The sequence below is a fragment of the Dermacentor variabilis genome, chromosome 7, assembly GCF_050947875.1.
Source record: "Dermacentor variabilis isolate Ectoservices chromosome 7, ASM5094787v1, whole genome shotgun sequence".
In the NCBI taxonomy this organism is placed as follows: domain Eukaryota; kingdom Metazoa; phylum Arthropoda; class Arachnida; order Ixodida; family Ixodidae; genus Dermacentor; species Dermacentor variabilis.
The window spans coordinates 95,977,200-96,248,974 of NC_134574.1; the positions used below are offsets into that span (position 1 = coordinate 95,977,200).

General features: G+C 44.2%; 2 protein-coding genes across 4 annotated transcripts; both read right to left on the reverse strand.

Annotated features, from left to right (window-relative positions):
• Nucleotides 1-35,844: 35,844 nt before the first annotated feature.
• Nucleotides 35,845-52,993, reverse strand: LOC142586949 (uncharacterized). Its single transcript, XM_075697820.1, has 6 exons — nt 52,891-52,993; nt 46,877-47,062; nt 40,765-40,854; nt 39,749-39,794; nt 37,083-37,135; nt 35,845-36,124 (listed from the first exon to the last, which is right to left on the reverse strand). Exons 2-6 carry the CDS (start codon nt 47,009-47,011, stop codon nt 35,930-35,932), a joined length of 519 nt encoding a protein of 172 aa, XP_075553935.1. The 5' UTR covers nt 47,012-47,062; nt 52,891-52,993; the 3' UTR covers nt 35,845-35,929.
• Nucleotides 52,994-69,747: 16,754 nt separating this feature from the next.
• LOC142586950 (uncharacterized) lies at nt 69,748-183,262 on the reverse strand. Of its 3 annotated transcripts, XM_075697821.1 has the most exons (6): nt 134,555-134,661; nt 126,758-126,940; nt 87,648-87,764; nt 79,186-79,380; nt 73,890-73,971; nt 69,748-69,889 (listed from the first exon to the last, which is right to left on the reverse strand). In XM_075697821.1, exons 1-6 carry the CDS (start codon nt 134,582-134,584, stop codon nt 69,801-69,803), a joined length of 696 nt encoding a protein of 231 aa, XP_075553936.1. In that variant the 5' UTR covers nt 134,585-134,661; the 3' UTR covers nt 69,748-69,800. The 3 variants fall into 3 exon arrangements, 1 of the variants encoding a protein (XP_075553936.1); XR_012829315.1 differs by lacking the exons at nt 126,758-126,940; nt 134,555-134,661 and adding an exon at nt 97,266-97,383; XR_012829314.1 differs by lacking the exons at nt 69,748-69,889; nt 73,890-73,971; nt 79,186-79,380; ... (1 more) ...; nt 126,758-126,940; nt 134,555-134,661 and adding exons at nt 154,271-154,441; nt 162,625-162,706; nt 167,980-168,168; nt 173,584-173,700; nt 183,167-183,262.
• Nucleotides 183,263-271,775: the final 88,513 nt, after the last annotated feature.

The following is a 271,775-nucleotide window of genomic DNA, read 5'->3' on the forward strand; positions in this document are numbered from 1 at the left end:
CAAGACGTGCATTGCATTGCGAGTGATAGTGGCGTCAACGCCCCCTGTAGCGATGGGCGCTGAAATGAAATGCATTTATTAATAAGAATAAAATTAAACTTGTATTTTCTTAACTCGTCACGAATACATAAGAATGACTAGGAATTTTATTTTCGTTGATTGAATCTAACTCTGCCTCATTTTAATTAAAAAACGTGTTTTTCTTTCCCAATGTTTGTTCCCTCCAAACATAGTCGCGCTTCAATCGGTGCTCCCATAACCCCCCATGCTGATGTCGGTGACAATCTGTACTGAACCCTTTTTCGCCCGAAGCTTCGCGACCTATTTGAATCGACCTTGCCCATACGTTCAAGACATGGCGGTCCATCGACGGCTCATGGGGCGTAGCGCTATCTGTATGAGGTGGGAACACTTCCGGAGGAAGAAAAAATAATATGACGCCATGTCCGTTAAAAGCAGAAGTGACGTCATTTTGTTTTCGAAGGCGCGAAATTCGTTTTGTTAGCCTGATTTTGGAGCTGTGTATTCAAATATCCCGGCATTCGACTTGATGGGCGCTGCGAGCTTTCAGCGCGGAAAACGATGCAGGAAAAGGCCAGCCGCATGGTTATCGAAATCGCACCCCTGCATAGAACACACTTTCTTCGGAGGCCGACGAAAGCTTTAGGTGCAGAGTGCTGGTCCTATTGTCGGACGCGAAGTTCGTCGGCCAGCTCCGTCACACGAAAACAACTGCACAATTATCTGGCTGTTGTAACTCCGTAACTCACTATACATTTCACTGAACCGATTAAGAAGCGATGATGCTACAAGCGTCACCAAATTTAGACACACTTCGACAAGCAATAAAGCACAACGTGTGAAGGGGGCGTATTTCAACAGGTTAACTTTACGAGCGCGCCTTTCTGCTCATTTCAAGACGTGCATTGCATACTGGCATCAACGCCCTCTACAGCGATGCGCGCTGTAAAGAAATGCATTTATTAATAATAATAAAAACAATAAACTTGTATTTTCTTAACTCCTCACGAATATAAAAAAATGACCTGGAATTTTATTTTCGTTGAATGAATCTAACTGTGTCTCGCTTGAAATAAGAAAACGCTTTTTTCTTTCCCTATGTTTGTTGCCTCCAAACATAGTCGCGCTTCTGTCGCTGCTCCCATAACCGGCTTTGCTGATGTCGGTGACAATTTGTACTGAACCGCTTTTCGCCCGAAGCTTCGCGACCTATTTGGATCGACCTTGGTCCGGCCCTTTGGTTTTTTCCCCTTTGTCTCTTTGCTAGTTTCCCCTGACGTATTCACGAAGACCAGCTGCTCGTGCAGACCACAGATCAAGACTGCGAGGCATCTGACCAGTACGGATACGAGTTCCTGGCGTTTTAATCAGCCATCGATCCAGTGGCCCTATCGCTTCGTAAGAGATGCAGACGGCTGGTGCAAGACGCTACCCGAATAGAGACCGTCGACCACCCTATAGATATCAAGCATGTGTTTAGCTTGATACATTGTCCAATATAAATGAGGAGGGGCGTTGTGTCCGGCCTAGCACAGCAGCTTGTCTACAGGTCGATAATGCGCAAGCACGTGAAACGAATAAAATGCGGGTGCCTCAACCTCGACCAGCCACGCACCAAGTAACATGTGGCAATAAACGTCGCTCGCCCCCCCCCCCCCCCCCCTGGAAACTTCTCTGCTCCATCGCATGAACCCGCAACTCAACACGGTCTACGTGAGCGCTATCAAAATTCTGCGATAGGGCTACGTAAGGACATGAAAGGTCAATGTCCCAATGTGACATCTGACGCTACACAGTGCATCATATGTCACATTTCTCGCAAAACTATTTGTTTTTTAGAAAGCACCGGCAGCCCCTTTATGGCGGCTCTCATTAACATTCGTGCAGGCTCAAGTCCGCTTCGAAGAATTTCGTTTTCTGTGCGTATGAAAGAATGATGACATTCATTTAATGGCACGAGTAGACCTTTTAGAGCGAAGCTGCTGACCTTAGTCAGTCGGTACTTTTCATGCCGTTGTCGGTAGAAAAAAAGGTGGATTGATCGCCAAGGTAGCCGCAAAACGGGACAACCCATGGCCGAGGTGAAACATGCTTCAGGCGCTGAGCAAGTTAAAATTAAATGTGCATGCATTATTTGGAATCACGCACACAACATGCAGAAAAGCATTCTCTTCAATAAAAACACGTACAAGACAAGCATAGGAACCACACAATGGAGGAAAGGGCGTTCGTGTTAACAATGCGATGCTCGTAGCGCTCCCCGCATGCGTATCGTGGTAAAGATTGCTGTCGCGGAAGCCGCCATGGCGACCGCAGCTTGCGACTTAGTGAGTGAAGTCACTAACCTTTTCTACATAAAAGAACCGTCGTCGTCACTGATTTGCCTCTTGTGGCAGCGCCGCTATGCATAGCTAACGCATTAATAGGACTCCCGTAAAGCAGCGCGAATACGAGGAGCTGCAAAGGGAAAAAGAAGCGGCGACACAACCAGCGGCGGCGTGCTTTCAAAATTTCATTTCATGCCATTTTATTACTCGAAAGGCCCCTATAAATGGGGTGTTACATAAGGGTTGACAAGAAAAAAATTACATTTTCATACTTACAGGAAGTTTTTTTTTTACATTTCCTACGGATTTCGATAGGCACGCAATTACAGAAACGTCGTTAGGAAGGCCGTTCCGGTGTGCAGCTGTGCGAGGAAAGTATAATTTGAAAACGTGGCAGTGGTGTGAGCATGGACGGTCAACCTGTAGCTGATCACTGGTGCGGTGAGATATGCGTGTAGGGGGAAGGATACAAGGTGCGAGGCGCATAGGGCTATGAAAGCCGAAGCGCCAGCATGTCATGAAACTATAAGAGTGACGTTACTCCTAATATGAACATAATTAGGCCGTTATTGATGGCAAGTACTCCAGTAGGTTCCTTAGTAATAGTAGCGAATAGGATGGAAATACATGACAGTGCGACAGACATATTGAAAGCAACTTCACTTTTATTCGTCTAGAATAATGCGACCAACAAAACTGACCAAACAAGACATATCTCTCAATAGATGAAAAGTACTATGGCTGCAGCACACCATCGTAATGTACAGCAACATACGCGAAAGCTTTTCGCAGAATCATTCGCAATTCTGTGTAACACCAAGTATTAGTATGGAAAAGTTATCATTCAGAAAACACTCGACTTACTAATTTTGCTTCCAGTCCGACAGTCAGACACTTAGTTACGAAGTGTGAACGAACGTAGCGCGACATTTCTTCGCAGAGCATTCCGCACTTATAATCACGACGAGACAGGGCGCGTCGGATGCCGCAGCGTGAAGTGGCAGGTTAGCAAAAAACCTGCACTCATACCTTTCGCCAATGAATGCCATGGGCTCTGTCAAGCAAAATTTGTAGCGAAGTATACGCTACACTTTGAACAAGCACGCAATAAATAAAGGCGGATGAAACCGCCGCGTTTAAATGAGCACCGCCAGCACCGAACAAAAATAGTTGCTAAAATCATAAGCTCTATCCTGATCTGGCGCATCTGGTGAAGCTGGATTAGTCAGGTTTGCATTCATATACTGCCAGAGTTTGTGAGGCGCGTTCTTAATAAACTTGTGTAATGTAGAGCCACAGAATTTAGGTTTAGGGTTACGCACTTGTTCCTCAAGTAATTTAGTAAGGGAATTTACTTGAGAACGGTAGCCGGAAACATTCCGTTGCTTGCCAGTTTTTCGTAACCTCCTAATTTTATGTTTAGTATGAATTATTTCACGTGTGATCCATGGATTACGTTTGTGAGTTGATTTGTACACAGTTGGGACGAAATTACGCATACAATGCTTGACATGAAGCTTGAATGTTAGCCAAACCGCATCGACACTATAACGTTCATCAGTACAAAAATCATGAACTCCACGGTACTCCTGTGCAAGGTACGTCATTATAGCGTCATCATTGACTTTGTTAAAGGCGGGTATTTGCTTTAATTGGCCACATAATGTAGGTGGGCTAGTGAATGGCAATGAGCATAAGACCATTTTGTGATCTGATCGCCCATCAAGTATGCCTACTGGCTACTCATTTATAGGAAGACTGTTACTGACAAAGACAACGTCCAAGATTGAGGATGAGGTTCCCTGTACATGAGTTGCGGCGGAAACAAGTTGACCAAGATTAAGGCCAAGCATATTGTCCAGTAGGATGTTTGAGCTTTTGTTTCAGGGACAAGGGAACGCCACACAATCTCGGGAAGTTTAAAATGACCTGCAAGTACAACCGAGCCCCCGTGCACGTGCGATTGCATATAGTCAAGCCAAGATTCAAGGCACACACTTTCAGCATTCGGGGGCCTGTAGAACACCCACTTTAGCGGTCATATCTTGAAGATGCACGTTGCACCACAGAGCTTCAGTATTTTTGACATCGGGCATAGCAGAAAAGTGCATCCTTTCGTTAAAAAGAAGCGCGAGGCCCCCACCACGTGATTCCTGGCTTTGCGCACTATCGCATATCCTGGGGGTGCAACTTCCTTATCAGAAATACCGGAATGCAGCCATGTTTCTGTGATACTGACGAAATCAGCTGCATGTGCCAGGAGTATTGCTTCTAGCTGATCTACTTTATTAACGAGACTGCGAGCATTTACGTAGATTATTGTTGCTGACTTCGGCTTCTTGTGATACGTTGTTCGCTTGGTACATATTTTTTCATTTCCTTTTGCTTGGCGTTTTTCGCTACTGCTATCATTTTATTGCTGCTTTTGTCCCAACAAAAGAGCCTTCCCTCTACTTTAACCTTATCATACACAAGGCGCACTTTTTCCTGTCGATCACGATTTTCTTTCGTGTGAGCCTACAGCTTCCTTCTAATTTCTTGGATAAGCTGGGAAAAATCCCCACCGACCGAAATTGTGGGGCCTTTCAATTTTGAGCAGTTTTTCATAATGTTGGTTGTGCTTGGTAGTCAACAAGCTTTATTATGATAGGCCTGGATTTTCGCTCATCGCCCTCCTTTGTCCTACCAAGACGGTGAATGCGTTCGACTCCCGATATCGTTACGCCAAGTACATCCTCAAAATATACATCCTCAAAGTACTCAAAGTTGTTTCGAGTACTTGAGTCGACTCGTTTTCTTTTTCGTCGAAGCCATATACGATTATATTAGAACGACGGCTTTTATTTTCAAGGGCATCTAGATTTTTGGCCCTAATTTCCATACTACATTCAAGTTCAGCTACTCTGTTGACACAGTCAGTCACTTTAGTCTCAAGGCTAGCAATTTTCTCTGGCATTTTATCAAGCTCATTGAGTTTTTCATTCGTCTCTGCTCAGCCATCTTTTATTTCACCCGCGATAAGCTTCAATTGAGCGGCCAGCTTTTCAAGTGTGGGTCTCGGGTTGGACTCGACATCGCCACCCATATGGAGCAAGTACCACATAGAAGCGCAGGAAATGCGACCCAAGTCGCACAGGAGCCGTGGGCACGGCAGCAAGATAATGAATACATCATTACTGCGGAATCAAGTTCCAAAATTTTTTCTCACCTGGATACAAAACAGAAGCGGATTGTTAGGCGGCATTCTGACGCTACTGCCGTGCCCACTGCCGAGCGACCCGTTGCAGGCCAGCTTTATACCAGGCACAAGAGCTGACGCTGGTGGCGCGGTGAAAATTTCCTGGGGGAGGGCTGAGGAAGTTCCAGTGCCGCCAGAGATGATTTCCAAGGCCAATAAGTTGATGGTTTATTTATTTATTTATTTCAGCTACCCTCATGGCCCACAGGGCATTATTGAGGGGAGTGGTACAAACATTTTAATAAATTTGTACAAAAGGAGACAACGCATATATATAAAACATATATATATATATATATATATATATATATATATATATATATATATATATATATACCAGGAACAAATACATAATTCACAACCCATAACATGAAATGAGTTCAAAATTATACAATTACCAAGAAACGCTAAGTCACGCACAGAAAAGTTGAAAATTGCAAAACGCCACCATTAGCATAAACATGAACTCAGCAAATCTGGGGGGAAAATACAGAAGGATGCGCATGATAACGAGAAAAATGGAAATGGAACCAAAGCTATGGCGAGCAATAATATGTTGATAATTTCTTCTTAAATTCATCAAAATCTTTGGAAAGTGGAATATACCATAGTAGCTGGTTCCAGTCCAACGATGTTTTTGGAATGAGAGAATTACTGCAGGATGTTGTACGGCACTGTGAAACACCAACTTTGCATGGATGATCTAAGCGGGATGAAACATAAGTTGGCGGCGTTAGTAATGTATCTTTAAGGGTGGAATTCATGTGGTAAATATTAAAAAACAGACACAGGTGGGATATTTTTCTGCGCGTTGAGAAAGGGGTTAGTGACAATGTGTTTTTCATTTCTGTGACGCTGGACAAACGATCATAGTTACGAAAGATGAAACGGGCTGCTCTGTTCTGTACGGCTTCGAGGGCGTCGATAAGAGAGTTAGTGAAAGGGTCTCATATTGAGTTAGCATATTCTAATTTGGAGCGGACAAGCGATTTGTACAGAAGAAGTTTAACAAGTGTCGGGGCTAAGGAAAAATTCCGTTTCATATATCCAAGCATGCGGTTAGCGGACACGATGATAGAAATGATATGTGCCTTCCAAGCTAGGTTTGACGCTATAATGACACCGAGGTATTTGTAAGATGTTACCGGTGTTAGCAGGGAAGAACAAATAGTGTAGGGAGCGGGGCACGGATTGACGCGAAGCGAAAAACGCATTACTTTGCATTTAGTATCGTTAAGTGTCATCTTCCATTGTGAACACCAGTTAGATATAGTAGCTAAGTCTTCCTGGAGTAGTACAGTGTCATTAGTATTTTTTCTTTCCCGGTAAACCACGCAGTCATCCGCAAACAGTCGCACTGTGGATGTTAGGTTGTTAGGCAAGTCATTAATATATACCAGAAAGAGCAAGGGGCCGATAACAGAAGCTTTTGGGACGCCTGAGGTCACAGATACCGGTGATGAGTTAATGCCGTTAGCGTGCACGTACTGGAACCTGTTAGACAAAAAGCATTCAATCCATCGTAGTACATTTTGGTCGATGTTTAGTTTACTTAGTTTGTGAAGAAGCAAGCTGTGAGAGACTTTGTCGAATGCTTTGGAAAAATCCAAATAGATGCAGTCAACCTCACTGCCATGATCAAGTATGAAGTTAATATCATGTGTAAAATTTATTAGCTGTGTTTCACAAGAAAAGTGTTTTCTAAACCCATGCTGCGCATGAGTAAAAAAGGATGATGACTCAAGAAAGTTTGCTAGGGATGACAAGATGACATGTTCCATTACCTTGCAAGGAATGCTGGTTAGTGATACCAGCCGATAGTTGAGTGATAGGTGCTTGTCGCCTGATTTATGGAGTGGAACCACCTTAGGCAATTTCGAGTCGTCTGAGAGGTCACAAGTTAGAAGGGATTGCTCAAATATTTTCGATAGTATGATGGAAGAATATACTTTAGTGTTTTTTAGGATTTTAGTGCTGAAATTATCGGGACCACATGAAGAGGATAACCTTAAACGATCTATGATACTTATAATGCCTTCAAAGTCAAAACGAATGGGATCCATAGGAAATATGATATCGGGAGTATAGTCTGGTGGTGATGCGCTAAAAGGGACAGAAAATGCATTACCAAAAGTCTCGTTAAGTACATTAGCACTATCCCTGTTAGGGATGGGATTTGATTGAGAATCCAGGAGAGAGATTGATGGCTGATCTGACCCATTAACAACGTTGCAGAATTTTTTAGTATCGGTTAAAAGGAATGATGGCAGTGTGACATTAAAGAAATGTTGTTTAGCATCTTTTAACAATTTTTTATAAGTGCCAACTGCGGCTCTTAGACCTGACCAATGCTCCGATCCTCCGGACGACCGCGCCCTGACATATAACCGCCTTTTTCTGTTCCCGAGGCGTTTTAAGGAACGAGTGAACCATGGGGACCTACGATTAGTCGTGATGATTTTACGAGGGACGTGCAATTCTATTAATTCATGCAGTTTTTCTTTAAACATGCACCAGTTGTCGTTAACAGATCGTTCGGCAAATGCCAGGACGAAATTATCGAGAAAGAAACGGAGGCCATCATTAATTGAAGAAAAATTTGCTTTAGCATAATTGTAAATGGTTTTCGTTTTATTTGGCGGTTTATTCGATGGTAAATTCAACGTGATGTGCAGTAAACAATGATCACTTAAGCCTGGCAAGTATTTTACCTCGTGAACAAAATCTGGGGCGCTCGTTGGCAAAAGGTCTAATACGTTAGAACTGGTAGCTGTCGTCCTTGTCGGCTGGGTAACTATTTGTGTTAGCGAGAAGAAGGAGCAGAGGGCTGAAAAACTTGCCGACTCGGAAGATCCGTCACTGTCCACTGCAGGGCTAGACCAGTTAATGTTCGGGAAGCTGAAATCACCAAAAATAAAAATAGGACGACCAGGAAACTTTGTTTGAATTATGTTCAGAATATCATGAAGGTTGTTAGAAAAGCCGACGGGCGTAGATGGTGCGCGGTAGCATGCACAAAATAATAGAGCTTTATGGTTAATTGTTACCTGTACACATTTGAAATCCAGTGTAGTATCAACACTAACTTCAAAGCATTCTAGATTGTTGGACACAGCGAATAATACACCACCGCCGCGACCAAAAGAACGGTTACAGCGAAATACACGGTAGCACTTTCCCGTTGAAAATATTTCATTATTATGCACAGTTTCATTGAGCCAAGTTTCTATTAGTACAATGGTGTCAGCTGCTGTAGTATCGGCCGTGCAAGATAAACTATCACGATTGCCAATGACACTGCGTATATTAGTAAAAAGAACTGAGACGTTATGTGGTGCCTGCGCAGGTCGGTGCTCATGTTCGTTGAGCTATCTAGGAGACAAAGGACCAGAGTTAGTTGATTCACGAGTTGCACCGTCGATATCCAGAAGCCATATCTGCTGCGCATCTGGGGTCAATGGGGCTCCCATTGGTGCCGTTGGTTGAAGCAGCAGAATCAGGAGCGTCTGAATACAAAATATAAAAATATACAAATTATAAAACGGGCATCGTTATTTCTGAAATGCAAAAATTATAAATCAGACATGTCCACTAGTTATAAAAGAGATCGGAGTTTTACGGACACATTATTTGCAGAATATGAGCTGGCCCCAAAATAAACTTTCAATAAACCACAAAAAGAACGAATACCTATAGCTAAGTTTCGCACTGGCTACAGGACTGTGGCTTGGGAATGCCCGTTATAAAGTCAGCCAAATTAACAAGAAAATGCAACTAATACAATTCCCTATCACACAGCAAACAACTGAGATCAATAATATTACCGTAAATTAAACGGAATATTCCATACATATCCCCAATGTAATGCAAGGCAACGTATTGTAATTTAAAAAAAAACGTAATGCGGTTCCTGAGAGGCAGCTTTTTATTGCTTATTGTCGTAGTCTGTATTTCATAAATATACGTAGCAGTGTCCTTTGTAACGCTTAAAAGTGATGGGCCGAAAGTTGCCAAGGTTCGCTGTTTAACATTGCCGTCATTACAGATAGTTTCTTTTTTATGGTGAGTATGTCGTTTAATTGGGAACGTGAAAACTCGTAGAAAAATGGCTGGAAAGAAGAACACAGCAAATATTGTAGAACTGTCTACGTGGGCGCTATCACACAATCAGTAATAGCGCGCCATGAGAACAAGACATGTCAGTGACCCAATGGGACATGCACTGCTACAAAGGGCACATTCTCCATTTACCGCCAAATAAATTGTTTCTTAGAAAACACAGAAGCGCCTATATAGCGGCTCGCATTGACGTCCGTGCTGGCTAATGTCTGCTTCGAAGAATTTTGCTTTCCGTACGTATGAAAATATGCAGATATATTTTAATGGCCGCGGTAGACCTTTTAGGGCGAAGCTCCTAACCTTAGTTGGTCAGCATTTTTTGTGTCGTCGTCCGTGGAAAAAGTATGGACGGATCACGAAGGTACTGGCTTCCGCCATGCTTGCTCAGTGCCTCTTGCTCAGGGCTTGCTCAGGGCTATTGAGCACGATAGCGGTATCGAATCCCGATCATGGCTGCCGCCTTTCAATGGGGGTGAAATGCGAAAAGACACGTACACTTAGATTTAGCTGCACGATAAAGAACCCAAGGTGTTTTCAAGGGCAGTACGGTAGCGCGATTAAAAGACGGGACAAAAGAAGACACATGGGGACACACACAGCGCTAACTTCCAACAATCTTATTATCGAAAACCAGGTCGTACTTATACACTCAACCTCCCTTCATTGCAGTCCTTTCATACACTCCTTTCATACACTCCCTTCATGCACTCCCTTCATTGTAAGCAACATAAGTTCTCCCCTCTTTTCGAATCAACAACCATTACCGGTAGAAATAAGTGCGAACTGACTAGCCTTATAATAGAAGCCGAGTATATTGATGCCCTGGGGGATTCATGTATCAGAAAACCATCATTGGCTCTCCCTGAAAGAGAACAGAAATTTTCGCGCATGGCTTAATATAAAACAAAATCTATCGCTGTGATTGTTAACCTGTTCACCTGGCTGTGACTCATGTCGGCTGAGTGTTTAAGTATGACCTGGTTATCGATAATAACATTGTTGGAAGTTAGCGCTTTGTGTGTCCCTCTGTGTCTTCTTTTCTCCTGTCTTTTAATCACGCTACCGTACTCCCCTTGAAAATGAATTACCAACAAGGCCACATTGCAAACCCTCGTTCCCGGAGCCATTCGCTACGGCGTGCCTCATAATCAGGAAGTGGTTTTGGCACTTAAAACCACATAATTTCTTAAGGTAGTGGCAAAACGGGCCGACCCTAGCAGAGGTGAAACACGCTTCAAGCGCTCAGCAAGTTTAAACGAAATGTCTATCCATTCTTTGGAATCGCGCATACAAAATATAAAAAATAAGTTCTTTCAATGTAGACCAACTACAAAACAAGCATCGGATCCACATATGTGATGCAAAGGCACTCCTGATAACAATGCAAAGCACGCAGCCCTCCCCACATACGTTTTCCGGTAAGGATTACTGTTGCGGAAGCTCCCGCGGCGATGGCAGCTTCCAAAGTGGGAAGTGATGTCACAAGCCTTTTCTGCATAAAAGAACCATCGTCGCCACGGATTTGGCTCTTGTTGTGGCACCGTTACGCGTAGTTAACGCATAGATAGGACTCCCCGGGAGCAGCGTCAATACATCATCATCATCAGCCTGGTTACGCCCACTGCCGGGCAAAGGCCTCTCCCATACTTCAACAACCCCGGTCATGTACTAAATGTGGCCATGTCCCTGCAAACTTCTTAATCTCATACGCCCACCTAACTTTCTGCCGCCCCCTGCTACGCTTCCCTTCCCTTGGAATCCAGTCCGTAACCCTTAATGACCATCGGTTATCTTCCCCCCTCATTACATGTCCTGCCCATGCCCCATTTCTTTTTATTGATTTCAACTAAGATGTCATTAACTCGCGTTCGTTCCCTCACCCAATCTGCTCTTTTCTTATCCCTTAACGTTACACCTATCATTCTTCTTTCCATAGCTCGTTGCGCCGTCCTGAATTTGAGTAGAACCCTTTTCGTAAGCCTCCAGGTTTCTGCCCCGTAGGTGAGTACTGGTAAGACACAGCTATTATACCCTTTTCTCTTGAGGGATAACGGCAACCTACTGTTCATGATGTGAGAATGCCTGCCAAACGCAGCCCAGCCTGAATACGAGGAGTGGCAAAGGGAAAAAAGAAATGGCGGCGCGACCAGCTGCGGCGTGTTGTCAAAATTAACAGTGCTCTAAATTACCATTACTGTCATTACGCTAAAACAATAACGCATTTGAATACGCCCCTCAGCAGTTGTAGTGGTTGTGTCAAGAGCTTCGCTGGACATCAAGTTTTGCATGCCCCTTATGGCGACAACAGTTTTGTTAGGATATTTGTATTTCACAGAAGTTTCCTGAACCAGGTATGCTAACATACCTCTAATCTTATTCTAAAATAGTTAAACTGTTGGTTGCTATTCGGAATATTCGGTTGGATTCGGAATATTCGCCTGGGAATTGGAGACACTTTATAACGCAATTTGTCTGCTGAGCCCAAGGCTTGTTTTCTAACAAACGCCTAAAATTTGAGTAGTACACGCATTGTCAGTTGAGATACAGGAGAAGACAACCCTCAGACTTATGACTACTATGTGCAATGACCACGTGGTGGTCCTCACACTTCTACAACACAACTACGTGTAAGGCAATTACCAAAAAACAACCTTGATATAACGCGGGCCTGCTGGCAGAAAAGCCATCAAATTGCACTAATGCACTCACAACGATCGGGTGTCGCCAAAGTCGCGTCAGCATTGGGAGCATGCATGATACTAGTAGATGCACCCAGATCAAGAGATGTTGAACGCATTCGTCTGGTTGCATAATATGCACGCCGTTTAGCTAAACGTTGTTCCCGCTCTTCACCCGTTTCTCCCGCATGCCGCCGCTTCTTAGCTGCAGCATATTGTTGCAGCTTCACCTTATGCACATCATCCGACATACCGTGGAGGATTCGCTGGGACGATCGCGATGAGCCGAGTTGGGGCCCCGCTTTTCCACAGCTGGTATGACGTCACACATAGGTCACGCTAAAGGTCAATGGTGGATTCTCCGGGACGACGGCCCAGAGCGGAAACCTCGAGCAGTATTGCTTTCGCAATAAAAGTAATTGCGAATGCCTGAGAACGCAGCCTGAACACGTGGCCTTAAAGTATTGCGACGCTATCTACCAGCGGTGCGCGAAGGTTGAGCCCATTTTGTAGTTGCGCGTTATTTTTAAATGATGCGCGTATGCGCAAAAAGCTGCAAGTAGACAGCGTAACAGTACTCTCACAGCGCATGCTCTGATGTCCGCATTTGGGATTAGGTATCTCATACACAAGAATGAAAACAGCCTTGCTTGCTGACAGTGCACGTGCTGGTTGCACACGCGAATCTACGCTAAGTACTGCGATGTCCTCTACCGTCACACCATCTCAATGGTGAGATAAATGTTTCATCATCATCAGCATCATCATCATCATCAGCCTGGTCACGTCCACTGCAGGGCAAAGGCCTCTCCCATACTTCTCCAACTACCCCATTCATGTACTAATTGTGGCCATGTTGTGCCTGCAAACTGCTTAATCTCATCCGCCCAACTAACTTTCTGCCGCCCCCTGCTACGCTTCCCTTCCCTTGGAATCCTGCCCGTAACCCTTAATGAACATCGGTTATCCTTCCCCCTCACTACATGTGCTGCCCATGCCTATTTCTTTCTCTTGATTTCAACTAAGATGTCATTAAATCGCGTTTGTTCCCTCACGCAATCTGCTCTTTTCTTATCCCTTAACGTTATACCCATCATTCTTATTTGCATGGCTCGTTGCGTCGTCCTCAATTTAAGTAGAACCCTTTTCGTAAGCATCCACGTTTCTGCCCCGTAGGTGAGTACTGGTAAGACACAGCTATAATACACTTTTCTCTTGAGGGATAATGGGAACCTGCTGTTCATGGTCTGAGAATGCCTGCCACATGCACCTCAGCCCAATCTTATTCTTCTGATTGTTTCAGTCTCATGACCCGGATCCGCAGCCACCAGCTGTCCTAAGTAGATGTATTCCCTAACCACTTGCAGTGCCTCACTACCTATCGTAAACTGCTGTTCTCTTCCGAGACTGTGAAACTTTACTTCAGTTTTCTGCAGATTAATTTTTAGACCCACCCTTCGGCTTTGCCTCTCCAGGTCAGTGAGTATGCATTGCAGTTGGTCTCCTGAGTTACAAAGCAGGGCAATATCATCAGCGAATCGCAACTTACTAAGGTATTCTCCATTAACTTCTATACCGAATTCCTCCCAATCCAGGTCTCTGAATACCTCCTGTAAACACGCTGTGACTAGCATTGGAGAGATGGTATCTCCCTGCCTGACGCCCTTCTTTATTGGCGTTTTGTTGCTTTGTTTATGGAGGACTACGGTGCCTGTGGAGCCACTATAGATACTGTTCAGTTCAGTCTACACACTCATTCCGCAATGCCTCCATGACTGCTGAGGTTTCGACTGAATCAAACGCTGTCTCGTAATCAATGAAAGCTACATATAGGGGTTGGTTATATTCCGCACATTTCTCTATCACCTGATTGATAGGGTGAATATGGTCTATTTTTGAGTAGCCTTTACGGAATCCTGCCTGGTCGTTTGGTTGAAGGAAGTCTAAGGTGTTCCTGATCCTATTTGTGATTACCTTAGTAAATACTTTGTAGGCAACGGACAGTAAACTGATCGGTCTATAGTTTTGAAGTATTTGGCGTCCCCTTTCTAATGGATTAGGATTAGGTTAGCGTTTTTCCAAGTTCCGGTACGCTCGAAGTCATGAGGCATTGCGTATACAGGGTGGCCTGCTTTTTTTAGAACAATCTGCCCACCATCCTTCAACAAATCTGCTGTTACCTGATCCTCCCCAGCTGCCTTCACCCTTTGCATAGCTCCCCAGGCTTTCTTTAGTTCTTCCGGCATTACTTGTGGGATTTCAAATTCCTCTAGACTATTCTCTCTTCCATTATCGTCGTGAGTTCCGATAATGGAAGAGAGATAAAGGAAGAGAGAGGTGGTTGATTATACCTAAAGAAATAAGCTGTGTCTATTTATCACATTCCGATAAGCAGATTGTGTTCTGACTTCTCAAAGTGCTGAAAAAAGAACTTACTGCCGCGTAGAGACAGAGAGACAAAAAAGGAGGAAAGATAGGGAGGTTAGCCACTGTAAGTGCCAGGTGGCTACCCTGTGCTGGGGAAAGGGGTAAAGAGAATAAAAGGAGACAGACGAAGAAGGCTTATATTTTGCAAATCCCCTACAATGACATCAAAATTCGAAAGCGCTTTTGGCGACACATTATTGACCACGAATGATGAATCCCACTTGATCACGAATCACTAAGGGCCAATTGAAAATCAGTCACTAATCATTAGTTACTGCTTCACTTATTTATACTGAATCTTATCACACAATTTTCGGTATTCACAATCACTATAGTTGTAATTTAATGAAGCAGCTAAACTCACAAAGAACCCCTATAATTACCTTACTACTTACAACCCACACTGACTAACGATATCAGACAGTCTAACTGCAAGCTTCTCATCCATATATCGCACATGCTCACGCATCCGGTCCTTTAGGTTCAATGAGGTACTACAGGAATTTACCACGCTGAAATAAAGTCATTTTTTGTCTGGTCCCCGACTCGAGCAGTCCGGCTCTTCTTTGTGAGTTGCTGAGTATGGTGGTGAGGCAAGAAAACGCGGTAACCTGAGAGGATTCCCATAAAAACGGCACACTTTTCTTAAGAGATCTGTGAGAGGCCTTGCTATGGCGTCAAAATTTATAACAATACGGCTGAAGTAAGAGGAAAGGCCCACGAAACTTCGGACATCTCTTGCTGACCATGCAACAGGGAACTCTTTCACGGCGCAAATTTTCGCTCGATCCGGTCGGATGCCAGTTGAATTGACGACATGCCCAAGAGCAGTTCTCTCACGATGGCCGAAGTTACATTTCTTGGAGTTGAGCTGTAGGCCAACCTTGGGAAGAATGGCAAGCACAGCTGAAAGGTGCTCAAAGTGTGTGCTGAATGAGGTCTAGAACACAATTACATCATCTAGCTAGCAGAGACAAGTCGACCCAGGAAAAATGCATTATAGAGTTGGAGCATCGTACTCCCAGACGCACCCAATGACTTTCCCGCTAGAAACCGGAGCACGCCTGTGATTATCATTAGTTACCTTTTATGGTAGAAGACGTGAGGACTCCAGTAGAGGTGTCGACCTATTATCACTCCTAGAAAACGATGCGTCTTCGCGTAGGCAATATGCTGCCCATTAATTCTAACAATGTATGGTCTCATTGCTTTGGCGTGAAAGCGACCATAGAGCCTTTCTCGGAGGACAACTCCAGACCTCGTGCTCGAAGATAGCTTGATGTTAGTGTCGCCGCTTTTTGGCGCCTGGCGCGCACCTGTGGATGCGTCACTTATGATGACCAAATGCATATATCGTCGGCATATATGGACACAAGGAAATATTGCGGAAGGGAATGAACCAAGTTGATGAGCACGAGGTTAAATAGAGTGGGGATCAAGACTCTGCCGTATGGTACACCACGGTGGGTGTTGTATTGTGATGATGCAACATCCAATGTTTGCGCAAAACATGACCTGTCCTTCAAGTAGCTGAATATTCATCGAAACACAAGGCCGTCAAGGCCGACATCGCCCAAGACGTCCATGATGGCTCGATGGGTTACGTTGTCGTAAGCGCCTTTAACGTCTAGAAACATTGCCGCTGACAGTCTCCTTACGTTGTCAGGGCGCTGTGTGGCGCCCTGACGTAGCCGATTTGAAACCGAAACTTGAATCCGACACAGGATATTGCACAAACCTCCCCTTAAGAGAAAAATGCGTCAATCGCTCTCCTCACAACAAAAGCAAGTCATCACTTACAGAAGAATACAGAAGTGTAAGCGTTACACAATGAAGATTTCCCAATGCAAATTTGGCAGATGTTATCATTGATCATTATACAATAAATAGGATTTGCTAATAGTATCACTAAGGGACATGTATCATCCACACATTTTAGTTGGCGTTGGCCAAATAGAAAAATAGTCGTAGTGGAAATGCTGCTCACTACATGCCATGAGTAGTATGCGAATGGCGACGGAATGCGCTACGCAACTGGATGTTGCACACGTGAAACGCTAGTAGCGTGCTGGCAGGAACCGGCGTCTGAAGCAGTAAAATGACATGGGAGCGTTAATTCTCGTCGCCAGTTTTTAGTAGCTCCTACGGGGCCAGAAAGACCGGCACCTTCGCAAAGAAGAGCCGGACTGCTCAAATCGGGGACCAGACAAAGAAAGACATTATTCCAGCGGTGTTAATTCCTGTAGTACCTCATTGTACCTAAACGACTGAATGCATGTGTATGTGTGATATATCCATGAGACTCTTGTAGTTCGACTGTCTCATATCATTAGTCACTGGTTGTTGTAATTAGTATGTTCAGTAAATGTGTTATGTTTGAGTTTAGCTGCTTCATTGAAATAGAATTATAGTGATTGTGAATACCGAAAATCGTGTGATAAGATTCAGTATAAATAGATGAAGCAGTAGTTAGAAATTAGTGACTGATTTTCAATTGGCCTTTAGTGATTCGTGATCAAGAGCGATTGATCATTCGTGATCGATTATGTGTCGCTAAAACGCTTTCCAAGTTTTAATGTCATCGTAGGGGAACATTAAAATATAAGCCGAAACCCTGGAATGGACTGTCGGATTGACAGGCAATACGTTGACTTTACTTTGTGATGTGATTCGTGTGATCTGTTCGTTACTTGAATATCTAGTTTTTTCTGAGGACGTTAACGTATTCAGTAGTCAGAGCTGATGAAAACTACAAAGTCGCGGAGAGGCCGAAGAATAGGCCAAGTGCTGGCATTACCCCTAGCGCACCTGAAGATGTGGAAATTTTCGCTTCTCGCGGAGGTCACGAGAGGCGCTGTTATCATTTACGCCATCGTTTACGTCATCCTTGCTTTGCGGAATTTTGAGGATTTAGATCCTGTGCGAATCGGTTTTTGCTAAAAGGCACGTGCTCTACATTGATATAGTATTATAGTATTCGTATCAGTAGTAGCTTTATTACACTACTATAGTATTTGCAAAAAGCCGTGCAATACATGGCGAAAAATCCGGTAAAGCAGGCAGTACGCGGGCAAACGAGGAGACGGATGAGAAGGGACAGTGCGTCCAATCAACCGGCACACAATGGGATGTCAATACTCGGCTGCAGAAAATGGAGGCTTTCCAGGTAGAGCTCCTCAAACAGGTGCAATAGCTCAAAAATGAGCTAAACAGGGAGCGTGATGCACGGAAGGTAGTTGAAAAGAGACTTGAAGCAGCCGAGGAGAAGCTGAACTAGGCCGGCATTGTGACCGAGAATGTGTGTGACAATGGAACGCAGACCTCTGACGCGACAGGCGAGAAAAGGTCAGCGAAATACGTGGAACACATGCAGGATGATCAAGCGTTAGCTGGAAAGAGCGGCGCCTACCTTGAGGCCGCCACACAAAAAATAAGGAGCCCAGGGGACAATGCCCCTTGCCGAGTCCGAATCACGCGGTAAAGGACAGGGAAGTAGGGAGAGGTAGAAGAGAGTGAAGAGGTGATTATCGCTGGTGACTCAAACCTGGCTGGGTGCTCAAAAGCAATTGTGGAAATGGTGAAAGGCCACGAAAAAGTGGCGGTAGGGACATTTCCAGAGCGGACGCTGGGTTCTGTCATGGAGTGAGCAAAAGAAAAGCTCGCGGAAAATGCCCACGTGTGCAACCTTGTCATAGTAGCAGGTGGGCTAAATGACGTCCTAAACAGGAAAAGGCCAGGACTAGCCCAGCGCTTGGCGAAGGGCGTGGACGACTTGCGTGAGCTATCCCCACAGGTGCAGATCGTGGTGTGCACGGTGCCGGAGGTGCCTGTGCGAGACAGTCACGTACAAAGAGCTGTAGTGGCTGCTGATGAGGCAATATGAAAAATGAATCGAAATAAAGGCGTCGAGGTTGTCGAAGTAAACAGGGAAGTGAGAAGTTGTGGTGGTTTTAAACGAGACGGGATCGACTTCAATTACAGGCTAGCACGAGAAGTGGGCTGGTGACTTGGTGGTCTTGATGTCGCTTTTTTAGGGGGCCAGCGGGCGCTCAGGAGGTCAGAGTAGGTAGTAATGAAGAAGGTGCCCTCGGGGAACATCAGAAGAGCATCGCCATCGATAATAGAAAAAGGAGGAAACCAAGAAAAAGAGCTCGCCATGAATAGGCTACATAAACATGCAGGGTGGCCGAAGAAAGGAAAAGTGGGCAGGGATTGAGGAGCAGTTACATAGAGAACAAATAGGGGTGTATGCGGTTACAGAAACGCACCTTAGAGACTCAGAAGAGCCGCCAGTTACGGAGAATAAAGCTTGGGAAGCGTGCAACAGAACTAAGTCAGAAAGAAAGGGAGGGTGAGTGGGAACGCTCCTCCATCAGGGAGCCAAATGGAAAAGAGTAAATTCACAATGTCAAGAGCATCTTTCGTTATCAGGTACAATGAGTGGGAAAGAAACTTGGCTGGGCCATACGTATTTGTGGACCGAAAAAAAATGCACAGACAAGAAGAAAGAGTTAGTGGAATGAATAAGCGCTGATATTAAGCGCTTTGGGAACGGTGCAGAAAATGTCCTATTAGGTGACATGAATGCCCACATAAAGGATTTATATGGCTATACCGACAATAACGGGAAGTCAATGCTAGACCTTTGTAAGCAACATAACCTCGTGATCGTGAATACAGGGCCTAAGTGTGAAGGACAAAACACGTGGGAAGTGGGAAAGCGGCAATCCACGATTCATTACTTTCTGGTGACAGAAGGGATTCATGATAAGTTGAGAGAAACGGTCATCGATGAGGAAGGCTTTAGCAGCATAGGGAGTGACCATAAACGCATCATTTTGAAAATGGGGCATGTAGTTGGGAAAGAGAGCAAGGGGAGAAAATAGCCAGTCCTAATTTGAAAGCTGAAGAAATAGCAAATATAGTCGGAAGGGTTGAGGAAAAACTTGGAAAATGGCCAAATAAAGAGTGGGAATCAGGTGAGCTTCTAAGTGTAATAACGACAGAAATATGGGAACACAAACAATATGTTCGTTGCAAAGGATAAAAGAAACCGAAAAGCTGGTGGAACAAGGACATATGAGAAGCGATCGCCGAACGACAGAAAGAATCTCGAGAGCACAGGCAGGCGAAGAAGGTGCAGTTGCCACAGGATGAAGTAACGCATAAATGAGAAATATACCGCGAGAAAAATTCTATGGATCAAATACTGGTGCAAGCAAAATTAAAAGATGAAGGTTAACATTGGTTGTAAGGAATACGTGAGAAAAAGAAGGCCGCACCTCGAATATCTTGGAATCACATAAAATTGTTAAGCAGAAAGTCAACTACAATACAACAACATATCCTAGACGAAGATGAAAAAAGACTGGAAGGAGATGCGGCAATGAATTCCATCCAAAAAGTAACAGCCCAATCTTTCCAAGGCAATGACGAGGTTGTATTTGAAGAAAAATAAAAAGCATGAAAGAGACCCAAGTGGAAAAGGAGCTGGTACTAACAAATTTAAACTGGAAGAAAGCGGAAGAGAAAATTCCGAAGCGCACAGCCACAGGGCTAGACGAGGATCCCATTAGGCTGATAAATGAACTAAGACCAAAAAGTAAGGAAGCTCTGCTGAAAGCAGTGGAAAAAAACATTGAAAGATAGACAAATACCAGACAGTTGGCGACAAAGTAGAATGAATTTAATTTATAACGGTAAAGGGGAGAAAGACACAATTCACTCGTCTAGACCATTGACCATTACATCGGTAATATACAGGCTAGCAATGCAGGCAATCAAATTAAAGCTTCAAGCATGGGCAGAGAATAATGGCATTTTGGCAGAGCTTCAGAATGGCTTCATAATAGGTAGACGTTTGGAAGATAACTTCATGTTCTTACTCAGTGTATGGAAATATCAAAAGCAGAAAGTAGACCCTTGCATGTGGCCTTTTTAGACTGTACAGGAGCCTACAACATTTTGTAGGATATTCTTGAAGGGGAGGGCTTAGTTATTGGTTGTCTGCAGCTTTTGATAGAAAATGTGAAGAGATGGGGAGCCAGGACGAAGTTCATATCAACAAGGCACTGAGGCAGGGGTGCCCTTTGTCCCCGCGGCTGTTTATGATGTACATGGTGAGGATGGAGATGGCGCTAGAAGGAAGTAATATCCGGTTTAATCTCTCACACAAACAGGTGGGTACAGCAATAGAGGAGCAACTCCCAGGTTTATTTTGTGTGGACGACATTGTGTTGCTAGCTAACAAGCAAAGTGATTTGCAACGTCTGGCAGATATCTGTGGACAGGAAGGCGACAATTTAGGTTTGAAATTTAGTTTTAGAAAATCATGTGTTGTGGTAGTCAATGAAAACAGTGAACAGTCTGTGGAGATACAGGGCCAAGAAATACTTCGGGTAACAGATTATAAAAACCTTGGTATATGGATAAACGAAGGCAATGGTTATATGGAAACACGTGAAAAAACCATAACCGTAAAGGGGAGGAGAAATGCAGCCATAATGAAGCACAGAGCGCTATGGGGATACAATAAGTACGAGGTCCTCCGAGGTATGTGGAAAGATGTAATGGTTCCAGGGCTTACTTTTGGAAATGCGGTTGTTTGCTTTAAATCAGGGGTACAATCCGGACTCGACGGGAACCGAAGGGCAGTGGGTCGCCTCGCATTGGGCGCTCACGGGAAGATTACAAATGAAGCTGTGCAGGGTGATATGGGCTGGACTAGCTTTGAAGTGAGGGAAGCTCGCAGTAAAATTGAGTATGAAGAACGGCTGAGGAATATGGAAAAAGTAAATGGGCTGGGAGAGTGTTCAGGTAACTTTAGAGGAAAAACATTGATTCACAGTGGAGGAAAGGAACTAGGAAGCTTACCAGCAAGTATGCGGCCCGTGGGGTGGGCAACACAGCAACAAATAAAGTCAAGCGGAAAGTCAGAGAGGCTGAAATAATCTCATGGGTGGCGGCAATGGAAAAAAAAAACTTGCCAGGAGTAACTACTTAAAAGGAAAAAGAGGAAATCAAGAAAGAAACCGTTCATGATAACTCAAAGGGGAGCTCATTACTTTTCGAATCTAGATCTGGATGCCTTAGAACACGTACCTATAAAGCGAGATGTAAGAGGGAAGAAGAGGCATGTACTTGCTGTGGTAAAGCTAGGGAAACGACGGATCATGATTTATTAGAATGTGAAGACATCTACCCAGCGGTCGATTTAGGCACCACTGGCCTCTTTGAAGCCCTTGGGTTCAGCGGGAGCAGTGGTAAAGCAAACATGTCCGCAATAGACATTAGTAAGAGGCGATTGGAGGATTGGTGGAAGAAAAGTAGGGAAATTACAAAAGACGGAGACGTATAAAAGCCCAGTTCGCAATAGGGTATGAGAAAATTTGGGCGTGGTAGTTCATAGTGATTTTTTTTCATTGTTTAACCTAGGTAGGGTATTAGGCAGTATAGTAGCAAGAGCTTGGTGGCGCAACTCACCGCCCCTTTCCAAAGGGGACGCTCATACGATCCATCCATTCATCATCGCTCTTTCATAAGCGAAGTGGAGCCCGCCGCACGGCCTTCGCTCTCGACGGCCGTGCAGGTGTACCAAGGCTACGTCAACCTGTATGCGTCCTCAAAGGAAGCGTGCGTTGATTCGCTGATTGCGGATGTCAGTAGTGGGCAGTGCGGGGTTGAGACGTTAGCGCTAGGTACAGCTGGAGTACACGGTCCCTCTTGAGGCACCTGTGATGGATGTGTCAGAAATGTCTGCCCAAATTATGTGTGTGAGTGTGCAAGCTATAAATCTGCTTGAAGACCCAAAGTGCACGTACATAAGCGAGAAATAAGCTTTTGTAGTGTGTAATGACATTGCGTCGTTCGTAAGATGAGGTAGAAAGTGGAACGGAACAATGTAGACAACAAAGAATTGTGTAAAGTAGCGTAGAATGTCCAAGCATTGACGCATCGGAGAAAAACATTGTAAAAGTGAAAATCTGCAATTAAGGCATATAACATAAATAGCAGTAAGATGAAGTCCAAATAATGATTTAATGTTAACAGTGCCATTGTAGTGAAAAGCAAGTGATTGCTTGAAATGAAGAAATTTATCTGCGACAAGGCGTAGGTCATGGTGAGCAAAGAGCATGTGAAGTCATAAGGGACCCTTTAATGCTATTGCGTTCTATTCACAACGGCGAAGCATAACCGTCACCAACATTTTTTCTTCACGTACGTTCTTGCTCTTAGCGCTCCCAGTTCAAATTTTTGCGGTGCTATAGTATGACCGAGCTGGCAGAATAATATTTAGATGACTCAAGAAACAACTACATGCTCACCGATTCTTCTTCTCATCTGATGAATAGTCGCACACCTGTGGCGATGCTTAACTCACTGTGTGCTCGTCTAGTCAGGCGCTGTCGTCGCAGTTCACAGGTGTTACCGAGGCTATGTGTTCGTGTTGGTTTTGAGCAGTGTAGGTCGAGCTTGTGCGCATCATCTCGTGTTGTGCCGATTAACTACATGCTGCAAGCAATGAAACTGCGAGCCATGATATGTACTGTACAAGAAACAGGATGCCACGGCTGCAGTAAAGCAACACGCAGTAAATGGACGAAGCAGGCGTAGGGCGGGCCAAATTTTCTGTGTGTGTACCTATTTATTTTATATTGGATTTGCCAGAGATCTTCCACCGCTGAATAAAAGCAGCATCATTTTGTTACGTTACATGCTGAAGCGATTGTGTTTTGAGTTTTTAAACGTTGCCTATGTCCTGGGTTGCGCTATTAATTTTCGGGCACTGTCTGCTTTAGTCGACACCAACAACATGTTCAAAAAGCAGTGATTATAGTGGAACGTACCCGTATGCGCTGTTGTTATAAATAAAAAGAAGCATGGAAAGCGCGGGACTACTCGAGTTTGCAGTGGGTGGTGTATGATAATCTCAATTATGCGCTGTTCAGTAAAACTAAGAATTCGAATAATGCTAGGTTACAATTTGCTTTATTTGAAATAGGAAGATTTATCACTTGCTATCTAACGTACCGATAATCTTTTTTTTTCTCGTGAGAGTTTGTAGAAGGTGCTAGGCCAGACATATTCATTTCACAAAGACAGGATTAAACTGCTGCTGGTTTCCACGTTAGAGTGGTGCAAGCAGAGCTATCCAGCATGCCTGCAATTTTCGTTACTTAGCGAAGCACTGGTAAGTATATTGCAAAGCTACTTTCCTTGCACTTGATTCTAATCAAAGTGCGACTTGGCTATGGTTTTTACTTACAGCCGAGATTTGAAACAGAGCTTCGTTTCCGAGACAAATTGCCGTATCGATGAGTCAAGCGCATATTTTGTCAGATGTGCAATGCCAAAATAGATTTCCTGGCAGTTTACGATTATTTCAGAGGAAACCAGGCAAATTTTTTTCGGGGGGGCCATGGCAAGTTATTTGGCATCGAGATATTATTTGGGAGATTTATTGCTAGATCTTGAAGAAATTTCTCAATTCAAACCTCTGTAATGCTTTCTTTTTACACAAAGGTTGAGCTCTGTAAACAAAAGAACGACAATTTAGCAGACAGACATATTCGTGTCATGGGCCTAATAATAGGTCATACAAGAATAATTTCCAAAGTATCAGCTTGTTTTCACTTTCTTTCGTGAGGATGACACACCAGTAGCGGGGCCATTGCCTGGGTCATAGATTGTGTGGGCCAATATAAAAACGGCGATCTACTGCAGAATAGCGGACGGCAAATTTACGCTTCCTCCTGGTACTACTCTTGAGAAAGCCCTCGTTTTATGCCTATCCACATCCGACGTAAAAGATCTCACGTACCCACGTGGGTACGCCCAAACGCTTGAAGTTTAGCTAAGTGCAATACAATATCTCGAATGGTTTTTGATGTGTTCCGCAGGAAACAAGTTGCTAAATGTCATTGAAAAAATTATGGACATTTGTTAAATAGATGAAAATGACGTTGACCGAAAACGAGCACACGACGAAAATTTTTTTTTTTTTTGCTGCCGTCAGTACAAGATATTGCTCTAGGTGTTGCTTGCATAATTTTACCATAAATATTTACTCGTACAGGTGTGTATTGTTTGCCGCAAGCTTATTCACACATGACACAGCAGGATATGTTGAAGGATGCAGCTGATATAGTTCGTCAAGTCATTCTCAACCAACATAATTGTCCTATGACAGTACAATATACTTAAAAGCTGGGCCACCAAGGAACCCCTGTTATTTTTTAAAAAAATAAGAGTGCCAGTTTTTAGCGGCATGCCTAGCCGCATATTGCATACTGAGAGCTCTCGCGTTCTTTTCAGTGGCGGATCTATGTAAGCGCTCGAGAGAGGCCCTGTATGGAAAAACGATTGTTTGCGATGTAGTGCGTTCACTTTACCAAAAACCAAGCGGTTAAAATTGAGCCTAAGTACACCGCTACGCGATGGCACATAGTCACACACCACCCTCCCCCCCCCCTCCTTACGCCCTTGGCGCCCGTCACAAAAAAGCAACTTACTAAAATGAAGTAAGGCTCGCCTCCATAAAGTTAATGATTTATTCCGAGTGATATATAGATTTTAATTGTGTTGTGTGAGTAGCTTACAACAGTTGGCATACGGCTGAGGGCTCAAAGCAAACGTGGACAGGAAAGCTTCCAAAAGGCGTCTGATTTTTCGAAAAGCCGTTCAAGCTTCTCTTCTCAATCCACATGTAAAGTACCAGTGTGGACACAGAACCTGTTCAGGGCTCTATCTTTCTATTTCAAATTAGATATATCAGTTTCATTATGATTCGCGCAAAACAATAAACCCTGCTAGATTTATTTTCGCCCCTAGTCCTTACCCATGGGAGGGGGGGGGATTTCCCAGCGTCCAGTGCACACCCCTCTATGAGCGTGCCTCGTAATGACACGTCTCGGCAGGCTCATATATTTCAAGAATATTTAAGTACCCTCATATTCAAGTAGTTGCAATCGTTCATTATTTTCTTGGGATCGTGTGGTATGATTTAGCGGTTTCGATAGCTCGTGAAGATGGCCGCACTAAGGCTGAACAGTTCTGTAGTTGCACAGTTCAAGATCCCAGCTCGTACAAACGCTTGCAGAGCCTCGCTTTACCATACGGTGTCCCTTAGCACCGGCGTAGATCTCTAGAATATGAGGCCATATTGATCGATGCTGTGAAATTTACTTCTAGTTAACGCATCGCTATACGGCGTTCTAACTAACTGCGGCATGCAGTGCCTCTATATGAGCCTAAAATAAACAATACACGTGATACGCAAAGAAAGACAATAGCTACTAATTAATATCTAACTACTATACAGACTCATTAACGATGCCAGGCACTCGAACCAGAACCTTCTCATTCATACAGCACCAGTTGTTTAAGTGCAATGAACCACCACACTCATATACATCAGTTAATTACGTCATCGCTAAGTAGCATACTCACATTTACCACGTACGCGTCAGGACGTTTCTTTAAGGCACTTTATCAAATCCGAAAATAACCTGCCTATTGGTGCATCAGAGATTGACACAGTTTCATTTGTTTAAGTGATACCGACCACCCCAACACTCACATTCACTTCAGTCTAATTAAGCCATTCTTATCCACCGTATTCGTAATGACCATACGTGCCATAGAAAATTTATCTAAGACAGTTCACTAAGTGAAAGACTACAACGCATTCACGAAGACCACACTAACATGCTTGAACCCGCGAGCCCTCGTGACCTATTTCAGGTTTCCAAGATCCTGGGTTCTATTTGCACCTAGACCCAGATTTCTTTCAGTTTAATGACTTTCTTAGGGTAAAAGCACTTCCCTGAGAAATTGGGTGTCAATGCAAACTTTCTTTGACCTCTTAAGGAATTCTGTTCATTATTTACTTTCATTGTGGGTTTTCGCTCACGTTCAACAAACGGCCAACACATGGTCTACGCAAGAACAATGCCGAAGACTGAATTTTCCGTGTAATGGGCCCTTAAATATATCATTTTAAGACACTGTGGTTTGGGAATGTCGGCTGTTAATTTTGAAGTGCCGTCGGCTACGCATTGGAAATAATCTGAGAGAATATAGTGACAATATCAACACCTGGCCCAATCACCATCGGTGGTGAAGCTACCAGTGAACCTCTATAGACGGCGTCCCTTCTCCGTCTGTAATTGGTCTCGTCGCTTTGCCGATGCCACAAAAATGGGTTCCAAAGCCGTGCTATGCGGCAAGTGGGCTTTGCAGTTCGTGATCCTAACCAGCGTCGCACGGCGGCCCAAGAATGGCCAACAGCCCACGGCTAAAGTGCCGTAATGTTAGCAGTAATTATCATTATCGGCTCCGATCAAGTTAAATAACATGCATTCAGAAAAATATATCGCTCTTTATGTATATATACTGCATATCCGGCAAAATGTAGCTTGAGATGAGTAAATATCAGACTAGCAAAACTTCCGAAATGTCAGCGTAAAGATATTTATCATGTCACTGAGTTGGCAGCGGGCAGTGTACAAAATCACAGTTGTGTTCTTGGCCATGCGCGTTAATCTGCTTGAAGCACACTCCCAGCAATAATTATTGTTGTTGTGGCTGTGACGGCTGTGAAAAAGTGACGACTGTGTTGTGGCTGTGAAAAAGAGACGCGTAAAGGTGTAGGATGATTACACCGCAGGACGGCTACGGATGGCTCCACGAATTGGGTGGGCCACCTTAAGAAACCATTCATAAGCGAGTGAACGAAGGAACTTCATTAGGAATGCCTGCAGAACAATTAGCCTTCCCCTGTGAGGCAGGCGTCACCATGACTCGGCCATGACGCCTTCCCGGCGAATGGCGCCTCTACTCCGGCTGTGGCCGCACAACTCCCCTTGGTCGACCGCGCCTGCCACTCCTTTGGGATGGCAGCCTCCCTCCGGTTTCGCTCGGTCGTTGCCTCTCCAGGGCCGCCAAGATTTGCTGGACGGCATGGGCTTGGACCTCGTGATCGTCGCACCTCGTTGCGGCCACAAGCCACGGCGGAATTGTTGTAATCGTTGCAGCTTTGTGCGGATTCTTGGCACAGTCCCAAAGGATGTGAGCTGCGGTGGCTCTTTCCTTTCGGCAAACACAACACAGGTCACTAACATAAACACTCGGACACACGTGCCTCATCCGCACTGTGGTGAATAACGACCACGCCTGAAGTTTTCGATATAACACCCCTTCCTTACGGGTCAAGCCCGGGTGAGGGGGCGGCATAGTCCATCTCCTTGGTCTGTACCACTTCACAATTTCGTTGTAGGAGGTCATCCTTTCCTTGGTTTCCCACCACCACGACTGGTCGACCACAGTAGCAGTGGCACGATTGGTCAGTCCTCGCGCCATGGCGTTCGCCAGCTCGTTGTGGTATGGGTTGCCGCTATCCGACACATCACTGTCCATGTGCTCCGGAAACCACTTAATCACGACACATTAATTTTTACTCGCGAGATCGACCGCAAACAGCACACGCGTGGCTTCACCACACGCCCTTGCTCAGGCGTAATTTGTCACTGCCGTCCTGGAATCACAGAGCACAGCCCTGCACTCTGAGTCGGCGATAGCCATTGCAACGGCAACCTCCTCGGCTCGATGCGCCTCTCGAGTCTGGATACTCGCCGCAGTTCTCGTTGCAGTGGCCGATGCTTCGACGACAGCAGCGGCGAGTGCGTTTCTCTCATCTGCATACTGTGCCGCGTCCACAAACACCGTACACCTGTCTTTGGCATGGAGATCGATGGGCGCCTTAACCCTCGCCGCCCTCCGCTCTTTGTGCAACTCAGGGTTCATTTTCCTTTTCACCGCACATAACCGTAACCATCTAATAATTGCGTCCTGTACAGGCACTTCTGTATTTTCGGGTCACCTTTCCTTTGGTCCCAGGCCTAGGTCATGCAGCACTTGTCTGCCCGTTCTTGATTTCGATAGCCGCACAAACTGGGTGGTCCTCTGCGCCTCGGTGTTCTTTCAGGGTGTTATGCACTCACAGGGCCAGGAACTTGTCGGTGCTTGTGCAGTCGACAAGTTCGAGTGCTGCCTTGTACGCTTTGGGTATGAGCGCATTGATCTTATTTAGCTCACACTGCTTTTAGTTGTGGAAAGCAGCAATGTATGCAATGTGGCTCATAGCGACAAATTCCACTAGCTGGATGAGGCTTTCTTCCTTCATGTCTGCGGTTCTGTGTGACGCCCTCTTGATGACGAGAATGGCCGTGGTGACTTTGGCCACGTGACAGTTCACGGTCTCGCCGTTTGCTTGTTTGCGCTCAATCAGCATCCCCAGCCCTCGGATCTTCTCGACTTCTGGGATCGTGTGGCCACCACTCGTCTTAATCTTTATTGCCTCTTGCTCTCTCGCAGGTTCGTTGCCTTTCGTCTTCCTAGCTGCTCCTTTCGGAGGAATTACCAACAGCTCAGACTTGCTTGGGGTGCAGACGAGCCGAGACCCGTCGAGCTGCTCCTCGATAACGTCAACCACAACATGCATTGTGCTCTCGATGTTGCGTCGCTTCGTTCTGTGTCCCAGAGTGTTATGTCGCTGGCATAGATGATGTATCGGACATCCGCGATTCGCGAGGGCCACTTGTTACCCCTATCATTGCAAGACTGAAAAGTAAATGCGAGATGACCGATCCATGGGGGGCCCAGACACTGCCAAGCTTCTTTTGGAACCACAGGTCACTGGCGATGACCTCGGTGGTCAACTCCGTCAAAAATCCTTTACTTACGCAGGATGACAGAGTGTCTCACTTTTTCAGGAGAGTTCTGCAGGTCCAAACCCCAGATGGCTCGCTTGTCGTTCGTGTTGGCAGTGTCATCGAAGATTTCATTTTTCAGTTGTATCATGCCGTCCTGAGTTCCGAACTTGTTTCGGAACCCGATGACAATGTTTGGGTAAAGCCCCGCATCTTCCGGGTACATCTGCCACCTGATCGTGAGTACATGCTCCAACGCCTTGCCCACACCGGAGCTAAACCAGATCGGCCGGTGGTTCTGAATGTTGGGTGGCTTGGCCGGCTTGAGAATCAAAATGGTCATGGCTGCTTTCCACTGCCTGGGTAGTGAACCGGCTCGCCAGCAATTGTTGGAGCATGCCTTGAGGTTCTCGATGGCCGCTTCATTCAGAGGTTTCAGCACTATTTTCGTAACGCGGTTGGGACTAGCGGCAGACTTGCTGTTGAGGTTGTGCATGGCAACCCTTACTTCCCATACTTCAATGTCTCGATCTAGCCACTCATTTGCTTCACCTTGGTAGTGCGGTTGATTTTTGATGCGGCTTCCTTGCTGTACAGTAGCACGTATTGGAGGACATGGCAAAGAGTGTATTTTATCGTGTCGAATGGTAAACCTTTTGTTATTGCCATTTACTCATGCTAACAATATTGTACCCTACTATCACAACACGCAACAAATAGAAGGCGTTTTGCTCTTTCCCAAACTATCATGCTCTTGTACGAATGGAGAGTTTCAGCCTATTCAAACATAAACAATTATTCCCTTGGTGTTGAAACGTTCAACATCCCTCTGAAAAAGAACAGAAAACCAAGTATTCATGGAACATACTGCGAAAATAATTGAGTTTTAAATCTTCCAAAGGACATCAACAAGATTCGCAAAGTGAATGAGACCGTGCGGAGAGATAAATTCCACGGCATATTTTCCAGCTTGACCACACGCCATAGGATCTCTTACAATATTTGTTGTATCTGTTTGATCGCTCATACTCTGGCACACCATCGTTATCCCCTTCAAATATAATCTAGACGGCCTAGTCGTGGCCTGACACTAACTCACTCATCAAGGCCCTCACAAAATCATCGACTTGCCATTGCGATGGACCCGATCTACCTAACCAGTGTATACAACAGCACGGCACAAAACGCCCGTCACGGTCTTGCGCTTTCATCTGGTCTTCGGAAGTGAAGTGGAAAACGACTAACGACATGCTAGGAACTGACCACGCTATTATTGACGCGTGGCACGCTTGGGAAATTTTCCGCGGCGGAAGATACATTCCAGCAATTTCACAGACTAGGAAAAGTTCTGGAGCGAAATGTAAAGGCGAGAAGCCCAACCGTTAAGTGGTCAAGGGGTATGTGGTAAAGAACTCGAGGAAAAGGTGGGCAAAAACTACATGCAGGTCGCACTCACTATGAACAATCCGGAATTGGCCCTGTACCTATTACGCAAATGGGATGCTCGCTATAGTCAACTTATGAGAAGGCGAAAGCCATGGCAAAAAGCATAGCGAAAAATTCGCAACCCTAAACTACTGAATGACGAAGAGAGCAAGGCGGACCAACTTGCACGACAGAAGTTGGACCAGTTCTGTAGATCCATCTAATAAATGCTGGGTGCCGCAAAGATGTGGGCCTTACTCGGACACCTACTACCTTCAACCAAGAGCAAAAAAGAAAACAAGTACACAATGAGCCGAATACTACTGAGTATTGGAGGAACCGGTGATAAACTACCGTGTACTCCACAAATCACCTAGATTGATGAGCCGATACTCTGAGCACAGCCCATAGCTGAGTTCGCCGGACAAAAGCAGTGAGCTCAGCCGGGACATAATGCCTTCATAGCTGGCGCAAGCGATTGCAAGATTCACTCGAAACAGCACCTCAGTCAACGACGGATTCACCAACAATTGGCTACGTCAGGTGGGCGACGCAACAATGCAGGCAATACTGGAAATCTTCAACGTGCACTTGGCTAAAGGAACCTCACGACCAAACTTCAATCACGCAGATATTAATCTCATCCAAAGGCCGCGAGAACGTCCTCCCAGGAGAATTTAACAGCCCTTTTTCTCACGTCTTGTCTCTGTAAATTGTTTTAACGTGTGGTGCTAGACAGACTACGCAAACATCTCGAAGAAATTCAATTTGTGCCAAGCACCATTTTTCCTGCTAATGAATGAGGTGCTTCCGCACTTCATAGAGGAACTACTGAATGCAGCATCGCTGCGCTGTGGGGCCGCAAATCTTCCACTGGATCTGACGGAGGTATCTGTAACATTGAGCTCAAGCTATACTAGCCAATCTCCGTTACACGAACTGCTGCCAGCGAACTTTGAACTAGTCGATGGCTTCCCTGACGGATCGTTGAGCCACGATAACGCTGAAAAACTTCGGGTTGTCTTGAGTAGATACACCAAACATAAGAACACCACAAGGTGCAGTGAGGTCGCCGACACTTTTCAACGCGGCGATGCAGATACTGCCAGATCAACATCGAGAAATATCGGAGATCAGGCATGCCCAGTAAGCAGACAACATCGCGCAATGGACGGTCTGAGCTTCAATAGCAAAACAACAAGAGATACTACCAGCCGCCGTAGACATTCTGCAAGATGCACAGAGACAAGCAGATGATGCACACTGAAGTCGGAGCATCGTATATTTCGTAAGCGCTAACGGAGACGATCAAGACCCTGGCACCAACCATGAACATGCGTACAGGTCCTAGGAAATTTCTAAAGATGGACAAACTCCTGTTAAGGTTGCCCATCAGTAAGTGGCTTTGTGCAAGCACTCCTTTTTCCAGCTTCTTTTTCTTTATCTTTAGCTCGTAGATGCCACCAAAGAAATTGGTGAACTAGGTTGACTCACCAAACCTGGATACGTCACATGATGCATTCATGCCGCAAAAATGCTAGTGTCGAATCAAACTAAAGTTTGAAGTTGACCACCCACTTTCCGTTTAAAGTGTCATTGAAATACGTTCTGTTGTCGATTTGCCAATATTTGGTCAAATGTACGTAGTGTATATAAACTAATCGAACATTACCATGACCTCAGCTTTGAAAACGTTTCAGTTTAGGTTCAAGGTTTCTGGTGGCTACAGTGTTTTTGAAACTTTGTGGACAAAGATATACATATTTATATCAAGTTTAATGCCTATGCGCTAAATGAGTACTTTATGAAATCAAGTTTAATGCCTATGCGCTAAATGAGTACTTTATGAAAGAGTCCATGGCTGACATGGTGGAATGATTATATTGCAATTCCTGTATTTCTGGTACATTGTAAGGGCAGCGTTCTGCCTATGTTATGATGATTGGCTATCCGTGCTCACTGGTGATGACAATGCAATATCGAATAAAGAAAAAGGAATTTCTCCATTACGCCAGCCCTGCTGATATTGTGCAGCATATTTTTTGAGGAACAAGCATATACAATATGTATTTTGAGGCAACAGGGTTAAGTGGTTCATTGCAGTGGCCGATACTCATAAGAAGCGGTGTCTAGTCCAGCGAGACAAATAATCATCTTCAGGAATGGTTTATGCCCCCGTAAGCAAGAAAAAGTGAAATGGCGGAATATGAATGAAGAAGCGAAAGAAAAATGTAATCGGATCATTGTAGATTGCTATAAATGAACAAAAGTACAAGGAAAGAGGCAACGAAAGAACCTTTAGGTTGTGAATTATGGCCCCGCATGTGTCATTGAGGAGGTTGACGTACAATGTCATACGTTTACTTCGCACTGCGTCTCCTTGTGCATTGCAAGAAGTTTGACCCCTCCGATCGTATAACCTAATGAATTACCATGAGTGCGGCAGGCTTTTGCCTTAACGAGTTACAAGAATCTAACACGCGGCCGAGCGTTATATGAGTTTGTTTACTTCTATAATAAACATGCTTAAAACTATTACACAATGTGGGGGCGTACGCTTATATGCAGGGCAAAGCTTGCAGTGAATTTCCACCGCCACCTAGTTCACCCTAATCAACTGTACGCTATGATTGTGTCGAAAAGCCAGTTACGAAAGAATCAAACATAAGTGTTAGTTACATGAATGGGCCCAGTCTAGTATTCGAACTTTGAAAACACACAATATGAATAAGAACTTCTCCTTGAGTAATCTACACTACCGATTGGCTCTCCAGTTCCCTCAAGTTGAATAGCGCCGCCCCGTAACAAGCGGTCCTCATTGGCGTCAGTTGAGCTTCAAGTGCCAGTTCTCCTGAAGAATTTGATGACAGTATCATCAGAAATTATGCTCAATGCCTCTAGGACCAATGCACACAACTTTTGCCTTAGCAGTCTTTTAAACTTGCCTCCAGGATTTAGACAATGATCACAAAGAGTGAAAATTCAAGAATTGTTGTATCTGAAAGGCCGCTGCTTATAATTATTCTTCGAAAGGAAAGCCTATGCTGCCACATGAAGCGTCTCATACAGTTGTTGCTCACTTTAAAGTTTGTACCTGGGATGCCCTGTTTCTTTACAAGTAAGCAAGGCTTGTTCTGTATCATTTCAATTCCCGAAGTACCGTTGTTTATTCAGAGGTTTCTGAGCCGCAAAGCACTGCTACGTCAAGATGTGGGTAGAAGTCCGTCTTCGGTATGCAGAAATGCACGCTTGTCTTGCTGGTAACATTAAGCTTTTTGTGCTACCGTCTCTTATAGCAGATGTATATTTCACTGATAGTGAAATGCCTTTCCAATGAATGACTGCCATTCTACAAAGTATGATGAAGAGCAGTGAGTTTAAAGCCGGTGCTGTAGCTTGTTTGCCACCTCACGTGGCGTGCTCGCAGTATGATTACTCCATGCATGTGCGGCACGACCAACGGCCCAAATTGGCAAGAACACGGAAAAATACTAGCTTTCGGCCGACAGCGATAGATAGTGGCAGTGCTACTAGTGACAGAGAACTGCTAGCATCCGAATCCGCCGTTTGACATCATTATTATCAGTCGAAGTGGAACCCAGGCCACCGGTTGCAGGGCTTACTTGCGATTGCGGGTCATTGCGCGCGGGGGGGGGGGGGGGGCAAATAAGTGAATTTGTATTGTGTGCCTACTCACGGTGTGTATTAGTAACCAAGCGGACCCGCAGTAAGTCCTAGCTAGTTTGGGATAATTGCAGCTATTCAATAGGAATCTGTGTATTGAAGACAGCTTGGCGTGCCTAGCCTACAATTTCTTGAAACTATGCATTTGTTTTCAATGGATCCTTTGCCAGCTACAGAGCCTGCTTCAAAACAGTCATTGCTATCACTGGTACTGCTTTGACAACTTGTTGCTTTTTTACTGAGGTGTACATTGGTGGGAATAGCCAAGCGTTTGGCGCCCTACAGCAAAAACAAATAATGAAGAAAGACATAAGGCTCGCCTTCATTAAGGTAATGATTTTTTCCGAACGAAACAGAGCTTAGGTATATTGTATGAGTATATTGTATAGGGCTGGTTGCTGAAACCAAATTTGGACAGGAAAACTGCCACAAGGTTTTCGTAAAGCCGTTCGAGCTTCTGTTCCAAATCCACAACTCGCAAAATCCAAGTACAGACCCAGAACTTGCTCGTGGCTCTGTGTTTTGATTTCAGCGGTAACGGTATCGCTGAAGGTTCGAGTGCGATGTAAACATTTCTTCTGCACTATTTTGGGGGAACTTGGTGCGGCTCAACGGTGCATAAATCACCACTTTCTTTTTCTTTCTCGGGGGTGTCGTGGCGTGGTGTTGTGTTTAGCGTATGTGGCTGTTCATCAAATTTACGCTAGTTCGAATCGTGTGTGGTTGTGGTCAATTTTCTCTGATTTATTTCTCCATCTTGTACGTATATATCAACTTTGCAGGTGATAACACGTGTGTGTGTGTGACATCTGAATGCTCACTAGTACCGGCAGAAACAGTACTAAAATAATATGTTTTTTGCCGCTTTAGATAAAAAATACCTACAGAATGTGCAAAGGAAGACTGCTCATTGTTGAAGCCGCCTTATTGCCAAGACAATTTGGACCCCGCGTGATACAGAATAAATAGATCACTATAATCGACCTTGTAACTGACCGGGACGCCAAACAAAAAAAAACATCCGGGCTACATCAAGTCCCTCCAATAAGATGGGCCGCTGAAAAAGCGTGTCGCCTGCGGTGTAGGACTCTTACAGGGCAGCTCGGCTGCAGATAGCAGCGCATATTGGTTCTGCCACCTAAAGAAACCGTTGATAAGCATCACGCATTTGATCCAGCCTCCTGGCTATACGCTAGCAATATACGCAGGTCATCATTAAGAATGTACGTTATCATGTAGGATGGTAAAACATTTTATTTTCCGCACTCACTTATGTTAATAATGCAAGACCGGTGTGATCTATCACGAGACCGGTATGACAACACCAAGAAGGTGTTTTCTTTTTAACCATACTTCATATGCACCTGTAGGAATCAGCACTGCTAATAGGGCTAGTTGGAACGTTGCATTCTTGTTGGATTCACTTGTAGGAAAGTTGTTTAAGCGTACCCATACGTTAATAATTATTCCCTTGGCGTCGAAATGTTCAATGTTACCCTGCAAATAGAAAAAGCGAGAATTCATATTAAATGGTTTATATGTATTTTAGATTGGAAACTTCAAAAAGATAATAAGATTCGCAAGGCAACTATCAACGCGGGAGGCCATAGGCTGTCATAAAGTCTTTTTTAGAATTTATTTTTCAAATCGCTCACAGCGATGTACATCAGAATTCGCCACCTCGGATGAAATCTGACCTGCCTTCTCGCGACCTTGCACTGGCTCATTGGTAAAGACCCTCATGAAAAACTTGAATTATTAAGGAGGAAGCCTTAGATGGATCATGGGGCGAAACCCATCCGGCGTTAACCATCCGGCGTTAGCGCACCAAAATTCAATGGCGCTAGAATTGAGGGTTGAACCCTCGTCTTATGGTGGAAGTCGAAAGCTCCACGTTTGGTGGTAATTAAGGCGACCGTAATTAAGGGAGAGTTAATTCAGATAGAGGGTATTAGGGCACTCGATTGCATAACCTTCAGCAAGAGTTCCACCCCCGAAGTAAAGGTAATTGAGGTACATTTGATGAAGATATACCTAATTCAGACACTCGTACCTTTATGAGAGACACTCGACCTTTATGGGAGTCAGACCCACTTGGAGATAAGGGCAAACCGGCCACATATTCACGTTTGATTCCAATTGACTTTTTGAAGGGGGAAAGTCAAACTCGATACCTTTGGTGGTAAATATAGCGAAGCGAATCCAGACACAGAAAATTCAGGTTGAATATTCAAGGCCTGTGAACTCGCGACCTTTGGTGGGAATCAAACCCTCGTCCTGTGGTGGGAGTCGTGCTCATCCGGAGATATGGGCGAACCGGCGAAATCTCCAAGTGGGATTCAAGTTGACATCATGAAGTTTGTGAGTCGTGAACGCTTTGCTGTTAATTGACGGGGGTTGACTATGTCACTAGAACCCACGACCGAACAAGGAGATATGGGTGAACCGGCCTTACCTGCAAGTTGGATTCCAATTGAGATCGTGAAGGTAGAGAATCGAACCCGCAACCTTTGGTTTAAATTACGAGGAAATTGATTAAGCCACGAGCAATTAGGGTAGAGTAAATTGAGGCACTCGAAACCACATTTTGTTGGAGAAAACAAGTAATAGGAAGCAACACTGCACTAGAATGAAAATGCGAAGTAATGTAATGAATGTGTCGTGAGAGTGCATGCTCTCACTTTTATCCTCTCTAGCGTGTGTGAAAGTCACTGTTAAGTTTTTTACCCAGTGATCATGCTGATTCTAACAGCATACTCCTGAATCTATTTGACCCAGGTGGTAAATTTCGTATGTCCGGAAGGTTACTCGAAGCCAGAAGCCAGGCGTTGCTTTCGCTCGCCGCGACAGACTCCTGATGAGCCAGCCCCACACATAGCGAACAAGTAGAGGCATCAAAACAATACCCCGAGAGACTGCTGCCCGCGGCCTGCTCCTCGCACAGGCTGTGAAAAGAACCGTTGCAAGAAAATAACGTAACGCAACAACCGCTCAAAGGTCGCAGACAGTGATCCTGACCTCCAACCCGCTCCAGGTCCAGACTTAGGGCGGCATCGTGGTGTCAAGGTGGCAGCACATCCAGCTACAAGTGGTCTAGCAGCAGGTCTCAAACCTTGAGTCACGTGAGCTCCACCGAGCGACACGTACAGTCAGCGCGCGATGATTACAACAATACGAATTACTCGTTATTTGCGTTTGCGGCCCTAGCGCCCGCACAGCAAGAAGTAATCGCTGACTTCCGCGCTCACCTTTCTTTCTTCCTACTGCTGCAAATTAAAATGGCGCATGCTAATATGTAAACAGCAATTCAACTGGATATTCACTGTAGTCAACTGGATATTCACTGTAGCAGGGGCCCTATAACGTAAAACTATTGCAATATGTTTTATTCCAATCTCCTAACGTCAAATTTCTATAACCGTCGACGCAAGCATCGGCCGGAGACCCGCAGCATTGCCTGAACAGGCCAATAAAACGCTTTCCTTGTTTATTGGAGGTGACTTTGCTTTCAAAATGAATAATATTGCCTATATTGAGCGGTTTTTGTTCGTAATTGGCTGCCACGAGGCAAGGAACATGCGTAAGTAGAGGGGGTTTCGATGGGGCCGAGCCAGCGCGCAAATAATAGATAGCTGGATGAAGACGGTGGTGTCGGCGTCTGCGATTCGCCCGCTGTCCTTTACTTAGCTTGCGGTAGCTGATCGAAAATCGCGGCGGCCTGCAACGGAAGGTTAAAAATGCCGCTAAAGCAGATCCTCAGCAACGAAGAGTTGGCAGGGCGAGGCCGTAAACGCGCCGAAAGCGCTCAACAACGTTAAACGGCCACAAGAAAATATTTATTATAGGTGAAGAAACCGAGGCTCTACGGCAGGTGCGAGTAGCCAGTGAATGAGCGATCGGCGGCAGCCATCTCTTATTCCTTTCGGAACGGGCAGCCTGCGGCTATACCAAAAAATATACCATTTTATCCGGCATAATAATGCATGTTTAACGCACACATGTTACTTTGACGTGGTGAGTTTTCGCGGTTTTGTGACGTCACGTGGCATGCAGCTGAGCTAGGTGCAGCCGGAAAACGCTTCCCCAATAGCAGACGGCTAATGGCGAAAAGGCGTCTAATCATGCATAATCATGCAGTCCAATCATTCATAACCTGTGTATACACGTCATATCAGAGAAGGAGCTATCGGGGTTTTCGAGACGTCGCGTGACAGACAGGCGAAGTGGGGGTGGCCCAAAAATATTTTTTATGATTCGCGCGGGGCTGGTTGCCGAACTGGAATGGAAATGTTTGGAATAGATTTAGATTATGGCGCTCCAGTGCACGTTGTGAAACTGCGCAGTGGTACTTTCAGCATTGAACGAAACATCTAAGCCATGGATGTTTGAATACAAAGTGAATAAATATTCACTTGATTTACTTAAGCTGCAACAAAGTTCACCTAAAACTTTAAGGTGATCAGTAACTGGGGTCAACCAGAGTAGCATAATGGTTTATTGCGCGCGTTGGCATAAGGGTGACTTGCGGTTAACCTGCAAAAGCAGATTACTCTTCAATAAAGACACATTTGTCATCGCCCTAGTATCCACATTTTCAAAAGGACAGGCCTTCATGAAAGGTCGATGCGTCATTTCAACGTTTATCTGAATAATTTCAAGAATCATACGAAATTGTGCTGAGAAGAAAAACAGCAGCTGATGTTTCTTATGTGGCACACCACAACACCTCAGAAATAGATGATCCATAACGTTTCACGATTTTCTTTTTTGCACTTGCTGGAGCGTTTTGAAGATGTGGAGGGTGTGCCAAAGTGGGGCCATATTTACATTGCCAGTATACCTCCTTTATCAACACTAGGCTCTCTCGTACAGCTGCGACATACCGGACGTGACGTTTTTTGTTAAAAACTGATCAGAATTCCATTTTAAACCTGCTCTCTTGATTTGAATGTTCTCTAGAAGCAGAACAATGTTCCAATAGCAATGACGTATCATTTTGACGAGCCCAGCGTTTCCTGGTGATATCAGTACTGAAACCCTGCGAATTCGGCAGAAGATACCACGGTGTGGTTAGAAAAAATGGCAGTGCCAACAGGCAATGTCCATTGGCCCTTTGTATACCTTCTTTATTTGCCGTCCCCTCATTCCGCGCTGTCATAGTCTGGATCTGGAATGAAGAGAGCTCAACATAAGCACAGTCACACACAATTAGCATGCCGACATGCGCCGGGTGATAATAACTTTTGGAATGTCTCTTACGGCTCAGTTATAGTGACAAATAAATAATGTGATGACAGTATACTCTTAGCGCTTGGTTATCGCCCTATCAAAACTGATCAAATTGCTGCGCTAGATTTCAACCAAGAAAGTTTGCACAACACTAAAAAAAACTCCTTTTCCATGACCAATAAGTCCTGAATGGTATCATGACATCATTAAGGCTTACCCGCAGAGCCACTCAACAAAAGAACGTATAAATTCTATGTAATAGAAACAAAATTGGAGGGCGCATAATCTTTACACTAAGAATGGATACGCGATGGCATTCAATAATCACTGACTGCTCACGTTTCCAGGCAACTATCGCTTATGTAACCGTAATGTTTAACGGGAAACGTTGGCAGGGAGCGCTATGCGCGAAGGCAAGCTATCTGGTAGAAACGCGGCCTTTTGCCAGGACCGCGGCTGTGCGGACACGAGCGCCATCTAGATGGACTTGCGAGGAACCGGGCGTGCCGGTATATGAATGGTAGAAACGATGGAAAATGGATTTGTGTTTGAGTTTCCGTGTATCAGAATTATGTTTTCTTGTACATTCGAATTGCCGTACGACGCTATCATCTGTGTAGGTTACGTGTGAACTGTAGTTTACAATTTTTCTGACGCTTTTAACGATGATAAATCAAATAAGTTCAGTAATATCCTTGCGCTACACGGAGGACCTGCATGGTTGGACATTCGCGGTTCAGAATGATTTATCTCTCGGAATACCGTCGAAGCTGGACGCAGGGCACGGGAAGCAAAGGCCCCATTTTTTACGACGCGGATCCCTTAACGCTGTCGCGTTAATATAGTTTCCTCAGAACCAGAGACTTTCCCACTACTGTCTTCATAGAATATATAAAAGTGAAACGTACAACGTCGTCGGTGAAACCGTGGCTTCTTGTGGTGCTTTCCGCTCCTGGAAAATGGACTCGGTCCAGGCCTCTCCTTCGCACAGACGCTAGCTGCGTTAGTTAAAAACATAGCCAATTTTAGCCCTTAGAATGGGTAGAGCAAATATTAAACAGTCAATCAAGTTTTTACTTTCTTCATCATGATTCTCATCATCAGCCTATTTTATGTCCACTGCAAGCAGAAGGACTCTTCCTACAATTTTCAATTACCCCTGTCCTGCGATAACCGATTCCAGCCAGCACCTGCGAATTTCTTAATTTCATCACTCCAGTCATAGTACAAAATAGAAAATGTATTCCCTCTCAAACAAATTTGATAAAATATTGAAGGCAAATGTAACAATAGGATAAAAAAGAATGAGACTGGCCTGACGTAATATCCCGCAACTACAAATATTTGGGTTTATGCATTAACTTTTAGATTGACCTGTTCTTTAGCACAACAATGCTGGTCAAAGTAACACATTGCACGTCTTCGGACATCTCAATAGCTCATCTGAAATGCTGCGACAGGTTACTCTATGCAAGCATGGAGTAGGAAGAAGGTTTTATGAAGAGAAAGGAGGCCAGTCTGGGGAATTCATCTCCTTACTGACGCAAGGCAAAGAGCGAAGTATAAGAAAAGAGATTCGTAAGTGGCACGTGACTATGGTTAAGTACAGTGATCTACTATATACGCGTTCTCTGGTTGGAAAAGCCTATACGGCGTGTTTCATAGTACAGTATTTTATGTCAGTTATATCGCAACAACCAGGCAGATATCTAGCAGTGCATAGATGACTTTCGGATGAGCTGTCTGGTACGTGGATGTGCCCTTGAGATGCACTACACGCTGATGTAATCAAGTACCCGCTGAATAATAACATGCAAACACATTTTGCGCGGTCTGCACATCACAGGAGCCCTAGAAACGAGCGCCTATACTAGAATCATAAAAAAAAATTAGGTAGCAATTTTATGGCGCGTGGGGTATTGTCAACTCGTCCCCTCGCATTCATATTTTTTTTTTATTTCGAGAAGAGGTGGAAGTCCAAACTGTCAGCCCTTGTGGTCGGCCGTCAATAAATGGCACAAGCAAAGTATTTGTGCGTAGTCTTTTGCGTCGGGGCTGTAAAAGACAGCAGAGTCATGGCTCCGTTCCTGCCCACTTTTATAAAGATATCGGTGAGTATGCGGCACATGAAGCCGTGACACATGGCGCAGTGCTTCCTGGCCTCTGCAGAGCAGAAGTGGAAGCCAGAATCGCATATTACCGTCAAATGCATGAACGCACTCTTGCCGATGGTCGAAGTCTTCCTGTTGTCGTGCCCTAGAGGTTTTGATGGAGTTGTAGAGCAAGGTGTTGCTGTCATAACAAGAAAATGTTTATTTTTTCATAATATCCGGCTAGTGCATGTCATTTCGGCCTCTAGGTGAGCCTGATCATTTCTGGTCATTCTAAAATGGCTAGGAAATCATTGTAGTACAATGGTACGCACAAATAGGGACACCTCCGGAAGCGGAGTACTGATGTCTCCATTTGGACTACTATACGCTCTTCCCTGATTAATATACCTATTTATGAGTTGCCGTGCCACTTTTCAGTCAGGAAGTGCTGAACATTGTGCGAGACTTGTTAGTAGTATGCATTGAACTGTTTCTCAAATACTGGTCAGCTTAGCTGCTGTAGACGACATCCTATGTGGAATGCTGAAGTGTTGCGTGATGTCGACGGTCCCCATCGCTCGTCAGCGCACGAAGATATGAAGGCACTTTTGTCTTCTTTGAGCGTGACTGACCTATGTGAACGCATTTACCTCGGTCAAGCCCTCCGCGTGCGTGCGTGAGCTTACCGCGGCTTTCCTCTACCTCCCTCCCTCTCACTATCTTACCTTTCTATTTTTTTCCATACCCCGAAGAATGGCAGCCAAGCAGACGCATTTCTGGTTAACATCACCGCCTTCTTGTTTCTATTTCCTCCCACGTGATTTTGATTTCAGGTACAGTGTAAGCTGGTGCATGTTAAAAATTCATGTTAACTGCATCCGCATATGTAGGAGAAAGTGTAGGAGAAAGTGAACTGTTTGAGCCCTGCGGGCAGTACTTTTTACTTATTTGTTATTCCAGCGATTGAATGCCTCAGTGTCGCCTCTGCCACCATCCAAGGCAGAACTTCCGGTATGTGATGTGGTGCAAAGTCCGATGGCAGTAAATTTTGCCGCGACATTACGGCTTCTCAGTGCCTGGTGCCAGCTCGTGTATTTTGTGGCGAAACAGCGCAGATGACGGGACATGTCAATAATGTACAATACAATGCACTGACTACCAACGCTGTGCCTGCTTGTCTCCTTTGTTTTTATTACTATCTCGCTTCCAATTAGGGACCATTTGATAGCCAGGACATCACCCTGTCCATTTTTCTTGCATCTCATTAGCTGCGCAGTTTCGCCATAATGCACGTAATCCAAGAAGCCCAGATAAGAGCCCTTGTATCGTATACGTGTCGCGCTGGCCATTGGGTGTCGGCTTTACAGACCGACCCCAAAAATACTGTATGTGTCTGTGATTTCTGTGTGACGGCAGCAACCTCCCATGCACTCACACTGTTTCATGTTTAAGATTAACTCGAGCGGGCTGGCGGACGCCTCTGCAATTGCGTCCTATTTAGATGAGCATCGTAGTTGTCCTAGTCAAATTCTTAGTGCGCCCAGCCTGTGCCCTTTGAAGTAAACTTAAGAGTAGTAATAGGAAGGGGAGGTGATATTCGCTGTTAACCAAAAGCGTATCCTGAGTTAATAAGAAGCCGGGCAATATCTCAAGGGATAGTGCACAGCATATTATGACATCGCGAGCAGCATGTTTCTTGATCCAAATCATCCTGTGAGACTTAGTTAAATTACTTGTACGAAAATCTGTGTAGGGACGACCTTTCATCGATAGAAAAATTTCATGCAGCAAAGGGTGGGACGAAGCCATAAGATTTCGAAAATTCCAATATTTCTCAAAAGCGTATATGGACGTCGACACGTTTCAAGGTAAATGACCTTGGTTCCGAGGAAAGCTGCTTTTCAGCACTGGATGGCCGTTCAAGGACGACCAGGCGAGGAGGCAACGCCGGATGGATGCGGCAATCGGAGGGTAGAGCCGAACATAAACGCCACCTGCACGGGCCCTACGATTCTATCAAAATGACGACACCTGTGCGGGCTCGCCGATTAGATAAAAACGATGTACCTGCACAGGCTCGACGACTGGCTGTAGGGGACGTGACCCCAGCGAACTGAAGGCGTTGTAAGCTAGAAAACCATAGGAAAAGGAGAGACGTTCTTCTTGCCACGGGTTGTAACGTACGATTTGCTGCCGGCCATCAATGACTCTTTACTGTTATTTTACTTCTTTCTAAGCTCAGTACATAATGTAACTGAACCCTCATTTTTCCAAGTCCACCTCAACGTCGGGAAAGTCCCGCGCCCTACGGAAGATCAAGTAGCACAGCCTATGTTCACAGCTTCTCTTCTCCACAAATTATTCCTGTATACTAACACGCTCTTCTGCGATGTTCGCACTTGCTTGATTGAGAGAGTATGATTGATTGAGAGAGTTTAAATGCAACAAACCTCGTCAAAATTGGTGCAGTGGTTGCCGAGAAAAACGAATTCTCTTTTTACATGTATTTAGATAGGAGCACCCGAGCTAAAGCTTCCTCTTAAGCCGCTGGTCAGTTGGCCTGGTTGTGGACCGCAGTACTCAATTGCCGTCTGGGAATAAGGTTTTTGGCACACTATGCAGGCCATTTTCTCGTATTCGACCGCCTCAGCGACGCAAGCTCTAACATAGCGCGCCTCACCGCCATCGGCTGACGTTCCGCCCGGACTCAAATAACGGATGTCGGCAGCATAAATCCCTGCGTCCTGCGCGCGGCTACTTCACTCGCACGGTGGGCTTCGCCTACGTGAGGGGCAATGTAACGGTACTTGTGTTAAACCTAAGAAGAGAAGAAGGAGTAGTGGGCTTTTGTTCTCTTCTGGAACACTACCCGCATTCAGTGCTTTAGCGCCGAGCCTTCTAAATATACGCCTCCCTTCTTGTAGCAGTGCCTAGGATCCCAGGATATCTGCTCACCGACAAGCGTTGCCAAAGAAATTGCATCGAGCTATTCAGACCCTAATTTCATTTTAGCACAAGTGTCATAAAAGTTACAAACAGGGGTAAGTTGCCTCAAAAAGCCTTGTCAACGTTTCAAAAGGAGGATCTATCTTCGTCGAAGGCGGCTTTGTCATACTCAGAAGGTTTTTTTAAAGGTAAGGAGAGTGACGTCAAGTGTGTTCGTTTCAGCGGTGGCTGGTGGTAACGGGAGAGACTCTAAAGAAATGAGCGCTGTTGTTTGTCGTCTCTAGGCGCGTCTTCGAAGACGAGCCGACAAGAGCGGCTGAGCGGGAAGGCAGCAGAAGATAAAAAGTACATACGAGGATGTCGGGAGAGCAAGAGGCTAGGAAGCCTTCAGCGACAAAGGTCGTACATGCCGTAGGGGGCGTGCATTTGAGGATTTGAAGAGCCGTTCAGTAGGCCAGTGGGCGGGCAACAAAGTGACACAAGTTGAAAAAATGATTCGAGTAGTGCGGCAGCAACGCGTCGGGTATTTTGAAGGTGTTATGACGGCGACATGGAATTTGGGCCAAATGAATGGGGATGATTGGAAAGGAGCGCCTTAGTCTTTCAAGCGATGGTAGCCCCACTAATTCGGCACTGAGGTGTTCGCGGTGGTACACAGAAGTGGCGCGACCCTGTTGGGTGAAGGCGCAAAAAAAACTATCCTGACGCCTGGGACCTCAAAATGTTTGGGTGGTGGTGAAAAAAACATTTAAAAAACTTAGAAAAAGCTAAGGAAAGAGAAAAAAGGAAGAAATAGGATGGCAACCGCCAAAAACAGCGGAGGTGACAGTTGAACATTTGAAAAGGGCTCGTCTGGGCAGGAAAGAGCGGCAAACGGAGTAACATGTGGGCTTAGTAACCGAGGTTAGCTGCTGGCATAATCTATTTCTCTAACTTTGTTGATGACATGATAATGTTACGTTTAGGTTACAGCTTTCTGCGATACTAGGTTGTCAGGTTCCATAGTCATTTTTTTCAGGTTTAGGCATATTAGGTTTGTGTACTGCGGTTGATTCCGCATATTTCATCTTGAGAGACGAACGGAAGTTTGTTTGTAGTGTACAGAGCCTTGCTTTGTCGTAATAATGACTGCGTTACTTTGAGTAGCTGGCTGCTGCTTTAGATCAACTTCGTTCTGTATCTGCACAATGGCCGCTGAGCTTTGTGTGAATTTGTTGTCCAGTTTTACCTATGTATTGTTTAGACAGTGCAGATAGTACACTGTGTTACTTGATGTGCAGGCGAAACTCCAACTTAGCTTCTGAAGCTAATCCAACATTGTACTTTTGTCTGTGTTAGTATACTGTAAATGTTTGCTTGTAGTGCACCTGGGGCGACCCCAGGGACGGGATCTTGACTTCGTCTTGGTCCTTAGTTTAGCATGCACAATAATTCTCTTTAAATTAGGGCTGCGTCTATAGCTTTTCTGGCGCGTCGGGAAAGAAGTTATTGGTTTTGTGGTTGCTGGTGAGAATTAGGTAGCATATATTAGCAATGTTTTTTGCCGATTCTATAGCGCTTTTGAGAATTCCCTTGCAACAAGATCCGTTGTTGTTCTGGTGATCTTATGGGGGTGTTTGAGGGCCTTGGCTCCTCTTAATTTGATTGCTTCGGCGTAGCCTTTTTGAAGGGCACAGTTCGAGTGGTTCAAGCATGATAGACTTTCTTTGATGCCTCCGAGCGTTACCACTGGTGCCTTCTTTGAACTGCAAAGGCGGCCCACTAAAAGTTCTATTGGCACCACGAACTTATAAGTCATTGGTACGTCAGAACCTCTGCGTATCAGCGAGAAATTCATATCATAAATGCTAAACACACTAGGCTATCACACACCATTAAAAACACGTTGATCACTAGTAAATTTCTTCGCTCCCATTGCCTCTCCTCATCCAAGTGCTTCACTAGAAGGCCAAACTGCATCTATAAATCATCAGCTACTCACTTTCACAAGCGCTGTTACAGAGCTGGCACGATGCAAATCTGTTCGCGTTTCCACCACAACCTCCATATAGAAAAGGTCGACAGGCTGCCATGCCTGGGTCGAAGTACCACTGCCAAGACAGCTGCCATCCAACATGGCAGTTTCCAATATCTTTAGGTAACGAGCATTCCGGCCTGCGCATCCTGCCTGAAAAGAAGAAAAGCGTGCTCTAATGCGAAATACCAATTCTGGACAGTTGCGTTTTTCTCGGTTCTCACTGCTTCCACTTTTATGGGCCTCAAAATGATTGATGCAACGGGATTTTCAAAGCTACAACTTTAAGGATATAGTATTACCTAAGGAATCGGAAATGCATTCCCCGAACGTGGCATCTGCTAATATCTGATAGTAAAAAATTGCAAATTCACTACTAATGGACAAGAAATAATCTCTGCATTAGGGAAAGCAAATTGGGCATTAGGTAAATGTTGTCTTCCGATTTCTTGTTTCCACTTTCAGTTGTATATTTGCACCAAATTGCTCCTCGCAACAATATCGCCCCCGCCTTCATGTTTAGCATTTTTTATAGTTTACCAGTAACGAAGATCAATCCTATATATAACAATATTTTGACGACAGAAGAGCGCGGGCAAACAGGTTTTTTCTTAAGTAGGGGAGCTTAAATAAAAAGTTTTATTTGCTAAGAGAAAACACTGAGCATCGCGTTTTGGTTTTGATATGCAGTGTAGCACAATATATGCATAGTTTTATTCAAATACCACTCAATATATGCTTAAATCTTCTCTTGATATGAAGATTTTTCAAAAGCAAGTATCATTCATTGTTGCTGGTTATACATACAGGAGTAACCGTTGATACATTATACTTCTGAAGAAGAAAGGGGTCTGATAAATGTGCACATTGGCCGAAATTGGCACACGAAGCAGATTACTCGGCGAACTATATTTACTCTATGTTTAGCTAATCGTTATAAAAGAGCCGTCCTTCAAATCATTCTTTTTCCCACTCATAACGCAGCAGTCAATTACGAGAATTATTCTCGAAGCCTACGATTACTCGTTTGAACCACGAAAATCTATAAAGTTCGAGGTGCTACTTGTTATCGATACCATACAGGAGCATTAGTTTACTCTCCTTTGATAGTCTCAGCAAGCGAAGAGCTCCATGGAGACCATATGCCGACTCAGCGGAGGCTTGATAAGACAAAAAAGTCCAAGTAATGTAGACCAGTATTTACGGAAAAAAAATGTTATATCTGTTGCAGTTCTTTTATTCCCGTTGCGTCTTTTGGTGTCAGCCATAAAGGACACCATCAAGCATTCAATATATAAGAATAGGCCCGATACAATGCAAACACTCTTAGGTATGGAGTGACGCATTCAGTCAGGTTATATAGTAATAAATGCTTCTCTGTCACAATGGTGAACATATGACCATCCCGGCAAGCAGCACACCAAACGTGCGCGACTTCATCGTCCTTTTTGGTAACGACGCACCGATAAGAATTGCATGCTACAGGGCCCCGGTTCTAGTCAGAAAGCCGCGGGACAGCTGAGCGGTGCCAATGGAAGAAACAAAGCTCTTATCTGTAGCAAAACGCGCTATATCACGGTGATATGAAGGTTCGAAGGCGTTTGCGGTGGCGTGTGACTACTTATTTATTGTTGTCGGCCGCGTAAATACGGAAATGGTGGCGACACGACTGGGAAGTGGTGGGAAACCGCGGTGGTTGACACGATGCAAACCAGAGAACTCAGAGACGCCTAATTTGCTCTTCGTCGCGTTAGCAACGAGACTGTACAGCCGCAGTCTAATAAAAACGTGGCGCAGTTGAGTCTTGTGTTTGATCGTACTGTGGCTGAAATCGAGCATATCGTCTCAAAAGACCAAATAACAGGAGAGGCTACGAAGTACTTTGTCAAGAAAATGCTGAAACAAAGGTACTCGAACATGCCAAAAACAGTGATGATAACAGTCTTCTACATTTTAGATGGCTGGACAGGTGTCTGGCGATACGCTTTTACAAAATTAATTTTGGAGAAAATTGTAAGGCCTTAAAGAGCGGCAGTAGAATCTTGTATTGCGCGTGCGATCGCACGCGTAATGGGAAAACGTGGGATCGTTCCCCACCAGCGTCAAATTATTTTTCATCCACTTTCAATTTCATTAATTTGTAATTTCTTTATTTCACTTAGTAAGTACAAGTAATTTCCCGCGTGTCGTCCTTGGTTAATTTGTTTGTGGGCTTCTCATGATATGATAAAAGGCCCAACGGCCTTATGTAGTGGGTTAGTAGTTCACACACATGAACTAAATAAATAAAGCACCACTCCATAGTGTACGCTAGTAAATACAGCGGGAACGTGTAAATGTAAGAAAAATGACAACATTGAATCAGTTAGCTAGGCAGAACAATAATGTGCAATAACGGATACATGGTAAACACTAAGTGTAATACAAGCTACACGCATAATAGCAATGCAACTATATACACAAATATGAGACACGTACAGATGAGCGTTTGAACCTGAAGGTGACTCTATAGGTTGTGAGTCAGGTCGTCATTGGTCGCTGATACAGACGATGTCTCCTGGCAGCTTATTCCCAGGATAAAAGTGGCCTCGAACCACTTTGTATCGAAGTACAGAAAGGCATTTGAAGTGAAAATAGGCTATTTCAAAAATATTTTGCCTAAAAATGTACTTCAAGGCGTTCAGCAGAAGCGGAGTAATTGGCGATCAAATGCGGCCTCCACTGTGCTCCCGTTCCTTCATCAACACCTTCCACGGCGAAAGCTACGGCTCAGTGGGGCGTGCCCAGAACGCTCCGACTTCTAAATGTCACCGTGCCGCACCATTCAAAACAGGTTAGTATAGGAAGAAAATGTTTCATATTGAATTGCTGGTGCTGACGTGAATGACTCGATGGGCACATTAGATAGGAGTTGGTAATTGGGAATGGGTGGGATATACATTGTGACACCCAGGGAGAAGCGATCGCAGTCAGCGTGACTGTAAAGACGATTTTAGGGACGTGTTTATTTCACTGATCTTGGATTTCGCGCCTAATCTTTTGGTATCAAACAGGAACTTTTCGTATGAGGTGTAATTCCGTTTTATAATAATAATAATAATAATAATAATAATAATAATAATAATAATAATAATAATAATAATAATAATAATAATAATAATAATAAAATAATAATAATAATAATAATAATAATAATAATAATAATAATAATAATAATAATAATAATAATAATAATAATAATAATAATAATATTCTTCATTTCACTTCTGAAGAGAGGGAGTGCCAGGAAAAGCTGGTAAGTCAGCTTGACTAGTTCCCAACTGCCCGCAGTACAAAATACAGGAAACGGAACACTTTCGGCATGGCAACATAAAGACCAAAACAAATAGTAGTAGTAATTCAGCAATAGCTTGTACACAACAGTAAGAATAAGTAACTCTAGAAATAAAAAGTTAGCTGCGTGATCGATCAATGTTAAAAGAAATGCACAAACATGTAAAAACTGCAAGTAAAAAGCGCTACATAATGACGGAAAAGACGAAAAAAGGGGAATAATGCAACTTAAATTTTTTTTAACTGGCGTAATATAAGTTGCGCTTAATCATTCCGAGCATCTCACGTACGCTGTTACAGTGCTAGGCTCCATGACAAAGCCGACGATAAATGAACAGCTAAATACACAATGTTGCATACAAATTCAACTGGACTGCTATTCAATGTCTAGTATTTTGTAAATGGGCTTAGCTTTACAGTGAGCGAAACGGTTTTTCTTTTGTTTACGTTTACTTCTACTTGCCAGTAACGGCACCATTTACATACCTTTCCCAAATCTCACTACAAGTTATTAGCAATCTGGGTGTAACTTACCTTCCTGCTTATGACGCAACCATCCACGACTAATTTTACAAAGAAATCTACTACCTTTAGAGGTAATGCGACTTAGAAGCAAAATCGGCCCGAGCACACATTCTTGTGGCATTCCTGATTTGGTGTGCGTATCTCTTGCAATAGATATTACTCTATCAGGCATATCAAAGTTGTGCAATGAATAGAGAAATTAACAAATCTTCGATCCTAAAAGGTAGCGCACGCCGGTAGACTCTTAGCAAATAAATAATAATCTAATAATAAGAATAATAAGACATTGCCCTATTTACTTCGGTACCTTGCCAATTCATAATTACATCAGACAACCCGATACACTGCGAGCAGCAAATTGCCTTTCTTTTTCTTTTTTTAAACGGTACTGCGGGACTTTTCCATGGCGTTAATCATTGACATCTGTGTTTAAAACATATCGGAACTTATTTACCTTTGGTAGTATGCAAGCTGCAGCACCTACGTTGTTTCACTTACGCCACAGGTGAACTTATGCCTTGTGTCACTACGGTAACCAGCGTTGTACATTTGGTACTTAGAATATCTCCCATTACTTTGTGCCTTGTGTTTGTATAATTTAAAATGTTATTTTTATCCATTACCTGTCTATATTATCGAAAACTAATTTGCATTGTCATGGATTGACTTCAGTTTGCATACACCTTCTATTATTTTGCAGAAACGAAAAGTCTACAACTACCTTGCCCATTCTTCTTGTTTAGCTGGCTTAGGTAGGTGCCATAGTTGATTAACACACTAACAAAGAGGTTTAGCGCAAACCATAGGTAAGCTGGATAATACAATTCGAGCACTAGATCTGGCGCACGGCTTCAGTATACAAAACCAGAACAACAAAATTTATCGAAGAGGTTATGTCATGGACAACACTTAAAGCCTGTATTGTCTCATGTTATCATTTTCATTCGTGGTTTTCTATTGTGCGGGTATCAAAGTACCTGGACGCATAATTTTAAACCTTTATCAAGCGAAACCTTTTTTTACCCTCTATTATAATCATCTATTATTAGTCTATAGTAATCATTGTCTACCAAAGGCTATTGTTGCCCTGTGCTAGCACTGATCGGTTCCGAAGCGGTGGTAAAATAGTAGAGTGTCCGCCTCGTATGCTTGAGGTACTAAACTTGACTACCGGAATTTTTTTTATCCGTAGAACGACCGAGCGCTCAGTTTGTAGAATGTAGAACGACCGAGCGCGCTATTTTATATGGTTTCTCATCTGGGAAGGGGGGGGGGTGCATAGAGGTTGGCGATGGTCCTAGGGCGCCCCTTTTCCCCACGAGAGCAGTTATCAATTGCCGAGCATCTACCGCTGCTCTGAGAGGCAGACGGGTACTGCCGCCGTGTACCTAGCTGTACAAAATACGTACCAGGGCGTAATGGGCCTAGTGCTGTACAACTATGGCAGTTTCGGACCCTTGGAAGGACGCGCACTGATTGGGATTGGTGGCACGGAACCACCGCTCCTTTCTTCGCGGAGAGGGGCTAACGAGAGGGGCTGATCAGGGGCTAACGAGAGTTTTGTCGGGAATTTAGGGTGCTGACTTTTTCGAAAGCGTATAACCTCGAAACAAAGCCGAACTCCAGGCCGAGGTACACGAGTGAAATAGCAATTAATAAACATGTTAAATTCATCTTCATCTGCTGTTTACTGGCTGACATACGTATAGTTACCTTTCCTACCGTGTGTTTAATTGCTCGGTAAGCGAATCCGCATTGTCACGTTAATAAAACACTAAACTTTAACAAAAAATACCTTGGTGCTCTCTCCTATTATCACATAGGTGCCGCTGCGTCAAGAAAATTCCTCTTTTTGCTTATTCCAGGGCTGCCATTTAACTGCTAACAAATTCATATAAACAACGGGCAAAGAAGTTATCGACACCTAACCACAATTTTCGAAATTTTGAGCAACTGAATTGGTATCACATTTAAGTTGAGCGTTTTAACCGAAGCGTGAATTTGCTTATTGGCAGCAGCGTTTGAAGCAAAAATGTATTCTGCGCATATATTCTTAAACAAAATTTGAAAATTACAATCACATATCTAAGTAGCCGAAATTGTGCAGTATTGGGACGGCTTACATGGGACGATGACCAGGAAGAGGAGAAAAACACAGAGTTCCCACTTCATTTTGCTGCTGGGATGTAGCGGGCGTCCAGGTTACGATCTCGGAACCTGCGTGAACGCCAGCTGTCACTTAAGTAGGCAGTCGTCCGTGCCATAAATTATATGTGGCCTTTGCATGTGTGCTCTTGCGTTCTCGTTCGTGCCAGGCCACACAAACGCCGCCTATTACGGTTCGATGGCACGATGTTTCTTTTCAATGTTTACACGGGGGCCATTGATGCAGCTCGAGTGCGCGCGGTCGAGTACGCGTCGTATCAACAAGTTATTCAGTGTTCTGTCATTGCCGGCATGTGTACCCGGAGACCAAGCTTTTTCCATTTGCAATAACTCTGTCGCGCTGAAGTTTGCTTCCGACTTGGAAAGTCTTGTAGTTTCGCCCTAAATCAACCTTTGTTTCAACGCGTTCGTACAAAAACAACGCAGTGAATGCTGTGTGACATTTTCAGTGATGACCGTTTGTTACTTTGACAACTCTAAGGTTCGAATTGCCTGCACACGTGGCTTCCGTTCTTATTTTCTTCGCGCACCGCCACTGCCAGGTTTTCTTAATTCAGACGTGCAATCAGGGTGTAGGGAGGGTCGCTTTAGAAACACTGTTCCTGCTAAGTTTTCTTTTATTTAAGTTTTTAGACTCTCACTATCCTTATGCTATTGACTCTACACTTCGGAAGAACGTTCACAGTTTCCTCGAAATGTTCTTCTTGGCGCTGGTGCCATGACTAAAGTTTCAACTAGGTCAAAAAAAAAACTAAAGAATGGATTGAATGCGTTTGATGTGTATAATATAACCAATTCACATGCAGACAATTAGTAAATTATTCCAAGAATAATTACGGGACTTGCGTTCTAATATGTATTGCCCTAGCCCTGTTCCAGCGCCTCAAGGATAGAGTTACTCGGTAAAACAGTCATAGGAACAATATTTTTTCTATTATTTTGACACAGCGAACTTGCTTAGCTTTCACCGGTAGCCGCTTTTCCCTGTCTAAAGTGTGTTAGAAAGTTATCGCTTGTAGCAAGACAGGGTTTATTGTATTGTAACTCTCTCAAATACTGTGTCCGATTCTAGAGCAAGGGAACCGTGCTTTTTTATACTGCATGAGTGACGTGAATGATGTCGTGTGTCGTTGAATTCACATTAGCCGAAGTGGTTGCTTAGGAATATAAAACGAGTCATGAATAGGTAGCTAACGGCATTGACCTGCACATCATATTTTAACGATCAATGTCTGTGCTCACCGCTACCGTTCTCTTTTGAGCGTAACTTGTTTTGCTGGGCACAAATTCACCTTTCAAAAGCTCAGTTCTCTCGTCATGTGCCTTGCAGTGTCTTTTTGAGTATGAGGTCCTGTGTGGCGACTTCGGAAATATTTGAAGGTCGTAGCATAGTGGTATTGACCACTTCTGTCTCGTCTAGTCAGTAAACTTGAGGCCTATTAGTACCAGTAGGACAACAAAAAAGGCAATAAGAAGAAGGTTCAAGCATAAGAGGCACGCAAACCTAGCATAGGGCTATGTGTGAAACAGTAATATAGTGCAATTAGCGCAAAAATAACAAAATCGAGGACCGTTGCACTAGTGGAAACTGCATGATCATGAAATTGCACCAATGTAGATTCACTGAGCAAAAAATTTAGACTTATTCTGGAGACAGAACAGTAAAGAAAATGTCAGCCAATCCCGAAGGTAGTGCTGTCCAAAAAGAAAGAAAGCAATTAAAATAAATGCTGAATAAGTGACTGTGTGTTAGAGCGAAACGCTAGTAAAGCCTAGCAAGGGGGCGCCAATGACGTTAAGACGACTCAACAGTGGTTGACAATGAATAAAGGCAAGGCCTCCTGCGGGAACTTGTTTTGCTTCCCCAATAACAAACACAGCAAAACGACGAACATAACAGAAACATAGCAAACATGCACATGACATGCTACATTATTGCACCTTGAAACACCTTGTCTTTTTTTGAAGTCAACCACATTGTGGCTGCCTTTACTTTCCCTAAGTAAACTTACCCACTTGTAGTGCCATTTAACTCGGATAATAACTGTATATTGACCTTTTACGTTACACTTTATTCAACATCCCGACCCCGTGATAATTTATTATATGGCATTCGTGTCGGTATCGGCTCCACAATTGTTTTTTCTTTGACCACTGTACTTATATCACCAAGCAAGTAATTTAAATGATTGACCTGCCGTGGGTCTCAACGACTATGGCATCGCATTGCTGAACACGACATCTTGGTAAGAAACCACCGCCCTCGCAGCCATATTCCAATGGCAGCGAAGTGCAAAATAATTCATCCACTGTGGATTGGATGCACATCAAAGACCCCCAGGGGATTATAGCATTTCCGTAATCCCCAGCTGCGGCGTGTCTCATAATCATAATATGGTGCTAACACGTAATTGCCCACTGTATATATGAATAATGATTGCAGTGGAATAAAGAAAAACTTGCTAAATCAATATCTTTTTCTGGGTTAGTTTGGGTGTAGACACGATATAAGAAACGCTGGAAGTAAGAAAAAGCTGCGTGAGAAGTCAGCGCCACTTTTCCATCAAAGTGAGCATATTTTTTCTAAATATTTCTCTTATGATCAAAGGGAGCTCTGTCCTTAGGCGCCTTCATGCGTACCTACATAATTAGAGCTTTTCTTTGCTATTCTAGCATGGTTTCGTGATTGCACGTGCTGAGGCCTGGCTGTTCTCTTGACGAAAAGGCCAACCAATGAAACGGGAGCACGCGCTCGGCGTGCTCCACGTGCGACAGGCAGATCAGTTTGACTCTCGCCATGCTGTCGTCGTAACACAACCGTCATGCATTCGTTGTCATGCCGTCGTTGTGACGTTGCCATACTGATTCCGTCGTCGTCACTCAAGCTACGTCATCCGATTCTTGTAATGCTGTTGCGGTTACGGCATCGTCGTCTTGTCATTGTCACCATAAGGTCGTCGTCACACAGCAGTCGTGACGTCATCGTCGTCGTCATACCCACGTCGTCATCCTATACTCTTCATACTGGTGTCATGCACTAGTCAACATGAATTCTTTAGCATATGTAGCTCTGACGTTGCCATGGTCATTAGATCATTATCAGTCCAACTTCGCCCCGTTGATGTAATTATGCCGCCGCCATCGCACAGTTGTCGTCATGCCATTGCCGTGTTGCTATCGTTGTCCCTCTATCGTATTACCGACAGCATTGCATCGAAATCTTCATCCAAGCCTTATCGCTCCATCTTCGTAAGACTGCCTTACGAAGATGTATATAAGATATATATATATATATATATATATATATTTGAATATACTGCAGGTCCTTCACGGCCCGTGCAGGAGTGGTACAGACATGCCATGATAAAAAATCATGGTGAAAAGTCAATACACCTAATGCGGTTATTAAAAGAGTCGATGACATTGCAACACACAATATCGTTAGTTAACTTTTTCCGCTGGGAAATGGCCGATAGAAAAAGGGAGTGTTTGTGAGCATTAGCACGCCTTGGAGAAAGATAGATGGTTTTAGAATGATTTAGTGTGGTTGAGCGTTTTGGAGGATCTTCAAGGTAATGAGAACGTGTTATCTGGAAATGGTCATGGTTTAATTGATAGATGAATTTTAGTCGCTAAATTGCTCTTCTCGGCGAGAGGGCTTTTAGTTTTCCTTTGCTAGCAGACCTGAGACACTGGACAGCCTTTGGTAATCCGAATATACAAACCTAATTGCTAATTTTTGTATGTGTTCTATTTATTTATAAGGCATTTTTGCTGAAGGCTCCAGATTAAATCAGCGTATTCTGGGCACGGTCTTATTAGTCTTTTGTACGCATTTAGTTTGAAGTGCGGTGGTGCTGCACGCAGTTTCCTTCTTGAAAAGGATCGTTTGTCTACGGCTCTTGACACATGGTCGAGATATGAGGCTCCAACTTACGGTTAGGCGCGAGTTTAATGCCTAGGTATTTTACCTGGTCGTTTTTGTTGATTAGTGACCTTCCGATCGAATATGTAAAGTTACGCGGAAGTTTCTTATTTCTGAAGGACATGTAATGTGTTTTGGATGTGTTCAGTTTCATGCCCCAAGTGTTGCACCAAGAGTAAATTGTTTGCAGTGAATTGTGAAGTTCTACCTGGTCGTCTGAGTTGTGTACAACTGTGTACACGACACAGTCATCCGCAAACAGGCGCATCTGAATTAAGTTTTTAATGGAAAACTGGATGTCGTTCATGTATATCACGAACAAGGGGGGTGCTAGAACCGACCCTTGATGTACTCTGTGGTACACATCGAGTGCTTGTGAAAGATGATTAGCGATTGCAACGCTCTGTTTACGCTTGGTTAGAAAACTGTCGATCGAGGATATTATTTATTAGTAATACCAAAAGCCGATAATTTTGAGAGGAAATCCTGGTGCGGACCTGCATGAAACGCTTTAGAAAAACGTAAAAAAACTCCATCCAATTGATCATCATTATTAAGTACGTTAGCTATGTCATCAGTTAACTCAGCTAGTTGGGTTAGAGTTGACAGGCTTGATCTGAAATCGTATTGTTGTTTATATAGAAATTTGTTTCTATGTGAGGTATTATGGCCTTACCTAATACCAGTTCCATTATTTTGCAGTATGAGCTTGTTAATGACACTAGGCGGTAGTTATTTAAATCTATTTCGAGCTCGATTTATGTATTGGAATTATTCCATCCTTGCGACAATCGAATGGCAACACCGATGTTAGAAGAGAAAGAGTGAATATTTTAAGTAGATACTTTGGTGTCCAGCTTGCGTATCGAGTTAAGAATGAGTTAAAAATCTGATCGGGGCCGGTAGATCATTTAAGATCAAGCTTATGCAATAGAGACAGTATACCTTCTTCACTTACAGTTATTTCTTTCATTGGTATTTTGACATCGTAAGGTGTTAAAGCTGCATTTGTAGCATGTTTCGTAAAAACTGCCTGAAAGAAGTTATTAATCTCATTAGCAATGTGTTCAGGATCCTGAATAACATGATCCGAGATTTGGATTTGCGGTATTTTTTTCTCGTTCATCTGACAAATATCGCCAGAAGTTGTGAGGGTCATGCGCCATAAACGAAGGTAATGCAGTGTCAAAGAAACGGGTTTTTGCTTCCCATATTTTTTGTTTTAATGTACCGATAAGATCGTCTAACGTGCACTTGGTCCCCGTTTTCCGCCGTCATATTATTTTTATTTTTGGTTGGATTATTTCACGTGTTATCCAAGGATATTCTCGATTAATGTGTTTCTTTTTTATTTGGAATGAAGGTGTCTTCGCAATACTTAACAATATTTCTAAAACGCGTCCTGAGTTGTACATTTGTTAGTTCACTGAATGTACGAAACTGGCAATCTAGGAAACCTAGTACAGCAGGATCATTTGCGCGTATATAATACTTAAAGCATCTAAGTTGCTGTTTCTTGTGTTTTCGCGTCGTTGAAATCGGACAGGTTAGAATAAGCGCTTTGTGGTCTGAAATGCCATTCTCGATGGACACAGAAGATCCTTCTAATGTACTACTTATAAGAACTAAGTCAAGTAAAGATGATGATGTTGAAGTGATACGGGACTTATCAGTTGCCATTTGGTGCAGTGAAAACGTAAACGCGACGTCTAGCAGTGAGTCTGAACTTGCGACATCACGGCCGTCATGTGAAGCGGTTGTTCCAGTCCATTCCGGGAAGCTTAAAATTCCCGTCAATAATAAGTTTTGGTCGATAATTAGTATGTTTTTAAAGATAATTATGACTCTGATCGCTGAAATCGGGTGCTGCATTTGGGGGGCGAAAAACGCCCCCTACAGTTAAGCTTTTGCTACAATACGCTATTTTGCACCGTAAAATTTAATGGTCGGGAATGCCATCAAGTTCTAAGGATTTTATATTATTTTTAATTGATATCGCGACACCGCCGCCTCTTTAACCTCTGTCCTTACTGAACAGTTTGTATGAAGGAGGAATACCTTCAGGATCACGAACACCAGGATTAAGCCACGTTTCTGTTATTACTAAAATGTGAGGTTGATATGACCGGATTAGGTTCTAGAATTGATCAAATTTATTTACCACAGTTCGGGCATTTAGGGAAAGGATTCTTAGAGTTTTTCTACTGGGCTGTCATTTTGAAACTTTCTTGTATTTAGAAGATTTCAGCGAAGCCGAAGTGGAGAGGGACTGTTTTGAAAGACTTGCTTTCTGCGTTAATTCACTCCTAATATTGTTCACTGGGTTCCAAGTATACAATTCTTCATCGATTCTCAGTTTGTCGAATGTTAGCCTAACTTTTGCTCCGTTTGCCCTTCCATTTACCGCTGAATGCCACAAGTGCGTGCATATTTCCTTTACTCTCTTAGAAAAAATCTCCGGAAACCGTTAATGGTGTGGCTTTCAGTTTGTAGCAGAAGGATTAGATTTCGGTTTCTTCGGCGTAATCAAACAATCTAAGTGTGATCGGGCTATCGGGATATCGTTATCATGTTGTCGTCATTCAATAGTTGTTATGCCGCACCATCGATGTCAGACAGATGTCGTCGAGAAGTTTTTGTAATCTCGACGTAGCCATGCCATTGCGGTCATTCCCTCCAGACGGTTCCTTCGACTTCGTAATGCGATTGTAGTCACACCGTGGTCCTCAAGTCTTTGTAGCAATATATTCTTCGTCGTGCACTTCTCGTGGTCGTAACATCGTCATCATCGCAGAATGAACTTCTGATTCTCTTCATGCCATCGCCCTCATAATGCCTTCATTGTTCCATGGATGTTGTTTTTCTCGTCAACGTGCAATTGTCGTCACTGCGTTTTCGTTATGCATCGTGGTCATGGCGTAATGACCATTGCTGGTCTTGGCAAATGAATGTTGTAGCGAAGTGGTCTGATGCTGGAGGCAGTGTATGTCGCTTGCAGACGAAGGAAGGAACTGTCGCAATGACCACTGGACATTCTAGATAGGCATGTATTCGTCAATATGGTGTGCCCACATTTGCTTGAATGCTAAATGCCCTAACGTCGAGAGATATCGTCGGATTTGTTCTGCGAGAATTTGTTCTTCCTTCTCTGTTATTCAAATGTTTGCGACTAGGTATGACTGATTTGTACTGTCTGTCGCGCCAATTAGCTTATACTAGCTTGTTGACTTGTTGTGGCCTTGAATTTAGTGCATTGTCCTATTATCTATTTTGCTCCTTCGCCCCACTTGATGTGATACCGGTAGAGGAGTCATTGTAAATACTGAGGCAGCAACTGATATATCTCTATTAACATATATAAACATGCATACATACTTATATATATATATATATATATATATATATATATATATATATATATATATATATATATATATGTACATATATATATATATATATATATATATATATATATATATAAACGAGAAGAAAGGGAACCGAAAGACCCGAATTTTAGTAACCATATCGTAAGAAGCCAACAAACATAAACTTCAAGGCAACATTTCGACTTTCTCTTTGAATAAACAAATGATAGCCTAATTGAAATGAAAGTGGATGAAGAAAGAACTAGCCGCATGTGTGGTTTAAGCCGACGTCTTCGCATTACGCGTGCGATGCTCTAATCAACTGAGCTACCATGGCAGCGTTTTCCCATTCACTTTCTGGGGTATTTATGTTTTACTTCTGGGCTAAAGGCGTATATATACATCGACCATTGTAAGAGTTCCATTAACTCGATCATTCACTCTAGAAGACCGCACGCCGAACAAGGCGACTCGTGCGACGATGAGGAGTATTTACATGCGAATAAGAATAAGGTGCGAGTGAGGTGAAGGGTAATAATAATACTTACAAAAAGTATGAATTGTTCGGGTCGCCGAGATGCTTCCGCTTACTACTCGGAATGAAGCATGAGCAGACGCCTTCATCTGTCGTTGCTGCGTTGAATGTGGGGCCGGACTGGTCATCACGTGGTGTTCTGAGCTTGTCGGAGCAAGCGTCGCGGCGGCTTTCGAGGTCAACACAGAGAAGGATCCAGGGCGAGATCACTAGAGGCGACCGTGTTCAGAACGTGTGCGAGAGGGACGAGCTGAACTGGGTCTAAAGTTAATCATCCGGCGGAAGAACGGACAGTGACCATTGGAGGAAGATGAATACGTTATTATAGAAGTATTGGATCTTTTGTTTGTGTGGGCACAATCGTTTCACGTTTTCAAGGCTCAGTGATTAAGGCGAAAGCCTTAGGCGGCTCGTGGGACGAAAAATCTGATGTGCACGGTTAGGCCGTCTGGTGTTATGGCATGAACATTCAAGGCACCGAAATTCATAGGGAGTCGAACCCTCAACAGTTCATAGAAGTCAAACCCTCGGTCTTTGTTGGGAGTCGAACCCACGATCTTTGGGGTTAGTGTGAATTAGGCCACCAATTTACAGGAAAGCGCGAAGCCGAGGTGAAGAAGCGTCACCACGGCATGTGATGTTAACTGAGGCAAAGTTAAATAAGGCACAAGTTATTAAGACAGAACTAATAAGGGCACTCGAACTCCGGACCTTTGGTTGGAGTCGAACTCACACCCTGTGGGGTGAATTATGGCAAAGTTAATTAAGACACCGTATTAGGTGACTCTTAGGCACGACATCTGGGAGGAGCCTCGACTAGTTGAAAATATGGGCTAACCAGCCATATATCCGCCCTGAATTGTAATTGAGATTGTGAAGGTCTAGAGTTGAACGCACTACTTTTGGTTTTCACAATGGCCAGGATAGATAAAAATGGTTAATTAAGATAGAGCAATTGAAGGCACTCGAACCCACGTCTTTTGGTAGGAGAAAACAAGCAGCATTAAGTAACAACGCATTAGAATTAAAATGTCATGCAATGTGATGAATGTCTAGTGAACACGCTGGCGTTCGACTTGATCATATTTAGTATATAATAAAGTGACTGTCAAATTTTCAATAGCTTTCCAATCACGTGAACTGCTGCTGCTTCTTCCTAATGAGCCACTCAGCGACATCGCGGGCCCACTGGACGGCCCTTAGATGGTCTTGAAACAATGGGCTTTGAATCCTTTTTCCCCACTGTGTGCATTCTAACTAGATTAGGGGGAGACTCGCGGCACTCCACGCCAGCATATGTCGGATTCCATTGATGACATTACAGTCGTTGCAGTCCACCTTAATCTCCCTCTCTGGATATTTTTCATTATTGTGGTACGGTGTGGGATAGGTACTGTCGGCCAAAAAGTAAACGGACCACGGCTTTGTCGGCCGGAGCGGCTGCGTGGCCACACCTGGGCTTACACCGGCTCTCGCCGTCTCGCTCAGCGCGCTAACGGCGAGAGTGCCCGGAGTGAGGCCAGATTCTTCCTCAGTCTCGCACGGGGCCTTGTCACACTTGATCAATTTTTATTGCACCGTTCGGTTCCTCTGGTGCCGAGGGTTGCGACGAAGGAGACCATGCGTTGGCGGTAGTACAGCACATGGCGCAGTCGCACAGTAGCGGACGGCAGCGGGGCAACAAACCATGGCACTGAGAGGAAAGGAAGACCCTTTCTGATTGTTGTTTTGTTTATATTCACCCTAACTTTCAGATTAGTGCATGTCGCCGGCGTCCACCGCTGCTCGATTTTAGGTAACATCGCGCAAGTAGCCGCAACGGCGGCTACTAGGACGCGTGTGTTTTTCCGCCGGCGCGATAAGCAAAAAGAGATAATTGGGAAGACCAAGCGGAATAAATAGTTGATCATGGAAGTTCATTCACGGAAGCATTCCATTGTTTGATGGGGTCGTCAGTGCGATGAAAAGTTGCCGTCGACCGCAATGACTTGGCTTACTTGCCTTGACATCGACTCATAGAGCACCGCCGCTATAGCTTCGGATGTCCGCGCAGCGCTTCCCACTCACTAACTTTACGCGCCGACGTGAAAAAACGCGCGTCACCCTAGCCGCCGTTCAGGCTACTTGCGCGACGTTGCCTAAAATCGAGCAGCGGTGGACGCTGGCGACCTGCACTAATATGAAATATCAGGTGAATATAAGCAGAACAATCAAAACGGGTCTTCGTTCCATTTCAGTGCCACGGTTTTATGCCCTGCGACTGCCCCCTACTAGTGTTCGTCTATATGCTCCCACAGGGAGCATATACAGAGACACTACCTGCTGCTGCACCACAGGGCCATGTGCTGGACTACTGGTGATGTGCTGTGCCCTTCGTCGCTATTGTCACTAGCAGAGCAACCTAACGGTGAACTGGAAATTTATCAAGCGTGATCACTCCCTGCGTGAGAGGAAGGAATGAAGGAAGGAAGGAGGGAGGGAAATCAACTTTATTCAATTTCCTGCAGGCCACGAGAGCTTTGGGCTCTCATGGAGTGGGCGTCTCCCACGACGGAACCGGGGAGGTTGAGTTTCCTGATGGCGTCGTGGACCTGCTTGACGGCCCAGAGTTGGGGAGCGAGTTCGTCACTCCGGATTGCTTCTTCAAACTTGTGCTTGTCCGGTTCGGAGTTTATGTGAGCTTGCGAGCAGGGCCAGAGTAAGTGGTAGACGTTAAGGGACTTCCCACGGGACATTCGCGCCAAGATCATGGTCCTACCTATACCCAGGAACGTACACCCCGAAAACAACAGGGCCAGACGACAAGCAAGAGGACGATTCCTCCTTAACCATTCCTTGGTGAAGAGCGAACGCTGAGTATTTGTGGCCGCGGCAGCATACGCGAGAATCAAAGCTTTCGCAGTGGCGGCTGTGGATGGCCGCGGATCCACAAGGCATGCAGTCACGGTAATTGCAAGGAAACCTGGACAAGCCGAACAGGTTGCGATTGTTGTTGCGCTCACTGACGAAAATCTCTCACATCTACAGCGACTTCATAGCCGCTATCGGAGCTTTCCAAAAGGGCACGGTTTCTGAGAGCAAAGGCTCTCAGAATTGTCACAAGGAAAGAAATTAAGAGCCACGTAATATGCTGGTTCCCGACACACTTAGGACCAAATATCGGCGACGTCCCCAACCTTAACGAGGCGGCACACGAGGCTGCGCGCCCGCTTACAAACCGCGCGGCTTCACCCGACCACTCGGAGAACAAGGACGGCGCACTACATAAAATGAAATCACTGAACACTACTACCTAGATTGGAGGGAGCATAGCACGCCACAGCGCATGCTCACTCGTGCTCAAGCGGCTGCGCTCAGAATGCTACAGACACAGACCCAACGCAAAAGAAACTACACCACTACATGCCTGAGTTCTACGTCAAGTCTTATCTCACCAATTGCAATACACCCCTTAAATAATAGCTGAAGTCTAGCGTCATTCTGGGCTCTCTCGTCGTCTGCGCGTGGAGCGATATAGCAGCGCCCCTGTGTGGTCCCGCAGCTGATCCGACCACCTAAGCTGTGGTCCGTTTACTTTTTTGGCCGACAGTACTTGTTCGCAATAAGCGCAGTGAGGCTGTCGGAGCCCTGTTCAGCTTGGAATGTTGAAATGCTGCCAGGTAACGTAATTGTTGTCCTTGTGGTGCATTTTTCGAAGGGGCTGACATTGCTAGCATAAATAATCGAATCACGTATTGAGCTAAATTAAATATATTCAGTATTTAGCTTCCTAATAATTTACCTTATGGCACATATTCCCATTTACTAATTGCAGCCGGCAAGCTTGAAAGACGTATCCGCTTGAATAAATTTCCAGGATGTTATCAGTTTGAGATAATATTTTGCAAAGTGTAAAACGAAGTCCATGGATGTTCCAGTTACTCTTGCGCTTCAATGCATAAAATAGCGTTTTCCTAAAAAAGTAAGTGGAGTAACAGTTTCTTTTTACAGTGAGTTTGATGACTTCAATTCCTGAACTGTCTTCTATCTGTAAATTATTTACAAGTGGATACGCCTTGCCAACTTATTGCTTTCAATTCTTAAATTGCCATGTGCAGCATAAAAAAGTAAATCATTCAAAAATTAATTTGTTAAATATTGTTAATTAGCCGAATATGTGTCGAGTTCACGCGTTAATACAGTTGGGCTATTCCAGAAATTCAGTTGAAGGACAAGTGTTCGGCTATCAGCCACCAGTGTTTTCAAAGATTCCCTAAAGCTTCGACATGATCACCCTGTATATTATGTGTCGGCTTTGATGTCATAAATATTTGGTGTAACTACAAAACTCTTGCCTAACGCCCCATTCGTAACGAACAAATAGTGCATTTTGGTTGACGCTTATAGAGTAAAGGTAAAAGTGCGCCTAAATGGTATATTATTCCTGTTCCGATGGCCTGTACTCTAAACCATCGCATGCTCATGCATCTTTCCGCGGGGAAATTTTTCATACAACTGTAGTCTTTATTTACACATGCACTCACGTATCCATCTTCTGCTCGACGGGCATGGTAGATTCATAAGCGTGATGAAGGTTTCTTTCCTCACGCAACGTATAGTCGGATTAGCAACGCTGTTTATGTTTGGCGGTGATCGTATCAGTGCTTTCTCAGTTCGCTTTATTTTTTGTTAGCTGGCTTCGATTTTATGCATAACGTATGCGCGTTGTGTCAGCATGACAGGCAAATCGCTCAAAAATAAGACATGCAAAACAAGTAGACTAATGTACCTATCGCAAAGACATTCCAAGAAGTATCTATGAACTGTCCGTTTCTTACGCTGTCATTAGATGAACGACGCTGACGAGAACGTTACCGAGAACGTGCACGCATTCATAAAGTCACAAGTGTCAAGAAGAAAGCTCTTCGAAGCTAAGAATGACAGCTCTCTCTACATCCGTTGTGTGAAATGGAAATCGCTTTGAGCTTCTTCAGAAAACCTGGTGTGGCCGTGTTCTACGGCTGGTAAATCTGACGCCTGAATTGATTGAGCAGAAATTTCTTTCACTACTTAGGCTCCTTACCTAGAGTGGGGAGCGATAAAGCTTGCACTGAGTTTTTCTAGTCATGGCTTGTTAGTAAAATCTGTTCGACAAACTAATGAAAATCGCTTTCGCATTCGAATATTTACAAAATCTAGCATTTATTTCTCTTGCGGTGTTCTGCGAAATTACCAAAACTTACTAGGGTTCTTGCTTTCAGTCTTCTAGCCTGCCATGCTGCAAGAGTGCATCAGATTTTGCTAACGAATAGTGTTTTTTGCCAAATTAACCCGCATTGAGCTTGCCTCCCTCTCGGCCAGCCTGGCTATCTATCTATCCTTTCATATATATATATATATATATATATATATATATATATATATATATATATATATATATATAGATATATATATATATATATATATATATCTGTTCTTGTGATTCGCTACCGCATGACCCAATTTGTCCACAAGATTGGGCCTCGGTGCTCGTGATCGTGATGGCTTCGTTCTAGTAGCATCATTGCCATTCGGGCTTTGTTACCCGACTTTTAGCATGCCATCGTCATCACGCCATTCTCATGCATGCATGCGTTCCATCGCCATCACTAAAGCTTCATCATCCGATTGTCATGAATTCGTCGTCGTCATGCCATCAGCGTCATACATATCGCGTGATAATGTCGTCGTAAGGCATGCATTGTGTTGCTGTCATCTTGATGCCGTCTGGGCGGTTCCGTCTTCGTCATTCTAAGTGGGTTATGCTGTAGCTATCTCGCCATCACCTTCAAACAGGCGTGACATTATCGTTGTCTTATCATGGTCGTCATTCCAGCTTCATTGTCGTTCTGACCCCAATATTTTTGTCATTCTATTTTAATTATGCTGAATTCATTGACAAGGGAACGTTCCGCCTTGGTCGTGCCGTTGCCGTCATTGCCTCATCATTTAATAGTGGCTATCTTGCATATATTGTCATGGTAACGTCGCCATGCCTTCATTGTAATACAGAATTTGTGATTCCAAAGCAATACAGCTTTGCCTTCATGCACTCGTCGGCATCCAATAATCCGAATGTCATTGCCGTGTCATCTTAGGCATACACTCGTTATAGTTATTTCATTTCCATTTTTTAGCCTTGTATTCACTATCACTTCATCGTAGTCACTTTCGCTTCGACGTACGACTCTCACTAAAGTATCGTCGCCACCCAATTGTCATCACGCCTTTGTTTTACCATCATTATACCATTAGTAGCGTCATCCAATTGGCCTCATGTTGTCGTCGTCGTACCACATTTGTCTTTTCATCAACGTAATTATATTGTCATCAGTGCGTCGTTCTCATAAAGTCGTCGTCAGGACGTCATATGCATCGTCAACCTTCACAAGCCAGTGAGGTCATTGACAAATTTATCGACATTGTTCTTCTTCGTCCTTCAATTGTAGTGACACTTCCGGAATTCAATCGGGGTGATGCTGCAATTTTCATGCCGTTGTCGTACTGCGTCTTCATCAATCAGCGACTACGACATATATATTGCCACACCGTCACCGCAATGCCGTCGTAGTCATGTCATCCATATGATTAATTTAGTAATCTGGCTACCTTCATGTCACCATCGCCATACACTCGGTCCTCATACCATTTCGCTCATGTACTCGACGTCACGCTGTAGAGTTATACCGCCGTTATCAATTAAAAATATTTATGTCATTGTTGTCATGTGGTTATCATCATACCAGTTTTGTCGTTCTAATGACATAATTCATCCCTCGTCATTTATTCGTGGTCAATGGGTTGGCATCATACTGTCATCTTCGTCGTGTCGGCATTGTCATGTGCAACATTCGCAAGCGAGCATAACAAAGTTGGATGATACCGCAGCAGTATTTCCCATATAGTCGAAGCAATGGAAGACTCAGACTGACCCTTACAGATGTTATTAAATTCCATGTCAAAAACGGCTCGGCATTGCTTTCACCCGTCGCTACGTACACCTCATCGGCCAATCGAACAGCCCTGATCGTGAACACTGACAGATGCCCGAAACACTGCAACACGCACTGTGCGACTGCCCAGCATATATGCTGGAGCGAAGGACTTTAGACAGTTACCTAGCCAGCGTTGGCAGACAACTACTGTCGGAGGAAGCTATCCTCGGCCCATAGCCTGACACTGCAATTTCAATGCGTGCAACAAGATTATTGTTGAAGTTTCTGCAGGACACCAAGCTCGAGGAGTGGCGCTAGCGAGACAACTGCCTCATGTACATAAGCACTCTTCACTTCTCTTATCATCATCATCCATGGCAATACTTTCACTCCCCTTCCCTCTTCCCCAGTGCAGAGTAGCAGACTAGAGCGCACTGGCTCAGGTCGACCTCTCTGTCTTTCCTGTCAATAAATTCTATTCATTTATTCATTCATTCCATGTCAGAAAAGCAGTGGCACCACATTGCTGTAATGCTAATCGCATTGCCATCGACAGACATGGAGAGGTGAGTTCTGCTTTAATCTTTGTCTTTCAGAGCGCTAAACCTGAGGAGCACTGTAGTACACTACTGTATTGAAAAGGGCCCAGGGAACGGTGAAAATAGGTTTATGTGTTCGCCACGAGAGTGACATTTAGGGCGCCCGCTGCATAAGATGTCCTCCTTGGCACCGCCCTATGACTCTCCTAAGTACGCTATATAATTATTTGTTACGTTCTTTTATTGAAGGTGATAAACGCGCCTGCAGTTTAACGCTCTTTTCCCTGTACCGCGCTTGGTTGATAAAATTATCCAAGCTGTGCAACACTTAGGAAGAGCCATCCTGCAAGAGTGCCTAAGTCAATGCGAAACATTTTGCACCTGGACGAGGTGCACAGATCAAGCGAACTCACATCTTCCCGGTGAAACGCTCTCGCCATGACTACAACATTAGCGGGCCACGACACCTTGGCGAATTACGAGCGGAACCAGAGGTGCTCGTAGACGCTACATGCGGTAACGAATTAGTCATCGATGGAGTGCTTCTGGAAGTATCGGTCTGCAGCGCGTAAGCGCCTCTGCTCCCATAGGTAACGCTTCTTTACGGCGACCTGTTCGGCGGCTCCCCGCTTGTTGTGAAATTATTCTTCGGCCGTGTTCTTCGGCTCCGGTTCGCGTTGCCTGGCCAAGCGTTGATCCCGGTCTCGCATGTCTCATCCGCCTTTCGCGTCTAGTCCTGCTTCGCCGCTTCGGCACACATCGCAAAGCTCTGTCGTCTCGTCGGCGCATTCACACTGCTACGCTTTACTACCACTTCATACTTGGGAGCGTCCCTTAATGTACTTGTGAGTAGAAGCCTAGGCACTGCATAGCACCCCTGGCGCAACTGAGCTCCGTCTATTTTTGAAGCGCAGACCCGTACTGATGAGTGCAGCAAGAAGGTAACAAACCAGTTGTGACGTGGGATCTGGCGCATGGAGGTGCGGACGCCTATGTGACAAACACTGCGACGCCGGACGGCCTCGCATTGGACCTTAACTCTAACTAGGCAAGAAACGATTCGCCTTTAAATGATATTACTACGCTGTGCGCGCTCGCTACTACATGGGACGCACTGCTGGCTCGAGTCCCAGTGGTTCGATCAGCGCATCAAAAGAAATGAATATAATCCAGCCGCATCCAAAAATGGGACGTACCGTGCCTGACATCTGACGCCTCGAGCGAGCAAGACAGGAGCACCAAAAACGTCGCCCTTAAAGTCATGACAGCTAGCGAATGTGAAAACATTGGTTGCTTCAATACTCTCGTGCAACAAGAAGTTGGTGAGAACATTTCAATATGTCCTGGCGTGCCACGCGCTATTACATCACGTGTGCCTTCTGTAGGTTTTTGTATCAATTTACAAAGGTGTGAATTATCAAATAGAAACAGGTGCCTCAAAGTGGTGTTGTCATAACCGCAACCACACATGAACACCACATGAAAAGTCTCGACCTGGCCTTTATATTGTCGTACACAACTGTCAAAATTTATTAGGAGCTTTTTCAGACTCACATATGGGCTACGTAATAGATTGCATGGTGAATTTTGTGGCCGCAAAACGGAAATTGGTCGAAAATTGTTCCTGCGAAGTCAATAGCTGAAAGTGAAAGAAAAAAATTGTCTCAGTTGTTTTATTGGCGCAAATGTTGCTTAAAGTACAGGAACAAAAGCACTCTTACAGTAGTAGCTAGGCGCAATATTTATCATTGTTTTGGAGGAACATGGATAGTAAGAAAAAAATTTCATTTGTGATGATAGAACTAAATTTTACAATTTCTTGAAAACTCTTCGTCGACATGCAACAACATGCATTTCATCAGCTCAATGTATGCAGACGACCTGGCCATGTGGACGTGCACGGGATCGGCAGGCTAACAACAAGACGTCCTGCAGGAAGCCATAGACAGGACCGAGCATTGTCTACACCACTGCGGTCTTTCATGCGCGCCCGAAAAGTCGGAGCTCCTGATCCTCAAAAAGAGGACAAGACGGCGGCCTCCACAGGTGACAATGACCCAACGTTGGCACTAAATGGAGTAAATATACCCAAGGTGGACAGACTCTGTATTCTGGGCCTCACTTTCCAGAAGAACGGTGCCGGTCTCACCGCCAATAAAAAACTGAAAGCGACAGTTACCAAAGTCGCGCACTTGGTGCGAAGAGTGACAAACAAAAAGCACGGCCTGAAAGAACAGGACAAAATCAGATTAATACAAGCCCTGATAATCAGCAGAGTCACTTAAGGCACCCCGTACCTGGGTCTCAAGAACAGCTAGAGAGACAAATTGAACACCCTAATACGAAAGACGTAATATGGTGAGCTTCTAAGTGGAATAATGACAGAAATACGTAAAGAGAAACAAGATGTTCGTTGGAAAATAAAAAATAAACCGAAAAGTTTGTGGAAGAGGGAGATACGAGAAGCGATCGCCGAACGAGAGAAAGCATCTCGAGGGCACAGGCAGCCAAAGAAGGCGCAGTTGCCGCAGGATGAAGTAACCAGTAAATGGGAGATATACCGGGAGAAAAAGTCCATGGTTCAAATACTGGTGCAAGCGAAATTAAAACGTGAAAGTGAAGGTTGTTTGTCAGAAATACGTGAAAAAAAGAAGGCCGCACCTACAATATTTTGGAACCACATAAAAGTATTAGGTAGAAAGTCAACATCAGTACAGGAACGTTTCCTAGACGAAGATGAAAACAGACTGAAAACAGAAGCACACAGCCACAGGGCTAGACGGGGTTCCCGTTAGGCTGATTAATGAACTAGGACCAAAAAGTAAAGATGCTCTGGTGAAAGCAGCGGAAAAAAGTTTAAAAGATAGAGGAATGCCACACAGCTGGCGACAAAGTAGAATGAATTTATTTTATAAAGGTAAGGGGGAGAAACATAAAATTCACTCGTATAGACCGTTAACCATTACATCGGTAATATACAGGCTGGCAATGCATGCCATCAAATTAAAGCTTCAAGCATGGGCAGAGAATAATGACATTTTGGGAGAGCTTCAGAATGGCTTTAGAAGACGTAGGCATTTGGGTGATAACTTTTTTTGTTCTTACTCAGTGTATTGATATATCAAAAGTAAAAAACCGACCGTTGTATGTGGCATTTTTAGACATTACAGGAGGCTATTACAACGTAGACCGCAACATTTTGCGGGATATTCTGGAAGGGGAAGGCTTAGGTGACGATTGTCTAATGCCTTTGAGAGAGATTTACCTCTAAAATACCGTTAAATAAAATAGGAAGGGATTAAGAGCGAGGAGGAAGTTTATATCAACAAGGGACTGAGGCAGGGGTGCCCTTTATCCCAGCTGCTGTTTCTGATGTACATGTTGATGATGGGGAGGGCGCTAGAAGGAAATAATATCAGGTTTATTCTCTCGTAGAAACAGGCGGGTACAGTAGTAGAGCAGCAGCTCCCAGATTTATATTATGCGGACGACATTGTGTTGCTGGCTAGAAAGCAAAGTGATTTGCAACGTCTGGCTAATATCTGTGGGCAGGAAGGCAACAACTTAGGTTTTAAATTTAGTGTTACAAAATCAAGTGCTATGGTATTCAATGAAAACTGTTTACAGAGAGTAGGGGTACAGGGCCATGAATTACGTCGGGTAAAAGAATATAAATATCTAGGTATATGGATAAACGAAAGCAATACAAACATGGAAACACAGAAAAAAAACGATAATAGTGAAGGGGATGAGAAATTCAGTCATAATGAAGCACAGAGCGCAATCGGGATACAACAGATACAAGGTCCTTCGAGGTATGCGGAAAGGTGTAATGGCTCCAGGACTTCCTTTTGCAAAATGCGGTTTTTGTTTAAATCAGGGATACAATGAGGACTCGACGGGAACCGAAGGTCAGTGGGTCGCCTCGCATTGGGTGCTCAGGGGAAGACTACAAATGAAGCTGTGCAGGGTGATATGAGCTGGGCTAGTTTTGAAGTGAGGGAAGCTCGCAGTAAAATTGAGTATGAAGAACGACAGAGGAATATGGAAGAAATTAAATGGGCTGGGAGAGTGTTCACGTATCTGTACACGAAAAACATTGATTCGTGGTGGAGGAAAAGAACTAGGAAGCTTACCAGCAAGTATGTGGCTTCTAGGGTGGCAATCACAGCAACAAAGAAGGTCAAGCGGAAAGTCATAGAGGCTGAAATAATTTCATGGGTGGCGGCAAAGGAAAACAAACCTGCCATGAGTAACTACTTAAGCGGAAAAAACGAAATCAGGAAAGAAACCGTTTATGATGACTCAACGGGAAGCTCATTACTTTTCGAAGCGAGATCGGGATGCCTTAGAACAAGCACCTATAAAGCGAGATATAAGAAGGAAGAAGAAGCGTATGCTTGCTGCGGTGAAGCTAGGGAAACGATGGAGCATGTTTTATTGGAATGTGAAGACGTCTACCCAGCGGTCCATTTAGGCACCACTGGCCTCCTTGAAACCCTTGGGTTCAGCGGGAGCAGTGGTAAAGTAAACATGTGCTCAATAGGCATTAGTAAGGGTCAATTGGAGCATTGGTGGAAGAAAAGTAGGGAAACAACAAAAGGCGGAGACGTACAAAAGTACAGTTCGCAATAGGGGATCAGAAAACTTGGGTGTGGTAGTTCATAGCGTTCTTTTTCTCCTTTTTAATTGTTTCAACTATGTAGGTCATTAGGCAGTATAATATTAAGAGCTTGTTGGCGCGACCCACAGCCCCGTTCCAAAGGGGACGCTCATAAAATTCATTCATCCATCCATCCATGTTTGAATTTTTCTTTCGTTAGGCTTCTACTCATTTGAAACGAGAAGCGATCTTGAGAACACCACAAGGATATTCGTAATAATCTGTTGTCGAAACGGCCTGAGACTAAGCGAAAGCCGTTTACACTGTCATTTGCTATGAACAAAGTTCATTTCACAAAAGCAACGCCAAATTCATTTCGAAGTGCGCAGCCGGGACCACCGACATGTTTTACGCAAACTCCGCAAACGACGCAATGACGCTAACGCTAAGACAAATAGCATGCGTGCGCTATACGGTTTTAGTCGTTAAGCGTTCTGTGCATGCGCAGTGACGACCCGCTATTTTATAGCGTACGCTAAAGTAAAACTGTCTAAAGGGTGAAGGGCCTTGACATTCCCGAGGATGACAGCCGAGCGACAGTGCTTTATGACCCACGGCCATGCCGTCCAAGCAGGGAGAAAGGGACACGGATCCCACGGAAATGCAATGCAATGACTCAGCACAACCATCCCAGGCGCCTGAAACTCAGCAGCATGAATTATTTAAAAGAAAAAGAGTACGACGACGTTGGGCAAACAAGACACAGTGCTTGCGGAGCCTTCTCCATTCTTCATATTGTCTCTGTCTAATTTCTAAATTAAATTCTAAATTCTAAATTAAACGGAGATGGTCTGATAAAGTTTTCCCAAGTAAATTGTCATTCCTCTGTTGAAGTCATTTTGCCTTATCGTATCGGTTTAAACAAACTATTCTATCGTTCCCTTGAAGCAACAGCTCTGGGAAGTGCAGTCAGCCCCCCTCCCCCTACTGCTTAATAAGGCTGTGATAAGAAAACCAATCTGAAATTTTTACTTACAGCAATGTATTACTCTCTTGGCATCTCTAATATATGATGGCACCTCGTCACTTTTTGTATACTCTTTCAGCACACGCTTCAGCTGGGAAAATGCATTGAAAATTAGTCAGCTTTATTTGCATTTGCAAATTGGTGTTCTAAGCTAGACCTAAATATTTACACGAAATGAGCAGCCATCCAAACCCACTTTGTTTTAGGCTATATTTTAGGCTTTAGGAAAACATAAAACTTGTTATTAACAAATTAAGCAATCACTAAAACTCTCAGCGTCGCATACTAAGTTCACGTAATAAGTTATATAAGCGAATCACCTACCGTCCTTATTTACTATGGCCTTGCACGAAGCGCTAGACACCAGTAGTGCATGAAGCAGAATCTTATGAAATTCACACGTCACTGGGCGTCGATGTGTGCTCCATTAAAGGACACCCATCATGCGCCACATCATATAGCTACAGAGTAAAATTTAAACTTTTTTCTGTTAATGGGAACTAGAATATTGAAAACCCCTGTTTGCGCTCTAGTTCACACCACAGACTCGATGTCTGTTAATGTTAAGCCTAACAATTTTTCCCCATCGCTTGTTGAGCTGTTTGTGGTTTTATCTGAACTATATTTACAGCGACGCTGTATATGGCTCAAATCCGTGGTTTCGTGGCGCCTAGTATCAGAAATTCGCATCATCGGCAATGGCTCGAGCGTCGTCGCCTTCTTCGTTGGCGACCATCGGCACAACCGCTCGAGCGCGCTCGTACCACTGCTGGCGCGTTCGTCGTCGTCTTCTTTCACAGCTGGCTCCGTTGTGCAAAAAACTGTCATCAGCAATGAGTAGGCCGCGTGTTGTCAGGACTGCAGAAGAACATCAAGTGTATGAAGAGCGACGGAGGGAGCAGCGACGCGAGTGTGATCGTCGGCGGCCTGCACATGCTAATGCGGTGGTCGACCAGGGCGCCACGGAAATGGCACGTAAGCGACCAGCGAGAACCAAAGAAGCATACCGTTAGTCAGAGAATGGCGCGAATTGCCTTCCGCCTCAAGGCTTCAATGTGGATGAGTTACAGGGCACGGACGCCAGGTTTCAAAGGGACTTTCTTGGTTATCATTTCGGCTCTACCTGCAACGTCTGTTATAGAGTTCCTCATGCGTTCGATAGGGACATCACTACGATCGCCGACGTGACGGTCGACGAGAAGCGGCAGCGCTGCGTTGAAAGTGGTAACGCGGTGCTTCCCCTGCGCGTTTCTGTCGGACTTTCGTGTTTGTGGTGCGTGTAGAGAGGTTCTGTTAAAGGGTGGGGTTGCACGTTCTTTGACGACGAACGGTTATGTGCCGGCGCATGTGCTGGCGCAGCTTCCAAAGATTGGTGCCGATCCAATCAGCTTCGCAGGTGAACCAGCTTCACTGAGCGGAATGGCTCATGCGTTTTATTTGTTAAGTTCAAAGTTACTGCTCCTTAACTTAGTACCGGTAGAATGCAGCCATTCTGTTTTCCTATCGTAAGTGTTCCAACTAATTTTGATTCTTCTTTAAGTTTGCTTCTCATGATCAGGGTCCCCAAGGAGAAACTAGCACGCATAAGGTTACTTTCACCCAGATTGTAAAGCCGCACGGCGAATAAAAAATTACGTTTATCTTGCAGCACAATTAGGCATTACGATTCTTTTCTGCAGGGCATTCTTGAATGTTAATCTTACTGTTTGCTGTCCAAGGCCCTCAAACATTGGTTGCAAACCATGGGCACGTTGTTGAACACGAGAACGTATTCTGGAATCCGTTGGTTGCTCAGATATTCGCCATATATTCTCGCTCCTCATGCTTCCCAGTCTAACAGCTCGAATATTTTATCTAAGCGTGCGCTGAAAACATTAAATGGAATGTGTCACTGAGCATGTCGCCTTTGATGATCAGCATTATAATGCTTTTCCATTGGAGGATCAAGGTCGGTGTGAAATCATTAGAGATGTTTTCAGATATATACACACCCTCCACAATTGATTGTATCAGTACTCATTCGCATGACTCTTCGTGTTCTATGGAAGCCATATAAAAGGTTGGTTGTACTCCACAGAGTTCTGTAGCACCCGTTTGATTCTAATCATGGGATCTATATTCGAGTGCCCGTTGCTAAATAAACCTGTTCTGTGGGTTGGCTTAAACCAAGGGTTGCCCTTATTTTATTCATCATTACCATTGTTAATAGTTGACTTGTTAATGAAAGCAAGTTATTTTGGTTCTAATGCATTTTCTGTAAATGTCTCTCCTTATCTCTTAGCATAAAGTTGGAAATTTCCTACTCTCTGGTATACTTGGAATCTTAGAATCTTGGAATCTTGGAATTCCCTACAAAGGCGCCCGCCCTTTCAAGTATAATATGCACCCATCCTTCAATAAGTCATCTGCTATTCTACCTACGCATGCCGCTTTTGGTCGCCACTTCTGTCGCAAACCCCTACACATATATACACATGAAGCTTCTGAATCGTGTTCATCACTGCTTCCCGTAAAGGTCGCGAGGTTGCCCTGGTTAGAGTATTCTTTACTACAGAATTCCTCAGCTGCTTTTACCAAATCATCAACATTGCTTATGACATTGCCGCGATTATCTCTTCCTGCATACAAATTACCATTTACTAAGCCAAATTTATTTCTAGTTATTTTATTGCCGCCCTCCGGTTCCTTTCTAATGCTTTCATATTATTCTCAGTTTTATGATATTGGATATCGCTTACATGCTCCTTGTTTATCCTTGTTGAGTCAATTCTATCCGATCTCTGGAGTCTGACACTCATGCTTTGTCGATGGTTTATTAGATCGATTGTTACTTCGAAGAGCCTACCTTGTTGTTGACTTGGGACGTTATTTGTCACACCAATCTCGACTTCTGATGTCAGTCTAGTTACGGTCTTATTCGTTATATCTACGTTTTATTCCTGCTAAGCAGCTTTTTTGTTTGCACGCACTAGGCCGATTTGAATACTTTTCGCCCGATTGCGTCCAGGTTGGCCTTCTTCTCCTTGACTAATTGCCGTTGCTGGCGCTCTAAGCACCCTCCGCAGAGCACAGACCACGTGCTCGATGTTCCAATTTATGAAGGACCACCTTGTACACACGTGTCCCTCTTCAAAGAACGTCATTCACACCGACATGGATGAATGTAGACACGAGACTGAGTAGCTACTGCTCGTGGAAGAATCTCTTTCACGGTTACTCGGAGTACTACATGTGTGCCACTGTGTCTGTGCTAGTCTCTAATGAACATCATTGTACCAACTTGCATTATTGGGTGTGTCCCATTATAGTTTTGCGCTGCTATTGAGTGAGCGACTTTGGCGGTAACTTCGGCAAATATGTATGTCACACTAGGAATGCGCCTTTCATCAATGACCAAAAGAAGCCTTACACTTTATGATTCTCAGATGAATGAAGACCGTCTCCCAAGGGATCCTCAAGGACAGCAACTCGACGCTTTAGCCGGCTGCGCCATAATTCTACTGGTAGGTGGAGTTGTTTAATGATCGGCTTTCACGCCACCGCTGTTGCGAGCCGCGTTCTGAATGAAGTTAGGAGAATTCTTCGGCAAAGCGCGTAGATTATGCTCTGCACTTTTATCTCTAAGGTCTAAGGCCATAAGCCTTTTCTAAATTATCTTTTGGTTAGGAAACGAGAACTCAGCCGTGCTGCCATTGATTGCTATTGAATTGAGGCATTTTATATTGATTCTGCTTCGTGTTTAGGCAGAATCTCACTAAACAGCTATGATGATGGCGGTGTGTACGTACATGCGGCTCTTGAATAAACTTTCTGCCAGCTTGAGTTGCTTAATATGTACCACTGAGTTTGTGGCAGAGCGAGAGAACAACTCTCAGCGTTCGAAGGCACTCGACGCCTCTCGTCTTGGAAGCCACGCGCAGACCTCGCGGTAGTGCGACTAGATGGCGCTGCATGTCGCAAAAGAAGCACAAAAGAGGAGCCTTGTGCATTGCTCGGCTTTCTCACGCAACGGCACGCCATGAATTTCGGAGGCCACCAGCAGACTTCGTGGTGGCGGCGCTAGGCGGCAGCGAGCTTTTTTACGGAGGCACAAAAGAACAATCCTGCTCCAGTGCACTCCTATAACCTACTTTGTTTCGAAGGCGGCAATTAGCTCTGTCCCTGTATTGATTCAATTCTAAAGCATTACGTTGCCAGTCATTATGCGATGGGCTCTACCGCAATGTGCTTGTTAATTTCGGAGTTTCGGGGAATTCTCCTACACAGCGCTTAGAGTATGCTATAAACCATTAGCTCTAAGGTCTAAGTCCACAAGCCTAGAAAATTTCCTATATTCTCTTTGTTTAGAAAACAGGAACTCAGCCGTGCTGGTACTGATTGCTATTGAACTGAGCAATTCCATATCGATTGCGCTTCGCGTTTAGGCAGAATCTCACTTAACACCTATGACGACGGCTGTGCGTGCGGGTTTCATGGACACTTCACGTATTCTAATCACAGAAGTCTGAACGCAATTTGAAGTTTTGTGGGATGCCACTTTGCGGGAGAAATTGTTCTTATGGATCAACCATATCTATAAAGACTTCGTTATTCTTTGTCCGAATTATCTTTCTTACGCCGACTGCTACGTTTATGTAGACCTGTAGAGTGCATCAATGCTGTGTGCAATGTCCTTATGAAATAGAATTCTTGCACCATATTCTCTCTTATCTTGAAGACCTCAGCAACAGGAGACATAGACATCATTCACCTCTGTATATGTCTTACCACTTCTCCTAACATCACTTTCGTCAATGATATTGTAGGCAATACCTGATAATTCTTCAGTGAGTCGTGTGAAGCTAGTGAAACTAGAAAGGGTTTGCGTTTTCAACGTTCAAATTATAGTGGTGGCCAGCGCAGATCTACAAATCTTAAACGCCATCGGCCGGCGCCGCAGGTCTGACGATCGCCTTGGTCAGATGCTCTTGATGAGTAAGTGTTTTTTTCTTATGGTTCGTGGACCCTGCTAAATTGGCTCCAACTGGTCTAGGTTAGCCTCATTGAATCTCGGCTGTTTTCTTTTTGCTGCCCAGTTTGAGGCGCAAAGGCACGCTCGTAATTGCAGGCGCTGGGACGAGGATTCGAACATATTACCTTCAGCATAAAAACACTCTGCACCACGCCAAATTAGCTGGACGCAGTGATGCTTGCGCATTACAGATGGTCATGCATCAACGTAGGAAATTTCTAGCTACTATTTGAGTGAGCAACAGTGCAACTGTATGCAGTATTCTGCATGAGTTTCACGCAACCGTATACTCACCTTTGCATACTCTTTTACATTCTGCGCAAGAATCAAAGTTGTTTGCGTTTCCACGGCACAAGTTGTAACCAAATGGAGAGCACGCTCCCAAGTCCCTGTCGTAGTACCACCGCGTAAACGGTTTCCATCCCGATGGCGCTGTCCCGCAGTGTCCGGGATGATATGGCAGAAAGCAGAAATCTGGACGCCTGTCATCTGAAACGCATAATATATATATATATATATATATGTATATGTATATATGTATACGTGCACATACATGAATATATATACATATATATTTATATGTAATGCGTTCTGCGGTACGAAAATGTTCCGCTGTGAATATAAAAATTTCAACTAACATTTTCAATATTTTACAGGCCTGAAGAAAGAGCCATCACAACATTACATGCCTAATGTTTAACTGACTCTGGTCAAGCAAATAAACTGATGACTTTGACGTGCTAGTGCTGCGCATCTTGTTATGAAGCATGCGGTAGGAGGAGACTTCGTCTGAATCATAACCGCCTGCGTTTGTTTACAGTTCACGTAACTTCATGTACATGAACGTTTTTACCCTTATCCACATTTAGAATACTGGCGCCTCAACAGCGATTGAATCTGTGACCTCACGTTCAACACCACAATGTCATAGCCACTTAGCTATCTTGCAATATGATGGCTTTGTATTCTTAGCGGGTTGGCTAGGGCATAAAGTTTGGCCTCAAGCAAATTTCAATGATTTCTTCAAAGGAAGAAAGCACATCAGTAGAAACGGCTACTTAATATATTTTCCCTCATTTACTCTCCGGACAGGCCGCCATTGGAATATGAACGTGGCAACGTTTAACGCTAGAACGTTATCTAGTGAGGCGAGTCTAGCAGTGCTATTGGAGGAATTAGAGGGCAGTAAATGGGATATAATAGGGCTCAGTGAAGTTAAGAGGCCAAAAGAAGCATATACAGTGCTAAATAGAGGGCACGTCCTGTGCTACCGGGGCTTAACGGAGAGAAGAGAACTAGGAGTCGGATTCCTGGTTAATAAGAATATACCTGGTAACATACAGGAATTCTATAGCATTAACGAGAGGGTGGCAGGTCTTGTTGTGAAACTTAATAAGAGGTACAAAATGAAGATTGTACAGGTCTACGCCCCTACATCCAGTCATGATGACCAGGAAGTCGAAAGCTTCTATGAAGACGTGATCGGCGATGGGCAGAGTGAAATCTAAATACACTATACTAATGGGCGACTTTAATGCCAAGGTAGGCAAGAAGCAGGCTGGAGACAAGGCAGTGGATGAATATAGCATAGGCACTAGGAATAGCAGGGGAGAGTTATTAGTAGAGTTTGCGGAACAGAATAATATGAGGATAATGAATACCTTCTTCCGCAAGCGGGATAGCCGAAAGTGGACGTGGAGGAGCCCGAACGGCGAGACTAGAAATGAAATAGACTTCATACTCTGCGCTAACCCTGGCATCATACAAAATGTGGACGTGCTCGGCAAGGTGCGCTGCAGTGACCACAGGATGGTAAGGACTCGAATTAGCCTAGACCTGAGGAGGGAACGGAAGAAACTGGTACATAAGAAGCCGATCAATACGTTAGCGGTAAGAGGGAAAATAGAGGAAGTCCAGATCAAGCTACAGAACAGGTATTCAGCTTTAACTCAGGAAGAGGACCTTAGTGTTGAAGCAATAAACGACAATCTTGTGGGCATCATTAAGGAGTGTGCAATGGAAGTCGGTGGTAACTCCGTTAGGCAGGATACCAGCAAACTATCGCAGGAGACGAAAGATCTGATCAAGAAACGCCAATGTATGAAAGCATCTAACCCTACCGCTAGAATAGAACTTGCAGAAATTTCGAAGTTAATCAACAAGCTTAAGACAGCTGACATAAGGCAGTATAATATGGATAGAATTGAAGATGCTCTCAGGAACGGAGGAAGCCTAAAAACAGTGAAGAAGAAACTAGGAATTGGCAAGAATCAGATGTATGCGTTAAGAGACAAAGCCGGCAATATCATTACTAATATGGATGAGATAGTTCAAGTGGCTGAGGAGTTCTGTAGAGATTTATGCAGTACCAGTGGCATCCACGACGATAATGGAAGAGAAAATAGTCTAGACGAATTCGAAATTTCGAAGGTAACGCCGGAAGAAGTGAAGAAAGCCTTAGGAGATATGCAAAGGGGGAAGGCAGCTGGGGAGGATCAGGTAACAGCAGATTTGTTGAAGGATGGTGGACAGATTGTTCTAGAGAAACTGGCCACCCTGTATACGCAATGCCTCATGACCTCGAGCGTACCGGAATCTTGGAAGAACGCCAACATTATCCTAATCCATAAGAAAGGGGACGCCAAAGACTTGAAAAATTGTAGAATGATCAGCTTACTGTCCGTTGCCTACAAAGTATTTAATAAGGTAATTGCAAATAGAATCAGGAACACCTTAGACTTCTGTAAACCAAAGGACCAGGCAGGATTCCGTAAAGGCTACTCAACAATAGACCATATTCACACTATCAATCAAGTGATAGAGAAATGTGCAGAACATAACCAACCCTTATATATAGCTTTCATTGATTACGAGAAAGCGTTTGATTCAGTCGAAACCTCAGCAGTCATGGAGGCATTACGGAATCAGGGTGTAGATGAGCCATATGTAAAAATACTGGAAGACATCTATAGCGGCTCCACAGCCACCGTAGTCCTCCATAAAGCAAGCAACAAAATCCCAATAAAGAGAGGCGTCAGGCAGGGAGATACGATATCTCCAATGCTATTCACAGCGTGTTTACAGGAGGTATTCAGAGACCTGGATTGGGAAGAATGGGGGATAAAAGTTAATGGAGAATACCTTAGTAACTTGCGATTCGCTGATGATATTGCCTTGCTTAGTAACTCAGGGGACCAATTGCAATGCATGCTCACTGACCTGGAGAGGCAAAGCAGAAGAGTGGGTCTAAAAATTAATCTGCAGAAAACTAAAGTAATGCTTAACAGTCTCGGGAGAGAACAGCAATTTACATTAGGCAGCGAGGCACTGGATGTCGTAAGGGAATACATCTACTTAGGGCAGGTAGTGATGGCGGATCCGGATCATGAGACGGAAATAATCCGAAGAATAAGAATGGGCTGGGGTGCGTTTGGCAGGCATTCCCAAATCATGAACAGCAGGTTGCCATTATCCCTGAAGAGAAAAGTATATAATAGCTGTGTCTTACCAGTACTCACCTACGGGGCAGAAACCTGGAGGCTTACTAAAAGGGTTCTACTCAAATTGAGGACGACACAACGAGCTATGGAAAGAAGAATGATAGGTGTAACGTTAAGGGATAAGAAAAGAGCAGATTGGGTGAGGGAACAAACGCGAGTTAATGACATCTTAGTTGAAATCAAGAAAAAGAAATGGGCATGGGCAGGACATGTAATAAGGAGGGAAGATAACCGATGCGCATTAAGGGTTACGGACTGGATCCCAAGGGAAGGGAAGCGTAGCAGGGGGCGGCAGAAAGTTAGGTGGGCGGATGAGATCAAGAAGTTTGCAGCGACGGCATGGCCACAATTAGTACATGACCGGGGTTGTTGGAGAAGTATGGGAGAGGCCTTTGCCCTGCAGTGGGCGTAACCAGGCTGATGATGATGATGATGATGACTCTGACAAGATAGGCAAACGTCCCTTACAAACTGGTCGTCTTGGTCATGCAGTGTAAGAATTTATTGGGGATAACTGGGTCTTCTATTTTGTACAGGTGTACCGTATCAGTGATTGGCGCAATTGGTGAACACATCAGTGATTGCTGTGCTACCTGGCTTATATCCCTAAACGTTTCGTAGTGGAAAATAGTTTCTTTTTCTCGAGAAACACTTAACAGTCATTTTCCTTATCCGTTGATTCTAACATAGTTGACAGCACCACATAATATAAGTACTTAGGAGTGCTCCTTACGCAGAAACTTTCATGTACTATTCGCGTCACTTCCATTTCAGCTAACGCCTGCAGATCATTAGAATTTCTGCAGAGCAACTTCAGAACTGGCCTTCACCACGAAGAAAACTAGCTTACACAACAATTGCACGGCCACAAATTGAGTACCCCCCTTACATATGGTCTCCTCATCGAAAATACGTCATCGAACTCCTGGAGAGCATCCAGAATAGAGCGAGCCCTTTCATTTAAAAGAACTACAGAAATCAGTGAAATGCAACCCAAATAAAATTCGATATTTATTGCAACCAATAACTACCAGCCGTTATATTTCCCTTCTGTAATTATTTCATAGATTCATTCACGCATTTGGCCTATCTTTATCAAACCTGAAAAACATTTATTGCGGCTGAGAACAATTATTTCAGCTACAACAGAATTTATGAAAATACACACACTTTTAAATTTTCAGCTTTGCCCCGTGCGGTCCGGTTATGGAACGTTCTACCAGATAACATCGCTCGTCATTCGAAACAAAGCGCATTTCGCGATGTTCTAATCGATCAATATGCCGTTTCAAAGGCCTAACACAACTTGCATTCTAATTTCTATCATTTATTTTCCTGCAAGCTAATAAAACAAGTGCGGTCATCTTAATATTTTACTATACATATGGCTGCATACACGCAAAGGCTTTTATAACTTTATTATGGTATCAAATTATTCTGTTTACTTTTACTGTTATTGCTTTTCATATTGCATTTGCTAAGGTCGTATGAATTTTCCATGTCGCATGAATATTGCTTCCATTGTACTGATGTAGTTTTTTTCCCAAATCCATTCGAATATGTTACCGTATACCACCCCTTACACAATGCCTTTCGAAGGTCTGTAGGGTACTTATTAACTAAATAAGTAAATAAATAAACAAAAATATTTCAGCCTATAACGTAGTGAACGTGGTAATCCAATTGGCCTACGCCGTATGTCGGCACATATTCCACAAGCACCTTCCAATCCACAGTCCGGTTTGGTTTGGCGACATGAGTATTAGCCCACTGTGTCATAAAACTCCCCACTCTGTCGCCCAGTACTTACCTGAAGGGTCTATTGATTGCTTTTCTGTGGTGTGTACAAACCGACTTTCGGCCTAATATTAATTTTGCTTGTTTCACTGACACCGAACAAAGACTCCCCTGAGCGTCAATTTATGGGCGAATGGGTTGGGAGTAACTGCTACAAGCTTTGAGAGCCTGGCGATCCAGAGCCTTTCGGGTGTCAATCTACATGACCACGAGAGAGTGATAGAAGTCGTAAAAGCCAGCAAGATCCATGGGAGTATCAGAAGTTTATGGACAGATAAATAAAGCTAATTTTCCATCTATTGAGAGGTAAATGCAACAGAAAAAAGCAAGGGAGATGGCACACAAGTGTTTACAGTGAAAACAAGCATATCAATTGATCATAAATGTAATGCTTCGAAAGTAGCTAGTGAAGCTTCCGTAAAGTGGACACTATCGAAAATAGACAGAAAAGCTTTGCATAATTTTAAACAAAATCTGTTGATTTTAATTTGAAAACCAACGTCTACCACCCCGCAAACGTGAAACTTAAAGCGGGCGAGATGCCTGTTGCTCTCTAAATGGTCGTAACGAATTGCGTCATAACTGAAAGGGCATCGAAGTCAAAGAAAAATGACAGCCATTCCACTCTGTAATGGTGGACTGGCAGCGAAAGCGAACGACAGTGAAAGCTCTCAAAAGAAAAGGAAAGTGCTTTCGCTGCCATTCCATCTTCACAGTGTGGAATGGTTGCCCGGGCCCGCGATTGTCGTTTTCGTTCAGCATCACGGGACCATTGTTCGTCGGCGGTCGTTTCGCGCCGGCGCTGTTTACATTTTCATTGCTGTTCCCTACGGCGCTCCTCGTACATATGTTCTTCTTTGGGTGTACAAGTTATATGTGTCCGTCCCGTTGATAACGCAGCTGTTGTTAGCGCCGAAACCTCTCATGCTTATTTACTGCGATAACCTTGACTTCCTGCTATTGCTCACGGTGAGTGTTCTGATCTGTTCGGCATTTTGACATCTATGCCAGCGCACTGAATTCGTACGTGATGACACACAAAGCAAACAATGAAACACATTAAAGACATTGTGCGTGGGTTTGTTAGAAATCAAGTCTGTTTCTGTAGCAGGACGCCGAAAGAACTATGGCAGGTTAGTCATAAACAGCTTCCGCTGTAAATATTGAATAATTCCAAGACACTGAGTGATAAATTAGGATTTGTTTGATATATGAAAGATATTTTTTCAAGAACTATCATTTATAAACACGACAATATATTTACTCAAATATGAAAATAAATATCGTTTACATTAACAGAAGCAATAGCACGTATTATCATTGGTAAACTCCATAAAATGTGCTATGAAGGCGTACTAGTTATTTTTGCGAGAGGGATATTGAATTTATGGTAATATAGTCAACACCTCTGTGTGTGTGTTGTGCTGCTTCAACTTATAGGTTTTTGCGCGAGCGCTGCTTAATCGGTATAAAATGCCAGAAAGCAATGACGAGCGCTTCCAAGAACGGCAATCTGTGCACACTTCAACATCATTGTACATGTTAAGCAAAACAACAAGCCTGCTTACAATATTATGGACGCATCCGCCCATGCAAATAAGAGATTCGTAATTATATGTGGCATTGCAATAATATAAATGTAGCCTAAGTGCAAATTGTTGCATGCGAAAATACCCTAAATGCCACGAATGATATTGCAGCATGCTATTCGTTCATGTAGCGGGTTACACTGCACTTGTGAATGTAATTCCACACATGGCTGATACCCTGCAAAAAGGGCAGTTTTGAGCCTTTGCATGCAGGAAGCAACAACACATAAAAATCAACGAGCACTAATAATGTTTGCAAGGCTACTAGCGCAAGCTCAGGGAGATATTCTTCGCACAATGTCTAAATAATTCCAGTGTGCATATGAAATCCCTTGTTGAAATATGTGTGAAGGACGCTAGAATATTTTAGCTACTCATTAGCAAAACGAAATGCTAGCTCTTCCATGATCAACAATAGATGTAAGCATGAAAGGGCCGCAGGACAAGCAGATTGGTTGAAGAGGATACTAGCCACAATCTTAAAATGCGTGGAGTGCATGTTACCAACGGCCCACCCCACTACATCACAGCGCACCCCACAGCGCCATACTGTGCACTGGTGCACATGGACGCTGCCCAGCTAGATGAAGAAAGCCAGCTCAAAGCGCAACGACAGACAGCCAAAGACGCCAGAGAGACAGAGCACACTACACAGCTAGAAGAAGAAAATCCCCTGAAGGAGGCGCCACACAGCGTGGCGCCTTCTTCATCTCTCAAGGCAACGACAAACCCACGCCGCGGAACTGATGGACCGCTGGCGTTCAAAAGAGAACAGGCAACTCTGTTTCAGGGCCAAATGATCAGAATGAGGTGTATGGTTACCTGTATCTGCATTTTGAACGTCGCTGTGGATTTGGCAAATATTACTTCAGCGTACCGAAAGTTCCAGCTTGAGTGATATTCGCAACAGTAGCAATATTTTTTCTAGCTTGCTCGGGCAGTAAAAGGCGTATGCAATACGGTGTTGTACAAATAGTTCAGAACCAGAAACCGCATTTTCTTAGATTTTGACTGGCTGCCCGGATGATCTCGTTTTATTTTCGCAACTCGCCCGGATGTTCTCGTTTGGCTTTGACTTTGGCTCAAGCTTACTTGAAGGTCACCGACAACGGCAGCAAAGTGTTTTTCATGCTTAAAACACATTCTTGGCGGATTTTCCCACTCATTTCCCGGTTATAGGCGAGGGAAGGTTTGGAGGTTTAATTCCATTTTCCACTTTCTTCGTCGAACATACTTTGGCTCTCATGAAAGTCCGCATGACCTGTTTGCATCGACGAGCCTCTCGATCGAGGGTGTCTATGCTACGCTGGGTGTAGGACGCCAAAGGTGTTGCTAAAAAACTAGTGTAAACTTATTCAGCAATTGAACTTGGCTCAATCCAGATGTGAAACCTACCCCTCTGAGGAAACATCAATCATTCGATCACCAGATGTATTAATTCGTTCCCCGCTGTATTGGTGCCGTGCAGCAATATAGATATTCTAGCAACAACATATCTAGTCGGTGTGGGCCGATATGCAGTACAAGCAACACCATTCCTAACCACGTAGAATAGGTTTCTCCGCAGTTAAAGCTAACTTCACCGTTAGTGCTTTGTACAGCCAACAACCACCATGCATACATTGACTTCATATAAAACTTTCTAAAGCAATATATAATATAACCATCACATATCTTGTTCCATGCACAAATGTACTTGATAGATTCAGAAAACATATTGAACATTTTTGATATGGTCTGTTCCTTCTTCTCAGAAATTTTCGTTAATGTGCAATTCGAGAGAGCCAGCCTTGTCATTAAATTGTTTAACACATTGAATTTTAAGGCTCTTTGCCAAAATGAAGGTATTATGCCGAAATTTTTAACGAACGGTCGTATTCTTCAGGGGCTGGAACTTCATAGGGTGGATATGGAGGCACGTAGCTCCGTTCCTCGACATGTTTTTGAGAAAGATTATTTTGCTTCTCCAGGCATAATACTCCGTTACCTGAAATAAAAATAAAGAACATACATATTCTCAACAAAAATTTACTTTTACATGCGGTTACAAAGAGCACCGCTGGCGACAATTTGACAACTGAGGATCTATAAACGCCATTTATTTCCTGTTTCAGCAAACAACCCAACTACAAGGATAACTCTGTCAAGTTACGAACATTTGCCAAAATTTTTCTTATGAGTAACATCAATTCCCAACGTATATACTGCCTTACTTATCAACGAAGCACTCGGAATCACATCACATATTTTATACCGCTGACTAAAAAATTGGCGCATATGTTGGTCATCTCGAAGAGTAATCAAAGTTCCCAAGTGCAGATGTTTTGAACATGAAATATAGCGCTTCATCAAAAAGCGACCAAGCTCGTTCATTAAGTTTCAGACTAATTAAAAACTTTTCACTTATATGACTCCAAGTCGGCTACTTTTACGAGCGGGCATCATTCTTGCGTCCGTGCATGTTCTCGCTATATTACTCTTCATTATTTCTAAACTTGTTTTGTTCTCTTTTCTGAAATACGAAATCATTTCGAGGCAATGTTGATAACGCAGACCTGCGTATGCGTAACTCGAGGTCGATTCGTTGGTTCTTGCAGTAAATGCAGTCATCAGCACGATTGTCATCATGTCTTGGATAAAAAACCTGTCATTGAGTTTTGTGCGCATCGCTAGAAGATCCTTGCTTCCTCGAAATCATTAGGCGATATAAAGAGAACGGAGTACTCCCTGATTACTTAGATTATGACGTTGAGCCCATTCCTATTACATTAACTAGCTTTTTCTAAATGGTATAGAGATTACTTCCCAATATATATATTTGTGTGTGTGTTTGTGTTTCTTGTATATGTCGGTAGTATCATAAGAAGCCAACAAGCAGGGACACCAAGGACAACATAGGGGAAATTGCTTGTGCTGAATTGGACCTGCTTGGAACTTGGACCTTGGAACTTGGAACGTGCTTGGACCTGCTTGGAATTGCTTGGACTGAATTGGAATTGAATGCTGAAGTGGACCAAAAACAACTTGCCGCAGGTGGGCACCGAACTCACAACCTACGCATTTCGCGTGCGATGCTCTACCAATAGAGCTACGGCGGCGCCATTTCCCCGTTCACTTTCTTGGATATTTATGTGTCCTAGTAGAACCCTGGGAGTGTTAGCCAGCGCCACCACTCAAGTACCTTGGTGGCGGACGTGGAACGTCCTTTTCTATCGCAGGCGTCACGAGCACGTGTTCTTTTTGGGTGAAGGGAACTGGTCAACTGGAGTTCTCAAATCCGGCAACATTGATGCCTTCAGGTAGCAAGCGTAGGTTCATTGAGTGGGGTGGTGTCAATCAGCATGCGCTGGCTAGCACTCCCAGAGTTCTCCTAGGACATATAGACACCCAAGAAAGTGGATGGGGAAAAGGCACCACCATAGCTCAATTGGTAGAGCATCGCACGCGAGATGCAGAGGGTGTGGGTTCGGTTCCCACCAGCGGCAGGTTGTTTTTTCATCCACTTTTATTTCCATTATTTATCATTTCTTTATTTTCATTCATACAGCACAAGTAATTTCCCCTATGTTGTCCGTGGTGTCAGTGTTTGTTGGCTTTTTATGATATCATTATTAAAGATCAGGCCCCTCGGTTAACGCCCTATCTTCTCGTTTGTGTGTAGGTAGGTTACTTATCATTTAAAATAAACACACGGGATTTCCTTTCAATGCGCACCTCATCAACATCAAAAGCTATGAGCTGTGGCTATCGGTTAATCGTTTTGGTTAACTTATAATTACACGCGCGTGAGTGTGTCATCTGTGGTTTAACTAGCCGTAGCCGTTGCCGACGGTGTTTCCTCTCCGGGAGGCATTTCGGTCAGCTTGATACCTCGACGGCTGCGGAGCACTGTAGCATTAGCAGGGACCATACACCTCCGCCAAATTGCTGCCTGTTACGAAACTTTCAAAAGAGTCTATTAGTGACGTATATAGAGGTACAGAGTCACCAGAGATCCTGATGCGCCCCAATTCGCTCCAAAAGCCTTCAGACAACGATTCGTCTACGTGTTCACAGGTGGTCGTATAAGTGTCACCTACGTAACTACACTATTGATAGTTATGGAGGCAGTCGCTTTCTCATCGCATGTTCCCTACGTTTATTAAATTATAAAACATTTTCTTAAAAGCTATATAAATCTGTAAATTTACTAGAAAGGGGAACCTAAACCCTAGCCAGTGAATTGTGCTTCACGACCGCTTTTTTGGTACTTACTTTGAACACAGTGACTTCAGCTGCGACATTTCAGTACCCTGCGCGCCAGTCAGTTGGTATTTTTAACCATATAAGGCTGTGCAGTGAAACCCTACATACAATAAAAAAATTACAGCTGATCCCAGCTTCGAAAAGTGTCTTGTTTAAGACAAAGGTAACGTTTTTAAGGATTTCTGTAGAAATGTTCTGCGTCTTACTATATAATGTCCACTTTCTGCCGGATTTTTGAAACAATTGCTACAATACTCTATAGACGCCTAAATAATGTATTTAGAGTCTGTTTGCGGAGTGGTTAATTGTCATCTAGGTAGAAATAAATTATAACGTTAAGAACTCCTGTGACGGCCTGCACATAAAAGTTGAGACAAGACAAGGGAGAGACAAGGGTGTTTCTAGGCTTCGCGGGCCATTGCAGAGCATTCGGTCAAGACTATGATCTCAAAAGTCACTGTCTGACAAGACTGACTCAGAAGCATGTTCAATTTTGTTGGACGGAAGAATGTGATGGCGCCTACCGAGAATAGGCCTGAATAATTTCTTGTGATCCTGTGTTGTGCTTACCACGCTTTGCGTTGTCCTTCGAATAGAATACCGACCCATCTCACTATAGCCACGATGAGTCTCTCTTGTATCAGAGAGACTCATCATGACCATCAAACCTTCATATAGTTGGATACCACAGCTACACATTCAAAAATACTGAATTGAACGATACCACGACAGAAAAAGAAGTTCTCGCAGTTTTAAAAGCCCTGTGCTATTTGCGTTCATATTTGGAAGGCGCAAAGTTCAAGCTATACACAGACCATGAAGTACTAACGTATATATTGAGGATTACCAAACTGAATGGAAAGATAGGTCGTTGGGTGGGGGAACTTCAACAATTTTATTTTGAAGTAGCTCATCGCCCGGGAACTTCTATGAAGGTTGCGGTTGCAACGTCGTGATTAGTCATTAAGCTTCCAGACAATCAGGAAGAGGCAAATGTTGCAAGGATATCGGAGGAAACCAAGGTTTTTCAACGTACTGAAAATGGACTAGTTGCCGTTCCTACTTCATTGGTTCTAAAAATATTGCAACTGTATCATGGCAGCCCCGAATGAGGAGCCATGATGGCATTTGGAGAACCTACAGGAAATCGACAAAAAGGTTATCATGGCCCCGTATGAAGGAAGAAACGTAAGACTATGTATGATCATGTCATAAATTCCATATAGACAGTAATATTTAACCTACCTATGCAAGAAATAGTTATGCCGCGATATTTTAACACCCCCCCCCCCATTTGAGGTTATTCATCTAAACTTCGCGTAACTATAAAAAATTCTGAAGGAGTTAAGAAGACACAAGCCTTCCTGTTGTGCATTGATGAGTAAACCAGGACGATTGCAGCAAGACTTGGTAAAGAAGATGCTAACAGCCTAAGTTACTTATTTAACAGGAAAATCTTTGACCTTGTAAAGATTTATTGCCTCCGACAATGGAACTGCTTTTTGAGTCATCGGGTACAGGAATGTGCTGAAAAGCGTTACATCAAGTTAGGGTCAATGCGCCCTATCATCCCACAGCAGCTTGGCCAGGTCAAAGGGCTATCAGGGACGTCAAACAATAGATTATTATGTATCGAGCGTTTCTATGTGGTTAGAAATATTGTCCGGAAGCGGCGATAGCTCACTACAACCGCTCGTATATAACTGGCTTAGGATGCACTTCTCTATTCGCTGCAACTGAGAGACCATGTTATGTGCCTGCTGTAATAAGCATAGGTATTGACTACAACATGAAGCTTATAGAAGCAGCAGAAACTGAAGATAGTACATCAAGGTATCGTGAAAGAATAAAGAAGAATTTCTACAAGAGGCAAAACACAACGTTACCAACATTCAGCGTCCTTGACTTCGTACTGGTAAATAGAGGGCCAAGCCTGAACGCGGCCTATAACGGACCATTTCGTGTGATCAAGACGGCAGCTCAAAAAGGACACTTAAAGGCCGTATGAACATAGAATAGACACCATATTCAAGTATCATCCAAGGAGGGTTGAAAACAATGCTGGGGGGGAATGAAGCACTCTTATTACAACCTGCAAATGAGATTTGGAACAATACAAGGAGCAGGGGGAGAAAAGAGAATAAAGAAGAAGTGCGATAGAAAAAACTGGAGTCTCTGTTGGGAAGATGTTTAGGGGCAGCTTTATTCCATAACGCATCAATATTCTTTTTGGTAACTTGTCTGAAATATTTAGCGGTTTTCGTTTTCACCACTTAAATACATAGCGCTCTTCAATATCACTATAACTTTGTCATTTTAGAAACTCTTTACAGATATAAATAAATTTTATGAGTGCTTAAATATTTTATATCAAGAAAGTCATTTCTAGAAACTATATTGGTGCAGATCGTGTTATAATGAGAGAAATGGGCGCTTCTTGGCCGTCTTATTTCTGTCATCTGCTTTGACGCTGTTTGACAAAATTGAAAAACCCTAAAGTGTACGAAACAAAAATTTGCCTATGAATAAATACATCCTAGAATTCCCCTAAAGTTCAGTACGTGCCTTATATGTATATTCCTTATAAATTGAAATCAGGTATGGTCGACTGCACGGCTAGGACGGTTGCCATAGACTGGCCCATACATCTTTGACGAAGTGCTAAAAGGTGTAGCATTAAGTTTTAATCGCAACATCGTCCTCTAGCCGACACCAGAACTTGCATCGCGTTTCACACCTGCGGCTGACGTTACGGGAGGATCGAACCAGGCCACTGGCTCTTGTGCCTTCCAAAGTCTCTTCAGTAATTTCCACTAAAGAATGTACACAAAACAATGGGCATCTAAACATTGTGTTCTAGTTCGCTATCCTAGTGGAACCGACAGTGCAAAAGAGGCGCTATCGTGAAGTTGAACATGTCATCAATGCGTCCAAACATGGTAAGTTACGGGATCGCCAACATAAACGGGTTACAGTTATGGCACACATCGCATCGGCGCTATGACTACTGAGCTGAAATACCCAAGTATATAAAGAAAGTACAGCCGAGTATAAGAAAACGGATAGTCTCTTACAGAGATGCTATGGTCTGTGTTGGTGTTTCATTTCCAAAAATAATATTTCCCAGCTGCATGTCTAAGCAAATCCAACAAAGAAGCCCTAAGGCTTAGCTCTTAAAATAATCAGCTGCTGGTGTCTGTTGAAGTTTATCTACAGCAAGGCACTGTAGCCGGGATTTGGCGAGGAGGCTGCTAAGAAGTGGATCGTGCGGGACATATTTTCTACGCTAGCTGATTTAGCATATGCATGAAGAAATTCTCGAACTTATAAAAGACATGCACGTTATTCTGCGAACATATCTCTTGCTCTATAGCCTTCTTAATTTGTTGATAGTTGCTTCTAAATGTTGGCAGAGGTAGAATTTAGTATTTCATATTGCTATCCTAACTATTAATATCATATTACATTACCCCTGCTACATTTGCTTCCTCATTGTTTTGTCGGTAACTTCACATTATTATTGGGCAATTGAAGCACTTGCAAGTCAAATGAAGGTATATCTTCGAAGACTGCTGAAGCATGCCAAAACTTCATTATTTTACAAAAGCAATACTTTTCTTTATATCTAATTATTCGATCATTTATGCTGCTAGCTGTTGCAGTTAGTAACTGAATTAAGATTGAGATGAATATATATCTTCCAACTTGTGGGGTCATTAAGATCTTCAGTAAAAGGGCACACTATCCGACTTCTCATCATTTGCTCAAAGGTGGCATAGTGCCCAATCCTATACTTCTGGAAATGTGTAATTTCTTGTCAGTAATTAAACAAAGAAGAGGACTACTGCATATATTTGTGAGTGGCACAAATTCAACATTGATGCTTCTGCAACGCAGCCCCTAGTTTGCGCACTCAGTGGTTCGGAAAAATTTTTCTTCCTTTACTGAATGCATTACGTAAACATCTGTGTTCTTACGCAGCTCTTATTAACCTGCATTGGTGGCGTAGTGACTGTGGCATTGTGCTGTTAAGGCCAAGGCTAAGGGCTACGGTATTTTTTTTCGCTGCACAGAACTTATTCTGAGGAGTACCCACCCGGGTCAATACCCCACCGGGTCAAATTATTGGCTCAGGTGTTAATTAGCTCGTGGGTAGTTTCCGATTCCACACCCACGATATAATAACGGGCCTTTTAGGTAAGTTGTTGCACTTGCGTTGACAGAACTGCAGACACCATAGCAAAATTTTTAAATATGGGTTACTGTCTAAGTTATTCCGACACTTGTCATCTATGTAACGGAGAATCACACCGTTCTTCAGCTGGTGACAAACCCTTGCATTAGGCGGGCGTGAAGTTCCGCATAAACGTGGTATAATTAGGTGGCAGTATGGGTCAGCACGTTGATAGGAGGCGAACTCAGTGTAGCTGTTGGAGGTGAGCCTGTTGATAGGCGCTAGTGGTGACAACATCAGTGAAGACGTAGTCTCATGGCAACATGAAGTGTAACGCAGAGATTTGCTACCAGATGATAGTGGCAGAGGCCAGCAAGAGAGAGCGTCGGCATCTTGATGTTTCTGTGCGAACTTAAAGATCACGTCAAAATCCTATTCATGCAACCGGAGAACCAAGGACCCAAGGCGATCAGGCAAATTTTTCACCCAGGAGAACCAGCATAGCGGGTGATGGTCAGTAACTACGGTAAAGCGGCACCCATAAATATGTAGCCTGCAATTTATGCACAAACCCAAACTAAAGCAAGCAATTCTTGCTGTGTTATCGAGTAATTCTGTTGTGCTGCGGTTAGAGCGCGAATGGCATACGCAACAAATCTCTCTCGTGTAGCGTTGTCACGCCGCAGGTGGCCGGCACCGGTTCCGTGACAACTAGCGTTGGTTTCCAAAAAGGTATGCGCTTTCATCGAAATGGCAGAAAACGGGGCTGGTTGTTGCACGCTTGAGAAATTTTAGAGCAGTCTCAAATTCTTCAGTCGAAGTGAAAAGTGCCTCAGGCTAACCGCTTGTCCAGTGGCGACGCTATGCTTGTGAATTGTCGTGTAAATTGCCGGAAATAGCACGCGAGGTCAGAGAAACTCCGTAAATGTTTTTGATATCCTACGCGAGGAACCATAAGCACAGCAGTCATCCTGTCAGGGTGTGGTAGGATGACGTATTTGATTGACTTGCTGGCAAATCAGCCATTTTTCGGTGTTCTGCTTAAGACCAGCGTTACAAACGATGGTGAAAACATTTCCAAACGCTGAATGTCCTGGCTAAAACTGGAATGAAGAACAACGACAGGTTTTCTTCTTCAGGCCACGTAGAAATGTGCCCATCATACGTACAAAGGTTGCAGGATCGTTACGCAACGCTAAGGGCATTACGTTTAATACGTGCAGTCTGTCTGGCGTTGCAAATGTGGTTTGTCCTTGTCTGATTCGTGCATAGATTTTCCAATAACGCGAACTGAAATCAAGACGTGAGAAATATTCACCACCCTGAAGGGAGTCAAGGGCATCGTCGATTATTGGCTTTGAGTGCACATCTGTGCGCGTGTTCTTATTCATTGCTGTATTATCGATGCAAAGTTCTAGAGAATTATCCTTCTGCTCTAGCACAACAGGCGACTACCAATAGCTAGAAGATGGCCGGACAGTGTAGCCTAGGAGCATGCCGGTGACGTTTTCCTCTGTGATTTGCCGCTCTATGCGCGACATGCGTTATGTGCCGTGGCTTTTAAGTAATCTGTTTTCGCTTTCAATGCGACGCCCTACGAGCGAAGTGCGGCCGAGAAGCTTCGAGTGGACGTCAAAGATCTGCGCTTTTTAAATGCCACCTATGTCACTTATGCCACTTAAATGCCATTTATGCGTAATGGTAAGATCGTCCTTTATTGTGGCTGTTACAGGAGCAGTACCAATGTCTCCAAAAGGGGAAGGCAAACGCCATACTTCCATGTGAAGGGGAACAAGCGTAGCAGGTTCGGTGTCTTATTGCGATCGGCGAGAAATTTGGAAAAAAGTTCGTGACAAGCGCATACCTGTCGTGAATCCTCACCAGGGAACGAGCGACGGTAAGCCCGCTAGCCATGTGTTAACCGAATAGTAGAAGAACTACCTGACTATTAACGATGGTATCCTAAGTCAGTATTAGAAAATCCTTATGACCAGGTAGAATTAGACAATCGGGAGCTGCGACGAAATGCAAGGTGTGTCCTTCGAGTCCAGATGAACATTCAGTGTCTCTCATATGAATTACACGTTGACGGCAAGAAACCAAGGCTGATGCGGATGAGAGAAAGTCTCATCCGAAAATGTCCTCGAGGGTAAGCTCGATAGAGAAGAGGACTGGGGGACTATATATATTGTGAGCGATACACAAGCCTGACTCAATTTTATCTTCTCCGCATATAACCATCAATTGTAGGTCTTCTTCATTTGTATATATCATCATCAGCTGCACAGCTTGATCCTAGTTGTAGCAGCACCAGCTCGGCTGGAATAAAACGGTTTCTTACAATATATGTATATAATTTGAAGAGAAAGGATGAAGCGGTCTTGAAGACTAAGTTTGGGGCCCTCTACCCAGGTCTTCACTGGCTGTGATTCCTCGCCGAAATGAACCCACGAGTACCGTCTTCACTCCCGTCTTCAAGCTGTTCAGCTGTGTCTCCCAAGACTTAAACTGTGCTTATCTTATGATTAAAGTAACTAAATACGAATTAGGATTGACGGGTTTCTGCGCGCACCGCTATGATATGTGGTAAAGCTAGGGCCTTTCTCAAAAACCACGTGCATCTAGACTGAAGGTGTGAAAGGTGATTGGTACGTATATTTTAAGAAATGCGGATACGTGTCCGCTTGTGTTTTTTCTTAAGTTTTTTCCTTCCTCCCCGCTTAGGGTATTGTGGGAAAGAGCACATTTTTACGCTTAAAACGGAAGTGAGCGAGTTTTTCCTTGTGAAATATTGATGCGGGCAATAATTGAAGTTTATTGTATCAAGTGCCGTAAACTGATAGTTTGCGGCTCTAACTACTCTTCCTGTGCACGTTAAAACTGTATGTAAAATAGTAACATTTGTTAGAGGATCACGAGCGTGGCAGGGGGAATAATTTGAATATTCTGGGCTGCACAATAAATCTAGATTCCTGCATTTGCGTCTCAAGATTCATACACTTGCCCGATATAAATTTAAATGAAAATAAGTCGGTAAGGATTTAACAACAGGTAAATTCTGTAACTCACATGTCAACAAGATCGCACACATGACTGCATTTGAAAGCATATCTTCTACGGTTGTTCTAGCTTTCGCACAAGTTTGTACTTTAGCCTACATCAACAAATGCACTCTTTTCCCCAACAAGTTTAGGAGGAACACCGACAGGCATCATGACTACAATAGGATGTTTTATTACTAAACCGCCTCATCGTATACAGCTCTTTTCTGAGAAAAGCAAGTGCGAAATGGTCAGATCCTGTTATTTCAAAGACCCCTACGTGAACACGAAGACAGCGTTTCAGTCTTAAAAATATATAGAGAATATGAAAACAAGGAAATATGAATTTGCGTGAAATTACACAGTGCCTCTGCAATAATGTTCTTTTATACCACTGAACTGAATTACTTTTTGTGCCTTCATAAGCAAGCATTCATATTGTTCTAAAAATATTGATTTTCGCGATCTACTGCGCCCAATATAATTGAGTCCTCCTTCGAAGAAATTGGTCATGCTACGAAAGTCAAACGTGTATTTTCAGAACCCATCTCCGCTGCGTCGCACATTTCTGAAATACAATTCCATGCATAGACAGTTCTTTATTGATTACAGCCTCACTCCAAGAGCGAAGCAATGACAGCGATAGCAAGCACCTTAGGCCTGTGGCGCTGCCCAGTGTAAACAGCGCATCAGAGGCTATCAGGCGTGGTAGATTTATCTGACGAGACAGTCAGTTCGTATCTGGCGAGGAGTGCTTCGTTATAACTCAGACAGCAACTTGCACTTGCCCACATACATGTCAAGAATTGAGATGCCGAGGTGCCACAAAACGGGTTGCGGTACCACTTTCCGGCAACTTAGAACGTTTAACAGCAAGACGCCTCCACGCCCTGGCAGCTTCCTTACCCTTCTTAATATCCATGATGCCAGAAGTATTGTGGACAAAATTACTCAATGATAAAATAAATGATACCTTAACATCCTTATTGGAACTAACGCACATCATGAAGACAACAATTACCTAAATGAAGGAAACCTTTTTAATTCTTCTGCGCCCTTTTTTAGCCATTACGTAGCCAGGAAACGGCAAAAAATAGCTGCAAATACCTTTTTGAAGACTATCTCTTTGAGCAGCCGCCTTGGTGTTAAGGCTGCCGGGCAAATATCATCGACGAAATGCTCAGTTGAAATAAATATAGCCAAATATTTCTATTGAAACGAATTCACATATAGTAGAGCATAGTTTCTTTATAAACCAAAGCTTTCTTTTTACTTTTTTGTTCTTATTATCCTCATCATTTGGTAAACCAAATATCGCCATCTAGCTTATTTGCATTATTATGATTGCTTGACGTATGTACAATAGCGGATAGTTCATTGGTACGGTTCGACACAAAAAACTTTCGTGACAAAAAAAATTATGGAAGCGTTTTATCGTAACTCTGGATGATGAAGCTGCTCGCGCGAATCACCTGCGAGCAGTCAGTGGCTGACGCCATCGTTACGTATTTACCCAAATGCACAGAAGCGCACGATGCCAAAACCGCGGTGTTTGAGCGTTGGCAAAATGCCGTCATTTATACAATAGGAAACAAAGGCAGCAATGGATGAACTTGTCCAGCACTGAAATAATGGCTGGCGTCTAAGATGTAGAACACGAATATAGCCTCAACGCGACCTTTGTGATACTAAACGGATGACGATATTTACGCAGTAAAGCGCAGAAAAAGTAAATAAGCGCACATTTCATCTCCGGCACTGCAGCTGCCTATGTACTCGAAGAAAAACAAACAGGACGGGCTGTGTTCTTTGAAATAGACTTGAAAATGAGATTATTGCCGTTGACTAGCTGGACCTCGTCCAAATCAAAAGTCTCTAAAGACTGCTGCGAGACAGATTCATATACGAACCTCACGCGGTAAGTAGTCAGGGACCATGAAAAAGCTACCAAAGTATACAACGAAGGTTCGTTTAACAGATTCCGCTTTTTGAAGCTGCTTGCGCGCCACTTCCTAACCACACGGTCAATAACTTTGAGCGAAGACAATTGAGGTCCACCTGCGCCACCACTTTTCCGGCTGGCGCTTCGTCCACGACAAAAAGGAGAGGCCCCGCGGTTAGGCAATGGTGCCTGTATTCCTTCTTAACATGGAATTGGGGGGGGGGAGAGGGAGGTAGGACACTCGTGCATATGCTGCTTGGGGAAGGTCCCCCACTTTGCACACAAGTATTTGATTACGCTTGGCGGTCTCCTCCCCAGGGCGGAAGCGCGGTAGCTACTTGTGAAATCGCACCCGACATTTGCAAAACCACTTGCAATGAAAATTATCGTAGCGATTTCGGCGCCAGCGAAAAAATACAACCGATCATCTGCTGCATGTCGGAATACTTTATCACTTTCTATAGTTCACTCTTAAATCCGCAGTTTTCTTCCCAAGCGTGAACTTAAATCTAGCATTTCATTATCCTCTGCAAGTCTACTGCTTACACTTAACGAGGCGTGGCTCACCGGAGACGTCAGCGATAATGAATTTCTATTGGACGGACTGAATTTCCGTGCGTGCTGCGAAGGCCGCGCTTGATTCACGATTATTGCGGTACATTGCGGTCATTGTGCTCAATGCGTTCATGAATACACTGTCCACGTAGTGGGCTGTACATTGATTTCAAGCGCCGAGCGATTAGCTGGCTGAATCATCAATATTAACCCGCAGCTGCAAATATTATGGGTTATTATCCAAGCACGCCCACACAACCATACCATCGAATGGCGTTTATTTCGGAACAAGCCACAATACTTGCGATTTTTGCAGCCAAATTACACAATTCCACAAATATAATGACACAATGCCAATTTGCTTTCATCGCCAGACCTAACCGACGGCAGCAAATATATCGGCATCTACCTAAGCTTAAAAATACCCTGCTTGTCACTGAAGCAACAAGGGCTTTTCAGAATGCACCCAATGCCTTGACTCTAATACTCTACAACAAATCAAAAAGTTTATCATACATTTATTATCTCCACGAATTTAGCGAACATAAAGTAATTCTTGCCGGTTAGTGTTTTCCATCACCAATGCGCGAATTGTGTGAAAAAAGGATATACCTGCAGTACAATGGTGAATATGAAGCGATAAGTGGTGGCCTTAGTACATTTATATCACCTTTCAGCTTTTTCACCATCACATGTCGATGTGAACTGGAAACACTGTAAGGAAAAGTTGAACGATATAACATCAAAATTCGTACATAAAGTTAATGGTTTCCGAGCAAGTCATGACAAATAATGATATATGAAAACATTAAACACCTTAAAGAAAGCATGCGCCCATCCCTCATGTAATGTCCCATTTGGGTATTCTTAAGGTTCAAATCAAAATAAATAAATTGACATAATAAAATACAAAAAAAGAAACGTCTATTTCGGACTACAAACTTAGAGGCCTACTTCACGCGTGGCGGAGCTTTGACGACGCTGAACAAAACTATACTTTTGCGCTACGCCTAGCTAACAACCTTATCGCTTAGTTTACCAAACTGTCGAAAACCATTGCCAGACTGTTTTCGAAGGAAGTAAAAGCTGACGAATAAGGAGAAATCATACTAACCACGTAAATAATTTGGACGAGTACAGCTCGTCAATGTCATCGCACTTAATTTAGTTAGCATTGGTCGCGCTAGCTCGTGCAGAGAAATAATCATATTTCAGAGTAGCTCGGGCGAACTCAGCCAGTGCACTTTGTTTGTGGTCCACCATATAGACGCCAGTACTGCCTCCGCTTGAAACGCACGACTAATTCACATTTTTTTTTTCGTTTAGCTAAACAGATGCCAGTACCTTTACAGAGAATTGTAAACTGCTTTGATTGGGTCTAGCCGTTCTACAACGCAGATACTCGCCATAGAACAATACTGGTTCTGGCATTGTGTTACTGACTCCGAAGGTCCGGGATCAAATCCTGGCAACGGCGGCTGCATTTCCACGTTGGTGAAACACAAAAACGCCCGTGTACCGCCCGTTGGGTGTATGCTAAAGCACCTCAGGTGGTCACAAATAAAACGGAGTGCCTCACTACGGAGTTTCTCATAATCAAATAGTGGTTTCGCACCTAAGCCCCTAAAATTTGATTTTGACAACACAGGTGGGAGCCGTTTGGTCAGTGCTGAAGAGGAGTAGTACGGCAATCTTTGTTGTCTAATAGATAGTCGCCACTATTCTATCAGCGCTCAATCACCCTGCTTTTGTAATTACGTGCCTTTTCTTTATCTTTTTCAGAATTGAAATAATCTGTTGCGACCGCAGTAGCAACGTTATCTGCACCTTGTCGTGTTTCATGAAGTTCTACACAATCCGCAACTTGCCTCAGAAGTGTATAAATTGACCAAAACCTTTGATTGATGAACGCCTTTGCTTAGAACAATTTTTGATCATACAAAAGAGCAAAACAAAGTAGTTTCCCTTCTTTCTAAGTGTTACGTTTGTGGCAGTGCCATATGTATAAATATTCTTGTCAGGCGGAGACAAGCACGACTGTTGTCTATGCAATGCGAAAGCTGAAGCCACCAGCTGACGCTAGAAGATGGCGCCCGAAGCGCCCAAGCAACAACAACACTGCTTCGTCACCGTCTCTTGCTTACACGTCCTTTTCTGCATCGCGACAATACACCGCCGGGGTTGGAGCACCGACCCGGCGCAATTGGCGATTATGGCCGGGCAAAGGCAGGCGCGTAGGGTTTCAAACAGGAGACATGAACAACATCGGTTCTTGACTGTACGGACGACGGGCCTGGCTCTTCGGGAGCATTCTCGTACGTGATATCCGAAAGCTGTCGTAGGATTTGGTAGGGACCTGAATATCGCTACAAAGTTTTGCCGATAGGCCCACACGACGATATGGTGACTACACGAGCACGAGGGAGCCAGGTAAATACTGCACGTCCCTATGTTGCGTATTGTAATGGGACTTCTGGGAAGCCTGGGGATTAGTAAAGTGAGCTCGAGCTGTCTGACAGGCCAGTGCTGCTATAGACATCGCATCGCGGCCGTAAGCGGTGTGCGACTCTGTGACTTGTGGAATTACAGAATCATGGAGCGATGGGGGATCACGGGCAAAGAGTCAATAAAATGGCGAGTAATCTGCAGTGTCATGGTGGGGCGAATTGTACGTGAACGTGACATATGGCAGAGCGACGTCCCAGTCCTGGTGATCTGGACAAATGTGCATAGCTAGCGTATCAGTAACTGTAGTGCTCATCGCTCTGTGAAACCGTTTGTCTGTGGAAGATAAGCAGTGCTTATGTTATACTCAGTAGAGCATAGGCGGAGGATATTATCAATGAAATTTGGCAAGAAGTAACGTCCCCGATACGTGAGGACTTGACGTGGAGCACCGTGCTGCAGGATGACATTGCGTAGGAGGAAATCCGCGACGTCAGTAGCACATCTTGTAGGCAGAGCTCCCGTAATAGTGAAGCGCGTGCCTAAAGCTGTTGCAACGGCACTCCATTTGTTGCCCTTAGTTGAGAAATGGAAAGGGCCAAGTAGGTCGAGCCCCACGAGAAAGAAAAGCTCTGTGGGAATATCGATGGGTTGTAAAAGCTCAGCTGGAGCCATGTATGTGGGCTTCCGTGTTGCCACAGGTCGCAAGCACTCACATATCGGCGCACAGAGTGGTAGAGGTGAGGCCTGAAGAAATGGCGCCGGTTTCGGTGAAAAGTGCAAATAACGCCGAGCCACCCAGCGGTAGGTGCGTTGTGAAGTTGTTGAAGCATGGTGCGTTGAAGGTGCCCCGGTACGGCCAGCAGTAGGTCAGCATCACCAGGGCGCAAGTTGAGTTGAGCAAATTGAGGGCGCGGGAGGTAACGAGCTTAACTGATCTATGATGGTTCGCAGAAAGAGATGACCACGCTGTTCATTGCCAACCTTAAGCAATCCTGTGATGGACATAACACTGGTGTCAGATTCGACGTCTGTGGCTTCCGGTGGGTCATCAGGGTTGCTGGACAAGCAGTCGGCGTCGTGGTGTAAATGACCGCTTTTGTACACTACAGAGAAATTGTACTTATACAAGCGCCATTCCCAACGCCCAAGATGCCCTGTAGTGTCCTTCCAGAAGGAGAGTCAGCATAGCGTTTGCCGGTCGGTAATTACGCGAAAATGGCGACCAAATAGGTATGGGCGAAACTTCGCTAACACCCAAACTTACTCTCGCTCGCGAGTTACTCTCGCTCAATGATAAAATAGTTGCGTTCAGCAGTAGACAGAAGACGGTTTGCGTAAGCGATAACGCACTCTTCACCACGCTTAATCTGGGCAAGAACAGCGTCAATGCTTTGAGCACTAGCATCTGTACGGATTTCAGTGAGTGCTCTTGGGTCAAAATTGGCTAAAATTTACGAGCCCGTCAAGAGTCTGATGAGGGTTGTGAAAGTTTCAGCCTGCCGCGGTCTCTACGCGAAAGCTCGGCGGAAGGCTGCGCAATGTCAACAAAACTTTGGACCCGAGAACGGTTACTCCACGAAGACCGAAGTGATACTTCGACGAGTTGAGCTGAAGTTTTGCAGCGTGAAACACAGCAAGGACAGTCGCGAGATGCTCAATGTGGGATACAAAAGCGGGAGTAAAAACGATTAACACAGACAGAGAGACAATATAACACAGACAGATGGTCCTCTTCAAGCCTCTGATAAGGGTGTACATCATCCTCTCGAACGTCAATGGGGCATTGCAAAGACCGAAAGGCATAACTCTGAACTGAAAAACTCCATCAGGCGTAATAAAGGCTGTCTTGCAATCCTTCTCATTTACAGCAATCTGCCGGTAGCCCGAGCGGAGGTCAACCGATGAAAAATATTTCGCGCCATGTAGAAAGTGAAGTGGCTCACCGATACGAGGCAATGGATACCCGTCCTTCTTGGTGCTCATATTCAGATAACGATAATCAACACAAAATCTCCAGGCGTTGTCTTTTTTCTTGACCAGCACTACTGGCATGTCCTACGGGCTAGCGGAAGGCTGGGTGATGTTCTTCTTCAGCATCGTCGCGACTTCACTCTGAATGATGCTGCGCTTTGCTGTAAACCCGTGGTAGGGGCGGCGATGGACGGGATTTGCGCCACCGGTGTAAATTCGATGAGTGACTACGGCTGTGTGGCTGAGCGGGTGGTCATCTAAATAAAAAAATATGGCGGTAACTGCACAGAATGCGCCTAAGATCTTCAGATTGAGCTGGGGATAGGTTGGTAGTGATCATTTTATCAATGTTGTGGTAGGGTGACGAAGCCGAACGGAAAAACGCAAAGATACGGCTGACAGAGGTAGAAATAGGAGCCGCGAGCGGAGAGATCCTGGAGAGATCCGTCTGACACCTGGTGCGCAGGTGTCAGACGGGCCACTCTCTTGTTTCCAAGAATAACATGTGCAACAGACCCGAAGTTGAGAACAGAAAGCCGTTTAGAATTATCGACAATGGTTCCAACGGTACTTGGGAGCGTCTAGCTATGGTGTAGAATAAGGTCGACAAGCGGAGAGACGATGTACTCGGCATCAGGAACATGAGATCGCGCGTTAAAGGTATAATGGTAGTGGCTTGAGGTCGCAACCGGGCGTATATATATATATATATATATATATATATATATATATATATATATATATATATATATTCATTTATACCGGGGTCTGTCCAATGTAACAGCAATCTCTTGTGCCTTGTTGGTCGAAAAGGGAGTGCCTTGCCTCCCACCTTTACCTGTCGGCGTTACGCGCGGAAGTCATAACGCTTCTGTTGGTACTTTTCTTCCTCACGGAGTTTTCCACAAGCAAACGTTACTGTCGCCTTCAGCTTTTCTCTTAACTGATGAATATATTCTTATGTGGCCTTCACTTTGCTTGGATGATTATCATCATCCTGGTGAAAGAGTCAGGTACGTGACGTCGGTAAGGTAAACCGAAGGCGAAGGAGTCGAGGCAGGTGTGTGGCCACTCACATTAAGCAGAAATCAGCGGAGCGAATTATTTCTCTTAGGTTTCAGGCTTTTCCTGGCACATCTTAACATCTGCTTGAGGGCACCATTGATTGATTGATTGATTCTTTATTGGTTTATCACATATACATGTGATGGGAGGCGAAGGGAAAAGCCATTCAAGGAAGGCTTGAGGGAGTCCTTCGCCCCCACGCTGGCAGACACAACAGCAGAGGCACACACGTCCTGTTCACATGGTCGTACACTTTTGCAAAACCATCATATTAAGCACAACATTGCCATAAACCTTGACAAAACCATAAAATTAAACACATTAGTTACTGTCCTACGTAGGGCAACATGCGTTAACATACTTTACTTCACCTCAGCATCGAATGACAGCACATTTCATAACAATGTACGGTTAGTAATAGTGACATTTGAAACGTTCGATAGGCCCATTAGTCATTGGGCGGGTTGTCCGCGTTTGTCTTATTTACTTTAAGCCCTCTCGTTAAATGGGACATGAAATACGTACCTCTACCACAGAGTATTTCACGTGGAAAGTTGACCCGTCAGAAAATCTGTATTAACCCCTCCACTATGGACGCTAAATCAATTTCACCTAGTTAACACGTCTGGATACCGCGTAGCAAAGTTTACCACTATCAGGATATCACTTACCTGTAGGGGATGGAGGTGGTAAGGGCCGATTATGTTGACAGCAGCCATTTTAAAGGGTGCATCAAAAATAGGCACCTTGCCCTAGCGGACTTTTTCTACCTTGCTCTTTCGTACGGTTCTCTGGCACACCACGGAAGAACTGACAAATCTGTTCACATCTGCTTCGACTTCAGGCCAATGAAATGCTTCTAGAATACTATCAGTAGTTCGTTTTGTGGCTTGGTGTCCAGCTAGAGCACTTTCATGTACAGTCTTTAAGGTCAGTTTAAGTAACGCCGAGCCAACAACTACTTGTTCGAATTCCCTCCCAGTCGAGTTTATATCGCCTATATAAAACTTCCTTCGAAAGGTAAAATTTCTATTTTCTCCCTTCGTGCCTCAATTGTTGGCTGATCTCCAAAAAAGAGGTTTGCTGACTATCTTTTGCTCTTTGTGCCTTTTTACGGTCTTCCTTGGTCACACCGATCTTTTCACGGCTTGTCTTCGGCATATTGATTTTCCATAATTATATTTCATTCCATATTACATTCCATACAATTCGTTAGCGGATCTTCCGTAAAATAAGGCATGACAATGTGACCACTACCTTGGGGAGAACGTGGGTAGTTCCCTCAACCGGTTTCACGACTACTTGGTTGCTAATGAACGTTTCGCGGGGAATCAGGCTACCGCGTACCGCGATGGTATGGCGGCTTCTGTCCCACAAAACTGAAACTATGTATCCGTTGAACAGTCCCTTTGCCGCAGGCATATTAGTGAGATGGTTATTTCCCTTGAATCTGTCGTGTGCTGAGCAGCTTAGTAGGTCCTTGGGAGGAGTCCTTTCACAACTTTTGTCTCCTGTGCCCCCTCCGGCCAGCACATGTTCTTAATTGTCAGGTTGATGCATAGCTTCAGCTACGAATTATTACTCTGCCTTGTGTACCAGATGAAACATTTGATCGTGTCTGGATCCTTTCTCTGCGCAATATTTCGCCTCATGATTGTGTCGAGAACATTTTGGCAAATTGTTTTTGTTTTGGCCCGACAGTTTACAGCCGTGTGTTTTGCCTTACCGCAACAGAAGCACTTCGAAGTTGTATTCGCATCATCTCGGGCATTTTTTACTCGGAGTGCTATTAATGTCTAAACCTTCCTTGACGTGATATAAGTTCCCTCGTTTCTCGGCATCCATAATTTGATCAGCTGCTCTTGTTGCAGCCCACAAGGTACGGCAATCCCACTCGCGTAATTATTATGGCAGTTTGCTAGGAATGGTTCTATCGTGACCACCTCGGCAAGGCTCTAGAACATTCGAGGCGTCTCTGAGAGTTCTACCCACCTATCGAAGTAGCCTCTAATTCTCTCTAAATGCTGCGCAATCGTCTCTTTATTCTCAGATTTGAGGCTCAAATACGCTCGCGATAAACTTCTGCTGTGAAGCGAAAACGTTGCTGCAAGGCTATTTTAACATTTTCGTGATCTAAACAGTTTATTGGAGACAGTCATCCACATATCTTCGAGGCTTCCCCCGTGAGGCTCCTGCTCAGAGCCCACTGCAATTTGTCCCAGCCTTGGCTATTGCCGACGCACTCGATTATTTTGATGTGCACGTCCATATAGTATGCGACGTCCTCAAACGGCGGCATAAACGCGCGCGGCATTTATTGTTTATGATCGAACCGCGTGTGCAGTTTCAGGGCGTTTCCCCGCAGCGAGCTCAAGCGAGCCTAATTCGTAGTTCAAGGCTGTGCTGCTTCGTGTTTGCTCTAGTTTCATCAGGCGAAGGGTTGGAATCCTGGCCGGTTGATACATAGTTGAAGGAAAAACCAGCCACAAAAGACAAAATACTAGTAGAGAGGTTCGCACCACAACGACTGTACTATCAGCTGAGCTTTATTAGAAACAGCGTAGTCCCAGGAAGGCCAGCAGACCATGTGCAACAACAGTATTACTAATCACAGAGCATTAAAAAACAAGTTATCACATCCATCGTGACCGACCTAAAGAACCAGTCTTTTGTGACAGTTTTGTTTTCTTCTTTAGGCGACGCATGCTCGGCAGCAAGCTGTTCACGCTCCTTATTTGCATTACGGTATACTACACTAACATCGCGATGACGGCTTTCAACGTCCATTGCCCATTCTCTCCGCACTGCTCCCGACAAGTGTAAGCGCACCTCAAGTCCCATTGACGTACGAGTATCCATAGTCTTGAATATGTGCTTGACCGACAGCGAATAGCTTCCTCCTCACACGGATGCCGATGTGTCACGGCATAGATCTTTTCACCATACTAGGTTTTTGAACTCGTTCAACGAAAACACAATTAGAAAAAAAAACCTAGAAAATACGACGCTTATACTCTCTGTCGCATGCGCAGGAAAGTGCTTTCTAACATTTCAATGACATATAACTTCAACAAGTATGAATTAGGAACAGGCCTGGGTGAATAACTAGTCTAGGAACTAGTCTAGTTTGCAGATTAGTATAATAACTTGTCTACAAACTACATAACTATCTCATCGAAGTTCACAATTATCTTCTATGTGATCAAATTTCGCACCCAACTCAGGTAATGCTCCAGAAGTCAGCGGCCCATAAGGAAAGTAAAGTGAAATTGAAGGTGAACCAGACGTGTAGGCTTTTATTCTTATTTAATATATCGATTACAGCACCACAAAAATATAAAGGACTTTAACAAAACCTAATGTAGAGCACTTGAGGAGCAATAATTGGCAAAGGGGGGGGGGGGGGGGTACACCGTTGGAATTCATGCCACTAAAATGGAGGTCCGGCAAAGAATAAGAATACGAAGTCAGTAGCTGGAAGTGAAAGAAATCCTTGTATAAGGTTATGAATAACATATTAGTCGTAAAAACTGCGTAAACTTGTAACAGAAATACTTTTACACTAGCTCCTTAGCACGATATGTATTATTATGCGCAGAAGTTGTACCTAGGGAAACAAAATAAATATTTCTGAGTGCACATGCTTACGCATTTCAATCTACGAAACTCAGCAAACCCTGCACGCTTCTTGAAGATGACTCAAGGCTGAAGAGAGTTGATTTAACACCTGTAAAACGTTTCAGCAAGCTTTGGTAGTGGTGTTAGCGCTCTTTAGAATGCTTCAATGGTATTTTGACACATTGTCGCCGAGTTCGGACTTAATGTACGAACTCCAGCACCAGACTATTACCAGCACATCTGCAAGGACTGGTATATCTTATGTTTTACTTGCGCCAAACTAGTGCGCAGTTTTATGATTGAAAGCTAGAAGCAATTGATCCTGGGTGCCAACAGGAAGCTGAGGGATGCTTCAACAACTAACAAAGTATGTTAGTAAAATGTTTTCGTTAGAATCTTTATAATGTACCCGTTTACAGTGACTACAAAACAAGAAGTGAGGCTAACCCGTACATTATTCCTGGAATTTTAATAAAATCTTTATCATAAGGTCAGTGCAGTTATTAAATTCTCATTGACCCCATGTTCAAGAATTACAATATTTTCTAAAGATATTCAATATTTTTCTGGCAGACGAAGATACGGTAGGGTTGCTTACACAATCGGTGCTGCACATTTTATTTCAAAAATGTCGTATATATCGGTGGCATTCGGATGCTTTTGGCGCAAATATCTGTGCAGTCATGAAAGAATTATGCTTGCGATAATGAAGGGCAAGATTAGCGGATTTAGTTCTTTGGCCAATATACTTTCAACAATACAATATATTGTATTGTATTGTAAATACAATATATTTTCAAAAATTGCTTATTAGAGATTGCATAGTTCCACTCTTTGAGCTGCATTATTCAATGAGGCTGACAATACCTACACCAGAAGTCGAAGGACATATTTACCCACTGAAAAAAAATTCACAAATTTTTCCGGCATATATTGTACTTTACGAATTGGTGTCAGTGAGCTTGCAAGGCGTATACACTTGGAATGGTCATCCAGAATGACACAAGTTTGGATATATGCGCAGTTAAAGTCCCCGTAATTAGATAGTGTTGTTCCACATGCTTTTCTAACAGAGGGCTGTTTCATACATTCAAGTACAAAAGTAACAGAAGCGCCCATGTATTTTGTCCTACATTGGGACATATCTACAAACTAGTGTCACTCTTGGACAAAAATTTGAAGTCCATACATGTTTTAATCTCACTAACCGGCTACAAATCCTTAATTTCGATGTGTTCCATACAGTAAATAAATAGGAAGGTAATTCGCAAATAACGAATAAATATTTGTATATGTGTTCCGATTCCTCCTGCTAAAAATGTCTGCCTCTACTAACAATCCAGCTGAAGGGCAAAAAAATGTTACTGCCTCAGTTGATTCTTAAATATCCTCGACAATTTAAAATTGATCACTCGGTATAGTAGCTCCGGACTCTTTTTTCTAACATTAACAAATCTCCACATCTGCCCACCAAGTGTTTCTTTCTACATCACAAAGGCAGCGAAAAGGAACAGCCAGTTTTGTGCGTTCCGAGAACTGGTTCTGGTGACTGATTGTGAATACACGTTGTTTCGGCATCTGTTATTGCGTCGCGGTGAAGTATCTTATGCAACTCTTCCTTGAGCATGCCGTGTACATACCATTTGCTCTACTAGTATAGACGGCTCTTGCTAAAAGTGCATCCAACGTGTCTCTTTCACCATTGTTTTACAGGCGGGCTGGACACGATGCGGCCCATTTCGATATGAAAGCACGTCCCTGAATATGACGGGGGTCACCGGGCGCATACACGTGTCACATTGCTTAGTTCTTTCCTTTTCTTGCGCCAAACACGCTGGAATGAATAAGGCAAGGTTATTGCATTTCTTTTCTACCTAACGAAATATTCAATTCAAATACGCTCCTACACCTTAGGTGTATCTGAATAACGTTTCTTTTTTTTATCTGCAGGCCACTTGCCTGGCGGCCCAAAAGCAGTTCCGCCCCACACACCTGGCAAGGGAAAGACGACGTCAAGCAGTGTGTACTTCCTAGTGTCCCCGACTGCAACTTCTATTGAACCTCCGGGGGTAACGTAAGTATTTTACACTCTTTTAAGATGCGCTAGAGAGCCAATCTAAAAAAATCAGAATAAGCGAATTGTAAGATCCGTAGAATAAGCTTACCTCAACGTATTACCCGACGGTACAAAAAGTGTATTTGTCGTGCCGTAGCACAGACGCACTTCTAGCTGTCATCCTGTCGCCATCAGAAGTGACGAAGATGGATTTAACGACATCCGAGAAACTGCCGAAGAGCAACAGTATAAATAAAACAGACATGACGTGCTATCAAGCTCTCGTGCTTGGCGCAGAAACCGCTTATTTTACCACAACGGCCACAGTTGGGTACTTCAAGTAACTTGTGATCGTACTATATGAAACAATGCAAGCTTTGAGGGTTTCTACCGCCTAATTTTTGTCGTACATTTCTGAAAGTGAATTCTTGTGTAGTTTTCTTACAGGCGCGGCAACTGCTGGCGAGGGCACGCGAGCTCGTGGTAGAACTCCACAGAAGGCCACCACAAGCGCCTCACGGTGCAGTCGAATCTCAAAGCTATTCATCAACAGCTTTGTCTGCGTCTGTGCTGCAAGAATTCATGGGGCCCTGGTGGAGATGCACCCTGCCTAGCGGCACCACAGTCTCCCCTGTTCCCGCTAGCAGTGATCGCGCCTGTAGATTATACTATAATAATTTGTGTAGTGCAACATACATGCGTTTTTTCAGTTCGAAAAAGCGAGCTCCTCGCCACGCTTCCAATAACTGCCATCGAATCGAGGTAGTGCACGTAGATTATTCCTAATGTCTGCACAAGTACGCCTAATACATTGGATCACGGCAAGGTATGCATGTGCGATGCACAGATCTTCACGTATCCTAGCCACTCTAAATGTAATGTGAAACCCAGCGAGGTGCGGCTTTGTGGAGGTGTTTTCTTCTTATTAGTCCAACTTATGTTTAAAAAAAATTGGACACCTCGGAACTGTCTTCATTATACATTCTTTCGTGTGTCTGTCGTATATTAGACTGTTCCTTTATCGAAAAGAATATATAATTCATAGTATAGCGAATAATGTAAATGAGCCGACCAAATGGTAGTGTTGTATTTCGACGAAATAACAAATAAGTCAGATACAATGAAGGCGCACATAGTGCTTGTAGTGCCTTATCAGTGCTTCAGGAGCTGTTCGTAGGATTCCGACATTCTTCTGCGATGCTTGTAATAAACGAACAATCCGAACATTCGAGATGGTGCTTTAGAAAGTTCACCTCTGTAGCCAATATTTCTGCCAAGATATTCAGACAAAGTTTCCGACAGCTGATCGTATGTATGTTGTATGATCGTATGATCGTATGATGTATGATTGTATGTATGTAGTATGTTGACGATTTTTAAATTTTACTAAGGGAAAGATCTCGCTTGACTTACTCGCATATTGTGCAGGGCATTTTAACAGATTTTAAACAGCAACGAAAAGGCTTAGATTTCACTTTCGAACTAGCCAAAGATAACAGCTTGCAGTTTTTAGATCTTGACATAACCCTTACTGACGAAGGCTCCTGCTGGATGTACCGACCCCGTGCCCGCGAAGAATTGTTGCCGTATGAGTCTACACACCCCAAGAATGTTAAACGAGCAATTGCCACTATGTGCCTCGAATCCGCGCTGACATAATCGTGCTGTCATAAGGCACAAGCAAGCTTTGAGGACCAGATCTTGAAGTGGAGGAAGGCTGGCTTTTCTTGCTTGGTTTTAAGCGCACTTTCGGAGGCGTTATTGAAAAAACTGAAAAAAGAAAGAAAAAGAAGCGAAGAAGGTCAAACAGTCGAAAAGAAAGCTAAAGCGGTGGTGATACCATATTCTCGTAAAGTGGCGAATAATCTGAAACACGTGACCGTGAAATACAAAATTCCTGTGGCTTTTTCCGCGCCGTGAAAACTTGCTACTTTGTGCCGCCTGATTGGTCCGGATGACTCTAAAAAAGTTGGGTGTTCTATTAAGCATAAGTGTGAAGTGTGAAGTGTGAAGAAGGGGTAGTATACCACATACCACTGAAGTGTGGAAAAGAGTATATCGGCCAAACTGGCCGATGTATAAATGAACGCCTGCGGGAGCATAAGCTTTCATTGAAAAATAGATATCGTTCAAACTTGCCGCCTCATTGCAAGGCCTGCGGGAATGAGGATGAACAAGTATGTAAAGCAAGGCTTCATGATACGACAATCATATATAAAAGTAAAGATTCTGTTGCGCGTGAATTGTTGGAGGCCAACGAGATTAAGAAAAGAGGGACAACTGTGTCAGTACCCCGTCATTGAATATATACACGAATGAAATCATGTTTTTAGTTAAGTTTTAGATTTAGATTACGCGTAATTCCTTATATATTCAGTGTTCTCACACGTGCGCATTTACATATTCAGTGTCCCTCATTTTCCTTCCCCTCTCCTCATGGCTATATAATCAGCCACCCGTGATTTCAATAAACAGTTGCAAGTAGCGCCTTGTCCTGTCTGTATTTCGTCTTGTGTGTCGTCACTATTGGCGCTTCACCTATTGAAAGCCTGGCGAAGCGTTGCTCCCGGTCACGCTTATCTCATCCGTCTTTCGCGTCTCCTCCTGCTTCACAGCTTCAGCACGCATCGCATAGCTCTGTCGTCTCGTAGGCGCATTCGCACTGTTAGGCTTTACTGCCACTTCAGACATGAGAGCGTCCCGTATTGTACTTGCAATTAGAAGCCTAGGCACTGCATAGTGCCCCAGGAGCAACCGAGCTCCGTCCATTTTCGGAGCGCACACCCGAACTGGTGAGTGTAGCAAGAAGGTGACAAACCAGTAGTGGCGGGGGATCTGGCGCATGGAGGTGCGCGCGCCTATGTGACAAACACTGCGACGCCAGACGGCCTCGCATTGGACCTTAACTCTGACTAGGCAAGAAACGATTCGCCTTTAAATCATATTACTACGCTGTGCGCGCTCGCTACCACATGGGACACGCTGCTGCCTCGAGTCCCACTGCTTCGATCAGCGCATCCAAAGAAATGAATATAATCCAGCCGCATCCAAAAATGGGACATAACGTGCCTGAAATATGACGCTTCTGGCGAGCAAGACGGAACAACCAAAAACATCGCCCTTAAAGTCATGACAGCTCGCGAATGTGAAAACATTGGTTGCTTCAATACTCTCGTGCAACTAGAAGTTGGTGAGAACATTTCAACATGTCCTGGCGTGCCACCCGATATTTCATCACGTGTGCCCTCTGTTGGTTTTTACTTCTTCAATTTACAAAGCTGTGAATTATCAAATAGAAACAGGTGCCTGAAAGTGGTGTTGTCATAACCGCAATCATACATGAACACCATATGTGAAAGCTTTCATTTCCGAGAACATTGAAAGTCTCGGCCTGGCCTTTATTTTGTCATACACAACTGTCAAAATTTATTAGGAGCTTCTTGAGACTCACATATGGGCTACGTAATAGATTGCATGGTGAATTTTGTGGCCGCAAAACGGAAATCGGTAGGAAATTGTTCCTGCAAAGTCAATAGCTGAAAATGAAAGAAATTATTGTCTCAGTTGTTTTATGGGCGCCAATGTTTCTTAAAGTACAGGAACAAAAGCAGTCTTACATTAGTAGCTTGGCGCAATATTTATCATTGTTTTGTAGGAACATGGATACTAATAAAAAATTTCATTTGTGATGATAGAACGAAATTTTGCAATTGCTTGAAAAGTCTTCATCGACATGCAACAACATGCATTTCATCAGCTCAGAGCGAAGCCTTAAATGCCATAAGAATTCGAATATGCAATATTTCGCGCACGCTATATTCATTTTTAGGATTGCTATAACCTGCAGAATCCTCAGTCAACCTCGGTTAAGTGATTGCACGCTCTAAACTGATTCATGCGACACATTATTTTTAACATTTGGACTTAATATAAGCACGCACTCTTACTAGCTTGCGCATAAGTACATGCTTATATTATGTCTCAATTGCGCTCAACACTCTCTCCTTATGTATATTTCAATGCTAGAACCTCCCAGTATAATTGCTAAAGTAAGTTAAGGGGCCTTCGCACTACTGATCAAGTGCGGAAAAGAAATCGTTTAGAACCTTTTGCGATGTAATACTATTCGAAGACGGGCCTATATACGGTAATATAAGGCTTCCTTATTACCAAATATATTACATCGTACCAATTTTCCATTTCGGTTCCTTTGACACTACCTAAATACTGTGTAAATATGATCATATTCTTTTAGTGAGGGCCATACTCGCGGCCTACGGAGATAATCAGTGTCGCAATATATCATCTGAAAACCTTCTAGGATATATCTTTTTAATTGTTCGATTGGTTGTGCACCATAGTTTGTATATTCATGAAAGAATCGGGTACCTTCACACTCATTAAAGGGAAGATGAAGGGTCTGTCGAATTCAATAAGGCGCTTATATATGGATGCGGGAACCTTATAAACCTTGTACGTAAAATTTCCGCGGGATTTTTCACTTAGCAACGATGTAATCGCCGGTTAAAATTGCGCTGTTGCTCTGCCGCCCGTCGAGCGCCGCGCGCTGCTGCTTACGCTGACGTGCGAACGCAGACCGGAAACTACGCCGTAGTGACGTCGCCATGGGTATTCCGCTCCTTCGCAGTCTCCGCGACCGTGCCTGAACGCGCTTGTTTCTGCGTGTGTGCCGTCACAATCTCCCTCGCTCGAGACTGCATTCCTTTGTTAGTGTGTATGAAGAGTGGTAGTTGACGTGGTGGGCCGATCATGCCGGCGTTCTGTGCAGCGTATGGTTACACGGACGCCAGCAGCCGCGACGATACTCCATTAATCCCCGCAAGACAAGAAGCCGCAGGTTACTATTAGCGTGTGGATGGCGCTCTGATGAATGCCACTACACGTGCTACAAGAGCCGGAAAACTTTTCTCGCGTGTAAACAGTCTGAATAAGTTGCCGGCAGCTTTGAGGTAGCGCACAAATGCCGACGATCGCATCCCTCCTTACGTTCCATAAGGATGCATGCAGGAACATAACAGAAGCTCTCCTTAAAGAACAAATCATATTTATCAAGCTGGGGGTCAACACACACCCAAGTTTTGGCAACACGTCCGAATCCAAATCTAATGGCGAAACAGTACATGGCCAAAGATCGCCGGTGGCCGCTAGCAGCGCACCTCGACAGAACCTAGAAAGTACCTAGAAAATAGAGGCAGCCCATCTTTCCGCCAAGGCCTGCCATCGCGCAACCCCACAGCAGAGGAAATGGAAACAGGAAGAAACAAAAGAAGAGATGGGGACACGATCGGACGGCTCTGCCTCAGGAGATCGAGACGACCGGACAGTGCGCACACCCGCCGAAGCAGGGACCCACATGAGCCGAAGTAACCACCGGTCGGCGGCGGACAAAGGGACCGACGCTGGCAGAGAGGAACACGTGCACATCTTCCGACGCCCCGACGTGTCTGCTCGGGCCCCTTCTTGCGCACGCTTACCCGGAGCGCACGCAAGCAGGGAGCGAATCGTTCGCGACAAGTCGGCCAATAGACAGTTTTAGTGTAGTGTACGCAACTATAGCATACGCTATAGGCATAGAATGCGTACACTAAGCAACGCATGTATTTTACAGTTTTAGCTGGCTTGCAAAATCTTCGGATCTTAGAGCCCCGTCTGTAGGGACAGAAGGCGGTGAAACATCGAAAAGCATGTAGGTTGGTTTGGATTCTGTGGCGAAAGGACGTGCTTTTCGGGGCTGCAATGCGGCGACGAAATCATAAGCTTTTGCGCACGCTTTGAGATAGCTTCTGTTTTTGATTTGCTGATTTTTTTGTCTTTAAATAGTAATTAGGTGGCTTTCTTTCTTTTTTTTTCTTTGTCTCTTGTATTTCGGGTCACCGGGTGTGTTTCGTGTACATTTGGTTTTGCAGGGTGGTTAAAGCGTCTTTTCGCGCCACGTGCTTGTACACGTGCAGTAGGGTGGGGCGTAGTGTTTGTAGTCTTTAAATAGTAGCTTGGAAGTGGCAAAACTAATAGCTATTAGTGGTTTTACTGTGTCTGTTTCGGTAGAAAAGTGAGAGGGTGGCGGCGTGGATCAGCGCATGCGAGAGTGTGTTGTACCTTCGGTCTCCGCGGCATTGATTGCTTTTGAAACAAACAGTGGTGAGAGTTGCTTTGCAGCATTTTGAGGATTTGGATCCTGTGCGTATCGGTTTTTGCTAAAAGGAACGTGCTCTGCATTGATATAGTGTTACAGTATTTGCATCAGTAGTAGCCTTATATAGTATTGCAATATTTGCAAAAAACCGTGGCCGGGAAAGCAGGCAGTGCGCGTGGGTCCCTCAAGGCTGCTGAGGAGACGGATGAGAATGGAGAGGGCGTCGAAACACCCGCAAACAATGTGATGTGGATACTAGGCTGCAGAAGATGTAGACGTTCCAGGAAGCGCTTGTCAAACAGGTGCAAGAACTCAAAAAATGAGCTGAACTGGGAGCGTGATGCACGAAAGGAGGGAAAGCAGAACAGGGCCGCCATGGTGAAGGAGAATGGGCGTGACAATGGAAAGCAGACCCCCGACTCGACAGGAGAGGGAGTATCAGCAAAGTACGTGGAATGCGTGCAGCGTGATAAGTTAGCTGGAAATTGCGGCACCTACCTTGAGGCCGCCAAGCGCAAAACGCAGGAGTCCAGGGGACAATGCCCCTGTCGAGTCCGAATCACGCGGAAAAGGACGAAGGGAAGCAGGGATGGGTAGGAGAGAGGGAAAGGGTGACTATCGCTGGTGACTCAAACCTTTCTGGGTGTTCAAAAGCAATTGCGGAGAGGGTGAAATGCTATAAAGGAGTGGCGGTAGCACATTTCCAGGGCGGAGACTGGGTTCTGTCATGGAGCGCGGAAAAGAAAAGCTCGCGGAAAATGCCCGCGTGCGCAACCTTGTCATAGTAGCAGTTGAGCTAAATGACGTCCTTAAGGAAAAGGACATAAATAGGCGAGCGCTTGGCGAAGGGGGTGGATGACTTGCGCGAGCTATCCCTTTAGGAGCAGATCGTGGTGTGCACGGTACCGCAGTGCCTGTGCGTGACAGTCACGTACAAAGGACTGTAGTGGCTGCCAATGAGGCGATATGGAAAATGAACCGAAATAACGGCTTCGGGGTTTTTGAAGTAAACAGGGAAGTGAGAAGGTGTGGTGGTTATAAACGAGACGGGATCCACTTCAAATACAGGCTAGCACGAGAACCGGGGTGGCGACTTGGTGGTCACGTTGTTGCTTTTTTAGTGGGCCCGCGGGTGCTCAGGAGGCCAGAGTAGGTAGTAAAGAAGAAGGCACCCTAGGGGAACCTCAGAAGAGCATCGCCGTCGATAACAGAAAAAGATGGAAAGCAAGAAAGAGAGCTCGACATGCAATGGGGTACATAAACATGCAGGGCAGCAGACGAAAGGAAAAGTGGGCAGTGTTTTAGAAGTAGTTAAATAGCGAACAAATGGGGATGTATGCGGTTACAGAAACGCTCCTTAGAGACTCAGAAGAGGCGCCACTTATTGAGAATTAGGTTTGGGAACCGTGCAACTGAATTAGGTCGGAAAGAAAGGGAGGTGGAATCGGAATGCTCATCCATCAATGAGCAAAATTGAAAGGAGTAAATGCACGATATCAAGAGCATCTTTGATTCTCAGGTACAATGGGTGGGAAAAAACTTGGTTGGGCGTTACGTATTTCAGGACCGGAAATAATTGCCAGAGAAGAATAAAAAGATAGTGCACTGCATAAGCGCTGATATTAGGGGTTTCGAGAATGGTGCTGAAATTGTCCTATTGGGTGTCATGAATGCCCACATACAGGACTTAGATGGCTATACCGACAACAACGGGAAGTCGATGCTAGACCTTTCTGAGAAACATAACATCGTTATCGTAAATACAGGGCCTTAGTGTGAAGGGCAGATCACGTGGGAATTGGAAAACAGGCAATCGACCATTGATTACTGTCTAATGACAGAAGGAATTCATGATAAGTTGAGAGAAAGAGTCATTGATGAGGAAGGGTTTAGCAGCATAGGCAATGACCATAAACGCATCATTTTGAAAATGGGATATGTTGTTGGGAAAGAGAGCAAAGAGCGCAAGATAGCCAACGAAGGCGTTTGGATGATAACTTTTTTGTTCTTCCTCAGTGTATTGATATATCAAAAGTAGAAAACCGACCGTTGTATCTGGCATTTTTAGAGATTACAGGAGCCTATTACAGCGTAGACCGCAACATTTTGTGGGATATTCTGGAAAGGGAATGCTTAGGTGCCGATTGTCTACTGCTTTTGAGAGAGATTTACCTATAAAATACCGTTTGCATTAAATATAGTTATAGTCACTAGAGTCGAGGAACAACTAGGCAAATGGCCAAGTAATGAGAGGGAATATGGTGAGCTTCTAAGTGTAATACTGACAGAAATATGTAAAGACAAACAAAATGTTCGTTGGAAAAGAAAAAAATAAACCGGAAAGCTGGTGGAACAGGGAGATACGAGAAGCGATCGCCGAACGACAGAAAGCATCTAGGGAGCACAGGCAGCCAAAGAAGGCGCAGTTGTCGCAGGATGAAGTAACCAGTAAAAGGGAAATATACCGGGAGAAAAAGTCTAAGGTTCAAATACTGGTGCAAGCAAAATTAGGAGTTGAAAGTCAAGTTTGGTTGTCAGAAATACGTGGGCAAAGAAGGCCGCACCTAGAATATTTTCGAACTACCTAAAATTATTAGGCAGGAAGTCAACAACAATACAACAACGTATCCTAGACGAAGATGAAAACAGACTGGAAGGAGAAGTGGCAAGAAATTACATCCAAAAATTACCAGCGCAATATTTCCAAGGCAATGACGATGCTGTATGTTAAGGAAAAAGGCCATGAAAGAGACCCAAGTGGAAATGGAGCTAGTGTTGACAAATTTCAAGTGGAAGAATGCGGAAGAGAAAATTCCTAAGCCCACAGCCACAAGTCTAGACGGGGTTCCCGTTAGGCTGATATATGAACTAGGACCAAAAAGTAAAGATGCGCTGGTGAAAGCAGTGGAAAAAAAGTTTAAAAGATCGACGAATATCAGACAGTTGGCGACAAAGTGGAATGAACTTATTTTCTAAAGGTAAGGGGGAGAAACATAAAATTAACTCGTATAGACCGTTGACAATTACATCGGTAATATACAGGCTAGCAATGTAGGCAATCAAATTAAAGCTTCAAGCATGGACAGAGAATAATGACATTTTGGGAGAGCTTCAGAATGGCTTTAGAAGAGGTAGGCGTTTGGATGATAACTTTTTTGTTCTTCCTCAGTGTATTGATATATCAAAAGTAGAAAACCGACCGTTGTATCTGGCATTTTTAGAGATTACAGGAGCCTATTACAGCGTAGACCGCAACATTTTGTCGGATATTCTGGAAAGGGAAGGCTTAGGTGCCGATTGTCTACTGCTTTTGAGAGAGATTTACCTATAAAATACCGTTTTCATTAAATGGGAAGGGATGAGGAGCGAGGGGAAGGTTCATATAAACAAGGGAATGAGGCAGGGGTGCCTTTTATCCCCACTGCTGTTTATGATGAACATGGTGAGGATGGAGAGGGCGCTAGTAGGAATATCGGGTTTATTCTCTCATTCAAACAGGCGGGTACAGTAGTAGAGCAGCAGCTCCCAGATTTATTTTATGTGGCCGACATTGTGTTGCTAGCTAACAAGCAAAGCGATTTGCAACGTCTGGCTAATATCTGTGTGCAGGAAGGCAAAAACTTAGCTTTCAAATTTAGTGTTAGAAGATCAGGTGCTATGGTTCTCAATGAAAACAGTGAACAGAGAGTAGAGATGCAGGGCCAGGAAATAGGTCGGGTAAAAGAATATAAATACCTTGATATATGAATAAACGAAGGCAATAGATACATGGAAACACAGGTAAAAACAACATTGAAGGGGAAGACAAATTCAGTCATAATGAAGCCAGAGGGCAATGGGGATACAATAGCTACAAGGTCTTCCGAGGTATGTGGAAAGGTACAATGGTTCCAGGACTTACTTTTGAAAATGAGGTTTTTTGTTTAAATAAGCGATACAATGAGGACTCGACGGGAACGAAAGGTCAGTGGGTTTCCTCGAATAGGGTGCTCACGGGAGGACTACAAAGGGAGCTGTGCAGGGTGATATGAGCTGGGCTAGTGTTGAAGTGAGGGAAGCTCTCAGTAAAATTGAGTATGAAGAGCGACTGGGGAATATGGAAGAAAGTAAATGGGCTGGGAGAGGTTAAAGTATCTGTACAGGAAAAACATTGATTCACAGCGGAGGAAAGGAACTAGGAAGCTTACCAGCAAGTATGTGACTTGTAGGGTGGGAAAGAAAGCAGCGAAGAAGGTCAAGCGGGAAATCATAGAAGCGGAAATAATTTCATGGGTGGCGGCAATGGAAAAGAAACCTGCAACGAGTAACTACTTAAGAGGAAAAAATGAAATCAGGGAAGAAACCGTTTATGATAACTCAAAGGGAAGCTCATTACTTATCGAAGTGAGATCGGGATGCCTTAGAACACGCACCTATAAAGCGAAATATAAGAAGGAAGAAGAAGCTTGTGCTTGCTGCGGTAAAGCTAGGGAAACGATGGAGCATGTTTTATTGGAATGTGAAGACGTCTACAAAGCGGTCGATATAGGCACCACTGGCCTCCTTGAAGCCGTTGGGTTCAGCGGGAGCAGTGGTAAAGTAAACATGTGCTCAATAGGCATTAGTAAGAGGTGATCGGAGGATTGGTGGTAGAAAAGTAGGGAAACAACAAAATGCGGAGCCGTACAAAAGCACACTTCGTAATAGGGGATCAGAAAACTTGGGTGTGGTAGTTCATAGTGTTCTTTTTTTATTGTTTAAACTATGTAGCACGTTAGGCAATATAATAGCAACAGCTTGTTTGTGCGACTGACCGCCGCGTTCCAAACGGGACGCTGATAACATCCATTCATCCATCCATCCATTTTGAATTTTTCTTTCGTTTGGCTTCTACGCGTTTGAAACAAGAAGCGATCTTGTTATTCATAATACAATGTTATTCATAATAATCTGTTGTCGAAGCGGCTTGAGACTAAGCGAAAGCCGTTTACACTGTCATTTTCTATGAACGAAGTATATTTAACAAAAGCAACGCCAAATTCAATTCGAAGGGGGCAGCCGGTACCGCCGCCATGTTTCACGCAAACTCCGCAAACAACGCAATGACGCTAACGCAAAGACAAATAGCGTGCGTACGCTATACGACTTTGGTCGTTAAGCGTTCTGTGCATGCGCTGTGACGACGTCCTATTTTATAGCATACGCTAAACTAAAACTGTTTAAAGGGTGAAAGGCATTGACGTTCCCATGGGGAAGATGACAGCCGAGTGACAGTGCTTTATGACCAACAGCAATGCCGTCCAGGCTGGGATACCCCAGAAATGCAATGCAATCACTCAGCCCAACCACCCCAGGCGCCTGAAACCCCGCAGCATGAATTATTTTAAAAAAGGAGAGTACGACGACGTTAGGCAAACAAGACACAGTGCTTCCGGAGCCTTCTCCATTCTTCACATTGTGTCTGTCTAATTTATCAATTGTTCATTGTCGCCATGAAAAACCGTAAATCTCAACTCGAAATACAGCTTTAGAAACATCTGTTTTTGCAGCCGCTATTGTAACGGAGATGGTCTGATAAAGTTTTTCCCAAGTAAGTTGTCATGCTTCTGTCGAAGTCATTTTGCCTTATCGTATAGATTTAAACAAATTAGTTTATCGTTCACTTGAAGCGACAGCTCTAAGAAGTGCAATCAGCTCCCCCCCCCCTGCTGCTTAATAATGATGCGATAACAAAACCAATCAAATATTTGTACTTACACCAATGTATTACTCTCTTGGCATGTCGAATATATGATGACAGCTCGTCACTTTTGGTGTATTCTTCGAGCACACGCTTCAGCTGGGAAAATGCGTTGGAGATTACTCAGCTTCGTTTGCATTTGCAAATTGGTGTACAAAGCTAGTCCGAAATATTTACATGAAATGAGCAGCCAATCAAACCCACTTTGTTTAAGGCTATATTTTAGGCAATAGGAAAACATAAAACTCGTTATTAAGCAATTAAGCAATCACTTAATCTCTCAGCGACACATACTAAGTTCACGTAAGGCGTTATATAAGCGAATCACCTACCGTCTATATTTAATATGGCCTTGCACGAGTCGCTAGACACCAGTAGTGCATGAAACTAAAGCTTATGAAATGAACACGTCACGGGGCGTCAATGTGTACTCCATTAAAGGACACCCAACATGCGCCACATCATATAGCTACAGAGTAGAATTTAAACTTTTCTCTGTTAATTGGAACTAGAATATTGAAAACCCCTGTTCGCTCTCTAGTTCACACCACAAACTCGTTGCTTGTTAAGGTAAGGCCTAACAATTTTTCCCCATCGCTTGTTGAGCTGTCTATGGTTTTGTCTCAACTATTTTAACAGCCACGCTGTATATGGCTCAAATCCGTGGTTTCGTGGCGTCTACGAACTGAAATTCGCATCATCGGCTATGGCTCGAGCGTCGTCGCCTTCTTCGTTGGCGACCATCGGCACAACCGCTCGAGAGCTCTCGTGCCACCGCTGGCTCGTTCGTCATCCTCTTCTTTCACAGCTAGCTCCGTTGTGCATAAAACTATCATCAGCAATGAGTAGGCTGCGTGTTGTCAGGACTGCAGATGAACAGCGAGTGTATGAAAAGCGATGGAGGGAGCAGCGACGTGAGTGTGATCGTCGACGGCCTGCACATGCTAATGCGGTGGTCGACGAGCGTGCCCAGGAAATGGCACGTAAGCGACCAGCGAGAACCAAAGAAGCATACCGTCTGTCAGAGAATGGTGAGAATTGCCTTCCGCCTCAAGGCTTCATTGTGGATGAGTTACAGGGCACGGAGGCCAGGTTTCAAAGGGAGTTTCTTGGTTATCATTTCGGCTCTACCTGCAACGTCTGCAATAAAGTATAGTTCGATAGGAACATCACTACGATCGCTGACGTGAGGGTCGACGAGAAGCGGCAGCGTGCATTGAAAGTGTTAACGCGGTGCATCTCCGGCGAGTTCGTGTCGGACTTTCGTGTGTGTGATGCGTGCAGAGAGGCTCTGTTAATATTTTTTGTAAGCGTGCGCTGAAAACATTAAATGGAATGTTTCACTGAGCCAGTCGCCTTTGATAATCAGCATTACAATGCTTTTCATTTGGAGTATCAAGGTCCCTGTGAAATCATTAGAGATGTTTTTCAGATATTTACATACCCTCCACAATTGATTGTATCAGTACTCATTCGCATGACTCTTCATATTCTATGAAAGCCATATAAAAGGTTGGTTGTACTCCACAGAGCTCTGAAGCGCCCGTTTGATTCTAATCATATGATTTATATTCGAGTGCCCGTTGCCAAATAAACCTTTTCGGTGGTTTGGATTAAACCAAGGGTTGCCCTTCTTTTATTCATCATTACCATTGTTAATAGTTGGCTTGTTAACGAAAGCAAGGTATTTTGGTTCCAATGCAGTTTTTCTTTAAAATGTCTCTCCTTACCTCTTAACATACAGTTGGAAATTTGCTACCCTCTGGTACACTCGGAATCTTGAGGCATTGCATACAAAGGCGCCCGCCCTTTCAAGCTTAATATGCACCCATCCTCCAATAAATCACCTATTATTCCACCTTCGCATGCCGCTTTTGCTCGCCACTTCTGTCGCAGACCCCTACACATAGATACACATCAAGCTTCTGAATCGTGTTCGTCACTGCTTCCCATAAAGGTTGCGAGGTTGCTCTGGTTAGAGTATTCTTTAGTACAGAATTCCTCGGCTGCTTTTACTACATCATCGACATTGCTTATGACATTGCCGCGATTATCTCTTCCTGCATACAAACTAACATTTACTAAGCCAAATTTATTTCTAGTTAATTTCATGCCGCCCTCCGGTTCCTTTCTCATGCTTTCATAATATTCTCAGTGTTATGATATTGGATATCACGTTTTCTTCGTGCTAAGCAGCTTTTTTGTTTGCACGCTCTCGGCCGAGTTCATTTCTTTTCGCCCGATTGGGTCCAGGCTGGCCTTCTTCTCCTTGACTAATTGCTGTTGTTGGCACTTTAAGCACCCTCCGCAGAGGGTGCTTACACCTGTGTACAGGGTGGTCCTTCATAGGATGGAACACTCGAGCACAGGCCACGTGCTCGAGTGTTCCATTTTATGAAGGACCGCCCTGTACACAGGTGTCTCTCTTCAGCGAACGTCATTCACACCGACATGGATGAATGTAGACACGAGACTGGGCAGGTACTCTTTCACGGTGACTCGGAGTACTACATGTGAGCCACTATGTCTGTGCTAGTCTCCAAAGAACATCATTGTACCAACTTGGATTACTGGGTGTGTCCCACTATAGTTGTGCGCTGCTATTGAGTGAACGGCTTTGGCGGTAGCTTGGGCAAATATGTATGTCACACTAGGAATGCGCCTTTCAACAATGACTAAAAGATGCCTTTTACTTTATGATTCTAAGCTGAATGCAGCCCGCCTCCCAAGGGAGCCTCAAGGACAGCAACTCGACGCATTAGACGGATGCGCCATAATTCTCCTGTGTATGTGCAGTCGTTTAATGGTCGACTTTCACGCCACCGCTGTTGCGAGCCGCGTTCTGAATGAATTTTCGGCGAATTCTTCTGCATAGCGCGTAGATTATGCTTTGCACTTTTATCCCTAAGGTCTCAGCTCATAAGCCTTTTCTATATTATCTTTCTTTAGGAAACGAGAACTCAGCCGTGCTGGTACTGATTGCTATTGAATTGAGCAAATGCAAATTGATTGTGCTTCGCGTTTAGGCAGAAGCTCACTTAACACTTATGACGACGGCGGTGTGTGCGGGTTTCATAGACACTTCACGTATTCTAACCACGGCAGTCTGAACGCAATATGAAGCTTTGTGGGATGCCACTTTGCCGGAGAAATTGTTCTTATGGATCCACCATATTTGTAAGGACTTCGTTATTGTTTGTTCCAATTAGCTTTCTTACGCCGACTGCTACGTTTATGTAAACCTGTAGAGTGCATCAATGTTGTCTGCAATGTCCTTATGAAATTGAATTCTTGCACCATACTCTCCCTTATGCTGAAGATCTCAGCAACAGAAGACGTAGCCATCACTCACCTCTGTATATGTCTTACTTCTTCTCCTAACCTCACTTTTGTCAATGATATTGTAGGCAATACCTGATTATTCTTCAGTGAGTCGTGCTAAGCTAGTGAAACTTGAAAGGGTCTGTGTTTCGAACGTTCAAATTACAGTGGTCGCCAGCGCAGATCTACAGATCTTAAACACCATCGGCCGGCGTCGCAGGTCTGACGGTCGCCTTGGTCAGATGCTCTTGAAATGCTGGGTTGAAGGACAGGGGATATGTTCACGAATTATGGCGGAGTTAGCGAAATACTGCAGCAGGAATGTTGGTTGCTGTTTTATTCAGTAAGCGTTTTGTTTATGGTTCGTGGACCCTGCTAATTTGGCTCCACCTGGTCTAGCATAGCCTCATTGAATCTCGGCTGTTTTCTTTTTGCTGCCCAGTTTGAGGCGCAACTGCACGCTTATAATTGCAGCCGCCTGGACGAGGATTCGAAGATATTATCTTCAGCATAAAAACACTCTGCACCACGCCAAATCAGGTGGACGCGGTGATGCTTGCGCATTACAGATGGCCATGCATCACGTAGGAAATTTCTAGGTACTATTTGAGGGACCAGCAGTGCAACTGCACGCTGTATTCTGCATGCGCTTCACACAACCGTATACTCACCTTTGCATGCTTCTTTACATTCAGCGCAAGATCTAAATCTGTTTCTGTTTCCACCGCACCCGCTGTAAATGAATGGAGTGCACGCTCCCAAGTCTCGGTCGTAGAACCACCGCTGCGGTGGGTTCCATGTCCGGCAATGTCCGGGATGATGTGGGAAAAAGCAGAGATCTGGACGCCTGTCACCTGAAACGCATAATATATATATATATATATATATATATATATATATATATATATATATATATATATATATATATATAATGCGATCCGCTGTAAGAACATATTCCCGCTATGAATATGCAAAGTTCATCATCATCATCATCAGCCTGGTTGCGCCCACTGCAGGGCAAAGGCCTCTCCCATGCTTCTCCAACAACCCCGGTCATGTACTAATTGTGGCCATGCCGTCCCTGCAAACTTCTTAATGTCATCCGCCCACCTAACTTTCTGCCGCCCCCTGCTACGCTTCCCTTCCCTTGGGATCCAGTCAGTAACCCTTAATGACCATCGGTTATCTTCCCTCCTCATTACATGTCCTGCCCATGCCCATTTATTTTTCTTGATTTCAACTAAGATGTCACTAACTCGTGTTTGTTCCCTCACCCAATCTGCTCTTTTCTTATCCCTTAACGTTACACCTATCATTCTTCTTTCCATAGCTCGTTGTGTCGTCCTCAATTTGAGTAGAACCCTTTTCGTAAGCCTCCAGATTTCTGCCCCGTAGGTGAGTACTGGTAAGACACAGCTATTACATACTTTTCTCTTGAGGGATAATGGCAACCTGCTGTTCATGATTTGGGAATGCTTGCCAAACGCACCCCAGCCCATTCATATTCTTCTGAATATTTCCGTCTCATGATCCGGATCCGCCGTCACTACCTGCCCTAAGTCGATGTATTCCCTTACGACTTCCAGTGCCTCGCTGCCTATTGTAAATTGCTGTTATCTACCGAGACTGTTAAGCATTACTTTAGTTTTCTGCAGATTAATTTTTAGACCCACTCTTCTGCTTTGCCTCTCCAGGTCAGTGAGCATTAATTGCAATTGGTGCCCTGAGTTACTAAGCAAGGCAATATCATCAGCAAAGCGCAAGTTGCTAAGGTATTCTCCATTAACTTTTATCCCTAATTCTTCCCAATCCAGGTCTCTGAATACCTCCTGTAAACACGCTGTGAAAAGCATTGGAGATATCGTATCTCCCTGCCTGACGCCTTTCTTTATTGGGATTTTGTTGCTTGCTTTATGGAGGACTACGGTGGCTGCGGAGCCGCTATAGATATCTTCCAGTATTTTTACATATGGCTCATCTACACCCTGATTCCGTAATGCCTCCATGACTGCTGAGGTTTCGACTGAATCAAACGCTTTCTCGTAATCAATGAAAGCTATATATAAGGGTTGGTTATATTCTGCACATTTCTCTATCACTTGATTGATAGTGTGAATATGGTCTATTGTTGAGTAGCCTTTACGGAATCCTGCCTGGTCCTTTGGTTGACAGAAGTCTAAGGTGTTCCTGATTCTATTTGCAATTACCTTAGTAAATACTTTGTGGGCAACGGACTGTAAGCTGATCGGTCTATAATTTTTCAAGTCATTGGCGTCCCCTTTCTTATGGATTAGAATTATGTTAGCGTTCTTCCAAGATTCCGGTACGCTCGAGGTCATGAGGCATTGTGTATACAGGGTGGCCAGTTTCTCTACAACAATCTCTCCACCATCCTTCAACAAATCTGCTTTTACCTGATCCTCCCCAGCTGCCTTCCCCCTTTGCATATCTCCTAAGGCTTTCTTTACTTCTTCCGGCGTTACCTTCGGGATTTCGAATTCCTCTAGACTATTTTCTCTTCCATTATCGCCGTGGGTGCCACTGGTACTGTATAAATCTCTATAGAACTCCTCAGCCACTTGAACTATCTCATCCATATTAGTAATGATATTGCCGGCTTTGTCTCTTAACGCATACATCTGATTCTTGCCAATTCCTAGTTTCTTCTTCGCTGTTTTTAGGCTTCCTCCGTTCCTGAGAGCATGTTCAATTCTATCCATATTATACTTCCTTATGTCAGCTGTCTTACGCTTGTTGATTAACTTCGAAAGTTCTGCCAGTTATATTCTAGCTGTAGGGTTAGATGCTTTCATACATTGGTGTTTCTTGATCAGATCTTTCGTCTCCTGCGATAGTTTGCTGGTATCCTGCCTAACGGAGTTACCACCGACTTCCATTGCACACTCCTTAATGATGCCCACAAGATTGTCATTCATTGCTTCAACACTAAGGTCCTCTTCCTGAGTTAAAGCTGAATACCTGTTCTGTAGCTTGATCTGGAATTCGTCTATTTTCCCTCTTACCGCTAACTCATTGATGGGCTTCTTATGTACCAGTTTCTTCCGTTCCCTCCTCAGGTCTAGGCTAATTCCTGAGGAGGGAACGGAAGAAACTGGTACATAATTTCAACTACAATTTTAAATTTTTTTAGAGTACTGAAGGAAGAGCCATCACAACATTACATGCCTAATGTTTAACTGACTCTGGTCATGCAAATAAACTGATGATTTTGACGTGCTGATACCGTGAATCTTTTTAAGAAGCGTGCGGTAGTAGGAGACTTCGCCTGAATCTTAACCGTCTGAATTTGTTTACCGTTCACATAACTCTATGTACATGAACGTTTTTACCCTTATCCACGTTTAGAATACTGGCGCCTCAAGAGCGATTGAACCTGTGACCTCACGTTCAACAGCACAATGTCATAGCGACTTAGCGACCTTGCAATCAGATGGCTTTGTATTCTTAGCGTGATGGCTAGGGCATAAAGTTTGGTCTCAAGCAAATTCCAATTATTTCTTCAAAGGAAGAAGGAACATCAATAGAAACGGAAACTTAATATATTTTCCCTCATTCACTCTGACAAGATAGGCAAACGTCCCTCACAACCTTGTCGTCTTGGTCATGCAGTGTAAGAATTTATTGGGGAAAACTCGGTCTTCTCATTTGTACAGCTGTACCGTGTCAGTGATTGGCGCAATTGCTGAACACACCAGTGATTGGTGTGCTGCGTGGCTTAGATGCTTAAAAGTTTCGAAGTGGAAAATAATTTCTTTTTCTCGAAAAACACTTAACAGTCACTTTCCTTAACCTTTGATTCTAACATAGTTGACAACAGCACAGAATTTAAGTGCACAGGAGTGCTCCTTACGAAGAATATTTCATGTACTAATCGCATCACCTCCAGTTGAGCTAACGCCTGCAGATCATTAGCATTTATGCGGAGAAACTTCAGAACTGGCCTTCACCACTGAAAAAACTAGTTTACAGAACTATTGCACGGCCACAAATTGAGTACGCCCCTTGTATATGGTCTCCTCATGAAAAATACCTCATCGAAGTCCTGGAGAGCATCCAGAATAGAGCAAGCACTTTCATTTAAAAGAGCTACAGAAATCAGTCAAATGCAACCCAAATAAATGTCGATATTTTATTGCGACCAATAACTACCAGCCGTTATATTTACCTTCTATTATTATTTCTTAGATTCATTGGGACAGGTCGCCTACCTTTATCAAACCAGAAAAACATTTATTTCACCTGAAAACAATTAGTTCAGCTACACCCGAATTCATGGAAATACACACGCTTTTAATTTTTCAACTTTGCCCCGTGCGGTCCGGTTATGGAACGCTCTACCAGATAACATCGCTCGTCATTCGAAACAAAGTGCATTTCGCAATGTTCTAATTGATCAACATGCCGTTCCAACTGCCTAACACGTCTTGCCTTCTAATTTCTTTCCTTCATTTTTCTACAAGCTAATGAAAGAATTGCGGTGATCTCAATATTTTACTATACCTATTGCTGTATACACGCAAAAGCTTTTATAACTTTATTATGCTATCAAGTTATTCTTTTTACTTTTATTGTTATTGCTTTTCATATTGCATTTGCTGAGGTCGTATGAATTTTCCATGTTGCGTGAATATTCCTTCCATTGTACTGTTGTTACTGTTTTCCTTATTCCAAACGAATATTTTACCGCATACTACCCCTTACACAATGCTTCTCGAAGGTCTGTAAGGTAATTAAATATAAATAGGTAAATATATAAACAAAAAATATTTCAGTTTATAGCGTAGTGAACGAAGTAATCCAATTGGCCTACGCCGTATGTCGGCACGTAATCCAGAAGGACCTTCCAATCCATAGTCCAGTTTGGTTTGGTGACATGAGTGTTAGCCCACTGTGGCATCAAAATCCCCACTCTGGCGTCCACTACTTTTCTAAAGGGTGTATTGATTGCTTTTTTGTGGTGTGTACAAAGTGACTTTTGCTCTAATAATAATTTAGCTTGTTTCACTGGCACCGCACAAAGACTCCCCTGAGCGTCAATTTATGGGCGAATGTGTTGGGAGTAACTCGAACAAGCTTAGAGAGCCTGGCGATCCAGAGCCTTTTGGATGTCAATCTACATGACCAGGAGGGAGCGCTAGGAGCCGTAAGAAGCCAGCAAGATCCATGGGAGTCTCAGAAGTTTATTGACAGATCAATAAAGATAATTTTCTATAGAAAGGTAAATGCAACAGAAAAAGCAAGAGAGATGGCACACAAGTGTTTACAGCGAAAGCATGCATATCAATTAATCATAGCTGTTACGCTTCGACAATAGCTGGTGAAGCTTCCATAAATTGGACACTCTCGAAAAAAGACAGAAGAGCTTTGCCTAATTTTCAACATAATTGTTTTCGTGCGCAATGCCGCATAACTGCAATCTGTTGATTTGAATATGAAAACGAACGTCTACCACCCCGGAAATGTGAAACATACAGCGGACGAGATGCCTGTTGCTCTCTAAATGGTCGTAAGGAATTTCGTCATACCTGAAAGGGCATCGAAGTCAAAGAAAAACCACAGCCATTCCGCTCTGTAATGGGAGAATGGCAGCGAAAGCGAGCGACAGTAAAAGCTCTCAAAAGAAAAGGAACGTGCTTTCGCTGCCACTCCATCTTCACAGCGTGGAATGGTTGCCCGGGCCCACGATTGCCGTTTTCGTTCAGCATCGCGGGACCATTGTTCGTCGGAGGTCGTTTCGCGCCGCCGCCGTTTACATTCTCGTTGCTGTTCCCTCCGGCGCTCCTCGTCCGCACGTTGTTCTTTGGGTGTGCAAACTATGGAACGGACACGTGCGTCCCATTGATAACGCAGCTGTTGTTAGCGCCGATAAATCTCTTGCTTATATACTGGAATAACCTTGACGTCCTGCTAGTGTTCGCGGTGAGTGTTCTGTTCTGCTCGGCATTTTGACATCTACGTTAGCGAACTGAATTCTTACCTGATCACACACAAATGAAACAATGAAACACATTAAAGCCATTGTCTGTGGGTTTGTTAGAAATCAAGTCCGTTTTTGTAGCCGGACGTGGAAAGAACTATGGAAGGTTAGTCATATAGAGCTTCCGCTGTAAGTATTGAATAATTCCTAGACACTGAGTGATAAATTAGGATTTGATTGATATATGAAAGATATTTTTTCAAGAACTATCATTTATAAACACGACAATATATTTACTCAAATATCAAATAAATATTGTTTAAATAAACAGAAGCAATAGCACGTATATTCCCTGGTCACATCCATAAAATGTGCTGTAAAGGTTACTAGTTATTCTTGCGAGAGTGATATTGAAGTTATGGTAATATAGTCAACACCTCGGTGTGTGCGTTGTGCTGCTTCAACTAATAGGTTTGTGCTTGAATGCGTTGCTTAATCGGTACAAAAAGCCGGAAAGCAATGACGAGCGCTTGCAAGAACTGCAATTTGTGGACATGTCAACATCATTGTATTTTTTAAGCAAAACAACAAGCCCTCTTACAATATTACGGATGCATCCACCCATGCAAATAAGAGATTCGTAATTATATGTTGCATTGCAATAGTATAAAGGTAGCCTAAGTGCAAATTGCTGCAGACGAAAATACCCTAAATGCCGCAAATGATATTACAGCATGCTATATGTTCATGAAGCGGGTTACACTGCACTTGTGAACGTAATTCAACACATGGCTGATACCCTGCAAAAAGGGCAGTTTTGGGCCTTTTCATGCGGGAACCAACAACACAAAAATATCAGCGCGCAGTAATAATGTTTGCAAGGCTATTAGCGCAAGCTTAGGGGGATATTCTTGGCACAGTGTCTAAATTATTTCCAGCGCGCATATGAAACCCCTTGTTGAAAGATGTGTGAAGGATGCTAGAATATTTTAGCTAATCATTAACAAAAAGAAATGCTAGCTCTTTCGTAAACGAGAATATATGTAAGCATGAAAGGGCCGCAGGCCAAGTAGATTGGTTGAATAGGATACTAGCGACCATCTTAAAATGCGTGGAGTGCATGTTCACAACGGCACACCCCACTACATCACAGCACACCCCACAACGCCATGTTGTGCACTGGTGCACATGAACGCTGCCCAGCTAGATGAAGAAAGTAAGCTCAAAGCGCAACGATGGAAAGCCAAAGACGCCAGAGAGGCAGAGCACACTGCACAGCTGGAAGAACAAGATCTCCTGAAGGAGGCGCCACACAGCGTGGCGCTTTCTTCATCTCTCAAGGCAACGAAAAACCCGCGTCGCGGAACTGATGGACCGCTGGCGTTCAAAGGAGAACAGGTAACTCTGTTTCAGGGCCAAATGATCAGAATGAGGTGTGTGGTTCCCTGCATCTGCATTTCGAACGTCGCTTTTGGATTTGACAAATATTACTTCAGCGTATTGGAAGTTCTAGTTTGAGTGATATTCGTAACGATAGGAAGAACTCCGAAGCAATATTGTTTTAGCTTGTTCGGGCAGTAAATGACGTATGCTATAAGGTGGTGCACAAATAGTTCGGGGCCAGAGACCACATTTTCTTAAGATTTGACTGGCTGCATGGGTGATCATGTTTCGTTCTCGCAACTCGCCGGTATGTTCTCGTTTGAGCGTCCAGATAATGGCTCTGACTATGGCTCAAGCTCACTTAAAGGTCGCCGACAACGGGAGCTAAAGGCATTTCATGCTTAAAACACATCCTTGGCTGATTTTGGCCCTCATTTCCTTCTTATAGGCGAGGGAAGCTTTGAAGGTACAATTTCTATTTCCACTTTTTTAGTCGAACGTTTTTTGCCTCTCATGTCAGTCCGCATCACCTTTTTGCATCGACGAGCCTCTCGATAGAGGGTGTCTATGTTCCGCTGGGTGTAGGACGCGAAAGGTGTTGCTAAAAAACTAGTGCAAACTCATTCAGCAATTGACCATGCCTCAATGCAGACGTGAAACCCACGCATCTGAGGATACATTGAATCATTCGATCACCAGATGCATTGATTCGTTCCCCGCAGGTATGGTGCCGTGCGGCAATATAGGTATTCTAGCAATACTATCTTTAATCGGTGTGCGCCAATATGCAGTACTAGCAACACCATTCCTAAATACGTAGAATAGGTTTCTGAGTAGTTAAAGCTGACTTTACCGTTAGTGCTTCGTACAGTCAACAACCGCCATAGATACATTGACTTCGTACAAAGCTTTGTAAAGCAATATATAGTATAACCAACACAAATCTTGTTCCCTGCACAAATGTACTTGATATAGGGGATTCAGAAAACACATTGAACATTTTTGATATGGTCTGTTCCTCCTGCTCACAAATTTTCGTTTATGGGCAATTCGGAATAGCCAGCCCTGTCAATAAATTGTTTACCACATTGCCATTTTAAGGCTCTTTGGTCAAAATGAAGGTATTGTGCCGAAATTATTAACGAACTGTCGTATTCCTCAGGGGCTGGATATTCATAGTGTGGATTTGGAGGCACGTAGCTCCGTTCCTCGAAAGATATTTGAGAACGATTAGTTTCCTCCTCCAGGCAAAATATTCCGTTACCTGAAATAAAATAAAACAGACACATTCTCAACACACATTTACTTTTACATGCGGTTAGAAAAAGCACCGCTGGCGACAATTTGACAATTGAGGATGTATAAACGCCATTTATTTCCTGTTTCAGCAAACAACCCCACTACAAGGATAACTCTGTCAAATTGCGAACATTTGCCAAAATTTTTCTTATGAGTAACAGACATTCCCAACGTATATATCACCTTACTTATCAACGGAGCACTCAGATCACATCGTAATATTTCATAGCGCTGACTAAAATATTGCCGCATATGTTGGTCATCTTGACGAGTAATCAAAGCTCCAAGTCCAGATGTTTTGAACATGGAGTATAGCACTTCATCAAAAAGCGACCAAGCTCGTTCCTAAAGTTTCAGACTAATTAAATACTTTTCACTTATATGACTCCAGGTTGGCTACATTTACGAGCGGGCATCGTTCTTGCGTCGTGCACGTTCTCGCTATACTACTCTTCCTTATTTCTAAACTTCTTTTGTTCTCTTTTCAGCAATACGAAATCATTTCGATGTAATGTTGATAACGCAAACCTACGTATGCGTAACTCGAGGTGGATTCGTTGGTTCTTACAGTAAATGCAGTCATCAGCACGATTGTCATCATGTCTTGGATAAAAACCTGTCATTGAGTTTTGTGCGCATGGCTAGAAGATCCTTGCTTCTTTGAAATCATTTGGCGTTATAAAGAGAACGGAGTACTCCCTGGTTACTTATATTATGCCGTTGAGCCTATTCCTATTCCATTAACTAGCCTTTTCTAAATGGTACAGAAATTATTTCCCAATATATATATATATATATATATATATATATATATATATATATATATATATATATATATATATATATGCGTGTGTACATAATAAATATATATATATATGTGTGTGTGTGTGTGTGTGTGTGAGTGTGTGATACTTGTATGTCGGTAGCATCATAAGAAGCCACCAAACACGGACACCAAGGACAACATAGGGGAAATTGCTTCTGCTGAACGAATGAAAATAGAGAAACGCTAAATTAGTGGAAATTAAAATGGATGAAAAACCAACTTGCCGCAGGTTGGAACCGCACTCACAACCTGCGCATTTCGTGTGCGATGCTCTACGAATTGAGCTACGGCGGCGCCGTTTCCCCATTCTTTCTTGGATATTTATGTGTCCTAATAGATCACTTGGAGTGTTAGCCAGCGCCACCACTCACATACCTTGGCGGTGGACGTGGAACGTCCTTTTCTGCCGCAGGAGTCACTAGAACGTGGTCTTTTTGGGTGAAGGCAACTGGTCAACTGGTCAACTGGAGGTCTCGAATCCGGCAACATTGATGCGTTCAGCTAGCATGCGTGGGTTTATTGAGTGGGGTGGAGTGTCAACCAGCATGCGCTGGCTAGCACTCCCAGGGTTCTACTAGGACCTATAAATACCCAAGAAAGTTGGTCTGAAAAAGGTGCTGCCGTAGCTCATTTCACCCTAGCTAGTGAATTGTGCTTCACGACCGCTTTCTTGGTCCTTACTTTGAACACAGTGACTTCAGGTGCGACATTTCAGTAGGCTGCGCGCCAGTCAGTTGGTATTTTTAACCATATAAAGCTGTGCAGTGAAACCTTACTCACCATGCAAAAAAAAAAAAAACAGGTGAGCCTAACTTCAAAAAGTGTCATGCTTAAGACAAAACTTCACCTTTTTAAGGATTTCTGTAGAAATGTACTGCGTCCTTCTATACAATGTCCACTGTCTGCCGGATTTTCGAAATAATTGCTACACTACTCTATAGATGATTAAACATAAGCCTAAATAATGTATATAGCGTCTGTTTGTGGAGTGGTTCAGTGTCATCTAAGTAGAAATTAATTATAACATTAAGAACTCCTGTGACGGCCTGCAAATAGAAGTTGAGACAAAACAAGTGGCAGACAAGGGTGTTTGTAGGCTTTGCTTGCCATTGCAGTGCATTCAGCCAAGACAATGCTTTCAAAAGTCACTGTCTGGCAAGACTGACTCAGAAGGACGTTCCCTTTTGTTAGACAGAAGCATGTGGTGGCGCCTACCAAGAATAGGCCTGAATAAATTCTTGTGATCCTGTGTTGTACTTACCACGCATTGCGCTGTCCTTCGAATTAAGTACCGACCCATCTCCCTATGGTCATAATGAGTATCTCTTGTATCATAGAGACATCATGATCATCAAACCTTGGTGTAGTTGGATATCACGGCTACGCATTCAACAAAATCGAATTGAACTATACCACGACAGAAAAAGAAGTTCTCGATGGTTTAAAAGCCCGGTGCTACTTCCGTTCATATTTGAAGGCGCAAAGTTCAAGCTATGCACAGACCATGAAGCACTAAAGTACATATTGAAGATGAACGAACTCAAAGGAAAGATAGGTCGTTGAGTGGGAGAACTTCAGCAATATTATTTTGAAGTAGCTCATCGCCCGGGAACTTCTATGAAGGACGCGGTTGCAACGACGTGATTAGCCATTACGCTTCCAGACAATCATGAAGAGGCAAATGTTGCAATGATATCGGGGAAAACCGAGGTTTTTCAATGTACTATAAATGGACTAGTTGCCGTTCCTACTTCCTCGGTTGCAAGAATATTGGAACTGTACCATGGTAGCCCCGAATGAGGAGGACTTGACGGCATTTGGAGAACTTACAGGAAATCGACAAAAAGGTTCTCATGGCCACGTATAAAGCATGAAACGTAAGCCTGTGTATTATCAAGTCAAAAATTCAATATTAGGAAGTATTATTTAACCTACCTATGCAAGAAATGGTTATGCCGGAATATTCTAACACGCCATTTGAGGTTATTCATCTAAACTACGCGTAACTATGAAAAATTCTGAAGGAGTTAAGAAGACACAAGCCTTCCTGTTGTGCATTGATGAGTAAACCAGGAAGATCGCAGCAAGAACTGGTAAAGAAGATGCTAACAGCCTAAGTTACTTATTGAACAGGAAAATCTTTGACCATGTAAAAATTCATTGTCTCTGACAATGGAACTGCTTTTCGAAGACGTGGGCTACAGGAATGTGCTGAAAAGCGTAACAATAAATTAGGTCACTGCGCCCTATCATCCCGCAGCAGCTGGGCCAGGTGAAAGGGCTATCAGGGACATCAAACATTAGATAAACATGTATCCAGTGTTTCTACGTGGTTAGAAATGTTGTCCGGAAGCGGCGATAGCTCTCTACAACCGCTCGTATACAACTGGCCTGGGATGCACTCCTCTATTCGCTGCAACTGAGAGACCACCTTGTCTGCCTGCCGTATTAAGCATAGGCATTGACTAGAACATAAAGCTCATAGAAGCAGCAAAAACTGAAGATAGTAGATGAAGTTATCGTTCGACAAGAGGCAAAATACAACGTTACCAACATTCGACGTCGATGACTTCGTACTGGTCAATGGAGGGCCAAGCCTGAAGGCGGCCTATAACGGACCATTTCGTGTGATCAAGACGGCAGCTCAACAAAGACACTTAAAGGCCGTTTGGTACATTGGTCGCAATGACACCATAGAATAGACACCATATTCAAGTATCATCCAAAGAGGGTTGCAAACAATGCTGGGGGGAATGAAGCAATCTTATGACCGCCTGCAAATGAAATTTGGAACAAGACAAGGAGCAGGGGGAGAAAAGAGAATAAAGAAGAAGTGCGATAGAAAAAACCGCAGTCTCTGCTGGGAAGCTGTTTAGGGGCAGCTTTGTTACATAACACATCAATATTCTTTGTGGCAACTTGTCTGAAATATTTAGCGGTTTTCGTTCTCACCAACTAAATACAAACCGCTCTTCAAAATCGCTATAGCTTTGTCATTTTAGAAACTCTTTCCAGATATAAATAAATTTAATGGGTGATTAAATATTTTATATTAAGAAAGGAATTTCTAGAAACTATATTGGTGCAGATCGTGTTATAATGAGAGAAATGCGCGCTTCTTGGCCGTCTTATTTCTCTCATCTCCTTTGGTGCTATTTGACAAAGTTCAAAAACGCTTCATTGTAGGAAACAAGAATTGGCCTACACATAAATACATCCTAGAATTCCCCTAAAGTTCAGTACACGCCTTATATATATATATTCTTTTTAAATTAAAATCAGGTATGGTCGACTGCACGGCTAGGACTGTTGCCATAGACTGGCCCATAATCCTTCGCCGAAGTGCCAAAAGGCGCAGCATTAGGTTTTATTCCCAACATCGTCCTCTAGCCGACACCAGAACTTGCATCGCGCTTCACACCTGCGGCTGACGTTACGCTAGGATGAAACCAGGCCGCTGGCTCTTGTGCCTTCCAAAGTCTCTTGAGTAATTTCCACTAAAGAATGTACACAGAAGAATGGGCATCTAAACATTGTGCTGTAGTTCGCCATCCTAGGGGAACCGACAGTGCAAAAGTGGCGCTATCGTGAAGTTGAACATGTCATCAATGCGTCCAAACATGGTAAGTTATGGGAACACCAACATAAGCAGGTTACAGTTATGGCACACATCGCGTCGGCGCTATGACTACTGAGCTGAAATACCCGAGTATATAAAAAAAGTACAGCCGAGTATAAGAAATCGGATAGTCTCTTACAGAGATGCCAGGGTCTGTGTTGGCGTGTCACTGCCAAAAAAAGTTTCCCAGCTGCATGTCTAAGCAAATCCACAAAGAAGCGAAAAGGCTTAGTTCTTATAATAATGAGGTGATGCTTTCTGTTGAAGTTTATCTACAGCAAGGCACAGTAACCGGGATTGTGCGAGGAGGCTGCTAAGAAACAGATCGTGCGGGACATATTTTCTACACTAGACGATTTAGCATATATATGAAGGAATTCTCGAACTTATAAAAGACCGGCACATTATTCTGCGAACATATCTCTTGCTCCATTGCCTTCTTAATTTGTTGATAGTTGCTTCTAAATGTTTGCAGAGGTAGAATTTAGTATTTCATATTGCTATTCTAACTATTCATATCATATTACATTGCCCCTGGGGCATTTGCTTCCTCAGTGTTTTGTCGGTAGTTTCACATTATAATTGTGCAATTGAAGCACTCGCAAGTCAAATGAAGGTATATCTTCGAAAACTGCTGAAGCATGCCAAAGCTTCTATATATCAGAAAAGCAATACAGTTCTTCATATCTAATTATTCGATCATTTAGGATGCTAGCTGTTGAAGTTAGTCACTGACCTAAGATTGAGATGAATATATACCTTCCAAATGGTGCGGTCATTAAGATCTTCAGTAAAAGGGCACACTATCAGACTTCTCATCATTTGCTCAAAGGTGGCATAGTGCCATTCCTTTACTTCTGTAAATGTGCAATTTCTTGTCCGTAATTGAAAATAGAAGAGGACTACAGCATAGATTAATGAGTGGCACAAATTCAACATTGATGTATCTGCAACGCAGCCACTAGTTTGTGCACTCAGTGGTTCGTAAAAAATTTTTCTTCCTTTACTGAATGCATTACCTGAACAACTGTGTTCTTACGCAGCTCTTATTGACCTGCATTGGTGGCGTAGTGACTGTGGCATTGTGCTGTTAAGCCTAAGGCTACGCGCTAGTGTATTTTCTTTTTTTTTTTTTGCTGCATAGAACTTATTTTGTGCAGTTCTTACCAATACCCCACATGATCAAATTATTGGCTCACGTGGTAATTAGCTTGCGGGTAGTTTCCGATTCCACACCTATGATATATTAACAGGACTTTTAGGTAAATTTTTGCACTTGCATTCGCAGAACTGCAAGCACCATAGCAAAATTTGTTTATATGGGTTACTCTAAGTTATTCCGACACATGTCATATATGTAACGGAGAATCACATCGTTCTCAAGCTTAAGCTACTTCAGCTGTTGAAAAACACTTGCATTAGGCGGGCGTGAAGTTCCGCATAAACGTGGTATTATTAGGTGGCAGTATGCGTCAGCACGTAGATAGGAGGCGAACTCAGTGTAGCGGTTGGAGGGTTGCCTGTTGATAGGCGCTAGTGGTGACAACATCAGTGAAGACGTAGTCTCATGGCAACATGAAGTGTAACGCACAGATTTGCTATCAGATGATAGTGGCAGAGGCCAGCAAGACAGAGCGCCGGTATCTTGATGTTTGTTGCCCAACTTAAAGATCACGTCAAAATCCTATTCTTGCAACCGAGGATCAAGCGCCCAAGGTGATAAGGCAAATTTTTCGCCCAGGACAACCAGCATAGCGGGTGAAGGTCAGTAACTACGGTAAAGCGGCACCCATAAATATGTGGCAGCGATTTATGCACAGCCCCTAACTAAAGCAAGAAATTGTTGCTGTGTTATCGAGTAATTCTGTTGTACAGCGGTTAGTGCTCTATTGGGATACGCAACCAATCTCTCTCGTGAAGCGTTGTCACGTTGGAGGAGGTCGGCACCGCTTCCGTGACAACTAGCGTTGGTTTCCAAAAAGGTATGCGCTTTCATCGAAATGGCAGAAGACGGGGCTGGATGTTGCACGCTTGAGAAATTTTAGAGCAGCCTCCAATTCCTCAGTTGAACTGAAAAGTGCCCGAGGCACTGCTTGTGCAGTGGCGATGCTATGCTGGTGAATTGTCGTATAAAGTACCAGAAATAGCACACGAGTCCAGAGAAACCCTGCAAATGTTTTTGATATCCTACACGAGGAACCAGAAGCACAGCAGCCATCCTGTCAGGGTCTGGTAGGATGCCGTATTTAATTGTCTTGCTGACAAATCAGCCCTTTTTGGTGTTCTGCTTTAGACCAGCGTTAGAAACGCAGGTCAAAACGTTTCCAAACGCTGAAAGTCCTGGCCGAAACTGGAACGAAGAACAACGACAGGTTGTCCACTTAAGGCCACGTAGAACTGTGCCTATCATACGTTCAAAGGTTGCAGGATCGTTACACAACGCTAAGGGCATTACGTTTAATCCGTACAGTCTGGCTGGTGCTGGAAATGTGGTTTTGTCCTTGTCTGCTTCGTGCATAGATTTGCCAATAACCCGAACTGAATGCAAGACTTGAGAAATATTCAGCACCCTGAAAGGAGTCAAGGGCATCGTCGATTATTGGAATGCAGTGCAGATCTGTGCGCGTATTCTTCTTCATTGCTGTATAACCGATGCAAAATTCTAGATAATTATTTTTCTGGTCTAGCACAACAGGCGACGACCTATAGCTAGAGGACGGCCGGACAGTATAGCCTGGGAACATGCCGGTGACGTTTTCCTCAGTGATTTTGCGCTCTGTGCGCGACATGCGGTATGTGCCGTGGCTTTTAAGTGACCTGTTTTCGCTTCCAATGCGACGCACTACGAGGGAAGTGCGGAAGAGAAGCTTTGAGTGGACGTCAAAGATCTCCGCTTTTTAAATGCCACCTATGCCACTTATGCCACTTAACTGATATACATGCGTAATGGTTAGATCGTCCTTTATAGTGGCTGTTAGAGGAGCAGTACCATGGTCTCCAAAAGGGGAAGGCAAACGTCGTACCTCCATGTGAAGGAGAACAAGCGTAAGATGTTCGGTGTCCTATCGCAATCGGCGAAAGATTTGGGAAAACTTCGTGACAAGCGCATACCTGTCGTGAATGCTCACCAGGGAAGGAGCGATGGTAAGCCCGCTAGAGATGTGTTAACCGAATAGTAGAAGAACTACCTGGCTATTAACGATGGTATCCTAAGTCAGTATTAGAAAATCCTTATGACCAGGTAGAATTAGACAATCTGGAGCTGTGACGAAATGCAAGGTGTGTCCTTCGAGTTCAGATGAACATTCAGTGTCTCTCATATGAATTACACGTTGACGGCAAGAAATCAAGGCTGGTGCGGATGAGATAAAGTCTCATCCAAAAATGTACTCGAGGGGAAGCTAGATAGAGGAGATGACTGGGGAACTATATATAGTGTGAGCGCAACACACGCCTGACTCAACTTTATCATCTCGGCATGTCACTATCCATTATAGGTCTTCTTCATCTGTATATATCATCATCAGCAGCCCAGCTTGATCCTCGTTGTAGCAGCACGAGCTCGGCTGTAATAAAACGGTTTCTTACAATATATGTAAATCAATTTGAAGATACAGGTCGAAGCGGTCTTAAAGACTAAGCTTGGGGCCCTCCACCCAGGTCTTCACTGGTTGTGATTCCTCGCCGAAATGAAACCAGGAGTACCGTCTCCACTCCCGTCTTCCGGCTGTCCATCTGTCTCCCCCACGACTTGAACTGTGCTTATCGTATGATTAAAGTAACTAAATACGCATTAGGATTGACCGGTTTCTGCGCGCACCGCTGTGATATGTGGTAAAGCTAGGGCCTTTCTCAAAAACCACGTGCATCTGGACTGAAGGTGTGAAAGGTGAATGGTAAGTATATTTTAAGAAATGCGGATACGTGTCCGCTTATGTTTTTTCTTAAATTTGTTCCTTCCTCCCTGCTTAGGGTCTTCTGGGAAAGAGCGCATTTTTTACGCTTAAAACGGAAGTGAGCGAGTTTTTCCATGTGAAATATTGATGCGGGCAATAATTGAAGTTTGTTCAACCAACCGCCATAAAGTGATAGTTTGCGGCTCTAACTACTCGTCCTGTGCACGTTAAAAGTGTAGGTAAAATCGTAACATTTGTTAGAGGATCGCCAGTGTGGCCGGGGCAATTATTTGTATATTCTGGCCTGCACAGTAAATCTAGATTCCTGCATTTGCGTCTCAAGATTCATACAGTTGCCCGATATAAATTTAAATAAATATAGGTTGGTCAGGATTTAGCAACAGGTAAATTCTGTAACTCACATGTCAACAAGATCGCACAGATGACTGCGTGCGAAAGCATATCTTCTACGGTTGTTCTAGTTTCGCACAAGTTTGCACTTTCGCCTACATCAACAAATGCACTCTTTTCCCCAACAAATTTAGGAGGAAGACGGACAGGCATCATGACTACAATAGGATGCTTTATTATTAAACCGCCTCATCGTGTACAGCTCTTTTCTGAGAAAAGCAAGTGCGAAATGTGAGATCCTGTTATTTCAAAGACCCCTACGTGAACACGAAGACAGCGCTTTAGTCGTAAAAATATAAACGATATGAAAACAAGGAAATATGAATTCGCGTGAAATTACGCAGTGCCTCTGCAATAATAATCTTTTATACCTCTGTACTCAATTAAATTTCATGCCTTCATACGCACGCATTGTTATTGCTCTGAAATTTTGATTTACGCGATTTACTGCGCACCAAATAATTGAGTCCTCCTTCGATGAAATTGGTCCTACTACGAAAATAAAACGTGTATTTTAAGAACGAATCACCGCTGCGTCGCACATTTCTGAAATACAAGTCCATACATAGGCAGTTCTTTATTAAATACGCCCTCACTCCAAGAGCGAAGCAATGACAGCGATAGCAAGGATGATAGGCTTGTGGTGCTGCCCAGTGTAAACAGCGCCTCAGAGGCTATCAGGCGTCGTAGATTTATCTGACGGGACAGTCAGTTCGTATTTGGCGAGGAGTGCTTCGTTATATCTGAGACAACATCTTGCACTTGCCCGTACACATGTCAAGAATTGAGACGCCCAGGCGCCACAAAACGGGTAGCGATACCACTTTCCGGCAACTTAGAACGTTTAACAGCAAGACACGTCCACGCCCCGGCAGCTTCCTTACCCTTCTCAATATCCGTCATGCCGGAAGTATTGCGCACAAATTTACTCAATGATAACTTAAATAATACCTAAGCATCCTTACTGGAAGTAACGCACATCTTGAAGACAACAATTACCTAAATAAAGAAAACATTTCTAATTCTTTTGCGCCCTTTCTTAGCCATTACGCAGCCAGGAAACGGCAAAAAATAACTGCAAATACCTTTTTGAAGACTATCTCTTTGAGCAGCCGCCTTGGTGTTAAGGCTGCCGGGCATATATCATAGACGAAATGCTCAGTTGAAATAAATATAGCCAAATATTTCCATTGAAACGAATTCGCATATAGAAGAGCACAGTTCCTTTATAAACCAAAGCTTTTTTTTTACTTTTTTGTTCTTATTATCCTCATCATTTAGCAAACCAAATATCGCCATCTCGCTTATTTGCATTATTATGATTGCTTGACGCATGTACAATAGCGGATAGTTCATTGGTGCGGTTCGACACAAAAAATCTTCGTGACAAAAAAATAGAAATTATGAAAGCCTTTTATCGTAACTCTGGATGATGAAGCTGCTCGCGCGACTCACCTGCGAGCAGTCAGTGGCTGACGCCATCGTTACGTATTTGCGCAAATGCACAGAAGCGCACGATGCCAAAAACGCGGTGTTTGAGCGTTGGGAAAATGCCGTCATTTATACAACAGAAAACAAAAGCAGCAATAGACGAACTTTTCCTACACTGAACAAATAGCTGGCATCTAAGGTGTAGAACACGAATACAGACTCAACGCGACCTTTGTGATACTAAACGGATGACGACATTTACGCAGTAAAGCGCAGAAAAAGTAAATAAGCGCATATTTAATCTACGGCATTGCAGCTGCCTATGTACTCGAAGAAAAACAAACGGGACGGGCTGTGTTCGTTGAAATCGACTTGAAAATGAGATTATTGCCGTTGACTAGCTGGACCTCGTCCAAATGAAAAGTCTCAAAAGACTGCTGCGAGACAGATTCATATACGAACCTCACGCGGGAAGTAGTCAGGGACCATGAAAAAGCTACCAAAGTATACAACGAAGATTCGTTTAACAGATTCCGCTTTTTGAAGCCGCTTGCGCGCCACTTCCTAACCACACGGTCAATAACTTTGAGCGCAGACAATTGAGGTCCGCCTGCGCCACCACTTTTCCGGCTGGCGCTTCGTCCACGACAAAAAGGAGAGGCCCCGCGCTTAGGCAGTGGTGCCTGTCTTCCTTCTTAACATGCAATGAGGGGAGGGGGGAGCTAGGACACTCGTGCATATGCTGCTTGGGGAAGGTCCCCCACTTTGCACACAAGCCTTTTATTGCGCTTGGCCGTCTCCTCCCCAGGGCGAAAGCGCGGTAGCTACTTGTGAAATCGCACCCGACATTTACAAAACTACTTGCAATGAAAATTATCGTAGCGATTTCGGCGCCAGTGAAAAAATAGTACCGGTCATCTGCTGCATGTCGGAATACTCCTTCATTTCTATAGTTCACACTTAAATCCGCAGTTTTCTTTCCAAGCGCGAACTCAAATCTAGCATATTATTATCCTCTGCAAGTCGTCTGCTTACACTAAACGAGGCGTGGCTCACAGGAGAAATCAGCGATATTGAATTTCTATTGGACGGACTGAATTTCCGTGCGTGTTGCGAAGGCCGCGCTTGATACACGGTCATTGCGGTACATTACCGTCATTGTGCTCAATGCACTCATGAATACACTGTCCACGTAGTGGGCTGTACATTGATTTCAGGCCCCGAGCGATTATCTTGCTCAATCATCAATATCAACCCGCAGCTGCAAATATTACGGGTGATTATCCAACCACGCCCACACAACCATACCATCGAATGGTGTTTGTTTCCGACCACGCCACACTACTTGCGATTTTTGCAGCCAAATTACACAATTCCGCAAATGTAATGACAAAATGGCAATTTGTGTTTATCGTCAGACCTAACCGATGGCAGGAAATTTATCCGCAGCTAGCTAAACCTAATAATACCCAGCTTGTCACTGAAGCAACAAGGGCTTGGCAGAATGCACCCAATGCCTTGTCTCTAATATTCTACAAGAAATCAAAAATTTTATCACACATTTATTATCTCCACAAACTTAGCGAACATAAAGGAATTCTTGCGGGTTAGTGTTTTCCATCACCAATGCGCGAAATATGTGAAAAAAGGATATACCTGCACTGCAATGGTGATTATGAAGCGATAAGTGGTGGCCTTGGTACATTTATATCACGTTTCAGCTTTTTTCCCATCACATGTCGATGTGAAGTGGACAGACTGTAAGGAAAAGTTGTACAAAATAAAATCTAAATTCGTACATAAGGTAATGGTTTCCGAGGAAGTCATGACAAATAATCTTATAAGAAAACATTAAACGCCTTAAAGAATGCATGCGCCCATCCCTCATGTAATGTCCCATTTGGAGACCCTTAAGGTTCAAATCGAAATAAAAAAAAATTAAATTTTAAAACACAAATTAAAGAAAACGTCTATTTCGGACTACAAACTTAGAGGTCTACCTCACGCGCGGCGGAACTATGACGACGCTTAACAAAACTATACTTATGCGCTACGCCTAGCTAACAACCTTATCGCTCAGAGTTTGCCACACTGTCGAAAACCATTGCCAGACAGTTGAAGGAACTGATAGCCGACGAATATCGAGAAATCATACTAACCACGTAAATTATTTGGACGGGCACAGTTTCAATTTTTTTTTCGTTTAGCTACATAGATGCCAGTACCTTTCCAGCGAATTGTAAACTGCTTTGATTGAGTCTCGGCGTTCTACAACGCAGATATTCGCCACAGAAGATTACTGATTTTGGCATTGTGCTGCTGATTCCGAAGGTCCGGGATCAAATCCTGGCAACGGCGGCTGCATTTCCACGTTGGTGAAACGCAAAAACGCCCGTATACTGCCCGTTGGGTGTACCTCAGGTGGTCACAAATAAAACGGAGTGCCTCACTACGGAGTTTCTCATAATCAAATAGTTATTTGGCACATAAGACCATAAAATTTTATTTTCACAACACAGGCAGCCCCTTGGTCAGTGCTAAAGAGGAGTAGTATGGCAATCTTTGTTGTCATAGATAGATGGCACTATTCTATCAGCGCTCAATGATCCTGCTTTTGCAATCACGTGCATATTGCTCATTTTTTTCAGAATAGAAATAATCAGTTGCGAACGCAGTAGCAACGTTATCTGCACCTTGTCGTGTTTCATTAAGTTCAACACAATCCAGAACTTGCCTTGGAAGTGTATAAATTGACTCAGACCTTTCATGGGTAAACACCTTTGCTTAGAACATTTATTGATCATACAACAGAGTAAAACCAAGAAGTTTCCCTTCTTTCTAACGGTTTCGTTTGTGGCGGTGCCATATGTATAAATAATCTTGTGAGGCGGAGACAAACACGACTGTTGTCTATGCAAGGCGAAAGCTGAAGTCACCAGCTGACCCTAGAAGATGGCGCCCGAAGCGCCCCAGCAACAATAACACTGCTTCGTCACCGTCTCTTGCTCACAGTCCTTTTCTGCATCGCGACAATATAACGCCGGGGGTTGGAGCACCGACCCGGCCCAATTGGCTATTATGGCCGGGCAAAGGCAGGGCCGTAGGGTTTCAAACAGGGGACTTGAACAACATCGGTTCTTCGCTGTACGGACGACGGACCTGGTTGTTCGGCAGCATTCTCGTACGTCACATCCGAAAGCTGTCGTAGGATTCAGTAAGGACCTGAATATCGCGACAAAGTTTCGCCGATAGGCCCACACGACGAGGTGGTGACTACACGAGCACGAGGGAGCCAGCTAATTACTGCACGTCCCTATGGTGCATATGGTAATGGGACTTCTGGGAAGCCTGGGGCTTCCCAGAAGTGAGTGAGCTTCCCAGTGAAGTGAGCTCGAGCTGTCTCACGGGCCTGGGCTCCTACAGGAATCACATCGCGGCCGTAAGCGGTGTGCGACTCTGTGACTTGTGGAATTACAGAATCATGGAGCAAGACGGGATCACGGTTAAGGACTCAATAAAATGGCGAGTAACCTGCAGTGTCATGGTTGGGCGAATTATACGTGAACGTGACATATGGCAGAGCAACGTCCGAGTCCTGGTGATCTGGACGAACGTACATAGCTAGCGTGTCGGTAACTGTAGTGTTCAATCGCTCTGTGAAACCGTTTGTCTGTGGAAGGTAAGCAGTGCTTATGTTATACTCAGTAGAGCATAGGCGGAGGATATTATAAATGGAATTTAAGAAGAAGTAACGTGCGCGATACGTGAAGACTTGACGTGGAGCACCGGGCTGCAGGATGACATTGCATAGGAGGAAATCCGCGACGTCAGTAGCACATATTGTAGGCAGAGCTCCCCTAATGGTGAAGCGCGTGCCTAAAGCTGTTGAAACGGCAGTCCATTTGTTGCCCTTAGTTGAGAAATGGAAAGGGCCAAGTAGGTCGAGTCCCACGCGAAAGAAAGGCTCTGTGGGGATATCGATGGGTTGTAAAAGCCTAGCTGGAGCCATGTATGTGGGCTTCCGGTGTTGCCACAGGTGTCAAGCACTCACGTATCGGCGCACAGAGTGGTAGAGGTGACGTCTGAAGAAATGGCACCGACCACGGTGAAAAGCGCGAGTAACACCGAGCCGCCCAGCGGTTGGTGCGTCGTGAAGTTGTTGAAGCACCATGCGTTGAAGGTGCCCCGGTACGGCCAGCAGTATGTCAGCACCACCAAGGCGCAAGTTGAGTTTGTACAGGACTCCGTCGGAAATACAAAAGAGGCACTGGTAAGCATCGGGAGTTAGCGAGCTTAATTGATCTATGATAATTCTAAGAAAGAGATCACGGCGCTGTTCATCGCCAACGTTGAGCAATCGTGTGATGGACATAACACTGGTGTCAGATTCAAAGTCTGCGGCTTCCGGTAGCTCAACAGGGCTGCTGTACCAGCTGTCGACGTCCTGGTGTAAACGACCGCATTTGTACACTAGAGAGAAAGTGTACTCATACAAGCGCAATTCCCAACGCCCAAGACGTCCTGTAGTGTCCTTCTGCAAGGAGACCCAGCAGAGCGCGCGCTGGTCGGTAATTACGCAGAAATGGCGACGAAATAGGTATGGGCGAAACTTTGCTATCACCCAAGATTACTCTCCCTGTCGAGTTACTCTTGCTCCATGATAAAATAGTTGCGTTTGGCCGTAGACAAAAGAAGGTTTGCGTAAGCGATAACGCACTTTTGACCACATTGAATCTGGGCAAGAACAGCGCCAATGCCTTGACCGCTAGCATCTGTATGGATTTCAGTGAGAGTTCAAGGGTCAAAATGGGCTAAAATTGAGGAGCTCCTCACGAGTCTGATGAGGCTTGTGAAAGTTTCGGCCTGTCGCTGTCCCCGCGCGAAAGCGATGTCCTTTTTTAAAAGCTCGGCGGAAGGCTGCGCAATGTCAACAAAACTTTGGTCCCGAGAACGGTTACTCCAGGAAGACCGACGTGATACTCCGACGAGTTGAGCTGAAGTTTTGCAGCGTGAAACACAGCAAGGACAGTCGCGAGATGCTCAATGTGGGATACAAAGGCTGGAGTAAAAACGATTACGTCGTCAATATAACACAGACAGATGATCCACTTCAAGCCTCTGATAAGGGTGTACATCATCCTCTCGAACGTCAATGGGGCATTCCAAAGCCCAAAAGACATGACTCTGAATTGAAAAAGTCCACCAAGCGTAATAAAGGCTGTCTTGCAATGCTTCTCATTTACAGCAATCTGCCAGTAGCCCGAGCGGATGTCAACCGATGAAAAATATTTCGCGCCATGTAGAAAGTGAAGTGCATCATCGATAGGGGGAATGGATACCCGTCCTTCTTGGTGCTCTTATTCAGATAACGATAATCAACACAAAATCTCCAGGCGTTGTCTTTTTTCTTGACCAGCACTACTAGCCTGTCCCACGGGCTAGCGGACGGTTGGATAATGTTCTTCTTCATCATCGTCGCGACTTCGCTTTGAATGATGCTGCGCTCTGCTGTAGAACCGCGGTAGGGGTCGCGATGGACGGGATTTGCGCCAACAGTGTAAATTCGATCAGTGACTACGGCTTTGTGGCTGAGCGGGAGGTCATCGAAATAAAAAATATAGCGGTAACTGCACAGAATGCGCCTAAGGTCTTCAGATTGAGCTGGGGAGATGTTGGTAGTGATGATTTTATCAATGTCGTGGTAGGGTGACGAAGCCGAACGAAAACACGCGAAGATACGGCTGACAGAGGTAGAAATGGCAGGCGCGAGCGGAGAGATGTCGTACCGGTGCGCAGGTGTCAGACGGCCCACTGTTATGTTGTCGGGAATAACATGTGCAGCAGGCCCAAAATTGAGAACGGAAAGCTGATTAGAATTATCGACAATGGTGGCAACGGTATTTGGGAGCGTGATGCTACGCCGCAGATAAGGTCGACAAGCGGAACGAAGATGTACTCGCCGTCAGGAACGTGTGGTCGAGCGTTAAAAGGTATAGTAGTAGCGGCTCGAGGTCGCAACCGGGCGAATTCGGCAAAACACAGGGTCGAAAGAAAGTCTAGCCCCAATATCTCGTTATGCGGACAGCAATCTAACACAATAATTGGGACGGGGGTTTGATGGCCGGCAATCATTACTTGTGCTGGCCACATGCCGACAAACGTTGGCATACTGCCGTCAGCAACGCGTACGGTGCATGGTTCGGCAAGCCGAAGGACCTTTCCCAAAATATTACGAAGGGCGGCCCTCATTACAGTCATCTGCGCACCGGTGTCGGCGAAGGACTTGATAGGGAGTCCATCCACGCCAACGTTTAATATACTTCCAAAGAGAGGCAATGTAATCGGAGGATTTGCAGGCCACGTTGTTGATGCAGCATCATCTCTGGGAACTGCACTGACTAGTTTTCCTGCGGCACGAAATCAAGAGAAGAAGGGTGGCGGGCCTGTGGTGAACAAGACCGACAACTTAGAGGCGATGGTGACCGGCTGGTTTAAAAGGACCTAGGTATGTTGTCGGCATTCTTAGATAAATGACGCACAGAGAAACGGGGAGCACCTAGATCTGGGTGGTGTGACGGGAAGCTCCACCTAGAGGGTGATTGCCGACGACTGCGGCAATGACGAGGTATATGGCGAACACGTTAGCAATTGAAAGAAATCGGCCTATCGTCCGCTATTGTCCAGTCAACCGGCTTACGACGGGGAGTTGGAGCCGCTGAAAATGGGGAAGCAGTGCTTTGGTGGGGCCGGTCCTGGCTGATAGCGGCATCGCAGATGGGGCAGAGAGATGGGAGGCCTAAATTTATCTTCTCTGACAATGGCGTTTATTGGCGATACAGAACATTCGTTGTCTGGCCAATGCTGATGACTGGAAGTGTTTGCGCGGAGACACGAGGACAATGCCGAGAAAAGGCAGAGACGAGCTCTCGTCCCTGTGTTTCCTCGGCATTGTCCTCGTGTCTCCGTGTCAACTTTTGTAGTATGTATTTCAACCAACTTGACCAACTATCTGCTCTTCTATGGGCTGACGAGGAACGCGGGAGACACGGCTTTTCGAGCTCGCGACGAATCAGCTGTGTCAAATATTCTTGTCCAGACAAAGGAGGTCCAGGTGCCAGTTCTTCGCACGAAAATGTCGAAGCTGTATTTGGTAGCCTATTGAACTGCTGCGTAATGTGGTGACCCTTTATCAGTTTGAAATCGCGGCACTGTTTGATGATCGCATTCCCAGTGTTTTAGTTCATGCAGATAAGCCGGTTGAACACGTAGTCTGCTATACCCTTCAGGATGGGGCCAATCCTGTCGGTCTCTTTCATGTGTTTGTCAGCCTTACGACAGAGCGCGAAGGACCTCTCGAATGTATGCCAAGTAAGATTCTGTGGACGTTTGAGCACGGGTCGATAGCTTCTCCTTCACTGCCAGCTGACGCTCAAAGGGCTTTGAAAAGTGGTCTAGAAACTTCTCCTTGCATAAGTCCCAAATTACAATGTCGTGTTCACGGGTGTTGTGTTCGCGGGTGTATTCTACCTCAGTGTGTCTGAGGTAGAATACCACATTCTCTAACATTAGCGTTACGTCTTGCCGATTAATTTCACTTACACGGTCATACTAGCAAATCGGGTCTTCACCGTCCGTACCAACGATGCCATTGGGGGTCCCTGACTATCGCGGCTGGGACAACATGACGGAGGTCACTGTCTGTGCCACCAGAGGTGGGTGGTCAGTCATCATGGTGCTTTGGCCGTCACTCATCGTGTCAGGGCTCACGCGGCAACTGCTGCGGTGGAGCTCCGTGTTCTTACCCCGCACCTTCACCAAAATGTTGCGAAGCGGAGCTAAACACGAATGTTGTCTATGCTAGGCAAATGCTGGAGCGACCAGCTGACAGCTGATCTATCTATCTATCTATCTATCTATCTATCTATCTATCTATCTATCTATCTATCTATCTATCTATCTATCTATCTATCTATCTATCTATCTATCTATCTATCTATCTATCTATCTATCTATCTATCTATCTATCTATCTATCTATCTATCTATCTATCTATCTATCTATCTATCTATCTATCTATCTATCTATCTATCTATCTATCTATCTATCTATCTATCTATCTATCTATCTATCTATCTATCTATCTATCTATCTATCTATCTATCTATCTATCTATCTATCTATCTATCTATCTATCTATCTATCTATCTATCTATCTATCTATCTATCTATCTATCTATCTATCTATCTATCTATCTATCTATCTATCTATCTATCTATCTATCTATCTATCTATCTATCTATCTATCTATCTATCTATCTATCTATCTATCTATCTATCTATCTATCTATCTATCTATCTATCTATCTATCTATCTATCTATCTATCTATCTATCTATCTATCTATCTATCTATCTATCTATCTATCTATCTATCTATCTATCTATCTATCTATCTATCTATCTATCTATCTATCTATCTATCTATCTATCTATCTATCTATCTATCTATCTATCTATCTTCTTGTGAAATTGTTCTTCGGCTCCACTTCGCGTTGCCATGCGAAGCGTTGCTCCCGGTCACGCACATCTCATCCGCCTTTCGCGTCTCCTCCTGCTTCGTCGCTTCGGCACGCATCGCATAGCTCTGTCGTCTCGTAGGCGCATTCGCACTGTTAGGCTTTACTACCACTTCAGACATGGGAGCGTCCCGTATTGTACTTGCAATTAAAAGCCTAGGCACTGCATAGTGCCCCAGGCGCAACCGAGCTCCGTCCATTTTCGGAGCGCAGACCCGTACTGGTGAGTGTAGCAAGAAGGTAACAAACCAGTAGTGGTGTGGGATCTGGCGCATGGAGGTGCGCGCGCCTAGCTGACAAACACTGCGACACCGGATGGCCTCGCATTGGACCTTAACTCTGACTAGGCAAGAGACGATTCGCCTTTAAATCATATTACTACGCTGTGCGCGCTAGCTACCACATGGGACGCGGTGCTGGTTCGAGTCCGAGTTCGAGTTTTGGTTCGATCAGCGCACCAAAAGAAAAGAAAATAATCCAGCCGCATCGAAAAATGAGACATACCGTGCCTGAAATCTGACGCCTCGAGCGAGCAAGACGGATGCACCAAAAACGTCGCCGTTAAAGTCATGACAGCTCGCGAATGTGAAAACATTGGTTGCTTCAATACTCTAGAGCAACTAGAAGTTGGTGAGAAAATTTCAATATCTCCTGGCGTGCCCCCCGATATTTCATCACGTGTGCTTTCCGTAGGTTTTTACTTCTTCAATTTACAAAGCTGTGAATTATCAAATAGAAACAGGTGCCTGAAAGTTGTGTTGTCATAGCCGCAATCATACATGAACACCATACGCGAAAGCTTTCATTTCCGAGAACATGAAAAGTCTCGGCCTGGCCTTTATTTTGTCATACACAACTCTCAAAATTTATTAGGAGCTTCTTGAGACTCACACATGGGCTACGTAATAGATTACATGGTGAATTTTGTGGCCGCAAAACGGAAATTGGTCAGAAATTGTTCCTGCAAAGTCAATAGCTGAAAGTGAAAAAAATTATTGTCTCAGTTGTTTTATGGGCGCCAATGTTTCTTAAAATACAGGAACAAAAGCAGTCTTACATTAGTAGCTTGGCTTCAATATTTATTATTGTTTTGGAGGAACATGGATGCTAAGAAAAAATTCTCATTTGTGATGATGGAATTAAATTTTGCAATTGCTTGTAAAGTCTCCATCGACATGCAACAACATGCATTTCATCAGCTCAGAGCGAAGCCTTAAATGCCATAAGAATTCGAATATGCAATATTTCGCGGACGCTATATTCATTATTAGGATTGCTATAGCCTGCAGAATCCTCAGTCAACCTCGGTTAAGTGATTACACGTTCTAAACTGATTCATGCGACACAGTACTTGTGACATTTGTACTTAATATAGGCACGCACTCTTACCTGCGTGCGCATAAGTGCATGTTTATATTATGTCTCACTTGCACTCAGCACTTTCCCCTTACTTATAATTCAATGCTAGAACCTCCCAGCATAATTGCTAAAGCAAGTAAAGGGGCCTTGGGACTACTGATGATGTGCGGAAAATAAATCGGTTAGAACCTTTTGTGATGTATAACTATTCCAACAAGGGCATATCTACACTAATATAAGGCTTCCTATTACCAAATATTTTACATCGTACGGATTTTCCATTTCGGTTCCTCTGACACTAACTAAATACTGTGTAAATATAATCATATTCTTTTAGTGAGGGCCATACTCGCGGCCTACCGAGATAATCAGTGTCGCAATATATCATGTGAAAACCTTCTAAAATATATCTTTTCAATTATTCGATTGATTGGGCACCATAGTTTGTATATTCATGAAAGAATCGGGTACCTTCACACTCAATAAAGGGAAGTTGAAGATTTTGTCGATTTCAATAAGACGCTCATATACGGATGCGGGAACCTTATAAACCATGCACGTAAAATTTGAGCGGGTTATTTCACTTAGGAACGACGTAATCGCCGGTTAAAATTGCGCAGTCGCACCGCCCCCGTCGAGCGCCGCGCGCTGCTGCTTGCTCTGACGATGCGAGCGCAGACCGCAAACCACGCCGTAGTGACGTCAGCATGGGTGTTACGCTCCTTCGCAGTCTCCGAGACCGTGCTGACCGCGCTTGTTTCTGCGTGTGTGCCGTCATAATCTCCCTCGCTCGAGCCTGCATTCCTTTGTTAGCGTGTATGAAGAGTGGTAGTTGACGTGGTGGGCCGATCATGCCGGCGTTCTGTGCAGCATACGGTTACACGAACGCCAGCTGCCGCGACGATGCTCCATTACTCCCCGCAAGACAAGAAGCCGTAGGTTACGATTAGCGTGCGGATGGCTCGCTGATGAATGCCACTACACGTGCAACAAGAGCCGGAAAACTTTTCCCGCGTGTGAACCGTCTGTGTAGGTTGCCGGCAGCTTTGAGGTAGCGCACAAATGCCGACGATCGCATCCCTCCTTACGTTCCAAGAGGATGCATGCAGGAACATAACAGAAGCTCTCATTAAAGAACAAATCACATTTATCAAGCTGGGGGTCAATGCACACCCAAGTTTGGGCAACACGTCCGAATCAATATCTAATGGCCAAACAGTACATGGCCAAATGATCGCCGGTGGCCGCTAGCAGCGCACCTCGACAGAACCTAGAAAGAACCTAGCAAATAGAGGCAGCCCATCTTTCGGCCAAGGCCTCCCATCGCGCAACCCCACAGCAGAGGAAATGGAAACAGGAAGAAACAGAAGAACAGACGGGGACACGATCGGACGGCGCTGCTTCAGGAGATCGAGACGACCGGACAGTGCGCACACCCGCCGAAGCAGGGACCCACATGAGCCGAAGTAACCACCGGTCGGCGACGGACAAATGGACCGCCGCTGGCAGAGAGGAACACGTGCGCATCTTCCGACGCCCAGACGTGTCTCTTCGAGCCCAGTCTTGCGCGCGTGCCTGGAGCGCACGCAAGCAGCGCGCGAATATCCCGAGAAAGTCGGCCAATACACAGCTTTAGGGAAGCTTACGCAACTATAGTGTACGCGATACGCTATAGAATGCGTACACTAAGGAGCGCATGTTTTTTACAGTTTTAGTTGGCTTGAAGATCTTCGGATCTTAGAGGCCATATGCCGTCGTTGCGGCTATCTCCCGTCTTTAGCGACAGGTGGCACTGAAACATCGAAAAGCATGGAGGTTGGTTTGGATTCTGCGGCGAATGGACGTGCTTTTCGGGGCTGTATGGCGGCGACGAAATCATGAGCTTTCGTGCATACTTTGAGCTTGCTTCTGTTTTTGATTTGCAGATTTTTTTTTCCTTTAACTAGTAATTGGGTGGCTTTCTTTCTTTTTTTTTTCTTTGTCTCTCATATTTCGTGTGAACGCGTGTGTTGCGTGTACATTAATTTTGCAGGATGGTTAAAGCGTCCTTTCGCGCCACGTGCTTGTACACGTTCAGCCGGTTGGGACGCTGTGTTTGTAGTGTTCAACTAATAACTTGGAAGTGGCAAAACTAATAGCTATTAGTGGTTTTACTCTGTGTGTTTTGGTAGAAAATTGAAATCGGGGACGCGTGGTTAAGCGCATGCGAGAGCGTGTCGTACCTTCGGTCTCCGCGGCATTGATTGCTTTTGAAAGAGTGGTGAGAGTTGCTTTGCAGCATTTTGAGGATTTGGATCCTGTGCGTTTCCGTTATTGCTAAAAGGCAGGTGCGCTGCATTGACATAGCGTTAGAGCATTTGCAACATTAGTACCATAATATATTATTCTAGTATTTGCAAAAAAGCCGTGGAATACATGACGCGAAAGCTGGGAAAACAGGCAGTGCGCGGGGGGTCCCTCAAGGCGGTTGAGGAGATGGATGAGGATGGACAGGGCGTCGAAACAACCGGCACATAATCTGATGTGGATACTAGGCTCCAGAAAATGGAGGCTTTCCAGGAAGAGCTTGTCAAACAGGTGCAAGAGATCAAAAATAAGCTGACAAGGAAGCGTGATGCACGAAAGAGAGTTCAAAAGAGACTTGACGCAACCGACGAAAAGCATAGCAGGGCCGCCATTGTGAACTAGAATGGGCGTGACAATGGAACGCAGACCCCGGAGGCGACAGGAGAGAAGTATCAGCAATGTACGTGGAATGCGTCCAGCATGATGAAGAGTTAGCTGGAAAGAGCGGGACCTACCTTGAGGCCACCACGCGGAAAAGTAGGGGCCCAGGGGACAATTCCCCTTGTCGAGTCCTAATCACGCGTAAAAGGAGAAAGGCAAGCAGGGAGAGGTAGTGACTATCGCTTGCGGCTCAATCCTTGCAGGGTGTTCAAAAGCAATTGTGGAGAGGGTGAAAGGCGTTAAAAGAGTGGCGGTAGGGACATTTCCAGGGCGGACACTGGGTTCTGTCATGGAGCGCACAAAAGAAAAGCTAGCGGAAAATGCCCACGTGCGCAACCTTGTCATTGTTGCAGGCGCGCTAAATGACTTCCTAAACAGGAAAGGGACAGAAATAGGCCTGCGCTTGGCGAAGGGGATGGATGACTTGCGCGAGCTATTCCCTCACGTGCAGATAGTGGTGTGCACGGTACCGCAGTTGCCCGTGCGTGACAGTCACGTACAAAGAGCTGCAGTGGCTGCTAATGAGGCGATGTGGAAAATGAACCGAAATAGCGGCTTCGAGGTTGTCGAAGTAAAGAGGGAAGTGAGAAGATGGTGGTAGTTATAAACGAGACGGAATCCACTTCAATACAGGCTAGCCCGGGAACTCGGGTGGCGACTTCGTGTCGCGTTGTTGCTTATTTAGGGGGCCCGTGGGCGCTCAGGAGGCCAGAGTAGGTAGTAATGAAGAAGGTTCCCCAGGGGAACCTCAGAAGAGCATCACCGTCGTTAACAAAAAAAGGAGGAAAGCAAGAAAGAGAGCTCGCCATGGAATAGGCTACATAAACATGCAGGGCGGCAGAAGAAAGGAAAAGTGGGCAGAGATTTCGGAGTAGTTAAATAACGAACAAATAGGGGTGTATGCGGTTACAGAAACGCTCCTTAGAGACTCAGAAGAGGCGCCAGTTATTGAGAATTAGATTTGGGAACGGTGCCACTGAATTAGGTGGGAAAGAAAGGGAGGGGGAGTCGGAATGCTCATCCATCAATGAGCAAAATGGTAAGGAGTAAATTCACAATGTCAAGGGTATCTTTGATTCTGAGGTAGAATGGGTGGGAAAAAACTTGGTAGGGCGTTACGTATTTCAGTACCGGAAATAATTGCACAGAGAAGAATAAAAAGTTAGTGCAATGCATAAGCGCTGATATTAGGGGTTTCGAGAATGGTGCAGAAATTGTCCTATTAGGTGTCATGAATGCCCACATACAGGCCTTAGATGGCTATACCGACAATAACGGTAAGTCAATGCTAGACCGTTGTGAACAACATAACCTGGTAATCGTAAATACAGGGCCTTAGTGTGAAGGGTAGGTCACGTGGGAATTGGGAAACCGGCAAGCGACCATTTATTACTGTCTGATCACCGCAGGAATTCATAATAGGTTGAGAGAAAGAGTCATCGATGAGGAAGGGTTTAGCGGCATAGGGAGTGACCATAAACGCATCATTTTGAAGATGGGATATGTAGTTGGGAAAGAGAGTAAAGAGTGCAAGATCGCCAGTCCAAATTTGAACGCTGAGCAAATAGATATAGTCCCTAGAGTCGAGGAAGAACTTTGGCAAATGGCCAAGTAAGGAGAGGGAATATGGTGAGCTTATAGGTGTAATACTGACAGAAATACGTAAAGAGAAACAAATGTTCGTTGGAAAATATAAAATAAACCGAAAAGCTGGTGGAACAGGGAGATACGAGAAGCGATCGCCGAACAACAAGAAGCATCTCCAGAGCACAGGCTGCCAACGAAGGCGCAGCTGCCGCAGGATGAAGTAACCAGTAAAGGGGAAATATACTTGGAGAAAAAGTATCTGGTTCAAATACTGGTGCAAGCGAAATTAAAAGGTGAAAGTCAAGCTTGTTTGCCAGAAATACGTGAGAAAAAGAAGGCCGCACCTAGAATATTTTGGAACCGCATAAAATTATTAGGCAGGAAGTCAACAACAATACAACAACGCATCCTAGAAGAAGATGAAAACAGACTGAAAGGAGAAGTGGCAAGAAATTACATCCGAAAATTAACAGCGCAATCTTTCCAAGGCAACGACGAGGTTGTATTTGAAGAAAAAAAGAGCATGAAAGAGACCCAAGTGGAAATGGAGCTCATGTTGACAAATTTCAACAGAAACAATGCGGAAGAGAAAATTCCAAAGCGCAAAGCCACAGGGCTACACGGGGTTCCCGTTCGGCTGAATAATGAACTACGACCAAAAAGTAAAGATGCGCTAGTGAAAGCAGTGGAAAAAAGTTTTAGACATAGACGAATACCAGACAATTGGCGACAAAGTAGAATGAATTTATTTTAAAAAGGTAAGGGGGAGTAACATAAAATTCACTCGTATAGACCGTTGACCATTACATGGGTAATATACAGGCTTGCAATGCTGGCAATCAAATTAAAGCTTCAAACATGGGCAGAGAATAATGACCTTTTGGAAGAGCTTCAGAATGGCTTTAGAAGAGGTAGGCGTTTTGATTATAACTTTCTTGTTCTTACTCAGTGTATTGATATATCAAAAGTTGAAAACCGAACATTGTATGTGGCGTTTTTAGACATTACAGGCGCCTATTACAACGTAAACCGCAACATTTTGTGTAATATTCTGGAAGCGGAAGGCTTAGGTGACGATGGTCCACTGCTTTTGAGAGAGATTTCCCTCTAAAATACCGTTTGCATTGAATAAGAGGGATGAGGATCGAGGAGAAAGTTCATATCAACCACGGGTGCCCTTTATCCCCGCTGCTGTTTGTGATGTACGTGGTGACGATGGCGAGGGCGATAGAAGGAAGTAATATCGGGTTTGTTCTCTCATACAAACAGGCAGGTACAGTAGTAGAGCAGCAGCTCCCAGGTTTATTTTATGCGGATGACATTGGGTTGCTAGCTAATAAGCAAAGTCATTTCCAATGTCTGGCTAATATCTGAGGGCAGGAAGGCAACAACTTAGGTTTCAAATTTAGTATTAGAAAATCCGGTGCTACTTTACTCAATGAAAACAGTGAGCAGAGAGTAGAGATGCAGGGCCAGGAAATAGGTCGGGTAAAAGAATATAAATATCTTGGTATATGAATAAACGAAGGCAATAGATACATGGAAACACAGGAAAAACAATAATAGTGAAGGGGAAGAGAAATTCAGTCATAATGAAGCACAGAGCGCAATGAGGATACAATAGGTACCGGGTCCTGCGAGGTATACGGAAAGGTGTAATGGTTCGAGGACCTACTTTTGGAAATGCGGTTTTTTGTTTAAATCAGGGATACAATGAGGACTCGACAGGAACCAAAGGTCAGAGGGTCGCCTCGCGTTGGGTGCTCACGGGAAGACTACAAATGAACTGTGCAGGGTGATATGAGCTGGGCTATATGAGCTGATATGAGTGAGGGAAGCTCCCAGTAAAATTGAGTATGAAGAATGACTGAGGAATATGGCAGAAAGTAAATGGGCTGGGAGAGTGTTCAGGTATCTGTACAAGAAAAACGTTGATTCACTGCGGAGTGAAAGAACTAGGAAGCTTACCAGCAAGTATGTGGCTTGTAGGGTGATAAACACAGCAACGAAGAAGTTCAAGCGGAAAGTCATAGAGTCTGAAATAATTTCATGGGTGGCGGCTGCAGAAAGAAACCGTTTATGATATATCAAAGGGAAGCTCGTTACTTTTCGAAGCGGGATCGGGATGCCTTAGAACAAGCACCTGTAAAGCGAGATATAAGAAGGAAGAAGAAGCGTGTGCCTGCTGCAGTGAAGCTAGGGGAACGATGGAGCATGTTTAATTGGAATGTGAAGACGTCTACCCAGGGAACGATTTATGTACCACTGGCCTCCTTGAAGCCCTTGGGTTCAGCAGGAGCAATGGTAAAGTAAAGATGTACTCAGTAGGCATTTGTAATTAGTGATTGGAGCATTGGTGGAAGAAAAGTAGGGAAACAACAAAAGGCGGAGACGTACAAAAGCACAGTTCGGAATAGGGGATCAGAAAACTTGGGTGTGTTAGTTCTTAGTGTTTTTTTATTTTCTTTTTTTATTGTTTAAACTATGTAGGACATTAGGCATTATAATAGCAAGAGCTCGTTCGCGTGACCCACCGCCCCGTTCCAAAGGGGACGCTCATAATATCCATTCATCTATCCATCAATTTTTTAATTTTTCTTTCGTTAGGCTTCTACTCATTGAAACGAGATGCGATCTTGAGAACACCACAAGGTTATTCATAATAATCTGTTGTCGAAGCGGCCTGAGGCCAAGCGAAAGCCGTTTACTCTGTCATTTGCTATCAACGAAGTGCATTTTACATAAGCAACGCCAAATTCAATTCGAAGTGGGCAGCCGGGACCACGGCCATGTTTTACTCAAACTCCGCAAGCAACGCAAAGACGCTAACGCTAAGACAAATAGCGTGCGTACGCTATACAATTTTGGTAGTTAAGCGTTCTGTGCAAGCGCAGTGACGACCGGCTGTTTTATAGCATACGCTAAAGTAAAACTCTCTAAAGGGGGAAGGGCGTTGGCATTCCCATGGCGAGGATGACAGCAGAGTGACAGTGCTTTATGACCCACGGCCATGCCGTCCAAGCACGAAGAAGGGGGACACGGATCCCCCGGAAATGCAATGCAATGACTCAGCACAACCACCGCAGGCGCCTGAAACCCCGCAGCATGAATTATTTTAAAGAAGGAGAGTACGACGACGTTAGGCAAACAAGACACAGTGCTTCCGGAGCCTTCTCCATTCTTCACATTGTGTTTGTCTTATTTCTAAATTGTTCCTTGTCGCCATGAAAAACCACGAATCTCAACTGGAAATACAGCTTTAGAAACATCTGTTTTTGCAGCAGCTATTGTAAAGGAGATGGCCTGATAAATATTTTCCCAAGTAAATTGTCAGTCTTCTGTTGAAGTCATTTTGCCTTAACGTATAGTTTTAAAATACAATTCCATCGTTCACTTGAAGAGACAGCTCTGGGAAATACAGTCAGCCCCGCCCCCTCCTGATTAATAATGAAGTGACAACAGAACCAATCTGAAATTCGTACTTACAGCAATGTATTACTCTCTTGGCATGTCTAATATATGATGGCCGCTCGTCATTTCTCGTTTATTCTTTCAGCACACGTTTCAGCTGGGAAAATGCATTGAAGATTAGTCAGCTTTATTTGCATATTCAAATTGGTGTTCAAAGCTTGTTCTAAATATTTTACACGAAATGAGCAGCCAATCAAACACACTTTGTTTTAGGCTATATTTTAGGCTATAGCGAAACATAAAACTTGTTATGAAGAAATTCAGCAATCACTAAAACTCTCAGCGTCGCATACTAAGTTCACGTAATACGTTATATAAGCGAATCACCTACCGTTTATATTTATTATGGCCTTGCACGAGTCGCAAGACACCAGTAGTGCATGAAGCTAAAGCTTATGAAATGCACACGTCACGGGGCGTCAGTGTGTGTTCCATTAAAGGACACCCAACATGCGCCACATCATATAGCTACAGAGTAAAATTTAAACTTTCTTCTGGTAATAGGAACTAGAATATTGAAAACCCCTGTTTGCACTCTAGTTCACACCACAGACTCGATGGCTGTTAACGTTAAGCCTAACAATTTTTCCCCATCGTTTGTTGAGCTGTCTGTGGTTTTGTGTGAACTATATTTACACCCACGCTGTATATGGCTCAAATCCGTGGTTTCGTGGCGCCTACGAGCTGAAATTCGCGTCATCGGCAATGGCTCGAGCGTCGTCGCCTTCTTCGTTGGCGACCATGGGCACAACCGCTCAAGAGCGCTCGTGCCAATGCTGGCTCGTTCCTCGTCGTCGTCTTTCACAGCTGGCTCCGTTGTGCAAAAAACTATCATCAGCACCGAGAAGGCCGCGTGTTGTCAGGACTGCAGAAAAACAGCGAGTGTATGAAGAGCGACGGAGGGAGCAGCGACGCGAGTGTGATCGTCGAAGGCCTGCACATGCTAATGCGGTGGTCGACGAGCGTGCCCAGGAAATGGCACGTAAGCGACCAGCGAGAACCAAAGAAGTATACCGTCAGTCAGAGAATGGCGCGAATTGCCTTCCGCCTCAAGGCTTCAATGTGGATGAGTTACAGGGCATGGACGCCGGGTTTCAAAGGGACTTTCTTGATTATCAATTCTGCTGTACCTGACGTCTCTAATAGAGTATAGTTCCATAGGGACATCACTACGATCGCTGACGTGAGGGTCGACGAGAAGCGGCAGCGTGCGTTGTAAGTGTTAACGCGGTGCTTCCCCTGCGAGTTTGTGTCGGACGTTCATGTGCGTGGTGGGTGTAGAGAGGCTCTTCTAAAGGGTGCGCTTACACGTTCTTCGACGACGAACGGTTATGGTCGGGGGCATGTGCTGGCGCAGCTTCCAGTGATTGCTGCCGATCGAATCAACTTCGCAGGTGAACCACCTTCACTGAGCGGAATGGCTTATGCATTTTATTTGTTAATCTCGAAGTTTCTGCCCCTTAACTTAGTACCGGTAGAATGCAGCGATTCCGTAATTCCTATCGTAAGTGTTCCAACTAATTTTGATTCTTGTTACATTTGCTTCTCATGATCAGGGTCCCCAAGGACAAACTAGCATGCATAACGTTATTTTCAGCCAGATTGTATAGCCTGACGGCGAATTACAAATTACGTGCATCTTGCAGCACAATTAAGCGTTACGTTTCTTTTCTGCAGTGTATTCTTTAATGATAATTTTACTGTTTGCTGGCTAAGGCCCTCAAGCATGGGCTGGAAACCATGGGCACGTTGTTGAACACGAGAACGTAATCGAGAATCCGTTGTTTGATCAGATATTCGCCATTGATTCTCGCTCCTAGTGCGTCCCAGCCTAACGGCTCGAATATGTTTTCTAAGCGTGCGCTGAAAACATTAAATGGAATGTTTCACTGAGCCTGTCGCCTTTGATGATCAGCATTACAATACTTTTCATTCGGAGTATCAAGGTTGCTGTAAAATCATTAGAGCTGTTTTTGAGATATTTATATACCCTCCACAATTGATTGTGTCAGTACTCATTCGCATGACGCTTCGTATTCTATGAAAGCCACATAGAAAGTTGGTTCTACTCCACAGAGTTCTCAAGCACCCGACTGATTCTAATCATGTGATTTATATTTGAGTGCCTGTTGCTAAATAAACCTCTTCTGTTGGTTGGGTTAAACCAAGGGTTGCCTTTATTTTATTCAACATTACCATTGGTTATAGTTGACATGCTAATGAAAGTAAGTTATTTTGGTTCTAATGCAGTTTTTCTTTCAATATCTATCCTTATCTCTTTGCATACAGTTGTAAATTTGCTACCCTCTGGCAAACTCGGAAACTTGAGGTATAGCATACAAAGGCGCCCGCCCTTTCAAGTATAATATGCACCCATCCTTCAATAAAACATCTTTTATGCCACCTTCACATGCCGCTTTTGCTCGCCACTTCTGTCGCAAACCCCAACACATAGATACACACGAAGCTTCTGAATCGTGTTCGTCACTGCTTCCCGTAAAGGTCGCGAGGTTGCCCTGGTTAGATACTCTTTACTACAGAATTCCTCAGCTGCTTTTACTAAATCATCAACATTGCTTATGACATTGCCGCGATTATCTCTTCCTGCATACAAATTACCATTTACTAAGCCAAATTTATTTCTAGTTATTTTATTGCCACCCTCCGGTTCCTTTCTCATGCTTTCATAATATTCTCAGTTTTATGATATTGGATATCGCTTACATGCTCCTTGTTTATCCTTGTTGAGTCAATTCTATCCGATCTCTGGAGTCTGACACTCATGCTTTGTCGATGCTTTATTAGATCGATTGTTACTTCGAAGAGCCTACCTTGTTGTTGACTTGGGACGTTATTTGCCACACCAATCTCGACTTCTGATGTCAGTCTAGTTACGGTCTTATTCGTTATATCTACGTTTTATTCCTGCTAAGCAGCTTTTTTGTTTGCACGCACTAGGCCGAATTGAATACTTTTCGCCCGATCGAGTCCAGGTTGGCCTTCTTCTCTTTGACTAATTGCCGTTGCTGGCGCTCTAAGCACCCTCCGTAGAGCACAGACCACGTGCTCGATGTTCCAATTTATGAAGGACCACCTTGTACACACGTGTCCCTCCTCAAAGAACGTCATTCACACCGACATGGATGCATGTAGACACGAGACTGAGTAGCTACTGCTCTTCGAAGAATCTCTTTCACGGTTACTCCGAGTACTACATGTGTGCCACTGTGTCTGTGGTAGGCTCCAATGAACATCATTGTACCAACTTGCATTATTGGATGTGTCCCACTATAGTTGTGCGCTGCTATTGAGTGAACGACTTTGGCGGTAACTTGGGCGAATATGTATGTCACACTAGGAATGCGCCTTTCATCAATGACCAAAAGAAGCCTTACACTTTATGATTCTCAGCTGAATGCAGCCCGCCTCCCAAGGGATCCTCAAGGACAGCAACTAGACGCATTAGCCGGCTGCGCCATAATCGTACTTGGTATGTGAAGTTTTTTATTGATCGGTTTATTGACCGCTGTTGCGAGCCGCGTTCTGAATGAATTTTCGGAGAATTCTTCGGCAAAGCGCGTAGATTATGCTCTGCACTTTTATCTCCAAGGTCCAAGCCCATAAGCCTTTTCTATGTTATCTTTTGGTTAGGAAACGAGACCTCAGCCGTGCAGCCATTGATTGCTATTGAATTATAGCATTTTATATTCATTCTGCTTCGTGTTTAGGCAGAATCTCACTTAACAACTATGATGATGGCGGTGTGTACGCACATGCGGCTCTTGAATAAACTTTCCGCCAGCTTGAGTTGCAGAATATGTATCACTGAGTGTGTGGCAGAGCGAGAGAACAACTCTCAGCGTTCGAAGGCACTGGCGCTCGACGCCTCTCGTCTTGGAAGCCACGCGCAGTGCGACTAGATGACGGAGCATGTCGCAAAATAAGCACCAAAGAGGATCCTTCTGCCTTGCTAGGCTTTCTGATGCACCGGCACGCCATGAATTTCGGAGGCCACCAGCAGACTTCGTGGTGGCGGCGCTAGATGGCACCGAGCTTTTTTACGGAGGCACTAAAGAACAATCCTGCTGCAGTGTAATCCTATACCTTACTTTGTTTCGGCGGCGGCAATTAGTTCTGTCCCTATATTTATTCAATTCTAAAGCTTTAGGTTGGCAGTCATAGTGCGATGGGCTGTACCGCAAAGTTTTTGGTAATTTCGGTGTTTCGGAGAATTCTTCTACACGGCGATTAGATTATGCTACAAATTCCTATCTCTAAGGTCTAAGTCCATGAGCCTAAAACCTTTACTATATTCTCTTTGTTTACAAAACGGGAACTCAGCCGTGCTGGTATTGATTGCTATTGAATTGAGCAATTGCATATTGATTGTGCTACGTGTTTAGGCAGAAGCTCACTTAACACTTATGACGACGGCGGTGTGTGCGGCTTTCATAGACACTTCACGTACTCTAACCACAGAAGTCCAAACGCAATATGAAGCTTTGTGGGATGCCACTTTGCGGGAGAAATTGTTCTTATGGATCCACCATATCTATAAAGATTTCGTTATTCTTTGTCCGAATTAGCTTTCTTACGCCGACTGCTACGTTGATGTAGACCTGTAGAGTGCATTAATGTTGTCTGCAATGTCCTTGTGAAATAGAATTCTTGCACCATATTCTCTCTTCTCTTGAAGACCTCAGCAACAGGAGACATAGCGATTACTCACCTCTGTATATGTCTTACAACTTCTCCTAACCTCACTTTTGTCAATGATATTGTAGGCAATACCTGATAATTCTTCACTGAGTCGTACTAAGCTAGTGAAACTTGAAAGGGTTTGCGTTTCCAACGTTCAAATTACGGTGGTGGCCAGCGCAGGTCTACAGATCTTAAACACCATCGGCCGGCGACGCAGGTCTGACGGCCGCCTTGGTCAGATGCTCTTGAAATGCTGGGTTGAAGGACCAGGGCTATGTTCACGAATTATGATGGAGTTAGCGAAATACTGCAGCAGGAATGTTGGTTGCTGTTTTTTTAAGTAAGTGTTTTATTTATGGCTTGTGGAGCCTGCCACATTGGCTCCACCTGGTCTAGCTTAACCTCATTGAATCTCGGTTGTTTTCCTTTTGCTTCCCATTTTGAGGCGCAACTGCGCGCTTGTAATTGCAGCCGCCTTAACGAGGATTTGAACATATTACCTTAAGCATAAAAACACTCTGCACCACGCCAAATTAGGTGGACGCGGTGATGCTTGCGCATAATAGATGGCCACGCATCATCGTAGGAAATTTCTAGGTACTATTTGAGTGAGCAACGCTGCAACTGTACTCAGTATTCTGCATGCGTTTCACACAACCGTGTACTCACCTTTGCATACGTCTTTACATTCAGCGCAAGATCTGAATCTGTTTTCGTTGCCACCGCACTCGCTGTAAGTAAATGGAGAGCACGCTCCCAATTCCCTGTCATAGAACCACCGCTGCGGTGGGTCCCATCTCCATGTAGTGCAGTGTCCGGGATCACGTGGTAAAAAGCAGACATCTGGACGCCTGTCATCTGAAACGCACAATATATATATATATATATATATATATATATATATATATATATATATATATATATATATATATATATATATATATATATATATATATATTTCATGAATTTGGAAATTTCAACTACCATATTACATTTTTTTTCAGGCCTGAAGAAAGAGTCATCACAACCTTACATGCCTATTGTTTAACTGACTCTAGCCAAGCATATAAACTGATGACTTTGAGGTGCTGAGAACATGCATCTTGTTATGAAGCATGCGGTAGTAGGAGACTTCGCCTGAATCTTAACCATCTGGGTTTGTTTACAGTTCACATAACTTCATGTACACGAACGTTTTTACCCTTCTCCATGTTTAGAATACTGGCGCCTCAAGAGCGATTGAATCTGTGACCTCACGTTCAACAGCAGAATGTCATAGCCACTTAGCTACCTTGCAATCAGATGGCTTTGTATTCTTAGCGTGATGGCTAGGGCATAAAGTTTGGTCTCAAGCAAATTCCAATTATTTCTTCAAAGGAAGAAGGAACATCAATAGAAACGGAAACTTAATATATTTTCCCTCATTCACTCTGACAAGATAGGCAAACGTCCCTCACAACCTGGTCGTCTCGTTCATGCAGTGTAAGAATTTATTGGGGAAAACTGGGTCTTCTCATTTGTACAGCTGTACCGTGTCAGTGATTGGCGCAATTGCTGAACACGCCAGTGATTGCTGTCCTACGTGGCTTATATGCCTAAACGTTTCGAAGTGGAAAATAGTTTCTTTTTCTCGAGAAACACTTAACAGTCATTTTCCTTATCCTTTGATTCTAACATAGTTGACAACAACACAGAATATAAGTACTCAGGAGTGCTCCTTACGGAGAATCTTTCATGTACTAATTGCATCACCTCCATTTTAGCTACCGCCTGCAGATCATTAGCATTTCTGCGGAGCAACTTCAGAACTGGCCTTCACCACTAAGAAAACTACATTTCACAACTATTGCACGGCCACAAATTGAGTACTGCCCTTGTATATGGTCTCCCTATCAAAAATACTTCATAAAACTCCTGGAGAGCATCCATAATAGAGCGAGCAATTTCATTTAAAAGAACTACAGAAATCAGTCAAATGCAACCCAAATAAATATCGATATTTTATTGCGACCAATAACTACCAGCCGTTATATTTACCTTCTATTATTATTTCTTAGATTCATTGAGACAGGTCGCCTACCTTTATCAAACCTGAAAAACATTTATTTCACCTGAAAGCAATTAGTTTAGCTACACCCGAATTTATGGAAATACACACGCTTTTAATTTTTCAGCTTTGCCCCGTGCGGTCCGGTTATGGAACGCTCTACCAGATAACATCGCTCGTCATTCGAAAAAAAGTGCATTTCTCGATGTTCTAATCGATAAATATGCCGTTTCAACGGCCTAACACATCTTGCATTCTAATTTCTATCATTCATTTTTCTACAAGCTAATAAAAGAATTGCGGTGATCTTAATATTTTACTATACCTATTTTTGTATGCATGCAAAGGCCTTTGTAATTTAATTATGGTGTTATATCACTCTGTTTACTTTTATTGTTATTGCTTTTCATATTACATTTGCTAAGGTCGTATGAATTTAACATGTTGCGTGAATATTCCTTCCATTGTGCTGAAGTTCTTTTTTCCCAATTCCTTACGAATGTGTTACCCTATACCACCCCATACACAATGCCTTCGGTCTGTAATGAACTTTTAAATAAATAGGTAAGTAAATAAACAAAAATATTTCAGTTTAAAGCGTAGTGAACGAGGTAATCCAATTCGTCTACGCCGTATGTCGGCACACATCCCACGAGGACCTTCTAATCCACAGTCCGGTTTGGTTTGGCGACATGAGTATTAACCCACTAGGTCATAAATCTGCCCCCTCTGACGTCCAGTAGTTTTTAAAGGGTCTATGGATTTCTTTTCTGTGGTGTGTACAAAGTGAATTTTGCCCTAATACTTATTTTGCTTGTTTATCTGGCCCCGCACAAACACACCCTGAGCGTCAATTTATGGGCGGATGTGTCGGGAGTAACTGCTACAAGCTTTGAGAGCCTGGTGATCCAGAGCCTTTTGGATGCCAATCTAGATGAGCAGGAAGGGGCGCTAAAGTCGTTAGAAGCCAGCAAGATCCATGGGAGTATCAGGAGTTTAGGGAAAGATAAATAAAGGTAATTTTCTATCTATAGATAGGTAAATGCAACAGAAATAAAGCAAGAGAAATGGCACACAAGTGTTTACAGCGAAAATATGCATATCAATTGATCATAGATGTAGCGCTTCGAAAATAGCTAGTGAAGCTTCCATAAACTGGACACTATCTAAAAAAGACAGAACAGCTTTGCGTAATTTTAAACACAATTGTTTTCGTGCGCATTGCCGCAAACCTACAATCTGCTGATTTGAATTCGAAAACGAACGTCTACCAACCCGGAAATCTGAAGCATAAAGCGGGCAAGATGCCTGTTGCTCTCTAAATGGTCGTAACGAATTGCGTCATAACTGAAAGGGCATCGAAGTCAAAGAAAAATGACAGCCATTCCACTCTGTCATGGTGGAATGGCAGCGAAAGCGAATGACAGTGAAAGCTCGCAAAACAAAAGGAAAGTGCTTTCGCTGCCATTCCATCTTTACAGTGTGGAATAATTGCCCGGGCCCGCGATTGTCGTTTTCGTTTAGTATCGCGGGACCATTGTTCGTTGGCTGTCGTTTCGCGCCGGCACAGTTTACATTGTCGTTGCTGTTCACTCCGGCGCTCCTCGTACGCATGTTGTTCTTTGGGTGTACAAGCTATACGTGTCCGTCCTGTTGATAACGCAGCTGTTGTTAGTTCCGATACCTCTCCTCCTTATTTACTGCGATAACCTTGACGTCCTGCTCTTCTTCACGGTGAGTGTTCTGATCTGTTCCAAATTTCGACATGTACGCCAGTGCACTGAATTCGTACGTGATCACACACAAAGGAAACAGTGAAACACATTCAAGCCATTGTGGGTTGGTTTGTTAGAAATCAAGTCCGTTTCTATAGCCGGACGCCGAAAGAACTATGGCAGGTTAGTCATATACAGTTTCCGCTGTAAAAATTGAATAATTTTAAGACACTTAGTGATAAATTAGGATTTTATTGATTTATGAAAAATATTTTTTCAAGAATTATTATTTATAAACACGACAATATATTTACTCAAATATCAAATAAATATCGCTTACATAAACAGAAGCAATAGCACGTATCATCATTGTTAACCTCCATAAAATGTGCGCTGAAGGTCTATTAGCTATTTTTCCGAGAGTGATATTGAAGTTCTGGTAATACAGTCAACACCTCTGTGCGTGGGTTGCGCTGCTTCAACTAATAGCTTTGTGCTCAAATGCGTCGCTTAATCGGTATAAAATGCCGGAAAGCAATGACGAGAATTTGCAACAACGGCAATCTGTGGACACTTTAACGTCATTGCATTGATTAATAACAGTATAAAGTATAATAGTATAAAGGTAGCCTCAGTGAAAATTGCTGCAGACGAAAATACCCTAAATGCCGCGAATGATATTACAGCATGCTATACGTTCATGTAGCGGGTTACACTGCTCTTGTGAACGTAATTCAACACATGGCTGACACTCTGCAAAAAGGGCAGTTTTAAGCCTTTGCATGCGGGAACCAACAATACATAAAAATCAGCCAGCAGTAATAATGTTTGCAAGGCTACTAGCGCAAGCTCAGGGGGATATTCTTCGCGCAATGTCTAAATTAATTCCAGCGCGCATATGAAAACCCTTGTTGAAAGATGTGCGAAGGATGCAGGAATATTTTAGCTAATAATTATCCGAAAGGAATGCCAATTCTTCCGTAATCGAGAATACATGTAAGCATGGAAGTGCCGCAGGCTGAGCAGATTGGTTGAAGAGGACACTAGCCACAATCTTAAAATGTGTGGAGTGATTGTTCACAAGGGCACACCCTACTACATCACAGCACACCCCGCAACGCCATACTGTGCACTGGGGCACATGGACGCTGCCCAGCTAGATGAAGAAAGCCAGCTCCAAGCGCAACCACAGACAGCCAAAAACACTGCACAGCTAGAAGAAGAAAATTGCCTAAAGGAGGCGCCACATAGCATGACGCCTTCTTCGTCTCTCAAGGCAACAAGAAAACCGCGCCGCGGAACTGATGGACCGCTGGCGTTCAAAGGAGAACAGGTAACTCTGTTTCTGGGCCATATGATCAGAATGAGGTGTATGGTTCCCTGTACCTGCATTTTGAACGTCGCTATTGGATTTGGCAAATATTACTTCAGCGTACTGGAAGTTCCAGTTTCAGTGATATTCGTAACGATAGGAAGAACTCCGAAGCAATATTTTTTTAGCTTGTTTGGGCAGTAAATGGCGTATGTGATACGGTGCTGTACGAATAGTTCGGGGCCAGAGACCACATTTTCTTAAGTTTGGACTGGCTGCCCGGATGACCTCGCTTTCTTCTCGCAACTCGCCCGTATGTTCTCGCTTGAGTGTCCAGATAATGGCTCGGACTATGGCTCAAGCTGACTTGAAGGTCGCCGACAATGGGAGCTAAAGGCATTTCATGCTTAAAAGACATTCTTGGCTGATTTCGGCCCTCATTTCCCTCTTATAGGCGAGGGAAGCTTCGGAGGAATAATTTCATTTTTCACTTTTTTAGTCGAACGTTTTTTGGCTCTCATGTCATTTCGCATCACCTTTTTGCATCGACGAGCCTCTCGATAGAGGATGTCTATGTTCCGCTGGGTGTAGGACGCGAAAGGTGTCGCTAAAAAAAGCTCGTGCAAACTTATTCAGCAATTGACCATGCCTCAATGCAGACGTGAAACCAACGCCTCTGAGGAAACATTGAATCATTCGATCACCAGATGCATTGATTTGTTCCCCGCTGGTATGGTGCCGTGCGGCAATATTGGTATTCTAGCAACACGATCTCTAATCGGTGTGCGCCAATATGCTGCACTAGCAAGACCATTCCTAACCACGTAGAATAGGTTTCTCAGCAGTTAAAGCTGACTTCACCGTTAGTGCTTCGTACAGTCAACAACCGCCATGCTTCCGCCCATGTATGTTTTAGACCAAAACGAGCCCAATTATACTAATGCATATATTGACTTAGTATAAAGCTTTCTAAAGCAATATATAACAAACACATATCTTGTTCTCTGCAGAAATGTAGTTGATACAGGAGATTCAAAAAACACATTGAATATTTTTCACAGGGTCTGTTCCTTCTGCTCGCAAACTTTCATTTATGTGCAATTCGGTAGAGCCAGCCCTGTCATTAAACTGTTTACCACATTGCCATTTTAAGGCTCTTTGGTCAAAATGAATGTGTTATGCTGAAATTATTAACGAACTGTCGTCTTCCTTAGGAGCTGGATATTCATCGGGTGGATTTGGAGGCACGTAGGCCCGTTCCTCGGCAGATTTTTGAGAACGATTTTTTTCCTCCTCCAGGCATAATATTCCGTTACCTGAAATATAAAAAAGGCACACATATTCTCAACACAAATTTACTGTTACATGCGGTTAGAAAGAGCACCGCTAGCAGCAAGTTGACAACTCAGGATCTATAAAGGCCATTTGCTTCCTGTTTCAGCAAACAACCCCACTACAAGGATAACTCAGTGAAGGTACGAACATTTGCCAAAATTTTTCTTATGAGTAACACCAATTTCCAACCTATATACTGCCTTACTTATCAACAGAGCACTCAGATCACATCCTAATATTTTATAGCGCTGACTAAAAAACTGGCGCCTATGTTGGTGATCTTCAAGAGTAATCAAAGCTCCAAGTCCAGATGTTTTGAACATGCAATATAGCACTTCGTCAAAAAGCGACCAAGCTCGTTCATAGAGTTTCAGACTAATTAAAATCTTTTCACTTATATGACTCCAGGTCAGGTACTTTTACGAGCGGGCATCATTCTAGCCTCGTGCACGTTCTTGCTATATTATTCTTCATTATTTTTAAAATTATTTTGTTCTCTTTTCTGTAATAGGAAATCATTCTGATGCAATGTTGATAACGAAGACCCACGTATGCGTAACTCGAGGTTGATTCGTTGGTTCTTGCAGTAAATGCAGTCATCAGCACGATTATCATCATGTCTTGGATAAAAAACCTATCATTGAGCTTTGTGCGCATCGCTGGTAGATCATTGCTTCCTCGATATGATTAGGCGACATAAAGAGAACGGAGTACTCCCTGGTTATTTAAATTATGACGTTGAGCCTATCCCTATTCCATTGACTAGCCTTTTCTAAATGGCATAAAAATGACTTTCCAATATATATATATATATATATATATATATATATATATATATATATATACGTTGGTGTGTGTGCGTGTTACTTGAATGTCGGTAGTATCATAAGAAATCAACAAACACTGACACCAAGCACAACATGAAAAAAAAGAAACGATAACTTATTGGAAAGTGGATGAAAAAAACAACTTGCCGCAGCTGGGAACCGAACTCACAACCTCAGCATTTCGTGTGCGATGCTCAACCAATTGAGCTATAGCGGTGCCGTTTCCCCATTCACTTTCTTGGGTATTTATGTGTCGTAATAGAACCCTGGGAGTGTTAGCCAGCGCCACCACTAACATACCTTGGCGGCTGACGTGGAACGTCCATTCTACCGCAGGCGTCATGCGAATGTGATCTTTCTGGGTGAAGGCAACTGGTCAACTGTAGGTCTCGAATCCGGCAACATTTGTGCCTTCAGGTAGCATGCGTGGGTTTATGGAGTGGGGTGAAGTGTCAGCTAGCATGCGCTTGCTAGCACTCCCAAGGTCCTACATGGACATATACATACCCAAGAAAGTGGATGGGGAAACGGCGCCACCGTAGCTCAATTCGTAGAGCATCGCACGCGAAATGCGGAGGTTGTGGGTTTGGTTCCCGCCTGCGGCAGGTTGCTTTTTTCATCCACTTAAATTGTCATTAATTTATCGTTTCTTTATTTTCATTAATTCAGCACAACTTATTTCCCCTGTGTTGTCCTTGGTGTCAGTATTTCTTGGCTATTTATGATATCACTAATAAAAATCAGGCCCCTTGGTTAACGCCCTTTCTTCTCGTTTGTAAGTAGGTAGATCACTTATCATTTAAAATAAACGCGAGGTACTTCCTTTCAATGCGCACCTCATCAACATCAAAAGCTATGAGCTGTGACTATCGGTCAATCGTTTTGGTTAACTTATAGTTCACGCGTGTGAATGGGTCATGTGTGGTCTAACCAGTCGTAGCCGTTGCCTATGGTGTTTCCTCTCCGGGAGGCATTGCGGTAAGCTTGATACCTCGATGGCTGCGGAGCACTGTAGCAACAACAGGGACCGTGCACCTCCGCCAAATTGCTGCCTGTTACGAAACTTTCAAAAGAGACTATTCGTGACGTATGGAGATGTACAGAGTCACCAGAGATCCAGATGAACCCCAATGCGCCCCAAAAGCATTGACACAGCGATTCGTCTGGGTTTTGACAGGCGGTCTGTTAAGTGTCTCCTCCGTAACACAACTATTGATAGTTATCGAGGAAGTCGCTGTCTCATCGCATGTGCCCTACGTTTCTTATATTTTAATAAATTTTCCTAAAAGCTATGTAAATCTTTAAATTTACTTGAAAGCAGAACACAAAGCCTAGCCAGTGAATTGTGCTTCACGACCGCGTTGTTGGTCCTTACTTTGAACACAGTGACTTAGCTGCAGGATTTCAGTACGCTGCGCGACAGTCAGTTGGTATTTTTCACCATATAATGCTGTGCAGTGAAACCTTACTTACCATGCAAATAAAAAACAGGTGATCCCAACTTTGAAAAGTGTTCTTTAAGACAAAATTCACCTTTTGAAGGATTTGTGTAGAAATGTACTGCGTCCTTCTATATAATGTCCACTGTCTGCCGGATTTTTGAAGTAATTGCTACACTACTCTATAGACGCTTAAACATAAGCCTAAATATCGTATATCGCGTCTGTTTGCGGAGTGGTGAAGTGTCATCTAGGTACAAATTAAATTATAACATTAAGAACTCCTGTGACGGCATGCAAATAGAAGTTGAGACAAAACAAGGTGCAGACATCGGTGTTTCTAGGCTTGGCGGGCCATTGCAGAGCATTCAGCCAAGGCTATGCTCTCAAAAGTCACTGTCTGGCAAGACTGACTCAGAAGGATGTTCTCTTTTGTTGGACAGAAGAGTGTGATGGCGCCTACCGAGAATAGGCCCGAATAATTTCTCCTGATACTATGTTGGGCTTTCCACGCTTTGCGCTGTCATCCGAAATAATACCGACTCATCTCCCTATGGCCATGATGAGTCTCTTGTTTCAGAAAGACTCATCATGACCATCAAACCTTCGTGTAGTTGGGTACCACGGCTACGCATTCAACAAAACTGAATTGAACTATACCACGACAGAAAAAGAAGCTCTCGCAGTTTTAAAAGACTGGCGCTATTTCCGTTCATATTTGGAAGGCGCAAAGTTCAAGCTATACACAGATCATGAAGCACTAACGTACATATTGAAGATGACCGAACTGAAAGGAAAGATATGTCGTTGGGTGGTAGAACTTCAGCAATTTTATTTTCAAGTAGCTCATCGCCCGGGAACTTCTATGAAGGACGCGGTTGCAACGTCGTGATTAGCCATTAGGCTTCCAGACAATCATGAAGAGGCGAATGTCGCAAGATATCGCAGGAAACCGAGGTTTTTGAACGTAATCAAAATGCACTGGTTGCAGTTCCTACTTCTTTTGTTTCAACTATATTGAAACTGTATCATGGTAGCACCGAATGAGGAGGCCATGATGGCATTTGGAGAACCTGCAGGATATCGACAAGAAGGTTCTCATGGCCTCGGATGAAGCAAGAAATGTAAGCCTACGTCTTATCCTGTCATAAATTTTATATTAGAAAGTAATATTTAACCTACCTACGCAAGAAATAGTTATGCCGCAATAGTCTAACACGCCATTTGAGGTTATTGATATAAACTTCGCGTAACTATGAAAAATTATGAAGGAGTTAAGAAGACACAAGCCTTCCTGTTGTGCATTGATGAGTAAACCAGGATGATTGCAGCAAGACCTAGTAAAGAAGATGCTAACATCCTAAGTTACTTATTGAACAGAAAAATCTTAGAGCATCTAAAAATTTATTATCTCCGACAATGGACCTGCTTTTCGAAGTTATCGGCTACAGTAATGTGCTGAAAAGCGGTACATCAAGCTAAGGTCACTGCTCCCTATCATCCCGCAGCAGCTGGGCCAGGTCAAAGGGCTATCAGGGACATCAAACAATAGATTAGCATGTATCCAGCTTTTCTATGTGGTTAGAAATGTTGTCTGAAAGCGGCGATAGGTCACTACAACCGCTCGTATACAACTGGCTTAGGATGGACTTCGCTATTCGCTGGAACTGAGAGACCATGTTATGTGCCTGCGGTAATAAGCATATGTATTGACTAGAGCATACAGCTCATAGATGCAGCAAAAACTGAAAGTAGTAGATCAAGCCATCCTGAAAGAATAAAGAAAATTTTCGACAAGAGGCAAAATACAACGTTACCAACATTCGACGTCGATGACTCCGTACTGGTAAATAAAGGGCCAAGCCTGAACGCGGTCTATAACGTACGATTTAGTGTGATCAAGACGGCAGCTCAACAAGGACTCTTAAAGGCCGTATGGTACATTGGTCGCAATGACACAATAGAATAGACACCATATTCAAGTATCATCAAAGGAACGTTGCAAACAATGCTGGGAGGAATGAAGCAATCTTATGACAGCCTGCAAATAGAAATTGGAACAAGACAAGGAGCAGGGGGAGAAAAGAGAATAACGAAGAAGTGCGATAGAACAAAATGGAGTCTCTGTTGGGAAGCTGTTTAGGGGCACCTTTTATGCATAACACATCGATATTCTTTTTGGTAACTTCTCTGAAATATTTACCGGTTTTCGTCTTTTAGCAATTAAATACATACTGCTCTTCAAAATCGCTGTAACTCAGTCATTTTAGAAACTCCTTCAAGACATAAATAAATTTAATGGGTGCCTAAATATTTTATATTAAGAAAAGAATTTCTAGCAGTTATATTCGTGCAGATCGTTTTATAATGAGAGAAATGCGCGCTTCTTGGCCATCTTATTTCTGTCACCTCCTTTGTCGCTGTTTGACAAAATTCTAAAACCCTAAACAAGAATTTACCTATGATTAAATACATCCTAGAATTCCCCTAAAGTCCAGTACACAGCTTATATGTATATTCTATTTAAGTTAAAATCAGGTATTGTCGACTGCACGGCTAGGACAGTTGCCACAGACTGGCCCATGCACCTTCGACGAAGTGCCAAAAGTGTAGCATTAAGTTTGAATCGCAACATCGTCGTGTAGCCGACACCAGACTTGCATCGCGCTTCCCACCTGCGGCTGACATTACGATATTATCAAACCAGGCCGCTAGCTCAGGAGCCTTCCAAAGTCTCTTCAGTAATTTCCACTAAAGAATGTACACAAAACAATGGGCATCGAAAGATTTGGCTGTACTTTGCTATCCTAGTGGAACCGACAGTGCAAAAGAAGCGCTATCGTGAAGTTGAACATGTCATCGACGCTTCCAAACATGGTAAGTTACGGGAACGCCAATATGAACGGGTTACAGTTATGGCACACTTCGCATCGGCACTATGACTACTGAACTGAAATTATATGTATATAAAAAAGGATAGCAGAGTATAAGACAATGAATAGTCTCTTACAGAGATGCTATTGTCTTTGTTGGCGTGTCATTGCCAAAAAAGTTTCCCAGCTGCATGTCTAAGCAAATCCACAAAGAAGCTCTAATGCTCAGCTCTTAAAATATTCAACTGATGGTGTCTGTTTAAGTTCATTTACAGCAAGGCATTGTTACCGGGCTTTTCCGAGGAGGCTGCTAAGAAACGGATAGAAACGTATAAAGAGGCAGAATTTAGTATTTCATATTGCTATCCAAATTACTCATTTCATATTAAATTACCCCAGCTAAATTTGCTTCCTCATTGTTTTGTCGATAGTTTCACATTATAATTGGGCAATTGAAGCACTTGCAAGTCAAATGAAGGTATATCTTCGAAGACTGCTGAAGCATGCCAAAGCTTCTATATATTAGAAAAGCAATACATTTCTTCATATCTAATTATTCGATCATTTTGGCTGCTAGCTGTTGCAGTTAGTCACTGACCTAAGATTGAGATGAATATATACCTTCCAAATGGTGTGGTCATTAAGATCTGCAGTAAAAGGGCACACTATCAGACTTCTCATCATTTGCTCAAACGTGGCATAGTGCCCCCACCTATACTTCTGGAAATGTGTAATTTCTTGTCAGTAATTGAAAATAGAAAATTGCTACTGCATAGATTAGTGAGTGGCATAAATTCAACATTGATGCATCTACAACGCAGCCCCTACTTTGTGCACTCAGTGGTTCGTTAAAATTTTTCTTCCTTTACTGAATGCATTACCCGAACAACTGTGTTCTTACGCAGCTCTTATTGACTTGCATTGGTGGCGTAGTGACTGTGGCATTGTGCTGTTAAGCCCAAGGCTACGGGATCAAATTTCGGGCATGGGGAGCATACTTATATGGGCCAAAATGCCATACTCCCAAGTACTGTGCATTCGGTGCACGTTAAATGAGCGCGGGTGGTCAAAATTATTTCCGAGTTCCCCCCTATCCCTTTTATGACAATCTTAATGTAGTTTTTTTTTGCTGCATAGAACTTATTCTGAGCAGTTCTTACCAATACCCCAACAGGATCAAATTATTGGCTCACGTGATAATTCGCTCGCGGGTAGTTTCCGATTCCACACCTATGATATATTAACGGGACTTTTAGGTAAATTTTTGCACTTGCATTGACAGAACTGCAAACATCATAGCAAAATTTGTTTATATATCGATTACTCTCTAAGTTATTCCGACTCTTGTCATATATGTAACGGTGAATCACATCGTTCTCAAGCTTAAACTACCTCAGCTCGTAACAAACCCCTGCAATAGGCGGGCGTGAAGTTCCGCATAAACGTGGTATAATTCGGTTGCAGTATGGGTCAGCACTTTGATAGGAGGCGAACTCAGTGTAGCGATTGGAGGGGAGCCTGTTGATAGGCGCTAGTGGTGACAACGTCAGTGAAGACGTAGTCTCATGGCAGCATGAACTGTAACGCAGAGATTTGCTACCGCATGATAGTGGCAGAGGCCAGCAAGAGAGAGCGTCGGCATCTTGATGTTTCTTGCCGAACTTAAAGATCACGTCAAAATACTATTCTTGCAACCGGAGCACCAAGCGCCCAAAAGCAATCCGGCAAATTTTTCGCCCAGGACAACCAGCATAGCGGGTGATGGTCAGTAACTACGGTAAAGCGGCACCCATAAATATGTGGCAACAATTTATGCACAAACCCTAACTAAAGCAAGAAATTGTTGCTGTGTTATCGAGTAGTTCTGTTGTACTGCGGTTAGTGCGCGAATGGCATACGCAACAACTCTCTCTCGTGAAGCGTTGTCACGTCGCAGGAGGCCGGCACCGGTTCCATGACAACTAGTGTTGGTTTCCAAAAAGGTAAGCGCTTTCATCGAAATGGCAGAAAACGGGGCTGGATGTTGCACGCTTGAGAAATTTTAAAGCAGCCTCAATTTCTTCAGTCCAAGTGAAAAGCGCCCGAGGATGACAGCTTGTCCAGTGACGACGCTATGCTTGTGAATTGTCGTATAAAGTGCCGGAAATAGCACGCGTGTCCAAAGAAACTCCGCATATGTTTTTGATATCCTACACCAGCAACAAGAAGCACAGCAGACATCCTGTCAGGGTCTGGCAGGATGCCGTATTTGATTGTCTTACTGGCAAATCAGCCATTTTTGGTGTTCTGCTTAGGACCAGCTTTTGAAACGCAGGTCAATAGTTTTCCAAACGCTGAAAGTTCTGGCTAAAACTGGAATGAAGAACAAGGACAGGCCACTTCAGGCCATGTAGCACTGTCCCTATCATACGTTCAAAGGTTGCAGGATTGTTACACAACGCTAAGGGCATTACGATTAATACGTACAGTCCGCCTGGTGTTGCAAAGGTGGTTTATCCTTGACTGTTTGGTGCATAGATTTTCCAATAACCCAAAATGAATGCAAGACTTGAGAAATATTCAGCGCCCTGAAGGGAGTCAAGGGCATCGTCGATTATTGGCATGGAGTGCACATCTGTGCGCGTGTTCTTGTTGATTGCTGCATAATCTATGCAAAATTCTAGAGAATTATTCGTCTGGTCTAGCAGAACAGGCGACGACCTATAGCTAGAGGATGGCCGGACAGTGTAGCCTTTGAACATGCCGGTGACGTTCTCGTCAGTGATTTTGCGCTCTGTGCGCGACATGCGGTATGTGCGGTGGGTTTAAAGAAGCTGTTTTCGCTTTCAATGCGACGCACTGCGAGGGAAGTGCGGCCGAGACGCTTCGAGTGGACGTAAGATCTGCGCTTTTTAAATGCCACTTAGACATCTTATTTTTGCGCAATGGTAAGATCGTCCTTTATAGTGGCTGTTAGAGGAGCAGTAGCATGGTCTCCAAAAGGGGAAGGCAAACGTCATACCTCCATGTGAAGGTGCAGTGTCTGTGTAGCATGTGACAGCGGTGCCTTGGGGAATCGCGATCGGCGAGAGATTTGGAAAAAACTTCGTGACAAGCGCATACCTGTCGTGAATCGTCACCAGGGAAGGAGCGATGGTAAGCCCGCTACAGCTGTGTTGACCGAATAGTAGAAGCTATAGCTGACTATTAACGATGGTGTCGTAAGTCAGTATAAGAATATCCTTATGACTAGGTAGAATTATACAATCGGGTACTGTGACGAAATGCAAGGTGTGTCCATCCAGTTCAGTGGAACATTCAGTGTCTCTCATATGAATTACACGTTGACGGCAAGAAATCAAAGCTGGTGCGGATGAGAGGAAGTCTCATCTGAAAATTTACTCGAGGGGACCTCGATAGAGGAGTGCACTGGGGGACTATATATATCGTGAGCGCAACACACCCCAGACTTTGAATTTTATCATCTCCGCATATCACCATCCATTGTATGTCTTCTTTATCTGTATATATCATCATCAGCTTCACAGCTTGATCCTCGCTGTAGCAGCAGGAGTTCGGCTGGAATAAAACGGTTTCTTACAATATATGTAAATTAATTTGAAGAGAAAGGTTGAAGCGGTCTTGAAGACTAAGTTTAGGGCCCTCTACCCAGGTCTTCACTGGCTGTGATTCCCCTCCGAACTGAACCCAGGAATACCGTCTTCACTCCCGTCTTCGAGCTGTCCAGCTATGTCTCGCACGACTTAAACTGTGCTTATCCTATGAGTAAAGTAACTAAATACGCATTAGGATTTACGGGTTTCTGCGCGCACCGTTATGATATGTGGTAAAGCTTGCGCCTTTTTCCAAACCACGTGTACCTAGAGTGAAGGTGTGCGAGGTGAATGGTACGCAATTTTAATAAACGCAGATACGTGTCCGCTTGTGTTTTTTTATTAAATTTGTTGATTCCTCCCTGCCTAGGGTCTTGTGGTAAAGAGCGCATTTTTGACGCTTAAAACGCAAGTGAGCGAGTTTTCGCCATGAAATATTGATGCGGGCAATAAATGAAGTTTATTGTACCAACCGCCATAAAGTGATAGCTTGCGGCTCTAACTACTCTTCCTGTGCACGTTAAAAGTGTATGTAAAATCGTAACATTTCTTAGAGGATCACCAGCGCGGCAGGGGGAATAATTTAACTATTCTGGGCTGCACAATAAATCTAAGTTATTACATTTGCGTCTTAAGATTCATACATTTGTCCGATATAAATTTAAATAAAAATAAGATGGTCAGGATTTAACAAGAGGTAAATTCGGTAACTTACATGTCATCAAGATCGCACACATGACTGCGTGCGAAAGCATATCTTCTACGGTTGTTCTAGCTTTCGCACAAGTTTGCACTTTTGCCTACATCAACAAATGCACTCTTTTCCCCAACAAGTTTAGGAGGAACACGGACAGGCATCATGACTACAATAGGATGCTTTATTACTAAAACGCCTCACCGTATACAGCTCTTTTCTGAGAAAACCAAGTGCGAAAAGTGAGATCCTGTTATTTAAAAGACCCCTAAGTGAACACGAAGACAGCGTTTCAGTCTTAAAAATATAAACAATATGAAAACAAGAAAATATGAATTCGCGTGAAATTACACACTGCCTCTGCAATAATGTTCTTTTATACCTCTGTACTCAATTACTTCTCGTGCCTTCATACGCACGCATTGTTATTGTTCTGAAATTTTGATTTGCGCGATTAACTGCGCACCAAATAATTGAGTCCTCCTTCGAAGAAATTGGTCCTTTTACGAAAGTGAAACGTGTATTTTAAGAACCTATCTCCGCTGCGTCACACATTTCTGAAATACAAGTCCATACATAAGCAGTTCTTTATTAAATACGGCCTCACTCCAAGAGCGAAGCAATGACAGCGATAGCAAGGACGTTAGGCTTATGGGGCTGCCCAGTGTAAACAGCGCCTCAGAGGCTATCAGGCGTCGTAGATTTATCTGACGAGACAGTCAGTTCGTATTTGGCGAGGAATGCTTCGTTATAACTGTGACAACATCTTGCACTTGCCCATACGCATGTCAAGAATTGAGACGCCGAGGTGCCACAAAACGGGTAGCGGTACCACTTTCCGGGAACTTAGAACGTTTAACAGTAAGACACCTCCACGCCCTGGCAGCTTCCTTACCCTTCTCAATGTCCACGGTACCGGCAGTATCGCGCACAAAATTACTCAATGATAAAATAAATGATATCTAAGGAATCCTCATTGGAACTAACGTACATCATTAAGACAATTGCCTAAACAAAGAAAACCTTTCTATTTTTTTGCCTCCTATCTTAGCCATTACGTAGCCAGAAAACCGCAAAAAATAACTGCAAATACCTTTTTGAAGACTATCTCTTTTAGCAGCCGCCTTGGTGTTAAGGCTGCCGGGCATATATCATCGGCAAAATGCTCAGTTAAAATAAATATAGCCAAATATTGCCATTGCCACGAATACATATATAGAAGAGCACAGTTGCTTCTTAAACCAAATCTTTTTTTTTACTTTTTTGTTCTTATTATCCTCATTATATGGCAAACCAATTATCGCCATACTGCTTATTTGCATTATTATTATTGCGTGACGGATGTACAATAGTGGATAGTTCTTTGGTGCGGTTCGACACAGAACACTTTCGCGACAAAAAAGAAACTATGAAAGTGCTTCTTCCTAACTCTCGATGATGGAGCGGCACGCGCGATTCACCTGCGAGCAGCCAGCGGCTGACGCCATCGTTACGTAGTTGACAAAATGCACACAAGCGTACGACGCCAGAAACGCGGTGTTTGAGCGCTGGCAAAGTGCCGTCATCTATACAACAAAAAACAAATGCAGCAATAAACGAGCCGTTCCAGCCCTCAAAAAATGGCTGGCATCTAAGTTTAGAACGCGAATACCGACTGAACGCGACCTTTGTGATACTAAACGGATGCCGACATTTACGCGTTATAGCGCAGGAAAAGGAAATAAGCGCCTATTTCACCGCCGGCACTGCAGCTGCCTATGTACTAGAAGAAAAACAAACTGGACGTGCTGTGTTCGTTGAAATCGACGTGAAATTGAGATTATTGCCGTTGACCAGCTGGAGCTTATCCAAATCCAAAGTCTCAAAACACTGTTGCGAGACACATTCATATACGAACCTCACGCGGCAAGTAGTCAGGGACTAAGAGAAAACTACGAAAGTATACAACGATGGTTAGTTTAACAGATTCCGCCTTTTGAAGCTGCTTGCGCGCCATTTTCTCCCCACACGGTCAATAGCTCTGAGCACAGAGGATTGAGGTCCGCCTGCGCCACCACTTTTACGGCTGGCGCTTCGTCCACGACAAAAGGGAGAGGCCCCGCGGATAGGCAATGGGACGTATCTTCCTTCCTTAACATATGAAGCGGGAGGGGGAGTAGGACACTCGTGCATATACTGCTTGGGGAAGGTCCCCCACTTTGCACACAAGCATTTGATTGCACTTGGTCGTCTCCTCCCCAGGGGGGAAGCGCGGTAGCTACTTCTGAATTCGCACCCGACATTTACAAAACCACTTGCAATGAAAATTATCGTAGCGATTCAAGCGCCAGTGAAAAAATACAACCGGTCACCTGCTGCATGTCGGAGTACTTTATCACTTGCTATAGTTCACACTCAAATCCGCAGTTTTCTTTCCAAGCGTGAACTCGAATCTCGCATTTTATTATCCTCTGCAAGTCGTCTGCTTACCCTTAACGAGGCGTGGCTCACCGCAGACATCAGCGATAATGAATTTCTATTGGACGGACTGAATTTCCGTGCGCGCTCCGACGGCCGCGCTAGATACACGGTTACAGCGGTACATATGGATTCACGATTATTGCGGTACATTGCGGTCATTGTGCTCAATTCGTTCATAAATACACTGTCCACGTGGTGGGCTGTACATTCATTTCAAGCGCCGAGCGATTATCTTGCTCAATCACCAATATCAACCCGAAGCTTCAAATATTACGGGTAATTATCCAAGCTCGTTCACACAACCATACCATCGAATGGTGCTTGTTTGTGACCACGCCACACTACTTGGGATTTTTGCAGCCAAATTACACAATTCCACAAATATAACGACAAAATGGCAATTTGTTTTTATTGCCTGACCTAGCTTGTCACTAATACCCAAAATACCGAGCTTGTCAAAAGACCTAGCTTGCCAAAATACCCAGCTTGACACTGAAGTGACAAGGGCTTGGCAGAATGTACCCAATGCCTCGACTCTAATATCTACAGGGCATCAAAATGGTTATCATACATTTATTATCTTCACAAAATTAGCGAACATCAAGTACTTCTTGCCGGTTAGTCTTTTCCTCATCGAACTCATCGAAGTTCACAATTATCTTCTATATGATCAAATTTCGCACCCATCTCAGATAATGCTCCAGAAGTGAGCGGCCCATAAGGAAAGTGAAGTGAAATCGAAGGTGAACCAGACGTGTAGGCTTTTATTTCTGAAAGAAACAAAATAATCTATGGTACTTTATTCTTATTTAATATATCTATTACAGCACCACACATTTATAAAGGACTTTTACAAAACCTAAAGTAGCGAACTTGAAGAGCAGAAATTGGCAAAGGGGGGGGGGGGGGGGGGGGGGTTCACGTTGGAATCCATGCCACTAAAATGGAGGTTCGGCGAAGAATAAGAATACGAAGTCAGTAGCTGGAAGCGAAACAAATTCTTGTATAAGGTTCTTATTAAAATATTAGTGGTAAAAATTGCGTAAACTTGTAACAGAAATACTTTTACACTAGCTTCTTAGCACGATATGTATTATTATTCGCAGAAGTTGTGCCTAGGGAAACAAAATAAATATTTGTGACTACACATGCTTACGCATTTCATTCTGCGAAACTCAGCAAACCCTGCACGCTTCGTGAAGATTACTCAAGGCTGAAGAGAGTTTATTATATATTTTGGTAGTGGTGTTAACGCTCTCTAGAATGATTCAATGGGATTTTGGCACATTTTCGCGGAGTTCGTACTTAATGTACGAACTCCAGCACCACAGTCTTACCAGCACATCTGCACGGGCTGGTATTTTGTATGTGTTACTTGCGCTAAACTAGTGCGCAGTCATGTACTAATTGTGGCCATGTTGTCCCTGCAAAGTGCTTAATCTCATCCGCCCACCTAACATTCTGCCGCCCTCTGCAGCGCTTCCCTTCCCTTGGAATTCATTCCGTAACTCTTAATGACCATCGGTTATCTCCCCTCCTCATTACATGTCCTGCCCATGCTCATTTCTTTTTCTTGATTTCAACTAAGATATCATTTATTCGCGTTTGTTCCCTCACCCAATCTGCCCTTTTCTTATCCCTTAACGTTACACCTATCATTGTTCTTTCCATAGCTCGTTGCGCCGTCCTCAATTTAAGTAGGACCCTTTCCTAAGCTTCCAGGTTTCTGTCCCGTACTTGACTACTGGTAAGGCTCAGCTGTTATAAACTTTTCTCTTGAGGGATAATGGCAATCTGCTGTTCATGATCTGAGAATGCCTGTCAAACGACCCCTCAGCCCATTCTTATTCTTCTGATTATTTTATTCTCATAATCCGGATCCGCAGTCACCACTAAGTCCTAAGTAGATGTATTCCCTTACCACTTCCAGTGCCTCACTACATATCCTAAACTGCTGTTCTCTTCCGAGTATGTTAAACATTACTTTAGTTTTCTGCAGATTAATTTTTAGACCAACCCTTCGGCTATGCCTCTCCAGGTCAGTGAGCATGCATTGCAGTTGGTTCCCTGAGTTACTAAGCAAGGCAATATCATCAGCGAATCGCAAGTTACTAAGGTATTCTCCATTACCTCTTATCCCCAATTCTTCCCAATCCAGGTCTCTGAATACCTCCTGTAAACACGCTGTGAATAGGATTGGAGAGATCGTATCTCCCTGCCTGACGCCTTGCCTGACGTCTGCCTGACGTGCCCTGCCTGACGCCTTTCTTTATTGGGAATTTGTTGCTTTCTTTATGTAGGACAACGGTTTTGTGGAGCCGCCATAGATGTCTTTCAGTATTTTTACATACGGCTGATTCCGAATGCCTCCATGACTGCTGAAGTTTCGACTGAATCAAACGCTTTCTCGTAATCAATGAAAGCTACATGTAAAGGTTGGTTATATTCCGCACATTTTTCTTTCACCTGATTGATAGTGTGAATATGGTCTATTGATGAGTAGCCTTCGCGGAATCCTGCCTGATCCTTTGGTTGACGGAAGTCTAAGGTGCTACTTATTCTATTTGCAATTACCTTAGTAAATACATTGTAGGCAACGGACAGTAAGCTGATCGGTCTATAATTTTTCAAGTCTTTGGCGTCCCCTTTCCTATGGATTAGGATTATGTTAGCGTTTTTCCTAGATTCCGGTACGCTCGAAGTCATGAGGCATTGCGTATACAGGGTGTCCAGTTTCTCTAGAACAATCTGCCCACCATCCTTCAACAAATCTGCTGTTACCTGATCCTCCCCAGCTGCCTTCCCCCTTTACATAGCTCCCAAGGCTTTCTTTACTTCTTCCGGCGTTACCTGTGGGATTTCGAATTCCTCTAGACTATTCTCTCTTCCATTATCGTCGTGGGTGCCACTGGTACTGTATAAATCTCCATAGACCTCCTGAGCCACTTGAACTATCTCATCCATATTAGTAATGATATTGGTGGCTTTGTCCCTTAACGCACACATCTGATTCTTGCTAATTCCTAGTTTCTTAATCACTTCTTTAGGCTTCCTCCGTTCCTGAGAGCATGTTCAATTCTATCCATATTATTTTTACTTATGTCAGCTGTCTTACGCTTGTTGATTAACGCCGAAAGTTCTGCTAGTTCTATTCTAGCTGTAGGGTTAGAGGCTTTCATATATTGGCATTTCTTCGTGAGATCTTTCGTCTCCTGCGATAGCTAACTGGTATTATGTCTAACGGAGTTACCACCGACTTCTATTGCACAATCCTTAAAGATGCCCACAAGATTGTCGTTCATTGCTTCAACACCAAGGTCTTCTTCCTGAGTTAAAGCCGAATACCTGTTCTGTAGCTGGATCTGGAATTCCTCTAGTTTCCCTCTTACCGCTAACTCATTAATTGGCTTCTTGTGTACCAGTTTCTTCCGTTCCCTCCTCAAGTCTAGGCTAATTCGAGTTCTTACCATCCTATGGTCACTGCAGCGTACCTTGCCGAGCACGTCTACATCTTGTGTGATGCCAGGGTTCGCGCAGAGTATGAAGTCGATTTCATTTCTAGTCTCGCCGTTCGGGCTCCTCCACGTCCACTTTCTGCTATCCCGCTTGCGGAAGAAGGTATTCATTATCCGCATATTATTCTGTTCCGCAAACTCTACTAATAACTCTCCCCTGCTATTCCTAGTGCCTATGCCATATTCCCCCACTGCCTTGTCTCCCGCCTGCTTCTTGCCTACCTTCGCATTAAAGTCACCCATCAGTATAGTGTATTTTGTTTCGACTTTAGCCATCGCAGATTCCACGTCTTCATAAAAGCTTTCGACTGCCTGGTCATGAAGACTGGATTTAGGGGCGTAGACCTGTACAACCTTCATTTTGTACCTCTTATTGAGTTTCACAACAAGACCAGCCACCCTCTCGTTATTGCTATAGAATTCCTGTATGTTACCAGCTATATTTTTATTAATTGGGAATCCGACTCCTAGTTCTTATCTGTCCGCTAAGCCCAGGTAGCACATGATGTGCCCGCTTTTTAGCACTGTATATGCTTCTTTTGGCCTCCTAAATTCACTGAGCCCTATTATATCCCATTTACTCCCCTCTCATAGTACTGCTAGACTCGCCTTACTAGATAACGTTCTAGCGTTAAACGTTGCCAGGTTCATATTCCTATGGCGGCCTGTCCGGAGCCAGGGATTCTTAGCACCCTCTGCTGCGTCGCAGATCTGACCACCGCCGTGGTCAGTTGCTTCGCAGCTGCTGGGGAATGAGGGGCGGGGTTTGAATGTTGGGTTCATACAGGAGGTTGTGGCCAAGTACTGCACCAGGGTGGCCAATCCTGCTCTGGTGAGGGAGTGCGTTACCGGTTCCGGTCACCGAGATCAGGCCACACTGCAGGCCTGTTTATGCAATTTTATCAACACGCGGACTTTTTAAAATCCGGTGGAAAATTCCGCGGCACCGGGATTTGAACCACGAACCTCTCTCACGCGAGGCGGGTGTTCTACCTTTACGCCACCGCTTCTGCGCGACATTGCATTACCGTTGCGAAAATTATGTTGAACGAAGTTTATAATGAATTTCGCAAATTGGGCCGTGAGGTCGAATCGGCTGCTTTTACCGGCTTTTCTTAAAATAAACGTGTCTTGCAAGGCCAGCCAACTAAACTGTTCTAATCAACCGCAGGTACCGGCCGCAGCCCAGTTCTTGCGTGTTGTTAAAAAAAGGTCACGTTATCGCTGCCTTCTACTTACTTTTCTCTGATTGGGCTTCCTCGGGCTGTCACTCGCTCTTGCGAGCTAGACATCTGGCGATACGAAAAAATCTAGGCATTCTCACTGCACTGCAAGAATGCACTGAAGACACGTACGACACACCAACCCATTTGCGATCCACTTGGAGTTTATGAGCACAAACACATTCTCGTTTAAGGAATCGTCGTGCTTTATTGAACAAACATCGGGTGGCAGCGCATCACTATGGCAGCGTGCCGGCGAGGAGGCGGAATGTCATTTCTGACTGCACGTTTAGACTCATTGTCTGCGGCATGAGGTGCCTTCTAACCACGGTAAGTGAAGCTTCACGGAACCAAAGGGAGGATTCGTTCCTTGAGTCAAAGCAGCCGCTTCTTTCCGATCTTCCACGATGAAGCGGCGGCTGGCCGGCGCATGGTGCCGAGGGCAGCAAAATGCACATATTCTGCGTAAAGCTCTATCAGCACGTGTATTGAGGTACACCCGTGAAGGTGTGCATGAACCTCGAACGCGCTCTGCATAAAAGACTTCGTGCTGTCGCGAGTACTGCGAGCAGCAAGCAACAGTTAAGCAACATGTGTTTTAATATGCAGCAGAAGCTTGATGTGGGCGAGTTGGTTTTGCATACTTGAAGAAAACAGCGCTACGAAGAGGCGGACTAAAAGAGGAGCATGTGGGATGGACAAGGCGCTACTTCCACCTAAATGTTTTTTGAAGAAACAGGCTTTTAAATAGATACAACCTGGAATGGACCATCGTGACATCCCGACCTCCCTATCTCATTATAAATGCTATCTATTTTTCGGTAAGCGTCACTGAAGGGCAGCTAATGCATGTGCCCTCGGCCTTTGCAATGTAGAAAGCTTCTAATATCTCCCGTTCCAGTCGATCTCTAGACCGTGCCAAAACCTACGCAAGAACTTGCACAAAAGGAAGTTGTTGCTGAACACGAACTATGAATTCATAACCTACGTTCTACGTGCCGCAAATGCATCATATTCGCTGTCAAAAGCAGGAATCACTGACCTGCACGGCGTTTATTGTACAGATTGTGAAACGCATCGGTTTCGGCCTTCGATGGCAGGTTAGCGAGGGCAAAATTTCCCGCGGATATTCCTTCGTCTGTCGCTATTACCGTGGCGCGGTACATTGCGTACAGCGTTGCATACGCGCTCATTTCACGAACTTCAGTTCCTCTTGTCCCACCTGGCCACACCAACATCCGGTAGGGCACGGTCCAGATAACGCAGCGCAACAAAACACGAAGACCAACGCAAACCTGCCCACGCAGCGCCTTTGCCACGGCACGAAACCTACGGAGTAACAAGTGTGAGCACACAGAACCAAAACAAAGCCGCCGTTGTGGCCTGAAAGGCGTAGCCGTTGCGCCAAAGAAAAAAAGGGCAGAACCTACAACGTCATTTCAGCCACACTTTTCTCCCAGCGCGCGGAGAGGGGAGTGGCTCTCCTCAGTTTCCTTCCTCCATGGTGCACGCCGTTTGCTTGAGAGCTTCCTGCGTTTTCTGCGTTCTTTGTCTGCTTCGCTGTGACATCTTTGGAATATTCCTGCGTGTTGCTCGCTTTTTAAGGGCTTTTTGCCTCGAAGAAAGACATGATCGCCTCCGACTCAGCGACATCAAGGGTGAGCGCGTGTTTCGAATTACCCTCGTTCGTCGATTGCGACGCGGTGAACGGAAGTGCGGAAATTATTTCAGCGCTTGTGCGTGTCTTCCGCGCGCTTCTTTTCTATTTTTCATTCCTAGTACTATCCTTCCGTTGCGAGAATTGGTTGTAGAGCACTAGATTTGGGGTATATAACATGGAGTTTTGTCCTGGTTTAACTTTACATTCCGCTTGTGGTGTCGTAAGGCAGCTATGTGGTGCCAGCTAAAACAGGGCATGTTGTAAGCCATGATTTCTGATACGGTGTTTGAGCACCGATTGAGTTAGCCTTATTAAAGGGAAGCTGAAGAGTCTGTCGAATTCAATAAGACGCTCATATACGGATGCGGGAACATTATAAACCATGTAGGTAAAATTTGGGTTTTTTTTTTTTCAATTAGGAGCGTACGTAATCGTCGGTTAAAATTGCGCTGTAGCTCCGCCCCCCGTCGAATGCCGCGCGCAGTGCCTGACCGTGCTTGTTTCTGCGTGCGTGCCATCGTAATCAGCTTCGATCGACCCTGCATTCCTTTGTTGGTGCGTCTGCGTGTATGTAGAGTGGTAGTATACGGCCAGCCCTGCAATTCGGCCTGCGCAGTTGCTGTATATGGCCACACGATGAGAGAGGACGACTTGCCACTAGCAGGCTTTCTAAACGCAGCGCGAAACGATCGGAGCAACGAAAACAAAGACGGCACGAGTGCGGACAGACAGATGATAACTGGTCTTGGAAGGCCTTATTAAAACACGGACTCCCCAAACCTGGATTTCGGTTTACTGCGAGCTCCTTCGTGTTAGCACGCTCAACGGAAGGTGCATGTTTATCTGCCGCCCTTGACGCAGGTTTCGTCGCAAAGCGCCGAGAATTTTCTATTTGCACGTGTGTTGTAAAACAGCCTGCATGCAACTACCATAACGCAGTGCAAATGTAGAGTTTGCATGTGCTGGAAAGCCGGCGCACGCTAGGACGCTACGCTCACCCCTTCTCTCGCGCACAGCGAAAAACCAACCGTCTCACGTAGCCGACGGAATTCGCAGCCTTTACGACTTCGGTTACGAGTATTGTGCGGATGGCGCAAAGATGAAGGTCACTACACGTACTGCATGAACCGGGAAGCTTTTCACGCGTTTAAACCGTCTTTGTAGATTGCTGACAGCTTTGTACAGCGCAAAAATGCCGACGATCGCATCCCCGCTTACGTTCCACGAGGAGGCAAGCAGGAACACAACACTACAGTTGTTTCACCGGAAACGAACTCACTAGATCGGCGAAAGATCGGCGAGATCACTAGATCCCTTTGCAAAAAAAAAAAACATACTGAGGAAAGATCATTTCCAACACGAGGAGATCCCAAGACTTCGCTTTCGTTCGAGTCGAAAGCACAGCTCGCACCAGCATCGTTTGCTTCTTCGAGAGGCCGGCTCTTCGCAATCGGCTCGTACATGTAGGGAGTAACGCCGAACTCCTCAGAAAAACGCAGTCTCTCTAAATTTTCCATTACCGTCTCAGAAAAACAGCACCAAACTACCTGGCACCGCGCTTCATGTGAAGCGGCAGCGGTCAGTTCGGACGAACACTAGTGTTGAGGTCACGAGGCGCCCGGCCAATCACAGGTGGAAACGAGACGCGCGAGCTGGGCGTGTCCGCTGCTGCACTTTTCGTCGAAGTAAAATATATTTGCGCTTTATTTCGCTCAATTTCAATACGATATTCGAATTCGGAGGGTTTAAAACCATTATGTACATATGTTCACTCATTTTTTAGAATACCTTTCAGCTTCCCTTTAATGAGCGCAAAACAATGCGACGTGAAATGATCCGATCTGTGCCGCAATCGAAGATAATTCGTTTGCGCCATGATATCTAGTACAAGGCGTGTGAGCGGGCTTGTAGCAATGAGGGGTGGTGGGATCGGCGAAAATGTATTCTGTTGCGCTGTTCCCTTCAGGATCGAGTGAGTACGCGCTGCTTCAAGGTCGCCATCTGACACGCCGTGTGGCGGACGTTCGCGCGATAGGAAAACAGAGGAGGCTATTGCGCAATAATAATAAAGAGTTTCAAGGTTGTACATGCGATTCTATGCAATACGTGAGATACATTAGGGGTGGTGGCACAGAGTGCTGCGAAATTATCGAGTTATACGCCTTGCCAGCCCCGCGGGTTTTGTTTTCCACCAGTTCGCGCGCATTCAACTTTCTTTTTTCATCTTCTCCGTTCGATGCCATGGAGTGCTCCGCGCGAACGGCTTCGCGTAGGCGCTCCTTGCATTCACGGAAAGGCAGATTTCATGGCACTCCAGGTCATACTTTACGCGAATGAAACATTCAAAATATTGTGATTTCGTGAAATTGCAGCATTTCCCACTTCAGTAACTGAATGATTTAACAAAGTCTTAAAATCAGTAAAGGAGCAAGATGCGTGGCATATCTGCCTTGTCCTCCCATTGTGTTTCGAGGCGGCATGTATACGTTATCGGCAACATAAACATCAATAATTAGCAAAGCTTCTTGTGACCTTAGAAGCAGCTAGTCATGACGGAAAGCTATTTTTGCTTTGAATCTGAGCAATATAGGGAGAATAGACTGAAAGGGGAGCGCATCGTTGTGAACTAAATGGCGACGCTTTGCCACAAGCTTGGAATAATGCTTTGTCGATAGAGCAGTTCTGTGAAATACTTTCTTTCAGAGAAAGCGAAACTTCAGTAGCATAAGGTAGACGGGGAGTAAAAGAACGTAACACTGTGGTTTTATGTTAAGGAGCTGCCTTTAACATGTAGCATTATCAGTTAAGTAGATGCGTGGAAATATTTTTTAAAATAAGTAGAGGATTGTGAAATAAATTACTTGACAAGCTCACACCGCCATTGGCAAGAGCAGCCAATACTTTAGTGTATTCAATGATTAGTCATTTCTATCTGTCCATTTATATCAGCCTAATGGTGAATGTAGCTCTTTTGATTGTTGTGTTTGCTGCATTGTGGCCTCACGTTTTAATACTGACATCTTTTTTCAGATTCAAAATGAGCTGGGAGAGGCCCCAGCTGGAACCCTAACGATGAATTCTTTGGCCATCCTTTCTGTGGCGTCACCATGATCAAATACAGTGATGCTGTGAAAATGTACTGCCGGAAGCAGAAAAAAAAACAACATTGCTGATGCAACTGCAAGGGATTTCGTCCAGTGATCAATTGGTGCAGAGTGCCTCCATTAGGAGTCATGGTGCCTTTAAGCACTCAGCTGAAAGGCTTTGCAACTGCACCCGGACTGGGAGTAAATTTCAATGTCCCTCGTGAACATATTAAACGCAGAATGTGCCTCTTTAGTGTATATGCCTGATATAACAGGGGCGTTCAGAAACTTAGCGTGGACATTAGTGCTCTACATGAGTGCATATCTTTCTAGTTTTACCAGAATGAAGGTATTCTGACCTATGTCATACAGCATTGCACTGCTAGGGGCGTCAAACCAGAACAGCAGCACCCATTGAGAAAGTTGGCTGAAGAACAAGCAATGATAGGGGCATTCCTCATTTGATGGGCCGAATTCCAGAAAGATTGATGCCGAGCTTAACAGTGAGCATTGCCGGTCACAACATACTGTAGCCAGCATGGCATGAATCTCCTTGGCATTATGTCTCTTTAAGATACAAAAATTGCATCACTGCTCATAAAATAACTGGAAATTTGGAGGTTGAGGGGAAGTGGCAGGGCTTCCCTCTGGAGCAGCGAGTGCATGCCCTTAGCTATACTGATAATCCTACCTTAAAGAGAACCAGTGATGCTTGTTAACCTATCACGCAGCCAAGTGCATTCCATGTTTTGTATTAAGGGGACACTAATGACACCTTAAATCAACTTAAAATAAAGCATCGTTTTAAATATATACTTCTGTATATTTCGTGTTAGTTGCTTGATTATTAGAGAAAATAAAGCTCAAAATTCAATTTTCTGAGTATCGCCCCAAAATCTTCGTGCTGACATCTCATTGTCACATTATGGATTCCAAGTATTTTTTCAAACTTGGGCTGTATTTCTTCTGTAAATGTTCCCGATGCTTCTTATTTTGGGATTTTGGGAAAACGATGCAAAACATCTTTATTTGTAAAAAGAATTGTTACACCTGAATGGACATCATCAATATCCATGACGTCACAGCAAGCTGGTGTGGTAACTTGAAGGCAGCACCGCCCCCAATCTTTCCTCTGACAGCTTTTAGAGTTTGCTTAGCCTCTTGTCACGGTACGAGTCAATCTCTCGAATTGCAGGAAGGTCATTTACAGATACATCAAAAATAATGTTTCTCGTTAGTGCTTTCATGCCGTAGTTGCTTAGAGGCGTTGGCACAGCGTCGCTAAGCGTGAGGTCACAGGATCAAACAACCGCATTTTGATGGAGGTGAAATGCGAAACTGCCCATGTGCCGTGCAGCCTGATTTGGTAAAAATTAATCCATGGTTCCCCACTATGGCGGGCCTCGAGATCAGAATGTCGTTTTGTCACTTAAAATGCCAGAATTTAATTAATTTAATTTTACTTTAGTGCTCCTTTAAGCTGTAGAATTCATGATATCCGCAAAAACTCATTCTAAAAATATTCTCTATAAAGATTAAATAAGCAGTAGATATAAATGTATATTTATGTTTTGAATTGTGGTGATACGTGTTCACTATTAGAACGGTGGCACAACGAGACAAACAGAACTGTAATCATTGTGTGAGGACACAACGATGCACATCGAGGAAATGAACGAGTCTCCATAGGTCCCTGACGTGGACATCAACTGACTGTCCACAAACTTCTGAGTTCACTCCGTGATCTTGGGCAGACTGTGCTTTGCGAGTCGATAAATTTAATTGAGGTGGTGGTTGGCACATACTGTCTTTGCGGCTTATGTACATTTCATGCAGTGGAGTGTAATCTCACAGCAAGCGAACCTGATGTGTAGTGGTAATCTTAGTAATGATCGACAGTCATGTCCCTCTTCGAGCTCCTAATGCTGCTTGCAAACGCAAGCAGCAGCAGTTCCCCAAGATAGCGTGAAGGAGATTCATTGAAAAGTGGCATATACCCAGGGTCGCATACCCAGTCTCCCAAGCTCTTCTGACGATTGATTTGGAACTCTTCCCTCAACATAACAGCCCAATCTCTCCAATAGACCATGGGCTACCCATAAACACCTAAAAATATGAAGTATGCTGAGAATGGTAGTCACAATAAAGAGTACTAGATGGGCATTAGCGCAAGCTCTTTGGCCTATTGGTGCATGATGAACTTGAAAAAGGGGGGTACCAGGAAAACAAAGGACGCGAACACACGGAAAATGCGTTAGACAGGGACGGACCTTGGTCCGTCCCAACGCCCTTCCCTGTCTAATGCCGTTTCCTTGTGTGCGCGTCCTTTGTGTTTCGCTGGTGCCCCCCCTTTTCAAGAACTAGATGTTTTGAATATTTTGGTTTATTATTCTTGTTTGTGCTGGATTGCTTTTCTGAAACACGTGGCATCCAGACAGCATAAAAAGCTTGTAAGAAGTCAAGTTTAGCATTCTAGATTTGCAACAGGTAGTTTTGCAATTTATTTGCAGTAGGGCTGTTGTGTAAATGTGCTTGAAAGGCTTAAAACTGCTTTGCTAACATTTACTTAAACATGCAGGTTCACTTAGGTTGGAGGAGTGCACATTGAGGAGGTTATCCTAGCACAGCTTACCATGGCATGCCATGCTGGACCAGGGAAGTTTGCAAGGGCCTTGCGTCACCATATGCACACAGAGGATGAGCTCATGGGCCAATTGCGCTTTGGAAGTAATATCAAGGGGCAAAAGAGTCTCTCGACCCCACCGGGATCAACGCTGGTATAGGCAAGAACCATATATCCTTTCCGGTTGCATTTTTACTTTGACATTTTGCTTATTAAATTAGCAACTTGCAATTGGCATAACAAACGACTTTTGAGTAGTCCATGTGTGCAGTTGTGTGCTACAATAGCCTACCATTTGGAATCACTGTTCATTGATCTTAAGTGCCTAATGCCACCACACTCACATGCTTCTAAAATTTAAAGGTTGCCTTCATTGCCAGAAGTTTTTGGTGGCTCTACCAAATGAAATGAAACTGCATTTGCGCATTAGCCGTGCTGCTTGGCTGTCATTGCAACAAAGAACTGTCTGTGAAGCATGCTCCAAATCTAGTAGCATGGAGGACATGTTTAAGTAGCCTGAAAGTGTTATTCTAACACACGAATTGCGGAGAAGCTATGCTCAAGTGTGGTTACTGCTCAGCTCGAGGAACAGCACGTTCACTAGATTTCAGCAATCAAAACAGCTCTCCTGGTTCCTGGATGTGAAACAGTAGCTTCACTAATTTTAACAGACCACATTGAATTAAAGTTGCTCCTATCTTGAAGGAGGTCCACGGGATGCCAGACAGCAGCCTTTCAGCAGAGGGATCATGAGTTGTGTGGCAATTTTCTTTTGGTTCGTTCAATCAAAGAAACAACAGGGACAGAGTCGCCAGCATCACTGTCAACAGTACCATGTTTAGTGGATGCCTACTCATTCTAAGCAACCAACCTACGGCTCGTATTTATTAACGCGCACTTTATAACTTTGCATTTTAAGATATGAAAAAATATTTATGTGGCTTCTGCCCGTATACTTCAATAAATTGAAAATAGGCTCTTGGTGACTACTGTATAAAGATTCTTATAGACCATCAGACATGTCCAATACTCCCATTCAGAAATTGTAGGAATTCTTTCCCGCGTCCTTACTTCACTTGCGTATTTACAGGGTTATTATTAACCATTGCAAAGTAGATTATGGGCTTAAATTTATCAAGAAGATGAATGGGCTCTCTCGTTGCTCTTGTTTAGCTCGTTGAGGATCACATCTTAGGTAGAAATATGCCTCTCCAATTTAGGAGAGGCATATATATTTCTAGTGGTGTCCAAATACTCAAAACTTTCGAATTGAACAGTGTCCTATTCGAATTCATCTTTGCTTAGAACACTATTTGTAAATGCGAATATTATTCAAACATTTCAAAACACCAATAAAACATAAAATTTGAGCCAAGGTATGGTAAATTTTCACCTCCAATAACATGGTATAGACATAAAATGGGAGAACTTGCACGAATAGCGGACCAGACTACGTTACTTAGGTACCTCTACTTTAGAGGCAATACAGCAATCATTTATGCTTACTGAAGAGTCCTGTGAATGTGAAAAAACTTTTTGGTGCTCCATTTGTGCTTTTAATTAAGAGCTCTTCATAACATAGTATGCAATGACAGAAACATGCTAACTTTAAGAGTACTAGGATGTGAACCTAATTTTACGGTTTTTGTGATATCAGCTGTTCATTGTTAAGAAGTTATGGAATATTCGATTTGCTTCTGGCATTATTCGATTTTGTCTCAAAAACAACTACTCGCACATCCCTAATATTTTAATTGCAGATTTGAGTTCTTCAGAGAGACCTTTCGGGAAAAAAAAACTGGTAAATAATTGAAGCGAAAATAAAGCGGCAAAACCCTTTTAGTATTTGACGTTTTACATGTTTTATTTTTATATGCAGGATGAAGCAGCATAACTTTCTTGTGTAATGTAACTTACAAAAACATGTTTTACAGTAAACTAGGTGAAATGGCAACACTCCTCAACTACTGCAATGACAGACACCAAGGAGCTAAGTGAAAAATCAGTTTTGGAGGAACCCAAGGGGTGACAGCACAACCAGAACATTTTCTAGTAGTCCCAGAAGGTTGCAGCACCTCCAGAGTGATGCTATTCAACACTTTGTTTTGAAAAGGCACATTTTTCAAAATGTTCCATCGCAGCCACAGATGTACGGCCGTGAACCTCAAAGGGTTAAAGAAGTCAGTCCTCTGCCGTATGGCTCATAGAAGACTGAGAATTTCTTCGTATCTGTCACATTCTGCATATGCAATGACCACCAGCTTGGTGCACAACTACAGGTAATTCTCATTATCACAGTTGTTAAGTCATTGAGGCAGAACACACTTTGCAGTAAGCAGTATTTTCTTTAAAGCAGAGTGCTAAGCCATTGTAAGGTGAGACGTGGAGTCCAATTGCATGTGAACTCGTGAAACCTAACTTCAAGTGAAGCCACACTTAATTCTAGTGAAATGTCAGTATTGTATTTGGAGCACGGAAAAGTGCATTCAAGTGCTACACATTTTAATTATGAAAGTAGCAAGAAATACTTTTAATTGCCATAGTTTAGATTTGATTAGACACAGGCAATTTTTTTTCACCATTTTGTTTCTAAGCAAGCAAAGTTCGCATCTTCGACATTGAGGATATTCATGAAATTATTTTGCTACAGCATGTTGCTCCTCTTTTCCCTTTTCTGCATTTGACACTTACTGGAGTCATGTGCCACATTGAATAAATTTAAATGGTCATGCTGCGAAGCTGTACCCACGGAAAGTTGGAATTAAGCAAGACAAATACATGAATCTATTTCATTATAACGAAGGCATACTGTATGCCACGCCCTTGCATGTGGAAGTTGCTTTTTAAAACTTGTTCTGCCTTTTTGTTGTTTTTGCAGGCTTCACATTTCGCAAATTTCCTGGTGCCAACATGCCCTATGTAAAGAACTCTTGCTTTCCTTCTCGCATGAGACCAAAAGCCTCTGGAGAGTCCAAGTTTGACAGCTCAAACGAAATACAAATGTTGTGCTTTTGTAACTCTGCATTACTATGTTGGTTTATGTTTACGTTAGTCTCCCGAAGAGCCCAATTTAAATTTCTCATACGAGCATACAAATGTTGTGCCTTTCTATGCCTTCGCATTTTATGTTAATTTTATTTATGTTAATTATGCTGGTCTTCTGAGAAGCCCCCATTGGATTGCTTGATCCAGAACACAAGTGTTCTGCTTTGTTATATTTCCCCAAATTTTGTTTGCTTTTGACATATTTCCAGCAAGGATAGTATTTCGTTATTCTGATATTTTTTAAGTATCTTCAGTCAGTTCATACCAAACCACCCAGTTGTGCGAAGAACTGTTTCAATATGGCCAACCGTTTCAAGTTTGCTTGATGCTAAAAAAGTGGGTACAATGAGAAAATTTTTGAGAAAGTTGCTTTCACATACACCTGAGTCATTCCAGGGCAACCAACTAGCATTTTTTTTACCATCACGGATATAGATGAAAAAATTTCGATGTGTTTGTTGTAGCTCCGAACTCTATTTCCCCATTTATTTTCCTTCCTAAAAATATTTTATAATTTTTGCAAAAATTTATTGTTCTTGCCCAGCTAAGCTAGAAGGCACTGATCCATGTTTCTTTTCCAAGGGAAATTGTATGATCCAGACAATAAGATGGTGTTCATGTCAAGAGACTGAAGTGATGTGACTGCTAAAATTGCAAAGTTTGAATTTGTTTCTCTGAACAAAGGAAAATACAGAAGGCACAAAATAAATATAGAATAGCAGCCTAGATGACTTCAGATTGCCGCAAAATATTTGAAGCCTTGGAGATTCAGTTGATCACACAAAAAGAACTAAAGTTCAAATGTTTTGCAAAGAGCTTCATGTTGAAGGTGAACAAATTAGCTTTAGTGGCCAGCGCAAAAGTACATTTCACGCATCATTATATAGGCCTACATGTCCGATATGCATGTGACAAGTTATGAAAAGGTATCTTTAGTGGGATAAATTATTTTTATAATGTTAATTTGTGGATCACACGTACCGCATCAATATATGAAGCCATGTCATCTAGCAAGGAAAGATTGTTAAAATAATTAGCCACAATAACTAGTGAACAAAGTGTGACTGCCTTCTTTTATCATTACAAAGGCAGGTGACGTCAAGCGCCGCAGTTTGTACTCGTATTTGTTTTTACATGAACGCGAAAAGTGGTCGCCAACTACGTCTGACTACATCTGACTGAACACGGCACATATGACTTTTATAGATGAGCATGTTCTGGCTCTGAAACAGGGGTAACATGCAACACCATAAGAAATTTGTTCGTACTATTGTAGGTTCTCAGTTTTAATTATGAAGCTGTTTTCTACTTGCATCATCATTGGGTTCCAGGGAGCAGGGCACAAAGTGTCCTGCTCCCTGTATGTTGCATTTCAGTGCGGCATATCCTTTATAATGCTTTGCATGAACAATATCAGCGCACTTACTGTATTTACTGTGTACGTATTAGCAGATATTTCTTTTTGTAAACTGCGTGAAACATATCATTTCGCACTGGAGGACTCCCGCACGAATTTAACACGTATCAATATTTTATGTGCGATGACGTATGGTTTACCCAAGCAGAAGCCTCCTTGCGTTAGAGCGTGTGTCTCTTGGCAATAAGATGCGGACCCCAACACCGTTTCTCTATCATATCTCTGTGTTGCAGACAAAGCCAGCTTTGTCGTCTGCATCCCTAGTCGGCAAGCTTGTGCGCACATCCGAGAAAAGGCAGTGCTGACGAAAATTCAAAAAATAATTTTTGACATTTAAAAATAATGCCTTCTTCTTTAACTTCACACGTGCATAGCAGACATGTAGAGTTATCTAATGATGTATCACATATTTTTTCGCGAACTACCAAAGCAGTTTTTATCTTGAACATGAAGCTTGTTGCAAAAGACTTGAATTTTACAGTTTGATTACAGGCGATCAGCTAAGCCTTCAGAGCTTCAAATATTGTTCTGCTATACTATGTAACCTGTGTTACCAATCTGTACTTAAATTCTGTCGTCTGAATTTTTCGTTACAAAAAAATTAATGCATTACAATTTAACTCAGTTTTCCCAGTGCCAAAACCACTCGCAGTGTTCAAATATTTTAAGAATTTGCTATTTTGGCACTCGCATCACTTCACCGTATTTTCATGCACAGCATTTGAAGGCCTCGACTAATACAATGTGCGTATGAAAAAGAATGATGATTGATGTCCTCTAGCTCAGCTGAGCAGAAAAGCTATACTGTCGCCAGAATGCTACAAAATTTTTGACAATAATAAATAAAAGTGTGGAAGGAGTTTTGAACTCCAGTAAACATGTGGCAATGTTTTCAGGTTTATTTGTGGTGTTGAAAAAACTCTGGTCGATTCGGCATGGAATGACATACCTGCGAGTGCATCTGTGCATTGTCACAGTTCAGTAAAACTGTATTTTATATAACTTCTTAAAAATGGTTCATTTTGCTATATAAAATGCATGAGTAAGAATTAATAGGTATAATTCGGCTGAAATTTAAAGGACAACAAGAGCTCTCCAGTAATGGCAATGATGTGCCTTTCATGTTTGCAGGAAACCAGATTTTTTGTGAATTCTTTCGTTATTTTTTGTGGCAGTGAACAAAAGTGAAATGATCTCACAAGGAATATACTGCAGTATTCCAGCACGTCACTTATAGCTATATTTTTCCTATAAAAATCTGAAGTAGTCAATATAAATAAGTCGCTTGATGTGGAATCACTTGGGCAGGAACATTACGGCAAATAACAACTGGGTCATGCAACTGCAATGCAGCATAATAAACACCTCCCACAGCATCACTTATTGTGATTTCCATGTTTCAAAAGTAGATAAGGATTACTTAATTTGGCACACACCATTCAACCAACAAATAAGGATTGTACAGAGTTGTCCTTTTTCAGTTTTACAGATTTTTTTAAGGTTGCCTGTGCCAGGTAGCATTACTCTTGTTCTTGAGCTAGATTATTCAAAGGTGGACATTACTAGCACAAGAAAGAGACACATTCAACTGATGCTCACAAATTTACTAATTCACTTTTAACATTCCGGCACATATTGAAGTTTACAAGTTGTAGTCTGAGTTTGAGAGACGTTCGCACTTAAAAATAATTTCCAGGACAACCAACCAGTTTCGAGATTTTTGCATAAATCTGAGACAAAATACACGGGCATTCCAGTTACTTTCGTGCTTCAGTGCATAACAGTGCGTTTTGTTAAAAAGAGTACTTGCAACAACAGTGCCTTTCAGCTGTCAGTCTGATCGCATCTGTCGGGTTGCTGGTATCATTCTGGAAATTCATTCTAAGTGCATATACCTTGTAAAATTACCGCTACAATTCGTAAAAAAATTATTATGAAGGGAGTTTTTGTTAGCTGAATATGCGTCTTGATTTCTCGTACAAGTAATGTTTGGCCCTCTGTATCTAGAGTTATGTTAGCTGCAACAGCCACTATTTAATAAATTCTATGAAACATAAAGATAACCGCCCTACATATCGGTGTCCCAGTGAGTGCTGTGGGCTCAAGCAAACAGTGCCATGGTTGTGCTGCTGGCTATCTAATAAAGCAAGTACCTTTCTTGAGTGTTCTTATTTACAGTAATGTCAGTCTGCTTGCACATTTTTATATTTAGGTATTTATTTTTTAAGATTTATTTTGTTTGGAAGATATGTTTACTTGAGGGCCGTACAGAACACATCTGTTCGTATTCAATTTTGTTATGGTGTCAAGCTGCAGGAATTTTTTACTTTGCATTAGTTTTTAAGAAGTTTCTGATGTTCTAAAACAACAAATGGTTGCACATTTACACAGATGTTTGGTTGCAAATAGACACTTCACCTAGAAAAATAGTTTTTGTCTGCATCATGTCAGCACTCTTCATTTCGTGAAGGATCATTCACTGTGACAATTGAAAAACTGGCATAACACTACTGCTAGCAGCTATATAATATGGTTTATTACAGGCAATTTAGGACCATACATTTGAACCCAGGGTGACCGAGGCCTGCAATAGAAAAGTGACTGTATTTAAATTTTACCCCTATTCTCCCCAGCAAACATATCAACGTGACATCAAAGATAAGTATTTGCAACACAACATAGCTGAGCAGTATTTTAAGAAAAGTGCAGTTTTAAACACTGCCAAATGCACACGGGGGCATAAAGGGCTTTCAACATAATTGCAGTGTTGACGTTCAACACAGCTGCAACAATATTTCAAAGGACTTTCAATGTTGAGACTCAACAAATCTGCAAGAATTCTTCATTGGGTTTTTAATTTGACAAACCACAAATTTCACTTACACCTCAAAGGGATTTCAATTTTTGAAACTCAGCACATCTGCAACAATCCTTCAATAGGCTTTCAACATTGAAATTCATAATATTTTCAACAATATACCAATGATCTTTCAAATTGAAAAGCCACAATGGTGTTTCGACAAAATCTCGCTAGCCAATTATCAACACTTGTCAACAAGTTCCTCAATAATGTTTCAACAATTCCCCAATGATCCTTCAAGGTCATTTGTTGACGTTGAACAATAACATTTTAATAACCTTTAAACGATTTTTGTAAGGGGTGGCAGCAGTTCACGGAAGACCCCCACAAGCGCCTCACGGTGCAGACGATACACAAGGCTATTCATCAATAGCTTTGTCTGCGTCTCTGCCGCAAGAATTCATGAGGCCGTGATGGCGATGCACCCTGCCGAGCGGCACCACAGTGTCCCCTATTCCCGCTAGCAGTGATCGCGCCTGTAGGTTATACTATAATAATTTGCGTAGTGCAACATACATGCGTATTTTCAGTTAGAAAAAGCGAACTCCTCGGCACGCTTCCACTAACTGCCACCGAATCGAGGCAGCGCACGTAGATCCCTAATGTCTGCACAAGTACGCCTAATACAGGGGATCACAGCAAGGTATGCATCTGCGATGCACTGTTCTGCACTTATCCTAGCCACTCCAAATGAAATGTGAAGCCCAGCGAGGTGCGGCTTTGCTGAATTGTTTTCTCCTTATTGGTCCAACGTATGTTTAAAAAAATTGAATACCTCGGAACTATCTTCATTATACATTCGTGCGTGCGTCTGTCGTATATTAGACTTTTCCTTTATCGAAAAGAATATATAATTCATAGTAGAGTGAATAATGTAAATAGGGGGGGGCAACGAAATGGTAGTGTTGCATTTCGACAAAATAACCATAAGTCAGATAAAATGAAGGCGCACATAGTACTTGCAGTGCCTTATTAGTGCTTTAGGAGCTGTTCGCAGAACTCCGACATTCTTCTGTGATGCTTGTAAAAACTAACAATCCGAACATTCGAGAGGGTGCTTTAGAAAGTTCACCTCTGTAGCCAATATTTCTGCCCGGATATTCAGACAAAGTTTCAAACAGCTGATTGTTCTCGTTCTTTATATGTGGTTTATGCCCAATTTTATTGTATTATATAGGCTATATCGACTTTGACCTAAGGCGGCAGTGTTGGGTGGGATTGTCTCCACGCTAAAGAATACTGTGACAAAAATATTTCATAACGACACGGCTATTCTGAAATTTGTACTTACAACAATGCATTGCTGACTTGCTGTGTCAAAGACTTCACTAGTTCGAGCCTATGTCATACGGTTTCTTGTCTTCATTCATATTTCGCAACAGCTGGCAAAGGGAAAGGAGCACAGTGATGCTTCATTCACACTGGAACGTCCATCTTGACTATTTGCGCAGAATGAGCACTCGGTTTTTTTTTACTTTTGTTATTCATTTATAACAACACTTACAAAGCGGAACCACGTTTTCTTTTTTTTTCATTTATAAGAATCCTTACAAAGGGGCGCCGACAGGTGTCACAGTTTAAGCAGCCGAAAGTTGCGACCTTGTCAATAACTGAATATAATGCGTTTTTCCCGTTTATCGGCTACTATCCATTATTGATCGGCCCTGGCACGATTACCTAAAGTTTATTAGTGCGTGAAGCAGTATCGCTTAAGCACATGCTCAGCACTGGCCCAATCCAGGTCTGCTCTTAAAAAATTCAGTCAGCTAAGTATCCTTACCTTGTTGTAATGCAAAAGCATTATGACTTCCCTAAATAATTGGTAACGAGCACGATACACAACTTTATACATTACCACATGTCTTTCACAACCATACCTTAATCCACCTTGATCGTACTTGCTCTAATTTGCACAAACTTTAATGCAGCTTAATCCACCCAATCCACGTGAGTCCAATATAATCCAGTTTTGTTCACGCTAAGCCACCTTCCTCGAAGTTTTACCAACATTAACCCTCCGTAATGCACTTTAAATTATCTTCATTCACTTCACTTCTCCTTAATTCACTTTACTACACCCTATGTCGCGTTACTCAAACTTGTTTATTTCACTTTACTCCAGTATAATTCACCTTAATTCATTTTAATTATCATTGATTACCCATAATTACTACTAAATAATGTTATACCATTTACTATCTTCTTTATAAAGTGTGACGTCATACAAGAAGCTGATGGCGTCACTGTTGATGATGGTATTTTCTGCCGTCACTTGAACACGCCGCATTTTCTGCCTTGTGGTACATACAACGCTTTCGCAATAAAATACTACCCAGTATTCAGCCTGTAAGATAACTGCAAAATTATGTAGCAGCTCCAGAACTCACTTAGATGTTGCAATAGGCGTAAATTTATTACATGAGCACACAACAGATTCCTTGACGGGTACTTAGGTCTACAGGAGAGCGCGTTTTGAGCAGCGGGTGAGGAAATTGGCTCCTGGTCAGGAAGGAACGACAGTAGCTCAAGAGTCACGTGAGTGGCGTAGACAGTACTCCCGGTCCTATCGAGGCCATGAAGGAAGGATCGTGTTCTGTGTCCGTTAACATTGTGCTGATCCATTGAAGAGTCTAAAGCTGAGGGTGTCTACATACATTGTGTAGTGAGTGATGAGATCAGCTTGTTTCTATGAGGGTGAGAGCGTATTGATGTCGGCTGTCAGCTCCTCGTGCAAGTAGAGCCAGCTTGCTATGGAGAGTAAAACAGATTACGAAACTTCGTTTAGATGGGGGAATATGAGAAAAGAAGCTCTTTGAATTATTTAGCGAATGAGAAAGTTCACAGAAAGCCATAGAAGTGTTTCACGAAGACTTTGGCGTGCATTCATCGGATCAAATGCATGCACTAATGGCATTGCATAAGATGCACTCGAGTACAGATTGACATCCTGCAGACTTTTTCATACGCAATACAAGTGCCCGCAGTAGTATATATATGTATCTCTGCGGGTGCACTTTGCCAACATTTAGACTATACTCACTTTTGCAAGCTTGCCAACTTTCATCTCAAAATCTGCTTGTCCAGTCTCATTACTACCACCACTGCTGTTGCGATGTTCTGCGCCATGCTGCATGACAATTCATTTATATATAATTGCTCAGCAATACAACGAATCCATAAATATTGCATTCTTCAAGAATTTTTGTCTCCATATTTCGAGAAATTTATTAGAAAAGTCTATCTTTCGAAATTTACAGGCCCGCATGGTAACAACCGTCGTGCAATTTGTTACGAAATTTTACCCTAGCTTTGACAAGGCTATTTGCATGCGTTCAATTCAGCCTCGAACAAAAAAAGACCCTTGTCTCTTCACGTCGTGATGCCATATCAGGGGAACGTCATCCGATGATTTCATCCCACCCCTCACTCACAAACTTACCGAGCATCCCATTCAAATTAGGAATGGTGGTCATACATTCCACAAAACTATCAGGCAAAACGCCATCTTTCCATTAATAGACCTACATTGAAAATCCAGGATAAAAACGCGAAGTTATTCAGATGTACTAAAATGCTACGACACCTCGACATTCACAAGGAGCTTCGCATCTGGAGCGCACTTGGGCGGGGCGACACAATTATTACCAGGATGTGTCATCATACTAACCGCTCTGGCGCAGTTTGCTTACCTAAAGTTTCGGTCGATGCCATGCCAGAAATGTCGCTACTCTATGGCGGCTTTCTGCGACTACATCTACCACGCAGAAATTCTCATAATATTTTCTGTGGGATCCGGAGCTTTACAGTTCTGTTGGTGCCAATTCACACACTATTCTTTAGCGCGCAACACGTTCTAATAAAATTGCCCGTCATTCCTCGTGCCGAAATAAATACTTACCTACATATCCACTAATCGACGTAGCTTTACAAGCTAACTTATTCAGTTTGGCCAGATTCATGCTAAACGAATCTTTCAGGCATGTGTTAGAGAAATACAGTCAAGAAATGTCCCTTTCTTGTCCGCCAATATTACTGAAGTATTTCTACAACTCTTAACACACCTCACGGCGCTTCCGAATAAAGTGGGCGCATCCTGCGAAAAAATATCCTCTCCAATGCAGGTAAAATTTGAAAAGGCAACTCAACCACCAGGTTAACTACCTCTGAATGTTCTGAAGTCCTTTGAGATTCTAATAATGAGAAAAACGTAAACGTTGTAGACATCAAAAGCTTTACGTGTTTTGGTCAACCCGAACGTGTGCCCTATTGCCAAATGGAAGGGCAACAGACCAGCATTTCTTCCTATACGTTTTGTCTTGTGGCTTGGTAAAGCAACTGTTGAAACAGAATCTATCAGGACAGAACATATGGTATTTCAAGGCGGGAGTTATTAATGAATTGGTGCTCGAAAGTCACAAGCGACACACCTCATGCCAATGATTCTCGAAAACCACACAAGTGTCATTTAAAATTGCGTTTCGCTCCTGAAACAGAATTTCCTATTCAGTGTTCCTATTTCAGGTGTAAAACTGTTAGCACTATAGTTCCACTGCTGATAAAGCTACCTTACTCTGCCGTTCGTAAAGGTGTAAGGCTTCATAATTGTAGAAGTCTTCCTCTCCATTGCACCTTTGTCATGTCATCGGTTCTTGTCAGGCGAAATAGCTCGTGAGTCGCTTTCTCCATAAATAGGACGAATAGTCATGCCCCAAGATGCTAATACACATGTTCGTGGCCGGGCTGGTGATAGTTCAACATTGTCCTTGTGAGTTTCCGAGCCATCGGGCTAGCCGGTGTCTATACAATGTAGCCGAAAAAGATATAGCTAGACTAGTGGGGAGCGAATTTTAAGGTGGCCAATTGCTCAATTATGTTCTTTTCGAAAAAAAATGGTTGTTTTAAATGAAAATACTACTTACTGACATGATTAGCTCAACAAGCGCGCCATGTTATCTTGCTTTAGCCAAAGCAAGCATAATCGTTCAGTGCTGTAGCCGCACACACAAGATTGCGTGCGCTAGCCACAATCTTGTGCGTTTCTGGTTCGTGGTGCCGTCCAGCACGCGTATTTTAATGCATCCGGAGGCAATCTCTTCGCGTGCATCGATGTGCCTATATATGTAGGTGCATAAATATTTTATCGAACCGTTTTCTCAATAAACTAGGTCACTGGTTAGTAAGTGGTGGAATGGGTAGCGCCTTTTGATGTTGTGTGGTAGTAACACGGTACAGAACCAACCGCCGGACTAACTTGGGTCAACGAGTGTGTGGCATTGTGTGAATAAATGGCGGTATCAAATGGCGGACTTCGGCATCTGTGATGCCGACATGGGTTGCTGTAGATGTGAGACTGGTTGACTCTGCTTTTCGAAGAAACTGTTTGAGAGCGACTAGGAGCATTGTGTATGTGTGTAGGTATGTGCTGCCCTTCGATGAATGTATCTGACGAAAAGTTGGAAAACCAGGAATGGGCAACAGGGAACGCGCCGCTTTACTCTGACGAAAAGTATCCTTAGAATTTATTCGATGTTGAGCGGAATCGAACCCAGATCACAAGGGATACTCAAGGACAGCAACGCGACGCATTTGTAGGCTGCGGAACAAATGTGCTGGCTATGTGCTTGTTTCAGACAGACGCTTTTCAAGTCAACCCTCTAGGGAGCTGCCCCATGCATGCTCTAGGTATGTGGCGCTTTTCAATAAACCTTTGGCCACATTGGGTTACTATGTTCAGTTGATTGTGTCGCAAGCGAGGGAAACAATTCTCTGTGTTTGCAGGCACCCGAGCGCCTCCTTTCTCGTCTCAGCGGCCATGCATGAATTTCGCGGCAGGGCCGCCAGACGGCGCAGTGTTCCCACAAAGTAGCACGAGACAGGAGCCCTGCTTCAGCATGACGCGTTTCGCAGCGTTCGCACGCACCGGCACCCCATTCATTTTGGGGGCCACGCTAAGGCTTCGCCACGGTGGCGCTATATGGCGCCGAGTACTTTTTTGGAAGCACGAAAGAGTACTCACGCTGCAGCACAGGCCACTTACATGCCTTGTTTCCACGGTGGAAATACGTTGCGTCAATGTTCGATGTATTGCTAACGCATGACTGGCGACATTCAACGTGAGATGTGTTTTGCCACAAGTATTTATTTTTCTTGACAGAGATGGCGGGGCGGGGGTGGAGGGGGAGGCCAGGACGAGAAATATGATGTCACTGTAAATGTGGCCTGACACACTATCAGGGACGTAGTTCATGCACTGAATCATTCGCTCGACAAGCTCTATGCGTCACTTTTGAAGTCCATCGAATATTTTCTAGCCATTGTGCTATTTTCCAGCCACTGCCCGCGGGAGCCTTCTATAGGACTCCCATGGCAGTTATGACATGTTTTTAGATCTTAGAGCGCTTCTTATGCATCTCTAGCGAGCAGAATCGCAAGTTTGTGGTTCCAGATGATCTTGAGATTATTTGGTTTAACGTGATTCCAACCAAAAGCTAATAGAGATTGTAAGTATGTACGGTTTTTATATTGTTTCTACAACCTCAACACGAATCACGGACACGTAAGTGACTTTTGTTACATTTTGTCATAACGAATACCACGTTCGGTAAATGTGGTATCGCTTGTGATATCGCTGGTCATTTGCTTTTGTTTTTTTCTAGATTAACATGCAGTCGGTCGCGAAAAAGAAAAACACGAGCGCTTTTTGCAGGATATTTCCGATAGAAACTTGACCCGATTTAAGCAAGCCCTGCAACAAGCCATATAGGAGTGCATATATACTATGTAGGGGAGCATATATATTATAGAAAATTCCGATAAGACGCATGTTGAATCTTAAATTGTAGTAAATAAGCGCTTACTATGCAAATTTTCGCCAAAAGATTGCTAAGCGGACACACTAAATAAAATAGTGTCGGCATGCAAGGATATATGCGATGAAATTAAATCCAAGTAACAATTTAAAGCTACTTTCCTTAAAACCAAGGATGTAACCGAATTTGCGCAATTCAAGCGGCTTAGAAGAAATGTTATGAATTTGCTCCGAAAGTGAGCTCGGCGCATTAACTCGATCAAATTTCACATGGCGCTAAGCATACCAACCTTACCTGGAAAAGCATTTCAGTCACTTAGGTATTTTTACGCGATTTCAAACCGAAAGACTTATGAATTGTCTAAGCTGTCGCCTTAAGTGAAAGATTTGCCTTAATCCGCCTAATCTACACTTCTCTCATTTGTAACAACCTTATTTCTTCTGTATCCGCTTTAATCTACCTTATTCTACTTTATTCTACCTTACTCCGCGTAATTCTACACTAATCCAAGTTATTCCAACAAAAACGGCCTTAATCCAGCCTAATTTGGTTTATTCTACCTAAGCAACCTTATTTCATTTTTTGATCTACCTTAATCCACATTATTTCACATTAATCCACCTCAATCCACATTGATGAGTTTTTTTTTCTGCCATTCGTCTTGGACACCACCAGCTACCCTGCTTCATGCAACATATGGTGCCTTCGTGTTAAAAAAAACATTGCTCGGGCGTAACGAAGAACGCATTAAAATTGACTCAGTATTGTGACCGGCTGACGAAGAAAACGTTTTAGCATTAGTCCGAAGAAAACGCCGCTCACAACTTCGCACGCTGTCTACAGTCTTCTCATCCGCCACAGTTATTGTAAGTATCCTGAAATATAGTTCCTAAGATTTTCGGTAACGTGCGCCGTGCCCAGAAGGACCTCGGTTCACCTGTCCAGACGTGCAGTGAGTCTTACGTCACGTACATCCAGGACGGGTCCCCTCTGTATCGCAAAGAGGATCCAAAGATGCCCGAACATGATAAAGTCGTCCATGTTTTTAAATGCGCTGCAGATCGTGTCTTTCATCTCCTTGTGTTTAGAACTATTTCACTTTGCAATCCATCATCACAAAATGCCGTCGGTTTGTCCGAAATCTTGCGCGCGTCGCGCACTTTCTTCGTCGGCTCCTCGAAAAAGACCCCAACTTCATTTGGGGCCCTGAGCGAGCTGGCGCTTTCACCGAGTTGACTAGCCTGCGCACCTCCTCTGCCATACTCGCTTACTTTGATGCGTCAGCTCAAACAGAAGTCCGCACCGATGCCAGTTGCCATGGTCGGCCGCTTTCTTGGCCCAGAAACAACAAGGGCGAGAAGGGGCTATTGCCTGCGCCAGCCGCCTTCTCTGTCCTGCTGAGCGCATGTATCCTATCACTGAAGGCGGGTATCTGGCTCTCTATTGGGAAAAAGGTTAATTCAGCCCCATTTCTACGACTAGGAATTTACAGTCATCTGCCCATGCTCTGTGACGTCTGTCTTCGCTGAAAGATCTTTCGGGGTGCGTTGGCCGCTGAGCTCTGCGCCTTCAGGAATGTTATTATTTTCTATGCAAAACGCGCCAGTTAAATTAAAATGCGGACCGGTTGTCGCGCCTCCCGTCGACATATCTGACGTTTCGGCGGCCGGCATATCTCTCAACGTTTTCTCTCTGGCTGCTCTTCGCGATATCGGAGCAGAACAACGTCCTGTAATAAAGTGTTGCAAGGAGCAACGTCTCTTTGCAAGGCCTTATTCAACGGCTCACATCAATGGCGCCCGATCCGTCCCTTCGCATGTATAAATTTCAAGATGACATATTATATTGCTCTAACATGCGTCTCCACGGCCCTGACCGACTGTTCGTTGTGCTTGCGCATCTGCGTCGGACTGTTCCTGCCCAGCTTCATGAAGTACCGATTCCCGGTCCCCTTGACGTGTCACGGACTTACGACCGCGTTCGTCGGCGTTTCCTTTGGTCTGGTCTTTATCATAACTTCTGCTGTTATATCCCTGCGTGTGACCTTTATCAACGATGAAAATAGCCGAATACATTGCCTGTTGGCCGTCTTCAACAACTTGACCTACCATTCGAACCATTCTTCCGTATAGGTGTTGATCTTTTAGGCCCTTTTTTAGGTCTGCTTCTGCAAATAAGTGAATTTCCGTGACAACAGATATGCCACCCGATACGCAATCACACGGGCTCTTCCGACTAGGTGTGCAACCGATGTCACCGACTTCCTCCTAGACAACGTTCTCCAGAGAGCCCCTGACAGCTTCTCACCGACCGTGGCCGCTACTTTCTTTTTAAAGTTGGCAATGCCTTTCTACACTCGTGCATGATTAAACAAACTTGCGTCTGCTTACCATCCACAAACAAACGGTCCAACACAGCGTCTCAACCGAATTTATACTGACATGCTGTCCATGTATATCCCCGTTGACCATTGCAACTGGGACGTTGCATCGCCGTTCGATTCCTTTGCCTATAATTCTTCTCGCCATGACACCTTAGGCTTCCTCTTGGCCGTGACCATACGCTACCTTCAGACATCGCTCGGCCTGCTGGTCTGAATTTCTCATCCGAGTGCGCCCGTGAAGCCAAACTCAAAGCACAAGATGTGTGCCATATTGCCCGAGGTCGACTTGTGGACACGCGTGAAAATCACCGGCGCTTATATGACACCCCCCATCTTGACGTACACTGCACACTGGGAGCCCAGATTCTCCTGTGGTCACCGTCGCGACGTGCTAGCCTCTCCGAGAAAATACTTTCACGATACTCTAGCTCTTACCGCCTCTTGCATCAAGTAACTGACGTCACGTGCGAAATCGTCCATCTTGGCCCCACCGTGGCTCAGCCTCACTCCGACATGATCCACGTCGCGCGTCCCGAGTCATATCATTCGATTGCCTGCTACTAAGAATCGGGCCGATGCTTAAGCCGACAGGGGTCATGTGACAGGCTGACGAAGAGGACGTTTTAAGATCACCCCGAAGAAGACGATGCTCCAAACATCACGTGCTGTCTACCATCTTATCGGCTGTTACAGGTGTTGTAAATATCCTGTAAATATTGCTCTTACTTCTTTTGCTCCGCAACAATATATTACGGTATCAATGATGTTTCTGGTTCTGTTTAGCGAGGTAGTTTAACTACTTCTTCATTAACCAATTCACAAACAAGGGGACGCAAGGCCAAAGAATAAAATAACTTGTACATGCCTCAACACCACATTTTTTTAAACCAACTGACGCTCAAGATCTGGCATGTGCAATTGCAAATTTTAATAACAGTAGCGTTTGTGACGTAAGCAACTAGCATTTGGGATTATTAAGTAGCTTATGCATAAGATTTCGCGATTAGTAGCGCACATCTTTATTCATATCCTCTCTACTGCTGCATTTCCCTAAAACATGCAAATTAGACAAGTAACCTTAATTTTGGAAGCTGCTGACAATATGCGCTGAAGAACTATAGAATGATATCAATTTTGCCCTTCTTTTACAAAGTGATAGACAAGCTCTTGTGTTTAAGTTTGTCTATTCATCAAAGCAATCATTACCGCATAATTCCATCAATGGATTTCATCATAATTGTTTGGCGGAAACCGAGCTGCTTAAGGAAACGGAAATTATAGTTCAAAATTTTCGAGAACATAGGTAACAATATACGTAAATTTTCCGAAAGCGTTTGATTCTCAACAACAAGAAATACTTAATAATAAATTGCAGTCGTACGGTATACGTGGCATAGCGTTTGACCTCCTAGTTTCTTCGTTGAGGTATCGTAAACAATGCGTATCAATATGGGATTCTTGGCGTGAAACACAATTATTAAAGATGGAAGAACATCAGACCATTATGTTGGAGCCAGGTTTTTTTGAAGTTTCTTGTTCATGACCAACACTATTTTACCTTATAATCACATGTCATATTAATTTGCTGTGTTGAAGAAACTATATCACTAACTACCGGTAGAAAACCTGACTATATATAAATGATATCTGTTTAAACAATGCCGCTCCTGTTCATCCAAACAAACAGGGCCAGATAAGTTCCTGTGGATTACGTTGCACTTACTTATTTATCTTTTTTGCAGTCATTTTAATAATGTGATGTTTTTCTTCATATTCAGCAAAATATGTTCTTTATAAAATAATTATCTGTGCATTTTTGTAGAACCAGTCATCTTTATTTAAGACGTTTGTAAACTGCTACTGCTTTGTAAATGGATAGCCACACAGCCAAGCTGCTGATCTCATTAGTTTTTCGTGGCTACACGTTCCTCGTATATTTTGTTCAAGGAGAATAAACTCAAATTCAAATTTTCTATGATTGAGATGCATCGCGCTCCGGCCCGCATTCCACCGCCGCACGTTTATCACGGAGAAGTAAAAAAATGCTTCAAATACTTTCTGGGCTTTTACGCGCCAAAACCTCCATACGATTATGAGCCCCGTAAAGCAGTGTGGGACAATCCGAAATTATATTGACGACCTATGATTATTTACCTGGCACCAAATGCACAGTACTGGGGCGTTTATTGTTTTCATCTTGTTCGTGTCGATATGTAACCTCCGTGGCACTGAGAAAGCCCTTCTGTGCGCGGCGGCCGCATTTCGAAGCAGGCCACAAGCAAGAACACTCGTTCAAATGCCACTGGAGATTCATATTGTTGCACAACCGTCCTTCGTCCCTTTTTAACGTGAAATTTCATCACGTGGGCAATAAAAAATCAATCATTAATTCACATAATGCGTTTACTTGACGCTTCCTAATAGAGTTCGTGGACTTGAAACATGCGCAGCATTTTATAAATAGCAACGAAACCTTCCGTAATCACACAAGCCCACGCATATGGCAGTTTTGTGACCAGGGACTATTTTCATGGATGACACTGCTGAGGAGATTCAGCAGATGCTATTTTCTTAGAATGTAGTTACCGCATCAAGCAACATTAACTCGAGAGCACACGCCGATTTTCTTGCATGTTTATAGGCGCAGTATATTGCAACCTATCTTCTGGTTACTGCATAAATGATCAATAATTGCGCAGACTCGGTCAGCATGATGGTTATTTTCTAAGAGTTATTTTTGTTTTCCGTACAGATTTCCTCATAATCGCTTGAATAAACTTTAACTTCGTCCATGAAATATGATGCAGATGGCAGTTTAAGGGTATTTGGATAACATGTGGGTCTTATTGGACATATGCTTCAAGAGCAGACATATTTATCCGGTGCTTGATATTTACCATGAGAGTAGTCTGCACGTTGTTTCCTCCCTCAGCCGACCTACTAGAGCTATTCTTTGCGTCATTCGCGAAGATTACTGCACCACCTGAAACGTAGAACAAAAAAATTATCTTCAGCGTAGCCGTGTTTTTACCACAGTTACAGGTGACACTCCTAAGAATGATGCCTTTACGCGAAGCTCTATAAAGATCAATTTATCAGCCGGATCGACTGTTTACTACGTGCAACGCCCAGAGGTTTTTCTATGTGATCTTGAAAATCATAAAAACATTTCGAAGAAAAAAAGTGCTAAATCCCATCGTATTCTAGCCTACAATTCCAACCATATCTTAGTTTACTGTAACTTTCAGGGTTACTTAGGAGTGAGAAATCGTTGCATATCTAGGTCATCCTGAATAGTTATCGAAGCACGAAGGTTGCAAACGTTTTCAACACGCTATTCGGTGTTTTATTCAAAAAGAAATCAGATGTGCTTAATAAAATGCTCTACCAATAAAAAATGTCCCACTTTAGCGATGGACAAATATTAGACAACGACACAAAGTAAGTTCCATTGTTTTATCGGCCATATAAATTTCAAAAACTCGCTTACTCGCTTAATTGTACTCGCTTACGAAGGGACATAAATTTAACAGTCATGGCGCCAGGCGCACAAAGGCAAACGTGAAGAGATATCACTCAGTGACGGAAAACGCTGGCTGTCGCAATGCTGGCTTAATGAAAAGAGCCGGTAGAGCGGCCGGAACGATTCCTGCTGCTTCTATTGTCACGGCATCTCCGAAGCTTAAAGAGATTGACAACTGGCAAGAATGCGTTGGGAAGCGTTGATAGAAATGAATTGACTATTATTTATGCTGATAGAATCCAGCACGCTGTTGGTGTTTCAAGTAGGGATCATTAGTTTAAGTTGGCAAAGAAAGCATACAAAACAAGTGGCGAGACCTAGCGGAGAAATCTTGGTACTTGGGATGTAGTCTATGAGATTACCGTTCGTAAGAGGGTTCCTATTATGTACAAACTAATTATATCTTCAGATTGTAGTTGTAGTATAATTAGACAATGGCATGTTGTTCTAAGCGTTGGAAATCAAAAGCGCACGCATGGCTATGTCAACATTGTGAACTGCGTATCACGTGTGAAAGAGTCGTTTCGCTTTCGATCCGATTGGTTCGATTTTGAATTGTTAATCACGAAAATGGTTGGAACAAAACCGTAAAAACTCATAGCTATTATCGTATAAATATCTAACACTTCGGAGGACATGAATCGCAGAAATATGAACTTCACAAACAAAATAATAGTTTCTCACAGTTGCGGCCCCACTTGTCATCTGCCTCCCACCCTAACCGGCGAATAATCACTACAGCGCTAAGCTATCACAGTTTTCAGCATGTTTCCAGTGAAAGACTACATCTTCTATGCATATCGAAAAATTCTTATGAAAGAATGTTCCACGCGTTTTCCGCATTACCACTTCATGATTAGACACCCTATCCGGTAAGCTTTCCATTGCATGAAAAAGAAATCAGGTAGCATCAAAAGTGCTTGTCAGCGCCATTAAAAATTTTATTTATATATATATTTATTCATTTATTTACTTATTTACTTATTTATTTATCTCAATATCCTCAGCGCCAACAAGGCATTCCACTGGGGTGGTTATACAATAAAAAGGTGGCAATTGAACACGCAGCCAGTACATGTTAAAGCAAAATTGCAAGAAAAGTAGAAAAACGATGTCAAAATAAGTGAAAGCAAAACAACACAAACGAGAACTCCACCACACACTGATCACAGCAGAGAAACAATACATCATGTGAAACATATTACGTGACCTTCAACACAAGGCTCGCGGGAAAACAACGATTCTTAGTGCAGCGGTCATTTCGGCTCCCGATTGGAATTTACACCCTCCGCGGATGACCTTCAAGATACCGCACGTGAACGTCAGATGTGTATGCTCGCCGCAGCGTGGACAACTGTGAGGTGTTTGAGCACATGACCTTGAATATATATATATATACAAATATATATATATATATATATATATATATATATATATATATATATATATCATTAACATTGAAGAACCTAACGTAAGGGTTACATAGCTAGATTACTTAGCTTTTCATCAAAAACTTGGCATGACACCGCCACCACTGTTGATGACGGGGTTCGCTCAGGGAGGAAAAGCATACTAAGGGATTTTGTGCGTGAACGGACGCTCGAAAGGATCTATTTACAATGCACTTACACGCCTGGACTGGCCGAAGACAAAGATGGATTCGAGGTCGCTCCAAGGTCCCTGGTCCTCATCGTCTTCTACATTGGTGCGGCCGATCGCTTAAGCGTCGAATTTTTTGCGTGTTAACACTGATTGTGATTTCTGGGACATTTTTCATGGCACGACTGCGATTATTTCCTAGTGTGCACCTACTAATGAATGTCTGAAAGCAACTTAAATATTGCCTCTCACACGTACCTGATGGCTTGCCAATAAAATTAATGAACTTTTCCATTTTTTCCGAATGACGCGATGACAAAAAACAGCAACGTGGTTACATTGAAAACGGGCTTGCATCCGCAATGCATTCAAAGCCATACAAAGAGAGAACATTAAAGACATGGAGGCCAAGAAAGGTTGGACGCTATAACGTAAGACTATTCCAAACTATTCTATTCCAATTCTGCAATCCGCCCTCCGCGATTGGTCAAAAACATGTTTACACCACCCCCAGTTCGCCTGTCTGTCAAACAACGTCGCGAAAATCGTGATAGCTCCTCATTTGATATGACGTGTATACACTGATTATACATGATTGGATCGAACAAAAGAAAAGGAGTTATTTCTCATCGGACGCCTTTTCGCCGTGGGCCCTCGGGTATTTGACAAAAGTTTTCAGGCGGCGCCTAGTGCCTGTCGCGCGACGTCACAAAACCGTGAAAGCTCACCAGGTCAAAGTGAGGTGTAGGCGTTAAGGATGCATTAATATGCCAAACAAAAACGAATTATCCTTTTCGGATATCCACAGGTTGCCCCGCTCTGAAAGGTATAAAAAATGGCTGCTGCCGATCGCTCAGGCACTGGCTTGTCGCACTTGCCGGAGACAATCCGCTTATTTGCCTATAATAAAACTTTGTGCGTGGCCATGTAACGTTTTCGCGCACTCTAGGCACGTTTACGGCGTCGCTCTGCCAACTCTTCCTTGCTGAGGATCTGTTTCAGTGGCATTCTTAGCCGGCCGTTGCACGCCGCCGCGATTTGAGACAAGCCACGGCAAGCTATGTAATGGAAAGCAGACCAATCGCAGACGCTGGCACGACGCTCTTCCTCCGGTTATCTATTTTCAGTGTGCTGGCTCGGTCCCAGTGAAACCCTCTACACTTGAACATGCGGAAAACCACTGAATGTAGGCAATGCTATTCGTCTTGAAAGCAAAGAAATGTGTACGCTTATAAGCTAAGAGAGTGTTTGATTGGGCTGTTGAGGCAACGTTGCGGGTTACCGCCTGGTGCTTGCGTGGACGGTTACGCAAATGTGACGTAAACAGATGTAATAAAGTATATTTGAAGAGCTTTAGGTTATAGGGCTCCTTGGTTCTGAAAATCGGGAAGAATAATGACCAGATGAGGAGGAAGGCAGCAAAGTGGGAGGGGCAAGGAGGCCTATAGGAGGAGAGATAAAGCAACAGGATTGGTTTCGCACTCGCACCAATGTCAAGCGCCAAGCTCACGCGCTTGCTCGTGCACGCATGGCCACTCTCATGACCTCTAGACATCATGCCACAGATATTGCGCTTTGGAACGAAAAAACCGCAGGTTCTGCGTGATCGTATGCAGAGCGTACTGCTCTAGAACGCGGCGAACTACGTCGAACGCTCTATCGCGAACGCAGAACGAGTATTTTGTAGAAACGCACTTTGTTCGATATCATTTTTTTTTACCCTCAAGTGTACCAAAATAATTTAGGCGACACGTGGCTTAGACCAAAAGGCGTCAAGAAGTGTAGCATTACAGCTTATATTCGTTGCTCTGTCCCGGACTGGAACGCAGACACGTCTGCGCGTAACGTTGTGCTATGAGGTGTTCATTAGGGCGCTGATTTGAGGGCAATTTAAACTGGAAATAATCCTTAACGCCGCTTGACATTCATAAAACATTTGAATAAAGACATCATGCAGGTAGACGTCCTTTTACCGGAGCCGGTTGAATAAAGAAAATATTATCTGCCACCTATGCGTGCATACAATGTGGGTTAGGGGAAATTAGACGCGGACGGATCAAAGAACGCGTACAAACACGCACCAGGACCATGACTGCAGGGGAAAGTAAACAGGGGCCTTGTAATGTAAAACTATTCCAATATGATCTTATTCCAATCTCCCGACGTCAAATATACGTAAGAGCCGGCGCAAGCATCGCGCGGTGTACTCCGATCAGTTCGCTTCCCCTTACTTGGCTTACGGTGGCTGGTCGAAAATCCCACGGGGTACTACGGAAGCCTTTGCGGGCTGCGTGACAGTGCCCACAGAAACAGTTCGAGTGTACGTGCGTGTGTGTGTTTAGGTTTTTCTTTTCTTTTTTTATCCTTCCCTCTCTCACCTATTGCATCCCCTTGCCCCTACCCCAGTACAGGGTAGCCAACCGGAGATAATCTTGGGTTAACCTTCCTGTCTTTCCTTTGTCTTTCTTTCTCTTTCTCTCTCTCTCTCTCTCTCTACTACGGAAGGTTAAGAATGGCGCTAAAGCTGATTCTCAGCCAACAAGGGTTGGCAGAGCGATCTCGAAAACGTGGTCTGTCAATGCTCCATAAAATTTACAGGCATGAAACAAGCTTTATTATACGCAAATAAGCCGCTCCTCTACGACAGGTGCCTATAGCTAAAACCTGAGCGATGAGCGGGCAGCCATCTTCTATTCCTTTCTGAATGGAACAATCTCCGGCTATCTATAAAACAAATCGGTTTTGTTCGGCATATGAATGCGGGTTTATTACGCATCACTCTGACGCGGTGAGTTTTCTCGGTTTGGTGATGTCGCGTGAAAGACAGGGCAAGTAGGCGCAGCCCGGAATCTTTTTACCAATAACAGAAGGCTAGCGTCAAAAAGGTATTAAATCAGAAGTAATTAATTTTCTGTCGTTTGGTATAATCATGCAATATCAGTGTATACACGTCATACCAGCCGGGGAGCTGTCGCTGTTTTCGGGACGTCGTGTGAGAGACGGACGAAGGGGGCTGACCCCGAAAATTGTTAACCAATTGCAGAGGGCTAATTGCATAATTGGAATACAAAACTTTAGAATCGCTTTACGTTATAGCGCCCCAGATTAACAGCAGAGACTTGGCAGTGCCAATAAGTGCTCATAGCACCATATGAAAGGAATATAGTAGAAGGATATGCAAGCGACAAATTTACCAGGAGTCTCTTAGTTAAAAGGCCCCTGAAACGGTTCGGGAAATTTTGTAGACGCGTAGGGTACAGCTTAAGTAGAACATTCGCACCACAATTCAAGTGAAGCGTTACGTATTAATGGAGCTACAAGCGATTAGAAGCTACCCTCCTGCCTGGCGATGCTTTTCCTCCTCAACTCGTTCGCCGAGCCATCGGGGCTAAGCTCCGCCTTCACTGGTTCTGCGTCACGAAGCGACGTCACATCGTCCACTTCCGGTTGTTTCGGAGCCCGGCCCCGCCCGCGCGAAACCTATCCGCTAGCCGCTTGGCCGTCGACCTCAAGCGAGAGCTGTCGAAGCAGCGTGCCTTGCGAGCATTCTGTGGTAGCGCCGAACGTCTCTGGTATTCCGGTAACCACAGACAAGCTCGTCATTTCGGCAAATGGCTGGAGGTATAAACTCAAACTGATGAAGAAATTTTGGCGTAGACGTACGTGAGTGGCTGATCGGTCTGCACGGTCCGGCCACTTGTTGGCACAGCGCTTAACCAGTCACACAAAGCGCTAATATTGCTCCAACCAAGTGTAAAACATTTTAAACATTTATGAAAACAACGTGTTGATGATTACACTCCTGCGAAAAATACATCACCAGCAGCAAATAAGAATAGACTTCGTTACTGCTGCTGTGTACGGTTGAGCTCTGTGCCACAAGGTGGCTGCACCGTGCAGACCATTTATATTTGCGCTTCTGCTCATCCCGTTACGGCCCAGTCAAGCGCCCAGACTCTGCCCCCATGCACTTGCGCTTACCCTAATACTGGACTCGCGAAACGCTATTGCGTTAGTAATCTTCCGGTGTAAAGTGACGGACACAAATGCGCAAATCCTGGCGCCGATCGGATAGCGGCAGTCCAATGCGCAGCAGCCAGTTTGCTCGTATGCTGCCTTGCGGAGGGAGACGATGTTGCAGCTTGACATATTACCAGTCGCTACGTTTGCCGTTCACAAGGCAACAAAGTCGAATCATAGTGCTCGCGAAAAGACTGGGACCGACTCTTACCGCCGAGCTATCGTCGAAGTGGAGTACGTTGTAACACAAAGAGACTACACTTGATGTGTGCCGGAAGTGCTTGTGTACTGAAATATTGTTCTTGTGCATTCTCTTTATGTTACTTTGTTTATATAAAAAACAAATGAACTAACATTCCAACTATTACGAACATCATTTGTTTACCATAAAGTTGGAAAAATTATCGGTCACGCGCCCTAGTTAGCCAATCGGATAGCTCGCCCCACTGTCGTCATATGGGTAGGGGCGGCTTAAAATTCCGCCGAGCAGTGTGCTGCGATCGGCAGTGATGTGCATTTTTAAAACCTTATAATTAATTACACGCTTTACGCGGAGCACTTAGATGTGTCAATTAATGATCAGAAGGACCTACACTATCGACTCAGTACGTTTGTAGAAAATCGTCAAAATCGTTTCAGGGTCCCTTTAACAAACATCTCCTGATGATTCCAGCCCTGTTTTGAAAGCGCTTACCTTTCACGGGAATCAACCACGCTTTCATGTGCATTTAACCACTTTCGTCCACGAATCCCGAAGATGGCGGTGTGTAACGCGGGCATAAACACGATGGTAAGGGGGAGATTATCTCATTCCTTCCCGCGAGAGGCAGCATTTTGAGAAAAGGGCGACCCTTGCTCCCATAATCATTCACTCTCTCCCTATTTCACAGCGGCCATTAACACGCTGCGTCTTGCGTCGAAGACGCAAATCCTGTAGCACAGATGCTGACCTGGCTGTATTTTGGGATGCCGCACCTCTGATGGCAGCCGTCTTCGACCATAGATGATCGAAGACGCTGCACGGCGTTCTTAATTGGTGTTCGGGAAAATGGCGTTTCCATATGCGGGTAGGCCACGGTGGTAAAAGAAGCGGTAGCGCAAGCTGGCACGTTTGTTAGCGAAATATTTTGCAATCGTCCCCTCGCGATGCCTAGCGTTTCGAGGTGCTTTCGTAGATGCTTTTGTTGAGGTGGTCGTCGACGCTGAATGGGGCTCGGGACTGGCCATTGAAGACGAGACGCTCGAAGAACCGGGGTTGGCTCTCGCAGGCGTAGGAGTCAAAGTGATACAGTGACGGCGGTCTAGGAGGCATAGTGCAACGTTATGCAGCAAATGAACAATACTAAAATGTGGTAAACGCATTATTGTGTAGCCACCGGGGTTACTTCTTCGCAAAATTTTGCTTTTCTCTAACCCACAGTTTAGGAGCCCCGCTTTCCAGGAATTAGGCATGAAACGTATAGAGCCGGAAACATGCGCTACACAAGGTGAATTAGTATAGTCTTGTGTATTTATAATTTGTTTGAACATACAGCAGCCCCATTAGGCTATCAGGGGCGTGCAGTTAAAGTAAATTGATAATAATGAAGAAAGAAATGTACATAAGCGCAACAAACGTAATATGGAAAGAAATGAATGGGAAAGACCAATATGCAGGAATTCAGCATGCGATAATGATCGAGCATGACATAGTAAATTATTGAACATTTCTACAGCCATGAATGAGAAACCTCTATTTAAGCGCATTTGTTGTATTCTTTAGCTTGGTGCAATAAGCTGACTTGGTATTTTTACAACAACAACAACAACAACAAAAACAACAACAATAATAATAATAATAATAATAATAATAATAATAATAATAATAATAATAATAATAATAATAATAATAATAATAATAATAATAATAATAATAATAATAATAATAATAATAATAACTCCAAGGACACTTAAGTACTCCTTCCGAGTTTTGAATGCGGAATTAATCACCTCGAATTGAATGCCGCTGAGCGCTCCTTCGAGTTTGGCGCTGCGAGTAATGTATCATAGCCGTGCGTGCTGTGTGAGCCAGCAAGCAGCAGTAGCCTGCGGTGCCAACGGCGTACGCCATGGCCGTACGTCGCCGACGTACCGCGCGACGAGAGACCGGCGAAATCGCGGCATCCACCAACGCCGCTGCGCGCGCTCATCAACTATGCGCGGGTGAGATACGGCTTAGAGTGTGGGTGAGAGATACAAACCGCGGGGCACCGGCTTCCGAGAGCGAGAGAGAGAAAGGGTGACGTGCGCCGCAGCGATGGCGATCAAGGCAGAAATCTGGGCTAGTTGGTGTGTCCTGATTATTTAAAGGACTAGCGCAAATAACAGGGACACAGACAAAGAAGACAGGACGAACGATCGTCCTGTCGTCTTCTCTGTCTGTGTCCCTGTTATTTGTGCTAGTCCTTTAATTAGCGGCGATGGCCTCTCCCCTCGCGAAACAAGTGACGCTCCAGGGAGGGCAGCAGGTGTTCCCTTTCGCCAACTCTGCTCCGTCCAGGCTGTCCCGTGACGCGGTGTCGCATCCAATGGAAATTTAGTCGGTCTTTCGCCGATGAAAAGCACAGACGCCGGCCTTTTCGCTCAATGAGCTATTTGACGCCTTCTCATCAAAAGATTGTCGCTCCCGTGGCGTAGAAGCACATTTGATGCGCCTACAATACTGCTCCTACCTAGCACGCTGAAGGACGCGGTAACGTTGTTCTTTCATTTGCGAATGCATTCAACGCTAAAGTATCGTCATATGGAGCTCGTAACATTAACTCCGCAAGGCAGATGCCCATACAGGGAGTCCCAGCTTACTTTAGTAAGAGTTTAAACATATGCAAATGCCACGTAGTTGGACCCAATATAGCTGATGATGTTTTTCGTCGCTTGGAGGTACCCAAACTTTTGTTTCTTTCCGCCTAATTAGATAATTCGTCTTAATTTATTAATCAACTTCCCAAGCATTATAATTGAATGAAAATTGTGAATGTGCAAATTGTAGAGCGACATGAAAAACTCCCCATGCAGCTTTTTGTTACTCAATAGGTGCTACATAAAGGTGTTTTTCTAAGCGTGAAAGAAGCCCCAGAATACATGCAAAATGCCTCGAGCGGTCAGTCGCACGTTAATTTGGCGTGTATTTGCGGGCTTCTTTCATGATCGGAAAAACACTTTTATGCTGCACGTATTGACCAACTGAAAGCTGTATGGGGAGTTTTTCATGTCGCTCGACAATTTTTCTCATTGACACCTCTAATATAATTATAATATTTAGGAATTGACTAGTTAATTAAACTAATTTTCTAGACAGGCGTAATGAAAAAGAATACTTGATCTCCAAGCGAACCTAAACAGCATTACGTTTGTTCTGTCCAGCTACGTCGCATTTGCATATTTTAAAATTCTTGCTAAAGTAAGCTGGGACACCCTGTATAGTCCCATGTCTGCCTTATTACGTCAGTTTCAACATTCTGGCACTTCTACCTACTGCATACGTGCGAACCAACCGGTAGCTTTTTAGTCTCGTTAACTATTGCGTACAACTTGGCAGACATACAACCCTGATAAAAATTTTCTCAGATATGGGACCCTGTAACGCAAAACTATTCCAACCTGTTCTGATTCCAATCTACTGACGTCATATATACGTAACCACTGACGCAATCATAGGGCGGTAACCTGCAGTGCTCTCTGGAAAGCCCAATCAAACGTGCTTGTCCTTTATAGGTTGTCGCTCTTTTTTTTACTTTCAAACCGAATAGCACTGCCTACGTTGAGCAGTCTTTCTCATCTAATAGGCTGAGAAAAGGCAAGGAGCACGATCAAGTGGAGAGAGTTTAGTGTGGCTGAGACAGCATAGCGAAAGTATATCACCAGAATAGGAGGCTGATGCCGGCGTCTGCGATTGGTCCGCTTCGCTTTATTTGGCTTGCAGTGGCTGGTGGCAAATCGCGGCGGCGTGCGACGAAAGGCTAAAAATGCCGCCAGAACGGATCCTCAGCAAAGAGCACTTGGTGCCGAAAGGGCTCGATAACGTCTTACTGGCACGCGAAATCTTTTATTGTACGCAAATGAAGCCATGCTCCTCGGCAGCTCCAAGTAGCCAGTGCCATAGCGATCGGTGGGCAGCCATCATCTGTTCGTTCCAGAACAGGGCATTCTGCGGCTATTCAGAAAAAAAAATCAGTTTTGTTTGGCATATTACTGCGTCTTTAAGCTGCCGTGGTTGGTTAGTGCGTATGGTTTTGGGCTGCTAACCAGGATGTCTCGGCACCGAATATCGGCCACCGCGGCGCCATTTCGACGGGGGCGAAATGCGAAAACACACGTATTCTTAGATCTGTTGCACGCCAAAGAACACCAGGTGGTAGAAATTTTCGGCGTCACCCGGCGTGATTTTCTCAGTGACTATGGTGTTTGGCTGCTAAGAACGAGGTCGCGGAATCGAATCCCTGCCACGGCGGCCGCATTTACTTGTACTTAGATTTAGGTACACGTGAAAGAAACCCAGGTGGTCTAAATTTCCGGAGTCCCCCACTACAGCGTGCCTCATAATCAGAAAGTGGCTTTGGCATGTAAAACCCCATAATTTAAATAATTCATTTAATGCGTCTTTGACGCATACGCTTCACTTTGACGCGGTGACTTTTCGCGGTTTTGTGACGTGGCGCGATAGACAGGCTAAATGGGCGCAGCGCAAAAGCGTTCGAACAATAGCAATTGGTCAAACGACGCCTTTTTTTCGCTAATGGCGAAGAAGGAGTCGAATCAGAAAGTGTTATTTTTCTTTCGTTCGGTGTAATCATGCATAATCGGTGTGCACATATGATTCTAGATGAGGCGTTTTCGCGGTTTTCGTGACATCGCATGACAAACAGGAACAGGCGCAGCGGCTGTTGTTCGACAATTTTTACCAATCGTAGAAGGCTGATTGCAGAATCGGAATAGGAAAGTTTGGAATAGCTTTACCTTATAGCGGCCATGGACTGCTCCCTGTTATTTCCGCTAAAGGCAACATAGATAAGGTACTGCGTGGTGCCAGTGCTTGTTGCTACCCGCATAAACAGCTGACCAGCGACTCTGCTTAAAGATCTGGTACGCTTTCCCGCTGAATAGGAAGTCGTATTTGTCTATAAAGTGTTTTGAGCACGGTGAGAGGAATAATGGAGTTTTTATATGCTACAGATTATTTATAAGTATCAGGATCCGTTTAAGCCTCTAAACATAGCATTATGTTACCCGATACGAATTCGAATGAAATAGACACCAGAGAGCCTTTAGCAATGGGTACATCCTGCTACTCACATGTCATGAATATGGAACACAGGACAATGCATGAACGCATGTCTTCAACTTTTGCTACAGCGTTCGCCTAAGTTTGCACTTTTACCGACACTGACGAATGCGCTCTGTCGCTCAACAAGTTTTGCATGCATAGAAACAGGCGTCATACCCATAATAGCCCCCTTTTCTCGTTACGTCGCCTGAAAATGTACAGCTGTTGGCTCTGAATAGCAACTGCGTGATTCGAGTTGTTATTTTCGTTGCGAACTCAAAGCGAACGAGAACACGCCGTTAATTCCTAGCGAAATAATTACTATCAAAGAGATAAATATGGGCATCCTCTTTTTACTATTCTTCTTTATAAAGCGAGGATCTTATTGCGTGAAGAAACGCTCGAAAACGTTATGGGCTTGTTCTCACACTTTTAACGAAACAATGGATAAGTCATTAAAATGATATTTAGCAAAAGTGTACAAAATGTAAAGGGGAATACGCGGAAAATCTTGAAGTGTGTTTCTCAATTTGGGATTAAAGGGCAATTGTTAAATCCCAGCTATCGTCCTGTTTAGAGGCGTCACACGAAATGCTTCAAAACTCGCTCCCCTTTCTTGGAAGAACCGAAATGTCGTGCGGCTGGTCCTACGTAGGTCAAACTGGCAGCTGTTTCACTGAACGTGCACAGGGAACACGAGCGTTCTGTGAGAAACCGGCACGGGCACTAATCTCCCCTTGGAATGCAAGAGAGGCGACATCAAAAGCAGGTTGCCTTATCTTGAACATAATAAATTCCTTTGAAAGGCACGGCCAAGACCGAAAGAGAAATCATCGCAGCTTTCAACGCGGCTAAAACGGGTGACAACTGCGTTAGCTCACCTTTATCACTATCAAGGAAGGAGATGAAACCCTTAGATGGGCACATTAGGACTTACCCGTGCTCTCAAAGCACATGCGGCCATGCCATTTTTGGTCACCGCCTTGTGCAAGATTTTATCCTGATTGTTGCTTGTTGTACCATGAATTAAAACCTTATAAATTCCATGCATTCATGAAATAAAATGACTTGGAAGTCTGCGCTTTGTGTGCGTCTGTGTTTCTGTTCATATCCTGTCTTCCTCGAGCAGCGCAAAATTTGGCTGAATTTATGAACTGGCTAGCCCAACAACATGCCTTTCTTCAAAGCGGCTTCGTTGTGGTGTTTGCAATAAATTTCATGTGCATGTGCCGTGGAGTGGTCTAAGAGAAACAGACAAAGCGCAAACTTTAGCCCGTTGCGCGCTGGCATGACTGCCATTCCTACTGCTGTCGAATTTAGGGAGCATGGGTGGAACGCTAATGCAAAACAGTTTGCGAAAAGTTTTTTTTTGTTGCGTCTCGATGAAATAGCGCTCTTGCAGAAACTTTTCTTTGGTAAGTGCTAGGAAGCGCTGTAGGGCCATTTACACTGGGGTTTCAGTGTTTTCTAAGAATTTTACGTTTCGCGAAGTTTGTAAATTGTGAAAATAAGTGGCACGCCGTCGGTCATATTTAGGCAAAGCTGAAAAGCTTTTGGATCAGTTGCTGCTTTTGCAGTATAGTACCTATTGAAGCTCTATACATAGCTTTGATTGAGTCTTGCGTATAGTGCAAAATTTAGTACGCAGCCCTGGCATAACTAACATGCCATCGATGTGAATCATACGAACAATATGGTAGCTATTCTGACACACCCTTGTGCGAGAGTAAATGCGTCTGAATCAAGTACCGTTGCTGCAAAATGTTTCTCACGTGAGTGTTCACAAGTGTGATACGTCCGCTATCACCAATGTTTACTAATGTCCCGACATAACTTTATGTTAGACGAAGTTTGTAGTAAGTGGAAGTAGAGACCACGATAGATGCAGTGTGTGGCAACAGTTCGTCACCTACATTTGAGGTTTGAAAACGACTATTTTACCCTCGTTTTTTTATCTTTTTGTAATGCCTTGTACGAGCGTTATACCACGCTTCGCACTGTCCACTGTCATAAAGCGTAACCACACGGCTGTTTTGTCGTCCCTTGGGGACATTGCCGTGTTTGGGAGCGGGAGATGGGGATCCCGCCGGTATTTTTAAAATCGCCAAGCGAGTTTTGTCGCAGTACTCCTTATGACAAGGAACAGCATGTCCGTCATCATAATGAGAGGCTTCCGTGAAATGCGAAACTTCTCCGAATTCGTTCGCGGCGTTGTCCACAAGAACGAAAAGCTCCTCGTTATAGTAGCCCGCAACTGCAACGTCGAGATGGTGGCGCTTGCCGGCGCTTAGGAAATCACCGTTGCATGCGTTTCGCCAATACAAACAACGGCAGCAACAAGGCAAAAAATCATTGTATAATTTAACTGCAACAGCATGCACATCGGATTCTTGATTTCAGGTTAATACCAAGCGGAAAATTCAGGGAGGCGCATTCTTGTCGCGGGAATGTTCAAAACCCACTGCGGCCTTTCGTCTGCAGGTTCACGAGATAATGGGCACGTAACGTTTTCAGTTACGTCGCTCAAGTCATCGACGAAACTGAAAAGTTCTTGCATCAAGGAAAGCATATCAAGCCTCGGAAGAGCCATGGGCCAATGCAGAGTTCAGTAAAGCAAGATGAGCTTGGTGTCTAGCCATGCTTTAAAAAAAAACCTGCCGTTTGCCGTCGAATAAGGGATTGAAGATTGGTGGGATACCAGATGCACGTTACTTGATGTACTCCTTACGATGAGCAAGTGCTGATTTCCGAACGAGAAAAGGCAAAATGCAGTTCCAAAGTTTCGTTGTTCACGGAGCAGGACCAACAACGATGCGAGATGTCTCGTCCTCAGCTAAGCAGTTTGCGTGGGTGGGTTGATTTTCTGTTCAGGATGATCGGCCCGCCGATTCCTTCACTGTCAGTCGGGCTCCACCGTGCGTCCCGCGCCTACTCCTGGCTCTCGAGACCGTATGGCGGCGCCGACGGCAATGGTGGAAACCCGCCTGGAGAGCCGTATGATCAATATTGTAAAAAAAAAGAATACGCTGGTTCAATTTCCGCCAAAAAAATTGAGAGCGCTACTGGAACAATCAATGTATTCACGTGCATGTGCAAGTAACACGCAGTTAACGAGAGTCCCACTCTGCAGTACAAGTGCGGTTGCATAAATTCTTGCGCTCCTCTTGAACATCCTCCACAAGGCGCTTGCAGTTGGTTGCTACCCTAATCGATCCCTGAACGACGAATCTGGGACGCGGAGGCGTGAAATGCTGCTAATTCAGTTGCCGCATCTTGAAGTTTACCAACCAGAAATGTAAACCTAGGCTATAAAGTTGCACCTATCCAAGCCTGAAACATGGCGGCCGCCTGTCTGTTACCTTAGGCTCAGATGTCACCTGCTAGCATTGAGAAGTAATCTGAAAAGGAGCATCGTGATGACGTCCCGACATTGCAGCAGAGAGGCGACAGAAAACGTGTTGAGTAATGTGTCTCTTCACATAGTGATTGTGTGCTACGGGCCTCAATAGTAAAGCTATTGGGTTACATAATCACTCCTTAATCTGGCCTAGAAGGAATACTAACCTTCAAAATATTAGTTTCATGCACTGATTTGTTATTGCCTCATAAACCCTGGAAAATGTTTAGATTTCCACATGTCGCAATCGTTATTGACATCAGGAAATTGCAAAATGAAGGTGTTCATTTACACTCTATATCAAGCAAAATAAAAAGCAATATAAAAATATTAATATAATATATAATAATAATATAACATAATATAATATATAATAATATAATATATAGTAATATGTAATATAAAGCAATATAAAGCAAAAAGAGCAAGAGCTTGAATGCCTCGTACTGCCCCTGCCTACTCCTTTTGAAACCTTCATCCTAGTACCCATTTTCCCACGTTGATATTTATTCAAAGCTCTGAAATGGAGATAAATCTAACTGCGACTTTGCCTGGAGCATCACTGAGCTTGCATGTAAAGGCAACGTGAATACCCTGTATCCTGGCCATTAAAACGCAAAATTTTGCCTGCTTCAAATCATTACTACTCAAATATATGCCATTTAGTAACTTCGACCGCTTCATTGTACGTACACCCGCATCAGCCGTCAATATGCTGATTATTGCCCTTACACCAAAACATGTTCGCACCTATCGTCATTTACCCCCTGACATCAAGGGCACGTAATGACTTACCTAATGCAACAGTGGCGCTCTCCAACTCACATTGTTTTAAAATATTACTGTACAATATTGTACGTGAACGCGTAGCCTGTCCGTCATCTAATACCCCTTCATTATGATAGGTCTCTGGGGCAATATAGACAAATCGATCACAGGTACTGAAAGTTCACAAGAACGACCCTTAGAGGGCACCAGAACGAAGAAATGCTCATTTGCTTCGCTCGAAGCATGCACGATTAGCACACCCACGTCAGGCCTTTATGTATGCCGAAGACGACGCTTACGTGGAGGCATTTTTTTTTTTGCATTTATAGCACCGAGGACCAGTGTGTCTCGGCAACGTATTTGGGCGATCTTTCTTCGTGGTACTAACCTGCGCGCCTGATTGAATGTCGTTTTTAAGTTCCGGTCAGGTACGCTTCTGGTCGGTATATGAGGCCTTGAGACTCCGTTCGCCAGATTTAAAAAAAAAATGTCGGATGCCACTTGCTGCAGCCGGGCCGTCGCGAAAGCGTGGCTTTCATGTGATTTAATTTTCAAGCTCTCATTATGAAATGTTTCTGCATCAAGGAATTGATAATGATGGGGGTACGTTGTGTATTTTAAACGCATCCAGTGACTGAGGTCGCGGTCTCCGCCGATAGTTATGATGCCGCAGGACAGTGAACGAACCGAGATGGACGGAACCTTCATACAGCGCCTAAAGTTGTTTTAAGACACAAACTGGGAATTCATTACCCCGCCGGCATACACATTACGAATGTGCAAAAAATAAATAATGCTATTTAGATGTGGAATAATATTGTGCCGCTTTCTTAACGCATTTCCTGATTTTTTGCAGGCACACAGAGGCATAATAAAACATAAATTTTGTTAATTTGCAGCAAGGATTCAGGTCGGTATACGCATATATAACTCTTTCCTTTTTTAACGGGCAAACGGCTACTCGCTCTTTATTAATTCGCGTTAAACCTTCTTTCCTCAACAGTAGCATTTCACCGATACAGGCAAGAGTCCTACAAAGACAAATACATTACGAAGTTTTCAGTCCTAGAGCGCTCCTTCCCATTGCCAAAATTTAATGAGCGGAATTCAGGGTTCCTTGCTTGTAACACCCGCTTTTCAATGACATCGCGCCATCTAATTTTCTTTAAAAGCTTGGAACTATTGACAAATGAACGAAAGGGGATTACGTGGATATAATAAGACAGGGAATAGCATATCGGTCAAGCTCCCTATATAAGTAGGTTACTCTAGCAATGGTCTTTGATGAGTGCTAATAATTTTTATACGCAGATATCATATAAAAGACCGTATCCTGTTTATTGCAGAACTGTTCACCTGCTGTAAACAGGCGCAACTGAAGTCGAGAGAACTTCGAGGAGTTGAAGCCGTTGTTTAAGGTACACCTGCAAAGCCTGCGCTGCTCCATTGTGTATTCATCCTTGTACTGTACAACACCGCAAAAGAAGTATAGGATTGCATTATCTTATAACACGTGGCATGATTTGGTACCCAATAAAATTATCAGATGTCACTCCGCCTATCTAAATTGAAGGAATTGTTTCATATTTCAGAAAATGTTTTCTCACTAAGTGCTGCTCTAAATCGGTGGTGTGATACATATTTCTTGTCACAATGTGCCACAAACGCTACATGAAATTCTTCAAGTTTCGGAAGATACCGTTTCAACGGATTTCTCTGTGAAATGTAGCAAAGACACTATTCCACAGTGCAGACAAAAAGATTGTCCTTTAAATTGCTCAATGTCACATAATTCTAGTATTTCTCTCCTGAAATCACTATTGACAGGAACAGTACGTTGGACGTGTAAAAGTCAGGGCGCATGCTAAAACAGCTTTTGTTTAATGCGCGAATTGGACTCAAATGGGCTGCAAAACAGCTGCCAAGGGAACGACGTAATTGCATAGGTAATGCCTCAAATGTATTCAGAAAACTTCTTGTATTTGGAGAAACTCAGGTAGTTTCGTTCGACCATTCTTACACCGATTTCAAATGTATCTTACACCCCCATAAAAGCGCGGCCTCAAAAGCAGGCAACTAGAAGGTTTGCGTGAAAATATTGCTTGGAGCCGCTTGTATTACTTATCTAAATATATATCTCAATATATCTCAAATGTACAGTGGGATTTGTTTTATTACAGTAGAATAATAGTGTAAATACTAATCGTACGTGAAGCTTGAGAAACGGGAGAAAGCGCCTCCGCTGTAGGCCTACTTCCATGCAATGTGCACCGTTTCTTATAATGAACAATCATTTGAATGGAGCCAGGATAAACGAAGCTCTGACGTAATCACTACAGTGGCCACCCTGTGCCTAAATAATTTTCGATAGGATTCTTTTGCAATGAAGAACTTACTTTACTTTTATCAGCACTATTTCGACGAAGCTATGCCTAGCACATAGCTTTAATTACATACATCCATCACTGCAGTATTCGACCTAAAAACACGTCAAATTGATTGTGTTAGCCGCATTAGCAATATTCAGTGTTTATGTAGTATTGCACTGCGGGAAAATGAAACCATATTATGCAGATTATCAGGCTAGAGTGCACTGGCTCCGATGGATCTGTCCACCATTTTTGTAAATAAAATATATCAGTCTCTGCAAGTAACACTAGAATTAACAAAACCCCAGTTCATCTCACGAGGCTCACGTGGCACGTAAAACAGAGTGAGCCCCAAAAGCATGGCATGAGCTTGACGTTTCATAGTCATCGTCGCAATATACAAGGGAGGAAACTGTGTGGAAGGCGACGGTGCATTTTCCGCTTTAACTTTAACATTGCCGTATTTGTTGCATTATTGACGCAAAATATCAATGCAATATTTTCTGGGTGTGCAACCACCCAACCGACTTTGTAAGATGTCAGACCCTTCCACGGAGACTTTGTTCTGGAAAAATGTTGTTCATGCATATTGCCTCAAGCGTCCAAGGACAGACCCCATTTTCATAAAGGAACATAAAATGTGTTTCTGTTTCAGTACAGCTTTCGGAACGCAAGAATATTCTAGTCGTTTTATGGTTACAGGAAGGTCAGTCAAAGACGACTTAAACCGGATACTGCTCTTACAGTTTGACATGAAGCACACGAAAAAGCTTTGGTGATCATATTTACTTGCACATCTGACGCTTGGCCGCCAAGAAGCGGCACGTGTACATAAGATGTTTGCGCGCGACAGCTGCAATTTCAATGCAGCCGACATCGCAGAATTTTATTGTAAAAATGGCTATAGCTTTCATAGTTACTTTATGTTATTTTACAGTATTGTTATTGGCCGTTTTTTATTGCCTGAAGCCTCATCGTATTGTTTTATCTTCCTTCACTATACTGAACCAAGGGGTGGAATGTGCATATACCGCCCATTGGACGTAGGAGATTTCGCGGTCAAACGACCAGTCACTGCAACTGCCGCTGACTTTCCGGGTGCTTGCCACAGAATAGGGCGGCTGCAGCGCATCGTTGTTTCCTTGTGAGTCTTTAAAGTTAGGAACATTGCATTGAAACAGAGATACAACGAATTTTGCACGCTTTCTAAGAACGTTACCAATCAAATAAAAGCGGAATCCTAGTACTCTCTCATGAATCGCTGGGCGAAGTGAGCAAAGCTACTCACTATCGAACACAGTTAAAGTAACACACATAAGTGAGCGCTTTACAAGAAGAGGGTTTTTCAGTACTTGTGTGTACCCATCGCCTTTGGAACGTAATGAACAAAAAGTAGCTGTTAGGTAGGAGTTTAAACAACACATCGGAGCACGTGTGAAGATAGCTATTCGCCTGGTGCGACGTTTCCGGTTTTTTCGGTCCCTCGGGAGATTTCAGTGGTGCTCGCAACTTTTTACGTTCACTTTCAATACGCCACGTCATTCTGACATGATCCTGAGTGTGCCATGTATTGGATCATTTTGGCGCTCACTAGGTAATAGAGGCTATGATGTGGCTTATAGTGTTGAAATATGTGGCGGCCTTGTTGTTCCCATGAATTGCTAAGTCCAAGACGAATGTGCCATAGACTTTGCCGAACATATAACTATCGACGAGCTTTTCAAACATCCCCTGGCAGAAGCGTCCCCGTCTTTGGAACGAAGTACTCGAGAAAGGGCAAACAAAAATTATAGCGGTTCTCTTATTCAGCAATTTTCTCTTGAGATGACTTCGGACGCATCATCATCATCATCAGCCTGGTTACGCCCACTGCAGGGCAAAGGTCTCTCCCACACTTCTCCAACTACTCCGGTCATGTACTAATTGTGGTGATGTTGTTCCTGCAAACTTCTTCATCTCATCCGCCTACCTAACTTTCTGCCGCCCCCTGGTACGCTTCCCTTCCCTTGGAATCCAGTCCGTAACCCTTAATTACCATCGGTTATCTTCCCTCCTCATTACATGTCCGGCCCATGCCCATATATTTTTCTTGATTTCGACTAGGATGTCATTTACCCGCGTTTGTTCCCTCACCCAATCTTCTCTTTTCTTATCACTTAATGTTACACCCATCATTCTTCTTTCCATAATTCGGTGCGTCGTCCTCAATTTCAGCAGAACCCTTTTCGTAAACCTCCAGGTTTCTGCCCCATACGTGAGTACTGGTAAGACACAGCTGTTATACACTTTTCTCTTGAGGTAAAATGGCAACCTGCTGTTCATGATCTGAGAATGCCTGCCAAACGCACCCCAGCCCATTCTTATTCTTCTGATTATTTCAGTCTCATGATCCGGATGCGCAGTCACTACCTGTCCTAAGTAGATGTATTCCCTTACCACTTCCAGTGCCTCACTACCTATTGTAAACTGCTGTTCCCTTCCGAGACTGTTAAACATTACTTTAGTTTTCTGCAGATTAATTTTTAGACCCACCCTTCGGCTTCGCCTCTCCAGGTCAGTGAGCATGCATTGCAGTTGGTCTCCTGAGTTACTAAGCAAGGCAATATTATCAGCGAATCTCAAGCTGCTAAGGTATGCTCCATCAACTTTTATAACCAATTCTTCCCACTCCAGGTCTCTGAATACCTCCTGTAAACATGCTCTGAATAGCATTGGAGAGATCGTATCTCCTTGCCTGACGCCTTTCTTTATTGGGATTTTGTTGCTTTCTCTATGGAGGACTACGGTGGCTGTGGAGCCACTATAGTTGTCTTCCAGTATTTTTACATATGGCTCATCTACACCCTGATTCCGTAATGCCTCCATGACTGATGAGGTTTCGAGTGAATCAAGCGCTTTTTCATAATCAATGAAAGCTATATATAACGGTTGCTTATATTCTGCACATTTCTCTATCACTTGATTGATAGAGTGAATATGGTCTATTGTCGAGTAGCCTTTACGGAATCCTGCCTGATCCTTTGGTTGACAGAAGTCTAAGGTGTTCCTGATTCTATTTGCAATTACCTTAGTAAATACTTTGTAGGCAACAGAGAGTAAGCTGATCGGTCTATAATTTTTCAAGTCTTTGGCGTCCCCTTTCTTATGGATTAGGATTATGTTAGCGTTCTTCCAAGATTCCGGTAAGCTCGAGGTCATGAGGCATTGCGTATACAGGGTGGCCAGTTTCTCTAGAACAATCTGTCCACCATCCTTCAACAAATCTGCTGTTACCTGATCCTCCCCAGCTGCCTTCCCCCTTTGCATATCTCCTAAGGCTTTCTTTACTTCTTCCGGCGTTACCTTCGGGATTTCGAACTCCTCTAGACTATTTTCTCTTCCATTATCGTCGTGGGTGCCACTGGTACTGTATAAATCTCTATAGAACTCCTCAGCCACTTGAACTATCTCATCCATATTAGTAATGACATTGCCGGCTTTGTCTCTTAACGCATACATCTGATTCTTGCCAATTCCTAGTTTCTTCTTCACTGTTTTTAGGCTTCCTCCGATCCTGAGAGCATGTTCAATTCTATCCATATTATACTTCCTTATGTCAGCTGTCTTACGCTTGATAATTAACTTCGAAAGTTCTGCCAGTTCTATTCTAGCTGTAGGGTTAGATGCTTTCATACATTGGCGTTTCTTGATCAGATCTTTCGTCTCCTGGGATAGTTTGCTGGTATCCTGCCTAACGGAGTTACCACCGACTTCCATTACACACTCCTTAATGATGCCCACAAGATTGTCGTTCATTGCTTCAACACTAAGGTCCTCTTCCTGAGTTAAAGCTGAATACCTGTTCTGTAGCTTGATCTGGAATTCCTCTATTTTCCCTCTTACCGCTAACTCATTGATCGGTTTCTTATGTACCAGTTTCTTCCGTTCCCTCCTCAGGTCTAGGCTAATTCGAGTTCTTACCATCCTGTGGTCACTGCAGCGCACCTTGCCGAGCACGTCCACATCTTGTATGATGCCAGGGTTAGCGCAGAGTATGAAGTCTATTTCATTTCTAGTCTCGCCGTTCGGGCTCCTCCACGTCCACTTTCGGCTATCCCGCTTGCGGAAGAAGGTATTCATTATCCTCATATTATTCTGTTCCGCAAACTCTACTAATAACTCTCCCTTGCTATTCCTAGAGCCTATGCCATATTCCCCAACTGACTTATCTCCAGCCTGCTTCTTGCCTACCCGGGCATTGAAGTCATCCATCAGTATAGTGTATTTTGTTTTGACTTTACCCATCGCCTATTCCACGTCTTTGTGAAAGCTTTCGACTTCCTGGTCATCATGACTGGATGTAGGGGCGTAGACCTGTACTACCTTGAAATCGTACCTCTTAAGTTTCACAACAGCACCTGACTCCCTCTCGTTAATGCTATAGAATTCCTGTATGTTACCAGCTATATCCTTATTAATCAGGAATCCGACTCCTAGTTCTAGTCTGTCCGCAAACCCCTGTATCAGAGTACGTGCCCTCTTTTTAGCACTGTATATGCTTCTTTTGTCCTCCTTACCTCACTGAGCCCTATTATATACCATTTCCTACCCTCTCATTCCTCCAATAACACTGCTGGACTCGCCTCACTAGATAACGTTCTAACGTTAAACGTTGATAGGTTAAGATTCCAATGGCGGCCTATCTGGAGCCAGGTATTCTTAGCACCCTCTGCTGCGTCACAGATCTGACCGCCGCCGTGGTCAGTTGCTTCGCGGCTGCTGGGGACTGAGGGCCGGGGTTTGATTGTTGTATTCATATAGGAGGTTGTGGACAAGTACTGCACCAGGGTGGCCAATCCTGCTCTCCTGGGAGAGTGCGTTACCGGTTCTCGTCAACGGAATCAGGCGGCACTCCAGGCCTGTTTGTGCAATTTTCTCAACACACGGTTTTTGTTTTTCCCGTGGAGAATCGCGCGGCACCGGGATTCGAACCACGGTCCTCTTGCACGCGAGGCGGATACTCTACCGCCCGCGCAGGAGTTGTACGCCTCATGTAACCTACAGTGGGGTCATATTTGATCAGTCAAGGTGGACCAATCTGAGCTCGGTTATACCGCACGGATGGCACTCAACTAGAGAACCTGATATTTATGACCTGCATATGTGCGGCCATACATAATAGAGAATATTTGTTTTCTTTTTTTTTCTTTTTTAGGAGAGTCCCTGTATAGTGATAAACTGTAGATATTCAAACGGGGGGAAGAAAAAGACGGGAAAAAACAAGGTAAACCAAAAAAATTACCGACGATTACGTTACTTCCTAATGCGAAATTTGAGCGCAGCAAATAAGCTGTTTCACCTTTTGGATAGATTGAGGCAAAGAAATCGAGCAACACATGTATGCGCTATCACATAATTTTTTTTATTTTTCACACGTATTCCTTTAACAAAGACTCCACTAACAGTTCTTGACAGTCATGAAGGAAGCTTTGTGGTCGGAGAAATAGACTGATATATGTTCGACTTGGTACACCAATGCTTGATTCTCAAAGACGAGATCTATACAAGTGCCTCGCGAGGTTGTCACAGCCGTGGGGGAAGCAGAGGCTAAGCGCCGCCGCCGAGAAGACCCTGCCGTTCGCGCCGCCGAAGCGGAGGCTCATCGCCGCCGTCGAGAGCAACCAGCAGTAAGCGAGGCTGAAGCAGAAGCTCATCGCCGCCGCCGAGAAGACCCTGCAGTTCGCGCCGCCGAAGCGGAGGCTCATCGCCGCCGTCGAGAGCAACCAGCAGTAAGCGGAAGCGGAGGGGGGCGGCGTGTACACCCAGCGGCAAACGATGGGGGCAGAAGCGCGCGCAGCAAGCGGACAACACGATAAAGGGAGGAGGGAAGAGATAGCAGCGACTGACTGATGCCGCTGACGGCGATAGTGAGTCAACCCCAGCTATCCGCCACACAAGAACAGGGGGGGGGGGACCCTTTCCTCCTCTTTCTGCATGGCGGCGACGGTGTTCTATGCAGTCACGTTATCTTGATTCTCTAGCGGCGTCAGCGGCATCCAGCGGTATCAGTCGGTCGCTGCTAGCGCTGGGGGGATGAAAGGGGGGCGGAGCTGGTTACGAGGCCGACGCCGACGATGACGCCGACGACGTCGCGAAACCCAGGAACGGACGCCAAAGAGCTGCGCTCTAAAAAGGAAGAGACCAGGTGATTTGAACTCGTGAACCTTGGACGTTGCCAGGAAAGATAGCTCAGCTGGTTGGTCCGTCAGGCTCCAGTTTACTTTGAAGCGCCATAGCTCCTGTACAGAGTCTCCTACTTACGTGGAAAGGGACTGATGTTGTCCGCGATGGTCGATTTTGCTGATTCCGAGTGGTTGGAAGGCCACACCAGGCTGCTTACTGAGACGTGGAGCGCTTTGTGGCTGGAACAATGCCCCCTTCTCTGCCTGCCAAGCGCAGAAAAGGTGCGTTCCGATCGCTCAAGGCTTCGCGGACATAGTATAGCTCTAGAGTCTAGGAAAAGCTTAAACAGGTGCGAACGCGGCACTCTTAGCGTGGGAAGCTAGCCCGAGTAACTATCTGAAGGACTGCTGCTCACGAGGGCGAAATATCTCGTCATCCCAATAGCATTGGTGGCTAGCTTTCCTGTCGTCCATTGAGATTCCGGAGCACATGACACAACACAGGAAACTAAATGAAAATCTAATGTCAGCAGTGAATATTCACGAGAATCAATCGAGTCAGAAGTGTGTGACCAGAGATATTCGATGGCTCAAGCGAGAGCCCAGGCAGTGTAAAATAGCTACCTATGAGCAGGCTGTAAATTAGAGCGATTGGAAGTCTGACAGATAACGCATAGTTCACATGTGACCATTTCCTGTGCATTAGCTAAATATGGCATGAGCTTTTAGTATTGGTTTACTAATGGGAACCAAGGTTGCAATGTCAAGCTAGCTTTGTAACACACTTCCAAGGCGACTGCGCGGAACGACTGCGACATTCAATTTATTACCACTCCAATTATCTTTATCCGCTAGAACATTTTCTAGAAAACCACTGTCGCTCTTGATACGCGAAGCGCGAGCGGCCGTATAAAATCAGTGCTAACCTCGTTACCCATGGAATACGGAAGGAATTGAAACGGCTGTTTCAGGCTAGATATTACAAAGCGCTCGAAGCTATCTAGAAACTAGTTCAAGGTTATCTGTTATACTCGATACAGATGGTCAAAAGCATCGCCAGGAGCCTGATTGGATATGAAGTGCTAGTTTCCGCAGCATCTGCAAGTGCTTCTCTCAGGACGTGCAGATGGAAACGACCGTTTTAGTACACGTTACTCCATGATGTCGTAAAACGTTTGGCAACTCAAAACAATATAAGCATCAGATATTGAGAGTCGCAGTTAAACCACTATTGAAACCGTCTTGATGATGTCAAGCCTATTTCGCTTAGGTTTTTCGAGATGGCGCCAATACATAAACCTAAAATTTGTATGGAGAAAGTATCACTATATCAGTCCTTCAGCTGATATACTCGTAGAAGCGGTGAATACTTGCGCGAAGACAGAAATGAATATTCCACTCATAAATAAACTTTCCCTTTTTAGTTTAGGGTTCTAGAGACCGTCCGCCAATTCACCGTGCCTCGCCTTTCTGGTCATTGCCCCGTGCTCCGGAAATTCTGTATACCTCGCCTTGCCATACCGTGGGGCCTACAAATATTTGTTTCAAAATGCATAAATATATGTCTAATAGAACTAGATAGCGATACATGACTTATGCTTTGGAGAAACGATGACTACGAAGCGGTGACGTACAAAAATATCTTGCTACATGTGGCACTAGTGCGTCACCAAGGCCCTGAAGCACAAGGGCCCAGAGGCATGCGCCATACAGATCCCTACTATCGCGATATCAGCCTCTTGTCAGAGGATGCGCTACGAATATTGTGGGCTTTTAACGTGCATAAAATCGACAACTTGTAAGAAATTTAAAACCGATTTCTCATCAAAAAATTTGGTCTGCTCCAAGAAAGATTGTCGGGTGAAGGGGAATGTGGCATCGGTATGCTAGAGCAAAGCGCCTTCTTCGTCCACCTTCTCCTTCCGGACACTCTGCCGAACCGTGAAGAACGGTCAGTCTCGCACCACACCTGTCACAGACGGAATGCTCACTTTCACTCGGCAGCTAAGTATGACTACCGTATGCATGTGCAGTTCTCTATCAATGGAACATGAAATCAATATGTCGCGCTATTGTTACGAAAGGCAAATTTCGTAGCTGCGGCTTAATTAAATGAAGTTTATTAGGAATTTCATGCTCCTAAATAGACTAACAAAAGTTTCTCATCGTTCTGAGCAAGAAAGGATTCAAGTCGGTGAGCGGATAGCTGTGGTGGTTTTACGGGCTCTCATTTTTATGGATGGAGCAAGTTCGTCTGCAAACATGTTGCCCACTATGCCATTGTGGCCTGGCACCGAACATGCTGCGATATGTTGGTTGAAATGCATCCATAGTATTACGATATCATCGAGCGATGCTCAAGAGACGAGCCGCCGCGAGAACGACGAAATTGGTCGGTGCCCTTGGCACGAGCGAGTGTCAGCCTGTCTGCCTGGCTCCGGTGTAAATAGCGTGTAAATAGCATCTTTCGTCTGTGTCGTTCCACACGTAACATTTCTGGTGGAGGTCAGCGATCCCCGTCCTCACCACGGAACTCCGAAGTGGTTGGCATACCGAGCTTGTCACCATGCCTCCCGGTGACGAGCCCGCCTCTGCAACGGCTTCGGCTTGTCCGACTGCTCCAATCGTCACGGTTGCCCCACACCGTGACCCAGTTGTGTTATCTGGCCAGGAGGGACAAGATGTTGACGACTGGATCAAGCTGTATGAACACGCCAGTGCTAATAATATGTGGGACCCAACGACTATGCTCGCCAATGTCATCTTTTATCTCGGCCACACCTTGCGCGTGTGGCACCAAACGCATGATGACGAAATCGCCAGTTGGGACAGTTTCAAAGAAAAGCTACGGGAACTCTTCGGCGAGCCCATTGGGCGCAAGGCTTCCGCGAGAAAGGCTCTTGCGTCTCGTGTTCAGCCATCTACAGAGCTGTACGTTTCCTACATCCTCAACATCTTAGCTCTGTGCCGTAAAGCTGACGATAATATGTCCGAAGCAGATAAAGTGGAACACGTGCTAAAAGGCATCGCCGACAACGCTATCAATCTGCTTGTTTTCGGCAACATCTCAACTATCGACGCCATTATAAAAGAATGTCGTCGCCTTGAACAGGCTAAGAGCTGCCGTATCTCAAAATACATTGCGTGGCTACCCAACACTGCTACTACGTCGACATGTGAGTGTCGACCGCGTCAGACCACCACCTGCGACGACGTCATCTGTATTGTTCGCCGTGAACTGGAGGCCGCCTCTTCGCCAGCCATCTCCACGACGCCTCCCGATCCGCCAGCAACCAGCATTGCGATGATTCAGGCTGTCGTGAGACAGGAATTCGAAAACATTCATACACCGTGTGTTCCACGTCTCGACCCAGCGTTCCCCAGTTCTCTGGCGGCCCTCCTCGTCCCCGGCAGTCTTCTTCTGCCACATCTCGCCGCGACCCGTCCGAATGGCGCACCCCTGATGACAGGCCGATCTTCTTCCACTACTGTTGCATCGGCGACGTCGCCCGACACTGCCGAAACCGATGGCCACCATCTCCTCGGACTTACGCCGCCACTTATTCCCGCACCTTTGGACCTTCCGTACCCTATGCCCCCCGCCATGAAACCACTACCGCTGATGCCCCTGCTCAGAACCTTCGCTACAGCCGCTCGCCCTCACCTCGACACCACCAGTCTCGTTCGCCCCAAACCCGCCGCTTCTCTTCGCCGTCTATCGCCTCCCGGACCCACTGGAAAACTAGGCACTGCAGCTTCTGGAGGTGAAGCTGCGTTGTCGACCCTGCCCTCAAATCCTCTGCTCACATTACCTACTAACCGAAACCTTCTTGACGTCGACGTTGACGGCTATCCTGTTACGGCACTCATCGATACAGGAGCACATCTTTCTATTATCAGTGCTGCCTTTCGACGACGACGACTGAACAAGCTCCTCACCCCAGCGTCGGCCCGAGTCGTCCGTGTTGCGGATGGTGGTACTGTGCCGATCATCGGCATGTGCACGGCATGTGTCAGATCGCCGGCCGCCACACTCCTGTCCTCTTCACCGTAATTGCTCATTGCCCCCACGACCTCATTCTCGGCCTCGATTTTCTCTCCGCCCATTCTGCTCTTATTGACTGCTCTTCCAATACCCTTCTCCTTGAGTTGCCGATGCTCGCAAAACCTTCTGACGCACCCCACTGCCGCTTACGCTCCACCGGCTTTCTTCGCCTGCCAACAAAGTCCATAGTCTATATTGAACTATTGTCTTTCCCACCAGTTCCTGATGGCGAGTACCTCGTCACTCCTCTGCCCGACATCGCAATACAGTATGACGTCACCGTGCCTCACAGTCTACTTACTGTTACTGCGAACCACACTCGTATGCCTGTCTGTAACTTTGGATTGACAAAGCAAATTCTACCGCAAGGTACTTGCCTTGCCACCATTGATTGCCTCGGCGACCAATACGTGGCAGCGTTATCGACCTATGGTTCTCGCGAGCTTGGCATGCCCCTCGCGCCAGCCTCATGCGTTGATCCCAACATAAAGAAAATGGTTGCAACGGACCTGTCCTCTATGAAGGCTGAAGACCTTTGCGAAGTATTATCGTCCTACCGCGATATTTTCGACTTCGACGATCGCCCTTTAGGCCAGAGGCTCGCGGTCAAGCATCGGGTTCTTACTGGCGATGCTGCGCCTATTCACCGACGACTGCATCGAGTTTCTGCGTCGGAACGCCGAGTAATTAAATGTGAAGTGAAAAAGTGCTCGATAAAACATCATTGAACCTTCATCGAGTCCCTGGGCGTCACCTGTGATGTCGGTTAAGAAGAAGGACGGCACGTGGTGCTTCTGTGTAGACTACCGTCATCTGAAGAGCATTACAAATGAGGACGTCTACCCGCTCCCACGTATAGACGACGCCCTTGACTGCCTGCATGGTTGCAGCTATTTCTCGTCTATTGATCTTCGTTCGGGATATTGGCAGATTTCTGTTGACAGTACGGACAGAGAAAAATCCGCGTTCATCACACCTGAAGGCCTATACTAACTTAAAGTAATGCCGTTTAGATTATGCAAAGCCGCTGCCACCTTTGAGCGTATGATGGACTCCTTGCTCCAACGTTTCAAATGGTCCACATGCCTCGGCTACCTCGACGACGTCATCGTCTTCTCGCCAACCTTCGACACTCATCTTGAGCGTCTAACAACTATACTTCATGTATTTCGAAAGGCGAAGCTGCAACTTAACTCGTCCAAATGTCGTTTTGCCCACCGACAAATTACTCTTCTGGGCCATCTCGTTGACGCTTCCGGAGTACAGCCAGATCCAACAAAACTCGCGCTGTCCGAGTTTCCGGTTCTGAAGACAGCCGCAGACTTTCGAAGTTTTGTAGGGCTGTGCTCGTAGTTTTGTCGTTTTGTTCGGGATTTTGGGACAATTGCTAGGCCCCTAACTAATCTTTTGAAGAAAGGCGTACACTTCTCGTGGTCTACTGCAGAAGCCGCTGCCTTCTCTCGTCACTCTTCTAACCTCACCACCCATTCGCGCCCACTTCGACCCTGATGCTCATACAGAATTGCGTACAGATGCCAGCGGTCATGGCGTAGGTGCCGTCTTAGCCCAGCGTCAGCGTGGCAAGGATCGCGTTATTGCTTGTGCGAGCCGCCTCCTAACACCATCGGAGCGCAACTATTCCATTACGAAACGAGAATGCCTTGCTGTTGTCTGGGCGGTTGCGAAGTTCCGTCCTTACCTTTACGGTCACCCTTTTTCCGTAGTCGCAGACCATCATGCTCTCTGCTGGCTCTCATCGCTAAAAGATCCTACAGGCCGGCTTGGTCGATGGGCTTTGAGGCTACAGGAATTTTCATATTCCGTGGTGTACAAGTCTGGCCGCCTGCACCAAGACGCTGACAGTTTGTCGCGTTACCCTGTTGACGACTCTGACTCCTGTAATACTGCCAGTGCTTCTTGCGCATTCTCTGTATGCCAGCTGCTTCATTTAGCCGACGAGCAACGCCGTGACGCCTACATCAGAGCACTCATCGACCGTTTTGAACACTCTCCGGCCGATGCTGCTCTTCGCCTCTTCGTCCTCCGCGTCGGTACTCTGTACCGTCGTAACCTTCATCCAGACGGCTCTGAGTTCCTCCTTCTAATACCTAAACACCCTCGCGCCACCGTCCTTGAAGAGCTTCACGACGCACCAACGGCAGAGCACCTCGGCCTATCTCGAATCTATGACCGTGTACGTCGCCGTTTTTTCTGGCCGGGCCTTGCCCGTTCCGTACGATGTTACGTCGCCGCTTGTGAACTTTGCCAACGACGCAAGAAACCTTCCCAGCTCCCCGCTGGTTACCTGCAGCCACTCGACATCCCTGCCGAGCCCTTCCATCGTTTCGGCTTGGACCTTCTAGGCCCATTTCCGGAATCCACATCAGGAAACAAGTGGATTGCAGTCGCGGCGGACTACGCGACCCGCTACGCCGTAACCCGTGCTCTTCCGACCAGTTGCGCGACTGATGTTGCGGATTTCCTCCTACATGACATCATTTTGATGCATGGTGCTCCGCGTCAATTGCTTATAGCCCGCGGCCGCACCTTTTTGGTGAACGTCATTGACGACTTCATGCGTGCCTGCTCAATACAGCATAAATTTACCACCTCCTACCACCCCCAAACGAACGGTCTCACTGAGCGTTTGAACCTCAGCCTTACAGACATGCTATCCAAATACGTTTCAGACGACCACCGTGACTGGAACCTGGATCTACCTTACATTACCTTTGCATACAACTCTTCCCGTCTCGAAACTGCTGGCTTTTCCCCGCTTTACCTCTTGTATGGCAGCGATACGACGCTACCACTGGACACTATGCTTCCATCCGCCACAGCTTCAACTAGCGATTATGCCCGTGATGCAATCGCCCATGCTGACTATGCTCGCCGACTTGCGCGTGCTCGTCTACAAGTGTCTCAGGACATGGAGAAACAACGCTACGACCTTCGTCACCGTGATGTCCATGTTGTGCCCGGCGCCTTCGTGTTGCTTTCGTCACCATCGCGTAAAGTCGGCCTTTGTGAAAAACTGCGTTCCTGTTACACAGGCCCATATCGCGTGATACGCAAAGTGACCGATGTCACCTATGAAATCGTTCTAGCCACGCCCACTACGTCCTCCGCTGTGACAACCAGTGACATTGTCCACGTTGCCCGACTCAAGCCCTACAACTCTCCATGCACCTTGGATATTTAACAGCACCGTGACGGTGCTTTTGCCGCCGGGGGGTAATATTACGATATCATCGAGCGATGATCAAGAGACGAGGCGCCGCGAGAACGACGAAGTTGGCCGGTGCCCTTGGCACGAGCGAGTGTCAGCCTGGCTTCCTGGCTCCAGTGTAAATAGCGTGTAAATAGCATCTTTTGTCTGTGTCTTTCCACACATAACAATAGTAAGCAAGACATGAGCAAAGGTCATTGACTAGTGGATTATTATGCTTCCGCAATGACACTAAAACTCTTATTAGGCTCAGAGGATGTAAATATGACAACCTTTTGTATATTTGATGTCTTTATGTGTGCTACAGTCGAGAGTAATGCATAAGCTTCTGCCGTAAAGATACTCGCTCTGCCTGCAGAATGTTGCATTCCGAGAAGGATGGCCCAACTTCCGCATAGGATGCACCATTAGGTGACTTTGAGGTGTCGGTATAAAACTGTGGACAGGAGTACTTCGACTGGAGTTCCAGAAAGTTTATAAAGATGTGCATTTCTGGAACACGATTTGTAACTTCGACAAAGTTACAAGTTACTTCGAGTGGAGAACTGCGGACGACCAGCCGATATGTTTCACCTGTCGCCGCATTGGTCATGTCGCCCGATACTGTCGCAACTCGTGGCCTTCAACACTTAGCACGCCGACCAACCTGAGCCGCTTTCATGGAAATGCCAGCAATATTTCTCTCTCCGCCGAGTCTAACAACGCTGACGACTCTGATAGGAATACGTGGTACAGTCGCTCACCATCGCCACGCGGACACCAGTCTCGTTCACCGCAAACAAGTCGCCCTTCTTCCCGTTAGCCGCAGCCACGTCACATTTCGTCCCCTGTGGTTTTTATCCGCACTCTTTAGGAAAACAAGGAAATGCAGCCCACGGAGGTGGTGGTGCTGCATTGCCACTACTGCAGCAAATCCTCGGCCTGTGCCCACAAAGAGAAGTGTGATTGGCGTTAAAATTGACGGCGTACTTGTCCAACCACTCGTCTGTGGAGCCCACTTATCTGTGATGACTGCTAGCCTACGCAGACATTTAAAAAAGGTCCTCACCACAGCAGCTGCACGAGTGCTTCGTGTGGCCTACGGCAGCGTGCTGATTGTTCTTAGAATGTGCACTGCGCGTTTAAGTATAGCCGGCCGCCCTACATCTGTTCTCTTTTCCGTGGTCGACAACTGACCTCACGACGTTATCCTTGCATTGGACTTTTTATCCACTCATTCTCCTCTCATCCACTGCGCGACCGGCGCGCTTCAGTGAAAACTGCCTCAACTCGCCGACGCTCCGAGCACCGCCCCACCGCACTTGTGCTCGCTTCACGATGTGCGTCTGTCACCCGAGTCAAATACTTACATCACTTGCACCGCCAAGCCACAGGTTCCTGACGGTGAATATGACCGATCAGCGACGTGCTTTTGAACCGGAACGTTGCAGTTCCGTATACGCTGGTCACGGTTACTAATAACGACGTCGTTCTACCGCTTCCGCATTTCAGCCTGTGCCCTCAAGTGATTCCGGTCGGCATGTTCTTGACCAGTGTTTCTAGTGGTTCCGAATTTGATATTGAGGGCCTGAATGCCGAGAGTGGTTTATTAGCGCCAATTGCATCTCACCGCTCTCGTTCCTTAACGGGTGACTTCGCGAAAATGATTGCACCTGACCTCACCTCTGCAAAGGCCACGGAGATACGTGCCCTGCTTGAATGGTACAGTGACATCTATGACAGAACTTTAGGCTAGGAATCTGTTGTTCACCACCGTATAAACAATGGAGAGACAAATCCTATTCGTCTGGGTCGCTATCGTGTATCGCATGCTGAACGTCGAGTTCTCCAATCAGAAGTGGCGAGAATGCTCCGCAAAAGGGGCCATCGAGCCATCAACCAGTCATTGGGCTTCGCCTGTCCTCCTTGTGAAAAATAAAGATGGTACCTGCCGTTCTTGCGTCGATTATCGCCCCTTAAGCAAGATCGCGCAAAAATCCTCTACCCACTACCACGCCTCGATGACGCCTCTACTGCTTGCACGGAGCTAAATACTCCTCATTCATTGATCTTTGATCCGGCTATTGGGAGATTTCAGTAGACGAAATGATCCGCGAGAAGATGGCCTTCATCATGTCCGATGGCTTATATCAGTTCAAAGTGGTGCCCTTTGGCCTATACGATGCTCCTGCGACATTCCAACGTATGATGGACTCTCTTCTGCGAAGGTACAAATGAACCACCTCTCTCTGTTACCTTGACGAGGTTAGCGTTTTTGCTCCCACATTCGGCAGCCACCTTACCTGACTCGCTGCCATTTTTGTGGTCTTCCAAGAAGTCGGCCTACAACTGCACTCCACGAAGTGTGAATTCGGGCGCAATCAGATTACCGTGTTTGGACACCTCGTTGACGCAAAAGGTGTCCAACCAGATACGGAAAAACTTCGCGCCGTACGCAGTTTCGCTGTTCCACGTTCTGCTTCTGACGTGCGCTGCTTCGTTGGCCTGCGTTCTTACTTCCCCCATTTCGTCAAAAACTTCGCCGACGTTGCTCGGCCTTTGACAGATCTTCTAAAGAAGAACACATCATTCTCATGCGGCCCGGAGCAGACTTATGCGTTCGCTGCTCTCATTGGATTTCTGACCACCCCTCCCACATTTGCCAGCTTTGATCCAGCTGCACCGACCGAAGTCAACTCTGACGCAAGCGGCCATGGCATGGGCGGTGTCCTCGCCCAAAACAGAATGGTACCGAGTGCGTGATAGCTTGCACCACCCGCCTGCTGTCACCTGCCGAGAGAAATTACTCCATCACCGAGCGGGAGTGCTTGGCTTTAGTTTGGGATGTCGCCAAGTTCCGGCCATATTTGTACTGCCACACGTTTTCGCTCTTTACAGACCACCAGGCACTGCTGGCTGTCTTCCCTCCGGGACCCGACAGAACGGCTTGGTTGCTGGGCATTGTCGCTCCAGGATTTTTTTTTGATGTCAACTATAAATCTGGACGTATGCACAAGGACGCTGACTGCCTCAGTCGTCACCTCGTGGATCACCGTGATCTTGGTCCGCATGATCCGGTGACCTGCGTGATGGCTTTTACTGACATGACCGGCATGCGCACTGAACAACAACGTGACCAATCCTTACATTCCATCATTGCCTGATTGGAACCTGGCAGAACTGACGCCACATGCCGCATGTTAATCCTGCACGACGGCATCTTCTGCCGCCTTAATATCAACCCTGACGACCCTGAGTTGCTCCTTGTCCTTCCTCATTATCTGCAATCCCTCGCTCTCGAACAACTTCACGATGTAACGAGGGCGGGACACTGCCATTTTGCAGATATACGACCCCGTACGACGCCGATTCTTCTGGCCGAGTCTCTACCGTTCCGTGCGTCGTTATGTCGCAGCTTGCGAATTGTGTCAGCACCGGAAGAAACCACCCCTGCCGCCTGTCGGACAACTCCATCTAATTGAAGTTCCCTCTGAACCGTACCTTCGGTTGGACTTGACCTATTCGGCCTTTTTCCGGCGGCTTCTAGAGGGAATAAGTGGATCACCGTCGCTACTGATTACGCAACACGCTATGCGATAACAAAGGCGTTGCCGACTAGATGCGCAACAGACGTCGCAGATTTTCTCTTCCTCGACGTCATTCTGTGCCACGGTGCATCTCAAGAGTTACTTATAGAGCACGGCCTATAGTTCTTGTCTCGGGTTGTCGACGACCTCCTCCGCTCTTGTGCCACTGAGCACAAGCTGTCCACTGCCTACCACCCTCATTTGAACGGTCTTACGGAAGGTCTCAACGAAACAATCGCGGAGATGCTGTCGATGTACGCCTTCAACGATCACCGCGACTGCAACGCCATGCTGGCCTACATGACGTTCGCGTATAACTCCGTCCCGACATGACACCACAGAATATTTTTTATTCTTTATTCTTTATTCACCAATTGCCCCGCAACGCCCAAAGGCGTTACTGCAAGGGGGGCTACAAGATGGAATAAAAGATATTTTAATTCTCACAATGCACTTGCTTTTCAGTCAGCCTATTCCACTGTTAAATTGTTCGAAAAAAAAACCCTTTAACCTTTTTCGAACACCTTCTTACCTTTTGTATGGTCCCGACTCCAAATTGCCGTTTGACACCATCTTCCCCTCTGTGCCACGTGTTGCAACTGAGTACGCTCGTGAAGTCATCGATCGCGCTCAAACGGGACGCTGTCTCCCAATCTCGTTTGTTAGGCTCGCAGCATATACAATAAGAGCGTTGTGACCAGTGCCATCGTGATGTTATGTTCGCGCCAGGTGCTTGGGTGCGTCTTTGGTCACCATGTCGTCGGGTCGGCCTCTCCCGAAGCTTCTTTCTCGCTACACAGGGCCTTATGAAGTCATACGTCCAGTTAACGACGTAAATTACGAGATTGCGCTGCTACAGTCTAATGCATCCTCAAGTTCGACACCTGTTGACGTTGTCCACGTTTCGCGGATGAAGCCATGCTTAGCTCGCAATTCTTGCCCTACCATGCGCCAAGACGGCGCTTCACCACCCGGGGGTCCTGTTATGGAAGGATGAACGAAGAGAGCAAGAAGAAGATCACGAGACGCTGGCTGCTGCGGGTTGTTGGTGGTCAGCAATCTTAACTACTCAGACTCATTTTGTATATATATTATAAATATCATCTTCTATACTCCCAACATCCTCGTAACATATCTTCATTATCCGCTCCAGCTGGCGGTGTCCATTGCGTTAGTTACACAGCATTTTGCGGGAATTTTATAATGAAATACAAACCATGACCAGTGACAACATGAGCTCAGGGATCATCGAGTGCCTTGAAACCTTTGAACTCTCATTAACGGTATTATAGCAATACAGGGAAAATAACGCGCATGGCATTTTGAGATTCCGTTATATGACTGGCTTATGCTATCTCTGAAAGCCGCCCATACACAAAGGTAGATCTGCATTAATATAATGAAGCCAGTTGCCCGTAGAAACAGAGAGCATAGAAAAGAGGACAAAAAAGGCTACTCTATCTCTTTGCAAAAATGTGGAGCGCTACCTTCAAGAACATGTTTGGACGACTGTGAATGAGTAAAGTGCTTTTTTATTTTTATTTCTAAAGGAGATAATTCGCATGCATATCATAATGTTTTCTTGAATCGGTGGCGCTCAAAACAGGGCATGGCTTACAGCTCAGAATATAATACCTGTAATCTCCCCCCTTCCCGCAGTTCTCGGCGGGCAATCATACACGCCCAGTATTACATGTCCACTGACGCAACTTGGTCCTATGGCTGGTTTGAAACCCGGCATCTTAGTGCAATAGCACGATTCCCTTCCCTTTAGATCAAGGTAGCCTAAGTTATTGGGAAAAAGATTTGCGCGGTCACGCATACGTATACAGGCACATAGATGCATACTTTTATCGTGGCGAAGTTCCCAAAGAATGCTTTTTTTTCAGCTAGATTTAATGTGATACTATGCATAGCAGTTAAGAAATGCATTCGAAAAATGATCACCCCCACATGATGTTTTCATAGTAAATTTACGACAATTTAAAGTACACAGCAATAGCAAATCAAGGATGCTTCAGATGCTATTAATCAATCGAAGAGCATTGCTTTCTAGAGCCATACCGGTGCTCAAACGCATTCTCATCGGCGCGCACGGAATAAAATTGGCTATGCTGCAAATAGCAAGATCGTTCCTTGAAATCAAAAATGTAATAGGTGTTTTTTTTTCTCTTTGTGACCAATCCTCTGGTTTAAGACATTGCGAACGCGCTGGAAAGAAAAGACCTACTTGAGCACGCGCTGTTCGAATGATGCAGGCTTCATGGAAACACTAAGCTACGCAGGTTCGTAAGCATTCCCATAACGCACATCATTGTTATTCCCTATGTTCTAACAAATGGCTGCGTAATTCAAAGCTTTTCAAATAAATGAAAGGTAAGGAATCAACGAAATGAAACTATTCATCAAAAACTTTTAAAAAACGGTATCAGAAACACTTTATTGCAGAATATGCCACATTGTTTACGCCATATATATTTCTCATAAAAATTCTACAAGCGCAGCGAATGCGGCATTCTTGCAGAAGAGTTCCTAGGGGAATGAAATACACGTTACTGCTAGAAGAATAACGCCCCCTAAAAAGGTACGTGTGCAAATTTATATGACGACATATTGCGGCAAATCCTAAAACGCCACACAACCCCATATGATTTACAGCCGAACTGTGCCGTACCTATGTACATGCCTCTTGTGGCCACGGCGTTTCATTGTGAAACTTTGTCGCGTTTTAGTCACGCGGCGCTTACGTCGCATTTAATAGCACGGACGCCACTTCTGTGCTCGCTGCACGCTAGGATCCGATATTGTCTGTATTTACAGTTGAAATTTGATAACAACTATCGAGAATCCGACGCTTTTCATGATTTAAGAAACTTACGAAGCATTAAATTTAGAACGCCTCCAAAAGAAGCGCCAATAGGTGTACAGTTAAGAGAAACGCTGAAGTAGCATGCGCAAATCGTTAATATCCTTACCCAAATGCGCCACAGTGCCGCACAGTGAGGCATGTTAGTCGGCACTGGTATGTGGCGCATTAATTTTCAGTCGGTCTTCCTGAACGTTCTGACAGTCAACATCGTAACTGTTTTGCTTACAAATGAATTTGAGCTCCTAAACAATGTATTTTTTTCTGCTCAAAGGTGTCATGATGGCCAAAGCAACGCTCTTGCTAATCACGGCGTGTGCGACGCTGCTTACTTTTGTGAGTGAGGCAGAGGGCATCGTGTGTGCTGCTGACTACTGCGAAAAACAGGGACCATGCAAGCCTGTCGACGCAGCTGCCTGCGATGGAGTCGTAAAACCAAACGCCACTTTCTGCGCCTGCTGTCCTGCCTGCATCAAATTACTCGGCAAGTAAAAGGCGCTCAGAACTCGTGCGAGGACGAAACACTAAAAACTCTTGAACCGTAAATCAGCTAATAAATTCTAGAGAAGATATTTTGAAATTCTACAACTGAGAAATTTCAGTAGGTAGTTAGGGTATCTTGTCTGGAAATGATTTTTTTTTTACCTGTACAGAAGTAAAGGACAAACATGACAAATTCAACGCCGGCATTTTCCGTTTTTATGAGTGCGTCATGGGAGCCAGCGTCGGGCGAAGCGAGTGCATACCATTATAAGAGTATACCAGCTTGATTTGGCACAACACGATCACAGGCCAAGTCGTGCCGTCAACCTCTCAGTATTTAAAGCACCGTGGCCAAATTATAAGAAAAATGCTTACTTCAATTATCTAATTTCACATGCACACGACATGCCACGACCGTTTAAAATAGTTCCCTCAGAGTCTCGACCACACACTATCACTGTACTTTACCGTAATTGCGTGGAACGGCGCGATTGACTTCAAGAGGCACAATTTCCAGGCTGCCTGCAGTGCGAGCACAACCTGCTGCACTGTTCGCTTTGACCCGTCGTAATAGATGGGCGTCTATGGCAATGCGTTGCTTGATTCGAGGCTGCAGGGTCAATTCATGCCGCTACGGCAGCAAATAAAAGCTTCAAGAATGCAAAAACACTCGTGTAGTTAGTATTTTCTGGATCGTGAAATAGCCAAACACGGTCTGAAATATTGCAGAATCACCCACAGTGCGACGTGTGACATAAGATGGTGGTTTCGGCACATAAAGGCGCGAAGTCTAATGGCATTGTATTTCTGTTCACTTCGAGAGTTCCCACACGCAGCGCACCTTTGTTGCCCCCGAGGCCTCATTTTGCACGGCCGCTAATAGGCAACTACGCAGATACGAATTGCCATAACCGTCGTTTATGTTATCTTTTATTACATACCTCTTAAGCTCTGTTTAATTGTCCTATTTATTTCATTTCATTTAATTACTGTGGCGCATGCGCCAGGTCTAAACATACGAGAAAACAAAATTCCGCCGCACTTTAAACGGCAAATTTGTGCGCACCGCAATTTTTTTACCTGATTCCTAAAGCGTGGGTTCATCTTAGTTAGACCACGTAACAGACGTTGCGCGCACTGAGGGTTGTTTTGCGAGCTTGTGCATACTTCCGCCCATCTCTCGGTCGAATGGCTGGCTGGTTTGTCATATGAAAAAACCGCACAAGGCTCTAAATTCATCCATACGTTGCATTTTACGCACGCTTTACCGACGAATGACCCGTCTACGTGTTTTTATTATTTTTTATTCTCTAGATATCAGCTTTTAAAGACGATGCTGCTCTTCAGAGCTATCTTGATCTTTTTGAGCGTGAGCGGGGGAGCGCGTAGCTTTCACTACTGCGAGCGCAGCCTGGCGTCTCCTTCGAATCGTTCTATGCATGCTTGAAGACAGTATAGCCTCCTTCAGCGCTCATTACATCATTGGAGCACATGCTTGTCGTGTGCTGGACGCTTTTCTTTCCTGCAGGACTAGTGTCAGTTAAATCGCAGGCCACAAGGTGCGTTCCTCAACTTTCTGGTCTCGGCTAAATACCATGGAGTATACTTTTTGCTGTCATTTCAGCTCGCAAATTTATTCAGCTACAATTTTATGCAGAGAGACAGAGAAACAGGTAGCGTGAAGGAACCTACAGACCATTTTGTTCATTTATTTGGTGCCTCAATAGATAGTTTAGAAAGAATTAGAAAATATAAGAGCTACTGGCTGAGATTAACCGTTGCTTTCATCGGCATACATGGTGAAACATTATTTGGCTGGAACCTTCTTAACATTCTACACGGCAGTAAATTGTATATATAGCAGGCGCGAAATCTGCCTGCTCTCTGATTGGCCGACTCTTCGCAAGCAAGTGTCATCGCTATATCGCAGTGGTAGAACAAATTGCACGTTTCTATGTGGCACCCTTCATATCTAGGCTATAAATTTATCAGATCTTAATACTTCGTTTTTCGGCCGTGACGACTCTGTGTAACAGACGACAAGCGTGGTGTAACGTTATGCGCGCGAAGCAATGTTTCCACAGCTGCAGCCACTGAGCATGCGCAAGTTTTTGGTGCCACCGTTTAGTTTGACTGCGCTGAAGCCACTGAATTTCGTGGGCTGCCGTGTTCATGCTTAAAATAATTAAGGTAGTACTTAGTCATTCGTAACCACTTGCGGAATCGTCTAACACATATTGCGCCTTTTTTCTGTGTGCTCGTCATATCTGGTGAATTATTTGATGCATTAGCAAATATATGAACAGTCTAAGAGAACGTTCGCCGTCTTCAGCGTGGTGCACCGCGTACGTTTGATAATATGTGTGCTATAAGGTCATCTGTGTTGCATACGTGGTTTTACCGTGCGTCCCAGCTAACGTTAGCCGAGCTGTTCAGTGAAAAAGGTATTAAAGAAGGTGCACCGTACAAGTATAAGACCTTCGTGGTTTTGTTGTCATGCGTCTGACGGCCGAAAACCGTAGGTCTTTATGTCGTGCCTTGCACTGTGTTTAAGCTCGTTTGTTGAACAGCTTCGCTAACGTTAACTGGGATACAAGAAATTGTTGCACTACTCAAAGCTTAAAGTTTGTAATACCTGGCCTTAAGTTCCTCCCTAAACTATTCCTCGTAATATTGAGACTGGCCGCCAGCAAACAATTCTGTGAAACAGAACGTTCACAGAGCATGCATTTATCCTAGAGCGTCTCAGATGACATCACATCTTCACCAGAATATCTGTGCTGGAACGTGAAAGGAATATAATTTTACTGGCGCTGCTCTTTACGGGCAGCGTAGTGGCGTAGGTGCAATGTCATTATAGACCAAGCAAGACGTGTCAAAGCTTTTAAGGGCGCAAGATACTTCGGTGCATCTGGGTATGTCCCGTGCGCGTTAGTCGGACCGACGTGTAGTTACAGCACCGTACGAGAAGCTGAGGCACAATGATACATTTTGATAACGCACTAAGTGCTTCCTTCTTCGTGCTAAACTGAATTGTTTTTAGTGTGGCCACAATTAAGCTTGTTGTGATATATAATTTTTTTACTGAACAGGTCAGTGTTTGTGCCTCTGTTTACAGAATGCGAGGGCCGCTACTTGGGTGCTTATTAAGGTTATCGTGTAGTTCCCCCTCTACCCTTTATTGTCATTTGCAGCTATGATACTCAGAAAAGGCAACCTTTTTCGAGTGTATATAGATACTTCTGGCAATAAGTAAAATTTGAACATTAATAAAAATTAAACTAGCAGCACCCAACGATCAAAAGTGATTAGCAGATAAGTAATGTCTTCCGCAACCATGTCACAACTGACTTGTTTTCGTATTGTAGTCAGTGATAATTTTTTCCCACTGGATGATAGGTTTTTTTTTTCTGCAAAGCAACCGGTCTGGTTATATTTTTTCGACTTGTACATTTCGTTTCAGCTTTCAATGAGTCATGTCTACCAATGGTGCCAAGTGGAATCCCGCCTACCGCCGAATGCAGTAAAGGTTTATCTTGCGACACCAATACGGGGACATGCCTCCCAGTAATTGGACAGTAACCTGGAACTTGGAATCTGGTCTTCTGCTTTAGTGTTGCCTTCGAAATCAAATAAATGAGAGATGAATGGTGACTGCGAGTGCTTATTGTCACCGTATAGTGTCTCAATAAAAAAAGATAAGAATGACGGGTCTCTTATTAAAGCTGGGTGTTTGTGTATTGATTGCTCAAATGGTTCGTCGCCGCCTACTGAAGCAGTATGCAGGTCTGCGCGTCGCAAATGGAACATTCCAGCCCGTGTTCGCGGTTGAGGCTTGCCTCGTCGCGGTAGAGCGTAACTACTCAAGCCGGGGGTTGACTTCGCGATCGTGCGCGAACATTTATACAGACAACGACGCGAGGCCAGTCCATCGTGTCCATCTTGCGATTGCTGAGACACACTTCAGCACCTTATATTTGATTGTCACGCTTTCAGTGCACAGCGCATGTCACTAGTGAGAGACTATCATCTCCATGGCCTGCTGTGTACGACGCTCGGCGAATGTTTGTACCCCAGTGGTTGCGCGTCTAAACGTTATTAGGCTCATCGTGTCCTGCTTACTTTTGTTTACGTTGATACCTTTTCTTCGATTTACCATTCTTTAATTGCGTCACCTTCAGTGACCAGTCCTACTACGTGTGTATTCTGTACAGTGTTGTATGTTTAGATTTGTCCTGTTGCACCTTCGTTCCTGGATCCTCCCTTCCTATCTTCCATTTCTGTGTTGCTGTCACCTCCCTTCAGAAGAGCACGCAGGCGTTGTGCCCCTTCCGGTGGCAGTTGCCAGCCTTCTCGCTTTCCCTTTCCTGTTAACTGTATATATGTGTATATGTGTTCAAAACAAATAATAATAATCTTAATAATAATGGCAGTTCGTTGATGAGGCACACGCCGGCCGCAATTGTTACATTATGCTCACGTGTCACGCTTTATGCTCCGCTGAAACGTTAGCATGTCGGCTCGAAAAAGTTCGACTGAGGAGATCTTGGATTCACTCCCTAGAGACTCTGCTTGGTGCAACTTCGCCATGTGACGCTTATCTGCCGAACCAATCGATAATTAGACCCGTCATACGAATGCAAACATTCAATTTAAATCGGTGCTGATATGACTTCACGAAGAAAATATCGCTTTCCCAGTACAATCTATGAAAGTTAGTGTGAAAAAAAACACCAGGGGAGGTATTCTGTAGGACTCCACCTAGTGGACTGTCCATTTCGGCCGCTGCTGATTGCCTGGGGCCGCTCGACATCTCCTCGCTCGTACAGCTGCATCCAATCAGCAGCGGGGTGGACTCTTACAAAATACCCCCCTCCCCCAGCTACCCTTTTTTTCCCTGGTCGACTGCATATTAACCGCAGAAAACCTCGATTCCCTTCCTGTAGGGCCCACCAAAAGCTTTTACAGAATTTATTAATACAGCGAAGATAATTACACCATTTATATCAGAATTTTAGCGTTGGGAAAATTTAGTACATTGTGCAAAGAGGTTGCCAGGGAGGCCTTGCAGTGGCGATATGGCGAGAAAGGTGGTTCCATTAGGAAACGAAACATGGAAAGAAGGAGTACGGTACAGCATCGGTGTGGGCGAGTGGTCAAGTGATAAGATGGGCATGGCCATTACCACAAGATATCTGCAATGGTGGTGAGACACACTTCAGGGGGTAGGAGACGCTGTGTCGTCATCATCACGCACAACAAGGATGTAGTCATCTATAGTCATTTTGTGTCGACCTAATCGTTAGGAAAGCAGGCAGACAAAGGTTACGAATGTTTCCTTTATTTCAAGAAAATGTGCTCTTTGGGCCGTATATTTGCTACGATGAGAATATTTAGGTATGACTTGTTCGATCGCTCAGTATTCCTGTGAAAGACATGGCACGCAACCTGAACACCTACAAGGTAGTAAAAAGGAAAGTGCTTAGATGTGTGTGGCGGTCGCTCCTTGCCATCTTGTGCCTATCTAATGGCTAAGAAAAAAATGAGTGAGGAATCGGGCACTACTTTGAAAACGTGGTGTGTATGCAATGCTTCGTTTTAGTATCTTATCGTCCTGGTGGAAGTGTGCCGGTATTGTGACTTATTGTTCGTATCGTCTCATTTAGAAATAAAATTTTGCAAGACACAGGCGGGATTATCGAAACATCCAATATTTCTTTATATGTTCTCCACATACATGTTTTCATAACGCGTCGCTATTACAGTGGAATACGAGAATCGCAAGTCCCGGCCTAAGATTCGACACATCCTGCCTCAAGGATGGCATGTGGACTAAACATTTCAAATGAACGCTAAATCAAGCTGTGGTTTGGACTTTCTTGACTTTAAACGGTGATACTTAACTCGAACATTATTTCCCGGTACTTTAATGTGTCATGAAGGCAAGTCCCCACTCCGTGTCAAGGTGACCGTACGGAATAGTACAAACTCTTTGTTTTGGTATAATCAAGTGAAAGTGGATGTTTTTTTTTCTTTCAGAGTGTCTTGTAACGGAACAGTACGTTCATTCTGCACCTTGATGCTAAATTTTCTAGGTGACGATAACCCCTCTCGCCCCCGAAAACACTTGCCAAGTACTCTTCCGTCCCATCACTGCGGACTCTGAACGCTGTGATGCGACGGACGCGTTCATGAACGCAGGTAATGGACGTACCCGCACTATGCAAGTCCTGCGTTCCATTGCGTCTCACAGGCTATGCTCAAGACTACCTGCCCTGATGCCCACATCGGCACTGACAGGGCAGTTGAAATGATCGGTGCCTTTCTACTACGTTTGGTTCGGACCGACCGGTGCCCCTTCATGAACAGAGTTCAACGGAAACGGTTCACAATGGACACCCCATCTGGTCACATGCAGGATTGGGTTTGGCGCCTCCGCTTGGATTTACATCCCACACGGTACAGAACTGAGCGCCGGGGGAATCGTGTGCGTCCCTACACGTCCCAACTGCCAGATAGCTGAACAAAAATTGGAGGACGCTTAAGCTTCGCCTTCAAGAGTGGAACGCGACAGCGTTCCCGTCGACCCGCCAAGGGGTGTAAGACAATGGGCTACGGCGCAGCGACTACGCGCCCCGCATCGGACGCGGTGAGCGTCGAGCAACGCGGCGTTCGGCGCGACAACGAAATGTGTGCCTCAGCAAGCGACGCAGCCTTAGAAACAGCTCGTTTCTAAGGCAACACCGCGTTCACTAGAGGCGCTTTTGTACCGCTTTGAAGCATCGAACTCGTGGCTCAGTGGTAACGTCTCCGTCTCACACTCCGGAGACCCTGGTTCGATTCCCACCCAGCTTTCCCAGTAGCCAGCCCATCTTGGAAGTTGCTTTTTATTTATGAAGTGCCTGCCGTGATTTATCGCTCACGGCCAACGCCGCGGACGCCGACGCCGACACCGACGCCGACGACACCGGCTTTTCTGCGACACGAGCTCCTTAACGCTATCGCGTTAAAACAGCTACAGTGCGAGCAAGTGCGTTGTTGCACGCGCATTGCCCCGCGAGGTCAATGCGGCGTTCCGGTACGAATAGGCGTCTACGGGCGAAGCCCTTTATCGCACGTTTCTAGCACTTTTAACGGTATAGCGTTATGGAGCCCGTGTCGCAAATATCCGGCGTCGGACGTCGTTACGGCAAAAAGATTTTTGAACCGCCCATACCCAGGCCATCCATGTGAAGTGTGGGATTTACTAAACTAATTCAATTTCTCAAGCTGAAATACGAGGAAATATCGTAAAGTACGACATATGCACGACCTAGAGACACGATAGCTCTGGGAATGAATGTCTCAGTGTGTACGAATGCTAAGAATATACCCTCGTCTTAACCTTTTCCCAAAGCACACCTGAGTGGAGAGATTGACAATTTAATGCAGTATTCTCGAGTGCCTACTTCTCGCTCATCTTTCTTGGTGGGAACTAAGCGCAGCATTTTACAACAGCTCGAACTCATTTTCGCTGTGGCGGCACAAAGGCACACCCACCACTCCGTTGTATTTTTAGGAATTCTTCTATTATGATCTTCTCTTTCCAAAGGAATGGCTTGACTTTGCTTTCTATCCCATTCTATTGATAAAATACACCGCGGAAATTGTGCGCCTGACTCCAAATTTCAATGCGAAGATATATGCTGTGACATTCTAAGGTGGTAGGCTGTCCGGCTACACAAGTTCAACTTAGGCCCTTCTGAACAAGAATTCCGAGAGGTTGTAACCAAAAAACAAATTCATGGATTAGATCTTATGTCAGGCGCAGAATTTCGACCCTTAGGGTAACACTGAAGGAAAAGAATAGGTACTATAATACATTGCCCTGCGCAGTGTCAAAAATACCCCAGTCACGTAGAAAAGTACAGAAAGATACGCCAAAAAGAGAAATCTGGGCTGCCCTACTGCCCTGAATTTCCTCGCACTGAGTAGTCAAGACATAATATATTATTGGAACGATTGAATCTATAAATAACCAACGGCTTCTCATTGAAAAATGATTACAGTCTAGACTGCATTTTGACTAAAGCAAACGCTCAACTTAACAACTTTTGAAAACTTATTTGCGGGCTATAACTTCTCAAATATGAGAACCAGATTTAGAATTTTTTACCTTACATATACATGATGGCTCTGAAGCACCAGAAAAAATCTGAAAACAAAAGTTTCACATTGATTGCTTCAATTACTTAGTAGTATTTTTCATAATCATCATCATCAGCCTGGTTACGCCCACTGCACGGCAAAGGCCTCTCCCATACTTCTCCAACAACCCCTGTCAGGTACTAATTGTGGCCATGTCATCCCTGCAAACTTCTTGATCTCATCCGCCCACCTAACTTTCTGCCGCTCCCTGCTACGCTTCCCTTCCCTTGGAATCCAGTCCGTAACCCTTAATGACCATCGGTTATTTTCCCTCCTCATCACATGTCCTTCCCCTGCCCCCCATTTCTTTTTCTTGATTTCAACTAAGATGTCATTAATTCGCGTTTGCTCCCTCACCCAATCTGCTATTATCTCATCCCTTAACGTTACACCCATTATTCTTCTTGCCATAGCTCGTTGCGTGGTCCTCAGGTTAAGTAGAACTCTTTTTGTGACTTGAAAGAGCGTAGGTTAGGGCGTGTTGGTATTCCATAACTGAGGTTTTTTAGCGCACGAAAAGGGACGAAAGACGGCGGCAAGACGCGGACACAGCGCGAACTTCCAACAAATGTTTTATTTCATGAAGCGGTACACATCTATATAGGTAACGCGCATCACCGTACCCATGCGCATATGTACTGATTTCTAGTCAAATGAGACAGCAACGAGACATGCGTAATTGAAAGTTAAGATGATATCAAAGATGAAAGAACCACTATGCATAGCGTAAAAATTTTTTTATCATCTTAACTTTGCATTACACATGTCTCTTTGCTGTCTCATTTGACTAGAAATCAGTACATATGCGCATGCATACGGTGGTGTGTGTTACCTATATATATGTGTGTACCGCTTCATGAAATAAAACATTTGTTGGAAGTTATCGCTGTGTCCGCGTCTTGCCAACGTCTTCGGTCACTTTTCGTGCGCTAAAAAACTTTTCGTAAGCCTCCAGGTTTCTGCCCCGTAGGTGAGCACTGGTAAGACACAGCTATTATACACTTTTCTCTTGAGGGATAATGACAACCTGCTGGTCATGATCTGAGAATGCCTGCCAAATGCACCCAAGCCCACGCTTATTCTTCTGGCTATTTCCGTCTCATGATCCACATCCGCCGTCACTACCTGTACTAAATAGATGTATTCCCTTACCACTACCAGTGCCTCGCTGCCTATTGTAAACTGCTGTTCTCTTCCGAGACTATTAAGCATTACTTTAGTTTTCTGTAGATTAATTGTTATACGCACTCTTCTGCCTTGCCTCTCTAGGTCAGTGATCATGCATTGCAATTGGTCCCCTGAGTTACTAAGCGAGGCAATATCGTCAGCTAATCGCAAGTTACTAAGGTATTCTTCATTAACTTTTATCCCCAATTCTTCCCAGTCCAGGCCTCTGAATACCTCCTGTAAACACGCTGTGAATAGCATTGGAGAGATCGTATCTCCCTGCCTGACGCCTTGTATTGTTTTTTATCTGTGAATGAAAAATATTTGGGACACTAACTTTCCATTAATAACAGACTTCAACTAGGACCGAATATGAAAATCGATTTATGACTGCGAATTTTCTATCGGATTGCCCACAGTTAATGTAAAAGAGAAGTTTTACCAATTCGTCTTGTCATGTCGAACCAGCATCATGGAATTGACCACGCAGCTTGTTGAATCCGAAAAATAACTTCACGTAGTAAAATAAAAAAAGTGCATGTTTCATAATTGCTACATTAGAATTCCGAAAGCTGAGAAGGGCATCCCAACGAATAAAATGGAAGTTATTCACAAAAACGTCATCCCCCACTCTTTGAAAACATCTCTCTGGGTGTACTCTTGCCGGCCCTTACATTTATTTCTATGTAATAATCGTGGATAGGGTGTTTTACGAGTGTTTTTCAAGGCTTTCGAAAAAAGTTATTACAGTATAATTGATTTCTTGACACTTCACGCTTAAATTATACATCTTATTAGGCCTCAGATGCTTTCTGCACCTTTCGACCTCGGATTAGTGCCCCTTTCGGAAAACTATAGATGTTTGAGGACTGTGTACATTTGTGGACGTGTATTTGTGAATGTGCATCCAAACTGCTGCTGCTACTTGGAATACTTCTTTCATGTTCGTCTTATGACCAATCCTTTCGAAAGCAGATTCAACCATGTTCTTTTCCTCCCCCCCCCCCTTGATCATTTCCAGGTGCAGGGCAGCAAAATGGATCCTCGTCTTTTAGTTAACTTCGCAGTATTTCGCATCTCCTTATTTCTCTGCATCTCTCATGTTTGACATGCCTATAAAAAGTACTGACAGGATGCGGTAAGATGTATGTTCCTACTACCAGTTGCCTGGTTGTTACCTAACTGATACCATACCTGCAGAATTGCGCATAGGTCGAAAGTACCACACTTTCATCTCTAATGATCCTAAAAAGCTACACAAAAACAATTGTTGCTGGGGCTGTAATAGCTGTTTGAAAATAATTTCGCTTTAACTAGGGACTTCGAGTCCTACGGAAACTTGTTATGTGCCGTCGCGACGGTTGAATTTTTATTTCTTCTGTATTTTTTGGAGATTTCATCAGCGAGCAATTTCCCGCTGCTTCTTGATCCAGTGGATCCAGTGATCCATTGTTTGGTGCTAACACAAACGTGAGCATGTGCCATGCCATTTTTAATGTTTACCGTTCCCTTTCCGCTCCAGTGAACTTGCAACTATCAAGCATCAACGCTTGCATAAACCAAAGCCTCGTGTCCCATTAGCGGGGCAGTGCCCGCGGGTGAGCGTTTCTGGGCGCGCATTCTGCTACTCAACGGGAACATCGCAGCCCCGTCGTTGTACTAGGAATATTCCAGACGGAAACGCTTGCTGTACACCCGATTTGTAGCCGATGGGTGCTTGCCTGCTCTAAACATACCGATCGACGCTTCACTCAGCTTCCTGTCCTGCGGATACGTGTCAAGGCTTACACCAGACTCTGTTGTATACGTCCGGCACTGCGGCACTCAGCAGCAGCCTACCACGTTGAACGCTTTCAAAGCAGCCACAGTCTACTATTAGAGAGCTTTCAAGCGTTGTTAAGCAGGCACCCTTAATCGGCAAATCCTCCCCACTTAATCACAATCGCAGGGCAGGTGGCACTTTAAGCTTTCGTTTTCACTTCGCTTCGGTGCTTCGGAAGCAGCCGGCGCGGCCACTGTTCCACGTGATCCCTCATTCCGCGTGGTAAGAGTGCTTTTCTAGTGGTAGAGCTTGTGCCGAATAATCGAATACCAATCTGAGGCTATCGTATCTGCAACTTGTATGCAAGTCGCACTTTACGCATTTTCTGACTCATTTTCCGTTTCAAGATATAGTTTAGTTCAATGAGGCACTTCGACTCGGCGGACAGGCTAGAAGAAAAAGTATGTATGCTGCACTTCAGGCACACGTGCGCGCGCGCATGAAGTATGTTGCTTGAAGTGGTGGTGCTTGCGTGACGTCATTTAACGTCACTTTGGGCGGACACTTGTTCAGTTATACTTGTTCAGCGTCTGCGCGGGCTTGGACGTAAATCTACTTTCACAGGGAGGAATGGAAGCGCTTTTTTGGCCAATTCTCCACAACATATTTAAGGTAAAGCCATGGAACTTAACGTAGTGGTAAATTTCACACTGCTGCTCTAATGTATATGGGGCTCTGTGCAGTTTGCACAGTATTGCTACACAAGATCAATTTACAGAAGGCCCTATAAAAAGTCTCATAGGAGGTTTATCGTGCCACGTTGCGTTACCGTTAATCACGTTTCAATGCCCATAATGTCAGCAGCTAATAATGAAGTTGTTTGGGTGCTTTCACCTGATGAATAGTTTTAATAATAATGTACCCTTATAAGCGCGCAATATAGAAATTAAGACCTAATAGGAAGGAAAGAAAGTTGAGTAAGTGAGTAGTGATTCATCTGACTAAAATGTTGGCGTGCACGCATAAATACAAGGTAAAAAGTGGCAGGACAACACAGACATCGGTTTTAGCGAAGACATTGTTGATCCTTCTTTTAGCTTCATTTGCGCCTCTGCACTGAACTTGTTTACCTTGTATTCGTTCTAAGTTTAGTCGTAGAACTATAAGGGCATATCCTCCTACTCCTACTGGTCTTCACAATCCGGGCAGCTTAGCTTTGCTACTAAAGTTGACTGGCAGCGAGGGAATAATTCGGTAGCACGCGCTGGCACACCAATCACAAATGTAACGGAATCCTAAAAGGTGATTCGTGGGCGGACTGCTATCGGTGACTACGTTTCTTGTGGGAAGGATGAGAGAGAAGCCGGGCTGCTGTACGCGACTTATACCTGACGCCTTTCGGCGTTGGAAATATGGTACGTGCCTGCGATCCTTGAATGCTAATCACATTTACGTCGACACTAATCATGATTCTCGTTTCTAATTTTATTTGCTTTGGCGCGTAAGAAGTTGCGAGCTCTGAGGGATGCATCATTGAAGAGAACCACCACAAATCGCACCTTATGGTCTTAAATACTGGTTTGAGCCACGCATTAAACCTGATGTTGTGGTAATCATACCGCCCCTCATTAGTAGAGTATGTTTTTCCTGAGAACAACGATCCTGTGTTTCGGACTGAATCGCCTGCATCGGGGCCTCTGGTTTTAGTGCCGGCAGAGAAGGCCAAAAGACGAGATGAGGGCACACCAGGCGATAATTTAAAAACAATTTCACGGCGAATTTCACATCTTTTAGACCATGCATGCAAGCGCAATCCCGGGTCAACACATCATACAGCTGCTTTGAAGAAAGGCCATCTCTTCACCAAGACAATTCACAGACGCAATGCTGACACAGCTTTTACTCGTACCCCTGTTCGCTTGTGCCTCCCTAATGTCACGCACGTCGCCACCTATTTTTCTGGCGATAATCCGCCCATTCGCTGAAATAAAAAATAAACGCGGCCGCACACTTCGCAGCGAGCAGCCACCCGCCGTGATGGTTGCATTTTTGTGTTTTAAGTGCCAAAACCATCATTTTATTATGAAGCACGCCGTAGTAGGAGACTGCGGAGTAATTGTGACTATCAGGGTATAATCAGTGTGCACCGAATGCACGGGACATGAGCGCTTTTGCATTTCGCCCCAATCGATATGCAGCCGGCGCGGCCGGGATTTGATCCGACGACCTTGCCCTTATCAGGGCAGCACCGTAGCCGCTAAACCACTGTGGTGGCCGCATCGTGGTAGTGTTTTACATTTAAGCAATGCTTGTGGTGGTGTCTATGAGGGCTTTCGAGGAAATACTGTCAGTGTAGTAAGTTTCCGCGATAGTGGTATACGAAAACATGTGGTGTTTCTGCACAAGCCAAGTCTGAATCAGCGCTAACGTCGCCCCTCTTCTTAGCGATGTAAGGTTAAGCAAGGTTGATTTTGACTTCTACTTTTTTTTGGGTGAACGCGAGCTAATAATATTTCGTTACGTGTACGATTCTTCTGTGTTCAGTTCTAGTGATCACATGTAGTGCAATTGCTTCAGTTGCTGATTGTTTAAATTAAAGGGTAGGGAATTGCCTCAAAATATACCGTGAAATATCGAGATGTTGCCTAAACATTTCTTGATGATAACATACCTTCGCAGTATTGTTCGAGATCATTGAACGCTTTGCCGATCTTTTTTTTTGAAAACATTCTAAACGTGTAAAAAATGAAATAGCCATGTCCTGCCTTTAGTCTACCATACCTAAGTTATGCGTTCACAAAATGAGCATCAGCTTCATCAAGCAGATTACCTGTTTATTAGACGAAAGTTTTCGTTCTGTTGTGGTAGCGATTGCTTCGAAATGTCTGAAATGGTAAATCGTAGGTCCTTGTTCGCATATTTCTTGAAAAATGTTTTCTCAGTAATCACATTCCGTCACCTCGACGTAAGAAAGTGGAGAGGAAATATGGGGCCAGCGTTGTGTTTACAGCTGGTAATATGTTAGGAAAGATACGCGTCACCATGAAAAGAAAAAAAAAGAACTACTTGGACTGCAAGAACAGACCTGGCAGCTGGTATGAGAAGCATATCAACAATTTCACAAAATGCCGAATATGTATTCTTTAGTGTCCATTTAAGCTGTGGTCACATTTATATAGGACACACAGGTTGCTGCACGAATCACTAAATAATGGTGCAGAAATGCTCGCTGACCGATAGAACATCGCTTTACATTTCGCTGCATTGTCGGGATCACAAGTGTACGCCCATATTTGAGCGCGTTTCAGCTTTCTTCACATATAACAGCGAAGAAATTAGCCTTGTGGTGGCAGCTTCGAATGTCATTTTTCGCCGTAACGTACGCGCAACTCAGACATGGAATATTTTGTGCGATGAATTGTCATGCCTGAACAATTATTTTTCAGGGCTGTCACCCCCTTGTTGATTATGGTCGGGTTGGCACTGCGTTCTCTTGATCATCATCAGATACCTCTTTTTAAAGTAAAGCATTAGGTAAGTCTGCAGTAAGTAAGTAAAGTCTTTTCTTTCCTTATTTTTCCACAATTGTGGAATTTTCTGTTCCAAAACTCGGTTTCCGTTTAAGTCGCTCTTTCGTTCTTGTACTCCAGTGTACGCGCCTCTGTTTTTGTAAGAATGCATTCCGAAAATAGGTAAATGTGCATCCCGCCGTCTGAACTTCTCTTCAAGGAAGTCGTGGGTTCCTTCGAATAATACGACACAACTTTCATACATTGATCGACTGTCCTTTGATATTTGTTGCAAAAATGCTTAAAATCCGACGAAGACTTATCTATCATCCAAAAAAGAAATTATTCCTTTAGTTGTGGTCGCTCCTGTGTTTAGTATGCACCTCATGAGTGGCTTCATAAATCGGAAGAAGAACATGACGACAGTGTCGCTCTCACGCGAAAGGATGCTAGGCGTTCTCAGTTCAGCAGACACATCAAACACTTTTTCTTTCCAGTGAGATTTTGCAAGACTTCTGTTTTTTTTCTCTTTTTCAGTTGATCCAGCATGTGCTTAGTGTGTACTCGAGACCTTCACTATTATAGAACGCGAGTTTCCAAGCGTAGGTTAAGTGCTTTCTTGTAAGGTAAGATATTGTTTTATTGATTTATTTTATTTATTTATTTAAAGATACTGTAGGCCTTTGCGCTGGCCCAAACAGGAAGTGGATTGTAATATATACACATGAGCATGGGAAAAATAGGAAAAAAGAAAAAAAAACAAAATACATAAAGCAAAAAAAACTGCCATACAACAGCACTACAATAGGAACGAACTTATTTCTTTTAGTCTTAAGGGACGTCATTCAATATTGCACAACTATAACTTCGCAAAGAATATGTTCTTACTTCTTCCTAAACTTCTAGTTATAGCCGGATGTCAGTACTGGCCACTTGAGCATGAGCGGCTCTTACAGAGAGCGCGGTTGTGGGTGATTACAGATATCGACACTGTGCTGGAAATTAAATCTTGGATAGTGTCACGATCCTTAAACCGTAAGTCAAGCACGCACCGCATTTGCACGATTCTAACGCGAACCTTTTCTGAATAAGAGGCACGTCAAATTTGAATGCTCCTTACAATCGTAACTATTCCTTCTCAAAATGAAAAACGAAACTGATCCTTGCTGAAAAAAACAAAGCTCAATGCAAACCACCAAGCCACACTGTCATCGAAATGGTCGCCTGAAGAGAGCTACGCTCGATGACATGACACGGTGGGTGCATGTTGTGTGGGATGCCCTCCCGTAGACGTTGGTAGTGCGAGCCTTCAAGAAGTGCGGCATTTTTAATACATTAAATAGAACTGAATGTCTTTCTGCAGTCGGTAGATAGAGGAAAAAAAAGGTGTCGTTGGACTGCGACTGCGGCCAGCCGCTAAACTTTGACTGTGTGCGTGTCTGTGTGCCTTTGTGCGTTCCATAAGAGCGCCTAAATACGGCACGCGTCGGCATCGAGTTAATTACTTCATGTGCCCATTACAATCGGCACCAACCCATTTTTATCGATATTTGGGGGGTAACATAACTGCGCGGTAAAATTGTGCAAATACGTGTA

What these genes read in the sequence shown, in the direction of transcription:
- LOC142586949 (XM_075697820.1), bottom strand. Translation starts at nt 47,011, where the DNA reads ATGTTGGATGGCAGCTGTCTTGGCAGTGGTACTTCGACCCAGGCATGG. An exon ending in GGGGACGGCAAATAAAGAAG is followed by an intron (nt 37,136 to 39,748) that starts GTATACAAAGGG and finishes TTTAAACCAAAG; the next exon opens with GTTGCGGGTTCGATTCTCTA. An exon ending in AATTGGAATCCAACTTGCAG is followed by an intron (nt 36,125 to 37,082) that starts GTAAGGCCGGTT and finishes TTCTATTTGCAG; the next exon opens with GGTAACATTGAACATTTCGA.
- LOC142586950 (XM_075697821.1), bottom strand. Translation starts at nt 134,584, where the DNA reads ATGAATATCCAGCCCCTGAGGAATACGACA. An exon ending in AGCCCCTGAGGAATACGACA is followed by an intron (nt 126,941 to 134,554) that starts GTTCGTTAATAA and finishes TATGCGTTTCAG; the next exon opens with GTGACAGGCGTCCAGATCTC. An exon ending in ATGTAAAAGAGTATGCAAAG is followed by an intron (nt 73,972 to 79,185) that starts GTGAGTATACGG and finishes GCATTTTCCCAG; the next exon opens with CTGAAGCGTGTGCTGAAAGA.